General features: G+C 39.7%; 1 protein-coding gene across 1 annotated transcript; it reads left to right on the plus strand.

Moving 5' to 3' along the window:
- The first annotated feature begins 45118 nt into the window (after positions 1-45118).
- Positions 45119-194718, plus strand: ERCC6L2 (ERCC excision repair 6 like 2). Its single transcript, XM_052645131.1, has 19 exons — positions 45119-45200; positions 50528-50952; positions 63113-63232; positions 75196-75389; positions 86351-86512; positions 86882-87089; positions 95313-95453; positions 96018-96131; positions 96931-97050; positions 101452-101523; positions 103809-103954; positions 125130-125225; positions 136554-136653; positions 146771-146923; positions 157556-157636; positions 159025-160177; positions 165445-165599; positions 186052-186233; positions 193746-194718. The coding sequence occupies exons 1-19, from the start codon at positions 45119-45121 to the stop codon at positions 194716-194718; spliced, it is 4677 nt and encodes a 1558-aa protein (XP_052501091.1).
- Positions 194719-288358: the final 93640 nt, after the last annotated feature.

Consider the following 288358-nt stretch of genomic DNA (forward strand, 5'->3'; position numbering starts at 1 on the left):
TGGTGTGAGTACTGCCAAAAGGCCTGATTTCTCTCCATTCATTGCTTTGCTGCATCAGTTTCACTAGCTCTGTCTGTATTCATGTTTGCTCATGGAATTCGCAAGATTAATTTTGCCTAGAAAGAATAAGAACCATAACATAGGTATTGTATTCTTCAGTAGAACAGAAATAAGTTAATCAGTCTTGAGCTTTTCCTTTAAAAAAAAAAAAAAAAAAGTTGCTGAAACATGTTTAGAACCTCATAAGTTTGAGCACATTGCCTTAAAGTCACCTCTTAAAAAAGAAGTAATATCTACTCAAAAGCAGATACTGAGTATGTTGAGAGAATAAATTGTAAACTAGGCCATCAGACTGTTTAGGTCTGGGAAGAGACATGGGTCATTTAGTTTACTCAAAAAGCCATTTATCAAAGGTCTCCTTTGTATTAGGAACTGGATGTGCTAAGAGTCATCTAGTGGAATATGTAGAAGTTAACATCTTATCACTGTTGTTTTTTAACCTTGGTCAATGTTTTGCTTGTATCTATCTTTATTACCATGTCTTACATTCATTGATTTGTGTATTTCTCTTACCCCCTTCATTAGATTTTAAACACTTTCAAGACAGACACTTGGTCTCATTTGTATACCATTTATGTGCCTCATAGATACTTGAGAAAAACTGTTAAACTAAATTGAGACATGAACACCTTTTAAAACTGAATGGAGAGGTGAATGCCTTTTTTTTTTATTTTTTTCCAGTCCTGTGCTTAAGCTAGCAACAGAATTTAGGATTCCTGGCTCTATAGTCTCAGCTGCTTTGCCCTCTATTTATGACTTGTAACATAATTTGTGACATAAATGCCTTTTTTGTCTAATGAGTTTATTATTAATGGGACCCCTTGAATGCTTAATATGGCAGCATTTATAAATTCCTATTTGGATAATATTTTTAAGTGTTAGATTCTGTTCTGACTCAGCATATTGATTCTTTCACTGACTTCTATAAATGTGGCCCAAATTTGTGGGTGGCAAAAATGCAGCCTGTGGACCACATGTGTTCTCTAGGGTATATTCAAAACATGAAGAGTTCTTGAATTCCAGATGAAACCCAGGCTTCCAATACAAATTGCCTAAGAGAACCCATGTCTAAGATTCTGAGCCAGTGATGGGGCTGGTCCCAGAAAAATATATCACCCACCCTTACCCTCCTGACAGTCTTTAAAGCCTTCAACTCAGTTCTCAAGCTTCAGCCTGCTTTTAATTGAATGCTTGGAAATCCACAAGAAATCTTTGGCACACACTTTGCTGTGTGCCACTCCAACTAGATTCTGTCAGCTTTTGCCCTTGTGCCTTCTTCACTTTATTCTAGTCCTCTCCTCTTTTCCTCCATTTCCTTACCTCACACTTCTCCCCACCCCACTCCCCGAAAAGAAAAACTTGACATCCTGGCTAGGCCACATTGACTTAACTTTTGCTGAGGTCTTAGACCAAAGAAATCGAATTCTGTCATATGAATGAATCTCAAGTGTGAGAGTGAGATTGTACTATAAACAAGAACAAGATTAAAACCTGTCGACCCTGCGGATGACGACTGTGGGGCTTGGGCTGGCAGAGGCTCCTCCTGTACCTAAGCTGTGCTTTATCACTCTCTCCTAGATGACTGTTCCACTGATATTGGATATGACTCAAGAATCCTTCCTAACCCTGAGTTTCCAGTATCTACCAGCTTCCACTTTTTTTTATTGAAGTGTAGTTGTTTTATAATGTTGTGTTCATTTTTGCTGTACAACAGTGTGAATCAGCTATATGTATACATATATCTGATATGTATGTATCTCCACCCTCTGGAGTCTCCCTCCCACCGTCCCCATCTCACCCTGCTAGGGCATCACAGAGCACGAAGCTAAGCTCCCTGCGATCCAGCAGCTTCCCACTATCTATTTTACATATGGTGGTGTATATATGTCATTGCTACTTCCTCAACTCGTCCCACCTCTCCTCCCCTCCTCGTGTCCACAAGGCCGTTCTCTACCTCTGCGTCTCTAGTTCTGCCCTGTAAATAGGTTCATTAGTACCATTTTTCTAGATTCCATATATATACGTAAATATTCGTAATTTGTTTTTCTCTTTCTGACTTACTTCACTCTATATGACAGTTTCTAGGTTCATCCACATCACTAAAAATGGCCCGATTTCATTTCTTTTTATGGTTAGTGCTGCAGTGAACATTGGGGTACATATGTCTTTTTGTTTTTTGCCTTTTTTTCAGTTTTATTTATTTAGTTAGTTTTTTACTTTATAATATTGTCTTGGTTTTGCCATATGTCTTTTTGAATTGTGGTTTTCTCAGGGTATATGCCCAGTAGTGGGATTGCTGGGTCAAATGGTAGTTTTATTTTTAGTTTTTAAAGGAACCTTCCAATGTTCTCCACAGTGGTTGGATTTTTTTTAAAAAGTTGAGTAAGGATTATGCAACTTTTAAAAAATCCTCTTTTGAACTTCTCTTTTTGCATGGGAAAAACTAGTCTTTAAAGGAGAGATTTCTTTAAGTATGGTTTCTAGGCCAGCAGCATGAGCATCACTGGGGAACTTGTTAGAAATGTAAATTCTCTGGTTTCAATCCAGATCTATAGAGTCAGAGATTCTGGGGATAGGACCCAGGAATCTGTAGGGTATTTGTGTGGTATGACAAAATATACCTGAGATAAGTACACATTTTAAACCATTTGCATGGTGTTCAATTAAGTAGTGTTAAGTACATTCATATGGTTTTATAACCATCATGAATATCTATTTCCAGAACTTCTTCAATCATTAAAAAAAAACCCTCTAGACTCATTAAAGAGCAACTCGCCATTTCCTCCATCCTACTCCCCAGTCTTGCTGTACCACTTTCTCTCTCTATGAATTTGCCTGCCTTACAATAGTATTTGTCTTTTCTGTGTCTGGCTTATTTCACTTTGTTGTTCAGTTGCTAAGTCCTTACTGACTCTTTGTGACCACCATGGACTGCAGCTCACTAGGCTTCCCTGTCCTTCAGTAACTCCTGGAGTTTGCTCAAACTCAAGTACATTGAGTTAGTGACATCATCCAACCACCTCATCCTCTGTTGCCCCCTTCTCCTCCTGCTCTCCATCTTTCCCAGCATCAGTGTCTTTTCCAGTGAGTCAGCTCTTTGCATCAGGTGGCCAAAGTATTGGAGCTTCAGCTTCAGCATCAGTCCTTCCTGATGCTGAAGGGACGCTCAAGAGTCTTCTCCAGCACCACAATTCAAAACCATCAATTCTTCAGTAGTCAGTCTTCTTTATGGTCCAACTCTCACATCTGTGTACATGACTACTGGAAAAACAGTTGGCAAATGTCTCAGCTTTTTAATATGCTCTCTAGGCTTGTCATAGCTTTTCTTCCAAGGAGAAAGTGTTTTTTAATTTCATGGCTGCAGTAACTGTCTGCAGTGAGTTTGGAGGCCAAGAAAATAAGATTTGTCACTGTTTCCACTTTTCTCCATCTATTTGCCTTGAAGTGATGGGACCAGATGTCAGGATACTAGTTTTTTGAATATTGAGTTTTAAGCCAGCTTTTTCACTCCTCTTTCACCCTCATCAAAAGGTTCTTTAGTTTCTCCTCATTTTCTACCATTACAATGGTATCATCTGCATATCTGAGGTTGTTGATATTTCTTGCAGCAATCTTGATTCTAGCTGGTAATTCATCCAGCCCAGTATTTCTAATGATGTATTCTGCGTAGAAGTTAAATAAGCAGGATGACAACATATAGCCTTATTGTACTCCTTTCCCAATTTTGAACCAGTTCATTGTTCCATGTCTGGTTCTAACTGTTGCTTCTTGACCTGCATACAGGTTTCTCAGGAGGTAAGTAAGGTGGTTTGGTATTCCCATCTCTTTAAGAATTTTCCATAGTTTGTTATGATACACACAGTCAAAGGCTTTAGTGTAGTCAATGAATCACAAGTTGATGTTTTCCTGGGGTCCTCTTGCTTTTATATGATCCAACGAATGTTGGCAATTTGATCTCTGGTTCTTCTGCCCTTTCTAAATCCAGCTTGTGCATGTGGAAGTTCTTGGTTCACATATTGTTGAAGCCTAGCTTGGAGGATTTTGAGAATGACCTTGCTAGCATGTGAAATGAATGCAATTGTGTGGTAGTTTGAAACTTCTTTGGCATTGCCCTTCTTTGGGATTGGAATAAAACCTAACCTTTTCCAGTGCTGTGGCCACAGATAGTGAAGTGAAAGTTGCTCAGTTGTATCCAACTCTTTGCAACCCCATGAACTATGCATTCCGTGGAGATTCTCCAGGCAAGAATACTGGAGTGGGTTGCCATGCCCTCCTCCAGGGGATTTTCCCAATCCAGGGATCAAACCCAGGTCTCCCACATTGCATGCAGATTCTTTATCAGTTGAGCCACAAGGGAAGCCCATGGGCACGGATAAGTTTTCCAGATTTGCTGGCATATTGAGTGCATCAGTTTAACAGCATCATCTTTTAGGATTTGAAATAACTCAGCTGGAATTCCATCACCTCAACTAGCTTTGCTCGTAGTGATGCTTCCTTCCTAAGGCCCACTTGACTTTGCACTCCGGGATGTCTGGCTCTAGGTGAGTGATCACACTATCATGGTTATCCAGGTCATTAAGACCTTTTTGGTACAGTTCTTCTGTGTACTTCTGTGTATTCTTGCCACCTCTTCTTAATATCTTCTGTTTCTGTTAGGTGCTTAATGTTTCTGTCCTTTATCATGCCCATCTTCGCATGAAATGTTCCCTTGGTATCTCTAATTTTCTTGATTAGATCTCTAGTCTTTCCCATTCCATTGTTTTCCTCTGTTTCTTTGCATTGTTCACTTAGGAAGGCTTTCTTATCTCTCCTTGCTATTGTTTGAAACTCTGCAATCAGATGGATATACCTTTCCTTTTCTCCTTTGCCTTTTGCTTCTCATTTCTCAGCTATTTGTAAGCCCTCCTCAGACAACCATTTTGCCTTTTTGTGTTTCTTTTTTCTTAGGGATGGTTTTGATCTCTGCCTCCTGTACTATGTCATGAACCTTCGTCCATAGTTCTTCAGGCACTCGATCAGACCTAATCCCTTTAATTTACTTGTTACTACCACTCTATAATCATAAAGAATTTGATTTAGCTTATACCTGAATGGCCTAGTGGTTTGCCTTGGAAATGAACCAAGATCATTCAGTTTTTGAGATTGCACCCAAGTACTTCATTTTACACTCTTTTGTTGACTATGAAAGCTACCATTCCGTCTGAGTTCTTGCCCACAGTAGTAAATATAATGGTCATCTGAATTAAATTCACCCATTCCTGTTCATTTCAGTTCATTAATTTCTAAAATGTTGATGTTCACTCTTGCCATCTCCTGCTTGACCATGTCCAATTTACCTTGATTCATGGACCTAGCATTCCAGATTCCTATGCAATATTGTTCTTTACAGCATCAGACTTTACTTTCACCACCAGACACATACACAACTAGGGGATGTTTCTCCTTTGGCGTAGTCTCTTCATTCTTTCTGGAGCTATTTCTCTGCTGTTCCCCAGTAGCATATTGGACACCTACTGATCTGGGGGTGCTCATCTTCCAGTGTAATATCCTTTTACCTGTTTTACTGTTCATGGAATTCTCAAGGTAAGAATACCGGAGTGGTTTGCCATTCCCTTTTCCAGTGGACCATGTTTTGTTAAAATGCTCCATCATAATGTTTTAAAAGTTCATCTGTGTTGGTTGGACCATGTATCTAAACTTCATTCTTTTTACAGCTGAATAATATTCCATTATATGTATAGAACACCTTTTGTTTAGCTATTTATCTACTGATGGATATTTGGGTTGTTTTCATCTTTTGGCTATTGTGGATAATGCTGCTGTGAACATTAGTATATGGTATATGGGTCTCTGCTTTCAATTCTTGTGAGTGTATACTGAGAAGTGGAATTGCAGGATCATATGGTAATTCTATATCTCTTTGAAGAACTGCTAGATGGTTTTCTACTGGGGTTGCACCATTTTACATTTCTACCAGCAATGTACACAGGTCCTAATTTCTCCACATCCTTATTAATACTTGCTATTTAATTGTTTTTTTAAAAAATTAGTAGCCATCCTAGTACGTATGAATCAGTATTTCACTGTGATTTTGATAAGCATTCCCCTAGTGATCAGTAACGTAAGCTTCTTTTAATGTGTTTATTGGTCCTTTGTATATCTCCTTTGGAGAAATATCTATTCAAATCCTTTGCTCATTTTTTGAATTGGGGTGTTAATTTTTTGTTGTTGAGTTTTAAGAGTGCTCTATATATTCTTCCTTTAAAAATGTTTGCTCCTCCCCACTCTCCTCTCTATATATTCTTGATAGTAATCTTTTATCAGATATATGACTTGCAAGTATTTTCTACCATTCTGTAGGTTACCTTTTTACTCTCTTGAACCATCATTCAATGCACAAACATGTTAAATTTTCATGAAGCTCAATTATCTATTTTTTCTTTTGTTTCTTGTGCTTTTGGTGTCATGTCCAAGAAATCACTGCCAAATCCAATGTTGTGAAATTTTCCACTTACTTTTTTTAAGAACTTTTATAGTTCTGGTTCCAAATGGGGAAAGGAGTACGTCAAGGATGTATATTGTCACCTTGCTTATTTAACTTATATGCAGAGTATCATGAGCAATGTTGGACTGGATGAAGCACAGGCTGGAATTGTGATTGCTGGGAGAAATATCAATAACCTCAGATACGCAGATGACACCACCCTTATGGCAGAAAGCAAAGAAGAACTAAAGAGCCTCTTGATTAAAGTGAAAGAGGAGGGTGAAAAAGTTGGCTTAAAACTCAACATTCAGAAAACTAAGATCATGGCATCTGGTCCCATCACCTCATGGCAAATAGATGGGGAAACAATGGAAACAGTGACAGACTTTATTTTTTCGGGCTCCAAAATCACTGCAGATGGTAACTGCAGCCATGAAATTAAAAGACGCTTGCTCCTGGGAAGCAAAGCTATGACCAACCTAGAGAGCATATTCAAAAGCAGAGACATTACTTTGCCAACAAAGGTCCATCTGGTCAAACTATGGTTTTTCCAGTAGTCATGTACGGATATGAGAGTTGGACCATAAAGAAAACTGAGCGCTGAAGAATTGATGCTTTTGAACTGTGGTGTTGGAGAAGACTCTTGAGAGTCCCTTGGACTGCAAGGAGATCCAACCAGCCAATCCTAAAGGAAATCAGTCCTAAATATTCATTGGAAGGACTGATGTTGAAGCTGAAACTCCAATACTTTGGCCACCTGGCGCGAAGAACTGACTTATTGGTAAAGACCCAGATGTTGGGAAAGATTGAAGGCAGGAGGAGAAGGAGACAACAGAGAATGAGATGGTGTGATGGCATCACCGACTTGATGGACATGAATTTGAGCAAGCTCCGGGAGTTGATGGACAGGGAATCCTGGCGTGCTGCAGTCCACAGGGTCACAAAGAGTCAGACACAACTGAGTGACTAAACTGAGCTGAACTCTAAAGCAAAGTCATTCTAACTGTGCTTTATCCATTATCTTACACTTAACTAACCTAAGATTGGAACAGTCATAAACTAGTCTTCCCAATGCATAGAAAGCACTTTATCTTGAAACTTATTACCAATTTCACTGCAATAATCTAATAGGAATCCTAGACAATGAGAGAGCTAATGTTACCAACTTAAATCCGTACTTGTTACGACCAGTAAGTGACCCATTGAATTTCTCTCCCATTGAGAAATTACAATTAATCATAAGAAAAAAATCCATGACATTTGGTTAATTGGGCTCTAGAAATACGGTTTTCTAGTAAACACTCAAAAAAACCATACAGTCTTTGGAAGATTTTTACCAAACTTGATCTTAAACTTGTTTATGTTAAGAAATATGCACCTCAAGTTTAGTGTAGTGAGTTAACAAGACTAAAATTTTAAAAAGCTCTGGGGAATTTGTACTGAAGCCTGGTTTAAACCATGCTAACTTGGTAGTTAGCTTTCATGTATTAGTGAAAAAAGAATCTAACACATCATGAACAAATCTACTTAAATAGTTAAAAGACTGCTTGTATATAGTCAAGCTAAACCAGCCACATCTAAGCGTGGCAATGATAGGTATGTCCAAGGTTTGTAGCAATACCTAGAAGCTTATCTTTAATGCAGCCCTGGAAGAGGTGTTACATCAAATATTTCAAAATTCAGTGACATAGACTGATTTCTACTTATTATTTAGGTTTGTTTCACTGACAAATTGGACTTAATACCATAGTTACCTGTATCTTTCAAAGGCTGGTCATCATCCAACCCTGAAATAAATGTTAGCTGATTAAACTAGTAAAAAATTAAAACATTTAAACCACATGCTTTAGATCTAAAAAATAAGGTCAATATGTGTAAAGCAGAAATTTATTAGAGGATTTGTGAAATATGGCCCAAACAAACTAATTCATCAGTTTAGGAAAAGGTCTGCCTAAGAATTCAAGAATATTTTCAAAAAGAAAAACATCTGTTGCAATTTAAGTTTCTGTTTATAGGTGAATATTATGGATTATTTTCTGAAACAGGATGCAACAGTTTACATAAATGTTTGAAAGGTAATTTGAAATTACTCTTGTGTCTTTGAGGTGGATTTGTACTATTACCGTACTTACCATCCCTTCCTGGTGGTAGAAGGGAATTTGAACCTCATGGACCTGAAAGATGTTACAACAAATCATGATGCCAACTTTTCAGAAAGAAATCACTGTCTAGGCCTTCACCTTTTTGTTTTGGGTTTAATAAAAGATGTATTCAATGGGAAATTTAAAGGTATTTCCAAAGATATACATATATATCATCACATATACGTACAATGTATAACATTACACATTTACTCAGAACCTGACTTTCAAATTAGAAGAAACTCCACTGTATTGTGAGCTATGTAAGGCAAGAGCTATGTAATTTAAAGAAAGCAAGAGTAGCTATATTAATTTCAGGCAGAATAGATATTAGAGCAAAGAAAATAATCAGGAATTAAGACAAGCTTTCCATAATGGTGGTGGTTTAGTCATTAAGTCGTCTCTGACTCTTGTGACCCCATGGATTGTAGCCTGACAGGCTCCTCTGTCCCTGGGATTCTCCAGTCAAGAATACTGGAGTGAGTTGCCATTTCCTTCTCCAGAGGATCTTCCCAAACCAGGAATCAAACCCAGGTCTCCTGAGTTGCAGGCAGAGTCTTTACCAACTGAACTACAAAGGAAGCACTCCGTAATAATAAAGGGTCAACTCTTCAAGAAGATACAACAATCCTTAACATGTATGTACTTAACAATAGAGCTGCAAATACATGGGGGTAAAAGCTGGTAGAAATACAAGAAGAAATCAGTGAGTCCTTTCTTATATTTAGAGACTCAACACTCCTCTAACAAAAAGCAACAGACCTAGTAGGCAGGAAATTAATAAGGACATAGCTTAACTCAATACGACCATTCATCAGACATAACTAACATCTATAAACTACCACATCCAACAACAATAAATGTTCCAGCTCACAAGGCACATTCACCAAAACAGATATTATGGCACATAAACAGACACTTTAACAAGTTTAAAAGAAGAGAAATCATATAATGTCTGCTCTCAGACCACAATAGAATTAAATTTGAAATCAATAATAGAAAGGTAGATGGAAAATCCCCAAATAATTGGAAATTTAATAACACACTACTATGTAAAACACAGGTCAAAGAATTTCTCTCCAGAGAAATTTAAAAATAATTGTAACTAAATGAAAATACAACTTATCAAATTTTGTAGGATTTGCAAAAGCAGTGTTTAGAAGGAAGTTTATAGCATTGAATATATATGTTAAAAAAGATCTAAAGTCAATAATTTAAACTTCCATCATAAGAAACTAGAAAAGGAAGAGCAAATTCAATCCAAATTAGCAGAAGAAAATAAATAAAAATTAGAGCACAAATGAATAACATTTAAGTAGTAAATCAATAGAAAAAAATCAATGAAACCAGAATCTGCTATTTTGGAAAAGATTAGTGGAATTAATAAGCTTCTACTTGAGCTAACTAAGAAAAAAGATAGAAATATAAATTACTAATATCAGAAGGGAAAAAGAGGACATCACTACTGAGTCCATGGAAATTTAAAGAATAATAAATATTATGAACAACTCAGTGCCTACAAACTTGATAACCTAAATGATATGAACTATTTCCTTGGAAAATGCAATCTGTCAAGATGTACACAAGAGAAATAGACTATCTAAATATGTCTATATTTATTAATAAGTTTAGTTAATAATAACCTTTCAAGTTGGAAGCACAAGGCCCAGATGGACTCACTGGTAAATTCTACTAAAGATTTAAGGGGAAAAAAAAATACCAATTTTCTACAATCTTTTCCAGAATGTAGAAGCAGAGGAATTACTTCCAAACTTATTTTATGAGGTTAGTATTACGCTAACACCAAAAGCAGATAAAAAGGCATTACAAGAAAAGGAAACTACAGACCAACATCCCTCATAAACCCAGATGCAAGCATCTTTAACAAATTATTAGCAAATCAAATACAACAATATATGAAAAGAATTATACACCACAATTAAGTGGGATTTATCCCAGGTATTCAAGTTTCAACATTCAAAAAGCGATTAATGTAATCCATCACATCAACAGATTAAAGAAGAAAAATCACATAATCATACATTAAATACAGAAAAACATTTATCAAAATTCAATATCATTCATGATTTAAAAAGAAAAACTCAGAAAACTATAGGAATAGAGGGGAATTTCCTCAACTTGATAAAGATTATCTACAAAAAGTCTATAGGTAACATCATACTTAGCAGCAAAAAATAAAAACTCCTGCTGAGATTAGATCCTTTCACCACTCCTTTTCAACACTGTTCTGGAAGTATCAGTTAATACAATGAGAAAGAAAAGGAATATAAAGCATTCTGATTGGGAAGGAAGAAATCAAATTGTCTTTATTTACAGATGATAAGATCATTTATACAGAAGATATGAGGGAATGGATAAAAATACTCCAGGAACTAATAAGTAATTATAGCAAGGTTGCCTGATAGTTATAAGGATAATATAAAGTCAACCACTTTTCTATATACCAGCAATAAACAAATAGAACTTGAAATTAAAAACACAATATCATTTAAATTAGAACTCTTAAGAAATGTGTTCATGAGTCATGAGCTCAGTTATGTCAAACTCTTTGTGACACTATGGACTGTAGCCCTCCAGGCTCCTTTGTTCATGGGGATTTTCCAGGCAAGAATACTGGGGTGGGTTGCCATTTCCTCCTCCAGAGGATCTTCCTGACCCAGGGATCAAACCATATCTCTGGTGTCTCCTGCGTTGGCAGGCAGAGTCTTTACCACTGAGCAACCTGGGAAGCCCCTTAAGAAAAAATACTTAAGTATAAATCTAATGTACTGTGTGTGCTTAGTTTCTCAGTCATGTCTGACTCTTTGCAATCCCTTGGACTGTAGTCCACCAGGCTCTTCTGTCCATGGAGATTCTCCAGGCAAGAATACTGGAGTGGGTTACCATGTCCTCCTCCAGGGGATCTTCTCAACCCAGGGACTGAACCCAGGTCTCTCACATTGCAGGCAGATTCTTTACTGTCTGAGCCACCAGGGAAGCCCATACAGATGTCCAAATATATACGAGGAGAGCTACAAAACTCTGGTGAAAGAAATCAAAGAACTAAATAAGTGGAGAGATCCTCCATGTTTATGGATAGGAAGATTCAATATCATTAAGATGTCAGTTCTTTCCAACTCAATCTATAGATTCAGTACCAAAGTTTTAGAAAACTATTTTGTGGATATCTACAAAGATATTTAAAAGCTTTTATTAGAGGCAAAGCAGCCAGAATAGCCAACACAATATTGAAGATGAAGAAATTTACAGGACTGACCCTACCTGACTTTAAAATTTACTAAAAGCTATAGACTCATTGGAAAAGACTTGATGCTGGGAAAGATTGAAGGCAGAAGGAGAAGGGGGTGACAGGATGAGATGGTGGGATGCCATCACCAGCTCAATGGACACGAGTTTGAGCAAACTCTGGGAGATACTGAAAGAGAAGACTGGTGTGCTGCAGTCCATGGGGTCGCAAAGAATTGGACACGACTTAGTGATTGAACAACAACAATAGTAATCAAGTGTGGTCTTGGTGAAAAGACAAATATCACAGACAATAGATTAATAGAACAGAACAGAAACCCCAGAGATAGTCCCACACAAATATAATCAGCTGATCTTTGACAAAGGAGCAAAGTCGATGCAATGGAGAAAATATAGCCTTTTCAACCAATGGTACTAGAACATCTAGACGTCCACATGTAAATAAATGCATTAAGACACAGACTTTCCACCATTTACAAAAATTAGCTCAAGCTGAATCATAGCACTAAATTTAAAATACAATAATACAAAATTCCTAAAAGATAAAGCAGGAGAAAACCTAGGTGAACTTGGGTTCTGCAATGACCTCCCGTAAACAACACCAATGTCACAATCCATCAGAAAAAGAATTGAGAAGACGGATTTCATAAAAATTAGAAACTTCTGTTCTGTAAAAGTCACTCTTAAGAGGAGGAGATAAGCCATGGATTTTGAAAAAGTACTTGCAAAAGAAACATCTGATAAAGGACTGTTATATAAAATATACAAAGAACTCTCAAAAACCTGAACAATAAAAAAAACCAAGCAACTAGTTTAAAAAATGGGGCCAAGATCGAATAGCCAGTTTACCAAAGAAGATACGTGTGTGTGTTCAGTCTTTTAGTCATGTCTGACTCTTCTTGGCCCAATGGACTGTAACTCACTATGCTCCTCTGTCCATGGAATTTTTCAGGCAAGAATACTGGAGTGGGTTGCCTTTTCCTATTCCAGGTGATCTTTTCAACCCAGGGATTGAACCCACATCTCCTGCATTGGCAGGTAGATTCTCTACCACTAGCACCACCTGAGGAGCCAAAGATATACAGATGACAAATAAGCATATGAAAAGGTAGTCCACACCATAAGCCATTAGGAAAATGCAAAATAAGACAACAATGATATACCACTATACATCTATTAGAATGACCCATATTCGTGACACTGACAGAACCAAATGTTGGTAAGGAGGTAGGGCAATAGGAACTCTCATTCGGTGCTGGTAGGAATGGTAGTTATTTTGGAAGACAATTGGTAAACTCTGACAAAACTAAATATACTCTTATCATATAATCCAGCTATTGTACTTAGTATGTACCCAAAGAAGTTGAAAATCTATCTCCACACAAAAGCCTGCACAAGGATGTTTATAGCAACTTTGCCCATAATTGCCAAAAATTAGCAGTAACCAAGATGTCTTTCAGTAGGTCAATGGATAAATAAACTGCAGTACATCCAGACAATGGGATATTATTCAGTGCTAAAAAGAAAACAGCCAACAAGCCATGAAAAAACATGGAGGAAATAAATGCATATTACCATTTTATAGCTAATCGGAAAAGGTTATATAGTGTATAATTCCAATCATGTGACATTCTGGAAGAGGCAAAAGTAAGAAGATAATAAAATCATCAGTGGTTGCTAGGTATTAGGGAGGAAGGAAAGATGAATAAGCAGACATAAAGGATTTTCAGGACAGTGGAACTATTCTGTATGATATTGCAATGGTAGATGCATGCCATTATACACACCTTAAAACCCATAGGATGTACAACACCGAGAGTAAACCTTAGTGTAAACTATGGACTTTGGGTGATAATGATGTGTCAGTACAGGTCCATCAATTGTAACAAATGTACAACCGCAGGCGAAGATGTTGATAGTGGAAAGGCTGTGCGTATTGCAGGGTAGGGGGGATGTAGACAGGAGGTATTCAGGAATTCTCTATAACTTCTGCTCGATTTTACTGTAAATCTAAAGCTGCTATGAAAAATAAAGTGTAATAAAACAAAACAAATAACACACATATGCTCATCAAAAAACATATTTTATAACATTCAAAGCAGCAGAATAGAAACATAAATGGTGGCAACTGCACACAATGCAATACCATGTGACAATGAAAAAGAACAAACCTTAGCTGCATGCAACAGAATCGATGAGTCTCACCTAAAAGACATAAGAGAGGTGCCGGAAAGGGCGGAGCCACGGAGAAAGACTGGCCGAAGAGGCCTTCTGATCACCAGCTACAAGAGGCTCCAAAAAAGACCCTGTATGCGAGACCGCAAAAGAGACACAGATGTATAGAACAGTCTTTTGGACTCTGTGGGAGAGGGCGAGGGTGGGATGATTTGGGAGAATGGCATTGAAACATGTATAATATCACATATGAAATGAATCGCCAGTCCAGGTTCAATGCATGATACTGGACGCTTGGGGTTGGTGCACTGAGACAACCCAGAGGAATGGTACGGGGAGGGAGGAGGGAGTGGGGTTCAGGATGGAGAACACGTGTATACCTGTGGCGGATTCATGTTGATGTATGGCAAAACCAATACAATATTGTAAAATAATTAACCTCCAATTAAAATAAATAAATTTATATTTTAAAAAAAAAGACTCTGATAGGGCCATAACTCCTGCTGTGGAGCCAGTCTGTGTCCCTGAACACTTGGTGCCACCAGGGTCCCCGCAAGTCAAGCAGCTATGCCACCTTCACGCTCAGCTCTCATTGGGGCAGAGCTGCCACAGGTAAAAAAAAAAAAAATGTCTGTGCTTATGCACACAGGGTCACTTGGGCCCTGTCTGACTCTTTGCAACCCTGTAGACTGTCGCCTGCCCGGCTTCTCTGTCAAAGAGGGGGTTCTCCAGGCAAGAATACTGGAGCATAGTGGCCAATGCTGGTTGCCATACCCTTCTAGAGCACTGTATTTCCTACTACCCTAGCCGCCAACCCCCCTAAGTACCTGGTGCTGCCAGAACCCCAGTGACCCAAGCAGCTGCACCACTTCCACACCTAGCCCTCACAGGGGCAAACCCAAGGCCTCCAGCACAGCCTCAGGAGATAAACCCCAGTGGACAACCCACATGCAAAGGTGGAAATAAAACCACAATTGAAACCCAGGGGCAGTGTGGCTAAGGAAGAAAACCCCAAACCTTCTCATCACCTGTATAGCTGCAGATTAAATTCACACGATCAACTAAGTAGACTCTGTGTCTATGGAATATATAAAAGGCCATTGAGAGCTCCCTCAAAAGAAAACGCACTAGCTCCGATAGTTGTGCACATTGGAGGCAAGAACACACAGGAGTAGGACCAGATTAGAATCTGAGCAGCCCCCACAGCACGTCCAGAGATCAGTACAGCGTTGGAGGGCATCCTAGGGAGGTAAGGTGGACTGTGATTCCCAGTGTGGAAAAGGACTCTGACAGCAGTGACTCAAGAAAAACAATTATTATTCTTATTTTTTGACATGTTCTGTAGATTCATTTGGATTTTTTCTTTTTTCCCCTTCTCCCCACTTCTGTTGTAGTTGTTGATTTTATTGGCACTAAGAAATCCAATTAAGCTTTTGAGCTTTTTTTTTTTCCTTTATCCTCAGTCACATTTTTTATTGTTGTTATAAACCACTGCCTCTATGTTGGGCTTTTGCTGTTCTGTGGAGTTTTCCTCTTTTTTTTCTTTATTCTTTTTTTAATTAAAAAATTTTTAACCTATTATTATTTTTTGTACATTTATTCCTTTGTTTGCTTTTCCTACTGTTCTTTTCCCCTTGCAGTCAATCTTTAACATATATAAATCTTCTTTATCTACCTCCATTTAACTTTGCACATCTATTCTTTCTTTTCTTTCTCTCCTTTCCTCTCAACATATTTGTTAGTTTTATTTTCATTACTTTCTTCCCCAATTGGCACCTTGCTTTAGTATTGTTTTCCAGTTTGTGCTTTAATTAGTTTTGTTCTGGTAGATATAATTTTTGGTTTCCTTTGTTTTCTCGGCTAATCTATTGTACTTAATTTTTGTTAGATTGTTTTGATTTTGCTTATGGGTGTATATTTATATGTGTTTATTCAGTCACACTTTCTATTGTTGTTATAAACCACCACCTCCACATTGGGCTTTTGCAGTTCTGTGGAGTTTTCCTTTCCCCCCCCTTTTTCTTTCTTTTTTCACTTTTTTCTCTATTCCCTTTTTATGATTTTACTTTTTAATTTTTTATACCTATTATCCTTTTTCTACATTTATTGTTTTCTTTGCCTTTCCTACTGTTCTTTTCCCTTTGCAGTTAATCTTTAACAAATCTTCTTCATCTGTCTCTATTTAACTGTGCATGTCTATTCTTTCTTTCTTTTCTTTTTTCCTTTCCTCTCAACATATTTGTTAGTTTTGTTTTCATTGCTTTTTTCCCCACTTGGTACCTTGTTTTAGTTTTGATTTCCAGTTTGTGCTTAAGTACAGCTCAGTTCAGTTCAGTCCAGTCACTCACTCATGTCCGACTCTTTGCGACCCCATGAATTGCAGCATGCCAGGCCTCCCTGTCCATCACCAACTCCGGAGTTCACTCAAACTCATGTCCATCGAGTCAGTGATGCCATAAAGCCATCTCATCCTCTGTCGTCCCCTTCTCCTCCTGCCCCCAATTCCTCCCAGCATCAGAGTCTTTTCCAATGAGTCAACTCTTCCCATGAGGTGGCCAAAGTACTGGAGTTTCAGCTTTAGCATCATTCCTTCCAAAGAAATCCCAGGGCTGATCTCCTTTAGAATGGACTGGTTGGATCTCCTTGCAGTCCAAGGGACTCTCAAGAGTCTTCTCCAACACCACAGTTCAAAAGCTTCAATGCTTAAGCGCTCAGCTTTCTTCACAGTCCAACTCTCACATCCATACATGACCACTGGTAAAACCATAGCCTTGACTAGACAAACCTTTGTTGGCAAAGTAATATCTCTGCTTTTGAATATGCTATCTAGGTTGGTCATAACTTTCCTTCCAAAGAGTAAGCGTCTTTTAATTTCATGGCTGCAGTCACCATCTGCAGTGATTTTGGAGCCCCCCAAAATAAAGTCTGACACTGCTTCCACTGTTTCCCCATCTATTTCCCATGAAGTGATGGGACCAGATGCCATGATCTTAGTTTTCTGAATGTTGAAGTTTAAGCCAAGTTTTTCACTCTCTTCTTTCACTTTCATCAAGAGGCTTTTTATTTCCTCTTTACTTTCTGCCGTAAAGGTGGTGTCATCTGCATATCTGAGGTTATTGATATTTCTCCCAGCAATCTTGATTCCAGCTTGTGCTTCTTCCAGCCCAGCGTTTCTCATGTTGTACCCTGCATATAACTGAAATAAGCAGGGTGACAATATACAGCCTTGACATACTCCTTTTCATATTTGGAACCAGCCTGTTGTTCCATGCCCAGTTCTAACTGTTGCTTCCTGACCTGCATATAGGTTTCTCAAAAGGCAGGGCAGTGGTCTGGTATTCCCATCTCTTTCAGAATTTTCCACAGTTTATTGTGATCCACACAGTCAAAGGCTTTGGCATAGTCAATCAAGCAGAAATAGATGTTTTTCTGGAACTCTCTTGCTTTTTCCATGATCCAACAGATGTTGGCAATTTGATCTCTGGTTCCTCTGCCTTTTCTAAAACCAGCTTGAACATCTGGAAGTTCACAGTTAACGTATTGCTAAAACCTGGCTTGGAGAATTTTGAGCATTACTTTACTAGCGTGTGAGATGAGTGCCATTGTGTGGTAGTTTGAGCATTCTTTGGCATTGCCTTTCTTTGGGATTGCAATGAAAACTGACCTTTTCCAGTCCTGTGGCCACTGCTGAGTTTTCAAATTTGCTGGCATATTGAGTGCAGCACTTTCACAGCATCATCTTTCAGGATTTGAAACAGCTCAATTGGAATTCCATCACCTCCACTAGCTTTGTTCTTAATGATGCTTCCTAAGGCCCACTTGACTTCACATTCCAGGATTTCTGGCTCTAGGTGAGTGATCACACCATTGTGATTATCTTGGTCGTGAAGATCTTTTTTGCACAGTTCTTCTGTGTATTCTTGCCACCTCTTCTTAATATCTTCTGCTTTTGTTAGGTCCATACCATTTCTGTCCTTTATTGAGCCCATCTTTGCATGAAATGTTCCCTTGGTATCTCTAATTTTCTGGAAGAGATCTCTAGTCTTTCCCATTCTGTTATTTTCCTCTATTTCTTTGCATTGATCACTGAAGAAGGCTTTCTTATCTCTTCTTGCTATTCTTTGGAACTCTGCATGCAGAGGCTTATATCTTTCCTTTTCTCCTCTGATTTTTGCTTCTCTTCTTTTCACAGCTATTTGTCAGGCCTCCACAGACAGCCATTTTGCTCTCCTGCATTTCTTTTCCATGGGGATTGTCTTGATCCCTGTCTCCTGTACAGTGTCACGAACCTCTGTTTGTACTTCATCAGGCACTGTATCTATCAGATCTAGGCCCTTGAATCTATTTCTCACTTCCACTGTATAATCATAAGGGATTTGATTTAGGTCATACCTGAATGGTAGTGGTTTTCCCTACTTTCTTCAAAAACTTTGAACTTAAGTTAAAAAATCTTTGAACTTGAGTTAACTTTGTTTAAGTTAGTTTTGGTATTAACTGGTAAATATAATTTTTTATTTCTTTTGTTCATCAGATCAATCTATTGTACTTTATTTTTGTTGGACTGTTTCCACTTTGCTCTCAGGTGTATATGTGTATGTTCCATTTTGCCTGATTTTGTAACTGTCATTTGCCTAGGGTTCATCTTTGGTTTCTCATTTCTGGATATTTTTTTTACTCTCCCTTAAAGGCATAACAAACCACTTTTGGAATCTTTGCCCCTGACCAGAGATCAAACCCTGAGCCTTTAGAGTGGGAGCAGTGACTCCAAGACCCTAGACTACCAGAGAACTAACCCTGCTGCTGCTGCTAAGTTGCTTCAGTCATGTCCGACTCTGTGCGACCCCATAGACGGCAGCCCACCATAGGGAATATCAAATAGTGAGAACTCACACAAAGGATACCACTTGAATATAAGACCCAGCATCACCCAACCACCAGTAGCACCCTGTTCAGGATGCCTCATTTAAACAACAAATAAAACAAATATACAAACCAAATCATAAGCAGACAGGATTACCACCTCACTCAGCCTTGCCCATCAGAGGACAAACAAACACACAAACAAAAACTCAGCACAAATCTCACCCTATGTGAAGCTCATATAAACCACTAGACCAAACTTAGGAGGGCAGATACCAAAAGGAAGAAAGAATTCAACCTTCTTCAAGGAAAGAATTCAACTTTCCTTGAAGCCTGGGAAAAGAAGACCTCAAACAAAAAAAAAAAGAAAAAAAAAGGCAGAGAAATACTGCACAAATGAAGGAACAAACTATAAACACAGAAGTCCAAATAAATAAAGAGGAAATAGGATAATACCTGAAAAAGAATTCAGAATAATGATAGTAAAGATGATCAAAAATCTTGAAAACAAAATGGAGAAAATGTAAGAATCAATTAACAAAGAACTAGAAGAATTGAAGAATAAGCATACAGAGATAAACAACACAAGTACTGAAATTAAAAATACTCTAGAAGGAATCAATAGCAGAATATCTGAAGCAGAAGAACGAATCAGTGAGCTGGAAGATACAATGGTGGAAATAACTTCTGAAGAGCAGAATAAAGTAAAAAGAATGGAAAGAGCTGAGGACAGTCTCAGAGACCTCTGGGACCATATCAAATGAACCAACATTTGAATTATAGGGGTCCCAGAAGAAGAAGAGGAAAAGAAAGGGTATGAGAAAATTTTTGAAAAGATTATAGTTGAAAATTTTCCCAACATAGAAAAGGAAATAGCCAATCAAGTTCAAGAGGCACAAAGAGTCCCATACAGGATAAATAAAAGGAGAAACATGCCAACACACACACTAATCAAACTAACAAAGACTAAACACAAAGAAAGAACATTAAAAGCAGCAAGGGAGAAGCAATAAGTAACATACAAGGGAAACCCCATACACTTATCTTCTGCTGATCTTTCAGCAGAAACTCTGCAGGTCAGAAAGAAATGTCAGGATATATTTAAAGAACTGAAAGGGAAAAATCTACAACCAAGATTACTGTACCCAGAAAGGATCTCATTCAAAATTGATGGTGAAAAAAAGAGCTTTTCAAAGAAGCAAAAGTTAAGAGAATTCAGTATCACTAAACCAGCTTTACAACAAATGTAAAATGGACTTATATAGTCAAGAAATACAAGAGAAGAAAAAAGATCTACAAAATCAACCCCAAACAATTAGGAAATGGCAATAGGAACATCTATATCAATAATTACTTTAAATATAAATGGATTAAATGCTCCAACAAAAAGATACAGACTGGCTGAATGGATACAAAAACAAGACCCATATATATGCTGTTTACAAGAAACCCACTTCAGACCTCAAGACACATATAGACTGGAAGTCAGAGGATGGAAAGATATATTCCGTGAAAATGAGAAGCAAAAGAAAGCTGGGGTAGCAATCCTCATATCAGATGAAACAGACCTTAAAATAAAAAAGATTACAAGAGATAAGGAAGGACACTACATAATGATCAAAGGATCAATCCAAGAAGAAGACATAACAATTGTAAATATCTTTGCACCCAACATAGGAGCACCTCAATACATAAAACAAACCCTAACAGACATAAAAGGAGAAATTGACAGTAACACAATAATAGTAGGAGAATTTAACACCCCATGCACACCAATGGACAGATCATCAAAACAGAAAATTAATAAGGAAACACAAGTCTTAAATGACACATTAGATGAGATGGATCTCATTGATATTCAGGACATTTCATCCAAATGCAAAAGAATACACCTTCTCCTCAAGTGCACAAGGAACATTCTCCAGGATAGACCACATCTTAGGTCACAAATCAAACCTCAGTAAATTTTTAAAAATTGAAATTGTACCAAGCATCTTCTCCAACCACAATGCTATGAGACCAGATATCAATTACAAAGAAAAAAAAAACTGTAAGAAACAAAAACACATGGAGACTTAAACAACATGTTTCTAAATAACCAACAGGTTACTGAAGAAATCAAAAGAGAAATCGAAAGATTTCTAGAAACAAATGATAATGAAAACATGACAACTCAAAACCTATGGGATGCAGGAAAAGCAGTTCTAAGAGGGAAGTTTACAGCAATACAATCCTATATTAAGAAACAAGAAAAACATCAAATAGACAACCTAACTTTACACCTTAAGCAACTGGAAAAAGAAGAAAAAAACCCCCAAGATTAGTAGAAGGGAAGAAATTATAAAGATCCAATAAGAAATAAATGAAAGAAACAATAGTAAAGATTAATAAAACTAAAAGCTGGTTCTTTGAGAAGATAAATAAAATTAACAAACCCTTAGCCAGACTCATCAAGGGAAAAAGAGAAAAATCAAATCAGCAAAATTACAAATGAAAAAGGAGAGGTTACAACAGACAATGCAGAAATACAAAGGATCATTAGCGACTGCTGCTAAGTCGCTTCAGTCGTGTCTGACTCTGGGCAACCCCATAGACGGCAGCCCACCAGGCTCCCCCGTCCCTGGGATTCTCCAGGCAAGAACACTGGAGTGGGTTGCCATTTCCTTCTCCAATGCCTGAAAGTGAAAAGGGAAAGTGAAGTCGCTCAGTCATGTCCAACTCTTAGCAACCCCATGGACTGCAGCCTACCAGGCTCCTCCGTCCATGGGATTTTCCAGGCAAGAGTACTGGAGTGGGGTGCCATTGCCTTCTCCACATTAGCAACTACTACATGGCAATAAAATAGACAACCTGGAAGAAATGGATAGATCCTTAGAAAAGTTCAATTTTCCAAGACTGAACCAGGAAGAAATAGAAATAATGAACAATCCAACTACAAGCACAGAAATTGAAGCTGTGATCAAAAATCTCCCCCTGAAACAAAAGCCCAGGACCAGATGGCTTCACAGGAGAATTCTATCAAACATTTAGAGAAGAGCTAATGCCTAGCCTTCCCTGGTGGCTCAAACGGTAAAACGTCTGCCTGCAATGCAGGAGACCCGGGTTCAATCCCTGGGTTGGGAGGATCCCCTGAAGAAGGAAATGGCGACCCACTCCAGTGCTCTTGCCTGGAAAATTCCATGGACTGAGGAGCCTGGTAGGCTACAGCCCACGGGGTCGCAAAGAGTCAGATATGACTGAGTGACTTCACTTTCCTGACTTTCCTGAATGCCTAGCCTTATAAAACTCTTTCAAAAAACTGCAGAGGAAGGAACACTTCCAAATTCATTCTACAGGGCCACCATCACCCTGATACCAAAACCAGACAAAGACAACACAAAAAAAGAAAACTACAGGCCAATATCACTGATGAACATAGATGCAAAAAATCCTCAGCAAAATTTTAGCAAACAGAATTCAGCAACACATCATAAAGCTCATACACCATGATCAAGTTGGGTTTATTCCAGGGATGCAAGGATTCTTCAATATACACAAATCAATCAATGTGATACACCATATTAACAAATTGAAAGATAAAAACCATATGATCATCTCAACAGATGCAGAAAAAGCCTTAACAAAATTCAATACCTATTTATGATTAAAACTCTTCAAAAATGGGCATATAAGGAACCTACCTCAACATACTAAAGGCCATATATGGTAAGCCTATAGCAAACATTATTCTCAATGGTGAAAAAATGAAAGCATTCCCCCTAAGATCAGGAACAAGACAAGGGTGTCCACTTTCACCATTATTCAACATAGTTCTGGAAGTCCTAGCTACAGCAATCAGAGAAGAAAAAGAAATAAAAGGAATCCAGATTGGAAAAGAAGTAGTAAAGCTCTCACTGTTTGCAGGTAACATGATACTGTACATAGAAAACCCTAAAGATAGTATCAGACGATTACTAGAGCTAATCAATGAATTTAGCAAAGTTGCAGGATACAAAATCAATACACAGAAATCTCTTGCATTTCTATATACTAACAATGAAAAATCAGAAAGAGCAATTAAGGAATCAATCCCATTCACCATTGCAACAAAAAGAATTAATATATAGGAATAAACTTAGATGAAAGAACTATACACAGAAAATTATAAGACACTAATGAAAGAAATCAAAGATGACATAAACAGATGGAGAGATATTCAATGTTCCTGGGTAGGAAGAATCAATATTGTGAAAATGAGTATGCTACCAAATGCAATCTACAGATTTAATGCAATCCCTATCAAATTACCAATGGCACTTTTCACAGAACTGGAACAAAGAATTTCACAATTCATATGGAAACACAAAAGACCGTGAATAGCCAAAGCAGTCTTGAGAAAGAATGGAGCTGGAGGAATCAAGTTTCTTGACTTCAGGTTATACTACAAAGCTATAGTCATCAAGACAGTATGATATAAGCACAAAAACAGAAATATAGACCAATGGAACAAGATAGAAAGCCTGGAAACAAACCCATGCACCTATGGGTAACTTATTTTTGACAAAGGAGGCAAGAATATACAATGGGGCAAAGACAGCCCCTTCAACAAATGTTGCTGGGAAAACTGGACAGCTACATGTAAAAGAATGAAATTAGAACACTTCCTAACATCATACACAAAGATAAACTCAAAACGGATTAAAGACCTAAACGTAAGACCAGAAACTATAAAACTTTTAGAGGAAAATGTAAGCAGAACACTCGATGACATAAGGCAAAGCAAGAACCTCTATGACCTACCTCCTAGAGTAACGGAGAAAAAAACAAAAGTAAACAAGTGGGACCTGATTAAACTTAAAAGCTTTTGCACAGCAAAGGAAGTGATAAGCAAGGTGAAAAGACAACCCTCAGAGTGGGAGAAAATAATAGCAAATTAAACAACTGACAAAGGATTAATTTCCAAAATATAAAAGCAGCTCATACAACTCAATACCAGAAAAACAAACAACCCAATCAAAAAGTGGGGAAAAGACATAAACAGACATTTCTCCAAAGAAGACATATGGATGGCTTACAAACATATGAAAAGATGCTCAATATTGCTCATTATTAGAGAAATGCAAATCAAAACTACAGAGAGATATCACCTCACACCAGTCAGAATGGCTCTCATCAAAAAGTCTACAATCAATAAATGCTGGAAAGGATGTGGAGAAAAGGAAACACTCTTGCACGGCTGGTGGGAATGTAAATTGATACAGCCACTATGGAAGATGGTGTGGAGATACCTTCAAAAACTATGAATAAAGCCACCATATTACCCAGCATTCCCACTTTTAGGCATATACGCTGAGGAAACCAAAATTGAAAGAGACACATGTATCCCATTGTTCATTGCAGCACTATTTACAATACCTAGAACATGGAAGCAACCTAGATTTCCATCAACAGATGAATGGATAAAGAAGTTGTGATATATATACAAAATGGAATATTACTCAGCCATAAAAAGAACACGTGAGTCAGTTCTAATGAGGTGGATGAACCTAGAACCTATTATACAGAGTGAAGCGAGTCAGGAAGAGAAAGATAAATACCATATTCTAACACACATATATATGGAATCTAGAAAAATGGTACTGAATAATTTATTTACAGGGCAACAATGGAGAAACAGACATAGAGAACAGACTTATGGACATGGGGAGAGGGGAGGAGAGGGCGAGATGTATTGAAACAGTAACATCGAAACTTTTAGTACCATATGTAAAATAGATAGCCAATGGGAATTTGCTGTGTGGCTCAGGAAACTCAAACAGAGGCTCTGTATCAACATGGAGGGGTGGGATGGGGAGGGAGATGGGAGGGAGTTTCAAAAGGGAGGGGATATATGTATACCTATGGCTGATTCATGTTGAGGTTTGACAGAAAACAGCAAAATTCTGTAAAGCAATTATCCTTCAATAAAAAATAAATTAAAAAAAAGACACAAGAGAATGTATATTTTATTATTCCATTTACATCAAGTTTAAGAACATGATAGAAATCAATATCATAATTACCTTTGGTTGTGGGGAGGTTTGAAATAAGAGGAAGCATGAGAAAATTGTCTCTGGAGTGCTGAAAATATTCTATATTTTGATCTGGGCAGTATTTCCACAGATGTATTGATATATAAAATTTATTGGACTGTGCACTTAATATTTGAAGAAGGGAATGGCTACCCACTCAAGTGTTCTTTCCTGGAGAATCCCATGGACAGAGGAGCCTGGGTGGGCTATAGTCCACGGGGTCACAAAGAGTTGGACACGACTGAATGACTAACACACATATGTACATACTTAAGATTTGTGCACTTTGCTGTACAGCATGGATTCTTTCCCTCAGATTGTCCTTCAGTCTGGTTCTCATATTCTTTTGGCCTGGGCCCCAGGATGAAGAATATATGGAGCTTATCAGCTGATATCCTGTAGGACACTGAGAGACCAAGGTGCAAGCTGATTTACTAATAACAGAAGGTAGCACTGCCAGCAGTGATGGAGAGGGCCTTCTGTATAGACAGCAGTGTCCTCACCTTCAGGCTTTTACAGCTGTGACTCTTACAGGGACAGCAGGAGCAGCACCATTAGTTAAAGCTGCTGTGACATTGGCGCGATCACAGCTGTTTTTGATATACACAAGCACTGAAGATTTCACTACTGGGGTGGAGAAGAAAGATGAAGGCTACTTTGGGGTTGCCAAGGAAACCAGTTCATGGAGCCCACTGCTTCTGAAGACTGCTGTCCACAAGAAGGTCAATGTATATATGCCCTTTTCAACTAGACTTTTGAACCATTTGAGATTAAAAACTGGAACCAGACAGATAGAATGCAAATGTTGGCCTCATTATTGATAGATCAATGGGAGAAGAAGGTATAGAAACATGAGAAGAATTAGATTCCCAATACTTAACCTCAGAATTAGAGGCAGTGCTAGAAAACCACAGCCCCCTCCTCCACTGTAAAGACCAAGATTTATCAGTTACTTCATGATCAAGAGCAGCCTAAAACATGTGCCTTCTACAGGCAAGCATACACCAGTAATAAAGAAAGAGGAAAGAGCTAAGCTGTAAGTTCATTATCTGAAGCTCCCTATTCAGATAAGGTACTTCCTTTCAGAGGAGGACAGAGTGAGGCAGCACTGTGCCACACAAATGGTTGTGCTCTACCTAGAAACCTCAGGAGTGGGAGATGAGTGCCTTCCAGCTCGAGGAATATGAGCAGATAGAGGGCTACAATCACTATGGTCTGTTTTTAGTCAGATGATTGTATGGTCTTGGAATTATGTTGCAAAAAAAAAAAAAAAAGGCACACCCTGAATGTAGGACATGCTGCAATGACATGTGGTGGTCATCACATATGTCAGGGTCCTGAGAGGGTATGAGGAGAGAACAGGAAAAAAAATGACTTTTTTTTTTTTTGTCCATGAGAAGAAAATAAAACGGCAGCCTTGTATTTGGATCAGAATGCAATTTTCACAATCCTAGGTGAATCTTGCCCCAGGGTGACTGACTATAAAAAGAGTATTCCTTCCTCCTTTGAGGTAGGTCTGTGTAGAAAGAGAAGATACATACTCGGGGAATCAAACACCTGGACAGCTAGTTCAGTTCAGTCACTCAGTCGTGTCCTACTCTTTGCGACCCCTAGATCCTCCAATGAAAAGTCAAACCCAGCCTCTCTCTTGTCTAAAATGGGAGAAGAGTGCTATTCAGATCTTCTGGGGGTAGGGCTCCAGTTATGAAGCAGGAAAAAATTTCAATGTGCTCACAAAGGCACATGCTTTCATAGAGAAAATAAAAGCTTAGGTCACTTCAAGTTGGGATAGAGTGAACTAAATTGCTGTCAAGTTTTAAAGATAAAGGATTGCCATAATCATGTGAACAATGTATGAAAAGTACCAAGCTTTAATGTTAAAGTACCAAGCTTTAATGTTAATCACTCAGTCATGTCCAACTCTTTGTGACCGCATGGACTGTATAGCCCACCAGGCTCCTCTGTTCATGGAATTCTCCAGGCAAGAATACTGGAGTGGGCTGCCATTCCTGTCTCCAGGGGATCTTCCCAACCCAGGTATCAAACTCTGGTCTCCTGCATTGCAGGCAGATTCTTTACTGTCTGAGCCACTAGGGAAGCACACACCAAACTTCAGGTATTTTACAAATATTGTACTTGGGACATCTTATTTTCAGTTATTATTGGATGATATTTTCTTAATGTTTTACAAATTATTAACATTTTTGAGAATGATTCATATTTTTATCTACAACAGTTTATTTAAATGTGTGATTTTAACAGCTGTTGCATTAACAGCTTTATTCATTAATTCTTTATCCAATTAATTCTAGGAAAATATATCTTTAATTTTATAATGATCATCAACAACCACATCACAAAATTGAATTCACTTGAAAGATATGCCTTACTATTTTAAAATCAAAATTCATGTAGTCTGTTAGCAACCATGCCATGAAATAAAAATGGAGGGTCTCACATCCTCTGTGGGATAGATTATCAAGCCACTTAGTGCACCCTTGAGAGCACACAGATGTTCCAGTGACGGAATCATAAAGTGACCAGAAGGGATACCAATGAGGGAGGGACAAGGTCTACAGGAGCAACCACAAGGAAGAAGGAAAGATTGTTACAAACTGCCCCTATTTAACAATTTTGCAAAAGACTTGAATCTAAACTTCCAGCAAATTGAGATGATAATTTATAAAAGCATAATTATACACTTAATGTAATTCTTAAAGTTTTACTTTAATCTTTGGTGTAACTTCTTCTATTCCCTGGATTGTTGCAGTGATAAGGATTAGCAAAGAGACATTCTTCATAGAAACAAGAAGAGACGATTCCCTTTTATACTGGTGGCTTTTTCCTCCTGATTTATTCATTCACGGGCTCTTCAGCTGTCCTTAGTCTATGGGAAAGGATGTTTTCCTGTTTGTCACTGAACGCCTATTTTTCCCTTCCTTGCACTACTGATTAAGAGAAGGAAACTTTTACTTCTCAAAAGTCCATTTTAGATGTTCCTTGTATGACTCAACTGACATGTTCACTGGTGATAAGCAACCTCACTATGACTAACTAACTTCTACTTTTGATACCTTTCAGTAGAAGAAATGAGTAGGAGTTTCCTTTCAGGTGGCCTTAACCTCAACGACAAACAACTAATCAAATCTATAAAGGAAAACTTTCTCTTCGTGAGATCAGAAAGTTTTATTAATGCAAATTGCTTACTGCTGCCAAGTTCTACCTTTCAAAATGATAGAAGACAACTTTATGTTGCTCTAGGGATCTTTTAAAGAATTTTTTACCTGGCACCCAAGAGTAAAACTTTTTTCTTTTCAGAAAAATGTAAGAACACTCTTCCTAAGAAGCTGTCATCTGTATGTAGCTGACTGAAATGCGGGATTTTGCACACAAGGTGAAAATCTACATTCAGCCGAAGGTAATTAGAAATTAATTTTAAATATTAAAATATTTTAAATATTAAAATATTTAATATTAGGTTGCCATAAGCTCCAGATCCTATCTTCCTAACCATCCTGGAGAACCTTGTATATTATCCATGATGGATTTCGGAGCAGACTTAGATCATCATGGCATTTGAGAAGGGGTTAAAAGTTATGGGAGCTCTAGAATAAGATGAAGTTTCAGTTCTGGGTTTGAAAATATGATGGAGGGCCCATAATTTAGTGCTTATTGATGCTTCAAGGGCTTGTTGGAAATCATAGGATATCATAACAGATTTTCAACACATGTATTAAAGAAAAGAGGGAAAGAGAGGGGAAGAGAAAGGTATCCTGGATGGTAGAATAAAAGATAACTAGAAAAGAGAAGAAAAATTGAATATTAATTGCAGAATGATAGCAAGGATAATTAAAACTCTTTAACATTAATTATTTTAGCTTTTTCATGTTAATTTAGGTCATAGAATATGATATAACTGATGCATAAACCTTATGATTATCTTTACATTTTTGTCAAAAGACCCTGAATTAGTAAGAAATATAACCTTGATCACACTGCTTATTATTGTACAAACAAATGTCAATGCCAGATACTAAAGGAGTAATTTTTATTACCGTAGCACAACACTAACAGATATTTCTTCAGCTCAATATTTCATTTTTATGTTTAACAGATAAATCAATTTGCTACTAAGTTTGTTTCTCCAACTCAGACTGTAAAAACGCAGCATTTTCTGGGAAGCTTTGCAATTAATGCAGTATTACAGAGATGCCAAGACACAACTTCAGTGAGGTTCATACTTATACAGGTAAATTCATGTGCTATGTTAGTTAAATTGTAAACTATTTACTTAGTCATTTTGCTTACAAAAATTGTTAGATTTTATATTAAGTCAGAATTTCATCAATCTGTTAATTAAAACCTTGGCGAAGATGGATGTCTATGGTACTGGAAATAATTAAAAATATACTGACATCTATGAGTTTCAAGTTGTAGAATGCTTGTAGCCACTAGCATCTGTATTTATCCAGAGAACATGCACAATGTTTAGAAACACAGATAACTGGTATTGTGACTTCGACTGCCTATATCTTAAGGATGATTACCATTATTTTCTTGGCACTTATTTAGTAATGGGTTAATGGCATTCTTTGAAAACAGTACTGGTTCATTTTTGAGCTCAGCTCTGTATTTTAAATATAGAATTCCTTTAGATTCTTTTCTCAGAATTCTAACAGTTCTGTCTTTTATAAATGTTTAAGTAATTTTTGTTTTTCCAACTTTTTACTATGAAAGTTTTTCAAGCATATAGAAAATCAGGAAGAAAACACAACAAACACTCGTATCACACATACATGTACCATCTGGATTCAGCTATTGTTAACTATTTTGCTTTATAAGCTTGTGTGTGTGGGGGTTTGCTGAATCCATTTCAACATAAGTGGAGACTTCACGATCAAAACAATGTTAGTCACTCATTCATGTTCGACTCTTTGTGACCTCATGGACTATAGCCCACCAGGTTCCTCTGTCCATGGGATTCTCCAGGCAAGAATATTGAAGTGAGTAGCCATTCTCATCTCCAGGACATCTTCCAAACCCTGGGATCAAACCTGGGTCTCCTGCATCACAGGCAGATTCTTTACTAACTGAGCCACCAGGGAAGCCCTACAGAATTCATGATATTCTTCCCTAAGTATTTCAGTTGCATCCTCTAAAAAGAGGACATTTCACTATAGATCATATCATTAACGCATCCAAGAAAATGAATTCTATATTATTTAATACCCAGATCACATGCAAATTTATTCATTTGTTCCCCAAATACATTTTATGTAATATTTTGTACAACTGGGGTTTTGTGTGTCTCCTTAGTCTCTTTTAATTAGAACAGTGCTCTCCCCAGTACTCTCTATCCTTCATCACACACACACTTTTTCTTTTCTATGGCATTGAACTTTTAAACAAAGTTCTATCTAGTCAAAGCTATGGCTTTTCCAGCAGTCATGTATGGATGTGAGAGTTGGACTATAAAGAAAGCTGAGCTCTGAAGAATTGATGCTTTTGAACTGTAGTGTTGGAGAAGACTCTTGAGAGTCTCTTGGACTGCAAAGAGATCCAACTAGTCCATCCTAAAGGATATCAGTCCTGAATGTTCATTGGAAGGACTGATGCTGAAGCTGAAACTCCAATACTTTGGCCAGCTGATGCAAAGAACTGCCACATCTGAAGAGACCCTGATGCTGGGAAAGATTGAAGGTGGGAGGAGAAGGGGACGACAGAGGATGAGACAGTTGGATGGCGTCACCGCCATGAAGGACACAAGTTTGAGTAGGCTCCGGGAGTTGGTGATGGACAGGGAAGCCTGGTGTGCTGCAGTCTTTGCCCTATGGGGTCATGAAGAGTCAGATACAACTGAGCAACTGAACTGAACATCTTTTGTGTGGGTGTAATTCTTTTTACATATAATATCATCTGCAAACAGATAATTTTACTTTTCTTTCCAAGTTGAATGTCTTTTATTTCTTTTTCTTGCCTAATTAGTCTGACTAGAGCTTCTAATAGTATTTTGAGAAGTGGTAAAAGTCGGCATCCTTGCCTTGATCTTCAAGGAAAAGTGTTCAGTTTTGGAAAAAAGTGTTCAGTGTATGAAAAAAAAGTTTTCCATATGGGTTCATTATGTTGAAGTAATTTTCCTTCTATTTTAGTTTGTTGAGTGTTTTATCATGAAAGGATATCAAATAACTTTCTGCATTGAGTTGATCATATGGGTTTTTATCCTTCATTTTATTCATGTGGCATATTACATTAATCAAATTTTGTATGTTGAATCATCTTTGCATTCCAAGAATAAATTCTGTTTATCATGGTGTAAATTCTTTTAAATGCTGAAACATTCTGTTTGCTAGTATTTTGTTGATTTTTGCATCAGTGTTCATAGGGATTTGGCATACAATTTTTTCTCATAATGTCTTTACTTGGCTTTGGTATTAAGGTATGCTGGCCTCAAATAAATTCAAATAAACTAGGAAGTGATCTTGCCTCTTCAACTTTTAATAAAAGTATGAGAAGTACTGGTATTGGTTCCTCTTTAACTGTTTGACAAAATTCAAAAAGGAAACACGTGGGTCCAGGTTTTCTCTGTTGGCAGATTTTTGATTACTGATTCAATCTCATTACTGGTTATAAGTCTACTTAGATTTTCTATTCCTCTGGGATTTAGTTTTGGTTAGTTTTATGTTTCTAGGAAATTTGTCCATTTCATCTGTGTTACCCAATTTTTTGGCATACAATTGTTCATCATATTCTCATAATCTTCTGATTTCTGTAAAAAATATAGTAGTGTTCCTCCTTTTCTTATTTTAGTAATTTTGAGTCTTCTTTTTTCTTAGTCCATCTAGCTAGTGGTCTGTCAGTTTTGTTACTCTTTTCTAAAAATTCGTTTTTAAATTGATTTTCTCTATTGTTTTTCTATTTTGTATTTCATTTGTCTCTGCTCTTATTTTTATTATTTCCTTCTGCTAGCTTTTGGTTTAGGTTTTTCTTTCTCTAGTTCCTTATGAGTTTCCCTGGTGGCTCAGATGGTAAAGAATCCGCCTGCAATGCAGGAGACTTGGATTCGCTCCTCAGGTTGGGAAGATCCCCAGGAGAAGGGAATGGCAACCCAACCCAGTACTCTTGCCTAGAGAATCTCCAAGGACAGAGGACCCTCGCAGGTTACAGTCCATGGGGCCGCAAGGAGTCAGACATGACTGGGTGACTTTCACTTTCACTGTACTTTCTCTAATTCCTTAAATTGTAAAGTTGTTGATTTGGGAGCTTTTTTCTTTTTAAATTTCCTGCTTAGCACTGCTTCTGCTTTATCCCATAAGTTTTGGTACATCATGTTTTTGTTTTCATTAGTCTCTAAGTATTTTCTAATTTACCTTGTTTTTCTTCTTTGAGCTATAGTTGCTTAAGAGTGCATTGTTTAATTTCCACAATTGTGTGAATTTTCCAGTTTTACTTTTGTTTTTATTTTCTAAATTCATCCCATTGTAGTCAGAGAAGATACTTTTTACTTTGTTTTGTATATTTTTAAATCTGTAAGACTTGATTTCTGGTCTAAAGTGTGGTCTATCCTGGAAAATGTCTCATCTGCACTTGAGAAGAATATGTGTGCTGTTGTTATTGGGTAAACTGTTCTGTAAGTGTCAGACACAACTTAGCAACTGAACAGCAAGATTGTTCTGTATATCTATTAGATCTAGTTGGTTTATTGTATTAAACTCTCTATTTCTTTACTTCTCTTCGGTCTCATTCTATCTATTATTGGAGTATTAAAGGCTCCAACTATTATTATGGAATTGTTTTTCCCTTCAATTCTGTCAGCTTTTGCTTCGGATTTTGCTAGTGTGTCATTAGGTGCAAAAAGGGCTTCCCTGGTGGCTCAGCTGGTAAAGAATCTACCTGCAATGCAGGAGACCCTAGTTTGATTCCTGGGTTGGGAAGATCTCCTGGAGAAGGGGTAGGCTACCCATTCCAGTATTCTTGGGCTTCCCTGGTGGCTCAGATGGGAAGGAATCCTGCAATCTGGGAGACCCGAGTTCAATCCCTGAATTGGGACAATCCTCTCAGTTCAGTTCAGTTCAGTCGCTCAGTTGTGTCCGACTCTTTGTGACCCCATGAATCGCAACACGCCAGGCCTCCCTGTCCATCACCAACTCCTGGAGTTCACCCAAACTCATGTGCATCAAGTCGGTGATGCCATCCAGCCATCTCATCCTCTGTCGTCCCCTTCTCCTCCTGCCCCCAATCCCTCCCAGCATCAGGGTCTTTTCCAATGAGTTAACTCTTCGCATGAGGTGGCCAAAGTATTGGAGTTTCAGCCTCAGCATCAGTCCTTCCAATGAACACCCAGGACTGGTCTCCTTTAGGATGGACTGGTTGGATCTCGTTGCAGTCCAAGGGACTCTTAAGAGTCTTCTCCAACATTACAGTTCAAAAGCATCAATTCTTTGGTGCTCAGCTTTCTTCACTGGAAGTGCATAAATGTTTATAATAGTTATATATCTTCTTCCTGTGTGTGCATGCATGCATACTGAGTCACTTCAGTCATGACCAACTCTTTGCGACACTATGGATTATAGCCTGCCAGGCTCCTCTGTCCATGGGATTCTCCAGGTAAGACTACTGGAATGGGTTGCCATTCCCTTCTTCAGGGTATCTTCCTCTCATATAATGTCCTTCCTTGTCACTTATAACTTACTTGATTTAAACTGTACTTTGCCTGATACTAGGATGAAAGAAAGTGAAAGTGAAGTCGCTCAGTCGTCCGACTCTTTGCAACCCCATGGACTGTAGCCTATCAGGCTCCTCCATCCATGGGATTTTCCAGGCAAGAGTGCTGGAGTGGATTGCCATTTCCTTCTCCAGGGGATCTTCCCGACCCAGGAATCGAACCCAGGTCTCCCGCATTGCAGGCAGACGCTTTACTGTCTGAGCCACCAGGGAAGCAGCTTCCCCCAATCTCTTTTGTTTACTCTTTGCATGAAATGTCTTTTTCCATTCTTTCCCTGTTAACTGTTTGTGTCTTTGGATTTCATATGTGTCTCTTATAGACAGCATGTAGTTGGTTCATGTGGTTTTTTCCGCTCTATCAGTCTCTTTCTCTAATTTTGATTGGAGAATTTTAACCCATTTACATTTAAAGCAATTACTGACAAGAAAGGACTTCTTTTATTGTGCTATTTGTTTTCTATATGCTCTATAGCTATTTTGTCCTTCATTTCCTGCATTACTATCTTCTTTTGTGTTTTAATATTTTTTTCTAGTGAAATGTTTAAATTTCTTTCTCATTTTTTGGGTGTATATTTTGCTGCTATTTTCTTTGTGGTTACCATGGGAATTACATTTAACATGCTAATGCTATAAACATTGAATTTGAATTTAGATGAGCTTAATTTCATAATATACAAAAACTCTGCTCCTTTAAAGCTTTGTCCCCACCCTTTTCAGTTTCTGATGTCAGAAAATTACATGTGCATACACTGTATGCCCACCAACATGGAAAACTAATAATAATAATTAGTCTAGTAAGTTAGGCTGAAAACAACATTTGGACTTACAAAGCAAAGTTACAGTAAGGGGAAAAAGTAGGGATAATTACTTCTTTTATATGACTTGTGCTTCTGCCTTCCTCTCCTACTTACTAGGCTGCTCCTGACTTTTGCAGAATTGTTTGGGTAAAGGGAAAAATTAAGAAACAAGAACAGACATTTTAAGTAGTACTTCCATGAGACTGCATAGACCTTCTTTGGATGTCTCCCATATGGTGATTTTCCATGTTCTGCAGAGTCACTAATTTATCCCTATGTATCCAGTTGTTCCAGGATCCCTTTTGGGGTCACCTTGAAATCTCTACTGGCTTTCTGTCACCTAAGGCCCACGTCTTGAAGAAATGTGCATCCTTTTGTCACAATAACTCTGGGAGTAAGGTGCCCCAAATACCTTAACATTTCTTACTTGACTTCAGGGCAATTAGCCAGCCACAGTAGTTGCCCTTCAGATTCTTAAGGTTCAAGCCAAATAGTCCATCATGTTCCACAAATTCCAAGGGAAGCATATTAAACATTCCATGTGATTCCTCTGAATCTCCGTTTGCTTGTCTTGAGGTATGGAACTTATCTCTGCAATAGTTCTACCAAAAACATTTTCTTCTCTTTCTCTAACCTCCCATCCCTATGCTCTAATCCCTTCCATCCAATACTTTTATATACTCAATGGAGATGAGAAATTAGGATTATAAAATCTATGTTGATGGTTTCCTTTGGGTATCTTACATGGAAGACTATCTTACATTAAATGTGAAGTTTGTCATTTTAGGGCGTCAGTTGAAAAAATCTTATAATGTTTTCCCTTTAACGGTGGTTGTTTAGTCATTAAGTCATGTCTGACTCTTTGTAATCCCATGGACTATAGCCCACCAGGCTTCTCTGTCCATGGGATTTCTCAGGCAAGACTACCTTTTCCAGGAGATATATCCAACCCAGGGATTGAACCCAGGTCTCCTGCATTGGCAGGTGGATTCTTGACTGCTGAATCAACAGGGAAGCCCACAGTCTCTTTGGTACAAATATGCCTTTTATCATTTCTGTGGCTAATTTCTTTGTCCTTATGGCTTTTCACATTAAAGTTTGTATTATCTGATGTTAATATTCTGAGCTATTCTATTTTTCCTTTGTGTGTGTGTGTGCTTAGTTGTGTCCAAATCTTTGCAACCCCATGGACTGTAGCCCATCAGGGTGCTCTGTCCATGGAATTTTTCAAGCCAAGAATATTGGAGTGGGTTGCCACTTCCTACTCCAGGGGATCTACCCAACCCAGGGATTAACCTGCCTCTCTTGCATCTCCTACATTGGCAGGTGGATTCTTTACTGCTGAGCCACCAGGGAAGACATGTATTATCTGATATTAATATTCTGAGCTTCTCTGATAGTTTTTCCCCCTTTACTATTTTCCTATTCTATGACTCAGATGGTAAAGAGTCTGCCTGCAATACCGGAGACCCAGGTTTGATCTGAGTTTGACCCAGGTTTTTATATATTCAAATTACATTATTATCATTACTACGGTAAATGGTTGTTTGCTAATTTTGTTAGGCTAATCATTCTTCTTACATTTCAGATGTTTTCTGAGTTCAAAATCCTTAAAAAGTTTTTGTAGTGAGAGTCCAATGGTTCTATGCTTTTGTCTGAAAATATTCTTCTTTTGCTCTCATTATTGGGGCTTCCCTGGTGGCTCAGATGGTAAAGCATTTGTCTACAATGCCGGAGACCCGGGTTCAATCCCTGGGTTGGGAAGATCCCCTGGAGAAGGAAATGGCAATCCACTCCAGTACTATTGCCTGGAAAATCCCATGGACAGAGGAGCTTGGTAGGTTACAGTCCATGGGGTCACAAAGAGTCAGACACGACTGAGCGACTTCATTCACTTCATAGTGTAGCAAACTATAAAATTCTAGGTTGAAAGTTATTTTCTCTTTGTACTATTCCATTGTCTCCTGGCTTCTTAGTCTTCTCCTTACTACAGAGAAGTCTTTTGCTATCAGCTAAATTGTCTTTCTTTTCTCTCTAGGTAATCTGTCTTTTCTAATGGCTGCTTTCAAGATTCTTTGTTACTGTCTTCTGTAATTTTACTTCAGTGTGTCTAACTTATTGCATATATATTTTTATATTGCACTCAATTCGTTGTGCTTCCTGAATCTGAGGATTTTAGCTATCATTTCTTTGAAAATTTTTGTTCTTCAATCTCACCTTTCAATACTTCTGAAAATCCAATTCTAACCTCCATTTTTCTTAAGCTTTTTTTTATACTTTACATCTACTTGACATTTTGTCCTCCATTTGGGGTCATTTCTTTAGATCTTACTATTTTCTATTTTGGCTTTTTCTATTAGAGCTTCTTTTTTGGGATATGTCCACTCTGCTTTTTAAAATTTTTATTTCAAAATATTTTTGAAGTATATGTGATTTAAAATGTTTCAGGTGTACAGCAGGGTGATTCAGGTCAAATTCTTTCCTATTATAGACTATTCAGTTCAGTTCAGTTTAGTCACTCAGTCGTGTCCGACTCTTTGCGACCCCATGAATCGCAGCACGCCAGGCCTCCCTGTCCATCACCAACTCCCGGAGTTCACTCAGACTCGCGTCCATTGAGTCAGTGATGCCATCCAGCCATCTCATCCTCAGTCATCCCCTTCTCCTCCTGCCCTCAATCCCTCCCAGCATCACTGTCTTTTCCAATGAGTCAACTCTTCGCATGAGGTGGCCAAAGTACTGGAGTTTCAGTTTTAGCATCATTCCTTCCAAAGAAATCCCAGGGTTGATCTCCTTCAGAATGGACTGGTTGGATCTCCTTGCAGTCCAAGGGACTCTCATGAGTCTTCTCCAACACCACAGTTCAAAAGCATCACTTCTTCAGCGCTCAGCCTTCTTCACAGTCCAACTCTCACATCCATACATGACTACTGGAAAAACCATAGCCTTGACTAGATGGACCTTTGTTGGCAAAGTAATGTCTCTGCTTTTGAATATGCTATCTAGGTTGGTCATAACTTTTCTTCCAAGGAGTAAGCGTCTTTTAATTTCATGGCTGCAGTCACCATCTGCAGTGATTTTGGAGCCCCCCAAAATAAAGTCTGACACTGCTTCCACTGTTTCCCCATCTATTTCCCATGGAGTGATGGGACCAGATGCCATGATCTTTGTTTTCTGAATGTTGAGCTTTAAGCCAACTTTTTCACTCTCCTCTTTCACTTTCATCAAGAGGCTTTTTAGTTCCTCTTCACTTTCTGCCATAAGGGTGGTGTCATCTGCATATCTGAGGTTATTGATATTTCTCCCAGCAATCTTGATTCCAGCTTGTGTTTCTTCCAGTCCAGCGTTTCTCATGATGTACTCTGTATATAAGTTGAATAAGCAGGGTGACAATATACAGCCTTGATGTAACCAGTCTGTTGTTCCATGTCCAGTTCTAACTGTTGCTTCCTGGTCTGCATACAGATTTCTAAAGAGGCAGATTAGGTGGTCTGGTATTCCCATCTCTTTCAGAATTTTCCACAGTTTTTTGCAATCCACACGGTCAAAGGCTTTGGCATAGTCAATAAAGCAGAAATAGACTATTAAAAGATACTAAATATAGTTCCTAGTGCTATATGGTATATTATGGTGTGTTTAATCTGATATGTAACTTACTAATGAGTTTTTAATGTCAATAACTAAAATTTTCACTTCCAAAAGTTCTAGTCCTCTAAAAAAATCTACTTGCTGTTGTTTGACACTATCTTTTTTCTTTCTCATGTTTTCAGTTTCATTTTTTAAAATATCAGCAAATTTTTTAATCTATATACACGTATACTTTTTGGCAATACTTCTAATAACTGAAATTACTAAGGGTCTATCTTTGTTGTATGTTTTCCCTACTGAATTTTGCCCATGGAAGTTCATTTCTGTGTTTTTCAGTTTGGAGATTATGAAGAGTTTTATAGGACTTTATCTTTGAGAATTTTGAGATTTAAAATGTTTTCTTTGAGAGAGGATATGCTATTTTCCTTTTACCAATCTGGATGTAATGAACCTGGCACTACATTATGCTATTACTGCACCTTGGGGTTTCCTAGATCATGCAGATTATGTGAATTCAAATCACAATCCATTTGGGGGATGATTGTGGTTTCAAAATGTCAGGAGACACACACACACACACACACACACACACACACACACACTTGTTTGGAGTCTGTGCCAAAAAAAATGTGTTCTTCATCCTCCCTGTTTTTTGCTCTCCAGTTTTCTTCTACTCTACCATTTCTTTGAGGATGTTACCTTTCAAGTTTTCAGATTTCAAATGAGAGTTTCAGTTTCATTTGGGGGCCTTGTCTTCTGTTATCACAAGACCGTTAAAACTCAGACTTTTTGGTAACTGAGATGGGTGAATGCCTCCATGACAACAGTGGCATAAGTGCCAGCTTAACAAGCTAGTTTTCACCTCCCTCCTTACTTTTGGCCTATAAGTGTTTTACATATTTTTTGCAAGGTCAGCTATGCATTTTGAGTATTTTTATAAAGTTATTTCAACATGAAGTTCCTTGTGTTTTGTTGCAGATTTGTTAGGCTTACTATGTGACATGTAATATAAAATATTACATGAAATTACATCACAGGATTTAATTTTTCAAATATAAAAATACCTTCTGTGAAAATTTTTATATACTTATTATACTGTAATAAATATCAGGAAACATATTCTCATCCTGATTTTGTTATTTCTATTTGTGACCTGGAACAAATATTCTAACTACTTTTTCTTTAAATTAGAGTGCAGGATCATGCGATCCCTAAGATTTGTTCAAGTTCTAATATTTAATGAGTCTATGAAGTAAAAACAGCATTGGTAAGGTTCAAGAGGTTATACTCATCACCTTCCTAACACTAACCCTCCATTCACTATGTATCTTTCATTATACCTGACTTAAAAAGCAAACTGTCCTTCTGTTGACCCAAGTGTTTTGTCTTTTAATGATAGTATATTTTAAAAAAAGACCTATCACATAAAATTTAACTTCTTCACCCATTTTAAAGTGTACAATTTGTGTTAAGTACAGTCATACAGTTGCATAATACTGACTTGTAAACTTAAAGGTTTAGGTTACTTATTGGCAAGTTCAAATGCTGTAAAGCAAGGTCTGATGTTGTAAGAACAATATTGCATAGAAACCGGGAATATTAGGTCCATGAATCAAGGCAAGTTGGAAGTGATCAAACAGATGGCAAGAGTGAACGTCGACATTTTAGGAATCAGCGAACTAAAAAGGACTGCAATGGGTGAATTTAACTCAGATGACGATTATATCAACTACTGTGGGCAAAAATCACTTAGCAGAAATGGAGTAGGCATCATAATAAAAAAAAGAGTCTGAAATGCAGGACTTGGAAGCAGTCCCAAAAACGACAGAATGATCTCTGTTCGTCTCCAAGGCAAACCATTCAATGTCACAATAATCCAAGCCTATGCCCCAACCAGTAACGCTGAAGAAGCTGAAGTTGAATGGTTCTATGAAGACCTACAAGACCTTTAAGAACGAACACCCAAAAAAGATGTCCTTTTCATTACAGGGGACTGGAATGCAAAAGTAGGAAGTCAAGAAATACCTGGAGTAATAGGCAAATTTGGCCTTGGAGTACAGAATGAAGCAGGACAAAGGCTAATAGAATTCTGCCAAGAGAACGCACTGGTCATAGCAAACACCCTCTTCCAACAACACAAGAGAAGACTCTACACATGGATATCACCAGATGGTCAACGCCAAAATCAGACTGATTGTATTCTTTGCAGCCAAAGATGGAGAAGCTCTATACAGTCAGCAAAAACAAGACCGGGAGCTGACTGTGGCTCAGATCATGAACTCCTTATTGCCAAATTCAGACTGAAATTGAAGAAAGTAGGGAAAACCACTAAACCATTCAGGTATGACCTAAATCAAATCGTTAACAAATATACAGTGGAAGTGTGAAACAGATTTAAGCGCCTAGATCTGATAGACAGAGTGCCTGATGAACTATGGATGGAGGTTCATGACATTGTACAGGAGGCAGTAATCAAGACCATCCCCAATAAAAAGAAATGCAAAAAAGCAGAATGGCTGTCTCGGGAAGCCTTACAAATAGCTGTAAAAAGAAGAGAAGCCAAAAGCAAAGGGGAAAAAGAAAGACATAGCATCTGAATGCAGAGTTCCAAAGAAGAGCAAGGAGAGATAAGAAAGCCTTCCTCAGTGATTAGTGCAAAGAAATAGAGGAAAACAACAGAATGGGAAAGACTACAGATCTCTTCAAGAAAATTAGAGGTACTAAGGGAACTTTTCATGCAAAGATGGGCTCAATAAAGGAGAGAAATGGTATGGACCTAACAGAATCAGAAGATATTAAGAAGAGGTGGTAAGAATACACAGAAGAATTGTACAAAAGAGATCTTCATGACCAAGATAATCACAATGGTGTGATCACTCACCTAGAGCCAGACATCCTGGAATGTGAAGTCAAGTGGGCCTTAGCAAGCATCACTATGAGCAAAGTTAGTGGAAGTGATGGAATTCCAGTTGAGCTATTTCAAATCCTGAAAGATGATGCTGTGAAAGTGCTACACTCAACATGCCAGCAAATTTGGAAAACTCAGCAGTGGCCACAGGACTGGAAAAGGTCAGTTTTCATTCCAATCCCAAAGAAAGGCAATGCTAAAGAATGCTCAAACTATCGCACAATTGCACTCATCTCACACGCTAGTAATGCTCAAAATTCTCCAAGCCAGGCTTCAACAATATGTGAACTGTCTGAACTGAACCGAAAATCAAGTAACTAGAACTCTTGAGACTCAATTTCTTGCATTGTCTTATATTTTCATACTGCTATGGTGAATGCGTGTCCTCTCAAAATTCAAATATCGAAATTCTAATGCCCAATGTGAGGTTTGGGAGATGAGTAGGTCATGAAATGGAGTTCTCATTAATAGGATTCATTTCAGTTCAGTTCAGTTGCTCAGTTGTGTCCAACTGTTTGTGACCCCATGAATTGCAGCATGCCAGGCCTCCCTGTCTATCACCAACTCCCAGAGTTTACCCAAACTCACATCCATCGAGTCAGTGATGCCATCCAGCCATCTCATCCTCTGTTGTCCCCTTCTCCTCCTGCCCCCAATCCCTCCCAGCATCAGGGTCTTTTCCAATGACTCAAGTCTTTGCATCAGGTGGCCAATGTATTGGAGTTTCAGCTTTAGCATCAGTCCTTCCAATGAATACCCAGGACTGATCTGCTTTAGGATGGACTGGTTGGATCTCCTTGCAGTCCAAGGGACTCTCAAGAGTCTTCTCCAACACCACAGTTCAAAAGCATCAATTCTTCAGCACTCAGCTTTCTTCACAGTCCAACTCTTACATCCATTCATGACCTTTGGAAAAACCATAGCCTTGACTAGATGGACCTTTGCTGGCAAAGTAATGTCTCTGCTTTTGAATATGCTATCTAGGTTGGTCATAACTTTCCTTCCAAGGAGCAAGTGTCTTATAATTTCATGGCTGCAATCACCATCTGCAGTGATTTTAGAGCCCCCCAAAATAAAGTTTGTCACTGTCTCCACTGTTTCCCTATCTATTTCCCATGAAGTGATGGGACCAGATGCCATGATGTTAGTTTTCTGAATGTTGAGCTTTAAGCCAACTTTTTCACTCTCCTCTTTCACTTTCATCAAGAGGCTTTTTAGTTCCTCTTTACTTTCTGCCATAAGGGTGGTGTCATCTGCATTAATAGGATTGCTGCTGCTACTGCTAAGTCGCATCAGTCATGTCTGACTCTGTGCGACCCCATATATGGCAGCCCAACAGGCTCCTCTTTCCCTGGGATTCTCCAGGCAAGAATACTGGAGTGGGTTGCCATTTTTAGTGCTCTTGAGAAAGAGATACCACAGAGCTCTGTAGTCCATTCCACCACGTGAGGACACAGCAAGAAGGGGCCAGCTATGAATAAAAGGGGGCCTTCACCAGAATAGAACCATGCTGACATCTTGATCTTTGGCTTTCCAGCCTCCAGAACTGTGAGAAATAAATGTCTGCTGTTTATAAGCTATCCAGTCTTCAGAATTTTGTCATAGCAACCAAAATAGACTAAAACATATACCTATTTTTTCTTGCACCTTTTTGCTGCTTAACTCACAATTTGGAGGTCACAATTTTGACTGAGTGGAAACATAAAGAAAGACTACTTTTTTGTAAAACATTATAAGGTTTAATCATCTTTCTCAAGGGTCTCTTTGATAGTCAAGTAATATTCTTTTGAAATGTCTATGCTACCATCATCTGTGTTTTTTCTCTTTTTGTAGTTTTTACATGCTTAATTTTGCTAGATATGACTTTGCCAACAGTTTTTACATGTGATGTAGCTATCCAATATCATTTATATTGACTTCAGGAATTCCTCAATGTTTTGCAAGTCTTTTAATTTCACTTTGCAGTGTCCTATTATCGTGTTGGATGTTTACAATATTAGCACCTAGACAAAGACATCACTGTAATGGGCTGAGACAAACACTATTGTTAAATGGGGAAAGGAATGTTTGAGGATGTCTAATTTTGTGAGGCATCTCATTCACTAAAACATATTTTTATGTCCTGATTATTTCTACTCCACCATGTATCATAACAATGGTGGTGAGATTAAATAAGAAATATTCAGAAATTGAAGTTCCCTTTGCTTCCATTGGTGAGGGACAGGGAGGCCTGGCATAGTACAGTCCATGGGGTTGCACAGAGCCGGACATGACTGAGCAACTGAACAACAAAAACAACTGCTTTCATTAGTCACAAGAGTATTCCATCAACCAGATGATCCCTTTCATTTAAATCAATATTTATTTCTAAAATTTTTGTTAAATCAGTGGACCTCTGGAAAAATACGACATTACATAACTAGTCATTTCAGTGGAGGGAAAACTCAAATGTCTTCTCTAATAGGTGTAGGACAAAAAAATAAGGTAGATTGGAATTTCCAAATGCTATTGATTTTAGGGACAAAATTTACAGAATTTAAGTAAAATAGATATATTTCATCAAGTCCAAGTTTTTTTCTACATTTTAAAATTTCTAATATCAAGATGCATGTAATGATAGTAATAAGTTTTGTTCAGCTGTACCTAGAAAATATGCCTTACAATTCGTGCTGTTTAAGTTAGAATCTAGTCTAAAATTCTAAGTAATAATGCATTATCAACTATTGGCCAAAATATTAAACTGAAGTAATTGCTATGCAGAATGCAACTTTCAAGTGGACAAATTCCATTGATAACAACAGTATATTGCAATACTATTCCTTACTAAATTCTTACGAGTAGGTATTGTTTTAGGTGTTGTATTTATTTTATTTAATTATTACAATAATCCTTTTTAGGTGGATCACTATTATGAGTCTGCTATGGGTGAGGACTTTGAAGCAGTGAGGATAAATGTCTAATCTCTGAACCATGTTTGAGGGCCATGTAACACATAGTTAACGGATGAATTAGATGTTTCTCTTCAATACAAAATTTCTACCTGCTGGTAAACAGAAACAAGTGCTATTCTAGATGAAGCATTTTATGAAAACATGCTGATTTTTAGTATCTGTCAAAAATAGATATCTATTTGCAGAGGAAATAGCCATAGTTTTCCTCATTAAGAAGCTGGGGTAGGCAGAATAATGATCTCCAAAGATGTTCATATCTTAATCCTATGGCAAAGGAATCTTACTGATGTGCTTGAGGGTATAGATCTCGATAAGGGAAGAGTATCCTGGATTACTGGAGGACCCAGTTTTATCGTATGAGCCCTTAAAACCAAATAATCTTTCCCAGCTGCACTTGGAGACGTGACTATGTCCTCCTGGAGGACGACATCGCAACCCACTCCAATATACTTGGTTAGAGAATCCCATGGACAAAGGAGCGCTGGGACGATGGTCTCCTGCTAGGCCGTCACCTTTCTTACCGGTCCTTAAAAGACCCTCAGCAGGTCCACGCCCACGGCCACCTTCCAGACTCTCCCTGCAGCCACAACAGCCGCACAAAGCGGGTAAACGATACCAACCCCCGCGCTACTTGCAACTATCGCGGATCTTTGTGTTGCACGCTTTCGAGAAGAAAGACGGCCGGAAAATCGCTCCGCCCCTGTAAACCAAGATTTTTGTTATCGTGAGATCCCGAGGACTGTACCGGAGCCAGTTCTCGCGGGATTTTCCGAGTTCGGGTTAGAAGCTACGCCGGGCTGCAAAGGGAGGCCTAACAGTGAGAGGGAGGGCAAAGGGTCGAGTAGCCAGCCTGTTGTCTGCCCCCGCCGGCGGAGCGCCAGGCTAGTAGGTGAGCGCTGCCTTGCCAGCTTCCATAGCGTCCTCCGGCTCTGCCGCTGTCGCAGAGGCCACCGTCCCTTCTGCCTGGACCCCATCAGGCTCCACCTTTGCTCCCGCCGTGCCGTGACGTCGAGCTCCAGGGGAGGGCGATGTACCGAGGGTGGCGGAAGGTGGAGTTTGCCACCCTCCGCCTGCCCGCCTCCTCCTGGCGGTCCTCTGCCGCCCGTGGGGTGTTAAATGCAACCTGGCTGCCAAGCCCTTCCCCCTGGCCAGATGGATCAGTCTACCCCGAAGCCCCGCGCGGAAACCAACGGCAAAGGTATAAGCTCCGAGCTCGCCTCTCTGCCCAGACACCTGTCTTGACTGTGTAGGATTGGACCTGTTCATGCCAGTTCCCTTGGGGTCGGGGTTTTACTCTGTGGCCTCTGTGAGTGACAGATGGAGATAGTGTACCCCCTCTAGAGCTGGGACTAGTTCTTTGTGATTCAGTGATGAGAAACTCTGAAGTCAGACTGCCCTTGGATCTAGTGCGGGCTCTGACAGTTATTTGCTGAGCAACTTTGCGTAGTTTGCTCATCTGTAAAATTGAAATCATTGCTGAGTTCAATCAAGTTGAGTTCTTTTGACTATTAATTGAGATGGTGTCATGCAAAGCACTTAACGTGACCCAGTGTCTGGCTCATAGTAAACACTAAGTAAATGTTTGGTATTTTTATTCTCTGTTGTATGCCTCAGTCCTTAGTGAATGGTAGGTTCATTATTAAGTGGTGAATATAGAGGGAGATTAGTTCAGTTTATTACACAAAGAGCTTTATATGTGATTTATTGAGTCAGGGTCACCTTTAATGGGTCACTAAGAGTGGTTTAGGGAGAACATGGTTATTTGCCACAAGTCATATGGAATGTCCTCTTGCCCCCAAATTAATAGTTTTCATTATTAATAGTGATATAACAAAAACTTACAGATATTGAATGAATGCTTGTTCTGTGCCTAGAAATATGCTGATTGTTTACATGTTTTCTTTTGAGGAAGATACTGATCTGATTAAATAGATGAGGAATATAGAACCAATCTTCAGAGACTTTTGAGTAACAAGCCTCAGGTCTGAAGACTAGAAATTGATGACACTATCACTCAGGGACCACAAATACAAATATCTTTAGAAACCTGGCAGGTAAAATAAGTAGATGAAGTTGCTGAGTGGAGATTATAGTAACTGGGATGTTCATATCTCATTTAAAAGGGGGCAGGGCTACTCATACTTCAGCCTCCTGATGTGAAGAACTGAATCATCGGAAAAGACCCTGATGCTGGGAAAGGTGGAGGGCAGGAGGAAAATGGGATGACAGAGGATGAGATGGTTGGATGGCATCACTGACTTGATGGACATAAGCTTGAACAAGCTCCAGGAGTTGGTGATGGACAGAGAAGTCTGGCGTGCTACACAGTCCATGGGATCACAGAGAGTCGGGCACAACTGAGCAACTGAACTGAACTGAGGGCTGCTCAGTTCCAAGGAATTGTTCATTCATGAGTGTACTGGTACAGCATGGTAGCTACAAGTTCAGATAGCTTGATTCACATCCAGGCTCTGACTTTCCAGCTGTGGCTGTGGTTAACCTTTATCTGTTTCACCATTTATAAAAGGGAACTAATAATAGTATTTACATGAAGTAGTGAACGTAGGGAAGTAGGGTTGTTGTAAGGCTTAAATGAACTACTATGTATAAATTGCATGTGTGGCACACATAAACCTCAAAATGTTAGCTCTACATAAATATTTGTTAATCTGATAAGTATTTGAGTTTCAGACATTGTCCTCAGTGTCCAGAATATGGCAGTGTACACAAATTGTCTCTACTCTGGGGAACTGAAGTAGATAACCAATAACAGATAATTCAATTTTTTTCTGAAAATGGAATCAAGCAGGGTAAAGGGAGAGTGGCAGGGAGTGCTATGTTAAATTGAGTGATCAGAGAAGATATTTCTGCTGCTGCTGCTGCTAAGTCGCTTCAGTCATGTCTGACTCTGTGAGACCCCATAGACGGCAGCCCACCAAGTTCCCCTGTCCCTGGGATTCTTCAGGCAAGAACACTGGGTTGGGTTGCCATTTCCTTCTCCAGTGCGTGAAAGTGAAAAGTGAAAGTGAAGTCGCTCAGTGGTGTCTGACTCTTTGTGACCCCATGGACTACAGCCTATGAGGCTCCTCCATCCATGGGATTTTCCAGGCAAGAGTACTGGAGTGGGGTGGCATCGCCTTCTCCAAGATACCTCTGAGGAGATGCCATTTGAGCAGAACCCTGAATGAAGTGAGAGAATCAGTCACATTGGGATTTAGGGAGAGGGTTGGTGGAAGGAACAGAAATCTCAGGGACCGAAGATGGGAGTATGCTTGTCATGGTTGAAGAACAGCTAGAAGGCAAGTTTGGGATGAAATCAGGAGAAAGGGAGGAAATGAAGTTAAAGCAGACACAGGGACCAGATTGTAAGGAGCCTTACCCCCCATTCAGTCCAAAAAGAAATCGTCCTAATTTAAACTATGTGTTCTGGACTTTGAATGCTGAGAGATACTGCCCTAGATCAAACTTAACTGAATCTCCTTAGTTCTACAAGTTACCCAAACTCAGAAACCAAATTTTAATAGATTTCTATAGATTGTTGTGTGAAGCCCATGAGGTTTTTGCACCTGCTATATGTACCCCCCGACTGACATTCTCTGCCTAGATTTCCTTCCTTTTTAAACTGTTCTTTAGTCCCTCTTTCTTACAGCACTCTTAAAGCAACAATTTCACATGTGTGAACTTTTTAGTATTTGTCTCTCTCACTAGATAACAAGGTTCTATGAGGTTCGGAATGTGTTTTTGTTAATATATTCAGCACGTTTATTGAATGCCTACTGTGTGCTGGCCCTGGGGATAAAATTTTGAACAATACAGACATTTTTTTCGGAAAAGATACTATTCTCTAGTGAAAGATTTTTAAAAGGTAAACATGATAATTAAACATTGTGATATGTGCTATACAGGCAGTAAAATACTCAGGTACAGAATAGTGGGGTACTTTAAATAAGATGATCAGAAACAAAATCTATGAGGCGATGACATAACAATAAGTGAGAGAAGACCTGCCTAGTATGCTGAGTCAAGGGGAATATTGATAGATTTTAAGTTGGAGAGGTAAGTAGGGGGAAATGATACAGGGTCACGTAGACCATAGTAAGGAGCTTGGAGTTTATTCTTTCTGTAGTGGGTAATTATTAAAAGATTTTAAATTAAAGATTTACTAATAAATATTTTTAAGTAGTTGATATCGCAGCTATGTGGAAAATGGATTGTAGGGGGAGATAATGTCAGTGGAGAGAATGGGTAAAGAATGGAGTCTAGAGCAGTAATTTAGGAGAAAGCCAGACGTTGACACATTAAAGTCAGAACCAAATTCAGCCCGACAGTTTTTTTTTGTAGATAAAGTTTTATTGGAGCACAGCCATATCCATTTGATTATGTGTCTGTAGCTACTTTTGTGTTACAAAGGCAAGCAACAATAAAACCTGCAAAATCTAAAATAATAAACAGCTAAAATCTGACTCTACAGAAAAAGTTTGCCAGTAGTTATTTTGAAGAGTTGGTGGCATGGAGGAAAGTGATGGCTTTTTTTTTTTTTTTTGAAGTAGAACCACCAGGACATTCTGATGGATTGAATGTAGGGAGTAATATCAGAAGAGGAATAAGGACTGACTAAAGGTTTTCATGTGAAGAGTTGACTCATTGGAAAAGACTTTGGTGCTGGGAGGGATTGGGGGCAGGAGGAGAAGGGGACGACAGGATGAGATGGCTGGATGGCATCACTGACTCGATGGACGTGAGTCTGAGTGAACTCCGGGAGTTGGTGATGGACAGGGAGGCCTGGTGTGCTGTGATTCATGGGGTCGCAAAGAGTCGGACACGACTGAGCGACTGAACTGAACTGAAAGGTTTTCTACCTTGAAATGTTGGCTAGACAGTGATTCCTTTTAATGAAATTGGGAAAGACTAGTTTCAAGCAAGGTTTAATGACTATCATTTTTGACATTTTTCTTCTTCATTTTTATACTCATAGTGTGGTACAGTATCTGGTGAATAGCTGGTTTTAAATCATATACATTGATAATAAGTTAATGAATTAAAGCTCTAAAAAATTACAAGGCATATGCTGGATAGGCAGACAAATCGTATGAAACAAGTAATGTGTTAAGACTTACCTTAAGGCTTAACATAGGTTTTAAGGTTCAGATAGTACTGTTATGAAAATAGGGTCCATTGACTTATCTCTGTACAGTGAATTGGAGTGTTAGTTTCACATTAGAATGTTTTTAGAAGAGTGTAATAATTCTCAAAGAGTTTGAAAGCAAAATTAGAGTGGAAGAACAGATTTTCTTTGCTGTGCTTCTGATTGTTGTATAGAAACAACTTTATCAAAGTTAGAATACTGGTGTTACTTTTGAGGAACAACTGATGAGGAACAGCATAATGAGCTATTCTTACTGGAGAATATAGACATACTAGTTATAATCATGAATGTTATAAAAGCCTAATTCAGAATCATTAGAAAGACCCGGGGAAACTACCAATGATCATATGATCTCTGTGAGAAATGTGTGGAAAAAATAATTCCTAGTATTCTTACAATTGTAGCCATACAATTCCTCTGGAATTCTTGTTACATGAAATACCATTAGGAAAATTATTTTTACTTAATTCCCTCTATTTGGTACCTTTTAATTGTACCAATATTATACTCTGTAGAGGCTTCCCTCCCCACTCCATAGTACTGTATTTTCTGAATACAAAATAAAATAGCTGTACAGTTAAGCACAGAATGAATTCATACATAGAAGTCAGACTTTTCAAAGGATAGTGAAATGATAGCAGAAGGAGATCTTAGAATTCATCTCGTTTTTAAGAACCTCAGCTTTTAAAAACCTCGAATGGAAAAAGCTGTGATAAAGCTGGTGCATGTCACTCTGCTGTTGAACTGGGGATTCCCTTGATTAGCTGTATACAGCTTCAAGGAACGTTTTAGAATCAGCAGTATTGACAGTGAGACAAAATAGCTTTGTTCAGAAAAAGGACATGGAATAACTAAAAAAGCAGACAGAAGAATCACAAAAATATAGCTTTTCAGAGGACTTTAGCTTACCTATTACCAAGTCCTATTCACAGTTATTCTGCCATATGTATGAATGTTATACATAATGTTCATGAGTCATCAGGTGATTCTTAGTGGTTCTTAATCCTGGCTGTGCATCAGAATCACCTTTTGAATTTAACAATAATAACCAACCACAATAATAAAACCAAATGCCCATGAGTCATTTGCCCACAATAATAAAACCAAATGCCCATGACCCATATCAACCTAATCAGCATAAATAGATTAAGCATGTATGGGGAGATTATGACACATAGTCAGGGTGAGAAAAACTGGAAATAAATTATATCCCCTTTATTATGATAATATACTTTAGGAAGATACCTATGATTTGTCTTGTTTCAGATTTTGGGAAGGGTATTTATGTGAGGAATATTTTTTTCTCATAGAAGTGGATAAATGAGGTGTTACTTTAAAAGTTAGATTTGGAAAGTTTATTTTCTCCTTTATTATTATAGATATATGGCATCCAGGAGAACGATGTCTTGCCCCTTCTCCAGATAATGAAAAACTTTGTGAAGCAAGCATAAAATCTATCACAGTGGATGAAAATGGGAAGTCATTTGCAGTCATCTTATATTCAGATTTTCAAGAAAGGAGAGTACCTCTTAAAAGGCTTCAAGAAGTAAAATCTGTTAAAGATTGCTCCAGGAATTTTATATTTGATGATGAAGATTTGGAAAAACCTTATTTCCCAGACCGAAAATTTCCATCGTCAGCTGTTCCTTTTCAACTATCTGAAAATGGAGACTCCATTCCTTATACTATCAATAGGTATTTAAGAGACTACCAAAGGGAGGGAGCCCAGTTTCTCTATGGACACTTCATCCAAGGAAGGGGGTGTATTCTTGGTGATGACATGGGACTTGGAAAAACTGTACAGGTATTTATTTACTTTATAATTAAAATTTAATAAAGTCATGCATATATGTCATGTGTATTACATACATGAATGGATACCATCTGCAAATTTCTGTATCCCAGAACTTATTATAATTATTTTGTGTGTGTGTTTGTCTCACACAGTACTTAAGGATGGTGTTTAGTCAATTTTTTAACCTCAGTACTTACTTAGTACTATGAAATACGTTATTTAAAGTAATGTTTTAGTATAATTTGACTTGTTTTTACCTTTGATAATGTTAATACTAAGATAGTATTTATATTTAGATTAATTTAACTTTCTTAATGATACCTTATGGAAGGAAAGTATTCTGACATTTGTTAAGCTACACAGCATGGTTCAATTTTCTGCAGGCCTTTTGTACATATTGTTTGGAGTTTATCATAGCAGAGGTTTCTTAGTCTAGGATCTCTGGGCCACTAGGAATTCAGTTGGTGGACTTTAGAGAGGCCTCTTGTTTCTCTAAAATATGTACCAGAATTAGCACATGAATATACTTTTCTTCAGATAGGCTTATGTTAGGTATCTATTGCTGTATAATGAATTATTAAAGATATAGCAGCTTGAAACAATACACATCATGTTACAGTTCTGTGGATCAGGAATCTGGGTACCATTTAGCTGGGTCTTTTGGCTGAGTTTCTCTTAAGGCCATAGTTATTTCAAAGTTGGACTAGGGAGGATTCACTTCCTATCTCGCGTGGCTGTTGCAGGGCTCAGTTCCTTGTGTGTTGTTAGACTGAGGCCAGTGTTTCTGCATGAGCTATTAGCAAAGCCCTCCCTTGGTTGCTTGCCAACTGGGCCATAGTGGGCATGAAATATAGTCATGGATACCAAGAGGTGGGAATTTTGGGGAGCCTTGTCAGAAGCTGTATACCACAAAGGTGAGTAATTCAGAAGGATTAGAGTTCTGAATCTAGACTTTATACTAAACAGTCACTCTGAATTTTCAGGAGTGTTTGTCTAGTGTGTGATTAAGTCTTTTTGTGTTTCCTTCTTTACAACTGAATTTAAGCTATTTTTTCTTCATGACACTTCCATTGTTAGCGGAGTTCAGAGGTATGTGAAAAATTAAATTAACTTTTACTTTCAAATTAACAGTTGAGAATACCAAATAATGGCTATGTTTAAAGTTCTGGTGTAAAAAGTTAGGGTAAAATTAAGTCCCTCAGTAATCATAGTGTATTACTTTTAGCCATACTCTATTTTCCTTTAATCTCAGACAATGCACATAGTTTGAGACTTGCACATTGAAGGTGTTAAGTAGTTGCTTGTGGAATAAATGAATTTACTTTCTCAGGAGAATAGGTTCAAAGAATAAAGAAAAGAGCCTTTGGGAAACTACCAGCTGTGACCGATATGCTGATGACTACTAGAGGAAAATAAATAATAATTCCTCTGTGACTGTCTTTACATATACTTTTACTGTTTTTCCCATGCTAGAATGTTCTTTCCAACATGATTTTGACTAGTCAATGCCTGGCCATCTTCAATGTCAGAAACATGAGGTGCTACATCTGCTATGTGAAGATGGTATTATGCGTTTGAGCAGCAGAGGAAAGATAACATTTTTCAAACTGTAAAAATTGTCTTTGAATCTTTGATTTTATATTCGTTGATATTATAAAAAATGTCATTGCTATACATTTTCAAAATATAGGTATAGGAAACCTCAACCCTGAGACAAATGGTGGGATTGCTGATAATTACAGCTTTCTTTGGTTATTATCAATACCATTTTTTGCATAATATGACCTTTAGTTGATTCAAAAGCTATACAACAATTTAAAACTTCTTTAGATCATAAGTCATGTTGTTCCCTCAAGAACATAGTAATGAAGAAAATAATCATATTTTCTTTATTTTCATTCATGGAGAAAATGCCATAGTACCCAATGTGAAAGGTTAATTAACCTCCAGAGCCACAAAGCTTTTAAAGCAGAAACAAAAATGTCCCAGCATTTTGAAGGTAAATTGCTTTTCTTATTTTGGCATGTATTAATAGTCTAGATTTTAGGAACAGAACTTCGTAACGCTAAATGGGCTAGGTTCCCTTTCAAAATAACACACTGTTGTTTCTGTTGTTGTTTAAACCAAGCAAAAATTATCGTACTTTGTGAAGTATGATTCCAAAATACTCTCTTGCCTTTTTATCTCCCAGGAAGATGAAAAATAAGGAATGTAGGTTTTAAAAAATTATATAAGAAATAGGTAATTTTTGCTATGCTTTCTGTTGGTCTGAGAGAATGTTTGTTGCCTTATTGCCCCATGTCTGATTTATGCTGTGTATCATGAGTGTGTGTGAGAAAAAATAGACTATGATAACGTTTGCCTGACAGAGTTTCAGAGGAATGTCTGTAAAAACAAAGCTTTTCCAGAGTGATGCATCATTTCTGAAATGCAGTTTTTCCCCCTTTTCTATTCTGTAGGTGGCTGATTAAATAGTTTTTTGTTCTTTTCATCCTTAACCATAACTTTAGAACTACTGTATTCCACATTAAAGCAGATGGTCTTTTTTTTCAGATTAGTTCTGTAAATTAGCATTGTAAATATGTTGTTCACCTTCTGTGAATTAAGGTTTTGATAGACCTCTTCTGTGCTAGTATGAGTGATAGAGAGGGCTGCTGCTGCTGCTGTTGCTAAGTCGCTTCAGTCGTGTCCGACTTTGCAACCCCATAGATGGCAGCCCACCAGGCTCCCCCATCCCTGGGATTCTCCAGGCAAGAACACTGCAGTGGGTTGCCATTTCCTTCTCCAGTGCATGAAAGTGAAAAGTGAAAGTGCTACATCTACACAAAATGATGCATTACCTTTGCCCTCTTGGAGTTGTGACCAAATGACAAAGTTTCCCAGTTTCCTGTTCTCAGTCCCAAATGACTGGTTTCCCAGTTCCCCTTTCTTCTCTTGCACTTGTCAACAAAGATGAGGGTCGAAGTAATTAGTGTTGTTTACAGACCAACCTAGATAGCATATTCAAAAGCAGAGACATTACTTTGCCGACTAAGGTCCGTCTAGTCAAGGCTATGGTTTTTCCAGTAGTCATGTATGGATGTGAGAGGTGGACTGTGAAGAAAGCTGAGCGCCAAAGAATTGATGCTTTTGAACTGTGGTGTTGGAGAAGACTCTTGCGAGTCCCTTGGACTGCAAGGAGATCCAGCCAGTCCGTTCTAAAGGAGATCAGTCTTGGGTGTTCTTTGGAAGGAATGATGCTAAGGCTGAAACTCCAGTACTTTGGCCACCTCATGCAAAGAGTTGACTCATTGAGAAAGACTCTGATGCTGAAAGGGATTGGGGGCAGGAGGAGAAGGGACCGAGGATGAGATGGCTGGATGTCATCACCAACTTGATGGACATGAGTTTGGGTGAACTCCAGGAGTTGGTGATGGACAGGGAGCCCTGCGTGCTGTGATTCATGGGGTCGCAAAGAGTCGGACACGACTGAGCGACTGAACTGAACTGAACACTCCTGGTACATAAACTCCACCTGTGCTGTTCTTTCCATTCTCCCTATGTCTGTCTGCTTTTTGGATGTTGATACACTACTGCTACATTACCTTAAAATAATGAGGTAAAAAGTTGGTCAGTGATTTTACGTTAACTCCTCTTGTTAGTGTGTATTCTCAAATAAATTCAAATTTATTTTCATTACAAGTCACTTTTGGGGGATAGGTAACTAATCTGTTAGGAAGGAGTGTGGATTATTTAAAAGGGATGCAAAGATTTTTCTTTAAAATTTTTAATGTATTTAGTGAATTCAGTATGGGAATTCCCTGTGGTTAGATTTCCATGCTTTCCCTGCCAAGGGCTTGGGTTCAATCTCTGCTCAGGGAACTAAGATCCCACAAGTAGTATGGCATGGCCAATAAATAAATTAAAGGGATGTAGAGATTTTTCTTTAAAATCACTAGTGTATTTAGTGAATTAAGCTAATCCAAAATTAGAGCTTGCCTTGAGAACCCCATGAACAGTATGAAAAGGCAAAATGATAGGATACTGAAAGAGGAACTCCCCAGGTCAGTAGGTGCCCAATATGCTACTGGAGAAGAGTGGAGAAATAACTCCAGAAAGAATGAAGGGATGGAGCCAAAGCAAAAACAATACCCAGCTGTGGATGTGACTGGTGATAGAAGCAAGGTCCAATGCTGTCAAGAGCAATATTGCATAGGAACCTGGAATGTCAGGTCCATGAATCAAGGCAAATTGGAAGTGGTCAAACGAGATGGCAAGAGTAAACATCGACATTTTAGGAATCAGCGAACTAAAATGGACTGGAATGGGTGAATTTAACTCAGATGACCGTTACATCTACTACTGCGGGCAGGAATCCATTAGAAGAAATGGAGTAGCCATCATGGTTAACAAAAGAGTCCAAAATGCAGTACTTGGGTGTAATCCCCAAAACGACAGAATGATCTCTGTTTGTTTCCAAGGCAAACCATTCAATATCATGGTAATCCAAGCTTATGCCCCAACCAGTAATGCTGAAGAAGCTGAAGTTGAATGGTTCTATGAAGACCTACAAGACCTTTTAGATCGAACACCCAAAAAAGATGTCCTTTTCATTATAGGGGACTGGAATGCAAAAGTAGGAAGTCAAGAAACACCTGGAGTAACAGGCAAATTTGGCCTTGGAGTACAGAATGAAGCAGGACAAAGGCTAATAGAGTGTTGCCAAGAGAACGCACTGGTCATAACAAACACCCTCTTCCAACAACACAAGAGAAGACTCTACACATGGACATCACCAGATGGTCAACACCAAAATCAGATTGATTGTATTCTTTGCAGCCAAAGATGGAGAAGCTCTATACAGTCAGCAAAAACAAGACTGGGAGCTGACTGTGGCTCAGATCATGAACTCCTTTTGCCAAATTCAGACTTAAATTGAAGAAAGTGGGGAAAACTGCTAGACCATTCAGGTATGACCTAAATCAAATCCCTAACGATTATACAGAGGAAGTGAGAAATAGATTTAAGGGCCTAGATCTGATAGACAGAGTGCCTGATGAACTATGAACGGAGGTTCATGACATTGTACAGGAGACAGGGATCAAGACCATCCCCGTGGAAAAGAAATGCAAAAAACCAAAATGGCTGTCTGAGGAGGCCTTACAAATAGCTGTGAAAAGAAGAGAGGTGAGAAGCAAAGGAGAAAAGGAAAGATCTAAGCATCTGAATGCAGAGTTCCAAAGAAGAGCAAAGAGAGATAAGAAAGCCTTCCTCAGGGATCAATGCAAAGAAATAGAGGAAAACAACAGAATGGGAAAGACTAGAGATCTCTTCAAGAAAATTAGAGATACCAAGGGAACATTTCATGCAAAGATGGGCTCAATAAAGGACAGAAATGGTCTGGACCTAACAGAAGCAGAAGATATTAAGAAGAGGTGGCAAGAATACATGGAAGAACTGTATAAAAAAGAGCTTCACGACCCAGATAATCACGATGGTGTGATCATTCACCTAGAGCCAGACGTCCTGGAATGTGAAGTCAAGTGGGCGTTAGAAAGCATCACTGTGAACAAAGCTAGTGGAGGTGATGGAATTCCAGTGGAGCTATTTCAAATCCTGAAAGATGATGCTGTGAAAGTGCTGCACTCATTATGCTAGCAAATTTGGAAAGCTCAGCAGTGGCCACAGGACTGGAAAAGGTCAGTTTTCATTGCAATCCCAAAGAAAGGCAATGCCAAAGAATGCTCAAACTACCATACAATTGCACTCCTCTCACACACTTGTAAAGTAATGATCAAAATTCTCCAAGCCAGGCTTCAGCAGTACGTGAACTGTGAACTTCCAGATGTTCAAGCTGGTTTTAGAAAAGGCAAAGGAACCAGAGATGAAATTGCCAACATCCTTGGATCATGGAAAAAGCAAGAGAGTTCCAGAAAAACATCTATTTCTGCTTTATTGACTATGCCAAAGCCTTTGACTGTGTAGATCACAGTAAACTGTGGAAAACTCTTCAAGAGATGGGAATACCAGACCACCTGACCTGCCTCTAGAGAAACCTGTATGCAGGTCAGGAAGCAACAGTTAGAACTGGACATGGAACAACAGACTGGTTCCAAATAGGAAAAGAAATACATCAAGACTGTATATTGTCACCCTGCTTATTTAACTTCTATGCAGAGTACATCATGAGAAACGCTGGGCTGGAAGAAGCACAAGCTGGAATCAAGATTTCCAGGAGAAATATCAATAACATTGGATATGCAGATGACACCACCCTTATGGTAGAAAGTGAAGAACTAAAAAGCTTCTTGATGAAATTGAAAGAGGAGAGTGAAAAAGTTGGCTTAAAGCTCAACATTCAGAAAACGAAGATCATGGCATCTGGTCCCATCACTTCATGGGAAATAGAATGGGAAATAGTGGAAACAGTGGCTGACTTTATTTTTTGGGGCTCCAAAATCACTGCAGATGGTGACTGCAGCCATGAAATTAAAAGACGCTTACTTGTTAGAAGGAAAGTTATGACCAACCTAGATAGTATATTGAAAAGCAGAGATATTACTTTGTCAACAAAGGTCCGTCTAGTCAAGGCTATGGTTTTTCCAGCAGTCATGGATGGATGTGAGAATTGGGACTGTGAAGAAAGCTGAGCGCCAAAGAATTGATGCTTTTGAGCTGTGATGTTGAAGAAGACTCTTGAGAGTCCCTTGGACTGCAAGGAGATCCAACCAGTCCATCCTGAAGGAGATCATTTCTGGGTGTTCATTGGAAGGACTGATGCTTAAGCTGAAACTCCAATACTTTGGCCACCTCATACGAAGAGTTGACTCATTGGAAAAGACTCTGATGCTGGGAGGGATTGGGGGCAGGAGGAGAAGGGGACAACAGAGGATAAGATGGCTGGATGGCATCACGGATTCAATGGACATGAGTCTGAGTGAACTCCGGGAGTTGGTGATGCACAGCGAGTCCTGGTGTGCTGTGATTCATGGGGTCGCAAAGAGTTGGACACGACTGAGCGACTGAACTGAACTGATATAAAATCAAATTTGTTTTTGTATGTTCTGTATGTTGCTAAATTCTTCACTTATTATTTCTAGTAGTTACCTTGTAGATGTTTTAGGATTTTCTGTGTAAACAATTATGCCCTCCACATATAGAGTTTCAGTTCTTCTCCTTTCATGCCTTTTCTTCCTTTCTCTTTTGCCTTATTTCACTATCTAAGTATGATCTCAGTACAGTTTGGACAGCAGTGGTGGGAGTGACGGAGCTTCTGGGATGGCTCGGTGGTAAAGAATCTGCCTGCAGTGCAGGAGATGCTGGAGAGATGGGTTCAGCCCCTGGGTCAGGAAGATCTCCTGGAGGAGGGTATGGCAGCACACTCCAGTATTCTTACCTGAAGAATCCCATGGACAGAGGACCCTGGCGGGTTACAGTCCATAGGGTTGCAAGGAGTGTGACCCGACTGAAGTGACTGAGCATGCGCACACATACAGACACACACCACACAATACAGTGGGAGTAACATCTTTATCTCATTCCTACTTTTAGGGAAGAAGCATTTAATATTTTAACAGTATATTAGCTGTAGGATTTTCTTAGTATCTTTTATCAGATTTAGGATGTTTCCTTCTAGTCCTTATTTTCTGAGATTTTTAAAAACAATGTATAGTGAATATTATCAAATTTTTTTGATATCTGTTGAGATAACCATATTTTTCCCCATTTATTAAGTTAATAAATTATTATATGGACTAATATGATTTATGTTAGTTGGTTTTTAAATGTTAAACCGATTTCCTATTCCTGTGATAAACCCAGTTTGATCATGAGATTTTTTTTTATATTGCTGGATTTAGTTGCTTTATATTTGACTAATTTTTGCTTTTATGTTCATTATGGATATTGAACTATAATTTCCTTTTCTTGCAATGTGTTTGTCTGATTTTGGTATCTGGGTTGCACAAGATTCAAGATAAAGTAGGAAGTGTTTCCTCTCTCTTTTCTAAAACCATTGTTTATTTAAGTTATTTTATACTTAAATATTTTATGAAATTTACTAGTGAAATCTTAGACCTGGAGTTTTCTTTAAGATTTTTTTTTTGACACTGAATTCAATTACTTTAAAACATTTTATTTATTTATTTATGTCTGCTGTCAGTCTTCATTGCTTCCCCAGGCTTTCCCTAGTTGCAAAGAGTGGGGCTATTTTCTAGTTTCAGTTCATGGCCTTCTCGTTGCAGTGGCTTCTCTTGTTGTTGAGGACAGGCTCTAGGGTGTATAGGCTTCAGGATTTGCAGCAGGTGGGCTCAGAAGTGGTGGATCACAGGCTAAGTAGTTGTGATGCACAGAGTTAGTTGCCCCATAGCATGTGGGATCTTCCCAGACTAGGGATCGAACCAACATCCCCTGCATTGCAAGATGGGTTCTTAACCACTGAACCACCACCAGGAAAGCCCTGAGTTCAGTTACTTTAATAGATATGTGACCATTCAGATTTTCTGTTTCTTGCTGTGTCAGTTTTGGTAAATTGTATTTTTCAAAGAATTTATCCATTTTATCTATGTCATCAAATTGATTGGCATAAAATACTTCTCCATATTCCTTTTTTATTCTTTTAGTATTTGTGGGATATAAGTGATACCTCTCTGCATCTTAATGTGGATCTTTTATATTCTATTTTATTCTTACTTAGCATAACTTGAGGCATGTTGATTTTGTTGATCTTTTCAAAGAGTCAACTTTTAACTTTGTTAATTTTCTCTGTTGTTTGGTACTTCATTGATTTCTGAATTATTTTGCAGTCATTTCTGCAGTTGGATGTACTATTGCATATAAATACCAGTTAGCAGATCAAGATAAGTGATAATGTTCAGATTTTCTATTTTTTAATATTAATAGGTTGAATGCATGTATGCTCAGTCATTTCAGTTGTATCTGACTCTTCATGAATCTATGTACTGTAGCCTGCCAGGCTCCTCTGTCCATGGGATTATTCAGGCAAAAATACTGGAGTGGGTTGCCATGCCCTCCTCCAGGAGATCTTCCCAGCCCAGGGATGAAACCTGAACCCATGTTTCCTGTGGCTCCTGCATTGCAGATGGATTCTTTACCACCTAATGGGTGAGGGTGGGAAGTTAAAAATCTCCTGCTGTGATTGTGGGTTTGTCTCTTTCCCCATTTAATTCTGTCAATTTTGTCTTTATGTATTTTGAAGCTCTGTTATTAGGTCATAATCTTTATGATCACTTTGTCTTCCTGACCTGCTTATCATTATTAAATGTTTTTATATTTCTGGTAATACTTTTTGAATACTTTATCTGATATTTTGATAACTACTTCAGTATCCTTATGCTTAATATTTGAATGGCTTGTCTTTTCCTAAACCTTTATTTCAAGCTATCTGTGTCTTTATATTTAAAATATGTCTCATAGATAAATCTTTTATCTATTCTGGCAATCTCTGATATTTAATTGGACCGTTTAGTTCATTTACATTTGGTATAATTTCTGTTATGTTTCGATTTGGCATATGGTTTTGTTATTAGTTTTCTGTTTGAACAGACTGCTTTCTCTTTTAATTGTTCTCCTTTCCTGCCTTATTTTGGGTTGACAGGGTATTTTTTAAAATTCCATTTTAATTCTTCTATTGATTGTTAACTGTACTTCTTTGCATCATATTTTGATGTTTGTGCTAGTAATAAAGATACACAGTCCTGATGTTTCATAATGTGCTTAAAGCTAATAATGTATCACTTCATGTAAAATGTAAGTATCTTGTAATGAAATAAGTTGTCCTATTTTTATTTATTTTTATTTTATGGAAACTTAAGAGGAAAGCTAAGTGTAATATCTAAGATACTGCTTAATACCTGTATAATATCTAAATTTTGAAGGTTAAACCAGGATTACATATTCAGAATCAACCCAAGATGGTTTTGGTATATACTTATTTTTTACATTTCTGTGTTCCATTACTAATATTTAAGAGTTTTGCTCCTATGTGAGTGTGAGAAATTGGCCTGTAAATTTATGAAACAGTATTTTTGCTAGAATTTCTTATCAAGATTATGTTGTACTCAAAAAATGAGTTGAGAATATTTTTCCCTTTCTCTAAAATATGGACGAGTTTGTTTAAGATTGGCATTATATCTCTCTGAAGCATTGGTAGACTTTATCCCTGGTTATTTGATCCTTAGTTTTCTTTGTGGAAGGTTTGTAATTATGTATTTAGATTTCTTTAATGGTTATTTGAGTATAGAGAACTTGTTTCTTGTTTCATTGTTGCTAAGTTCTGGTTTTCCATTTCAACTAAAATTGCACAGGTATTAGCATAACATTGTTTATTGTGTACTATACATATTTTTTTGTGTGTTTGCCTGTTTTCTTAGTTTCTCTTTTTTCTTTTATCAATTTTCTAGGGAGTTATCACTTTAAAAAATGTTTTCATAGTATGATCATTTGGCTTTGTTAATCCCTTTTATTTTATGCTTTTTCATGTTTTATAATTCTATTTTTGTGTATTTAAGTTTTCTTAAAATTTTTAATAAATTTTTAATAAATTTTTCAGATCTATGGTTAGGTATTTTATTAACAGCTCCTCTTATGTCCTAATGTGTGTCTATATGCATTCAAGTCCATAAGGCATGGATTTAAGTGTATTTCATAAGCTGAATATGTGATTATTACACAGTTATTCATCTTAAATATTTTATAATCTCCGTTGTGAATTCTAGTTTAAAATACATTCCCTACTTTCCAAATATTTGGGGATTTTCTGTTTATATTTTTTAATTTCTTATGCTGTGACCGAAAAACATATTCTGTATGATTCTTGTCTATTGGATGGATTAAGATTTGTTCTATGACTTTCTATGTCAATTTTGGTGAATATTTTATGTGTACTTTAAGTATAAAGTACGTTTTGTTGTCGTTGACCATCGTCTGTCAGATGCATGTTAGGTCAAGTTTGTTTATCATTTTACTAATACAGTCTATATCTTTACTGATTATTTTCTCTTATTAAGTTATTTCAAAATACACCACTGTGCTTATGAATTTGTCTACTTATTTTGTTTCAGTAGATTTTTTTCTTTAATAATTTACACCTCTTATAACTTGCAAATGAAATAATTTTTATCAATATCATGTCCCTCTGTAATTTAGTAATGCTTTTTGCCTCAGTCTTATCTGATGTTAATATAACTATATTAACTTTCTTTGGTTTTGTTTGCATGGTCTGTCTTTTTTCATTTTTTCACTTAGAATTTTCTCTATGTCTTAGGTTTTCCGTGTGTAAAGCACACATGTTTTATGTTTCTGAAAATCTTTTGTCTTTTAATTAAACTATTTAGTCTACTTCCACTTTCTAATATATTTAGATTTATTTATTTTAAAATTTTTATTTGATATTGGAGTACAGTTGATTTACGACTTGTTAGTTTCAGGTGTACAGAAAAGTGGTTCAATTATACATATACATATACCCATCTAAATATATTTAGATTTAAACCTACTGTTTTACTTACTATATGCTTTTTATTTATTGCATGTCATCTATTCATTTTTGTCTTCTTTTCGTATAAATTGTTCATATTATTTTATTATTCTTCCCATAGTAGATTAGTAGTTACACACTGTTGTATTTTTCTCTAGTGATTACCTTAGATATTGTAATATGCATCCTTGAGTTACCTATATTTATTGGATACAGAAAAATAGACAAACTTATTAACCAAATATTATTCCCTTAAGTTTATTTTCTACAAGGAAAAAGGAATGTACATAGTTTATTGTAATAGCCAATAATGAAGAGACAGATTCTATGAATATAAATACATAAGAAAATAATATCTCAGCTAATGAGACTGAGAAAGAATTCGTAGAGTGCCCGACATTGTAAGTCAACTATACTTCAATAAAATATATCTATTTAAAAAATTATCAAGGGAGAGATGGTGATGTGAGGATTTTCGTTTTACTGCATTCAGTGGTAACTTTTATATTATTATTTGTTTATTAATGCAAATAAAGAAAACCTATACTAGTGGTTCATATTGTTTTTCTTCCTAGCAAATCTGTTTGTACACACTCATATTCTCACTAATTGAGTAGCTATTCATGTGAGTTGTAAAATTTTGTCCATCATAATACACAGTGATTAAAACTGTTGGATTTTTTTCCTCCCTAGGTTATTTCATTTTTAGCTGCAGTTTTGGGTAAAAAGGGAACTCGTGAAGATATTGAAAATAACATGCCAGAATTTTTACTGAGAAATATGAAAAAGGATCCCCCTTCTACAGCAAAAAAGGTAAAATATCTAGAAATATAAACTTCATGAAGCTGGTATTGCAAAGGTGTGTGGAAACTTTGAAACATTACACATTATAGTATAAATTTAAAACAAGAGTTTATAGACACTAAATGTTTGTTTTATAAACCTAATTACTGAAGGAGTACCAGTTTCATCCTTAAATTAGATTTGATTTACTCTGAAAATAGTAAAATATAATTTGTTTGAATTTTGGGGAGGCGTTGAATCTTTTTCTTGTCAAGATTTTCAGTTAATTTGATTAATTTGTTAAATTTCCATGAATGTGTATGTAAAGTTAATTGAAGTCCATTGTATTGGCTTTTATTTATTTGAGAATGAAAAACAGACAGTTGTAGATATTTCTTACAAAGGTATGTCCTGATGAAGTTGCTTAGCAAAATAGCCGCCTGCTGAAAATATGAAACAAATCTTCCCTGAACAAGGACCACTGAAGCTAGAGTCAGAAAAGCTCAGATCTAGGCTTGTCCTTCTGTGACCATGTGACTGCTAATGCTATTCATAACCCTTCTTAAGCTTTCTCCTTTGTAAACATACATTTATGAATGTCTTATACATAATTCTTATAAAAAAATAAGAGATTTCTTTAAAAAAATGAAATCCACAAAAAAAGGTGTATTGTAGGTATGTGGGCAGCTTCCTGGGTGGCTCAGTGGTAAAGAATCCACCTGCCAATGCAGGAGACGGGGGAGATGCGGGTTCAATCCTTGGGTCAGGAAGATCCCCTGCAGTAGGAAATGGCAACCTGCTCCAGTATTCTTGCCTGGAAAATTCTATGGACAGAGGAGCTCAATGGGCTATAGTCCACAGAGTCGCAAAGAGTTGAACATGACTGTGCAACTGAGTTTGCGAGCGTGCGTGCTTGCACACGCACACACATACACACAGACATGGAGGTATGTGTCTGACTTTTGTCCTCAGCATCCAGGAAACTGGATAAAAATAAAGTTGAAGTGACTTTATGAAATCCTTATCATATTATGGTAATAAACTACTTTCTACAAGTTTTAAAACCATATCTTTTATATAATTCTCATACATAGAATTTCTGAGAAGGTCAAGTTTACTCCTGCCTATAATTCGGGGCATTTCAGTGTAAACTTTTGAGAAACGTTGGCCTAAGGTATTATTAGTAATAATTATTGTTACTTTAAATTTCCTATTATTTTCAGTAGCATAAACACATTCTTAGTGTCAAATTTAATTTGACCCTAATGAAACATTATAATTCTTAATGTGTTTTAAGTTTTCAAGAGTTCAAGTACTGTTTTTCACTTTGTTTTCAGATTGATTTGAGTATGTTGAACCATCCTTGTATCCGTGGAATAAATCTCACTTGATGGTGTATGATCCTTTTAATGTATTGTTGAATTTAGCTTGCTAATATTTCATTGAGGATGTTCATTGGACATATTAGCCTGTTTTCCTTTTTTGTGGTATCCTTATCTGGTTTTGGTATCAGGATAATGCTGGCTTTGTGAATGAGTTTGGAAGCATCGTCTCCTTTTTGTTGTTGGAAGAATTTGCAAAGAACTGGTTTTATTTGGTAGAATTTACCAGTGAAGGTGTTTGGTCCTAGATTTTTGTTTGTTTGGAGGTATTGGTTACTGATTGAATCTTCATGCTAGTAATTCTTCTGTTCAGATTTTCTATTTCTTCATGATTCAGTCTGGGTAGGTTGTATGTTTATAAGAATTTATTTCTACCTACCATTTATTCTGGCTTATTTGATTTGTTGGTATATAATTATGCAGAGTAATTTTTATTATTCTTTCTATTTCTGGGTTATTATTTGTAATGTATCCTTCATTCTAATTATATTTATTTGACTCTTCTCTCTTTTTCTTAGTCTAGGTAAAGGTATCAGTTTTGTGTGTCTTTAAAAAACAGCCTTTAGTGTTTCTATTCATCTTTTCTATTGTCTACTCTCTATTTCATTTATACTTTCTGATTTTTTGTTATTTCTTCCCCTTTACTAACTTTGAGCTTGATTTGTTCTTTTTATAAATTCTTGACGTGTAAATTTTAGTTGTTTATATGGTATCTTTTTTTTTTTTTAATGTCGGCACTTATCACTGTGTACTTCCCTCTCATAACTCCTTTGGCTGTGTCCCATACGTTTTGGTATGTTCTAGTTCAGTGTTCATTTGTCTTAGGTATTTTTAAATTCATTTTTTATTTCTTCTTCAACCCACTGGTTGTTGAGGAGTATTTTATTTAATCTCCACTTATTTGTGAATTTTTTAGTTTTCCCCTTTGATTGTTTTTATACCATTGAGGTCAGATAAGAGGGTTGATATGATTTTAGTCCTCTTAAGTTTATTAAGATTTGTCTTGTGTTCTAGCGTTTTGTCTATCCTGGAGAATGTTCCATATGTGCTTGAGAATATGTATTCTGCTATTGTTAGATGCATCTTGTATGTGTCAGTGTTTCTTTACTGATTTCCTCTCTGAGTGATCCCCGTAGTTGAAGGTGAAGTGTTGAAGTCTCTTATTGCTGACTTTTTTTCTCTTCAGGTCTGTTAATAATTTGCTTTCTATATTTAGATATTCTGATATTGGGTATATAAATATAGTTATTACATCCTCTTAAATTGACTCTTTGTCAATTCAAGCACTCTTCTTACAGTGCTTGGGTTAAAGCCTATTTTGTATGACATAAAAGAGCTATGCTTGCTGTTTTTTGGTTTCCATTTGCATGGAATATCATTTTCCATTCACTCATCTTCAGTCTATATGTGTCTTTAAAGCTGAAGTGAATCTCTTGTAGGTAGTATATATTTGGGTCCTTTTTTTTTTTAATCTAATCAACTGCACTGTCTTTTAGTTGGATGATTTAATCTATTTACATTTAACATGCCATTTCTTTCCATGACCCAGTCCTTCCAACTGCCTGTTCTTTGTTGAGCTTATATTATTGTTTTATCTTGTTGGTTGTTGTTGTATTTAGGTTTCTTCTAGGAAAATTCACTTTGTGAGGTTTTTTGGGGGGTAGGGAGGAGTTTTTTCTTACATAGGTAAAAGATGAATTCCTCAGGTCCTCAAATATGTCTTCAAAAATGTTATGAAGGGTATTTGGTAGTGCCCTTCTAAGCATTTTACCACTATTAGATATATATTTTTATATTCTTTTGTTTTAATGGCATCAATAAATGAATTTAGTTGGTAATTAGAACTGGAATTCTATAAAGGTTTTGATGAGATTACCAGTGATATCCTACAGTATCCCTCAGAAGCCTGTGTGAACAAAAATTACAATTTTTTGTGATGAAATTTATGAAAGATAAATTTGTTTTGAGTGATTTAAAACTTTGTGCATTTTTAAAACATAGTCTATGAAATAGCTGTATTTATTATGCTCATGCCAAAATTGCAGTGGCATCCTAAAAAATTAAAGTTAGAACCACTTAAAAAATATCCTTTTAATGAATTTCAATGTTATCAGTTAAGGAGTGATGAGTCTGAGTTATGTATGTGTGTTACATGATACATCTTATATATTTTTTTAACATTTTCAGGGGTGAATAAATCATCTAAGAATGTGTGAAATGGAGGTTTTGTGCCAAGAATAAATTCCTAGAGGAAAAGATACAAACTTTGCATCAGATACTAATTCTTGGAATGATTATTTAGATTTAGGCTGTTAAGATTGAAATTCAGTCTTTACGAAGATGAATCAAATACTACTATCTTGTTTGGCAAAACTTTAAAAATATTATAATCTTGTGTGGTAAACCTTTAGTCATTTTGTATAAAATTCATAATCAGATTAAGGCAGAGAAGGATGATTTTTCTAGCAATCATAATACCAGAATCAGCTGCAACTTCATTGATGATTAGACAAAAAATTTTTCCAGTGTTTTACTTACTATACACTATTTCTTTAGTTTATTGTCTTGCAAATGATGCTACTTGTTTGATTTTCTGCTGTTGCAGTCTTCATATACTTTGGATCTTAACCCCTTGTTGTATACATGATCTGCAGATATTCTCTTCCATTCAGTAGGTTTCATTTTCATTTTGTTGATTTCCTTTGCTGGGCAGAAGCTTTTTAGTTTGATGTAGTCCTGCTTTTTAGTTTTTGCTTTCGGTGTTAATTTAAAAAAAATGATTGTCAAGATGTTAAAGAGCTTACAGCCTATGTTTTCCTCAGAAGTTCTTTGGTTTCAGGTCTTAGTTTTGAATCTTTAATCCATTTTGAGTTCAGTTTTGTGTGTGGTATAAGATAGTAGCCCAGTTTCATTCTTTTGCATGTGGTATCCAGTTTTTTTAGCACCATTTATTGATTTCTTAACAATATTTATTCATCCATGAGCATGGATTTTCTTTCCACTTATTTATGACATTAAAAATTTTTAATCAATATCTCATAGTTTTCAGTGTACAAGTCTTTTATTTCTTTGTTTAAATTTATTCCTAGTTGTTTTATTCTTTTTGATACAATTATAAATGGGATTGTTTGCTTAGTTTCTCTTTCTAATAGTTTATTGTTAGTATATAAAAATAAAACAGATTTTTGTATGGAATTGAATATCCTGTAACTTTGCTCAGTTTTTCTATCAGTTTTTTCAGTTTTCTGGTGGAGGGCTTAGGGTTTTCTATGTATTTCTATGTCATTGGGAAATAGTGACAATTTACTTCCTTCCTGGTTTGGATTTTTTCTTCCCTCTTGCTAGGACTTTCGGTACTATGGGAATAAAAGCTGTAGAAGTGGGCATCTCTGTTTTTTTCCTTGTCTTACATGCAAAGTTTTTAATTCTCACCAATGAGTATAATCTTACCTGTCTGCTGGTTATATATAGCCTTTATTATATTGATGCATGTTCCCTCTATACCAAATTTGTTGAGTTTTTATCATAAATGGATGTTGAATTTCCTCAAATGGTTTTTCTGCTCCATTGAGATGACTGTAGGATTTTTATTCTTCATTTTGTCACTCTGGTGTATCATGTGATTGATTTGCATATGTTGAATCATCCTTGCATCCATGGAATAAATCTCACTTTTCCAAAGTGTAAGGTCATTTTGATATACTGTTGGATTCAGTTTGGTAATATTTCACTGAGAATTTTTGTATTTATGTTCATCAGGGATCTAGCCTATAATTTTCCTTTCTTGTGGTATCCTGATCTGATCTTGGTATCAGACCTCATAAAGTAAGTTTGAATGCATGTCCTGCTCTTATATTTTTTTTGAAGAGTTTGACAAGGATTGGTGTTATTTCTTCATTGAATGTTTGGTAGATTTTACCAGTGAAGCTGTCTGTTTCTGAACTTTTATTTGGAGGTTTTTGGTTATTGATTCAATTTCCTTACTTGGAGCTATTGTGTTCACATATTCTATTTCTTAGAAATAGAAAAAAATAGAAAACTGAATCACTAAGATTGTGATTCAGTCTTAGTAGGTTGTATGTTTCTAAAAAGGATACATGATAAATTTCATCTAGATGTCCAGTTTGTCAGTATAAAATGATTCATAGTAGTCTCTTATGATCCTTTTTATATCTGTGGTATCTGCTTTATTAAGAAGAGGTGGCAAGAATACACAGAAGAACTATACAAAAAAGATCTTCACGACCAAGATAATCACAGTGGTGTGATCACTGACCTAAGAGCCAGATATCCTGGAATGTGAAGTCAAGTGGTCCTTAGAAAACATCACTGTGAACAAAGCTAGTGGAGGTGATGGAATTCCGGTAGACCTATTTCAAATCCTGAAAGATGATGCTGTGAAAGTGCTGCACTCAATATGTCAGCAAATTTGGAAAACTCAGCAGTGGCCACAGGACTGGAAAATGTCAGTTTTCATTCCAATCCCAAAGAAAGGCAATGCCAAAGAATGCTCAAACTACCATACAATTGCACTCATCTCACACGCTAGTAAAGTAATGCTCAAAATTCTCCAAGCCAGGCTTCAGCAATACGTTAACTGTGAACTTCCAGATGTTCAAGCTGGTTTTAGAAAAGGCAGAGGAACCAGAGATCAAATTGCCAACATCCGCTGGATCATGGAAAAAGCAAGAGAGTTCCAGAAAAACATCTATTTCTGCTTTATTGACTATGCCAAAGCCTTTGATTGTGTGGATCACAATAAACTGTGGGCAATTCTTCAAGAGATGGGAATACCAAACCACCTGACCTGCCTCTAGAGAAACCTGTATGCAGGTCAGGAAGCAACAATTAGAACTGGACATGGGACAACAGACTGGTTCCAAACAGGAAAAAGACTACGTCAAGGCTGTATATTGTCACCCTGCTTATTTAACTTCTATGCAGAGTACATCATGAGAAACGCTGGGCTGGAGGAAGCACAAACTGGAACCAAGATTTCCAGGAGAAATATCAATAACCTCATATATGCAGATGACACCACCCTTATGGCAGATAGTGAAGAGGAACTAAAGAGCCTCTTGATGAAAGTGAAAGAGGAGAGTGAAAAAGTTGTCTTAAAGCTTAACATTCAGAAAACAAAGATCATGGCATCTGGTCCCATCACTTCATGGCAAATAGAATGGGAAACAGTGGAAATAGTGTCAGACTTTATTTTTGGGGGCTCCAAAATCATTGCAAATGGTGACCTCAGCCATGAAATTAAAAGACACTTACTCTTTGGAAGAAAAGGTATGACTAACCTAGACAGCATATTAAAAAGCAGAGACATTACTTTGTCAACAAAGGTCTGTCTAGTCAAGGCTATGGTTTTTCCAGTGGTCACGTATGGATGGGAGAGTTAGACTATGAAGAAAGCTGAGCGCCGAAGAATTGATGCTTTTGAACTGCGGTGTTGGAGAAGACTCTTGAGAGTCTCTTCGACTGCAAGGTGATTCAACCAGTCCATCCTAAGGGAGATCAGTCCTGGGTGTTCATTGGAAGGACTCATGTTGAAGCTGAAACTCCAATTTTTGGTCACCTGACGTGAAGAGCTGACTCATTTGAAAAGACCCTGATGCTGGGAAAGACTGAAGGTGGGAGGAGAGGGGAACGACAGAGGATGAGATGGTTGGATGGTGTCACTGACTCAGTGGACATGAGTTTGGGTGAACTCTGGGAGCTGGTGATGGACAGGAAGGCTTGGTGTGCTGCGGTTCATGGGGTTGCAAAGAGTTGGACACGAATGAGCGACTGAACTGAAGTGATCTGCTTTAAATTCTCTTATTTCTGGTTTTATTTATTTGAGCCTTCTTTCTTTCTTTCTGTTATATCTAACTAAAGGTTTTCTAATTTTATTTGTATAGGTAAAGAATCAGCTTTTGGTTTTATTAACCTTGTCTGTTGCCTTGCTAGTCTCTATTTCATTTATTTCCTCTCTGATGTTTATTATTTCCCTCATTTTACTAACTTTGGGCTTCATTTTGTAGTGTGTGTTTTTTCTGGTTCCCTAAGATGTAGAGTTTGGTTGCATATTTGAAAATTTTCTTAATTCTTGAGGTAGTTCTTTATCACTGAACTTTCCTCATAGAGTTGCTCATAGAATTGAGCAGCCCTCGTAGAATTGATGTCTAGTTTCATACCATTGTCGTCAGGAAATGTGTTTGACATGAGTTCAACCTTCATAAATTAGGACTTTTTTGTGGCTTAACATATGATGTTTTCTAGAGAATGTCCCATGTGAGTTTAAGCATATATTATGCTGCTTTTGGAATGTTCAGTATGTAAGTTTTAAGTCAGTCTGGTCTGAGTCATTTAAGGTGCCACATGTATTTATAGATTTGACTTTGCTTAATTCTTGAATATTCTTGGGAGTTGATTTACTATTCATTTATTTGCTTTATTTATGTTTTCTTCAAATAGTTATAATTTTACTTGTCATTTCCATTCTCGTGTTTTGTTTATTATGTTTTCAGTCAGTTCAGTCGCTCAGTTGTTTCTGACTCTTTGCGACCCCATGGATTGCAGCACACCAGGCCTCCCTGTTCATCACCAGCTCCCGAAATTTACTCCAGCTCATGTCCATTGAGTCGGTGATGCTATCCAACCATCTCATCCTCTTGTTGTTCCCTCTCCTCCCACCTTCAGTCTTTCCCAGCATCAGGGTCCTTTCAGATGAGTCAGTTCTTCATATCAGCTGGCCAAAGTATTGGAGTTTCAGCTTCAGCATCAGTGTTTCCGATGAATATTCAGGAGTGATTTCCTTAAGGATTGACTGGTTGTATCTCTTTGCAGTCCAACTGACGCTCAAGAGTCTTCTCCAGCACCACAGTTCAAAAGCATCAATTCTTCAGTGCTCAGCTTTCTTTATAGTCCAACTCTCACATCCATATATAACCACTGGAAAAACCATAGCTTTGACAGGATGGACCATTGTTGGCAACGTAATGTCTCTGCTTTTTAATATGCTGTCTAGGTTGGTCATAACGTTTCTTCCAAGGAGCAAGCATCTTTTAATTTCATGGCTGCAGTCAGCATCTGTAGTGATTTTGGAGCCCAGAAAAATAAAGTCAGCCACTGTTTCCACTGTTTTCTCATATTTGCCGTGAAGTGATGGGACCATGGCATCACTAAGATCAGATGCCATGATCTTAGTTTTCTGAAAGTTGAGTTTTAAGCGAACTTTTTCACTCTCCTCTTTCACTTTCATCAAGAGGCTCTTTAGTTTTTCTTTGCTTTCTGCCATAAGGGTGGTGTCATCTGTATATCTGAGGTTATTGATATTTCTCCCAGCAATCTTGATTCCAGGTTGTGCTTCATCCAGTCCATTGTTTCTCATGATGTACTCTGCATATCAGCCTTGACATACTCCTTTCCCTATTTGGAACCAGTCTGTTGTTCCACGTCTAGTTCGACCTATTGCTTCCTGACCCGCATACAGGTTTCTCAAGAGGCACGTCAGGTCGTCTGATATTCCCGTCTGTTTAAGAATTTTCCACAGTTTGTTGTTGTTGCGTTTAACTGGAAGTAATTTTACTTGTCATTTCCATTCTCATGTTTTGATTATTCTGTTTAATGAAACAGGTGATAGTGATTGTTTTGCTAACCATTGATCTGCACAGAATGAAATTGATCTGATATCCATCTGTAACTTGCCACTTTGTTAGAATATTTGTCAAATTTTAGTATTACTATTATGCTGCTTTTCTAAAAAGGATTTGGAGAGGCTCCTAGAGTAGATTCTTAACTTAAATTTTCATATATTAAATCACCAGAATATACCAAGGGAAAGATTATGCATAGTTAGCATGTAAATTAATTAGATTTGACATTTTTGAAAGAAAAAGGTTATATGCTTTAGAACTTTGAGTTAAGTAGTAAAAATTCCAATTTTATGATCTGTAAATTCTCTCAATATAGGTACATTTTATTTTTCAGTTTGATGTATCACTTCCTCCAGTATGAAATTTTTACTTTGACTATCGTGCTTGGTCATTGTCCTCTGAATATACAGTCCTCTTCCTACCTTGCCATTGACACATGCCTTCATTCATTAATTTATTTATCAACTGAACACCTTTATTTTCTAAGTACAGCACAAAGTACTGTAGTTACAGTGGATTTAAGATGTGAACATGATATATTGTTATCGGTTAAGAGCTTTGGAATTATACAGGCATGGGTTCATCTTGCTTAATAACATTGTGGCATTGGGCATATTATTTAACATCTCTGCACCTTAGTTTTATCATCTTTAAAAAGGAAATATAAAATATTTCTACTTCATAGTCTCTTTTATGTAAAATTCTTGAGGTAAGGTCTGTCAACTACTTTGCACTGTCTTTAGCCCATAGTAAGTGCTCAGAATTGGTTCTGGTAATTGTTAATACTATAACTACTTCTACCACAAAAATCATCACACATGGAAAACATCTTTGTATATTTTGTCACAGTACATAACACATCATTTTTCTAAAGCAATAGTATACAAAGAATGAAAATTTAAAAGCATGTACCCTAATAATTGAACTAATTTTTTTGAAAGAGATAAAAGTAATTTAATACTCTGTAGTTGTACTGTTAAATGTGGCCTCTGTTGATTTCTTAATAACTTTGAGTGGGCAAATTTAAATTTTATTTATATTACATTTTAGACCTAGTTTTGTAAAATTGTTTATTGACTTCAGAAAAAATGGAGTTGCTTTGTAATTAGTGACTTAGCAGTTGGACAGTTCTTTCCATTTTATTGTTTTGGCATTCTTTGCTTAAATAAGGCTTATTGAGTTAAGAATTTTTCACAACATGGTAGTAAATACTTCGTTATTCTTCTTTTATACTTTCTCTGGACTTTGCAAATGGTGTAGCTCAGTTCTCTTTCCTCTTTTAGTATTAAAATTAGTTATTGATTTATTTGATTTACTTTTCATAGTTTTGAAGATCAGTAATGTCCATAAGGAATGTCTTAATTTTTAAACTTCTATTGGAATCTTAAAGCTGGTTCTAGAAATCTTTACATTCATTGACACCTTTGGTGAATGACCTCTCAAGTGGAAAACTACTCAAAGTGCTCAGATGGTGTTTGGATAACATTTCATTGTGTAATATTGAAAAGAGGGTAGGAACAGAAGCTTTTTACTTGTAGCCCCCATTTTTTATTGAAGGAGAAAAATGGAATTCATAGAGTGAATTCCAAGTAGAAGACAAAACTATTTGAGAATTAATCTTCTGTTCTTTTTCTTTTTTCTGTTTCTGAAAGAAAGTCACAGACTTGATATCTTACAGCTGATAAATGGCCCAGCTGAAATGCTTTGTAGAAGAGAATGTAGGATTTAGAGTAATATTATATTATTTTTTGTCAAACTGAAAATTTTCAGTATATTTAATTAGTTCATCTTTATCAGTAGGACCAAGTATAAAACTTTAGGAAAGAAACTTACTTAAACCCTATTAAAGATAATAGTTCAGGAACAGTGGTAACAGTAAGAGATAAAAACATTAGAAATTAAAATGGTTGATGCCAGCAGGATTTTGGATTGGTATAGGAAAGGTCAGTGAAACCCCAAAACATTTATTTGAAGACTAAACAGATATATGTTATTAATCTCAATGGGTTAGGATTTACATGAGTTAAGAGAGAATAGGAAGAGAGTACATAGAGACAGGAAGTACTGGTAACTCCTGAGGATCATTTTGCTATAAAGACAGTAAAGTAATGGGTGATAGTTTGAGAGAGATATAAGTTTTAATAGCTTGAGAGAGATGTAGGAAGAAGTCTTTTTTATTTGTTTTGTTTTATTGAGAACAATAAATTTGATTTGTTTTATTTATTGAGAAATATTAGAACATGTTGTGTTTATGTGTGTTCTGTTAAAAAGCAAAATTTAATCATGTTGGGAAGATTGGGGCCAGTTTCTTCAGCACTGACTTCAGGTTGACAGGAAGTAATGGGAGCCACTATGTAAGTTCAGAGTTTGTCTTTAAATAAGGACATGGGCAGTACACCCATGGTAATAGATGGGAGGGCAGACTATATGGAAGTAAATATAGGTAGGTTATTGATCTAGTGGTAAGAGAAGAGGAGGTTTTCTTCTAATTGCTTTAATTTTCCAGGTCATCAACTGATAGTATCTGAAAGAGGGGGGAAAGAAATGGACTAGGAAAGTGAAACGGAAAGAGAGCTCTGGAAGAGCATACATTTCAAGAAAAACAGCCTGGCCTGCTTTTCATATTTCTATTACCAGTGTGGCCCTTGAAGTTAATATTGGGATCATGAGTATACTCTTCTCTGTTTCAGAGAATTATTTTTTCCTTATTCCTCAGCTCCTTTTGAGGGGAAAATAAAAAATAGCTGTTACTTTGGACAGGGCTGGGTATCTATTTTTTTTCTTAAGAATAACAATAAAGTAATGTTTGATGGTCTTCTAAGTTAGATATATTCAGTTGCTCAATTGTATTTATACTTATTAACTACAGTGTTAAAAAACAAAGAATAGGATAGTTGATATTCTGTTTTAACTTTGGGGTTCTTTGTCATTAAAAAAATTATGTCATACATTTTTCTTCTTCTTCTTATAGATGTTCTTAATAGTTGCTCCTCTTTCTGTCCTCTACAACTGGAAGGATGAGCTGGACACCTGGGGATATTTCAGAGTCACTATTTTACATGGTAACAAAAAGGATAGTGAACTGATTCGTGTGAAACAGAGGAAATGTGAAATTGCTCTAACAACTTACGAAACACTGCGCTTATGTCTGGACGAACTTAACAGGTAATCAGAATACTGGGAGTGGTTGCATTAGTATTCTGCTTACATCAGCTGTATTTATGCCTTTGTATTGTGGGGCTTTCCAGGCAGCTCAGTGGTAAAGAATCTGCAGAGTTGAAAGAGACACAGGTTTGACCCTTGGGTTGGGAAGAAACCCTGGAGGAGGAAATGGCAACCTACCCAGTATTCTTGCCAGGATAATCCCAAGGACAGAGGAGCCTGGTGGGCTACAAAGAGTTGGACATGACTGAGCAACTGAACACTTTATATTGTAAATTTTTTTAAGCTGTAAATATTCTTTAGCATTATTTAATTTGATTTCAAAGTTATTGAAATAGACAGTTTATAGTAATTAACTCATTTTCTAAGAAGGAAAACCTGAGTCAGGGTTTCTACAGTTCCTTATTTTATTTCCTCTATTACCTCTCCAAGCGGTGCCTATTAATGAATAAGACTTGTCCTAAATCTCATGTACAATGTTTTGTGTATTTGATGCCTCTAGACTAAAATAGTGAGTTTCATGAATGATTTTACTTAAGGGAGTCTGTTGTTAATGTAGAGTGGCATAAAATACATATACATATTGAGAACCACTATAACAAGACTATGGGTACCCAGAAGAAATGAACTACATTTTAAGATTTTAGCAGGGAATCTAGATACAGTCAATTATGAAGTCATGTGTGTGCTATGATGTGGAATAGAGGATGTTATGGGAGCACGTGAGGAGCCTGACTGCTGCAGAGTGAGGAGAGCAGTCAGAGAGCTTCACAGAGAAGATGATCTATGAGCTTACTGAGGACTGAACGATGAGTACAAGAAGGAGAATCGAGCAAGAGGGAACAAACATTTGCAGAGGCCTCCTGACAACAAAGGTCACAGCACTTTTTAGTAAATGAAAGCAGTTCTGATGCTTTGTGCATGTAATGACTATACCTAGAACGTAAAAGGATAGTGGCCAGGAGACAACACCAGTGTGGTAAGCAAGGAACAGATCATAAGACTATTTAAAGCTTCTTAGAGGATTTTGATCTTTATTCTTAGAACAATAAGAGTCTCCCTGAAGTGTTTTCAGGGGATTACTATTATGATAAAAAATTATCAGATTTGCATTTTACAAGTCATCATGTTGCTGTTTGTGCAGAATAGAGCCAGATTGAATGGTGAAATTCCAATTAAGAGACTTGTTCCAGTCCCAACTCCAAGGACCTTGGAATGTAACTAAAGGTAATTAAGTTAAAATGATACATTAAGGTGGGGACTGAGGCCAGTCTGACTGATTATCCTTGGAAGAGAAGGATATGTCAGGAGCTTGTATACACAGGAAACGATTCAGGAAGATGTATGTAGCAAGAGGGCTGTAGTCTCTAAGCATAGGTGTGAAAAGAAAGTGAAAGTTGCTTGATCATGTCAGCCTCTTTGTGACCCCATGGACTATATAGTCCATGGAATTCTCCAGGCTAGAATATTGGAGTGGGTAGTTGTTGCCTTTTGCAGGGAATCTTCCCAACCCAGGGATTGAATCCATGTCTCCTGCATTGAAGGCAGATTCTTTACCAGCTGAGCCGCCAGGGAAGCCCAAGCATAGGAGAGAGACCTCAATGGAAACCAAACCTGCCAACACTTTGATTCTGGAATTCAAGCCCCCAGAAATGTTGTGTCTGGCATCTTTTGCTCATCATCATGTTTTTGAGAATCTGCTGTGTTATTGAACGTATCAATGATCATTCTGTTTAATGCTGAATTGTATTGCATTTTATAAATATATCACACTTTGTTACCTATTCATTTGAGGATAGATATTTGGGTTTTCTGGTTTTGGTTATTAAAAGTAAACATTTAAGTCATATTTATGTGTAAGACTTCTTTGACATGCATTGTAATTTCTCTTGGATAAATTCCTGAGAGTGGGATTTCTGGATTATATGGTGAGTATAAGTTTAAATTTGAAGAAACTGAGAAGCCATTTTTCCAGAGTGATTGTATCATTTTACTCCAACTAGCAAACTATTAGAGTTCATTTGCTTCATATACTCAACAATATTTGGTATAATCTTTTTGGTTTTAGTGTGTATAGTGGTATCCCATTACAATATAATTTGCCTTTATCTGATCTATATACACTTGAAAAACGTGTTTGTTCTATAATTGTTGGATATACTGTTCTGTAAGGCTCAGAGGTTAAAGCGTCTGCCTCCAATGCAGGAGACCTGGGTTTGATCCCTGGGTTGGGAAGATCCCCTGGAGAAGGAAATGGTAACCCACTCCAGTATTCTTGCCTGGAGAATCCCATGGACGGAGAAGCCTGGTAGGCTACAGTCCATGGGTCACAAAGAGTCGGACACGACTGAGTGACTTACTTTCACTTTCAAATATCAGTAAAGTCAATTTGGTTAGGTGGTGTTCAAGCATTCTCTGTCTTTACTGATTTTCTCCCCAGTTGGTTTACAGTTTCTAGGAGAGGAATATTGAAATCTTCAATTACAATTATAGATTTGTTTATTTCTCCTTTTATTTCAGTCAGTTTTCAATTCATATATTTTGAAGCTCTGTACTTAGGTATTGTGTGTTTGTGTTAGTCGCTCAGTCGTGCCCGACTCTTTGCGACCCCATGGACTGCAATCCACCAGGTTCCTCTGTCCATGAGATTTTCCAGGCAAGGATACTGGAGTGGGTTGCCATTTCCTTCTCCAGGGGGTCTTCCCAACCCAGGGATCGAACCTGGGTCTCCTGCACTGCAGGCACACACATATCGATGATTAGTATTTTTTCCTTATGAATTGACCCTTTTATCATTAAAAATGCTCCTTTTATGTCTAGAATCGTGAAATTTTCTCTGATGTTAATATAGACAATACAATCTTATCCTTACTGTATGTTTATCATTTTCCAGCTTTTAAGTTTTATCTGTTCGTTAAGGTGAGTCTCTTGTGGTTAGTATATTATCAGGTCTTGCATTTTTATCCATTTGGATGATCTGTGCCTTTTTATTTGGAGTGTTTAGTTCATTTATACTTAATGTGGTGGATTTAGAGCTACCATTTTTGTAAGCTCTAGGATTTTATTTTAGTCCATTTACAAACTCATAATTTTGCCTGTTAGTATACCCTATATGCTGTCAGAAGATAGGAACAATCTGAGGCATGAAGTTAAGTTAACTTGTACAAGCCTGCAACAAGTAAGTCGGGGTGAACAAGAGGTTTAAACCTTGACTTTGAATTTAGTATGTAAGAGATATTCTACATTTAGATGAATGTAATAAGTTTATTTATCTTAGCACCAGTCATATTTTAATTTTTGTTTGACTGTCTACCCCTTTAAACTGTGAGGTCTTCGATACAGGATAATTTCTGTGTTTTAGTGCTTATTACACTTCCAGGCATATAATTGCGTTAGATGGTTATTTTCTGTTTGTTATAAATATTAAATAAGAATTCCAAAGTAGAGTTACATAAATATAAATCAAGTTTCTGTGTAAAATAAGAAATATAAAGTGTCTCAGTTTTTGTGGTATTCAGCTTTCCTTTGTTTGAATAGTTTTATTTGACAAATATTCAAAATAATTTATATTCAATCTGAGTAAATACTAAGTAATTTTTGTGAGACTGTTCTAAATGATAGACCAGGATTTATCATAGACAATATACAGAGTAGATGAACACTATAGGAGTGGAGCTGTATCTCTTTTTGTTATTACTGTTAATGTTTTACTTTATTTTTATCAAAGTTGTATACACATATTATTTCAAGAGCCAAATATGAACATAGTTCATTCCTGTCTGCCACAACCATTGCCTTTTCTTCAGAGACAGTCACCTTCTTTTACTTATCTTTTTAGTGTTTACTTTTATATCTCAAAGATCACATTCATGCTGCAGCTTAAACTTATTTCAGTTTTCAGCATCACTTGTTGATTTACTATAATGAAAAATGATGATTTTGTTGTATTTTGCACTTCTGTTGCTTGCTTCACAGTGTCCTGGCTGGGATAGTTTGTGTAATAGGGAATAGTATATAGGAGATCCAACAACTTCTTAAACAGACTGTTGAACATTTTGTGGTTGTTCAGTCACTAAGTCATGTCCTACTCTTTGCAACCCCATGGACTAGAGTGTTCCAGGTTTCCCTATCCTTCAGTGTCTTCCAGAGTTTGCTCAAATTCAAGTCCTGGGAATCAGTGATGCTATCTAACCATCTCATCCTCTGCTGACCCTTTCTTTTTGCCATCAGTCTTTCCCAGCATCAGAGTCTTTTCCAGTGAGTCAGCTCTTCCCATCAGGTGGCCAAAATATTGGAGCTTCAGCATCATTCCTTCAAATGAATATTCAGGATTAATTTCCTTTAGTATCGACTGGTTTGATTTCCTTGCTGTCCAAGGGGCTCTCAAGAGTCCTCTCCAGCACCACGGTTTGAAAGCATCAATTCTTCAGTGCTTAGCCTTCTTTATGATCCAACTCTGACATAGGTGGATGACTAATGGAAAACCATAGCTTTGAATATGGACCTTTGCTGGCAAAGTGATATCTCTGGTTGTAAATACACTGTCTAGATTTGTCATAGCTTTCCTCCCAAGAAGCAGGTGTCTTTTAATTCATGGCTGTACTCACTGTCCATAGTGATTTTGGAGCCCAAGAAAATAAAATCTGTCACCTTTTCCTTATCTGTTTGTCATGAACTGATGGGGCCAGAAGCCATGATTTTAGTTTATTGAATGTTTAGTTTTAAGCCAGCTTTTTCACTTTCCTCTTTCACCCTCATCAAAAGGTTTTTTGCTTCCTCATCACTTTCTGCCATTAGAATGGTTTCATCTGCATATCTAAGGTTATTAATATTTCTCCTGGCAATCTTGATTCCATCTTGTGATTTATCCAGTGCAGCACTTTGCTTGATGTACTCTGCATAGAAGTCAAATGAACAGAGTGACACCATACAGCCCTGTCATACTCTTTTCCCAATTTTGAGCCATTCTGTTGTTCCATCTCCAGTTCTAATGATTGATTATTGACCTGCATAAAGGTTTCTCAGGACACAAGTAAGGTCTGGTTTTCCCATTTCTTTAAGAATTTTCCACAATTTATTGACATCCACACAGTCAAGGTCTTTAGCATAGTCAATGAAGCAGAAGTAGGTGTTTCTCTGGAATTCTCTTGCTTTCTCTATGATCCAACAAATGTTAGCAATTTGATCTCTGGTTCCTCTGCCTTTTCTAAACCCATCTTATTCATCTGAAAATTCTCGGTTCATGTACTGCTCACACCTCACCTGAAGGATTTTGAGCATTACCTTGATAGCATGTGAAGTGAGTGCAATTATATAATAGTTTGAACATTCTTTGACATTGCCCTTCTTTGGGATTGAAATGAAAACTGACCTTTTCCAGTCTGGTAGCCATTGCTGAGTTTTCTAAATTTGCTGGCATATTGAGTGCAGCATCATCTTTTAGGATTTGAAATACTTCAGCTGGAATTCTATCACTTCCTCTAGCTTTGTTTGTAGTAAGTGTCCTAAGGCCTAGTTGACTTCACACTCTAGGATGTCTGGCTCTAAGTGAATGAACACACCATTGTGGTTATCCCAGTCTTTAAGACCTTTACTGTATAGTTCTTCTTGCCACCTCTGCTTAATCTCTTTTACTTTTGTTAGTTCCTTACCGTTTCTTGCCTTTATCTTGCTCATCCTTGCATGAAGTGTTCCCTTAGTATGTCATTTACTTGGCAAGATGTCCAGTCTTTCACATGCTATTACTTTCCTCTCTTTCTCTGCATTGTTCACTTAAGAAGGCTTTGTTATCTCTCCTTGCTGTTCTCTGAAACTCTGCATTAAGTTGGGTATATCTTTCCCTTTCTCCCTTGCCTTCCCTTCTTTTTTTCAGCTATTTGTAAAGCTTGCTCAGACAACCACTTTGCCTTTTTTCATTATTTTTATTTCTTGTTGTGATTTTAGTCACTGCCTCCTGTACAATGTTACGAACCTCTGTCTATAGTTCTTCACGTACTCTATCAGATCTAATCCCTTGAATGTTTTCATCACCTCTACTGTATAATCATAGGGTTTTGATTTAGGTCATACCTGAATGCCTAGTGGTTTTCCCTACTTTCTTCAATTTAAGCCTGAATTTTGCAATATGGAGCTGATGATCTGAGCCATAGTCAGTTCCCGGTCTTGTTTTTGCTGACTGTATAGAGTTTGTCCATCTTTGGCTGCAAAGACTATAATCAGTCTGATTTCAGTATTGACCATCTGGTGATGTCCATGTATAGAGTTGTTTCTTGTGTTGTTAGAAGAGGGTGTTTGCTATGACCAGCGTGTTGTTTTGACAAAACTCTTATTAATCTTTGTCCTGCTTCATTTTGTACTCCAAGGCCAAACTTGCCTTTCGCTCCAGGTATCTCTTGACTTCCTGTTTTTGCATTCCAATCCCGTAAGATGAAAAAGACATCATTTTTTTGATGTTGGTTCTAAAAGGTCTTTTAGGTCTTCACAGAACCATTTGGCATTAGTGGTTAGGGCATAGACTTGGATTACTATGATGTTGAAATGGTTTGCTTTAGAAACAGCCAAGATCTATTGTTTTTGTGATTGCACTCAAGTGCTGCATTTCAGACTTTTGTTGACTATGAGGGTTACTCCATTTCTTCTAAGGGATTCTTAACCACAGTAGCAGATACAATGATAACCCGAATTGAAGTCAAAATTGCCGGGAGAAATATCAATAACCTCAGATGTGCAGATGACACTACCCTATGGCAGAAAGTGAAGAAGAACTAAAGAGCCTCTTGATGAAAGTGAAAGAGGAGAGTGAAAAGTTTGGCTTAAAATTCAACATTCAGAAAACTAAGATCGTGGCATCCGGTCCCATCATTTCATGGCAAATAGATGTGGAAACAGTGGCTGACTTTATTTTTCTGGGCTCCAGAATCACTGCAGATGGTGATTGCAGCCATGATATTAAAGACACTTACTCCTTGGAAGCAAAGTTATGACCAACATAGATAGCACATTAAAAAGCAGAGACGTTACTTTGTCAACAAAGGTCTGTCTAGTCAAGGCTATGGTTTTTCCTGTGGTCATTTATGGATGTGAGAGTTGGACTATACAGAAAGCTGAGCGCCGAAGAATTGATGCTTTTGAACTGTGGTGTTGGAGAAGACTCTTGAGAGTTCCTTGGACTGCAAGGAGATCCAACCAGTCCATCCTAAAGGAGATCAGTCCTGGGTGTTCATTGGAAGGACTGAAGCTGAAACTCCAATACTTTGGCCACCTGATGCGAAGAGCTGACTCATTTGAAAAGACCCTGATGTTGGGAAAGATTGAAGGTAGGAGGAGAAGGGGACGACAGAGGATGAAATGGTTGGATGGCATCACCGACTCAATGGACATGGGTTTGGGTGGACTCTGGGAGTTGGTGATGGACAGGGAGGCCTGGCATGCTGCGGTTCATGGGGTTGCAAAGAGTCAGATGCGACTGAGTGACTGAACTGAACTGAATTAAATTTGCCCATTCCTGTCCATTTTAGTTCACTGATTCCCAAGATGTTGATGTTCATTTTTGCCATCTCCTGCTTGAGCACATCCAATTTACCTGATTCATGGACCTAACATTCCAGGTTCCTATGCAATATTGTTCTTCACAACATCTGACTTTACTTTCAGCACCAGACACAACTGCAGCTGAGCATCATTTCTACTTTGGCCCAGCCTCTTCATTCTCTGGAGCTATTAGTAATTGCCTTCTTCCCTAGTAGCATATTGGACACCTTCTGACCTGGGGGGCTCATCTTCCAGCATCATATCTTTTTGCCTTTCGTACTGTTCATGGGTTTCTCACAATAAGAATACTGGAGGGGTTTGACATTCACTCCTCCAGTGAACCACATTTTGTCAGTGTTGAACACTTACCTAATCCAGTTTCCATTGGCATCTGGTCGTACCATTTAAAAACTCAATAACAGTAATCAGATTGTTTCTTGGCTTTCTCTGCTACTGGCATGGGATACTCCTTCCTCTGTTTCATAAGTTGTTTTGTTCATCTTCTTCCCTGCTTTTAAAATCTTGTGATTGTTTTTTCCTCTTTTCCTTCATTCTTAATCTCTTGTCCTTTATTCAGCTTTATATTAAGAAAATGATCAAACCTATAGAAAAATTGAAGTGATAGTACATGAATATCTATATACTCAATCCCTATATTCACTGGTTGTATGTGTGCCTTTTTTGGAGGGGAGGGAGATATAAGTTAACGTGTGTTGACTATTAAATCCATTTAGTCTCTTCTAATGTAGAGCATTGCCTTGACTTTAATTTTCTAATATAAGACATTTTGAGGAGACCAGGCCAGTTGTCTCTTAGGGTGTCTCACAGATTTGTCTGATTGCTTTTTCAAAGAGTTGTGTATTCCTCTACCATATGTATTTTGGTAAGCTGATTTTGATCTAAAGGCTTAATTAGATTCAGATCAGACATTTTTGACTAGAATACTTCATAAATGATACTATGGACTTCATATTATGTTACATCAGAAAATGTTAATGTCATGTTGTTTTAGTATTAAGGTTGCAAAGTTTGTCTTATAGGCTAAGGAGATGATCATCAGATCTCTTCATTTTAAAGATATGTTTCTCCTTTTACAGTTAGAAGTAAATTGTGGGGTTATACTTTTCTACTAGTTAAATATTCTGGTCCTTCAGTCCTTTTGCTTAGTGATATTAACATTCAGAAATTATTGTTGTCTGAATCAGTTATTTTACTGGGTTTTCAAAATAATGTTTTCCTAAATTTATCATTTCTTTTACACTTATTAACAGCATTCTCCTACATTTAGAAATTATCCGCAGTTTCAACTGACATAGCAAGGTGAATGCTTGATTCTTTTGCTGCCATTTCCAATTTTCAGACTGGCACATTGATATGGTGGTCATCCACAAAGTTTCTCTCCCATTCCCCAACCCGCTTTTTTTGATTATCAGTGTAGACTCATAGATTATTGAGGTGCAATTTATATGCCATAGAATGTACCCATTTTAAGTATAGAATGGTTTTTAGTAAATTTATAAAGCTGTGCAGTTATCACCACAGCCCAGTTGGAGAACATTTTCATCACCTCAAACAGCTTTTTGTTTTCAGTCAGTCTTTGATCCCATCTCCAGTTCTGCCGCTGCTGCTGCTAAGTCGCTTCAGTCGTGTCCGACTCTGTGCAACCCTGTAGATGGCAGCCCACCAGGCTCCCCCATCCCTGGGATTCTCCAAGCAAGAACACTGCAGCGGGTTGCCATTTCCTTCTCCAAAGCATGAAAGTGAAAAGTGAAAATGAAGTCGCTCAGTCGTATCTGACTCTTCACGACCCCACTAATCTGTTTTCTGTCTCTATAGAATTGCCTTTTCTGGAGATTTCATGTAAATTTCATACAATGTGTAGTCTTTTGTATCAGGCTTCTTTCACTTAGCATTTTTGAGGTTCCTCCTGTAACACGTTTCAGTAGTTTATTCCGTTTTATTGTTGAACAGTACTATTGTATATACCTCATTTTGTTTATCTAATGGGTGACATTTAGATTGTTTCCAGTTTGAGGCTATTATGAATAATGCTGCTGTGAACATTCATGTACAAATCTTTGAGTAAATGTACATTTTTTATTTCTCTGGGAAAGATATCTAGGAATGAAATTGCTGAGTGGTGTAAGGAGTTTTAACATTTTAAGAAACAGCCAAAGTGTTTTTAAAAAATGTCTATACTTTGCCAAAAGCAGTGTGTCCAGTTTTCCTTGAAAATACTTAATTTTGTCAGTCTTTCCTGATTGCCAGTCAAATAGGTTTGTGGTGGTATCTCTCTTTTTTTTTTTTTCTAATTATGAACTTTTTATGTGCTTATTGGCCTTTTTAGATCACTTTGGTGAAGTGTCTGTTAAAATATTTTAGCATCTTTTAATTGGATTGTTTTAACTTCTGTTGAGTTATAATAGCTCTTTATATAATTCTGTATGCAAATTCTTTTATCAGATTATGATTTGCAAATATTTTCTCTGTAGCATGGCTATATTATGTCTTTTCATTTTCTTAATGATGTCTGGAAGAGCAAAAGTTTTTTTTAACTTTGATGAAGTTCTACTTACCAGGTTTTTTTAATTGACCATGCTTTTGGTGTCATAGATCTAAGAAATTTTTCTCTAACCCAAAATCATAAGAATTCTTCCTGCATTTTATAACTTTTATAATTTAGCTCTTTTTTTAGGTCTACAACCTATTTTGAGTTAATTTTTATATATGGCATGAGATAAGAATCTAAAGTGAATTTTTTCATACAGCCCTTGGATTTTATATAGTCAGTGTTTTACACTACCCTATAGTCATTATTAATGATGCTTTAATTTTTAAATTAGTTTTCCTCCTGTGTTCTTTGGACATGCCCCCATTTGTCTTTGAAAGCATCTGTGCTTTCTCAGTCTCCAGTATTTCCCTTGCTGCATACCTGAAACCCAACTATTTCTTCGTGGGATCCTGCTTCCTTTTAGTGGATTGACGACTGTGGTTGTTCATTGCTTTGAGGGTAATAATCAATCCTAAACCTTTTTAGCAGGCAGAGCTATGTAGTGCAGCTTTGTAGAAATCATGAGTTTATATTGATATTTTTTATTCGTAATTAGCATTATAAGTTTTGCTTATTTTATATTTATTTTTCTTTTTTATTACTTTTAAAAGATTCCTTTTGTGCTTTTAGTCATGTTTAAATGAGTTATTTCTTTTCATTGTCCCTAAATAGAATCTCTACCCTTCTATCTCCCTACACCCTTTATTTTCATGGGTTGTCCAAACTTGTGATCATTTAAACAACTTAAGTGAAAATTCTGTGGAATCATCAGAGAGTAAAGAAGAAAAACTCCAAAACTTTGGTAGAGAAAACTGGCTAAAATTATATAGACTAAGAAAGGGACATTTTTTCAACCTTGTTTCCTTTTTGTCTCACTTTGTAGTTTGGAATGGTCAGCTATCATTGTAGATGAAGCTCATAGAATCAAGAATCCAAAGGCTAGAGTAACAGAAATTATGAAAGCTTTAAAATGTAATGTCCGAATTGGCCTCACTGGAACCATTCTTCAGAACAACATGAAAGAATTGTGGTGTGTTATGGACTGGTGAGTTTGGAAAATTATTTTCTCCTTTCTTAACCTTTTTTCCTAATTATGTGCTTCTGAAAAAAATTAGTTGTCTGTTTACAGAGGTGTTTTATCCCTAATATAGTATGCACAGTAAAGAGTCCCATGAAAACCCAGCTTTATATATTACTCTTGGTCCCTGAAGTAAATATCTGAAGTAATTTACCAGTCCCATCATCTTCTTATAGTTATTCACTGAAATTGTCATAAAGAACATTCTGCTTTCTTGCCTTTTGTTACTGTTATCCTTAATAAACACGTGACTTAGCGTATCTCTTGAGAGCAAAAAGAAGTCTGTTTCTTATTAGTTTAATAAGCCTTAACATTTTTCTTATTGCCTTTATAAAGGGCTGTGCCAGGACTATTAGGTAGCAGGATCCACTTCAAGAAGCAGTTTTCTGACCCAGTAGAACATGGTCAGAGACACACAGCAACAAAAAGGGAACTAGCTACTGGCCGAAAGGCCATGCAAAGGCTTGCAAGGAAGATGTCTGGATGGTTTCTCAGACGAACCAAGACTCTAATCAAGGATCAATTGCCTAAGAAGGAAGATCGGGTGAGAACCGCTTTTGTGTATATTAGGAATTCCTTGTCATGTTTTATTTATTCTGAAAATACTTATTTTGAAGAGGAAATCTATCTCCTGTGGTGTTTTATGAATACAGTTTTTTGCATTTTACTCAGTGTGAAAAAAATTGTTATGTGCAGAGTTTCATAAAATATTAATCGAGCCTGAGAAATCTTCCTCACTAACTTTACTAACATTTTATCTAACAGGTCTATTATTAGTATACATTAAACTCATTTCTCTTATTTTAGAACACGAAGACTTTTGATACAATTCTTCCTCAAAGAGGAAAGAACTTCTTGCCCTAATGTGTTTTCTGTTCATATTTTGCCCATCTTATAGTGTGTACTGTCTATAACCCAGTATGTGGTGTGCTGTGCTTAGTCACTGTCGTGTCCGACTCTTTGTCCCCCCAGGGACTGTAGCCCGCCAGGCTCCTCTGTCCATGGGGATTCTCCAGGCAAGAATACTGGAGTGCATTACCATGCCTTCCTCCAGAGGATCTTCCCAACCCAGGGATCAAAGCCAGGTCTCCTGCATTGTAAGAGGATTCTTACAATGAGCCACCAGGGAAGCCTAAGAATATTGGAGAGGGTAGCTTATCCCTTCTCCAGGGAATCTTCCTGACCCAGGAATCAAACCGGGTCAATGCAATCTCCTGCACTGTAGGCAGATTCTTTACCAGCTAAGCTACCTGGGAAGCCCAGTATGAAAAGTGAAGGTGAAAGTCGCTCAGTCATGTCCGACTCTTTGTGACCCCATGGACCATACAGTTCATGGAATTCTCCAGGCCAGAATACTGGAGTGGGTAGCCTTTCCTTCTCCAGGTGATCTTCCCAACCCAGGGATTGAACCCAGGTCTCCTGCATTGCAGGCGGGTTCTTTACCAGCTCAGTCACAAGTGAAGCCCATAACCCGGTATATTCTTTGGTATTTTAATTCTCACTACAGAACAAAGTAGTTAAAAGCTTCTTTTTCATAGGTACATTTCCTATAGAATGCAATGTATATTTGCACAACTAATTTTAAGAGTTTGCATGAAAATTACAATTAAATTCTGTTAATTGTGAGAAAATTTGAAGACTTGACTCTAACAGGATCTTTTTTATTTTTATTTTTTTCAAATGTTAAACCTTTTATTTTGTATGGGCATATAGCTGATATGAGCATCTTTTCATGTGTTTATTAGCCATGTATATGTCTTCTTTGGAGAAATATCTATTCAGGTCTTGTGCCAGGTTTTTGATTGGATTGTTTGTTTTTCTGGTATTGAGCTACATGAACTGATTGATATTTTGGAGATTAATTCTTTGTCAGTTGTTTCATTTACTATTATTTTCTCCCGTTTTAGGGTTGTCTTTTCACATTGCTTATAGTTTCCTTTGCTGTGCAAAAGCTTTTAAGTTTAATTAGGTCCCGTTTGTTTATTTTTATTTCCATTACTCTAGGATGTGATTCACAGAGGGTCTCACTATGATTTATGTCAAGGACTGTAGTGTTTGTGTTTTCCTCTAAGAGATTTACAGTTTCTGGCCTTACATTTAAGTCTTAAATCCATTTTGAGTTTATTTTTGTATATAATTTTAGGAGGTGTTCTAGTTTCATTCTTTTTCATGTAACTGTCCAGTTTTCCCAGCACCACTCATTGACAAGACTGTCTTTTCTCCACTGTATGTTCTTACCTCCTTTGTCAAAGATAAGGTACCCATAGGCGTGTGGCTTTATCTCTGGGCTTTCTATATAAAAAATATTGCTCTATATTTCTATTTTTGTGCCAGTACCATACTGTCTTGATGACTGTAGCTTTATAGTATAGTCTCAAGTCAGGAAGGTTGATTTTTCCAGCTCCATTGTTCTTTCTCAAGATAGCTTTGGCTGTTCAAGGTCCTTTGTGTTTCCATACACATTGTGAAAATTTTTGTTTTGACAGTATTTTTGTCCTTGGCATTTCTGCATTGTCTGTTGTAACCTCCTTTTTCATTTCTAGTTTTCTTGATTTGATTCTTCTCCTTTTTTTTTTTTTTGGTAGGACTTCCCTGTAGCTCAAATGGTAAAGAATCTGCCTGCAATGTAGGAGACCAGGGGTTGATCCCTGAGTCAGGAAGATCCTCTGGAGAAGGGAATGGCAATCCACTCCAGTATTCTTGCCTGGAGAATCCCAGAGAAGCCTGGTGGGCTACAGTCCGTGGGGTCGCAAAGAGTCGGACATGACTGAGCGACTAACATTTCACTTCACTTCCCTTTTTTCCTTGATGAGTCTAGCTAATGAATTATCAATTATATTTTCTCAAAGAACCAGCCATTTAGTTTTATTGATCTTTGATATTATCTCCTTCATTTCTATGTCATTTATTTCTACTTTGGTCTTTATGATTTCTTTCCTTCTACTAACTTCAGGGGCTTTTTTTTTTTTCTTTTCCCACTCGTCTTTTTCTAGTTGCTTTAGGTATAGAGTTAGGTTGTTTGTTTGATGTTTCTCCTGTTTCTTGAAGTAGGATTGTATTGCTATAAACTTGGCTCTTACGGGGCTGCTTTTCCTACATCCCATAGATTTTGAATTGTCCTGTTTTCATTGTTGTTTGCTTCTAGGTATTTTTTGATTTCCTCTTTAATGTCTTCAGTGACCTCTTAGTTACTCAGAAGCATGTTGTTTATCTTCCATGTGTTTGTAGTTTATTTTATAGCTTTTTTCCTGTAGTTGTTATCTAATCTTACAGTGTTGTAGTCAGAAAAGGTGCTTGAAATTACCTCCCGTTTTTTAAATTTACCAAGGCTTGATTTATGACATAAGGTGTGGTTTATTCTGGAGAATGTTCTATGTGCATTTGAGAAATAAGTGAAATCTACTATTTTTAAATGAAATCCCCTGTACATATCTATTAGGTCCAACTGTTTCAATGTATTGCTTAAAGCTTGTTTCTCCTTATTAATTTTTTGTTTGGATGATCTGTCCATTGGTGTCAATGGGGTGTTAAAGTACCCCACTATTATTGTGTTTCTGTCCATTTTCCCTTTAATAGTTGTTAGAATTTGCCTCATGTATTGAGGTGCTCCAATGTTGGGTATGTATATATTTATGATTCTTGTATCTTCTTACAGTTGATTCCTCAGTCACTATATAGTATCTTTCATTGTTTCTTATAATGGTCTTTAACGTCTGTTTTGTCTCATATAAGTATTGGTACTCCCATTTTCTTTTCATTTCCATTTGCATGGGATATCTTTTTCCAGCCGCTCATTTTCATTCTGTATGTGTCCATGTATCTGAGGTGGTTCTCTTTTAGACAGCATATATAGGGGTCTTGTTTATGTATCTGTTGAACCAATCTGTATCTTTTGGTTGGAGCATTTAATCCATTTACATTTAAGGTGATTATTGATATGTATGATCCTATTACCATTTACTTAATTGTTTTGGGTTTGTTTTTGTAGGCCTTTTCTTTCACTTATGCGTCTTGTCTAGAGAAGTACCTTTAGTATTTGTTATAAAGCTGGTTTGGTATTGCTGAATCCTCTTAACTTTGCTTGTCTGTGAAGCTTTTGATGTCTCCTCTGAATCTGAATGAAATCCTTGCTGGGTAGAGTACTCTTGGTTGTACCTTTTTCTTTTCATCACTTTAAGTATTCTGCCACTCCCTTCTAGCCTGCAGTTTCTGTTGAAAAATCAGCTGTTAGCCTTATAAGGATCCCCTTGTATGTTATTTGTTGGTTTTCCTTTGCTGCTTTTAATATTTGTTCTTTGTGTTTAATTTTTGTTAGTTTGATTAATATGTGTCTTGGTATCTTTCTCCTTGGGTTTATCCTATATGGGACTCTCTGGGCTTCCTGGACTTGGGTGGCTATTTCCTTTTCCATGTTTGGGAAATTTTTGACTATAAGCTCCTCAAATATTTTCTCATACCCTTACTTTTTCTCTTCTTCTGGAAGCCCTATAATTTGGACGTTGGTGCACTTAGTGTTGTCCCAGAGGTCTCTGAGGCTCTTCTCATTCCTTTTTAGTCTTTTTTTCTTTATTCTGCTCTGCTTCAGTTATTTCTACCATTCTGTCTGTCAGCTCACATATACACTCTTCTGCCTCAGTTATTCTGCTGTTGGTTCCCTCTAGTCTAATTGTAATATCAGTTATTGTTCACTGTTGACTGTCTATTCTTTATCCCTTCTAGGTTCTTGTTAAACATTTCTTGTATCTTCTCAGTCACCCCCTCCATTATATTCATCTGTGCCTCCATCTTATTTCCAAGATGTGGATCATCATTACAATCATTATTCTGCATTCATTTTCAGGTAGACTGAATATTTCCTCTTTGTTTGGTCTTGTGAGTTTTTACCATGTTCCTTCAACTGCTGCATGTTTATCTGTCTTTTCATTTCATTTAATTTACTGTGTTTGGGGTCTCCTTTCTGCAGACTGGAAGGTCATAGTTTCTCATAATTGTGGAGGCTGCCTCCATTGGTGAGGTTGGACCAGTGATTGTGAAGACTTCCTAGTTTGGGGGACTTGGCCCTCTGTTCTGGTTGATTGAGCTGGATCTTCTTTCTCTGAAGGCAGCGCCATATTCAGTAGTGTGCTGGGGTGTCTACTGGCTTGGTATGGCTTTGGGCAGCGTGTCTGCTAGTGGGCAGAATTGAGTTCCTGTTTTGCTGAAATTTTGGCCTGACATGTGCGGCTCTAAAGCTTGCCTGGCCTTTGTGGGGGGCTTGGTCTTAGCTTTGAGATAGAGGCCTTTGGGAGTGCTCTCGTTGATTAATGTTCCATGGGTTTGGGAGTTCTCTGGTGATCCAGAGTCCTGGACTCAGGTCTCCCACCTAGGGAGTTCAGGTCCAACTCCTTACTGTAGCACCAGGACTTCACAGGTTACACAGCACAGAAAACAAAACCCCAAGAATAATGGTGAAAACAACACTCGACAGGCCATAGCACCCAAAGAAACTCACATACTTACAAAAGAGAAAGAAGAGAGAAAAAAGAGAAGAGAAAAAACAGAAAGGATAAATCAGGAGTTAAAAAAGAAGAGAGTAGTCAAACCAGTAGGTAAACTTATAAATGAAAATGAATACTAAAAACTAGCAAAAACACAAAATCAAAAACATGGGAAAATACAATATAACTAAAGAGTACTGTAAAAGTAGGAAAATAAAATGAATTTATTTAAAAATAAGATGTTTCAAAAATAGGAAAAAGTATATTTTAAAAAAGAAAAAAGAGTAATGAAGAAAATACTTTGGCCACCTGATGTGAAGAACTGACTCCTTGGAAGTCAGGAGGAAGCATCCTCCTGATGCTGGGAAAGACTGAAGTCAGGAGGAGAAGGGGATGACAGAGGATGAGATGGTTGGGTGTCATCACCAACGGGATGGACATGAGTTTGAGCAAGCTCTGGGAGTTGGTGATGGACAGGGAAGCCTGATGTGCTGTAGTCCATGGTGTCGCAAAGAGACACAACTGAGCGACTGAACTGAACTGAATGAAGAAAAACAACATTAGAACAATATGGAAAAGAAAACAAAAATAGAATGATGTTAAGAAGAATGTCCTCATGATTTCTCCATTGACTTCTCCACACAGTGTGCTCTAGTCAATCTGCCTACTCAGAAAGTCCTCCAATATTTCTAGGAAAATCTCTGGATCTGTTATTGTCAGTGTGAGGTTGGCTCAGATTCAGATCTTCCCTTACTCCAGCTTATACTTGCTCCCCAAAGCCACAGTTGCCCCTAGAGTTCACAGTCTCAGGCTTATTGTGGGGATTTAATCCATTGCATCTGCAGCTACAGGAGTGATTTCCGCTTTTCTCCTTTGCTCACAGAGCTCCTGGTGTTCCACTTTGGTTCTGGCCCTGTCTCTGCTTGTAGGCTGCCTTCTGGTGTCTGTTCCCTGCCCAGACAGGAGGGGGCGAAAGTAGCAGCTTCTTGGGGCTCACTTGCTCAGTTGGGCTGGGGAGAGAGAGGGGTAGGGCAGACACAGTTGGGGTGTGTGGGGAGTGCCCGCTGTGACTGAGACTGCAGGAAATCCCTGAAGTCTGAGGTGGATTGTATGCTCCCCAGGGGGGTTGGCCCTGGGTTTTGGGTCCCTCAGTAGAGCCAAGCTGCTCAGGCTCCCAGGAAGGTATGGTCAGTGACCCGTGCTCACTCACAGCATGGTGGCAGCTGTGACCTCTGGAGTTGAAACTGTAGTGGCCTCCTGTCTTCTGCCTTTGGCATTCACACCTGCTTTTCTTCTTCTGGGGTCCCAGACTGCAGCTGGCTTATCCCACCTCTGGCACTGGTGAAGGTGGGGTCCTGCATTCTCCATGTGCAGAGTTAGAGCATTCCCATGGCAGTAGTCTCTTGCCTCTATGGTGGGCCCAGGCTTCTCTCTGTACTCCCGCAGCTGTGTGTTACTAGTTCCCTCAGAATATCTTCACGACAGCCAACGCCGGTCCTTTCCCTGGGGTCTCATCCCGAAGCCTGAGCACTGAGCCTGCGCTCGCTGCTTTGGGCACGTAAGCCACTTCTTGCCTGGGGAGTGCTGTCTGGTACAGTCTCTGTGGGGAACTCTCTCCATTTTGCCTTGCCAGCTCCTTCCCCCCTGAGGTTCCAAAGCTCCTCCCAGACTCTGCCTGCGAGAAGGTTTCTGAGTGTGTGGAGACATTTCCGCCTTCACAACTCCCTCCCCTATGGCACAGGTCCTGGTCCTGAAATCCTTTGTCTCCTTTTTTATCCTTATCTTCTGCCCTGTCTCATTCTGTGGAGACTGACTTGCCTTTTTGGAAATCCCCAGGGTCTTCTGCCAGCATCCAGAATGTATTCTGTAGGAGTTGTTCCACCCGCAGATGAATTTTTGATTTGTTTGTGGAGGGGAAGGTAATCTCCCTATCTTATTCTTCCATCATCTTAAAAGTCCCCGCCTCTGAGAATAAATGTTAAATGTTCTCACCATACACACAAAAAGTAGTTATGTGACATGATGAATGTGTTAACTAGCCATATCACTGTGCTTATAATTTTACAATAAAATCACATATCAAATCATAATGTTGTACACTGTAAACTTATATGTTAATTATATCTTAATAAACTTGGGGTAAAATAATAACTCAGAATTTCCCCCTGTATCTTAATCATTGACCCTATCTTCAATATTCTCTTTTTATTCTTATGTCTGCAATTTGTCTTCTTTTTGCAGTAATGTTCTGTTGTAATGATACACACATATAAATATTTTTAAATAAATGGCTTTCCCTCTTATTCACATTCCTCAAAGTCCTACTATGTATATATTTAGTTTTATGACCCTGGTTACATACAGCTGCATCTCGAAGAACTTTGCCAGTTTCCAGACTACCAGAAATATAAGCAAAATGTATCCCCTATTACTTACTGGCATTATTTTCTGTGTTTTCTTCTTTTCTTGAATTTGGGTACAAGGTGGCAATTTTACAAGTTTTGCCTTCATGTGTATTTGTTTAATTCTTATATTTACTAATTTGGGGAATTTATAGCAAAAATTTTACTTTATCCTATCTTCAGTAATAGGAAGTTTTAAATTTTTTTTCCAAATTTTCAAGTAATTCACAAAGTATTATCTGTGTCATTGTTCTAAAAATCTTTCCTTTTCTAGTTTTTTATTTGACCTAAACTTTAATCACTTATTTGCATGATGAGCTAATAATGTGGAACGCTGAAAAGACCCACAATAATATGTTGAGAAATTTATTAGGAAATCACATGCTTGGCTTTTTCACATTTTGAGTTTTTAAAATTAAAGAACAAACTGTGAGATTTATTTGGAAAGTATAATTTGTGTAGTTTAGGAAAGGTGATAGCATAGAATTAGGAGAGATTTTCTTGTATTTTTCTATTATACAGTGATGTGTGTGCATATGTGCTAAGTTGCTTCAGTAGTGTGTAACTCTTTGTGAACCTACGGACCATAGCCCCCCAGGCTCCTTGGTCTATGGGATCCGCCAGGCAAAAATACTGGAGTAGGTTGCCATGCCCTTCAGGGGATCTTCCCAACTCAGGGAGCGAATCCATGTCTCCTGCGTCGGCAGGCAGGCTCTTCACCACTAGCGCCACCTGGGAAGCCCATATAATGATTACATGGGCTAGTCATGTAAGAAAAATTACAGTTTATGAGCAGTTTTCACTCTTACAGTCTGTGAAACCTGATGTGCATTGTAATTATCATTGCTGTAAAAATACTAATAGCTACCTTCTATTTTATCTTGACAGATGGTATATTGTTCTCTGACAGATTTTCAAAAAGCTGTCTATCAAACAGTATTAGAAACTGAAGATGTGTCTTTGATACTTCAATCTTCTGAGCCTTGTACCTGCAGCAGTGGCCAGAAAAGGAGAAATTGTTGTTATAAGGTAAGTATTTCAGTATGGTATGTTTCCCTGGTAGCTCAGATGATAAAGAATCCCGAAGATCCCCTGGAGGAGGGCATGGCAATGCCTCTAGTATTCTTGCCTGGAGAATCCCCATGGACAGAGGAGCCTGATGGGCTACAATCCACGGGGTTGCAGAGTCCGACACAACTGAATGAGTAAGCACATTACATGATATCTTTACTGTCTTGTTTTTGATTACACAGTACTCAGTTCTAGTATCAGATAAGTAGCACATAATATAACTTTTCCTCATGGTTTTTTATCTGTAGAAGCTGTGTCACCGTGTATACTTCCTGGAATGAGGACTTTCTCTGCTCTTTTATTAAAAACACCATTGTGTCATGGTTTACCAAAAGTACAATTCCATATTAGTGATTCATGGATATTTTGTGTATCATTTGACCATTATTTTCTCATAATGTATTATGCTGATAGTAACCAGATAATAAATATTATTGTAAGTGATATATTTTTGGTGTAATTAGTTATATCACCATGTTAGTCCGTTGCTTATTTTTATTTTCTGTACTTTTATGGTTACAGACCAATTCACAGGGTGAAACAGTGAAAACCTTGTATTTCAGTTACCTTGCAGTCCTTCAGAAGGTAGCTAACCATGTGGCATTACTGCAGACTGCTAGCACCTCTAAACAACAGGTTTGGGTTGGCTTTTTAAATTTCTTTGTGATCCTATTTAGTGTATTTGGTATAAAATTTCTTAGCCAAATATCCTTAAGTTATCTTTGTATGAAATTTAAGAGGTAACTGACTTGCTTGTTTTTTAATTTAGATGTCAGAGAAGTTTATGTATTTAAATTTTTAATCAAAGTGAGAAAAGTTAACCTTAAATCTTTTTTATGCCTCTGATACGTTCATATTATTTTCATTTTCCTAATAACTTTTGATATATTACCAACTAAACATATTTGATGAGTCCATCCTAATTCCACTAATAATGTATCTAATTATGTTTAATCTGTTGTATTAAATGAGGCTTTATAATAATCTGTATATTAAATATTTAGTAAAAATCAGTAATTTCAAAATTTAGACACACATGGAATCATTGACTTTGGTCATGTCAGCTGTGTCTAAAGCACAATGTAAATAAAAAGATCTTTTTAAAAGCTTTTTGTATAATGTTTTCATATTTTGCTTTTGTGTGATAGGCTTGAGGCTGTTAAAATGTAATTTTAAAAGACTACTCTTTGAGAAGTATCCAAATCCTTATTTTGAAAATCTTAAAAAAGTAACAGTAAAATTAGTAACCATATCACTATCTCAGAACTCATCAAAACCTTACATGTTTAACGTATCACTTTAAGGTATTTTAAATTAAAGAAGGTAAAACTTTCAACCTAATACATTCCTTCTAAATATATTTTTTATAAATATTTTCAAATTATACAGGATTAAAAGTACTGAGATTTTTTTTCTTTTTCCTTTTCCCCTTAAGGAAACACTTATCAAAAGGATATGTGATCAGGTATTTTCCAGATTCCCAGATTTTGTGCAAAAAAGCAAAGATGCAGCCTTTGAAACACTTTCTGACCCAAAATACAGTGGAAAAATGAAGGTAAGTTGTTACTCTTTCAGTTTGCATACATGCAAGGATGATGTATTTAAAAGTTTAAATATTTATGCAAGGAGATCCAGCCAGTCCATCCTAAAGGAGATCAGTCCTGGGTGTTCATTGGAAGGACTGATGTTGAAGCTGAAACTCCAATACTTTGGCCACCTGATGGGAAGAGCTGACTCATTTGAAAAGACCCTGATGCTGGGAAAGATTGAGGGCAGGAGGAGAAGGGGACAACAGAGGATGAAATGGTTGGATGGCATCACCTACTCGATGGCCGTGGGTTTGGGTGGACTCTGGGAATTGGTGATGGACAGGGAGGCCTGGCGTGCTGTGGTTCATGGGATCACAAAGAGCTGGACACGACTGAGTGACTGAACTGAACTGAACTGAAATAAAATAGGTTGTCTTTATTATATAGTTCAGAAAAACCTTATGCTTAGTACAGAAAATTTCTTTTCTTTCCTTTGTGGTTTTCTTTTCCACAGTGTTTGGAGCTGTCATTGCCAGATATATAAGTGCCTGTTTTAAAAATAACAGTATTACTACTATTACACAGGCTTTGGATTATTTGCTTCCTCTCTAAACATACTGCATATGGGGGCAAATTATTGGCATTTTGGCATCAAAATCAAATCTGGAATTCAGGACTTACTGTAATAGAGAAACAGAGGGGATTAAATGAGAAGAGGTATATATCTGACTGATTGTTGTAGAAAATAAATATCAGAGTTTTTAGAAACTAGGTGTAATTAAACACATTTTATTACATATACTTAAAGAAAATTTGTATACTTACTAGAAGCAATTTGTTATTGTTCAGTCTCTAAGTTATGTCCTACTCTTTGCAACAGCATGGACCTGCAGCAATCCATGGTCCTCTGCCATCCACTATCTCCTGGAGTTGGCTCGAATTCATGTCCATTGAGTTGGTGATGCTCTCCAACTATCTCATTCTCTGTCACCTTCTCATTTTGCCTTCAGTCTTTGCCAGCATCAGGGTCTTTTCCAATGAATCAGCTCTTCGCACCAGATGGCCAAAGCTTCAGCTTCAGCATCATTCCTTCCAATGAATATTCATGATCGATTTCCTTTAGGATTGACTGATTGGATCTCCTTGCAGTCCAAGGGACTCTCAAAAGTCTTCTTTCTCTAGCACTACAATTCAAAAACATCAGTTCTTCAGCACTCAGCCTCTTTATGGTCCGGCTCTCACAACTGTACATGACTACTGGAAAAACCATAGCTTTGTAGGCACAGTGATGTCTCTGCTTTCTAGCATGTTATCTAGGTTTGTCATAGCTTTACTTTCAAGGAGCAAGTGCCTTCTCGTTTCATGGCTGCAGTCACTGAAGTGATTTTGCAGCCCAAGAAAAGAAAATCTGTCACTACTTCCACGTTTTACCTTTCATTTTGCCATGAAGTGATGGGACTGGATGCCATGATCTTGTGTATGTGTGTGTGAATTGTTCACTCCTACTCTTCACAACCCCATGGGGTGTAGTCTGCCAGTATCTTTTGTCCATGGGATTCTCCAGGCATAGGACTGTAGACTACCACGCTCCTCCGTCCATGGGATTTTCCAGGCAAGAATACTGGAGTGGGTTGCCATTGGGATCTTCCCGACCCAGGGATCGAACTCGGGTCTCCCACATTGCAGGCAGACGCTGTACCCTCTGAGCCAACCAGGGAAGCCTCAACTAAGCCATGATCTTAGTTTTTAAATGAGAAATACCAAGGGAACATTTCATGCAAAGATGGGCTCGATAAAGGACAGAAATGGTCTGGACCTAACAGAAGCAGAAAATATTAAGAAGAGGTGGCAAGAAAACACGGGAGAACTGTACAAAAAAGATCTTCACGACCCAGATAATCATGATGATGTGATCACTGATATAGAACCAGACATCTTGGAATGTGAAGTCAAGTGGGCCTTAGAAAGCATCACTACGAACAAAGCTAGTGGAGGTGATGGAATTCCAGTTGAGCTGTTTCAAATCCTGAAAGATGATGCTGTGAAAGTGCTGCACTCAATATGCCAGCAAATTTGGAAAACTCAGCAGTGGCCACAGGACTGGAAAAGGTCAGTTTTCATTCCAATTCCAAAGAAAGGCAATGCCAAAGAATGCTCAAACTACCACACAATTGCACTCATCTCACATGCTAGTAGAATAATGCTCCAAATTCTCCAAGCCAGACTTCAGCAATACGTGAACCGTGAACTCCCTGATGTTCAAGCTGGTTTTAGAAAAGGCAGAGGAACCAGAGATCAAATTGCCAACATCCACTGACTGGATCATGGAAAAAGCAAGAGTTCCAGAAAAACATCTATTTCTGCTTTACTGACTATGCCAAAGCCTTTGACTGTGCAGATCACAACAAACTGTGGAAAATTCTGAAAGAGATAGGAATACCAGACCACCTAACCTGCCTCTTGAGAAATCTGTATGCAGGTCAGGAAGCAACAGTTAGAACTGAACAAGGAACAACAGACTGGTTCCAGATAGGAAAAGGAGTACGTCAAGGCTGTATATTGTCACCCTGCTTATTTAACTTCTATGCAGAGTACATCATGAGAAACGCTGGACTGGAAGAAACACAAGCTGGAATCAAGATTGCCGGGAGAAATATCAATAACCTCAGATATGCAGATGACACCACCCTTATGGCAGAAAGTGAAGAGGAGCTAAAAAGCCTCTTGATGAAAGTGAAAGAGGAGAGTGAAAAAGTTGGCTTAAAGCTCAACATTCAGAAAACGAAGATCATGGCATCCGGTCCCATCACTTCATGGGAAATAGATGGGGAAACAGTAGAAACAGTGTCAGACTTTATTTTTTTGGGCTCCAAAATCACTGCAGATGGTGACTGCAGCCATGAAATTAAAAGACGCTTACTCCTTGGAAGAAAAGTTACGACCAACCTAGATAGTATATTCAAAAGCAGAGACATTACTTTGCCGACTAAGGTCCATCTAGACAAGGCTATGGTTTTTCCTGTGGTCATGTATGGATGTGAGAGTTGGACTGTGAAGAAGGCTGAGCACTGAAGGATTGATGCTTTTGAACTGTGGTGTTGGAGAAGACTCTTGAGAGTCCCTTGGACTGCAAGGAGATCCAACCAGTCCATTCTAAAGGAGATCAACCCTGGGATTTCTTTGGAAGGAATGATGCTAAAGCTGAAGCTCCAGTACTTTGGCCACCTCATGCGAAGAGTTGACTCACTGGAAAAGACTCTGATGTTGGGAGGGATTGGGGACGGGAGGGGAAGGGGACGACCAAGGATGAGATGGCTGGATGGCATCACAGACTCGATAGACGTGAGTCTGAGTGAACTCCGGGAATTGGTGATAGACAGGGAGGCCTGGCGTGCTGTGATTCATGGGGTCGCAAAGAGTCGGACACAACTGAGCGACTGAACTGAACTGAACTGAACTGAGTTTCAAGCCAGCTTTTTCACTCTCCTCTTCACCCTCATCAAGAGGCTCTTTGGTTCCTCTTCACTTTATACCATTAGAATGGTACAATATGTATATCTGACATACATATATATATATATATATATATATATACACACACACACATATATCTGACACTTTAACAGCATCATCTTTTAGGATTATAAATAACTCAGCTGTAGTTCTGTTACCTCCACTAGTTTTGTTTGTAGTAATTAGTAATGCTTCCTAAGGCTCACTTGACTAAACACTCCAGCACGTCTGGCTCTAGTTAAGTGCACCATTGCGGTTTTCTGGGTCATGAAGACCTTTTTTCATATAGTCCTTCTGTGTACACCTTTTCTTAATCTCTTCTGCTTCTGTTAGGTCCATACCATTTCTGTCCTTCATTGTGCCCATCCTTGCATGAAATATTCCATCAATATCTCTAGTTTTCTTCATATCTCTAGTTTTCTTGATATTAGATAGATATCTAGGCCCAAGTCCTAAAAGAAATACTGTTCTGTAATTTAGTTTCTGAACATACTGTAAGTATAAAAAAAGTGTTTTTGGAAATTAAATTAATCAATTTAAATGCATCTCATAATCTAAAATGCTTTCTTTTTATTAATCCAGATGAGATGAACTAAGTCCTTGAGCAATTTAATTTACCTCATTTTTAACAATATGATGATGAATTTTAGTTCAGTTCAGTTCAATTCAGTCGCTCAGTTGTGTCCGACTCTTTGCGACCCCATCAATCGCAGCACACCAGGCCTCCCTGTCCATCACCATCACATGTAATATCTAATACTTTCAACTTGGAAAAGATGAAGGGAATTATCAAAGATTACTGAGATTATATTGTATAAAATAATTTTTAAAAAAATTCTTAAGTGTTGTTTATGTATATAAAGTATACTTTTTATTGAAACTGGTTCACTGATGTTCTTGTGGTTCTCTTCCAGGTTCTTCAGCAGCTTTTAAATCACTGCAGGAAAAACAAAGATAAAGTTCTTCTTTTCTCCTTTTCCACCAAGGTGAGTTTTGTGTGAAGCATATTTTCGATTGATTCAGGTCTAGTTCCTGAGGCCTAAAAGTCTGTAAAGGGGTCTCTGTATCTTAAAGAGATTTAAAAAAAACATCTAGCCACATTTACTGCTTATGTATCTTCTGTGAGTTCAGTTCAGTTCAGTTTAGTCGCTCAGTCATGTCCAACTCTTTCTGACCCCATGGACTGCAACACGCCAGGCTTCCCTGTCCATCACCAACTCCTGGAGATTACTCAAGCTCCTGTCCATTGAGTTGGTGATGCCATCCAACCATCTCATCCTCTGTCATCCCCTTCTCCTCCCACCTTCAATCATTCCCAGCATCAGAGTCTTCAAATGAGTAGGTTCTTTGCATCAGGTGGCCAGAGTATTGGAGTTTCAGCTTCAGAATCAGTCCTTCCAGTGAATACTCAGGACTGATTTCCTTTAGGATGGACTGGTTGGATCTCCTTGCTGTCCAAGAAGCTCTCAAGAATCTTCTCCAACATCACAGTTCAAAAGCATCAATTCTTTGGCGTTAAGGTTTCTTTATAGTCCAACTCTAACATCCATACATGACTACTGGAAAAACCATAGCCTTGACTAGATAGACCTTTATTGGCAAAGTAATGTCTCTGCTTTTAAATATGCTGTCTAGGTTGGTTATAACTTATCTTGCAAGGAGCAGGCATCCTTTAATTTCATGACCGCCGTCGGTCACCATCTGCAGTGATTTTGGAGTCCAAAAAATAAGTCTGTCACTGTTTCCCCGTCTATTTGCCATGAAGTGATGAGACCAGAAGCGTTGATCTTTGTTTTCTGAATGTTGAGCTTTAAGCCAACTTTTTCACTCTCCTCTTTCACTTTCATCAAGAGGCTTTTTAGCTCCTCTTCACTTTCTGCCATAAGGGTGGTATCATCTGCATATCTGAGGTTATTGATATTTCTCCCGGCAATCTTGATTCCAGCTTGTGTTTCTTCCAGTCCAGCGTTTCTCATGATGTACTCTGCATAGAAGTTAAATAAGCAGGGTGACAATATACAGCCTTGACGTACTCCTTTTCCTATTTGGAACCAGTCTGTTGTTCCATGTCTATTTCTAACTGTTGCTTCTTGACCTGCATACAGATATCTCAGGAGGCAGGTTAGGTGGTCTGGTGTTTCCATCTCTTTAAGAATTTTCCACAGTTTGTTGTGATCCACACAGCAAAGGCTTTGGCATAGTCAGTAAAGCAGAAGTAGATGTTTTTCTGGAACTCTTCTTGCTTTTTCAATGAAACAGCAGATGTTGGCAATTTGATCTCTGGTTCCTCTGCCTTTTCTAAATCCATCTTGAACATCTGGAAGTTCACAGTTCATATATTGGTGAAGCCTGGCTTGGAGACTTTTGTGCATTACTTTGCCAACATGTGAAATGAGTAGTTGTGCGGTAGTTTGAGCGTTCTTTTGCATTGCCTTTCTTTGGAATTGGAATGAAAACTGACCTTTTCCAGTCCTGTGGCCACTGCTGAGTTTTCCAAATTTGTTGGCATATTTAGTGCAGCACTTTCACAGCATCATCTTAGAGGATTTGAAATAGCTCAACTGGAATTCCATCACCTCCACTAGCTTTGTTTGTAGTGATGCTTCTGAAGACCCACTTGACTTCACATTCCAGGTTGTCTGGCTCTAGGTGAGTGATCATACCATCGTGATTATCTGGGTCATGAAGATCTTTTGTTCTTCTGTATATTCTTACCACCTTTTCCAGATATCTTCTGCTTCTTAATAATTTCTGTGGGAAATGGTAATGAGGTACACAACTTTTAAAACAGATACTTAAATCTCCATTGCCTTCTCCGATATCAGAATTACTTACTATCAGATAGCAAACATAAAGATAGATTTCTAATTCTCTACTTAGATGTTTTTGTTAATAATTAAAATGTTCTTTAAGATATTTAAGAATGTGGACTATAGCAAAAATAATTAATATAATTAGATACATGAGTTGGCCAATACTTTTCTTTTTATTCCTTTTTTTTTTTAGTTTAGAAAGCTAAAGATTGATTTTTTCCGTTGAAATATTGATTTTTCTTTTTTTAACACAAAGGTTGCCAAATGTTAAAGTCAGTTTCAGTATAATAGTAGGAAGATGTATGAGTCAGAAAATAGAAAATATTTGTTGCTCTTGTAATTATAAGAAGGAAATTGTGAACAGTGATATTAATACTTAATAAAGCTCATCTGTATAATGGTATGAAACTTATTAAACCATGAGTTTATTTTTGCATGTCTCTGTATCTTTCCTCTAGTTGCTTGATGTGCTGCAGCAATACTGTATGGCATCTGGACTTGATTACCGACGACTTGATGGAAGTACAAAATCAGAGGAAAGAATCAAGATTGTGAAAGAATTCAACAGCACTCAAGATGTAAACATTTGCCTTGTCTCTACAATGTAAGAAAATAAAATTTTATAACTTGATTTCTATCTAATTGCTCTTAAGATTTAAGATAATCCTTAACCTATTACTGGATTTTCAGTGATTATGCTTCTATTGCTGTGTTTCATTTAGCTTTAAGGAGAAGCAACAAAAATGCTAATTTTGACTGGGATAAGATTGTTGAGTTTTATCTAAACTTTTCTGTCAGTTCCATTATTTTCATCCTCTTTATACGTCTGGCTTTATTTTGTAAAATATCCAAAAAGTGGATGCTTCTTCATCAAAATATTCTGTGGTTTTTTGACTCGTGTATTGTGGTTAGAACAGTCAGACTTAATTGAATAATCAAGTTATTAATTGAATAGTTGAGAGTCACATGGTGGCAGTGATTTTCAAACTGTGGTCAAGGAACCCTTGAGAACCCATAAGGAAGGCTTAATGGACCAGGAGTTTCCCTCCTCTGTCTCTACTTGGTCTCAAGGAAAGCAGCTGAACATTTATAGGTTTTATAAAGCTAAATCAGTTCTAACACCTGTTTATGAATCTCAGTGAACTTTTTAAGACATACACATACTTTAGAGAAAAATTTAAGTTGATATAAACACCTGAGAAGATTAATCTCTTTTGGCAGGGGTAAGAAATCTATAAGTTTTTAACATCTAATATAACAAGTATTTTATAGATATACTCCCACTGTCTTTCAAAAAGAATTTCAAAGGAGATTTATTTATTTATTTATTCAAGATTGTAGTATCGTTGACTTACAATGTCATGTACGTTTCAGGTGTAAAGCAGAAAGATTCAGTAACCTATATTATTTTTCAGGTTCTTTTCCCTTTTATGTTACTACAAAATACTGAGTATAGTTCTCTATGCTATACAGTAGGTTCTTGTTGGTTATCTGTCTTATATATAGTAGTGTATATATGTTAATCCCATCCTCCTAACATATCCCTCCCCTCCCTTGATCTGTGAGTCGTCTTCTGTTTTAAATATAAGTTCATTTGTACCTTTTTTTTTGATTCCACATATAAGTGATATCATATATTAATCTTTATCTGGCTTACTTTACTTAGTTAGATAACCTCAAAGTCCATTCATGTTGCTGTATTGTGCATATATATGTATTTATCCGTTCATCTGTGGATGGACATTTAAGTTACTTCCATGTCTTGGCTCTTATAGATAGTCCTGCAGTGAACACTGGGATGGATAATAGTTTTCTCTAGATACATGCCCAGGAGTGGAATTGTAGGATCATAATAGTTTTCTCTAGATATATGCCCAGGAGTGGAATTGTAGGATCATATGGTAGTTTTTCATAGTGGTTATACCAGTTTACATTCCCACCAACAGTGTAGGAGGGTTCCCTTTTCTCTCTCCAGCATTTATTATTTGTAGACTTTTTGATGAGGGCCATTCTGAATGGAGTAAAGCAATACCTCATTGTAGTTTTGATTTGCATTTATCTAATAATTAGTGATTTTATACATTTTTTTATGTGCCTGTTGGCCATCTGTATGTCTTCTTTGAAGAAATGTCTGTTTAGGTCTTCTGCCCATTTTTTTGATTGGATTGTTTGTTGTTCTTAATATTGAGCTTTATGAGCTGTTTGTATATTTTTGAAATTAATCTCAAGGGACTTTAAAAAAAACATGTAAAATACAAGAAAGGAAAAGTAAGTAAGTAAAAAAATTGCTTTGGAAATTCCCTGGAGGTCCTGTGATTAGGACTTAGTGCTTTCACTGCCCTGGGATATGTTCAGTCCCTGGTAAAGGAATTAAGATCGCACAAGTTATACAGCATGGCCAAAAAACAGAAAAATTACAGTGAGAAATCAAATATATATGGTGAGTGAGCTGCCTAACTGCTGAGGACTAAAATTATTCTTGAATTCTTGCAGCTAAGGCCTGAGAAGCTCTAGATTTCCATTTACCTGTGAATGAATTCAAGAAGAATTTCACACATGATTCCTTAAATACTCAGTATTAAATGACAGAACACTGTCTTCAGCTAAGTTTTATCAAACACACGTAAGCATTCTTAATTTTTAAATAATGTTTTAAAGGTATAAATACCTTCAACAATAGTTCAAATAGTTCACAATTTATCATGACAACCAATTATCTTTCATTCCTGTTCTGCTCACCTGTAGTCTAATTTGATAACCTCTGCCATAAAGTTCCTAATTATCACTTCAGCTATATTGCAAATTGCTATTTAATCTGTCTATTGAATTTTTTATTTTAAAATCTATTTTTTGTGTTTAGAAGTCCTGTCAGCTGATTTTTCAGCAAAACTTCATAGGACAGGACGGAGTAACACATTATATTTAAAGTACTGAAACAAAAAGAAAAAACCAAAATAACTTATTGCCAAGAATACTTTACCAGCAAGGCTATCATTCAGAATTGAAGGAGAGAATAAGTTTGCCACACAAGCAGAAGCTAAAAGTTCATCATCACAAAATGGATCCTATAACAAATGTGAAAGGATCTTCTTCAAGTGAAAGGAAAAGGCCATAACCAGAAATAACAAAATATATGAAAGAAAAAAATCTCACTAATAAAGACAAATATATAGTAAAGGCAGCAGTTCAAACCCTTAAAAAGGAGTAGAATGAAGATTAAAAGACAGAAATTGCAGAACTGTCTTCAGTATTTAAAATGAAAAAGAATCTGAAAACCAACATAACTGAATCACTTTGTTACACATCAGAAACTAACACAACATTCTAAATCAAATGTGTTTCGATTTTTTTTAAAAAGGAAAAGTTGTAAAAATAACTACAACTACATTAAAGAGTTAGATGATACAAAAGATAGAAAGATGTGAAATATGGTATTCAAAACATAAAACATGGGATGTGGAGTAAAAATGTAGCGCTTAAAAGCATTTGAACTTAAGCAGCTGTCATTTTAAAACAGATTTATATAATGTGTATATATATAAATATATAAAATTGTGTATATAAATATATATGTAAGAATACATATATGTATGTGTATATATATTGAACTGGATCATAAATAAGGCAGAATGCCAAAGAATTGATGCCTTTGAATTATGGTATAGGAGAAGACTCTTGAAAGTCTCGTTGACAGCAAAGAGATCAAACCAGTTGATCTTAAGGGAAATCAACCCTGAATACTCATTGGAAGGACTGATGCTGAAGCTGAAGCTCCAGTATTTTGGTCGTCTTGTGCAAACAGCTGACTCAGATTGGAAAAGTCCCTGATGCTGGGAAAGACTGAGGGCAAAAGGAGAAGAGGGCATCTGAGGATGAGATGGCTGGATAGCATCACCAATGCAATGGATACGAACTTAGGCAAATTTCGAGAGATGGTGTGGGACAGAGAGATGGTGTGCTGCAGTCCATGGAGTCTCAAAGATTCAGACAAGACTGGGTGACTGAATAACAACAACAACGTGTGTGTGTGTATCAGTTCAGTTCAGTTCAGTCGCTCAGTCGTGTCCGACTCTTTGCGACCCCATGAATCGCAGCACGCCAGGCCTCCCTGTCCATCACCGTCTCCTGGAGTTCACTCAGACTCACGTCCATCGCGTCCGTGATGCCATCCAGCCATCTCATCCTTGGTCATCCCCTTCTCCTCCTGCCACCAATCCCTCCCAGCATCAGAGTCCTCTCCAATGAGTCAACTCTTTGCATGAGGTGTCCAAAGTATTGGAGCTTCAGCTTCAGCATCATTCCTTCCAAAGAAATCCCAGGGTTGATCTCCTTCAGAATGGACTGGTTGGATCTCCTTGCAGTCCAAGGGACTCTCAAGAGTCTTCTCCAACACCACAGTTCAAAAGCATCAATTCTTCGGCGCTCAGCCTTCTTCACAGTCCAACTCTCACAACCATACATGACCACAGGAAAAACCATAGCTTTGACTAGATGGACCTTAGTCGGCAAAGTAATGTCTCTGCTTTTGAATATACTATCTAGGTTGGTCATAACTTTTCTTCCAAGGAGTAAGCGTCTTTTAATTTCATGGCTGCAGTCACCATCTGCAGTGATTTTGGAGCCCCCCAAAATAGAGTCTGACACTGTTTCTACTGTTTCTCCATCTATTTCCAATGAAGTGATGGGACCAGATGCCATGATCTTTGTTTTCTGAATGTTGAGCTTTAAGCCAACTTTTTCACTCTCCTCTTTCACTTTCATCAAGAGGCTTTTTAGCTCCTCTTCACTTTCTGCCGTAAGGGTGGTGTAATCTGCATATCTGAGGTTATTGATATTTCTCCCGGCAATCTTGATTCCAGCTTGTGTTTCTTCCAGTCCAGCGTTTCTCATGATGTACTCTGCATAGAAGTTAAATAAGCAGGGTGACAATATACAGCCGGAACATTTTATGCAAAGATGGGCTTTAAAGGACAGAAATGGTCTGGACCTAACAGAAGCAGAAAGTATTCAGAAGAGGTGGCAAGAATACACGGGAGAACTGTACAAAAAAGATCTTCACGACCCAGATAATCATGATGATGTGATCACTAATCTAGAGCCAGACATCCTGGAATGTGAAGTCAAGTGGGCCTTAGAAAGCATCACTACGAACAAAGCTAGCGGAGGTGATGGAATTCCAGTTGAGCTAGTTTCAAATCCTGAAAGATGATGCTGTGAAAGTGCTGCACTCAATATGCCAGCAAGTTTGGAAAACTCAGCAGTGGCCACAGGACTGGAAAAGGTCAGTTTTCATTCCAGTCCCAAAGAAAGGCAATGCCAGAGAATGCTCAAACTACCACACATTTGCACTCATCTCACATGCTAGTAAAGTAATGCTCCAATTTCTCCAAGCCAGACTTCAGCAATATGTGAACCGTGAACTCCCTGATGTTCAAGCTGGTTTTAGAAAAGGCAGAGGAACCAGAGATCAAATTGCCAACATCCGCTGTTTCATGGAAAAAGCAAGAGTTCCAGAAAAGCATCTATTTCTGCTTTATTGACTATGCCAAAGCCTCTGACTGTGTGGATCACAATAAACTGTGGAAAATTCTGAAAGAGATAGGAATACCAGACCACCTAACCTGCCTCTTGAGAAATCTGTATGCAGGTCATGAAGCAACAGTTAGAACTGGACATGCAACAACAGACTGGTTCCATATTTATGTATTTTATATTTACATATGTATATATACACACACATGTCAATATATATGAACTTCATGGTAATATTAAACCAAAAATTTGCGATACAGAAAAATTAAAGGGAAAGGAACCCAAACATAACACTAAAGAAAGTTATCATACCACAAGGGAAGAGACTAAAGGAAGAGCATAGAAGTATTACAAAAGCAAGCAGAAAGCAGTTGACAAAATGTTAACTGTCAGTAAGTATACACCTATAGTAGTATTAAACAATATTCAAACCGTCTGAGAGTTGCACTCATCTCCTATGCTATGCTAGTAAGGTCCTATTTTAACTCTTTCATGCTAGGCTTCAGCAGTACGTGAGCCACGAACTTTCAGATCTTCATGCCGGGTTTAGAAAAGGCAGAAGAGCCAGATATCAAGTTGCCAACGTTCGCTGGATCATAGAGAAGGCAAGGGAATTTCAGAAAAATATCTACCTATGTTTCATTGACTGCGCTAAAGCCTTTGACTATGTGGATCATAATAAACTGTGAAAAGTTCTTAAAGAGGTGGGAGTACCGGACCATCTTACCTCTCCTGAGAAACCTGTATGTGGGTCAGCAAGGAACACTTAGAACCCTGTATGGAACAACTGATTGGTTCAGGATTGAGAAAGGAATACCACAGGGCTGTCTGCTGTCACCCTGTTTATTTAAACTATAAACTGAGCACACCATGAGAAATGCCAGACTGGATGAGTTAAGCTAGAATCAAGATAGGCAGGAGAGACATCAACAACCTCAGATATGCAGATGATATCACACTAATGGCAGAAAGTGAAGAGGAACTAAAGAACCTCTTGAGGAGAGTGAAGGTGGAGAGTGAAAAAGCTGGCTTAAAACTAAATATTAAAAAAGCTAAGATCATGGCATCTGGCTCCATTACTTCATGGCAAATAGAAGGGGAAAAGGTGGAAGCAGTGACAGATTTCCTCTTCTTGGGCTCTAAAGTCACTGCAGATGGTGACGCAGCCATGAAATCAGAAAACGATTGCTTCTTTTCAGGAAAGCTATGACAAACCTAGACAGTGTGTTGAAAAGCAGAGATATTACTCAGCCGACAAATATCCCTATAGTCAAGTCTATGGTCTTCCCAGTCGTCTCACATACAGTTGTAAGAACTGGACCATAAAGAAGGCAGAATGCCAAAGAATTGATGTCTTTGAACTGTGGTGCTGGAGAAGATTCCTGAGAGTCCCTTGGACAACAAAGAGATCCAACCAGTCAATCTTAAAGGAAATCAACCCCGAAGACTCATTGGAAGGGCTGAAGCTGAAGTTGATGCTGCAGTATTTTGGTCACCTGATGCGAATAGCTCGCTCATTGGAAAAGTCTCTGGTGCTGGGAAAGATTGAGGGCAGAAGGAGAAGAGGGTGTCAGAGGATAAGATGGCTGGATGGCATCAACAGTGCAATGGACAGAAACTTGGGCAAACTTCAGGAGATAGTGAGGGACAGGGAAGCCTGGCATGCTGCAATCCATGGGTTCACAAAGAGCCAGACACAGCTGGGCAACTGAACAACAGCAGCATACACCTATCAAAATCAGAGATAAAAGAGAAGTTACAACCAATATCACAGAAATACAAACACTCATAAGAAACCGCTGTAGACAATTATGTACCAATGGATTGGACAACCTGGAAAAAAATGTATAAATTCCTAGAAACATACAGTCTTCAAAGACTGAATCAGGAAGAAATAAAATATCCGAACTGACTGATTGCTGTAATGAAATTGAATCAGTAGTCAAACAACTCTTAACAAACAAAAGTCCAGAATCAGATGGCTTCACAGAGGAATTCTACCAAGTATTTAAAGAACCAGTTGGGATTTTCCTGGATGTCCAGTGGTTAAGACTTCATGCTTCCACTGCAGGGGGCCCAGGTTTACTCTCTGGTTGGGGAACTAAGATCCCATAAGTCAAGTGGCTTGGCCAAATAAAGAACAGATAATACCTAGTCTTGTCCAACTACTCCAAAAATATTGAAGCAAAAGAAACACGTTCAAACTCATTTTACAAGGCCAGCATTAACCCTGATACCAAAACCAGACAAAGATATCACACAAAAAAGAAAATTACAAGGCAGTGATACCTGATGACATCTAAAAATCTTCAACAAATATTAGCAAATGGAATTCAATAACAGTTGAAAGGATTAAACACCATGATGAAGTAAGATTTATCCCAGGGCTGCAAGTAGGAGTCAATACCCACAAATCAATCATGTGATGGATCACATTAACACATTGAAGAAGAAAAATCGTATGATCATCTCAATAGATACAGAAAAGATTTTGATAAAATTCAATGTCTGTTTATCATAAAAACCTTCAATAAAGTGGTTATAGAGGGAACATAACATAATAAAGGCCATATATGAAAAACCAACAGCTAGTAATATACACAGTGGTAAAAAGCTTTAAACTTTTCCTCTAGGATCAGGAACAAAACAAGGACACCCACTCTTTTTATTTTTTTTTAAGGACACCCACTTTTACCAGTTTTATTCAACATGGTACAGTGATTCCTGGCCACAGTAATCAGGTAAGAAAGATAAATAAAAGGCATCCAAATAGGAAACAGAAGAAGCAAAACTGTCGCTATTTGCAGATATCATGATTCTATATATAGAAAACGCTGAAGACAATACCAGAAAACTATAAGAACTAATAAATGAATTCAGTAAAGTTGTAGGATGCTTCCCTGGTGGCTCAGAGGTAAAGAATTTGCCTGCCAAGCAGGAGATGCAGGTTCGATCCCTGGATTGAGAAAATCCCCTGAAGGAGGAAATGGCAACCCACTCCAGTATTGTTGCCTGGAAAATCCCATGGACAGAGGAGCCTGGTGAGCTTACAGTCCATGGAGTTGCAAAGAGTTGGACATGACTTAGAAACTAAACAACAAAGTTGCAGGAGACAGTATTATCATACAGAAATCTGTTGCATTTCTATACACAAATAATGTGCTATCAGAGAAATTACAGTTGTTCTTTTACAACTACATCAGAAATAATAAAATAGGAATAACTTAACCAAGGAGGTAAATGACATGTTCACTGAAAACTATGACATGTTCACTGAAAACTACAACACAAATATGAAAGAAATTGAACACAAATAAATGGAAAGGTACACCATGGTAATGGATTGAAAGAATTAACATTGTTAAAATGTCCATATAGGCCAAAGTAATCTTCATATTCAATACAATCACTGTCAAAATACCCATTGCATTTTTCACAGAACAGATAGTCCTAAAATTTGTGTGGAACCACAGAAGACCCCAGACAGCCAAAGAGAGCTTGAGAAGGTACAAGGCTAGAGTTGTCTTGCTTCATGATTTCAAAATAAAATTTGTGTGGTATACAAAGCCATAATAATCAAAACAATATGGTACTGGTATGAAACCAGACGCATAGATCAGTGGAATAGAATAGAGCACATTTATATGGTCAACTACATCATGAGAAACGCTGGACTGGAAGAAACACAAGCTGGAATTAAGATTGCCGGGAGAAATATCAATAACCTCAGATATGTATATGACACCACCCTTATGGCAGAAAGTGAAGAGGAACTAAAAAGCCTCTTGATGAAAGTAAAAGAGGAGAGTGAAAAAGTTGGCTTAAAGCTCAACATTCAGAAAATGAAGATCATGCCATCCGGTCCCATCACTTCATGGGAAATAGATGGGGAAACAGTGGAAACAGCGTCAGAGTTCATTTTCTTGGGCTCCAAAATCACTGCAGATGGTGACTGAAGCCATGAAATTAAAAGACGTTTACTCCTTGAAAGAATAGTTACGATCAACCTAGATAGTATATTCCAAAGCAGAGACATTACTTTGCCGACTAAGGTCCATCTAGTCAAGGCTGTGGTTTTTTCAGTAGTCATGTATGGTTGTGAGAGTTGGACTGTGAAGAAGGCTGAGCGCCGAAGAATTGATGCTTTTGAACTGTGGTGTTGGAGAAGACTCTTGAGAGTCCCTTGGACTGCAAGGAGATCCAACCAGTCCATTCTGAAGGAGATCAGCCCTGGGATTTCTTTCAAAGGAATGATGCTAAAGCTGAAACTCCAATACTTTGGACACCTCATGTGAAGAGTTGACTCACTGGAAAAGACTCTGATGCTGGGAGGGATTGGGGGCAGGTGGAGAAGGGGACGGCAGAGGATGAGATGGCTGGATGGCATCACTGACTCGATGGACGCGAGTCTGAGTGAACTCCTGGAGCTGGTGATGGACAGGGAAGCCTGGCGTGCTGCGATTCATGGGGTTGCAAAGAGTCGGACACAACTGAGCGACTGAACTGTACTGAACTGATCTATCTTAAAGCAGCCAAGAATATTCAGTGGGGGAAAAAGTCTTTTCAGTAAGTGATGTTGGGAAAATCGGACAGATAGATGTCAGAGAGTGAAAGTAGACTCTTTTCTAATGCCAGATACAAAAATAAATGCAAAGTGGATTAAACATTTAATGTTAGACCTAAAACCATAAAACTCCTAGAAGAAAATATAAGCAGTGAGCTCTTTGGCATTGATCTTTGTAACGTTTTTTGAATCTTTCTGAGCGAGGACAGTAAGAACAAAAATAAACATGTGACTACATCAAACTAAAGAGCTTTGGCACAGTGGAGGAAACTATCAACAAAAGAAAAAGGCAGCCTACTGAATGGGAGAAGATTGTAAATGATATGTTCAATAAGGGGTTAATATCCAATATATATAAGGAACTCATAAAACTCAGTATAAAAAAGCCAAATAATCCAAGAAATCAGCAGAGGTCCTAAATAGATATATTTCCAAAGAAGACATGCAGATGGCCAACAGGCCCATGATGAGGTGCTCAGCATCACTAATCATCAGGGAAATGCAGCTCAAACCAGAGAGATAGCACCTCACACCTGTCAGGGTAACTTTTACCAAAAAAAAACAAAACACAGATAACAGTTGTTGTTGAGGAGATGGGGAAAAGGCAACCATTCTGCACTGTTGGTGGGAATCTACGCTAATACAGTCACTGTGAAAACCAGTATGGAGGTTCCTCAAAAAATTAAAAGTACAATTGGCATACAACCTAGCAATTTCACTTTTGGTCATTTATCTAAAGAAAATGAAAAACACTAATTTGAATAGATATATATATGTTCAAAGCAGCAGTATATATAATAACTATGATACAGATGCAACCTAAGTGTCTATTGATAAATGAAATGGATAATGATTATACACACATACATAGATATATTTACATATATATATATATATATATATATATACACATACACAGTGGAATATTACTTAGCCATAAAAAGGATGAAATCTTGTCCTTTGTGACAACATGGGTGAATCTACAGTGTATAATCTAAGTGAAATAAATCAGATGGAGAAAGACAAGTACTATATGATTTCACTTACATACAGCATCTAAAAATAAAAGGGTAAACATAGCAAAATAGACTCAGATACAGAGAACAGGCTACTGGTTGCTCAAAGGGAAGGAGTAGGGAAGGGGTTAAAAGGTACAGGGGATTGAGAGGGTCAAAATAAAAAAGTCATGTGGATATAGCGTACAGCATAGGAATATACTCAAATTTTTAAAAGGTCTTCCTTATATTTTTCAAATCTGGCTGATCATTGATATATATTTTTTGTTTTTTATGGTTTCTAGCTTTTATTTCTTTAGTAGTTTTAGTCATTTTTTAAAATGTCTTTTTGAATGGCATTTTTACTCCATTTAACTCCTATTTTGGGGGGATGCTAATCCTTCTGTTTGTTCTTCCCTCTGGCTCTTGCTCATGGAAGATGGTTTCTTCACACATTTTGTAATTTTTTATTTTGAGCTTATCTTCCTCTGTTAATCCTTAGGAGACTGGTTGTAGGAGTTCTCCATTACTGTGGTTTTACTTTGACTTCTCTGTTAGGTATCCCAACCAGGGCACGAGAAGTTTTGGATTCCTGTTTTCCTGTGACTGAATTCAAAGAATGATTTGTTACCTAAGTCCTTACATTTGTTACATAAAGAACTTTACAAAATATAATAAATACATTCATCAGCTGTATTTTTCAAAAGAGATACACTCAGTTTTTGTTTTGTTTTTCTCGTTTTGCAGAAATTTATGTTTAATTTCTGGCTGTTGAAACAAAAGACTTTCACACTGGCTCAGTTCATTATTTTTGCCAGAATCCTAATTCTTCATTATCTTTTAGTTTATCAACAGGTTGGACTTTGTGTTATGTTAAAGGGAAATTTAGTTTTCTTTTACTTCCCCCTCCACATTTTCCCAGAGAAGGTGATGGCACCCCACTCCAGTACTCTTGCCTGGAAAATCCCATGGACGGAGGAGCCTGGTAGGCTGCAGTCCATGGGATCACGAAGAGTTGGACATGACTAAGCAACTTCACTTTCACTTTTCACTTTCCTGCATTGGAGAAGGAAATGGCAACCCACTCCAGTGTTCTTGCCTGGAGAATCCCAGGGACGGGGGAGCCTGGTGGGCTGCCGTCTATGGGGTCACACAGAGTCAGACACGACTGAAGCAACTTAGCAGCAGCCCCGTTTTCCATGTAGTCTTTATTCTTTTTATTTTTTGTCTATTAATTAATTTTTAGCCTTAAATAATATACTTTAATTTTTGACTTTTAGTCCAGCAACTTTCTACAGTATCTTCTAAGTACTTGTAATGTGTGCTGTTAACATTGGCACACATCCACCGTTTCTTCTACTTTTGTCATCTGTCTATATTATCTCTCAGCTATTTTAACGAATAACTTTGTATGCCAGAATATATAGAAAATAAATTTCATGTATTTCTTAATATCAAAAATGTCTTTTATGTGATCTCTCATGTAATTGCTTTGGCCAACTGTAGAGAATTTCTTTTCAGATCTTTGTAGGTATTCAGTTCAGTTCAGTTGCTCAGTCTTGTCCAACTCTTTGCGACCCCATGGCTACAATCACCATCTACAGTGATTTTAGAGCCCCCCAAAATAAAGTCTGACACTGCTTCCACTGTTTCCCGGTCTGTTTCCCATGAAGTGATGGGACCAGATGCCATGATCTTCGTTTTCTGAATGTTGAGCTTTAAGCCAACTTTTTCACTCTCTTCTTTCACTTTCATCAAGAGGCTCTTTAGTTCCTCTTCACTTTCTGCCATAAGGGTGGTGTCATCTGCATATCTGAAGTTACTGATATTTCTCCCGGTAATCTTGATTCCAGCATGTGCTTCTTCCAGCCCAGCGTTTCTCATGATGTACTCTGCATAGAAGTTAAATAAGCAGGGTGACAATATACAGCATTGATGTACTCCTTTTCCTATTTGGAACCAATCTGTCAAAATCGCAGGAGATGGTGATTGCAGCCATGAAATTAAAAGATGCTTACTCCTTGGAAGGAAAGTTATGACCAACCTAGATAGCATATTCAAAAGCAGAGACATTACTTTGCCAACAAAGGTTCATCTAGTCAAGGCTATGGTTTTTCCAGTAGTCATGGATGGATATGAGAGTTGGACTGTAAAGAAAGCTGAGCGCCGAAGAATTGATGCTTTTGAACTGTGGTGTTGGAGAAGACTCTTGAGAGTCCCTTGGACTGCAAGGAGATCAGTCCTGGGTGTTCTTTGGAAGGAATGATGCTAAAGCTGAAGCTCCAATACTTTGGCCACCTCATGCGAAGAGTTAACTCATTGGAAAAGACTCTGATGCTGGCAGGGATTGGGAGCAGGAGGAGAAGGGGACAACAGGATGAGATGGCTGGATGGCATCACTGACTCGATGGATGTGAGTTTGAGTGAACTCTGGGAGTTCATGATGGACAGGGAGGCCTGGCGTGCTGCAGTTCACGGGGTCGCAAAGAGTCGGACACGACTGAGTGACTGAACTGAACTGAACTGAACTGAACCACAGCACGCCAGGCCTCCCTGTCCATCACCAACTTCCGGAGTTCACTCAAACTCATGTCCATTGAATCGGTGATGCCATCCAACCATCTCATCCTCTGTTGTCCCCTCCTTCTCCTGCCTTCAATCTTTCCCAGCGTCAGGGTCTTTTTAAATGAGTCAGCTCTTCGCATCAGGTGGTCAAAATATTGGAGTTTCAGCTTCAACATCAGTCCTTCCAATGAATATTCAGGACTGATCTCCTTTAGAATGGACTGGTTGGATCTCCTTGCAGTCCAAGGGACTTTCAAGCATCTTCTCCAACACCACAGCTCAAAAGCATCAATTCTTCTATGCTCAGCTTTCTTCACAGTCCAACTCTCACATCCATACATGACTACTGGAAAAACCATAGCCTTGACTAGATGGACCTTTGTTGGCAAAGTAATGTCTCTTCTTTTGAATATGCTATCTATGTTGATCATAACTTTCCTTCCAAAGGGTAAGCATCTTATAATTTCATGGCTGCAGTCACCATCTACAGTGATTTTGGAGCCCCCCAAAATAAAGTCAGCTACTGTTTCCCCATCTACTTGCCATGAAGTGATGGGACCGGATGCCATGATCTTAGTTTTCTGAATGTTGAGCTCTAAGCCAACTTTTTCACTCTCCTCTTTCACTTTCGTCAAGAGGCTCTTTGGTTCTTCAACATTGTTTTCTGGTATTTAGTATTTCTGAAATTTTGTCTAATGCCAATCAACCTGTTTTAGTCTGAAATTTCACAGTGATATTTGACTCTTTTATAAATTAATTAAAAATTAATTGATTATTTTTGGTTGTGCTGAGTCTTTTGGTTGCTGCATGGACCTGCTCTAGTTGCAGCATGAGGAGCTACTCTTCATTGTGGTACATGGGCTTCTCATTACAGTGGCTTCTTTTGTTGCAGAGCACAAACTCTAGGCACATGGGCTTCCATAGTTACAGTGTGCAGACTCTAGGATGCACAGGTTTCAGAGTTGTCAAGTGTGGCTCCGCAGTTGTGATGCATGGGCGTAGTAGCTCTGCAGCATGTGAAAGCTTCCCGGACGAGAGATTGAACCCATGTACCCTGCATTGACAGGCAGATTCTTACCCACTGTACCACCATGGAAGTCTGATATTCGAGTCTTGATGTGAGTTTTTGTTCGTTTATTTTGCTGGGTGTGATCTGAAGGCTTGTATTTCTGAACTCTGGAAGGTTCTCTTTGATTATTTCTTTGACAGTGGCTTCTCTTCAGTTTTCTCTAGTGTCTCTCCTGGTCACTAGGTTATCTGATTTTAGTGTTCCTACAATGATTCCTTTTGCAGGGAGGACAGAGTTGCACTGCGTAGCTTGCAGAATCTTAGTTCCCCAAACAGGGATAAACACAGGCCCTTAGCAGTGAAAGCTCGGAGTCCTAACCACTGGACCACCAGGGAATTCCCCTAGAATGATTCTTTAAACCTGTGAACCTTGATCTCTTACTTTGTGTTTTTATCTTTCTTGGATCTATTGCTGAAAAAAATGGCATTTTCCAATTTTATTATTTTATTTTAAATAACTAATTTTTGTCTTTTAACTTATGTATTTATTTTTTTGCTTTAAACTCTCATTCTGTGAATCTTTATTCGGGAATGTGAATACCTTAAAGCTTAGCTTTCCATAATCATCTCATTCAGTTCATCAAAGGAGAGTTTTCTGGCATTTTTCCTTGGGTTGGAATTTTTATTGGAATCACTGAATTTATAAACGACTTTGTGTAGAAAAATGACATTTTAATGCTTTTGAACCTTCCTATCTCTGAGCATGGTATTGGTTAAATATATTTAGGCTTCTCGGTAAGTGAATAGTTTATTTGACCTTTTAAAACAGATATTTATTTGGCTATGCCAGGTCTTTGTTGTGGCATGCAGTATCTTCGATCTTCATATGGCATGCAGGATTTATATAATAGTTAATACATAACAATAAAATTTAATTCATTGATGGCATTTTTGTGTAACATTAAGATATGGTTAAATATAATTTTTATATATTTTTGATACAAAATAGAACATGAAAGACCTAAGGAATGAATGTTGATTGCATGTTGATTATGGGTTTGTCTTAATACCATTTCTCAGGTTGAAAAGAACTATATTCTTTTTGTATTTTATTGCTTCAGGAGTAAGCTTTTGCGCTTAGCCATATGAGAGGAGTGACAGGTTTGAAAATGTTTGCAGTTCTGAATTGTATTATCATCAAATAGAGAATCATCTCGTCTCTAGAGACAGAGTTTAGAGATTCTTTTTTTCTCTAAAAGAAATATTGCCTCTGAATTAACTTGGACAGTCTTCAAAGTATCTTTGAAGATTGTTACGTCAACTAGTGGTGACCTTCCTGTGGCTTATTTAGGACATCTGAGGTAAATTCATGTCACAACTTACTGAACAGTTGACTAGACTACTTTTGGTGTTAAATGTTAGAAAATATTTCTTACTCTCCAATTTTATTTTAATCATAACTAGTTGATTTTTCACATAATAGTCTAATTATGTAATCTTATGAACCTTGATTTTTCAAAAAGTTCCCCATCACAATAGTAGACAGTAAACTTCTAACTTTTCTTCTGCTTGTTTGGCATCTAAATCACCTACTCCCCTAATTTACTTATTTTTAGAATTTTTTCCAAACCTTACTGTTTATCCCACCTCATTCCTTTCTTTGAGTTTAAGTCTCTGTGATAACTTTTTGCTGTTGCCTCTAATAAGTTATTTTCCAAAGGAGCTAATTCAATTTCTATTGAATACTGAACCTTAAGTCAGAATACCTGGGTTTGAATCCAGACGCTAGCCACTTCAATGACTTTTAAGCAAGTAAATTAATATTTCTGATTCTCAATTTTCTCATCTGTAAAATGAGAATAATAGCTCATAGAACTGTGTTGAGGATGAAAGTATAGGATATATGAAAATTTCTAGCACCATTCCTGGTATATAGTAGATGCTGTATAAATATTCATTTCTTTCTATTTTGATAGAAACTGTGTAAGAGAAGACCATTAAGATTTTCTCTCCCCAGATGAATAGTATCTAGTATAAAGATTCTGAAAAGGGAAAAACAGCAAGAGAAAGCCTCAGTGTAAGGCTTTGAAGGTTGAGATTAGCAAAGTGTAGAATATAAAGAAAACTGATTTTATTCTTGAATTTTAAGTTTTACTTTTTAAAAATACAGAATTTTATGATCATTATAAATAATTGCTAAATGTAGGGTATTTAGACACCAAAATTCAAAATATGAGAGGATAACAGTTGTTATTAGGTAAAATCTAAAAAGCTGTAGGCAGCTGAAATCTTTAAATCAGTAGACAAACATTTTATTATTAAGTTTTGCTAGATATATTTAGAAAAAAAATCTTTATAAATAAATTCATTCCAGAATGAATTCTTTGTCTTCTGATATGTTTTGGCTGGTAGAAAAATGAATTTGTCAGATCCATTAAATAATTTCTTATTTTTAAAACTGTCAAAATACGCATATATCTTTTGTGGCATCTTTTCACTGTATATTTTAAAGAGAGGTCAAATTAAATGAAGACAAAACTTTGACTCTCCAAAGAATTGAGAAGTTTTAAATAGAGGAATGGCATACTTAGTTTTCTCTGCAAGTGTGCTCAGTAGCTTAGTCATGTCCGACTCTTTGTTACCCCCCTGGACTGTAGCCCACTAGGCTCCTCTATCCATGGGATTTTTCCAGGCAAGAATACTAGAGTGGGTTGTCATTTCTTCCTCCAGGGAATCTTCTTGACTCAGGGATCAAACCTGCATTTCCAGTGTCTCCTGCATTGTCAGGCAGATTCTTTACCACTGGGCCACCTGGAAAGCCCCTAGTTTTCTATATTCTGTGCTTAAAATTATTTTATGTAATATGGGAATGGATCTGAGGTCAAAGGTAAGGGAAGACTGGAGGCCAGTGAAGTAATACATACAGGTATGATGTCAAGGTTTGAAATAGGGGGAAGGGAAAATAGAAATGAAGAAGGGACTCATGAAAAAGAAAAAAAAAAAAACTTTTTTGAGATAAATCTGATAGAACTGGATATTGGTTGGCTCTTTGAGTAGTTTTATCTTGCTTCTAAGTCTGTTGGTGACAGTCTATTAACTGTCCTTAGTCTGACAGTGTCATGATTTCCCTTTCAGTCTTGAAGGGTGTTTTCACTGGATATAAAATTTTGTGGTGATAGTGCTTTTAGCACTTGAATAATGCACTGCTTCCTCCTGGCCACCTTGGTTTCTAATGAGAAATCTACTGTTATTTGAATTTATGTTCCCTTAAAAGTAGAATGTTGATACAGTTTCTCTCTGATTGCTTACAAGAGTTTGTCTTCTGTCTGTGGAAGTTTAATTACACTATATCTAAATACAGTTTTCTGTGGGTTTATCATTTTGGAGTTCATGCAATTTTTGCATTCTATAGGTTTATCTTCCCCAAATTTGGGAAGTTTTCAGCTGTATTTCTTCCAGTACCTTTTCATTCAGTGTTACTCTCTCTTTTCTCTTGGGACTACTATGATACAAGTATTAGCTCTTTTATTACTGTCCCTCAGGCCTCTAAGAAGTCTTTTTTCCTGGACGTTTCCTTTCTGTTGTGTAGACTGGGCAAATAATATTGACCTGCTCCTATGTTTATTGATTCTGTTGTCTGTCATCTCCACTGTAGTATCAAATCCAACCAGCAAGTTTTGTTATTCAGTTATTTTTCAGTTCTAAAGTGTTTTTTTTGGTATCCTCTCTTTCTTTGCTGAGACTTAATATTTTTAATTTGTTTCAAGCATATTTCAAGCATTTTTGAAGCATTTTTATTGTGGCTGCATTTAAATCCTTGTCAGATGATTCGAACATCTGATTCTTTGCAGTGTTGTCAAATATTAATTGCCTTTTCTCATAAAAATTGAGGGTTTCTTAGATCTTGGTGAGAGTAGTAATTTTTTATTGTATACTCGATGCTTTGAGTATTATGTTATGAGACTGTGTATCTTATTTAAAACTTCTGTTTTAGCCAGACACCATGCCAGCCACATTAGATTAGAAATCCATGTCTCTTGCTTGGCCTATGTTGTTATCCTGAGATTGAGGCACTTTATTGCTACTTCTGCATGGCTTTCCTCATACCACAGAGGGGACCTTGGTTATAGCTTGACAGAAGTCAAAAGTTCGAGCTCCTTTATCAGTCTTCCCTGATACCACCTGAATGAGAATGAGAGGCACCTCTTTACTGTCAGGCAAAGGTGGTAATTTAGTCTCCCCACTCAGCCTTGGATGACGAAGTTAGGGTTAGGGCCACAGATTTTTTTTTTTCTATGGTGTTTGCAATAATAGGCTGGTTATTGTCTTCAGTTTCCTGTCTTAAAACTCTATGCCTTCCCTGCTTCTTTGCCTAAAGGAAGAGGCTTTTCTTAGGTTTCTTTTCTTTTCTTTTTTTTTTTTTTTGGTCTGTTGACTGCTCTTGGCACTTCCAGTTCACTGGCTTCTCCCAAGGAACTTCCCAGGTGACTCAGACAGTAAAGAATCTGCCTGCAATGCAAGAGACCTGGGTTCGATCCCTGGGTCGAGAAGATTTCCCTGGAGAAGGGCATGGAAACCCACTCTGGTATTCCAATCTGGGATATATTAGGCAGAAATACAGCCAGAAAACTCACTGCCATGTTGTTCCTCTTGTGGTCTGTAACCATTCTGTATTCCCTCCAGCTTTCATAATCTTGTGTTTCATTTTATATATAATGTCCAAGGTTTTCAACTGCACTTAGAGAAATAAAGACAAGTACATTTTTTAAGTGTGTATATTTATTTAGCTAGAGTAAATTAGCAGTTTTTAAAAGTTATGTTAGGAAAATCATAGATAATAATATTTGAGTATCCAAAAAATGTAGAAACAAAAAATGTAAACTCCAAAAAATGTAGCACAGCCTACTTAAATGAGCTCTAATGCTCAAATTTCTTAGAAATATTCTGTTACTCCTGTTGTTCAGTCACTAAGTCATGTCCAGCTCTTTGCAACCCCATGGACTGCAACACGCCAGGCTCTCCTGTCCTTCACTGTCTCCCAGAGTTTGCCGAGATGCGTGTGCATTGAGTCAGTGATGGTCCCTAAACATCTCATCCTCTGCTTCCCCCTTCTTTTGCCTTCAGTCTTTCCCAGAATCAGGATCTTCTCCAGTGAGTTATCTCTGTGCATCAGTTGGCCAAAGTATTGGAGCATCTACTTCAGAATCAGTCCTTCCAGTGAATATTCAGGGTTGATTTCCTTTAGGATTGACTGGTCAGATCTCCTTGTAGTTCCAAGGACTCTCAAGAGTCTTCTCCAGTGCCACAATTCAAAAGCATCAATTATTTGGTGCTCAGCCTTCTTTATGCTCCAGCTCTCATATCCATACATGACTATCGGAAAAACTATAGCTTTGACTATAAGGACCTTTGCTGGCAAAGTGATTTCATTGCTTTTTAACATACTGTCTGGGTCTGTTATAGCTTCCTTCCAAGGAGCAAGCGTCTTCTAATTTCATGGTTGCAGTCACTGTCCGTGGTAATTTTGGAGCCCAAGAAAAGAAAATTTGTCACTGCTTCCACTTTTTACCCTTCTGTTTGCTGTGAATTCATGAGACTGTATGCTGTGATCTTAGTATTTGAATGATGAGTTTTAAGCCAGTTTTTTCACTCTCTTCTTTCACCCTCAAAAAGAGGCTGTCTTTAGTTCCTCTTCACTTTATGCCATTAGAGTGGTATCATCTGCATATGTGAGGTTGTTGATATTTCTCCTGGCAATCTTGATTCCAGCTTGAGCTTCATCCAGCCCAGCATTTCACATCAGGTAATCTGCATAGCAGGGTGACAATACAGAGCTTTGTCATACTCCTTTCCCAGTTTTGAACCAGTCCGTTGTTCCATGGCTGGTTCTAACAGTTGCTTCTTGACCTACATATAGGTTTCTCAGGAGACAGGTAAGGTGGTCTGGTATTCCCATCTCTAAGAATTTCCATTGTTTGCTGTGATCCACACAGTCAAAGGCTTTAGCATAGTCATTGAAGCACAAATTGATGTTTTTCTGGATTTTCCTTACTTTCTCTATGATCCAACAAATGTTAGCAATTTGATCTCTGGTTCCTCTGCCTTTTCTAAACCCAGCTTGTACATCTGGAAGTTCTCAGTTCATATACTGCTGAAGCCTAGCTTGTAGGATTTTGAGTATAAGCTTGCTAGCATGTGAACTGAGCACAGTTTTATGGCAGTTTGAACATTCTTTGGCATTGCCCTTCTTTGAGATTGAAATGAAACCTGACCTTTTCTAGTCCTGTGGGCACTGTTGAGTATTCCAAATTTGCTGACATCCTGAGTGTAGCATTTTAACACCATCATCTTTTAGGATTTGAAATCGCTCAGCTATAATTCCATTATGTCCACTAGCTTTGCTCTTAGTAATGCTTCATAAGGCCCACTTGACTTCATACTCCAGTATGTCTGGCTCTAGGTGAGTGACCATACCTTTGTGGTTTTCTGGGTCATTAAGATCTTTTTTGTGTAGTTCTCTATGTTCTTGCCACCTCTTCTTAATCTCTTCTGCTTCTGTCAGGTCCTTACTATTTCTGTCCTTTATCCTGTCCATTCTTGCATGAAATGTTCCCTTGTTATCTCGTTTTCTTGAAGAGATCTCCACTCTTTCTCATTTTGTTGTTTTCTTCTGTTTGTTTGCATTGTCCATTTGAGAAGGCCTTCTTATCTCTCTGTGCCCTTCTCTGGAACTCTGCATTCACTTGAGTATATCTTTCCCTTTTTCCTTTGCTTTTCCCTTCTCTTCTTTTCTTATCTATTTGTAAAGCCTCCTCAGACAACCATTTTGCCTTCTTGCATTACTTTTTCTTTGGGATGGTTTTGATCACTGCCTCCTGTACAGTGTTATGATCCTCTGTCCATAGTTCTTCAGGAATATTCTAGAGTGGTACCAAAAAAAAAAAAAATGTTCCATAGCAATTTTCCTTGTGGCATATTTGTGTTTTAATTACCTTACTTTTATAATGTTAATGTAATATTATATTTATTTTGTTATAGAAACCTGGCATCATTGAGTTACAGAGCAAAATTTGTTTTTACTGTTTTAATGTGCTTTTTTTCTAAATTTACTCCAGGGCTGGTGGACTAGGCCTTAATTTTGTTGGTGCCAATGTGGTTGTATTATTTGACCCTACATGGAATCCAGCCAATGATCTTCAAGCAATTGACAGGTACAATAGTGACAAACTTTGATGTGACCTGTAAAAGCTTTAATCTAAAAATGCTCCTGAATCTTTTAGGTTGCCTGTAATGTGACTGTGATTAGAAGATAAGGAAACCATTGTAAAATTTTTTTTTAACTTTTGTTTACGATAACTGAACTTTTAAATCCAAATGGCAGGCTGTTAGTCATTTATTTCCCCTCCATCTCAAGATCTCATTATTGGAACAAGATTAATTTAGAAGAGAGAATAAATCCCTACTCCTGCAGGAAAGTCGAAAAGGCCACTACTGGTAGACCAGAAGTTTTAAGAAACTCATGAAAGAATTTTTATGATGAAGGGACCAGCAGAGAAAAGCCACAATCCAAAGTCAATAGGAGAGCATAGAGAATTTTCAAGCATGGGATCAGCAACTTCAGGATATGAGAGTAGACCAGAGTACATCATTCCAGGAGATTAATGTGCTGACTCTAAAACAGATTCCTGTCCCATACTTTGTACATAAAGAGGGATTAACCTATAACATGTGCTTCTTGATCAAAACTGAAAGAATCATTTCATAAATTTTATAAATAAGTGGGAAATCAGACTGACAAAATATTCTTACAGTGGTTGTTTGCACCAGATCATAAAGCATGGAAACCCAGCTTTCTTAAACAGTCCATTTCATCATTGTCTGAAAGTTTTCTGAATACAGTTCTTTTACCTCCTTAGTTAAATTTATTTCTAGATATTTTACCCTTTTTGATACAATTGTAAATGGGGTTTTATTATTTCTCTAATAGAGCATTGTTAATATATAGAATGCAACAGACTTCTGTATATTACTTTTGTATTCTGCAGCTTTACCAGATTCACTGATGAGCTCTAATATTTTTTTTTTCTTGCATCTTTAGGATTTTCTGTATATAGTGTCATCATGTAGAAACACTGAGTTTTACTTCTTCCCCTCTAACTTGGGTATGAGTATGTTGTTAGCTGTGGGCTTATCATATATGGCCTTTTTTATATTGGGGCATGTTCCCTCTATTTTCAGTTTCTTGGGTTTTTTTAATCATAAATGGATATTAAATTTTGTTGAAAGCTTTTTCCACATTTAAGATAATATAACTTTTATTCTTCTATATGTTAACATGGTATATCACATCAATTGATTTGCAGATACTGAATCCCTTGCATCCCTGGGATAAAATCTCACTTGATCATGACGTATGATCCTTTTAATGTGTTTTTGAATTTCAGTTTGTTGAAGATTTTTGCTTCTGTGTTCATCAGTGATATTACCTGTGATTTTTATGATATCTGTCTGGTTTTGGTATCAGGGCAATGCTGACCTCATAGAATGAGTTCAAAATGAGATTAGTTTGAGAAAGATAGTGTTAACTCTTCTCTGAATGTTGAATTCATCTGTGAAGCTGTCTGGTCCTAGACTTTGTTGTTGGTAGTTTTTTGATTACCAATTCAATATTGTTACTATTAATTAGTCTTAAAAATTTCTATTTGTTCATGGTTCAATCTTGAGATTCATTTCTAGTAATTTGTTCATTTCTTAGTTATTCACTTTATTGGTGTATAATTGTTTTTAGTAATCTTTTACAATCCTTTGTATTTCTGTGATGTCAGTTGTGACTTCTCCATTTTCATTTCTGATTTTATTGATTTTAGTTTTCTGTCTTTTTTTCTTGAAGAATCTGGCTAAATTAATTCTTGTTACCTTTTGAAGAACCAGCTCGTAGTTTCATTGATCTGTTCAGATTTTTTAGTCTCTATGTCATTTATTTCTGCTCTGATGTTTATTTCTTTCCTTCACTAACTTTCAGTTTTGTTCTTTTTCTAGTTCCTTGAGGTGTAAGTTAAGTTTAGTTTGTTCATTTGGGTTTTTTCCCCATTTCTCTTGTTTCTTGACAGAGGCTTGTAATGGTATAAGCCATGAAACTGCTCTTACTGAGTCCCATACATTTTGGATCATTGTGTTTCCATTTTCATTGTCTGCAGGTATATTTTTATTTGTCCATTGAGTTCTTCAGTGATTCATTGTTTTTTAAGAATGTATTGTTTAAACTCACATATTTGTGTTTTTGCAGATTTGTTTCAACTGGTTAATTTCTCGTCTCTATAGTTATGATCAGAAAAAGAGGCTTGATATCATTCCAATCTTAAATTTACTTGTTTTGTTGCCTAACATATGGTCTGTCCTGGACAGTATTCCAGGTGAACTTGAAAAAAAGGTCATTCTTCTGCTTTTGGATGAAATATTCTATCTTTATCTATTTAGTCCATCTGGTATAATATGTTGTTTAAGACCAGTGTTTCCTAATTCATTTTCTCTCTGGATGTTCACTAACCCCAGTAATGTCAGTGGGGTCTTAAAGCTCCCTACTATTAATGGTGCTACTATCAGTCTCCTTTTATGTCTGTTAATATTTGCTTTATGTATGTAGGTGCTCCTTTGCCAGATGCATATGCATTTACAATTGTTATACCTCCTTTTTAAATTGATCCCTTGGCTTTGTCACTTCTGCATTCTTTGCTTTAAAGTCTGTTTTCTCTGGTGTGTGTTGCTACCCCAGTTTTCTTTTCCTTTGCATTTGGAAGGAGTATCTTTTCCCGTCTCCTCAGTTTCAGTCAGCGTGTCTGTAACTCAAGAGTGAGCCTCCTGTAGGTAGCATATAGATGGCTCTTGTTTTTGTATCCATTCAGCCACTCTGTGTCTTTTGATTGCAGCATTTAGTCCATGTACTTTTAACGTAGTTCCTGATAGATATGTTCTCCTTTACATTTTCTTGTTTTGTGGTTGTTTCCGTAGTTCTTTTTTATTTCTTTCTTCTTCTGTTATCTTCTTTGTGATTTGATAGGTATATTTAGTGTTATGTTGATATTCCTTTCTCTTTTTTTCTGTTTGTTTAGATTTTTGGTTTGGGCTACTGTAAGATATAATATAGCACTCTATTTACAGGGCTTCCCTGATGGCTCAGTAGTAAAGAATTTGCCTGCCAAGGCACGAGATATGGGTTCGATCCCTGGGTCAAGAAGATTCCCTGGAGGAGAAAATGGCATCCCACTCCAGTATTCTTGCCTGGGAAATCCCATGGAGAGAAGGGAGCCTCCAGGCTACAGTCAAAGAGTCAGACATGACTTAGTGACTAAGCAACAACAACTGTCTGTGTATATGATTATTTTAAGTTGCTGATCTTTTAAGTTCACACACACACTTATCAACCCTAAATTTTTACTCCCCCCCCCCCAGAATGTTTATTATTTTTTACATCTTATTTTATATCTTTTTGTTTTGTGTGTCCCTTAACTACTTTTATGGATATACATAATGTTACTACTTTTGTCTTTTGATCTTCCTACCAGCTTTATACATGGTGGATTTACTACTTTTACTGTATATTTGCCTTTACCAGTGAGATTTTTTCCCTTCCGTAATTTTCATGTATCTAGTTGTGGCCTTTTCTTTTTCACGTAGAAGAGTTTCTGTAACATTTCTTGGAATTCAGTTAGTGGCACAGAACTCTTGACTTTTACTTATGTGTGAAACTTTTGATCTCTCCAGATCTATATGAAGCTTTGCTAATTGGAATATTCTTGCTTGTAGGTTTTCCCCTTTCATCACTTCAAGTATATTGTGTCACTCCCTTCTGGCCTGCACAGTTTCTCCACAATGCTCATAGCATTAGGGATTTGCTTTGGATATAACTTGTTGCTTTTCCTTTTTCTCTTTCTCTTTAATTTTTCACGTTTTAATTACACGTTTCTTGGTGTCCTCCTGTTTGGGTTGGTCCTGTTTGGAACTTTTTGTGCTTTCTGGACCTGAATATCTTTCCTTTTCCAAGTTAGGGAAGTTTTCAGTATTATGTCTTCAAATATGGCCTCTGTGCCTTTGTCTGGGACCCCTATAGTGTGAATGCTAGTATGTTTCATACAGTTCCAGAGGTCTCAAACTGTCCTTCTTAACTTTTTATTCTTTTTCTTTTTTCTGTTCAGCTTCAGTGATTTCCACAGCTGTGTCTGCCAGCTCACTGATCTTTTCTTCTGTATCATATGATCAACTGTTAATTCATTTTAGTATATTTTAAAGTTGTATTTTTTATTTTTATTATTGCAATATAACTGACATATAACATTATAGTGTTTTGTAAACAAAATATTACTGATTTATAGTATTATATTAGTTTTGGGTATATAGGTAGTGATTCAGTATTTTTACAGATTATACTTCATTGAAAGTTATTGTAAGACAATGGCTATAACTCCCTGCACTATGCAATATCTTCTTGTTGCTAATCTATTTTATATACAGTAGTTTGTATTTCTTAATCCCATTACCCTATCTTGTCCCTATCCCCTTCCCTGACCCCACTGGTAAGCACTTGTTTGTTTTCTATTCTGTAATTGTGTTTCTGTTTTCCTATATATGTATTCATTTGTTTTATTTCTTAGGTTCCACATCTAAATGATATTATATAGTATTTATCTTTCTCTGATTTAATTCACTAAGCATAATGTTCTCTAGGTTCATCCATGATGCTGTAATTGGCAGAATTCCATTCTTTTTTATGGCTGAGAAATAATCCATAGGAAAGCTATGACAGACTTAAACAGTGTGTTGAAAAGCAGAGACATTACTCTGCCTGCCCTGTATAGTCAGGGCTGTGGTCTTCCCAGTGGTCATGTATGGTTGTGAGAGCTGGACCATAAAGAAGGCAGAGCACCAAAGAATTGATGCCTTCAAACTATGGTGGAGAAGACTCCTGAAAGTCCCTTGGAGAGGAGGGAGATCAAACCAGTCAATCGTAAGGGAAATCAGCTTTGAATATTCGTTGGAAGGACTGATACTGAAGCTGAAGCTTCAGTTTTTTGGTCATCTGATGCGAACAGCCAACTCATTCGAAAGGTCCCTGGTGCTGGGAAAGATTGAGGGCAGAAGAAGAGGGCATCAGAGGATGAGATGGCTGGATGGCATCACTGATGCAATGGACATGAACTTGGCAAACTTCAGGAGATAGTGAGGGACAGGGAGGCCTGTTTTGCTGCAGTCCACGGGGTCACAAAGAGTTGGATATGACTGGGTGACTGAACGACAACAATAATCTATTCTTATATGTATACCACATCTTTATCCATTTGTATGTTGATGGACACTAGATTGCTTCCATATCTTGGCTATTGTAGTTAGTACTTCTATGGACATTGGAATGCGTGAATCTATTCAAATTAGTGTTTTCATTTTTTTAGATATATACACAAAAGTGGGATTGCTGGATCATATCATAGTTCTATTTTTAGTTTTTGGAGGAATCTCCATACTGTTTGCCATAGTAGCTGCACCGATTTACATTCCTACCAGTAGTGTACGGTGATTCCTTTTTTACTCCATCCTTGCTAACAGTTGTTTGTGGTTTTGTGATGACAGTTATCCTAAGACGTGATAGCTGATAGCTCATTGTGGCTTTGATTTGCATCTCTCTAATAATTAGTGACATTGACCATCTTTTCAGGTTCCTGTTAAATTCTTAGGAAGATTTCTCTTCAGGTTGTCTGCCCCATTTTTGATTGGGTTGTTTAGTTTTTTTGACATTGTTTTCTTGATACTGAGTTCTATGAGCTATTTATATTTTTTGGATACTAACCCCATGTTGGAGAAGGCAGTGGCACCCCACTCCAGTACTCTTGCTTGGAAAATCCCATGGACGCAGGAGCCTGGTGGGCTGCAGTCCATGGGGTCGCTAAGAGTCAGACACGACTGAGCGACTTCACTTTCACTCTTCACTTTCATGCATTGGAGAAGGAAATGGCAACCCACTCTAGTATTCTTGCCTTGAGAATCCCAGGGACAGGGGAGCCTGGTGGGCTGCTATCTGTGGGGTCATACAGAGTCAGACACGACTGAAGTGACTTAGCAGCAGCAGCAACAGCAACCCCATGTTGGTCATATCATTTGTAAATATCTTCTTCCATTCCTTAGGTCATTGTCTCATTTTGTCAATGGTTTCCTTTGGTGTGCAAAACCTTGTAAGTTTAAGTTTCATTTGTTTATATTTGCTGTTATTTCCCTTGCCTTAGGAAATTGATCTAAAAACAGTTGATACAGTTTATGTCATAGATTGTTCTCTGTTCTCTTCTAGGAGTTTTATGATTTCAGTACTTAGATTTAGGTCTTTAATCCATTTTGATTATTTTTGTTGGTGATGAGGAAATATTCCATTCTCATTGTTTTACATGTGGCTGTCCAGTTTTCCAAGAACCACTTGTTGAAGAGACTATTTTGTCCATTATATATTCTTGCCATCTTTGTCATAGATTAGTTGTCTACAGGTGCATGAGTTTATTTCTGGACTCTTTATTCTGTCCTATTGATATGTAAAGTGTTTGGGAAAGAGTTTCAATTTCAGATGAAGGGGCTCTGGTAACTCAAAGCCATATTGTTGTTCAGTCCTTCAGTCCTGTCCAGCTCTTTGCAACCTCATGGACTGCAGCACGCTAGGCTTCCCTATCTTTCACTATATCCCAGGGTTTGCTCAAACTCGTGTCCGCTGAGTTGATGATACCATTCAACCATCTTATCCTCTGTCACTCCCTTTTCCTATTGCCCTCAATCTTTCCCAGCATCAGGGTCTTTTCCAGTGACTCAGCTCTTCACATCAGGTGACCAGTATATTGGCGCTTCAGCTTCAGCATCAGTCCTTCCAATGAATATTCAGAGTTGATTTCCTTTAGGATTGACTAGTTTGAACTCCTTGCAAGAGTCTTCTCCAGCACCACAGTTCAAAAGCATCAATTCTTTGGTTCAGCCATCTTTACGGTCCAACTCTCACATCAGTACATAACTACTGGAAATACTATAGCTTTGACCCTATGGACCTTTGTTGGCAAAGTGATGTCTCTGCTTTTTAATATGCTGTCTAGGTTTGTCATAGCTTTCTTCCAAAAAGCAAACATCTTTTAATTTTTATGGCTGCAGTCACTGTCTACGTGATTTTGGAGCCCTAGAATATAAAGTCTGTCACTGTTTCTATTTTTTCCACATCTGTTTGTCATGAAGTGATGGGACTGGATGCCATGGTCTTAGTTTTTTAATGTTGAGTTTTAAGCCAGCTTTTTCCCTTTCCTCTTTCACTTTCATCAAGAGGTTCTTTAGTTCCTCTTCACTTGTTACCATTGGGGTGGTATTATCTGCATATCTGAGATCATTGATATTTCCCACAGCAATCTTGATTCCAGCTTGAGCTTCCTCCAGCCCAGCATTTCACGTGATGTACTCTACATAGACATCAAATAAGCAAGGTGACAATATACAACCTTGACATACTCCTTTCCCAGTTTTGAACCTGTTCATTGTTCCATGTCCAGTTTTAACTGTTGCTTCTTGACCTGTATACAGGTTTCTCTGGAGGCAGGAAAGGTGGTCTGGTATTCTCATCTCTTGAAGAATTTCCCATAGCTTGTTGTGATCCACCCAGTCAAAACCTTTAATGTAGTCAAGGAAGCAGATTTTTTTTGGAATTCCCTTGCATTTTCTGTGATCTAACGGACGTTGGCAATTTGGTCTCTGGTTCTTCTGCCTTTTCTAAATCTAACTTGTACATCTGGAAGTTCTCAGTTCGTGTACTGTTAAAGGCTAGCCTGAAGGATTTTGAGCATTCCTTTACTAGCATGGTGGGCTTCCCTTGTGGCTCAGCTCGTAAAGAATACATCTGCAATGTGGGATACCTGGGTTCGATCCCTGGGTTGGGAAGATCCCCTGGAGAAGGGAAAACCTACCCACTCCAGTATTCTGGCCTAGAGAATAACAGGGACTGTATAGTCTGTGGGGTTGCAAAGAGTCGGACACAAGTAAGCAACCGTCACTTTACTAGCATGGTAGATGAGTACAATTGTGCTGTAGTTTGAGCATTCTTTGGCATTACCCTTCTTTGAGTTTGGAATGAAACCTGACCTTTTCCAGTCCTTTGGCCACTGCTGAGTTTTCTAAATTCGCTGGCATATTGAGTGTAGCACTTTAACAGCCTCATCTTTTAGGATCTGAAATAGCTCAGCTGGAATTCCATCACCCTCACTACCTTTGTTTGTAGTACTGCTTCCTAAGGTCCGCTTGATTTCACATTCCTGGATGTCTGCCTCTAGGTAAGTGGTCACACTATCATGGTTATCTGGATGATTATGATCTTTTTTGTATGATTCATCTGTGTATTCCTGCCTCCTCTTCTTAATGTCTTCTGTCCATTCCGTTTCTGTCCTTTATTATACCCATCTTTGCATGAAATGTTCCCTTGGTATCTCGAATTTTTCCTCTGTTTCTTTCCATTGTTCACTTAAGATGGCTGTCTTCTCTCTCCTTGCTCTCCTAAGGAACTCTGCATTCAGATGGGTTTATCTATCCTTTTATCCTTTGTGTTTCACTTCACTTCTTTTCTTAGCTATTTGTAAGGCCTCCTCAGACAACCATTTTGCCTTTTTACATTTCTTTTTCTTAGGGATGGTTTTGATTACTGCCTCCTGTACAGTATTAGGAATCTCCATCCATAGTTCTTCATACATTCTGTCTATCAGATCTAATCCCTTGAATCTGTTTGTCACTTCCAGTGTATAATCATAGGATATGATTTAGGTCCTACCTGAATGGCCTCGTGGTTTTCGCTAATTTCTTCAATTTAAGTCTGAATTTGGCAATAAGGAGTTTATGATCTGACCCACAGTCAGCTCCCAGTCTTGTTTTTCTGACTGTATAGAGCTTCTCCATCTTCGACTGCAAAGAATATAGTCAGTCTGATTTCAGTACTGAGCATCTGGTGATGGGAAGAGTCTTGTCTTGTGTTGTTGAAAGAGGGTGTTTGGTATGACCAGTATGTTCTCTTAGCAAAACTCTATTAGCCTTTGCCCTGCTTCATTCTGTACTCCAAGGCCAAACTTGTCTGTTACTCCAGATACCTCTTCACTCCCTATTTTTGCATTCCAGTCTGCTATGATGAAAAGGACATCTCTTTTTGGTGACAGTTTTAGAAGGTCTTTTAGATCTTAATAGAGCCATTCAACTTCAGCTTCTTCAGCATTGATGGTTGGTGCATAGACTTGGATTACTGTGATGTTGAATGATTTGCCTTGGAAACAAACTGAGATCTTTCCGTTGTTTTTGAGATTGTACCCAAGTACTGCGTTTCAGACTCTAGTGTACTGCATTTTGGACTCTTGTGTAATGCAAGGGCTACTCCATTTCTGATAAGGGATTCTTGCCCACAGTAGAGATATAATAGTCATCTGAATTAAATTCACCCATTCCCATTGATACATAGACAAATATCAAAATCAGTATTAACTTTAAGTTATAATTCTTCTTGTTTTCTATAAATTTTAAAAGACAAGTGCCTAAAATAATTATAACTGTTCTGCTAATGAATACATGGCATATAAAGATATAATTTGTAACATCAATAAAATAAAGGGTGATAGCAGAGCTGTAAAGGTGGTTTAGTGCAATTGAAATTAAGTTGGTATCAGCTTAAGATAGGATAAATTTGAACCCATGCAGTCTGACCTGCAGAGCCTAGACTTTCAACCAGCCTCTTCCCGATGACAGCTGCTCAGGAAAATGGTCAAACGAAAACCACAGAAAAATTTCCGTTTCCTTTTGACTTAACAACACTTGTAATTATGTTCTTTTTCATCTAGGCCATCAGGACCCATCTTATTTATCCCAGTGGTCCCTCAAAAGGCAGTTCACTCTGCTTTGGCATTCGGTGAAAGTTAGTTGATGATAAAACTACATGAACAGGATTCTTCTTCTTCTCCCTCTCCTTCTGTTGACTCTGACTGGAGGAACCAAGAAGAAAAGTGAAGATACTGACCTCCATACTGTATAACAGTTTCTTGACACTCATCTTTATGTGATTAAAGACCTTTTACACATTTGTACTTCATAGACTTAGAAATGATGACGCATGGGTCCAGTATAACATGTTACAAGGCTTTATCTGTAAGAGTAAATATTCTAACACAGTCTTATCATTCAGCAAACAGTTGACTTACACCAAAGGACATTTCCGTAGATCCATTTGTATTTATCCTTAGACCCAAATGCCTTGTGGAAGAGAAAGGGATTATGAGCCCCTCTCTATCCAGGCTGCAGGAGGCAAGTAACAATGCAGTAACTTATCTGGCTTTGCTGTGTCACAAGAGCACTCATTCTTTTCTGGGAATGCAAGATTTTCAGTACCCCAATATGTCCTCTAGTAAAAGCCCTTCTCTGGGAGGAGGAATGGGCAACGGAGGCAGAGGAATCACCAAGTATAACAACATAGTGTGGCTTTATAAGGTCAAAATTAAATCTACCCCAATTTATAACATTTTCAGCCATGAGGCAATATGGCCTTGCCCATGATCCCCCGTGACTGTAACAGGTATTTAGAAGCAGGTGATCTCATTCAGAACATCCAATAAAACCTCCACCTGGAAGAAGCTACAGGGATTGTACCTACAGTTAACCAGTGTGGTGAGTCAGGTTAGAGTTTTAATTAGCACTGCAGTCCGTATCAAAACACCTGGGGTACTAATCAACTGAGTGATCCAGTCAGACAGCCTGTGTGGAAATCTCAGTAGATGAAGGGTATAAATCTGCATTTCTGTAGGCTTGCCAGTTGATTAACTGCTTTCCCTCAGGGTGGTTGTTTTTTTTTTTTTAACAGTTTCATTGAAGTATAATTAACATGCAATAAACTGCACATATTTCAAGTGTACAGCTGAGAAGTCTTGATATAAAAATATAGCATGAACCCATAACCACAATCAAAATTGCAAACATATCCATCACCCTTCAAATTTTCTTTGTGCCGCTTTGTAATCCATCCCTCTTTCCTCTCCTGAGGCCCCTATTCCCAAGCAACCACTGATCTGCTTACTGTCACTATGGATTAGTTTGTGTTTTTGAGAGGTTTTATATAAATGGAGTCCTTCATAAGCTTAAGACTGCCATAAAAGAAAAATCTGAATTTAGGGAAAGTTTTGCACAGTAGAAAGTGATGTTTATAACAGAAATGAAGTTGACATGTATATGTTTTCTATTCCTTTTTATATGAATTTCTGTCTTTACATTATTATTAAATACTACAGCCTATCTAAACATGGACAGAGGAGCCTGGCGGGCTACAGTTCATGGGATTGCAAAGAGTCGGACACGACTGAGCGACTAAGCACAAAGCACAGCACGTACCTAAACATAAGATTTTTTTTCAGTTAAAATTTTAGTAATGTTTCATTTTTATATCCATAAAGCTGCCTCCTGAACTTGAAGTTGTTTCACTTGATCTTGGTCGACTTTTGTTTTTAATTTTTCTGCAGAGCATATAGGATCGGGCAGTGCAGAGATGTCAAAGTGCTTAGGCTGATATCCTTGGGAACTGTGGAGGAGATCATGTACTTACGACAAGTATATAAGCAGGTGAATGTATTTCCCTTTTTCTATTTAAAAGTTAATATTTTTCAGTTTTAAGAAATTAATAATAAATTTTTATACAAATATATTTTTATTTTATTCTAGCTATAATAATGAATTTAATAAGATGATGGAATATACTCTAGAATACACTTCTATAAAACTAATTCTTAGGTTCATTGAATTTTAGAGCTGAAATTTTCTTACAGCAATACTTCACTGTACACACAAAATCATCTTGGGATCTTTAAAATACAGATTCTCATTTAGTAGTACTGGCTAGAGCCCAAGATTCTGCATTTTTAACAAACTCCCGGAAGTGCTAGCACTGCTAGTCTACAGACCACAGTTTGAGTAGCAAGGTCACAGCTAAGTGTATGCCACAGATGTGGTACCGGTGCACCCACACAGCCTGCGCTCTCTGGACAGCAAGATAGCCTCCTCTCAGAGTAGACATTCACATATTACCATTTTCTGTATATGCCATGAAGAAGACTGGAGAGGAATACCATAGAGATATCTAATACAAATGTTTCAGGTTGTATATAATGAAACCAGGACCCAGGATGCCCCAATAAATGGAATCATAGGAATGGAACTCAAGTGCAGTTAACTACTGTGCTGGTGTTTTTAATATTCATCTAAAATTGCAGTAACTCTGTGATATCCTTAGGGTATCAATCACTGCTCCATTTATGCCTCTAAACAAAGTTTATTTAGTCTATAACTGCCCACTTGAGAAGATCTGGAATGAGGTTCAAGTTTAATTATAAATGTTAAATTTGAATTACTCCCTATATATTTAGTTGGAATCTGTTTAAGAGCAACATCTGCCACATGTGGTGGTAGTTAACCTAAGAATGATCCAACCTTAAATTTATGCTATTTTCTTAATTCTAAAAGTAGAATTGAACACAGAAATTTTTATTTTTCTTAAAGCATTTAGCTCTGTAAGAAACTTGTAATCTTTTTGTTCTTTGGTATAGCACAATGCCTGAAAATTATCTTTTCAGACATATTTAAGTAATCTTGGGAAAAAGTAGAATATTATTTTTTGCATCCTTGGAGCAGCTCTTTAAAATACTATCTTTGACTTGTCACAAGTAAGACTCTTCTCAATCCTATTATTTCCTTTTGCCTATTTGGCCTGTTACATAATAATATGTAATAAAAAAGTCTTCAGAACATGAAAGTAATTAAAGTTTTCAGAAGTTTGTATGATCTAATTGCTTATTAAAATAAACCTTAGGGAACATTCAGCCATACAGCTTGGTAGGCACAAATAAAGATAAGATGGCCATTATGTGAGAAATGGCATACATGTGACTTCAAAGATTGATTGGATTTTGAACCAAGGGTACAAATGACAAACACACTGTAGCCTCACAAGTGTTCTCAAATCTCTTGGGGTGGGAAGGGAATCTAAAATGATGTTTTTAAAAAAACCTATAAAAATGTTGGCAAACAAAAGAGTTCTCTCTGTGGGCTAGAAATGATAAGAAACCCTGAAAGACAAAGGGCAACTGAGATCAGATTGAAGGAAGAAATCAGTCATGAGAAGATTATTGGAAAAAGTAGGTGCAACTTATGAATATTCCAAGCTTAGAGTCATAGATACTAAAAAAAGAAAGGAGCTTTGGGTTAAATATAATGCCCCCTCTTTGGGGTATTATTAATAATCTAACATGATCTTTCCCCCATTGTACCAAACTGCAGCCAGTGGAAATGTTTGCTCTCAACTAGGAACAAAACATAGAAATACTGGAAGGAAAGAAGCAAAGCTCCAAATTTTTGCTGAAATAGAGAAGAAAGTCCAAACCAATAAATGCCTACAAACCCCTCCACCTGCTCTCTGCTTTAAATAATTGTTGCAGTTGGCCTAGATGAGCATGTAAGACATTTGAAGTCAGATGAAACACCCCCCCCCCCCACCAAATAGTATGGAACAGTTTTGGAAAATAAAAACACTATGAAAGTGTCCCTCAGAGATACCAGGTCCTTATCTCTGGAACCTGTAAATGTTACTTTATATGGAAAGAAGGATCTTTGCAGATGTGATTAAGGATTTTTTGAGATAGGAAAATTAGCCTTGATTGTTCAGGTGGGCCCTAAGTCGTGACTTATAAATAAGAAGCAAAGGGAAATCTGACACAGACAGAAGAGAAGGCAGTGTACCACAGAGGCAGAGATTAGAACTAGGTAGTCACAAACTAGGAGAAGGCGATGGCGCCCCACTCCACTACTCTTGCCTAGAAAATTCCATGGATGGAGGAGCATGGTGGGCTGCAGTCCATGGGGTCTCGAAGAGTCAGACACGATTGAGTGACTTCCCTTTCACTTTTCACTTTCATGCACTGGAGAAGGAAATGGCAACCCAGTCCAGTGTTCTTGCCTGGAGAATCCCAGGGTTGGGGGAGCCTGGTGGACCGCCGTCTATGGGGTCGCACAGAGTCGGACACAACTGAAGCGACTTAGCAGCAGTAGCAGCAGTCACAAACTAGGAGAAGGCAATGGCAACCCCACTCCAGTACTCTTGCCTGGAAAATCCCATGGACGGAGGAGCCTGGTAGGCTGCAGTCCATGGGGTCATGAAGAGTCGGACACTTACTGAGCGGCTTCACTTTCACTTTTCACTTTCATGCATTGGAGAAGGAAATGGCAACCCACTCCAGTGTTCTTGCCTGGAGAATCCCAGGGACGGCGGAGCCTGATGGGCTGCCATCTGTGGGGTCGCACAGAGTCGGACACAGCTGAAGTGACTTAGCAGCAGCAGCAGCAGTCACAAACTAAGGAATGTTGACAGCCACCAGAAGTGAAAAGAGGCAAGGAATGGATCCTACTCTAGAGCTTGTGAAGAGAACATGGCTCTGCAAAACTTGATTTTACTCCAGTGATACTGCTATCAGTCTTATAGCCTCCTGTAAGAGAATAAATTTCTATTGTTCTAAGCCATCAAGTTTATGATAATTTGTTACAAGAGATACAGGAACTAATATGTGCGTGTGTGCTCAGTTGTGTTTGACTCTCTTCAACCCCTTGGATTGTAGCCTGCCAGACTCCTCTCTCCATGGAATTTTTCAGGCAAGAATTCTGGAGTGGACTGTCATTTCTTCCTCCGGGGGATCTTCCCAACCCAGAGACTAAACCCATGTCTCTGGTATCTCCTGCATTGGCAGGCAGGTTCTTTATCACTGTTCTACCTGGGAATCCCCTAGGAACTATTATAGGCATTGAAAAAATAACATCAGAGAAAACAAAAGTAATAGAAAAGAGTAGATTTTTTTAAAAAACTATAAATATTCAAGAGGTAAGTGAGGTTGTAGGATCCTGGAAATAAGAAAAGACTACTAGAAAAAAATCCATTAGAGATCCAGAAAATGAAAAACTCCAGCAATAGGCCGAATATCAAAGAGCAAAGTTTCATCTAAAAGAACAAGCCACACAGTTCTTCTAGATTACAGAGCAAAAAGACAGGGAGAGAATACATGTAAGAACAGTTAGGAGGAATGAAGGTTAGATCTAGGAATTCCAGTGTCAGTCTTATAGTTGAAGAAGTTAACAGAAGAAAGAAGCCCCAAATAAAGGATGAAACTTTTAAGTAGTAGAAAATAAGAGTCCACAGATTATGTGAGCCTACTAAGTGCTAAAAGGATAAATGAGAATAGATCCACACTTAGATTGTCTTTTTATAGTTGTAAAATACCAAGGATAAAAGATAAATCCTTAAAATACCCAGAGATAAACTTTATGGAGAGGAAAAAAAAATTATGAAAGTACTAGAATTAGGTAGATATCTAATTGTTATTAGCAGTATTGGATATCTAGGAGCAGTAACTTAAAATGAGGGGAAATTATAGCTCTGTATTACCAGAGAAAATGAATGAATTTTTAATTCAACAGTTTTCCACAGTGGTAGAAACTTTTCTTTCAGTGGTGAATTATACCAAACATGTAATATTCTTCTTGAGAACAGAGAAGGGAACAATTCCAGCCTACTTAAGAAAGATAGAAGAATACTGAAGCCAAAATTGGCAAAGACATTAAAAGAACAGAAAATTATAGACAAATAAGTCTCATGAACATAAACGTAAAAATCTTTAACAAAGCCTCTGTTAGAAGTTGAATTGTGCCCCACCACCACCACCCCCCGACCCCCCGCCACAAAAAAACGAATAAAAACTATGGTGAAGTCCATAACCTCTGGTAGCTGTGAATGGGATCTTATTTGGAAGTAAGATCTTTGCTGATGCAGTCAAGTTAAATGATGTCATACTCTATTAGCTGCTGCTGCTGCTGCTGCTGCTAAGTCGCCTCAGTCCTGTCCGACTCTGTGCGACCCCATAGACAGCAGCCCACCAGGCTCCCCCATCCCTGGGATCCTCTGGGCAAGAACACTGGCATGGGTTGTCATTTCCTTCTCCGATATACTCTGTTAGGGTGGGCCCTAATTCTGGTATGACTGATATTCTTACAAAAGGGAAATTTGGATGCAAACACAGAAGGAGGATGCCATGTAATGATAGAGGCAAAGACTGGCGTGATGAAGCTGTGAACCACGGAATGCGTAGGATTGCCAGCAACTACCAGAAACTAGGAAAAAGGAAGGAAGGATTTTCCTTCCCTTAGAACTTTCAGAGAGAGTATGGCCCTGCCAATATCTTGATTTCAGGCTGAGCCTCCAGAACTGAAGAGAGAATAAATTTCTGTTGTTTTGTACCACGTGGTTTATGGTACTTTGTTACAGCAGCCTTAGGAAACTGATGCAGCCTCTAAGGCAAATGTTGTCTACATTTTTATATAAAACTTCTGTATGACAAAGGAAGTACAAGCCAAATTAAAGGACAGACAGGAGGAAATATTTGCCATAAATACAGTAAACAAAGGATTAGCATCTATAATATATAAAGAACTCCTACAAATCAATAAAAAGACTATGATTAGACATTTTAGTGAAGAAAAAATACTAATGTATACATAATGCATATGAAAAGATGCTTAACCGCACTTATAATCGAGAAATAAAAAAATAAGATTGCATTCTGCACGTTCTGCAAAAGACTTTTTGTTATGTGAGGTATCTTTTAGGGAGCTGGGGAGATTAATGTTGCTTGTTATTGGTGAAGATACTTTTAAAGAGATGCTCATTTAGTGTTTTTGGAATACAGTGAGCATTTATTTTAGAAGTTAATTTAACAGCATTTTTAAATGCACTTTCTCCATATTTACCTTGTAGAAATATTCTCACATATGCACAGTGAAGAATGACAAGGATTTCTGTTCAGAATTGTATTTGTTTGAAAAATGGAAAAAAAGAACAGCCTAAATGTACAACAGTAACAGAATAACATCGATTCTGATATACCACATTATGGAATACCTTGGAACAGCAAAAAATTTTTTAGAAGATTATAGAACAGATGTACCTATGTGACACAGTCTTTAAGACATTTAAAGTAACTTGCAGAACATGTATACCAATTGTGTTGGTTTATAAAACTATTTATGTATATAAAAATTTACATAAATATACAAAAAATTTTATGTATATAAAAATAGCTCTAACTGCATTGAAAAATCTCTAGGAAGGATAAACCTAAATATTACAGTATTGATTAGACTGATAAGGGATTATCTGTATTGTTCAGGGAGACTTGCCCTTTGATGTTTTTGTTTACATTTGTTTACAATAAAAGTCTTCAGGTATTTTATACTTAAAAAAAAGAAAACACTTACACAGTGATACAGTGACTGTGCTCCTTCTGGTTTGGAGCATTGCATATAATCTAGTTTGACATTCAGAAATTCATCTTTCATGTATATGTAATTTATTTAGAAGTAAATATGTATTTACAAAAGAGTTGCAAGAACAGCACAGAGAGCTCCCAATTAAGTTCACCCAACTTCTCCAGTTGTTAACATTTTACCACATTTGCTTTTTCTTTCTCTCACTCAGCCATGATCTTTATTCTTTTTCTGAACCATTTGCAAGTTGTAAACTTATCACCTCTACATTCTCAATATTTCTCTCTGTTTATATGTACATATAAAAATAGCTTTATGCATTATAAACACTCAGTTTTACATATTTTTCTGTAGCTCACTTCTCCTTCATCCCCTACTCTCTTCTCAAAAATGTAGGTATCCAAATCAAGAAACTAACACTTACAGCATTACCTTATAATTCATAGAACCCATGCAGATTTCATCAGCTTTCCTGGCAATGTCTCCTTTCTCCTTCTGGCTCGGAATCCAATCCAGGATCATAATTACATTTCTCTTTGTGTCTTCTAAGTTTTCTTCAACCTTAAGTTACGCAGGTTTTCCTGGTCTTTCATGACCTTGACAGTTTTAAAAAGTAAAGCCTTTCCTTGTGTATACTTTCTCTCAGCATGTCCATTTGCTGTCCCCTCATGTCCCAACTCAAGACAAGCAGATTTCACAAGAATGGCACAGAAAGAGTGCTGTGCTCTTTTGATCGCATTGAAAGAAGGCACCCAGTGCCTAGATGACCTGACCTGCCAGTGATATTAATCTTGATCACCTGTCAAGTTTGTGTCTACCAGCTTTCTCCGCTGCAGACTTACCACTTTTTTCATTTGTAAGTTGATATATATATTATGAGAAGATCATCAGAGACCATGCCAATATAGTCAGCCCTCTGTTTCCATGGTTCTTCTTTCACAGGTTCAAACAACTGTGGATTAAAGTGACACTTGAATTCGCCCTGTGCTAGCTATTTGCATAGCATTTATGTTGTTCAGTTTAGTTGCTCAGTTGTGTCCGACTCTTTGCGACGCCGTGGACTGCACCAGGCTTCCCTGTCCATTGTATTTACATGTATTTATACAGAGTTTGGGCTTCCCTAGTAGCTCAGCTGGTAAAGAATCTGCCTGCAATGCAGCAGACCCCGGTTTGATTTCTGGGTCAGGAGGATTCCCTGGAGCAGGAATGGGCTACCCACCCCAGTATTGGGCTTCCCTGGTGGCTCAGATGGTAAAGAATCCACCTGCAGTGTGGGAGACCTGGGTTCGATCCCTGGGTTGGGAAGATACCTGAAGGAGGGCATGACAACCCACTCCAGTATTCTTGCCTGGAGAATCCCCATGGACACAGGAGCCTGGCAAGCTACAGTCCGTGGGGTTGCAAAGACTCAGACACGACTGAGCGACTCAGCCCAGCACAGCATAGCACACAGAGTTTACATTGTATTGGGTGTTATAAGTAATCTAGAGATGATTTAAAGCATATAGGAAGGTAATGCTTAGCTTATATGCAGATACGATGCCATTTCATACAAGCAGCTTGAGCATGCATGGTTCTGATACACATGGGGGTCCTGGAACCATACCAAGGGCTGAGGGACAACTGTACCCTGTTCCTCATCAGCTTTAGTGTTCATTGGTGATTCCTGCCTGAATCAGCTACCACTGGGATGGTTTGTCAGATGGTGATTTTTCTACTTATTATTACTTCTTTTATATTTGTTGGCATTCTACCAAAAAGAGAGCCTTCCTTTCTCTTCCATTGATTTAATCTGTGTGGACTCATGGGCTAGTATTTTAGTAACAAATTTTAGGAACACACTGAATATCATGAATTGTTTTTATGTTCAGACTCATTTTTTTTACCACTGAGAACCCCTTCAAGGGGCCTTCTGTCTCATTTTGGTAAGCTGTCATCATGCTTATTGCACCTCCTTACTGTGGTGGGCTGAGTAATGGTCCTCCACATATACCTGCATCCTAATTCCCTGAACACACCTGGACTATGTGGGTGGGCCCAGTGTAATCACAAGGGTCCTTATAAAGGGAGGGGGTAGCAGTAGGGTCAGAAAAAGGAAGGAAGGCGGCAACATGATGACAGAAACAGAGGGTCAGAGAGAATGATGTGAAGATGCCTCATTACTGGCCTTGAAGATGGAGGATGGGGTCATGTACTCTTTAACATGGTGAATAGTCCATTTTTACTTCTTGCATATCTTGTATATTGTAAAGAAATCTAAGCATTTCATAGCCTTGCATGAGTTTTTTCTTAAGTTAGAAACTACATTTTCCAAATACTGATATTTTCCCCCTTACTCTCTTGATTTGTAACAATGGTTTTGTTATAGTTACCCTAGAGATGGATGCATCTGGCCTTCAGTTTTACTTGGGCCACTTTGGAAAACTTAAATTTTAAGTACAAAATAATGTGTCTTTTATAAATTTTGTGATAAAGCTTTGGTAGGAGACAGAGATTCAGATGAATGCCTACAAATTACAACAGTCTGACAACACAGACTTTAAGGAAGTGTTTAAGGAAGTGTCAGTAGCAAGGGTAAAATCATCAGTAACCGGTCCATCAAGTAAATCAGTTGCTGTTGTGATTATGTATTTCCAGGACTATAACCTGTATTTTGGAGACACATATAAAACAAATCAGTGTATTGATCCATAACTTACTCAAATTTAGGTCCCAAGGGTCTTGTTTTAAGAGGGACATCTGGCGATGAGAAATTGATACAAGTATAAATTTTGTGTTCAGCCAAACTCAGGTATAAATTCTACAAGTGATGCTTCCTAGTGGGGCAGCTGTGAGAAAGACACTTGATTTCTCCAAATTTAAGTTCGTTTATTTCTAGAAGGGAGAAGATAATGTAGGATTGTAGGAATTAAATGAGAATATAAAAATGCTGCACATACATCCAATAAATAGAAGCTGCTATTAGTAAGAATAATTTTAATTACCTAAAGCAGCTTTGGCTGTTGTCATTCAGGCTCTGGCTCCTTTACGACCCCCTGGGCTCTAGCCCACCGGGTTCCTCTGTGCATGGGATTTCTCAGGCAAGAATACTGGTGGTGGTTGTTCAGTTGCTAAGTTATGTCTGACTCTTTGTGACTCCGTAGACTGTAGCTGGCCATGTTCCTCTGTCCATGGAATTCTCCAGGCAAGAGGACTGGAGTTGGTTGCCATTTCCTCCTCCAGGGGATCTTCCCAACCCAGGGATCAAACCTGAGTCTCCTGCATTGCCTGCATTGGCAGGTGAATTCTTTACCACTGAACCCCTGGGGAAGCTCCAAGGATGCTAGAATGGGTAGTTATTCCCTTCTCCAGGGGATCTTCCCAAGCCAAGGGTCGAACCCAGGTGTCCTACATTGCAGGCAGATTCTTTACTGTCTGAGCCACCAGGGAATACCAAGAATACTGGAGCTGGGTTGCTATTTCCTTCTCCAGGGGAACTTCTAATTTAGGGATCAAACCCGCATCTCCTACCTTGGCAGGTGAATTCTTTACACTGAGCCACCAAGGAAGCCCCTAAAACAATGAATTATAGTGCCTCGCATGCGCGGTTCACGGGCTTGCAAAGAGTGGGACACGACAGAGCGACTGAACTGAACTGATAGTACAAATCAGTCTGGTGAAAATCACAAAGTATCCCTTCTTACTAATCCTTCCATCAGCAATAGATTGAGGTTATTTTTCACTCTTTGTTTCTTTTAAGAAATGTTAGAGTGTACATGGGATTAATCGAAGTGTATTTAGTTATATACAGTAAAATAATCAGTTAGGAGACACATTACATTGATACTAAAGTGGTGTATGTCCTTAAGGGTTCCATGTCAGTGTTCTTGCTGAATTCACCATTGTTTCAGGGATGCAGTGTCTTTAAACAATGGTTGGATTTTTGCTGTTAGTTGACAGTGTAACCATGGCCACAATTAGTTTGATACCAACGTGGTTATCGTATAACTACTTTAGATTATAATTTAACTTTGGTGATGTAGGGACTGTTTTCCAGTTTTAGTAGTTTCTATTGAAGTAAGAGTCTACAAAGGAGAAAAGTGTTTTCAAATGTGTGCCTTTTACATTTTACATCAAGTGGCTAGGCCATAGAGAAATAATCTTGAGTCAGTTGTTAGAAAACAGATAAAATAGGAAATGTAAGATTTTGTTCTTTAATAAGACTGGACAGATTATTTCACCATAATGGCAACATCTGCCAGGGAAATTAAAATAAAATTTCCTCCCTACGGAGATTCTGCCTGCTCGAGCTAAAGCTGTGTATATACAGGGAATGCCAGGAAATTCTGACATATTGTTGGAGCAAACACTTCAAAAATATCTTGTGTTTTTTCTGTTATAGCAACTTCACTGTGTGGTGGTTGGAAGTGAAAATGCCAAGCGATATTTTGAAGCAGTTCAAGGATCAAAAGAGCATCGAGGAGAACTTTTTGGGGTCTATAATCTCTTCAAACTGAGGTCCCAAGGGTCTTGTCTTACAAGGGACATCCTGGAGGTGTGAAACTTTTCTTTGATCTTTTCAATATTTTCAGTATGGTTTTCTACCTCAGGAAAATTGCTGGTGCCTTTTCAGAGAAATTTTTGGTTTTCTTCATAAAAAAGTCCTATATTTAGAATTTCTACTTTTAGAGAAATTGGAAATGAATTATTATACCTCTAATCTAAGATTTTCCCCATGCATAGTTAAATTCAGATACATATACAAGGTGGTATGACCTTCCAAGGCCATTTTCAGACTGGTAAAGAGAAATTTATCATTTGGAAAACAGCTGTTGAAGTCAGGAACTAAAAAAAGAGACTTTCCTAAGTAAACAAAAATATAAAATGTGTTTTGATTAAAAGTTACCAAATACTCCCTGAGATGCACTCTCATGTCTTGTGGAGACTTTCTTTTTCTCCCAGTAAAAATTACACACCAATATTTCAAACTCTCCCAGTTGTGTTCATCCTCAGGATACAGATATTTCTTATTCTTAACAGGATATTTATATCCTTTAAAAAAACTTTTAAATTCTTTAATATACTAGAATACTGAGAATATTAGCCTATGTTTTAGTTAATATTGATATGAGTATTGTGAAATCTTGGGCTATCATTTTTTTTCAATCCCTTCATCATAAAGCTGAGGAAACTGAGCCTTGAAAAACTTAAGGATATTTCCCTTAACTTCCAGGACTTTGTAGTAAAACCTTAATGTACTTCATTTATTTAATAGTACCATAAAAACAGTTCAAGGAGCTATTAGTCTCTGTCCTTAAAGAGTTTAGACCATGTTTATGGGATATGGAAGAGAACATTTATATAATGTACACGTAACATTGGTGAGCATATGTTAAGTCAGTTCGGTTGAGGTTCAAATGTGATCACCAATGGATGGAGAAGAGGAAGGTATGTATGATTTGTATGTCGTGAATATTACAGCTGTTATACAATGTCTGATGTGTACTGCTGAGTTTTATTTTATAGTAATTATTTGATTCTGAATTGAGTGACCCATTTAAGGTTCCCCCTTTTCTTGTTTCGTATATGCTGGTTCTTTCATGGACTTCTTGATTCCTCTTCTCTAATCAATAACTTTGTCTATCCTTCAGGTCCCCCTCAGATCGTACCTCCATCACAGAGTACTGCGCAACATATGTACATTTGTGTTTCTAATTTGAGATCAGTATCTGTAAAATATATTCATATTATATTACTTTTCCTGTTTTCTGTTGTTGTTCAGTCGCTAAGTCCTGCCTGGCTCTGCAACCCCATGGACTGCAGTATGCCATGCGTCCCTGTCCTTCACTCAGTTCAGTTCACTCACTCAGTCATGTCCGACTCTTTGTGACCCCATGGACTGCAGCATGCCAGGCCTCCCTGTCTATCACCAACTTGCAGAGTTTACTCAGACTCATGCCCATTGAGTCAGTGATGCCATCCAACCATCTCATCCTCTGTCACCCCTTCCTCCTCCTGGCTTCAATCTTTCCCAGCATCAGGATCTTTTCCAGTGAGTCAGTTCTTCGTATTAGGTGACCAAAGTATTAGAGTGTCAGCTTCAGCATCAGTCCTTCCATGAATATTCAGGACTGATTTCCTTTAGGTTAGACTGGTTGAATCTCTTTGCTGTCCAAGGGACTCTCAAGAGTCTTCTCCAACTCCACAATTCAAAAGCGTCAATTCTTCGGCCCTCAGCTTTCTTTATAGTCAACTCTCACATCCATACATGACTACTGGAAAAACTATAGCCTTGACTAGACGAACCTTTGTTGGCAAACTAATGTCTCTGCTTTTTAATATGATGTCTAGGTTGGTTATAACTTTTCTTCCAAGAAAAGGTCCTCTTCCAAGGAGCAAGCATCTTTTAATTTCATGGCTGCAGTCACCATCTACAGTGATTTTGGAGCCCCAGAAATAAAGTCTCTCACTGTTTCCACTGTTTCCCCATCTATTTGCCATGAAATGATGGGGCCAGATGCCATGATCTTGGTTTTCTGAATGTTGAGCTTTAAGCCAACTGTTTCACTCTCCTCTTTCACTTTCATCAAGAGGCTCTTTAGTTCTTCTTCACTTTCTGCCATAAGGGTGATGTTATCTGCATATCTAAGGTTATTGATACTGATTATTAGGATATTGATATTGCCAGGTTATTCTCCTGGCAATCTTGATTCCAGCTTGTGCTTCATCCAGCCCAGCATTTCTCATGATGTACTCTACCTATAAATTAAATAAGCAGGGTGACATACTCCTTTCCTATTTGGAACCAGTCCGTTGTTCCATGTCCAGTTCTAACTGTTGCTTCCTGACCGGCATACAGATTTCTCAAGAGGCAGGTAAGGTGGTCTGGTATTTCCATCTCTAGAAGAATTTTCCACAGTTTGTTGTGATCCACACAGGCAAAGGCTTTGGCATTGTCAATAAAACAGAAGTAGATGTTTTCCTGGAACTTTCTTGCTTTTCTGATGATCCATTGGATTTTCGCAATTTGATCTCTGGTTCCTCTGCCTCTCCTAAATCCAGCTTGAACATCTGGAAGTTCACGGTTCATATACTGTTGAAGCCTGGCTTGGAGAATTTTAAGCATTACTTTGCTAACATGTGAGATGAGTGCAGTTATGTGGTAGTTTGAGCATTCTTTGGTATTGCCTTTCTTTGGGATTGGAATGAAAACTGACTTCTTCCATCCTGTGGCCACTGCTGAGTTTTCTAAATTTGCTAGCATATTGAGTGCAGCACTTTCACAGCATCATTTTTTACTAGCTTTCATTTATCTTTTACTATCCTTCACTATCTCCTGGAATTTGCTCAAATCTTGTCCATTGAGTTGGTCGTGCCATGTCATCTTCTGCCGTCTCCTTCTCCTCTTGCCCTCAGTCTTCTCTCGCATCAGGGTCTTTTCCAGTGAGTTGGCTCTTCATGTCAGATGGACAGAGTATTGAAGATTCAGCTTCAGCGTCAGTCCTTCCAATGAATGTTCAGGGTTGATTTTCTTTAGGATTGACTGATTGGATCTCCTTGCTGTCCAAGGAACCCTCAAGAGTCTTTTCCAGCACCGCAGTTACAAAACATCAAGTCTTTGTGCTCAGCCTTCCTGTTTTCTGCTATATATCAAATAGTTTTGTTCTCTGTTTTTAATCAGCATAGCCGCTGTTCCTCTGTTAAAAAACTGTTATGTAAGATATTGCATTTGACAGGTTATTAGACAGAAAGTTCTCTTATTCTCAGGTTGTCCTCAATATATGTTATTTTTCCTCCAGGATTGTTTATTAATGACAGGACCCTCCATAATCTTATATTTTGTTTATGGGAGAATATGCTTAACTTCTCTCTAGGAATCTCATTGGCATTCAATTATTAAATTAAATTTTGAATTAAAATTGCTCATTTGTTATCAGTCAGAATTTAGTAGATTCATGTTGTGCTTTTGGCCAGATTACATTTTTAAATACTATTAGTCCAAGCCCTATATAAGGGAAGCATATATCATAAAGTAAAAGAAGTGTTTTACTTCCTGTGATACATTTTTAATTTTTCAAGGTTGTAGAAAAATCCCTGTTTAAATATTTTAAGATATAGAAATTTGAGTTTATAGAGTGCTTTTACTATGATGATTTCTGGGCATTTTAGTTCTATTTGACATTGACTTTCTTTTAATGGTTTCCCTTTAAAATATATATATTGATAACTAATTTCACAAATATTGAGTATGTGTGAAATGTCCAGTATTATACATCATAGAGCTGCTGCTGCTGCTGCTGCTAAGTCACTTCAGTTGTGTCCGACTATGTGCGAACCCATAGACAGCAGCCCACCAGGTTCCCCCATCGCTGGGATTCTCCAGGCAAGAACACTGGAGTGGGTTGCCATTTCCTTTTCCAATGCAGGAAAGTAAAAAGTGAAAGTGAAGTTGCTCAGTCGTGTCCGACTCTTCATGACCCCATGGACTTGCAGCCTACCAGGCTCCTCCGTCCATGGGATTTTCCAGGCAGGAATACTGGAGTGGGGTGCCATTGCCTTCTCTGATCATAGAGCTGCTGCTGCTGCTGCTGCTAAGTCACTTCAGTCGTGTCCAACTCTGTGCGAACCCATAGACAGCAGCCCACCAGGCTCCCCCGTCCCTGGGATTCTCCAGGCAAGAACACAGGAGTGGGTTGCCATTTCCTTCTCCAGTGCATGAAAGTGAAAAGTGAAAGTGAAGTCACTCAGTCGTATCTGACTTTAAGCGACCCCATGGACTGCAGCCCACCAGGTTCTTCCATCCATAGGATTTGCCAGGCAAGAGTACTGGAGTGGGGTACCGTTGCTTTCTCTGGATCATAGATCTAGGCGTACAGAAATTAATAAAATAGATTAAAAGTCCTATGTACAAAAATTTACATTCTATTTGGGAGAAACAAATAATAAAGAGAAAAAATAACTGAATTTAGTATATCATGATGACAGATTCTAAAGATAAATATAGAGCAAGTAGAAGATGAATAAATTCTAGAGATGTAATACACAGCATGGTGAGTATTGTCAATAATACTATGTTATATACCCCAAAACTGCCTAAGGACCAGATCTTAATTGTTCTCAGCACATGAAAAAAATGATATTATATGATACATTAGAGGTGTTAGCTAAAGCTGTGATGGTAATCATATTACAGCATATGTGCATGTGTACTCAAGTCACGTCTGACTCTTTGTGGCTCAGTGGACTGTAGCCCACTGGGCTCCTTTGTCCCTGGGTTGCCATTTCCTACTCCAGGGGATCTTCCTGACCCAAGGATCAAACCCATGTCTCTTGCATTTCCTGCGTTGCTAGGCGAATTCTTTACCACTAAGCCACTTGAGAAGCCCCCCATTACAATATATAAACATATGAAATTAATACCTTGTAGACCTTAAATGTACATGCTGTAATATGTAAAGTATATCTAAAAAAAAAAAAAAAAATAGAGCCAGGAAACAAAGTGGGGAGACTGCCAAGGAAAGAGCATTACAATTTTAGATGGAGTAGTCAAGGAAGCATTCACTGTGAGATTGCATTTGACTCTTTGAAGAGACAAGGAAGAAGTGTTTTAGACAGAAAAACAGTGCAAAGACCCTCAGAGAGGAGCATGCTCAGCATGATTTCAAAATGGCAAGGAAGCCAAAGTAGCCAGAGTGTAGTAAACAAGAGAGCCAAAGATGGGGCCAGTGAGATGACAGGAAGCTGGATCCTGTAGGAACTTTGGCTTTGACTTTGAGTGAGAACAAAAGCAATTGGAGTTCTGAATAGCAGAATGACATAGTGTAATCTATACTGTTTATTCTAAAGATTAAGAATTGGACTATAGAAGTATAAGAACAGAAGCAAGAAGCCAGGTAGGGAGATACTGCAACAATCTAGCCAAGAGTTGGTGGTTTGGGCCAGAGGATAGTGGTGTGTACCCTGAGGTACAGACAGGATCTGCTGATGCAGTAGATATAAGGTATGTAGAAAAAGCAATTAAGGATGACTCTATACAGTCAGCAAAAACAAGACCAGGAGCTGACTGTGGCTCAGATCATGAACTCCTTATTGCCAAATTCAGGCTTAAATTGAAGGTGGGGAAAACCTCTAGACCATTCAGGTATGACCTAAATCAAATCCCTTATGATTCTACAGTGGAAGTGAGAAATAGATTTAAGGGACTAGGTCTGATAGACAGAGTGCCTGATGAACTATGGAATGAGGTTCATGACATTGTACAGGAGACAGGGATCAAGACCATCCCCATGGAAAAGAAATGCAAAAAAGCAAAATAGCTGTCTGAGGTGGCCTTACAAATAGCTGTGAAAAGAAGAGAAGCAAAAAGCAAAGGAAAAAAGGAAAGATATAAGCATCTGAATGTAGAGTTCCAAAGAATAGCAAGGAGAGATAAGAAAGCCTTCCTCAGCGATCAATGCAAAGAAATAGAGGAAAACAACAGAATGGGAAAGACTAGAGATCTCCTCAAGAAAATTAGAGATACCAAGGGATCATTTCATGCAAAGATGGGCTCGATAAAGGACAGAAATGGTATAGACCTAACAGAAGCAGAAGATATTAAGAAGAGGTGGCAAGGATACACAGAAGAACTGTACAAAAAGAGCTTCACTGCCGGGGTCCAGCCGCCGCAGGATCTAGGGAAACCTGAAGGAAGAATGGCGTCTGCGGATGATTTAGAGAGAGATAAGGAAAGAATATTGTAGATAAGAAAATAGAGGAGAGAAAGAGGCTGATATTTTTTGGTTTACATAGAAAGCCAATAAAATTTTGAGACAAGAAGTTTGCCCTGTTTACGGAGGCCACAGGTGCCTTCCCGGTCTCCCGAGGGAGTGAAGACGCAGAGCATCTTCCCGTTCAGGTCTTAGAAACCCGGGCAGATAAGTGAACGCAGGGAGCCTCTATGCTCCAAGGGATCAGCCTGAAAAAGAAAGTAAGAGAGAAAAAAAGAAAAACACGGGGTGACCAAGCTTCTTTAAGCGAGGCCCAATAGCTTTATTATTAAAAGGTAGTTTTATACCTTATCTTATACATAGAGGGAAATGAAAGATGCAAAGCCATACAGAGTCTCCCCAAACATTACATCTGTTTTGTCTTTATCGAAACCAGGATTATTTTTGCAAACCTTTTGCAAAAACAATGTCATGTACATTATCTTTTGGCCTTGGAGGCCTGTGAACATTTTATGACCCTCTTTTGATAAAGACTTCTCAACCAGAAAACTTATTTTCTCTTGAAATGTTTTTTCTTATATTTCTAATCTATGTCAGCCTCAAAAAGTATTAAACAGAGTAAAATTCTCAGGAAGCAAAGGTGCAGTGAGTTACAAGAAAGAACCAATTAGCTCAAAAGTCTGATGTGGTTAATTTCAAGGCTACACTTGTTTTTTTTTACTTTCCAACTATGTTAACTAATGCACTCCCAGGTTCACAGTGGATAAGAGATATGGGAACTTAGCAACAAGCATTGGCCCAATAATGAAATCCTATATTAGCACTACTCTAATAACTTTTAACTCTTTGAAAGGCTGTATGTTTTAGGCTTTCCATGCCTCTCACAGTTGGGAGGATGTAAATAATCATATGCGTACTTGCAAGAGTCTGGATATATCTGCCAACCAAGCTAAAATGCTAACAGAGGGGGTTTGATTGGAAATATTCCTCTCATGTCCAGGAGACTTATTAGCTATAGCCCTAAGTTAATTTTCTCCAGAAAAAGGTGGTCAAGAAAAGCCCCCTGTTAATGTCAGAGGAGTTGGTGAAAGTCATGAAATAGTAAAACAGACAGATTTTGGTTTTGGGGTAGATGCTCAAGAAAGCCTAGGGAGCCCGTTGAGTTCTAAAGCCTTGCTTAACAGTTCTCTTCCACATGACTTTTGTCATGGGTGGGATCTCCCGTGGTGGCTCCCGGCACTTCACGACCCAGATAATCATGATGGTGTGATCACTCACCTAAAGCCAGACATCCTGGAATGTGAAGTCTAGTGGGCCTTAGAAAGCATCACTATGAACAAAGCTAGTGGAGGTGATGGAATTCCAGTTGAGCTATTTCAAATCCTGAAAGATGATGCTGTGAAAGTGCTGCATTCTATATGCCAGCAAATTTGGAAAACTCAGCAGTGGCCACAGGACTGGAAAAGGTCAGTTTTCATTCCAATTCCAAAGAAAGGCAATGCCAAAGAATGCTCAAACTACTGCACAATTGCACTCATCTCACACACTAGTAAAGTAATGCTCCAAATTCTCCAAGCCAGACTTCAGCAGTACGTGAACCGTGAACTTCCAGATGTTCAAGCTGGTTTTAGAAAAGGCAGAGGAATCAGAGATCAAATTGCCAACATCTGCTGTTTCATGGAAAAAGCAAGAGAGTTCCAGAAAAACATCTATTTCTGCTTTATTGACTATGCCAAAACCTTTTACTGTGTGGACCACAATAAACTGGAAAATTCTGAGAGAGATGGGAATACCAGACCACCTGACCTGCCTCTTGAGAAACCTATATGCAGGTCAGGAAGCAACAGTTAGAACTGAACAAGGAACAACAGACTGGTTCCAAATAGGAAAAGGAGTACATCAGGGCTGTATATTGTCACCCTGCTTATTTAACTTCTATGCAGAGTACATCATGAGAAACGCTGGGCTGGAAGAAGCACAAGCTGGAATCAAGATTGCCAGGAGAAATATCAATAACCTCAGATATGCAGATGACACCACCCTTATGGCAGAAAGTGAAGAGGAACTAAAAGAAAACCTCTTGATGAAAGTGAAAGAGGAGAGTGAAAAAGTTAGCTTAAAGCTCAACATTCAGAAAACGAAGATCATGGCATCTGGTCCCATCACTTCATGCCAGATAGATGGGGAAACAGTGAAAATAGTGGCTGACTTTATTTTTGGTGGCTCCAAAATCACTGCAGATGGTGACTGCAGCCATGAAATTAAAAGACGCTTACTCCTTGGAAGGAAAGTTATGACCAACCTAGATAGCATATTCAAAAGCAGAGACATTACCTTGCCAACAAAGTTTCATCTAGTCAAGGCTATGGTTTTTCCAGTGGTCATGTGATGGATGTGATAGTTAGACAGTGAAGAAAGCTGAGCCCCGAAGAATTGATGCTTTTGAACTGTGGTGTTGGAGAAGACTCTTGAAAGTCCCTTGGACTGCAAGGAGATCCAACCAGTCCATCCTAAAGGAGATCAGTCCTGGGTGTTCATTGGAAGGACTGATGCTGAAGCTGAAACTCCAATACTTTGGCCACCTCATGCGAAGAGTTGACTCTCTGGAAAAGGCCCTAATACTGGGAGGGATTGGGGGCAGGAGGAGAAAGGGATGACCGAGGATGAGATGGCTGGATGGCATCACTGACTTGATGGACATGAGTTAACTCCGGAAGTTGGTGATGGACAGGGAGGCCTGGTGTGCTGTGATTCATGGGGTCACAAGGAGTTGGACACGGCTGAGCGACTGAACTGAACTGACCCAGGGTATTTATGGGCTTCCCATGTGGCCCTGGTGCTGAAAATCTGCCTGTCATTTCAAGAGACACCAAGAGATGCTATTTCGATCCCTCGGTCAGGAAGATCCCTTGGAGGAGGGCATGTTAGTCCACTCCAGTATTCTTGCCTGCAGAAGCTCTTAGACAGAGAAGCCTGGTGGGCTACTGCCCATAGGGTCCCAAAGAGTCAGAGATGACTGAAGTGCCTTTACATGCATGTACACCAGGGTGTTTGGACTAAGCAGCAGAAGACTGGAGTTGCCATATACCTGTCACTGAGGGGTTCTGACAGCTTGAAGAATTCTGGTGCTGTCAGTTACACCTATCATATTTGACTTCTGTTGAAGAGAAAAAAAGGAGTACTAGGAAGGAGGCTCCTCACTCCCTTAACGTGACAGCCTCTGGGCTTTGGTAGAAAAGATCTTATTCAAGAACTCTGTCATTCTTTCAAATTCAGTAGGAGAGATTCTCACTTGTTGCCTTGGGTACCAGGTAACCGGAACCATATCTTTGGTAAATTATGAACACTGGTGTATTCATAAATTTGATATTTGTAACTCTGGTAATGATAATGTTATTTCCCCTTGTCTACCAAGAGATAGACTTGAAAAGAGAAATTGATGTATTTCCTTTTGAAGAAGAATTTAGTATTCTGGAATCTAGGCCATTAAATATCTCTGCTAAATGATATACCAAAAGCTGTAAAAGCATACTTTTCCTAAAAGATGTAGCTAGCCTCTTAGAATATTAAGATTTTTTTCAGTTTTATATAAGATGGATATTTTCATTTTCATATCTGCTTCACTGAAGAAATCAATAAGCATTTTAATGAATATGAAATATAAGCACACTAGCAACATAAGCTAAAATATCAAGTTCCCAATACCCAGTATTTTCTATGATAATGTATCTTTAGAGTTATTGCAATGTTATATAATATTTATATAAATAAATATTATATAAATATTATATTACGTACCAAGTTATGTAGTTATCATATAGACATGGTTATTATAGGCTATCACTACTGGGTAAATTATTAATATTTTTTTCACCTTCCCTCCCTACTAGGGCTTTTAGTGGAGTTTGCTGAAAAATGATATTAATTTTCTATCTGAAAAAGTAAGCTTATGATAAGAATGAGTTTTTTATGGGCCCAGCAGATTTCCACAGTGCCTCTATACTATCTTAAGAATTATAAGCATTTTAAAATATATATATATATATATATGAATTCCTGAATTAGCAAATTGAAAAATAGCATTAGAGAGTTAAAGCAAGCTGTACTCAGGTTACTTACTTATTTGTTTTTTTGCCACCCCATGTGGTTTGAGGGATCTTAGTTTCCCAGATAGGGATTGAACCCAGGCCCACAGCAGTGAAATTGCAGAGAGAGTCTTAACCACTGAGAAAGTGAAAGTTGCTCAGTCATGTCTTACTCTTTGCTAACCAATGGACTGTAGCCCGCCAGGCTCCTCTGTCGGTGGAATTCTTCAGGCAAGAATGCTGGAGTGGTTAGCCGTTCCCTTCTCCACTAAACTGCCAGGGAATTCCTTGTGTTCAGTTTTCCTAACTCTTAAGTTTTATCATGCCATTGCTGTAGTTTATCTGGTTGTTTCTACTTTATATATTTTAAACAGTGATTTGCATTTTTTGTAGAGAGAAGGCAAGGTGGAAGCTGGGATCATGACAGCTACAACGTGGTTGAACGAGGAAACTCCAGTACACAAACTAGAAACAGTAAGCAATTTTTTAATCTAGAGCTCCTGGGAAACATGTACATAATGATTTTAACTTTCTTTTCTTTTTCCTTCATTTTTCAATGTGTAAAGAAAATGGATTTTTTAAAAAGTCAGGGACACAAAGTTAGAGGACTGTCAGTAAAGTTAATAATTTAGGCTAATATTTCATATCATTAAAAAAATTCAGGAGCAATCTTCAGGTGTTTACATCCAAACTGGAATTTTAACTATACCAAACTACAAATTCAGAAATAAATGCACTGTGTAGGTAACCAGTCTCACATAAGCAACAAATTAAATGGAAAAATCACAATCAGTATATATTTAATATTATTAAATCCAGACATCAAACTCATTCTCTGACTCAAGCAGATATTTAAGTCCTTTGTCTTGTGACAGTTTTGGTAGTTTGTCATCTCACATTCTACAGAAATTTATGTTGTCATCATAAAGCCTTTTTAAAAGTAAAGAATATGTATAAAATTTTAACTGCTGTTGCTATTTTTGCCTTTTTTCTTTTAAGAATTTAACTCTAAATTTATAGTAGCCCAAAGATATAGTGGGCTACATGATAACTAGCTGTTATGATATAATATCCGTATGATACAGCAGTGTATTATGTAACTATGATAACTATATGCAGTGTTAGCTGTTAATTTGTAACACTCCTGTAAATTTATATCACCCATTATGTGGTGATTTTTTTTTTTAATTTATAGAAATACATGAATATCAAATGTTGGCAGAAATATTACCAGATTATCAGATAATACTTTCCCCAAATCTTTCACTAATAAAACCTCAGTTTACAGAAACTGAAGAATATATTTAGCTCTAATTGATGTGAAAAAAATAAATATTAGGCTGAAATTTGTAATAAATTTTACTTCAAAATAGCTTCAATATTTTATTTATTTATGGTGGTCAAGATCCTGTCCAATCTTATTTTTAATGAACTAGAAATATTTTCTAGTTGGGAATTCTTTAACTCCTGCACATTTGTTTTGTTTTTAAAGCATGGTTGAAAGTATCAGCTGGACTGTAGTAAGCAACAGGTTACGTGCTTTTCACTTTAAGGCCAGATTCAATCTCTGCATCTTAGAAGCTAACAGTTCTGCTCTGTGTTTTTCTTGTGAATAATTTGACCACTTTATATTCTAGTTTTAACTTTTAGTTATTCGGAAAGTTATTCAACTTGAAAAGAGTATACCAGACTGTAATATTAAATCCTTTATATTTGTTTACCACATGTTTTACTTTTAGAAAAAACCAAGTGATATACTTGTATATAAATTATCTGCCCAAATTTAATTCCCTTGCAGTGTAATAGATTTGATGTCATTATTCTGACATTTTCTAATGTTTCTGTCATTGCCTCTTCTACAGGCGAGGGAGCCTGGCGGTCCGGAACACAGAGGTCCAGAACAGCTAGCGGAAGCAGCGTGTGATCTCTGCAGTGATTTTAGTGAAGATGAATCAGTGAGCAACTCAGTAACAAAGACTGCTAAAAACAAAGCATCTGACTCAAGGAAAGCTTCAGTTTCTCCTGGGCAGCTTAGCCTACTCCAGTGTGGTTTCTCTAAATTATTTGAGACAAAATGTGAAACAGTTGAGGATGGTGATGAAAATATTGCCTCTGACAATGAAAGTTCTGATGAACAGCCCACATGCTTTTCCACAGAAGCCAAAAATGCTGGTTGTCAGAAGAGCCAAGACTCTCTTGGTACTTTGAAACATCAGAAATTAGCTAATGTCCTAAATCCAAATGGAAAATGTGTTTTAGATAAAAGTGAGAAAAGTTTAGAAGAGAATATTCCTTCTGAATCTGATGATGAGAAGAACTTTAAAAACACAGTTGACCACCATTGCATTTTACAGAATGTCACAGAGTCAGAAGATAGTGATATCATCTTTCCCACACAGTGTACAACTCAGAGATTGCTTAAGAAGAATATAAGGTTTAAGCCACCTGTGGATGGATCTGAAGATTCTGAATCAGAAAATGCTGTAAATATAAAAAATAATGGTGATGATACAAAGACCAATGTCAGAGGAAATGGGCTAATTTCAAAACAATTAAATCTTGAGATTGAGACCCTAAAATCTAATACAAAAAGAAAAGGTAGTAGTGATATTAGTGATGAATCTGATGACATTGAAGTTTTCTGCAAGTCAAGAGTAAGAAAGCAAAGAGCTACTAGTTCTCTGAGGTTTAAGAGAAAAAAGGAAAATAAAAGGGAACTTTACACTTTTCCAAAAACAATGAAGAAAGCAAACCAACGGTGTGCAACAGATGAAGATTGTAACTCTCAGACTATTGATGATTTTTCATCCTCAGATGATAATTTATCTGTTGGCCACATCAGTTTCTCTAAACAAAACCACAGACCAAAAACTATAAAAGATAAAATCAGTGTCTCTTCAAAATTAACTAACCGTAAAAGAAATAGCACTTTCATACCAAGAAAACCAATGAAATTTTCAAATGAGAGCATTGTCAATCAAAATCGGATATGTGAATCAATGGATAAATTTTTAGGTAACTGCAAATCCATTCTGAAAACTTCTCTTTACATATTTGTTGTATGCAATCAAATAGCTCTTAAAAGATGCTTGAATTAGTTTGAATTAACTCTGCAATCGAGATGCTATATTGAGATACAAATGAGGAAGTGGCTAGTGGCAGGATAAAGGGAAGACCTAGATCAGGATAGAGAAGTTTGTCATGTATATCAGAACCCCTTCTGTGTAGCTCATCTGAATCACTATAAACTAATTATTTTAACTTTTTTGCATTTTTATGGTTTTATCAAATGTGTATACATTTGATACAATGTATAACCCATAACATTATACTTTAGTCTCATTAAAAAAATTTTATATAGTTTATAAGATTCTTCCTCCATCCCTTTCATTTCTTTACAGTTTATATGATTTTTTTTCTTTTTTTCCCCCCCTTCTTTATATGATTTCTTTGTTGAAGAAAGCATGCCAGTTATTTTCTGCAGTTTGTCTTTTGCTGATTGTGTGCTATTGGTGCAGGTGAACATATTCCTCAAACCTCTGTATTTCCTGAAAAAGAGCAGTTGGCTTCTGATACTGTATCAAATTCAGGTTCAGTCCCTTTGGCAAGACAAAAGTTCAGTTCAGTTCAGTCGCTCAGTCACATCCAACTCTTTGCGACCCCATGAACCGCAGCACGCCAGGCCTCCACCAACTCCCGGAGTCCACCCAAACCCACGTCCATTGAGTCGGTGATGCCATCCAACCATCTCATCCTGTCGTCCCCTTCTCCTCCTGTCCTCAATCTTTCCCAGCATCAGAGTCTTTTCAGATGAGTCAGCTCTTTGCATCAGGTGGCCAAAGTATTGGAGTTTCAGCTTCAACATCAGTCCCTCCAATGAACACCCAGGACTGATCTCCTTTAGGATGGACTGGTTGGATCTCCTTGTAGTCCAAGGGACTCTCAAGGGTCTTCTCCAACACCACAGTTCAAAAGCATCAGTTCTTCTGTGCTCAGCTTTCTTTATAGTCCAACTCTCACATCCATGCATGACCACTGGAAAAATCATATTCTTGACTAGACAGACCTTTGTTGGCAAAGTAATGTCTGCTTTTGAATATGCTATCTAGGTCGGTCATAACTTTTCTTCCAAGGAATAAGCGTCTTTTAATTTCATGGCTGCAGTCACCATCTGCAGTGATTTTGGAGCCCCCAAAAATAAAGTCTGACACTGTTTCCACTGTTTCCCCATCTATTTCCCATGAAGTGATGGGACCGGATGCCATGATCTTAGTTTTCTGAATGTTAGTGTTTGACAAAATGTTTGCTGGTTTGTCTCTTTATGATCTTAGCAGCCATTTATTCACTCAGAGTAGCACAATGATGGTTTCTACTTCTCATTTCTTCTTCATTTGTTAGAATGCTTTTGTGAGGCAGTACTTCCCCTCATCTACTATTACTTACCCAGTGGTACAGTTCATATAGATAAGGTAGGAAAAATAATTTCTTTACCAACTTTTAGTCATCCTTCAATTTCTTTTCTTAAAATCATTGTGAATTGATTGATTCAAGCACATTTAATGAGTCTAAATTCATTTTAATTAGTACCATTATTGAGGCTCAGTATTCCCATCTTTGGACATGGGAGCCTTTAAACATGAGCATTTTGAGTCCTTAGATCTTTGACATGATGCTAGTCTTCTTTGAAAGTGATCTAGTATTACACAATACTCCAGGGTCATCTCATGCATTTTCTGCCTCAGTCCTAAAATCAGTCATTTCTCTAAGAAGTCTGGGTTTCTTCTAGTGACAAAGTGTGTTTCGAGACCACAATCTGGTGCTGGAAATGATCATTGCTACTACTTGCTTAGTTATTATTTCTGGATCTTTTCAGTGGATAAATTTTATTATAAATTGTGTGTGTGTTTGTATATATATGTATATGTGAGTTTACATATGTGTGAAGTATGTATTTTTATATACGAGATAAATACTTCATGAGTTCATTTTCATGCTTCCATATTTATTCTTCATTTGGGGGGTATAGAGAAGGGAAAGGCTACCCACTCCAATATTCTTGGGCTTCCCTGGTGGCTTAGATGGTAGAGAATCTCCCTGCAATGTGGAAGACCTGGGTTTGATCCCTGGGTTGGGAAGATCCCCTGGAGGAGGGCATGGCAACTCACTCCAATATTCTTGCCTGGAGAATCCCCATGGACAGAGAGGAGCCTGGTGGGCTACATGAGGTCACAAATAGCTGGACACAACTGGATGACTAAGTACACCTAGAGCTTTTACTTAATCTCTTCTGTATCATATTTACATACTTTTTCTTCTCTACTGATAATCCTGGTTCTTAAGCATACAGGGAATGATTTAATTATAATATCCCATAATTACTCATTTTGTATCCATATTACACGAAAGTCAAATAATAAAAATATCAGTACTATTGCAGTGTGATTCCTGGAACCATTACTGTTTGGGGCAGACTATCCGTATGCTCTCCCATTTCTCCCTGACTTTAAAATGGAAACGTTATGTGTTCATTGTCAGAATACACTGCATTATACTCTCTCCTCTTAGACTTCTATTCTTGGTTTGCAGGTAACTATAAATTTAATGCTTCTCATTAGTCTTCATGTCAGTGTCTCTCTAGTCATTTTGATTGTCTAAAGCTTATATTCTAATAGATGTCTTATTTCTAGTAGATCCCATAAAGTACTCATGAGAGTAATATTCTCTGAGATTCTTGTTAATAACAGTTTGTGCCCTCTGTAGTTAAAAGTCTGATTTTTATTGCTGATCCCTATGTTTTACCATTTTCTTGAAGTCTTTTACCTAACTTTGAAATCAGTTACAATTTTGTTTCGTAAGCTTGTCTTCCTGGCATTTAGGGATGTTATTCTGCTGCTTATTCTCTTTTCCATTATAACTTTTATGAGATTTGACCCTTTGCTCATTTTTATACAGATTCTTTCCCCTGAATTTTTTAAAATGAGGCAGAATTTAGGAAATCTTTTCTAATTTCACAGAGATTCATATTTGTAATTTTTGCATAGGGTTCAAAACAGTATTGGGATTTCTTGTTTCTAACCATTTCTCCTGCTTTGCTCTCGACTGTCTCTTTTCCTCATTCCTGTTCTTCCTATTCTGTTCACTTTTACTTAACCCCAGCAGTTTTCCTTCTTATTTAACCCTGGCCTGGGAGCCCTAGGGGGTCAGTTTGGGGAGTTCCTTAGGGCTAGCCTGCCCTAGCCCCTTAGGCAAGCGCTGTGTACTCTGTACTGAGCTGTAGAGAATGGAACATTTTCCCAAATATAGCTGCTGATCTCCAGGTAGTCTATTGTGCTAGAATCTCCCGTTCTCAAATCCATCAGATGCCACCCTGCCCCTTCCTTTTTCCTTCACACAAGCCCTGATGCCTACAGAGTGTGTAGCTACTAGTGAGCTGAACCTAGCTTCTTGTAGTTTAGAGCTAGTAGGAATATCTTGTCATCTAATTTTGTTGGAAGTGTTGTCCTTGGCTTTTGGTTTTGCAGTCTAGTTGGCTCTCATGTTTTAGAAAGCTGGAAAAACTGCTTCCCTTTACCATCATCTGCTGACAGATTAGTGATTTTTGAGTTAGCATTGCTTTCAGAAGTGTCTTGATTTATTCCCCCCCAAAAAAATCACCAGAAAGAATCTGATATTTTGATGTAGAAACCTTAATAATTGTGTTTGACAAAACAAGCTTTCTTTTGTGGTTTTTAGTAGTCTTCATTTAAAAGTTCATTATGATACATACATATTTTGCCCTGCTATGGAAAAGTAGAGCCTTCTTATATAATTTTTCATAAACTGAAATGGCGTAAAGCAAAGGAGCTTTACCTTAGGATAAATCTTGTTAATGGCTGCACAAGGTAAATCCAGGTAAAGCACAGATACTCACCAACACAATTCAAAGTTCTGATGGCTTAATGCTGAGATACTGAGTGTTGTTCCTGGTAAAGGAGCTTCGCAGTGCCATGCTTGCTGCCGAGGAGTATGCTGCCTCGTTAAGGTCTGGCTACAAACAAACACTGTTGTGCTTTTTGCCCTTTTTCATAAAAGTGAAAATCCTCTTTGGATTTCTTTCTGTTAGAGTGAAAACAGGTACTAATGTAAGTCTTTCAGAAAAACTAAGTGGTAAGAAGGAAATGTTCGAGAAACGGGATACCAACACTGGACTATCCTTTGGTTTGTGTGCAACAGTTAGATTTTAGGTTTGAAGAATTATTGCATGAACTTCTGTTTTAAAGAGCAGCCAAGCTGGGTCTTTTTTTCCTTTTTACTATATAAAAGATGTAATAGTTTGTGTGGAACCTATTTTGAATGTATGAAATATGTCATTAAAATTAAGAATACTATCTGAGTCAATTTTTTACCAGAAGAATTCTTTGGATGGTTTTAAACTGTTGCTATATACCCCCTAACTGATATTTCAAAATTTAAGGAGAAAATTATCTTGGTTGCTCTTTTAGTCATTTAACAACATCTTGTTTTCTCATGATTGGCAATTCTGACTGAGAGAGTTTCAGGGCTGAAAAAGCACAAGTGTTGAAGGACATAATTGAGGTTCACTGTCAGAGGTGTTTGAGGGAGCTTTTATAGACTTCAATTCTAGCCTTCTCTTTTAATGACCACAATTTAAAAGTAAATTATAGGTGCTTAGAAGCAAAGCGATAAAAAAAAGTAGCCATTTTTAAACTTTTAGATAAAAGCTGTAAGTTAATTTTTTTCATTTCCTAAAAACCTCCAAATCTTGACAATCTCTGGGCATATGTACAAAAAAGACAATTTACAAACAGTAAAACTGAACAAAGCTGACCAAACAAAACTCCCTGGTCATAAACCCCATGCTCCTACTTCATAACTGTAATCAAGTATGTGTTTAAAGGAACAAATGAGGTTAGCACTGCTTTTAAATTAGTAAACATTCTTTTTACATCAACAGAGATGACGAATTCATAGAAACAACCTTCTACAATGACTTTCCTCATTTCACGCTTAAATCTAAAAATTGTTACCTGATACCAGAAATTCTTATATGAGAGGGAAAAGTCATTTCTGAGTTAACCTAAGAGTTTAAAAATATATTTGAACTCTTTTCAATTTTTTAAAAAGAATATTGAGATATTGACATATAAACTCAGTGTTTTTCTTGAGGATTAAAAATAAGCATAAACCTATTTTAAGTGTGTTGCTGATAATTTTTAAAATATATCTTGAACTCTATTGTTTCATCATAAGACATCAGTTAATAAACATCGATTACTTCTTAGATGGTGTTCAGGAAGTGGCTTACATTCACTCAAACCAGAATGTGATTGGATCAAGCAAAGCTGAAAATCACATGAGTCGATGGGCAGCACGTGATGTATTTGAACTGAAGCAGTTTTCTCAGCTTCCTGCTAACATAGCTGTTTGCACTTCTAAGGTAAGAGGATAATATACCTCTAGTTTTTATATCATTTTCACAGAAGTTCGTCAATAGGATCTTCTCTAAGTACCCCCTCAAAAGTACCAACAGGATTATAAATGACTTACAAATAAGTGTAAAAAGCAAAATACTATTTGGGGCATTGTATTCACAAAATGTTTTATATTAAAAGACAAATCTGTATCTAAATGCCTAATAATGTTGAGTTGCTTAATAGTTTCTTTAGTGAATGTTTGCCAAAAATGAGGACTCTGAGGGAATCATTTTAATCAGAACCAAAACTACTCCTGCTCATATGGAAAAAGGAAAGAGTATCATTAGATTTCTTCTATAATTTTTCATCTAAAATGAAGGCACACACAAAAAACTACATATAGAATTTGTACTTTTAACAAGAGGATTTTTTAAATTAATTTTTTATTGAAGGATAATTGCTTTATAGAATTTTGCTGTTTTCTGTCAAACCTCAACATGAATCAGCCATCAGTTCAGTTCAGTTCAGTTCAGTCGCTCAGTCATGTCAGCTGTAGGCAGGATACGGTCCATGGAGTCGCAAAGAGTCGGACACAACTGAAATGACTGACCACACTGTCTTGTAATATCTTAGAGTTATTGTAATATTGGGCTTTGAAAGGCTGTGCTTTTAGCATTTTTTGATGTAATCCAAAATGCAAATCATATAAAAGCAGTTTCATGACCCAAGTATGCTACTTTTTTATATTCTCACTTTACCTAGGAGTATACCATATCTCAAGCAGTACTGTAAATAGCATTTCTACAGTTGTACTACTTTGTAGAAGCTATATGAAAAAGGCAGAAATGTGCTGGGTTTGCCAGAAATTTGCTATATTAAAATGAGGAGCATATCAGAATCTTTTAAACAGACAGCTAATTTTTTATTAGTTTTTTGTTTTCTTTTAAACCATGCCTTTTATTAAAACCATGCTCTTTTCCAAACAGACTTTAATGTGAAAGGTCAGAAAACTTGGCAAATTCTGTAGTACATGTTAATACAGTGATTTAACTGGATATTGGTCACTAGCTTATTTAAATATTTCTCAGGGAAGAAATTTATAGCCATATAATACCTCCCAAAATGGACCAAGAAGCAGTAAAAAGTCCCTTTGGAACTTTCATAAGGAAAGTTGTAAAATCAAACAGGATAGAAATATATTTTGTTGTTGTTTAGTTGTTAAGTCATGTCCGACCTTTTTGCGACCCCATGGACTGTAGCCTGCCAGGCTTCTCTCTCCATGGGATTTTCCAGTCAAATATATTGGAGTTGGTTGCTATTTTCTTCTCCAGGGGATCTTCCCAACCCAGGGACTGAACCCATGTCTCCTGCATTGCAGGTAGATTCTTTACCACTGAGCCACCAGGAAACCACTGATGGAAATATAGTTTGCTTTTATATTGGGAATGGTGGGAAGGGAGTTTCATCTTTACATTAGCAATACAAATAGTTTTCAACCTTTTTTAGCCTCAACATTCTTGAGATGGACAGTATAATCTCATCAGAAACCTTGTTTCTTCACAGTGATGTTCAGAGTGAGGGGCATTTCTTGCCAGGAGAAACAAATTGGAATAGCCTGCCCCTGGAGTTTCTGATTTGCCTTTTGAGGCCATATATCTCCCTCATTACCCATAGACCAATTTAGCAGAACTTTTTCAAGGAATATGAAGGAAATCTAGTGTTTAATGACTGATTCATGGTGGGTATAAAAAATATGCAGGGAAGTTTTAAAGCCATTAAGCTGGAAGGCCAATCCCACGCCACCAGTGCTAGCAGGGCAAGGACAGTCTATATAAGCATACTCATTTCATCAGCTGACTTCTTTAAATCAATATTTGATACAATAAAATTCTGACAGTAAGATTTAATCCCTCAGATTTGACCTATATCATTTAATACATCAGGTTAATAGTATCATTGTACTTTAGCATCTTGAAAGCTGTATTGTATTATTTATGTACAACAACCACTTGAGGACAGTATTATAAACTTACCATCAAAAAAGAAAGATCTTGGGTATATACTACTATATATAAAATAGATAACTAATTAGGACCTAGTGTATAGCACAGGGAACTTCTCTCAGTACTCCGTAATGACTTATATGGGATAAGAATCTAAAAAAGAAGGGATATGTGTATATGTATAATTGATGAATCAGCAGTGAATTTTGCTGTACATCTGAAACTAACACAGCATTATGAATCAACTATACTCCAGTAAAAAATTTAAATAAATGAATAGATAGATTCATAAAAAGAAAGGTCTTGGTATATGAAAATCCGTTTTCAAAATAGATAATGATCATACATACTTAGGATGTTCTAAGTTTTTCACCAGTGTTGAAAACTAAACCTATTGTTATTTTTTACATGAAACCCAGCCCCTGGACGTACCTCATGCTTTTCTCCTTTTAGTTTATTTAGAAGTAAATAAAAGAATTCATATAATGACACATCTACAATTTGTTGAGCTCTGTAATCTTCTCAAGGCAGAGGAATTTTGATGGTTATAACTGGTCTATGAGGTGGAATGTATTCAGATGTCTGTCTGAATTATAACTCTACCTGATACATACTTCCTTTGTGACCATGAAAAAGTTAGTTACCTTCTCTGCCTCAATTTTCTTGTGCTTAAAATACAAGTAATTATACTTCTTACTTCAAAAGGTTCTTGTGAAGCCTAAATGAGGTAATGCCTATAAAATGCCCTGAACGGTATCTGACACAAAGTAAGCAGTTAATGAATAGTAAATATTGTCATTGCAACCAGTGGATAAGACTGATGTCAGGTCTTTAACTTCCCTAGAAGGTGAAAGTCAACAAGGACAAATAATCTGTAAACAGTCTTGCGTGCCCTGCATGCCCAGTCGCTTTAGTCATATCTGACTCTTTGCAGCCTCATGGACTGCGGCCTGCCAGCCTCCTCTGTGCATGGGATTCTCCAGGCAAGAATAGTGGATTGGTTTGCATGCCCTCCCCTAGGGGATCTCCCTGACCCAGGGATCAAACCTGCATCTCCTGCATTGCAGGCAGATTCTTGACCACTGAGCCACTGGGGAAGCCCTGCAATCATATTTAACTATAAGTAAAAGAATGAGTGGTGCTAGTCCGTTTGGGGCTTTGAACTTCCTTTTAAATAGAAAACTAAGAATGCTTATGCTATTAATATAGTATTTTTCAGATGTTTATATGTGACTTAGTTTTTGTTTATGAAAACAAAGTCACTCAGTGCTTTATAATTTATATTTTATTTTAGGCTTTTCTGTATTAGAATGAAAATTATTAGTGACTTTTCTGTTAGAGCTGATAGATCTAGTTTCTGCTTAGGTTCATCAGTTTAAGTGATTGCTTCTAATTCATGATATCTCCATGGCTGCCAACATTCATTCAAATGAGTGACACTGCACTCTGCCATCAAACTAGTTGTTTTGCATCTCTATATGTAGTGCTCTGGGTTTTCTTCATTATAATTCTTCTGGAAACTAGAAACTAATAAAGTCAGTGAGATGGAATGATGGTAGTATCTCTTTACTAAAACTGTTTGTAAAGATGATTTGAAATATTGATGACATTTCACAGTCATTCACGGAATTTCTAAGGAAAAAACTGTTCACAGCCACTGATTTTATCATATCTGGTTGATGATACTTCAACACCTTTAATGAGTAAATCATTGAAACACACCACCATCTTTGGTTAGAGATGTGTATGTCACTCACTGAGAGGTTTTGCAGCTTGCTGTGTGGTGATAGGTGGCAATGATGGAGTTGCAGTCTAGAAAAAAAACTTTTAAACCATTATGGAAGGAAAAGAGAATAAACTAAAGGTAAATAAAAAAGATGAAGGCAAAAAGGCTCAGCCATCGTATTAGAAGTACTGACAACCCTCTTCTTTCTGAAAGCTCCAAATATCCCTAGACCTCCCAGCTCCAGTACAGTATCTTTCTTCTAGGGTTTCCAGCCAGAATCTTTTTGATTTACTGAGAATTCTTTTGAGTGCTTCATGTCTGTCATCAAAGATTTATTAGAGACCTTTGTGTCTGAAAAGAGTGTGTGTGTGTGTGTGTGTGTGTGTGTGTTATGTCTGTGTGTGGTCTCTCGGTGTATGTGTTTGTGTCTGCACCAGATGCAGATGTGCTGCCTCAGTTCCTGAGAAAACAAAACAAGTCCTGTTTATTTGTATGAAGGCAACACAAGATTGACAGTGGCCACAATATGCAAGTATTTTACTTTCCAAGGAATACTGTAATTGAGTCTAAGTGAGAACCTTTAACTAAATTGCAAAGGAATATACTAAATGAAAAACTTACAAAGGGGAAATAATGTACATTGCAATCATAAATAACATATTGTAGTCTTTCAGAGTTTCTCAGTCCTTTGATGAAATGGTTAGATACCAAAATGGCAAAGGCTATGATCAAATCAAATTTAACCATATATTAAGAAAAGTTCTAAAGTATACTGTCTTTCCCATATTTCCTTTGGTTTCTTACAGTGTATACTTTTATAAATTAATTTCTACTTACAGAACATATTTGATGTGTTGAATTAAAACCTTAAATTTCTAATTATGCCTGTTTAGTGTAGCAGTACAAAACTGTGTAAAATAAGAACTTGCTTTACGTTCAGTTGTGCTTGGATATTTCAGAACCATTTCTGAGACCAGCTTATTTTAAAAGATAAGATGTCTGATAACAAGAGGGAAAACCTGTGTGATTTAGGTTTAAGCTTAGACCAAACAGGAATGTTTAAGCACTGGAAGGAATGGATAGTACCTTTATTAAAGTTAACTTGTTCTTCTACTATATGGAAGTTTGTCATAAAACTTAGCTATACCTGTGTGATGTGGTACCTCATTTTTTCAGTCAACTGTTATGTTTTCAACTTAAGCTTACTTAAAGTTTTCTGAAAAGATTATACAATGACAGCATTCAATTAAGGATTAATCACTATGGCAACTGAGATGTGGTGACTGAAAGGGGGAGGATGTATTCTCCCCTCAGTTTCCTGCCAGCTGTCATAGTCAACCTCTGTTGCCTGAATCCAAGCCAAAATATAGACTGTGACCAACTCGAAGAAACTATATCTGTATTTTTATAAATTGGTACAAGTATCAGACTATAAAAGAAGACTTAATCCCCTGAATGGGATGACAGACACTTGGCACTCTTGCCAATGTTTGACAGAGAAATAACGGGTCGCTTTGTAGTAAAACCTGGATTAATAGTAAACCCTTCTTTATGTTACTGCAGTGTGGTGTAAATGAGAGAACTAAGCATGCTGTCAGCCTGGGGGCGGAGGTGGCATGGGGGAGAGAGTCTTTTATATAACCAGTGCAGGTTTAAGCACTGTTCAGAATACTGTAAATACAAAATGTTGTCTTAGTAAGAACTTCTCTTTCTCGTATTTGTATTAGATTGGCATTTTGTAGGTTACTTAAAGAAAGGATTTTTATGAGCTATGGTGGATTTGATTGCAGTATGTTTATACAGCTTTTGGAGTCAGCAAGGAGAGATGGGCTATTTACAGTAAGCAGACTTTGGGGAGATACAGCATTCCATTAGCCTATTTTTCAGGATAGTGAATGGCATAATGGTTTAAAGTAATTGTTCACAAACGACTGGTTTATGAACTAGTCCAGTAAGTAAAGTGTATGGTTTCACCATGCAGTGGAATTAACTCTTGCTGGGTGGGAATTTTCATGGTCTTATCATTTTTCTGTCTTGAGAGGTTAATTTTATAGTATTTGCATCAGAAAGTTTTTCTTCCAAGTGATTTTAGTAAAGATCAGATTTTTAAAGTTGTGTATATATGTATAAAATTATGGAACCAGTGTTGGCATGAAGAAGGCTTTGGTATTTCTATCCTTAGAACTAGGATTGATTCAGAGAGATAGACAGTGTCATTTGTGAAAATCACCTGTTACCTAGTCACAGAAATGAGAATCTGGTGTTACCTGTAAACACGTATTCCACTTCTAGCTGGTGGCGACAACGAGCTGGGTCATCCTTTCTCAAGGTGAGGTCACCAGGATTGCTGGAGTAATGTCACTGATGAGCTAATGAGGACAAAACCACATTCAGTTCTTGCCAGAAAGGCATCAGTTTCAGTTCAGTCGCTCGGTCGTGTTCTGACTCTTTGAGACCCCATGAACCGCAGCACACCAGGCCTCCCTGTTCATCACCAACTCCCGGAGTTCACCCAAACCCATGTCCATCGAGTCGGTGATGCCATCCAGCCATCTCATCCTCTGTCGTCCCCTTCTCCTCCTGCCCTCAATCTTTCCCAGCATCAGGGTCTTTTCAGATGAGTCAGCTCTTCACATCAGGTGGCCAAAGTAGTGGAGTTTCAGCTTCAACATCAGTCCCTCCAGTGAACACCCAGGACTGATCTCCTTCAGAATGGACTGGTTGGATCTCCTTGCAGTCCAAGGGACTCTCAAGAGTCTTCTCCAACACCACAGTTCAAAAGCACCAATTCTTCAGCACTCACCTTTCTTCACAGTCCAACTCTCACATCCATAATGACTACTGGAAAAATCATAGCCTTAACTAGACAGACCTTTGTTGGCAAAGTAATGTCTCTGCTTTTGAATATGCTATCTAGGTTGGTCATAACTTTTCTTCCAAGGAGTAAGCATCATTTAATTTCATGGCTGCAGTCACTATGTGAAGTGATTTTGGAGTCCAGAAAAATGAAGTCAGCCACTGTTTCTGCTGTTTCCCCATCTATTTGCCATGAAGTGATGGGACCAGAGGCCATGATCTTCATTTTCTGAATGTTGAGCTTTAAGCCAACTTTTTCACTCTCCTCCTTCGCTTTCATCAAGAGGCTCTTTAGTTCCTCTTCACTTTCTGCCATAAGGATGGTGTCATCTGCATATCTGAGGTTATTGATATTTCTCCCAGCAATCTTGATTCCAGCTTGTGCTTCCTCCAGCCCAGCATTTCTCATGATGTACCCTGCATATAAGTTAAATAAGCAGTTGACAATATACAGCCTTGACGTACTCCTTTTCCAGAAAGGCATACATGTTTATTATTGTATTTATGGTTATTGCTTATTGCTTACTAGTAGGGGTGATGAGTGAAGCTCTTTCTCTTATTCTATGCAATGACCTGTTATTAGTTTTGTTATTAGTGTGTGTGTTAGTTGCTCAGTTTTGTCCGACTCTTTGCAACTCCATGGACCCTATAGCCTGCCAGGCTCTGTTAGTAGGACCAATAATAAAATATGTTAGAATACCGTAAAAGATATCCAGTTCAGTCCTCAAATTTTATAAATAAAGGACCCACCTTGAACTGTGCCTGGTTTATCATAAAGAATACTATAGAAAAAAATTATATTTGACAGTAATTATAAGCTAATGTGACAGTGGCCTGGGCTGATTAAAATATTCTTTGCTCATTAGGAAATAGCTTGATTCTAATTCTTCTCCTAGCTGGTCATTGTTCCAATTGCTTAGAAGATTGATAAGGCGTCTTTGAACAGTTTCTCTGTTTAGAATGGTTGGAAGATTATAAATAGTTTAAAAATAGCATTTCTTCAAATAGTGCTTTCTAAAAGAATCCACCTGCCAATGTAGGAAATGCAAGAGACACTGATTCAATTCCTAGGTCAATAAGATGCCCTGGAGGAGAAAATGGCACCCCACTCCAGTATCCTTGCTGGGAGAATCCCATAGTCAGAGGAGCCTGGTGGGCTGTAATTCATGAGGTCACAGAGAGTCTGACACGACTTAGCATCTGAGCAGAAGTAACAATATAAAGGCTTAGAGATATAAGGCCTCATTGAACTCTGATTGACTTTACCTAGTGACTTAAGAGAGTGTTAAGCACTTAACAGCCCTTTTCAAATGTATATTTTATCCCTCCATGAAAACCATGGTATCACTTGGACATACCCACTTAATGGAAACACCTATCACCTTATCGGCTGAGAATCCTGCCTCTACACATATGAATTCTGAGTTGCATAGGATGAATAAAGTAGAATGATAAGGATAGGGAATCACAGTATTTCAGAACTTGAAGGATTCTTGGAGACTAATGCAAACAATACTATTTTACTGATTTTTTTTTTTTTAATGAGATGGTATATGACTTCCCTCAGGCTTAACAGTGGCAGTCAGCTTAAATCCCTGTAGTCTTTCAATCCTTCTGGTTTCTCCCCCAGTTCCTTTACTTTCTGTTTTGCTTTGGAGATTTTCCCTTTTTTTTTAATTCTATTGTGCTTTTCCAATATGACAAATCAGTCTAATTTTTCAAGATAACTCGTCTATTAAGAATTTCCCTCACTTTAGCAGTTAACAAAAAATTTGGGTGGATTGAATGTATCTTTCCCTTTAAAAATCTTCCTTTAGATAGTTAAAACTATCTGGACTCAAGAAATACCGTAAGACTTGGCAGTCTCTACTCAGCCTTAGTTGTCCTAACTCCCAAATCTCCAAACCTCTTTACCTCTCAGCATGTAACTCAGATGTGCCACTCTTTCACAAAGCCTGCCCCAATTCCAGCATAAGCTGTAGGTAAGCTGTCCTTGCTATGCTTTTTCTGCTTCATGTAATAGTACTTTGGCCTAGTTATTCTAACATATGACTTCCAAATTTTTATCAGTTAGGTAAGTACACCTCTTCTTTTCTAGTAAACTCTGGACTTTAAAAATAGCAGAATATATCTCTGATTCTCATTTGATAACTCTGGAGACCTAAAATAGTGTCGTATATATTTGATACTTTTTGAGTAATTTAGGTTTTCAGTTGTTGTCAGGGTATAATGAACCCCATCCCTATGTTCTGAAAATTAAATAGTTTAAACTATCTTTTCTATAAACAAATCTCAGGATTTTCCTAAAAATCCTCTGGCAATGACTTGGGATTGTTCAGAGCTACTGACTGTATTTATAATCAGCCAAGGGAAACAATCCCTCCGTATCTGAATTAGAAGTACTCTCAGGTTTGCCTGTCATTCATGGTCTTCAGTAAACTTAGTCTACACCTCCGACCAGATCATCTACGGGCTGCTCCTTCACTCCCAGTTCAAGTTTCACTCCCTCCATAAAACCTCAGTCTTTGGAGATCACTCTCTTCCAAGCTCCTTCCACACCCATTCTCTGTGCCTATCATCACTGTAGACGTGGTGGACACCATGTTAGTGTTTACTCTCTTCTCATGTACGTTACAAATTTCTTAAGGATCAGGACCACAGCGTACATGTCCGTTAGCATCACCACTTAGCAACAGGCAATACAGAGTGGAAGTTCAGAAAACGTTTGTTATTAGTAATTCCTGCAAGACATTACTACATAATGCAGATACCCACAACAGTTTTCACTGTGAGTATAGGCTCCACAAATTAAATGTTAAAAGGGGTATTCTAGCAGATGATGTAAAGATGTTAGTCACTTTGGAGCAGCATAAATGCTGGTATTCTTCATCTTCACTCATTATCTGTCATCTATTAACCATAGTTCTAGTGTAGGAAACCCGCCCAAGAAGGGAGAACATAGAGAATGGTGTCAGAAAGATATCCACACCCATGTGTGACTTTGTGAACTTTCCTCATCTAGCAGTAGCAAATCCAAGCAGGCACTTTGGAGTAGTTTCCTGTGTTCCAATCTCAATTTGGTGCTAGCCGGGTTTTCCAGTCTCATTCTGAGACACTCATTCAGAATTGCTGAGTGCCAGGCACTGTACTAGACCCTGAGAATAGCAAGCTGAACAGGTTCTTCCTAGCCATCCTTCAGTTTATGAATCAGTCTTCAAACACACCATGGATTTTTACCCTTCCATGTCTTTGCTCTTGTGTTTCTTTTGTTTAAAATTCCATTTTACCTGTGTCTGCCTGTTGAACTCCAACTCCTTGTATTATTAGTGACAGTTCTTCTCTATCTTCTCCAAAGCGATATAAATATTTTCCTCAAATTCATCTTTACTTGTGTGTGTATATGCATGTATGTATGCTATGGCACTTATTGTATTATGTGACACCTTATATATATCTGCAGAAGGGAAAGGCTACCCACTCCAGTATCCTGGCCTGGAGAATTTTATTAAGCTAGCTACTAAAGACATATGTAAAAATGTAAAATATAGTCAGTCTTCTGGTTTTTTGTTTGTTTGCCTTGGAAAATATTAACTTTTTGTTGGTAAAAAGAGTTATTTAAGTTAACATGTAATTATTTTTATTTTTAATAAATTAATTGTTTTAAACTTTCAGTAGATAAAACCCACATAAACAAAATCTCTTTGGGGTCCTCATTAATTTTTAAACTAAACAACGGTCCCAAGACCAAAAAGTTTCAGAATTGCCACCTTAGATCATGTGGACAGGGTCACTTGATTATTAAATTCAGTTCTAGTGGAACATGCTTTCAGTTGGCCTTTCTCTGTGTGAACACTCTACTTCCTCTGCTACATGGCCCCTGAAAGCATATCAGAGTAGAAGAGAGTGAAAATGATGCGGTTATATGAAACCTACTCCAATTCACCAAGTGAAGTCGCTCAGTCGTGTCCGACTCTAATTCACTAAAAAGGAGAATTATTCACAGTTTTCAGTACTTGATTATAAACAGTAATCTGCATCCAACTTCACAACTAGTAACAGTGTCCCCGTGTCATTTGTGGCACGGTGCCTGAAATGTTGTTTCCTAGACATTGGAGAGCCAGCCATAGCCTTGTAACTGAATCAGCCTACGTAGAAGCCTACACTTACTCTAGTTGGAGGCCTAGAGGAAGGAAGTGAGAGCCTAAGCTCCCTGTGGGAAGTGCCAGCCACTGGAAAGGCAAGCAGGGGCGAGTGCCTGCCAAGAAAAGACTTTAAAGTTTTTCCATCAGCACCACCCTTCCGTGGTCTTTTCACTAACAAGTATTATTTAGTGTAGAACCTTCAAGTAATCTTTACAGACATTTTTATATTAACATAAATATGTAAAGGTTTAAAATTTAGACAGGATTATAAGATGCTAAGGAACTTATTCATTACAACTTATTGGAGATCCTAAAAAGACTAGTAGAATTGTGAACTTTAAATATGGAAGAGACTGATGGGGGTCCCGGATCCAAATTTTTATCCCCTAGATCCTGATCTCCAAATCCCTTTTTACTCCTTAGGATAATAAGGCTCAAAAAGATTTAAAAAAAAAAAAAAAAGATTTTTCCCAAATTTACACAGTAAATGACCAAGGAGGGCCTAGACACCAGGGCTTGTAGTGCTGAGTCTTGCTCAGACAGCTACCCCAAAAGGCCCTAGACCTTGCTCTAGCCTTTGTGTGCAGGTATGGAGGGGAATCTACTGCCTGACCATCCTCTCATGAAGGCCTGAGATTATATTAGCAGAAACTGCCCGTTGCTGGCCCACAGGCTTTTTTGAAGGTGATTGCCACCAGCTCACCTGGCCCTTTCCTACAGGTCAACTTCTGTGGCAGTCCCTCCAGGTTCCCAGGTCCCAGGGAGACAGGGCTTCTGCATTTCTGCCTGTAGTGTGTGCCCACAGTAGTCAGCTGTACTCCCGAGGCCATCACTTTGTTCTTTCAGATAGATGAGTTTCTTGGACAGTGAGAAATGGATATTGTGCACAAAAAAAGGGAAGCTAGGCTCAGGACAGCCTGTCCTTTTGTGGCTCACTCTGAAAGCAAAGTACTACCAAAAAAGAAAGTACATACATATCTATATATATATATATAACTGAATTGTAACTGTTACTCCTTCCAGGAGGAAAACAAACCCATAATTACAAACTTTAATCTCCCTTTACCACCTAAAAAAAGGGGAGGGAGGGAAGGTTTGGATTTGAATCTAAGTTTGTTTTTTCAGATTTGAATGACATTTTTAAACATATGCAGAAAATTATACTTCATTGTATATTTGTGGTGGGTCCTCTAACCAGCTGGCTTTTCTCCAGAGTCTGAGTGAAGGCAACTCAGGGGTATCTCACAGTTGCCTTAGGTTTTTGTTGAGTATTGGAAAACCACATTTACAGTAATATTTTCCACCTCCAGGCAGAAATCTTGAATGATCACTTGAAGGATAAGGACTTTTTCACAATTGTGCAAAGATTCTTGAAGTTCTTTGTCATTTTGGACTCTCGGATGCCATTTGAATGAATTTATTTACATGTGCTATATGTTTTTATAGAACTCCTGATTCCCTGCTTTGCAAAGACAAGCAAGTTTATGACTTTTTTTTTAATGTGTTTACAGGGATTGGCCTTTACCCAAAGAGAGAGTTCTTTTTTAATCTTTTGTTTGAACAGATGTGTAAACAAAAGCATTGCTGCCTCTCAGACTTAACTATTTAAGGTTTAATGAAGAAAAAAAGTGAAAGAGCACTTTAAAAAAAAAAGTCTTTGTGGCAAAGTTAGTGTGAGCAGACCAATGCGAGGGACTTTGGCTATACGATGTGCCCAGCTCTGACAGTGAGCATAGGCTGCCTTGTGAAACTCTGTGCTGTTCTCAAGAACAGGTGAACCTTCCTGGAAGGGGCAGATCCTCTGGTGATTCTTAGGATCCACACTCAGGGTTCTCAGTGGGTCAGAGCCATTGGGACCTTCCATTGCCTTTGAAAATGTCCTCCCTGATTCCCGTTTTCTCAATGACTAATCAAGGCTAAGGACTTCCTGGGTGGCTCAGTGGTAAAGAATCCGGCTGCTCAGCGGGAGATGCAGATTGGATCCCTGCGTTGGGAAGATCCCCTGGAGAAGGAAATGGCAACCCACTCCAGTATTCTTGCTTGGGAAATCCCATGGACAGAGGAGCCTGGTGGGCTACAGTCCATGGGGTCATAAAAGAGTCAGACATGACTTAGCAACTAAACAACAACAGCAAAAAATCAAGGCTAATCATCTGATTATGGAAAAAAATGGTGAATGTGGCTGTTAAATATATATTGCTCTTTGTTCTGATGTATGCTCTATAATATGTTTTCTAAGGTGAGAAAAACCAGCTCAGCAGACAGATCCATTCCAAAATTGCTTAATAAAAATTTCACTACCTCCTGGTAGCCTACCACAGACAGGCTACGCATCCTATCAGGCTGTTTTTCATCATACATTATCCCCTTCAAAGCTTCCTCTACTTGTGAGGGGTACCAGTGATCAGAATAGGAATTGGCATTATCTGCACTAGCTATGAATGTGTCTCCAGTAATTAGCCTCAAAGAGATTAAGAAAGATGGCACAGATTACAATAGTATTTCTCCTGCCAAAATGGAAACTAGAGGCCGTTCATGGTTGTTTTTGAAACTCAGTCTCCTGGATTGTAATGCTTCCTGCCCCATTTGTTGCCCACGGGTGGGTGTGTACAGGAAAACTGATCCCTATCAACTTTTCCCTTTTCCTTGCTATTCCTACCTAGATGCACTCTATAGTTCTTTAGTAATTTGCCTCCAAAATTATTTTTTACTTCAAAGAAAGAGGGCTTTTTTTTCCTTAAACGTTCTCTGCACTGAAGCTTTCCTGATGAGTCAGTGGTAAAAACCCACCGGCCGGTGCAGGAGACATAGGTTTGATCCCTGATCCAGGAAGATCCCACAGGCCTCAGAGTAACTAAGCTTGTGTACACCACAACTAGAGACTGCTCTAGAGCCTAGGGTCCACAACTGTTGAGCCCACACGCTGCAACTGCTGAAGCCCACATGCCTAGAGCCTTTTCTCTGCAACAGGAGAAGCCACCGCAGTGAGAAGGTCTCACGTTGCAGCTAGAGAAAAGTTTAAGCAGCAACGAAGACCAAGCGCAGACAAAAATGAATTAATAGATAAAATTTTTTTAATTTATTTTTTAAATTTTTACAAAAATATATTTAAAAGACCACATTCTCTGCACTATTCCAGTGAAGTTTTCTATTTGTTGTTGTTACTGTTGTCTAGTCGCCAAGTCGTGTCCAACTCTTTTGCTACCCCATGGACTGTAGCCTGCCAGGCTCCTCTGTTCATGGGATTTCCCAGGCAAGAATACTGGAGTGGGTTGCCAATTCCTTCTCCAGGGGATCTCCCTAACCCAGGGATCCAACCTGTGTCTCCTGCATTGCAGGCAGATTCTTTACCACTGAGTCACCTGGGAAGCCACCTGGGAAGTTTTCTATTATGTAAAGATAAATTTAATATGTAGCAGAGTAAATAGAAAAATGCTAATGTAGTCATATGGCTGTGAGGTAGGGAGAATATTCCTTTTTCCTGTTTTCAGTACACTGGCAACAAAGATTATTTGCAAACTTTTTCATTTTTTATTTCTTCTTACTCTTTCAATTGAAAATCTATGTATACCTTATCTTCTTTTTTCAGTTATGCCTTTCAAAAAATAACTACTGGTTCAATTAAAATAATGCTGTTGGCTTAGGTCTCAGTTCAGTTCAGTTTACTCAGTCATGTCCGACTCTGCAACCCCATGAATTGCAGCACGCCAAGCCTCCATGTCTATCACCAACTCCTGGAGTTCACTCAAACTCATGTCCATCGAGTCGGTGATGCCATCCAGCCATCTCATCCTCTGTTGTCCCCTTCTCCTCCTGCCCCCAATCCCTCCCAGCATCAGAGTCTTTTCCCGTGAGTCAGCTCTTCGCAGGAGGTGGCCAAAGTACTGGAGTTTCAGCTTCAGCATCATTCCTTCCAAAGATCACCCAGGACTGATCTCCTTTAGAATGGACTGGTTGGATCTCCTTGCAGTCCAAGGGACTCTCAAGAGTCTTCTCCAACACCACAGTTCAAAAGCATCAATTCTTCGGCACTCAGCTTTCTTCACAGTCCAACTCTCACATCCATACATGACCACTGGAAAAACCATAGCCTTGACTAGACAGATTTTTGTTGGCAAAGTAATGTCTCTGTTTTTGAATATGCTATCTAGGTTGATCATAACTTTCCTTCCAAGGAGTAAGCGTCTTTTAATTTCATGGCTGCAGTCACCATCTGCTTAGGTCTAATGCCTTGTAATACAGACAGTACACTTTGGGATTAAAAGAAAAAAGTACTTACTATCAAAAGTCTTTTGAATGTCTCATACTATTAATCTAAAGATAAACTTTCCTCCTAGAATCAATATAAATCTGAAACTTTACAATAAGAAATAAATAAGTTGTCCAGGGTTGTATATAGTTGACTAGGTCTAGTGTAAATTCATTTTGGCTACTCTAAAAGAAGAAATGCTTCCCTGTAAAAGTACCCTCTTATTTGTTATAATCCTAATGTGTATCTTTTACAACTTAAAATTATAGCTTTTATTTTACAGAATGTATACTTTATACATGTTTCAGTAGTAATTTTAATGATGTATTTTCAAATGTATTTTATAGAGACATGAGTTTTGATTTTATATTTTTATCAAAATTAAGTCAAAGCAGATATTCATGATATATTGTACAGCATAGCATATTGTGTTTCATAATAATTTTAGAGTATAATCTATAAAAAATAATGAATTACTATGTTTTATACCTAAAACTAATATAATATTGTAAATGAACTATGCTTCAATTTTTTAAAAAGTAGATATTTATGAAGTCTTTGAAGTGAGCCATTTCCACAGTAAACACTTAATTGTGGATAGATAAGGAGATTATTTTGGCCAAAATATATTAAAATAATTACCGCTTGTAGAAATAATATATATTTAGTGTTTTTGGTTTAATTAAATAATTTTTATATTCTGAATTTTGTTTTTAATAACATATTTCTTTTTGTGACAATAACATTAAAAAATTTTTAATTATATAAATCAGATTAGGATTTAACACAATTAGCCATGGCCCACCTTTTACCTTTTTAGATGTGTTTAATTCTGAAGGGAGAGAATTTTTCCTCTACTTTTTCAACTTTCAGTTGGCTGCTCCACATAGGAAACAGCCAAAGGAGAAAGATATATTACTACTCATAAATTGGAATTATTTCAATATTCTCTAATAGATTTAGCTTTCTTAAGTAACCCATGGAGCTTCCCTGGTAGCGTGGCTGGTAAAGAATCCACCTGCAATGCGGGAGACCTGGGTTTGATCCCTGGTTGGGAAGATCCCCTGGAGGAGGGCATGGCAGCCCACTCCAATATTCTTGCCTGGAGAATCCCATGGACAGTGGAGCCTGGTGGACTACAGTCCACAGGATTGCAAGGATTTGGACATGACTAAAGTGAAAGCACAGCACAGCACAAGTAACCCCACATTTCCATTCAGTTAATCTCATCATCAAATGGATTTTTTAACTATATATTTACATTATTTAGAAATAATTACTATACTCTGTACACTTACTGAATTTTATTTTTAATAAATATTCCAGAAGTTAAATTTTATTATTTTTGTAAAAGTACCATAGTAGAAATACCTAACAATATCCAATAATTTATGGAAATAATCATGAACATAGCAGTTACTGTTATAAATTAAACTCAGTGTCAAGCTTTGTAAAATACTTATTAGCAGACATGTTTTTATTATACAAATACCATGCAAAGTTCTTGTCTTCATAATTTCCTCCTTGACATTATAACCATAAATCTTAAGAGGAAGGAAACCTACATCAGCATCATGGAGTATAGAGATAATTCCTCAAAGCAAATCTTGGACAATTTTGAAGAAACTCTTTAGGGAAACGTTACTATCAATTAGAGGCTTTTATGGAAACTGGGCTTTCTGCTTCCTTCATGTTAAATGATCTCAAAATTTCCTATTGAATACAGACATAGAGTTCCAGCTGTTGGCCGTTCTGTTCTCTGGTGGAAAGAAGAGTGGATTTATTTTGCTTTCCAGAGCTGGCAGTCTTACCTTCTACCATAATGTTGAGAAGCAATAATATTATCTTTTAAATTCTTAATCCAGCTCATTTTACTGAATTTTTCATTTCTTGAACCTGTCATTACTGTTGCCCCAGTGTCACATGACTTCCCAGCTTTGACATAAGTGGTAGTAAACAAATTTGCATCTAATTTCACATTATTTGGAATCTTATCATCTTGGTCGCAGGCCTTGTACTTTACTTTATAATAAATTATAACTGCCCCTGGAATTGCAACTGCGTTATGTCACTGCTTTCCTTATATTATCTATTGTAAAAGATACTATTTTACTACAAAATAGTGACACCAGCTTTTATAACCAGGGCATCAAAGTGTTTATTAAACAAATTAGTAAATGAAATTTTGTTTCACAGCCTTGTTTCAGTAAGTGTTAAACTACCCTACTAAAATGGAAATCTGAACCTAGATTTTTTTTAAAATAAAAGATGGAATATTGAGCCCATGTGAGAGAAAAATACTTTTCTCTTTTCATTATTATCTAAAATAATCAGATTTTAAAGTATAGAATATTTGTCATAAGTTTAAAATTTAAAATTCACATGTCTGATAGCTATGATTGGAAAAGTTGAATTTTCCTGAAGAATATATAAAACTAATTTAAGAAAAAATGTATCTGGAGTTTGAAATATGAGTTTTATAATACTTCCAGAGTCAGAAAGACTCAGAGTAATCATGTAAATAATTGAAGATTGCCATTGCTTGGCATGATTTCTCCATGACTTCAGAAATTACGGTATATGAGGAGAGCATGTTTCTGGTTGGCCCAGTTCCTTCTCTTTTGGCTTATTCCCTTTATCCCCACATAGACATTACCATCCCTCCTTATAATAATGGACAATTATTTCTTGAGAATCATCAAAGATAATGAGCTTTTTTATTAGGAACTTTTAAAATTCATCTTATTTTCTTGTGATGTGAAGTAAATGCATCAAATCTCTTTCAAATTTATCTTTAGTGATGAACATGTTTCTCTCTTTATTAATAATGTTTTAAGATATAGGAAATGATGTATTTGAGGAAAGTACTTTCAGCATTACTGACTGATGCAAAGCCCTAGTTCAAACTGACAACCTGGCATTTTGTGATGCCCATCTGAATCACAGTAGATTTTGAAGAAGTCTGTTTCTTTTCATTAGGAATGGTTTGCTTTTTAAAAAATAATACAATTATTTCTCTTGTTCAGTTTATTTCAGTGAAATGAATATAAATTAAAGAGATAAATGATTTAATTTTTAAAAGGAATAAACTAAATGTGCCATTTTAAAAAGGGAGGGGTAACTCAGCATTTTTAAGTCCCTTAAGAGTACAAGCCTCCTTCTGTATGTAAATATTTTGGTTCTCAACTACATTGCATAGTGGCAGGAACATAATAGGTGCTCTGTAAATATATGTGGAATGAAAGCCATTCCCCAGCCACATTCAATGATATGTACTACTTCAATCCCATTGAATACCTATAAAAGAAAGAGTAATTGTCTTACTGAGAATTACTAATCTGTGTTTTGCAGTATTTGTATGCCTGCAAATTTCTTAAATGGTAGTTAACTGGGTGTAGAATTCTAGGTTGGTAGGTTTTTTTCCTCCCTGCATGTTGAAGATAACCTCACTATCTTCTGCTGGCAGCGATGGTGATACTAGTAGTAGTAATGAGAAGTCTCCCTTTAGTTTGATTATTACTTCTTTGTGGGAGAGCTTATCTTTTGTCTCTGTTTATAAGATATTCTCTCTTCTGTGATATAATAAGGTATAGATTTATTTTCATTTTTCACACTAGAGATTCTCCTTTGCTTTGAAGATTCGTGCCTTCTTCAGTTCTCTGCCATTATATCTTTGGCGTTATCTCTTCTATTTTCTCTATTCTGTCCTTCTAATATTTTATAAATTTGGTTTATCTTCTGACAGGTCTTCTGTCTCTTAATTTTTCTTTCTTGTTTTTCTTTTTTAATCTCTGCACAGCATTCTGAGTAATTTATTCTACCAGTTTATAAACTGTCATTGTAAGGCTATTTAGCCTGCTTCTTAACACATATTTTAACTTTGGTTCTATGTCCTTTTTTCCAAACCTATATTTCCCTTCTAGAGTTTGTATCTTGTTCTTTCTCAGATCTGGTATTTTATAATACCTAGTACTTCCTTTATTTTTCTGGACATGCTAATGATTTAAAGTCTCTTTCACATTGCTTTGTAACCTATAATTCCTCAGATACAAATTCTCACATTTGTTGTATCTGCCCACTTTCATGGTAGTGGGTTTTGTATGTTCTTTATAATTTTACCTGAGCTCTTCCCCCTGCACTCCCCCTTAGAATCACAAGCATTCCCTAAACTTAAAAAGTGTTCCTATGTTATGTTTTACCCCTCATTGAGATCTATGGTTTTCACTGATTCTGGGCTAGTTTTTTATGTTGGTTTTTAGCTTAGATTTTCCTTACAATGCAAGTGTGTTCCACAAATCGCACAGGCTGGACATTCCATGTTTTCACCAGTGATTCTATCAAGACCAAAAAAGTAGCCTCTTTCTATCCTGTGCCCCAGTTTGGGCTTTCCTAGCTTTAATTTGAAAATTGGATATCCTTTTAATTCCTATTGAGTTTTTGGTTTGTTGATCGTTTTAACTCAGAGAGTTAAATCTGTTCCATTTTCCCTCTACATATGGAGTCCTGCAGTCCAGAACTTAGGACCCATCCTTGGGGTCTGCTGAGCTTCAGCTCCCACCTGCTGCTATGTTACTTTAATTTGGGCATCTAGAGATTTTCCTTTCTATTTTTGAGCTCAAATATAACTTTATTGTTGTCAAATTACATCCAATATTTCCCAGGTGGCTCAGTGGTAAAGAATCCACCTGCCAATACAGGAGAGGCCAGAGACCCAGGTTCAATCCCAGGTTCAGTTGTTAAACATCTTAACAATTACTTCTTGCAACTCAATAGACATTGAAGTAGGATTTATGAAACTAGTTTATTTCATTATCATTAAAGATTATTATTTTTAAAAGTTTGACTACTTATATAAGATTAAATAACTGAAAGTCTGCTTAGTAATATTGAGAAAAATTACTAAATTAAAAGTTTTTAAATATCTCATTTATACCATTATTTACATCACTAATTTGTATCCTTATTTAGGAAAGTAGATGCCAGCATGTGTATCAGTATACCCACAGTCTTGACAGTAGAAACATCATATTACCATTACCTTTAGTATATCTTTAAGAAAGATATATCTTTAGCATATATCTTAATGAAAATAGAAGCATCACATTACTGCTAAATGTAGTATCTTTTTAAAGATCTAACAAGATCTGGCAATGATTATCACTTGGAGAATATGATATGGTTTGTTGGTTTAGTTGTGAAGTTGTGTCTGACTCTTGCAACCCCATGGGCTGTAGCTTGCCAGGCTCCTCTATCCATGGGATTCTCCAGGCAATAATACTGGAGTGGGCTGCCATTTCCTTCTCCAGGGGATCTTCCCACCCCAAGAATCAAACCCAGGTCTCCTGCATTGCAGGCTGATGCTTTACCAACAGAGCTACGAGGGAAGCCCATGAATATGATATACAAGCTTGTAAAGAATACTGGGAAAAAGTAAGACAGACTTCTTATTTGAGTAAAAATGAATATTTTTTAAGTTTTTGCTCTCATCCCTTGTTTCAGACACATAAGGAAAAAATGAAGGGCGATGTATCAACACGTACAAAGGAATGCCAGCCACCAAGTGAAGGCAGCATTTCATTTCCTCTTTACATTTCACACCCTATAAGCCAGAAGAAGAAAAAAGTCTGCCAAATAGACCAGACCACCTTCATAGTTGGAGAAACACCGAAGGGGATCCGCAGGTATGTCATCTATAATAACACCTGGCTTTGTGAATAGTTCTCAAAAGAAATATATAACTACCTAGTTAAATACACAAATTATTTGAATTTTAACTACATTTAGCATCTGAATATTTCAGAAAAATCTAAATTTGTACACTTTAAAAAATAAATCCCCAAATTCCCTCATGAATCCAGTGGTTGGGACTCAGCACTTGCACTGTGGTGGCCTGGGTTCAGTCACTGGTTGGGGAACTAAGATTCCACAAGCTTTGCAGCATGGCCAAAAAAAAAGAAATCTGAAATGTTTTAGTGTTCTAAGAAGGTTAATCCCTGAATTGATAAAAGATGAAATACAGGTAAATGAAATAGGTAAATTTTATATAGGTAAATGAAATACTTGAGTGCATTCTATTCATTTAGTCATTGAATATTTATTGAGCACCTGATACGCACTCAGGCATTGGGCTAAGTGCTGGATATACAGTGTCAAAAAAGAGACAAAGAGCTTACAGTACAGTGAGATGAGGTTTGGCATCAAACCATAAAATTTTCAAAAGTAAAAAAAAAACTTACAAGTAATTATGAAATAGTGTGTTATAGGAAAGAAATGGACAGTTTATAGAGAAGAGTGGGATCAGGAAGGGCACCACTTCCTTTCTAGCGGGTAGTCAGGGAAGACCTCTACACAAGTGACATGTGAGTTAAGACTTAAAGGATAATCAGGCAAAGAACAGAGTAAGAACTTTCTGAAGAGGGAGGGGCTTTTGAGAGAAGGCTAGTGTACTTAGTGCATAATAAATCAAGGAGAGAATGGCATGAGATGAAGGGAGAGACATATATGAGGCTGGAGCATGCAAAGCCTTGTAGTTTGTAGAAAAGAATTTGGATTTTGTTCCAACCGCAGTAGAAATTGCCGAAGCATGACATGATTTGATGTATTAATGTTTCTAAAAGGTTTTTCCAGCTTCTGCCTGGAAGAGGGCAGAGCGGACTAGGGGAAACCATAAGGAACTAGGTGATGGTGTTTTGCTAGAGTAGAGTAGTTGCTGGGGAGACAGAGCCAATTGGATAAATTCAGTTCGGTGTTGAACTGGTTGTTGGAAAAGGGAGAGGACAGGTTTACTCCCAATTTTAAACAACAGATTGGACTCATTGAACAGGGAAAAGTAGGAGAGACAAAAGGTTGGAGTGAAAAAAAATCAAGAGTTCTCTTTCACTCATATTAAATTTGAGGATGTGGGGAAATGTCACATAGGCAGTGGATAGTGCTACCCTGAGATTTGGGGACTGGAGATCTGAATTTGGAAGTTATCAGCATAGAGATTAGAAATAGATTACAAATGGTCTTTACAGCCATAGACTGTGTGAGCAGCTTAGGAACAGAACACAGAGAAGAGAGGAGAAGCCCCAGGACTGAGCCTGGAGGGTGACTATATACTCCTGCTGGGTAGGAGGCCCTGTGCGAGACCCTGAAGTCCAAGAGAAGTGAGAGTTTCAGAAAGGAGGGAACACTGACTTTACTGACTACTGCTGAGGACCAGAAGCAGAAAGGGAAAGCCCCTGGAGCTGAAGGACTCTTCGGTTGCTTTCATGTGAGCACTCTAAGTAGGCAGGTGCCAAGGTGAGGTGGGCAGGCAGTGAAAAGGCAAGCCCCTGGGACTGCTCCTTAAATCTGGATGGGGAAACTGGCAGTAGCTGAAGGGCATTGTGGGATCAAGGGTAGTTTGTTTTTAGGTTGAGAAGATAATATTGGGTTGGCCAAAAAGTTCATTCATGTTTTTCCTTAAGATTGCCAACGTACGAGAACCTGTTTGTGTATCAAGGAAAAAGACTAATAGAGGAAAAAGAGATTATGCTAGGGAGGTGACAACAGAAAGAGTGAAGTCCTGAAGGCAGAAAAAGGTGGGATCAAGACCACAGGTGAAGGTCTAGCATTTGAGAGGTACTAAGAGAAAGGGACAACCTAAACAGCATAGTAAAAAGCAGAGACATTACAATAGAGATGATATTATGGCTATGTTGATATAGTCAAAGCTGTGTTTTTTCCAGTAGTCACGTATGGATGTGAGAGTTGGACCATAAAGAAGGGTGGGTGCTGAAGAATTGACGCTTTTAAACTGTGATGTTGGAGAAGACTCTTGAGAGTCTCTTGGACTGCAAGGAGATCCAACCAGTCAATCCTAAAAGAAATCAATCCTGAATATTCATTGGAAGGACTGATGCTGAAGCTGAAGCTTCAGTACATTGGAAAATAAGACCCGGATGCTGGGAATGATTGAAGGCAGGAGGAGAAGGGGACGACAGAGGATGAGATGATTGGATGGCATCACCAATTCAATGTACACGAGTTTGAGCAAGCTCCGGGTCACGGTGAAGGACAGGAAAAACTGGCATGCTGCAGTCCATGGGGTTGCAAAGAGTCGGATATGACTGAACAACTGAACGACAACAAGAGAAAGGCGTAAAGAAAGGCACAGATACAATGGGTATTTCCTTAATTAATTGAGAATTAAAGCATCGGTATTGAGGGAGAAAAATTGGGGGAAAGAGAAATTATGAAAGAAGTAATTTATAAAGTAGTAAAGCACGCTTGTGGGGCTAGAATTCCTGAGTGATGTTAAGTCCCTTTTTGAGAGTAATTACAGTGAAACCTTCTGTGCAGTTGTACAGACTTCATTCAAGTTTCAGTTGCTCAGTTGCAGACACAGAATAGGCAAACAGCTGAGTTTTACAAGGAGAAGGAAAGGAAAGAAAGGAAGATGAATGATGTTTGCAAAGAAGTGATTATAAAGTTGAACCTAAACTCAACAAAGGGATGTTGATGATAGTGAGAAAGCAGAAGAGTCAGCAAATTGGAGGACTTGATGAGATGAAAAGTACAATCCAACATAGTTGTCATGGGGATAATTGAGTAGTTGAACTGAAGCATGATATGACTGAATTCAGGAATTTGGAAGTTGTGCAGTTAATGGTAATGACATTAGTGGTATGATCTTGGCAATAGGGACCTGCGTGAAATTGAGTCTTTGGAGGTGAGGTAAAGAAACTAGTGGGCCAGGAGTTGGGTGGGACATCCACATGGATACTGATATTACCAAGAATGATGGCAGAAAATGGGAAAGGAAGCAACGTTAATCCAGGATCTTGAGTGTCAGTCTCCAGCAGGGAGCAACTAGGAAGTCAGTTAATAAGATGGGGTGGGAGTGAGAATGGAAAGCTGGATAGCATGCACCTTAAAGAGCAGGAGGAGTTTTTAAGAAAAAATAATCTGGAAACAGCAGTGGGAAGCTTGAACTCTGAGGCTTAAGGATGGGAGGTATAAGAATTTTGACCTGTGAAGGCTGCATAGGAGGAGGCAGTATCCGGAGGAGACAGAGGGACTCCTTGGGTAGAAGACACAGGAGAGATGGTAGATCATAGCCTGATTCCAGGGGCACCAAGGAATGGTCTGGAAGGATGAGGGATTGGATTAGATCAAGGCTGTAGAGGCCAGGAGGAGGATGAGAAGCCAGTGTTCAGGGTAACTGTGGTGTAGTGACTGAGGTAAGCAGGGAGAGGAGGCAAGCTCCAGTTGGTCCTGATGGCTTCTACAGACAATGGGAAAGTGCTGGTTGCTCTGTGTGTTCCAGATGCTTCCCTCAGGGTTTTGGCAACTCCCAGGCAACTGGCCCCTTAGCTCCTCAGGTCCTGGTGTGGCAGATTGGATCACACCCCTGAGCTGTCCACCATTGCCCAGAAAAGTGAACATCCCACACTACTACAGCATTGCAGCTCCTCACAGATATATTTACAGCAATGATTTGGAGTAAAGTTGGGGCAGTTTTGTATGGGCAATTATTTTGCTAGAAGGCCAACTGTATACATTTTTACCAATCTTTGAGAAGCAAAAGCATCTTATCCCCTTTGGCACTGTATATAAAAATAAAAGTATTGGGACTGCCCTGGTAGTCTAGTAGTTAAGACTCCACACTTGCACTGCAGAGGGCCTGGGTTCAAACCCTGGTGGGGGAACTAAGATCCTGTATGCCTCGCAACATGGCCAAAACATTAAAGAAAGGAAGGAAGAAAGAAAGAATTAACAATGATTATTTTTTTACCTGGTTTTTTTTTTTTCTCTATCTTAGCCTCAGGATAAATATCTCATGCTACATAAAAAGGTGAAGGGTGTCTAATATTGGAATGTCAACATCTGCGCTAGGGAACAGTGCCCGAACTGCTAGCACCTCTTTCCTGTTAACCATCCTACTCTGTGTGAATCAAGAATTTATACCATGATGCAGTCCCATGGGTCATCTGAAGGAAGTTTCAGTCCTACCTTCTCTTCAGAAAGTTCAGGCAGAAACAGCATGGTTTTTAGCTGTGTTTCCACCCCTTCTCCTTCAGTTCCTCAAGAACAAGGGAGAGGAATTGAATTTTTCCACAGCTACTCTTCATCTACTTGCTGAAAGACAAAGATACCCAAATTTGATTTCTTCCCCCACCCACACCCCTTTGCCTAAGTGGCTTATGAGTGTCTACAAAATTTTCCCCACAAAGTGGCTAGCTTACATCCCTTGGTTGTACCTTGCAGTCATTAAATATTTAAAGAAAACTCTTTTAAAGACCAAGAATTATGAAAGCAAGTTTAGAAAGCGAAAATAAAATGAATTGTAATCATAAGTCATCCTGTAAGGGGTACTCACACAGCCCGGGATCCTGGTATAACATTCAGACAGAATAAGATCAGAAGCACCTCTCCTCCCAGAGCTGACAGAAGCACAGGGTCATAGGTGAGGTCAACACAGCAAAGGGGAAAGTACTTTGGCAACTGCTGATACACCACCAAGTCTCGGATAAATAAAAGACATTAGCCTGTAACTTTGCTAATAACTTAATCTTCACAGCACAAATATTTATTAGAAAGGCCATGAAAATGGATTCAGAAGTGATTAATAAAATAATGATACGTCATTACTTCCTGTGAGGTTGAAACTGGAACCTCTTAAAAACATACTTGATGCTTTACAACAAGGACATTGGCCATACCCAGGACAGAAATTTGGAAACTTGTTTTTGTGTTATTTTAAATATTCTCTTGGCAATGAGAGTGACTGTTGATCAGGCATAGCTAGGACCTGGATTTGGAAGCAAGTAACAGGACCAGTGTGGTGAGGACTAGAAGCCAGGGTGCTCATCTGAAACTACAAAAAAAAGTCCTGAATATATGGTATGGATTGCCGCTAAAATCAAAGGAAACACAAACTTTATACAACCTGGTCTCAGTGGCAAAAATAAGAGTGGCTTTAAGTAAAGCTCCTGTTTATGTACATTTAAAAACTCACTTTTTTTTACCCTCAGGATTCTCTGTTGTGTACAGAATGAAATTCAAACTTCTGAAATTGGCATACAGACCCCTCATGATTTTCATCCTCTTCCTTGGAGTTCCTCCTGCCCCTCTGTCCACCACGTCTTCTTGGAACTGGGCTTGTGCATCTTCCCTCTCTCTCTAGGGGGCTTCTTGGCTCATCTTTACCTGACTGGCTTGAGGTGACAGCAGTGAAGCCTTCCCTGCTATTCAGCCCACTACCAGTCACTGGCTTAGACACCCCTTTTGTGGGTGCCAACAGGGTACCATATTTACCTCCATCATAGGATTTATCCCTCCCTCCTGGTCTCATCTTCACGTATCTGTCTCTGCCAACCAGACTCTAAACTCCGTGAAGACGGGGAACTGGGATTTGTTGAGTGTTGTATAGTTTCTCTTGCAGTGCCTTGCGGAAAAGAGAGCTCTATAAATATTTTTTCAGTCAATAAATCAAAGTTTTAAGGAAATATTATATAAAAATGGATGTAAGTCTTCAATTTGGGGACTTTTAATCATTTGCTCCAGCGTCATCTGTAGCTTTTGTTTATAAAAACATTTGTAAGCAGTGAGCTTTCCTGATTCATGGCCTAAACTCAGCATCAGCAAAGGAAAACCCTCTTAGTCTGCCTGGCCTGAATTCCACAGGCTGCAGCTTAAAAGACAGAAATATGTTTCTCATGGTACTAAAGCCTGGGAAGTCCCACAATCAGGGTGCCAGCTGATTGGATTCCTGGTAAGAGCTTTCTTCCTGGCTCACAGATGGCCACCTTTTCACTGTGTCCTCCTATGGCAGAGAGAGAGCTCACTGGTGACTTTTTCCCCCCTAAAATTTCATCTATTTATTAATTTTTGGCTGTACTGAGTCTTTGTTGCTGCATGCAGGCTTTCTCTAGTTGTGGTGCATAGGCTTCTCATGGCGGGGGCATCTCTTGTTGCGGAGCCCAGGCTCTAGAGCACAGCCTCAGTAGTTAATGGCACACACGTTTAGTTGCTCCACAGCATGTGGAATCTTCCCAGACCAGGGATTGAACCTGTGACTCCTGCATTGGCAGCAGATTCTTTACCAGTGGATCACCAGAAAAGTCTTCTGGTGGCTTTTTATGACCTCTTTTAAACTTAATTACCTCCTAAAGACCCCATCTCCAAATATAGGCACATTGGGGTTTAGGGCTTCAACATACGGATTTGGGGTGGGTGGCACAGTTCAGTCTATAGAACCCTTACTTGGGGAAAGGGACCAGAGTCTAGTGCCCAGGGTTCCTAAACGAGCTTTCCACCTCTCATCTTATTAGGGTTTCAGAAGGTGCAGTTCTTCAATGGCTTTTATTAATATCTGATGCTAACTCTGAAACTCATTTCTTCAGATACCATCTGACATCAGTTTAGTTACCTGTACTGAAAGTCAGATCCATCAGATCAAAACTGAGAAAGAATCTAGACTTATCAGTTTAGAACTTCCCTTTGTGTGTGAGTGTGTGTGTGTGTGTGTGTGTGTGTGTGTGCATATGTTAGTAGCTCAGTCATGTCCGACTCTTTGTGATCCCACGGACTGTGGCTCGCCAGGCTTCTCTGACTATGGGATTCTCCAGGCAAGAATACTGGAGTGGATTGCCATTCCCTTCTCCAGAGGAACTTCCCAACCCAGGGATCAAACCCTGGTCTCCTAGAACTTCCCTTTAGGCTCATCAAAAAGGCATGTGAAATTTCTATATTGTATTTGTGGAAGAAAGAGAAAAAAGGATATAGAAGAGAAAAATTCTTTAAAACTATTAATTTTTGAGCATTTTCTCTTTTCTATTTATTGATACCCTCTTTGACAATTTTATTTCATGTATCTTGTGTGCAATATAAATTTTCTAACAGATTATATAAATTATAATTCTGCTGTAAGTCATAAATTGTCTGAATGGAAGAGCAGCATGCTGGGATCATACAATTCCCAGGAAATACCTGATTTAAAGTCAGAATAACTTAAAAAGTTGGTAATTTCATGAACTAAAGTAGTGTAAGGGAAGAGTTCACATTCTCTTAAGTACAAAATGTATGTTCGTTGTGATATTAAGATAATATATGCTAATGAATACATTTACATAGCTTTGTTGCTACATAGCATAACACTGATGACAAGTTCTTTAAAAATAAAATATAGTAAAAATAACCATTGGATTTGTTCATTAAATTTTCAGAAAACAATTTGAAGAAATGGCTTCTTATTTTAAGTTGTCTTCTGTAAAGGAATTTGCTAAACGTGTAACTAATGCCACATCAGAAGAACGACAGAAAATGCTCAGAGACTTTTATACTTCCCAGTATCCAGAGGTAAGAGAATTTTTTGTGGATTCTCCCTCAGAATGCACTAAGTCTGCCTATGAGAAAGGAGAGAGAGTCAAGAATAAGTCTGAAAAAAGAGAATCTCTTATGAAAGAGCAGCTATCAGATTCTGAAACTTTGTCATTTAAAAATTCTACCAAAAAAATTTCTCCAATTTTCAGCCCCAACATATGTAAAAAAAAATCAATTAAGTTTCAAAATCATAGTTCCTATAAAGAAAAGGTGCTTTCCAATGATGTGGAAACTAAGAAATTACCTATAAGCTGTACCCAAGAGACTGACAGTGGGGAAAGCAGCCAAGCGTCCAAAGACACTGCAACATCCTGTTCCCTGAACAGTAAGTCTGGAGCAGATGAGTTGGAAAAGTTGGAAAATGCCAGGAAAGACCAACAGGATCTCACTGGTTTGGGTATTTCAAGAAATGGACCCATCTTCAAAGTGGAAAACAAAACAATAGAAAATCCAGTGTTAGAAGACACTTCCGTGGTAGGCTTACTTGGTGACACCTCTGTTCTTGATGACCTCTTTAAAAGTCATGAGAATAGTCCCACACAACTGCCAAAGAAGGTTCTTTCTGGGTCCATAGAAAAAGCAAAACAGAGACCAAAAGATTTCTGGGACATCTTGAATGACCAAAATGACGACAGTCTCAGTAAACTCACCGACTTGGCAGTAATAGAGACTCTCTGTGAAAAAGTGCCTTTTGCAGCATCTTCCAAAAGGAAGGAGGATCTCGAAGCTTCTCTTTGGAAATCAAACGAGAAATTTTTGTGGAAAAAATTTAACTTAAGTGATACAGATGAAAGCACAGCTAATACACAAGAGTGATACATAAACATATAGATGAATTACTACAACCAATGAATTTCTGCTATCAATGTTTAGAACTCTGTGTTCCACACTAATTATGTTACAAAGTTGTCAATATATATTTTTAATAAACCCTTGCTCTGGATTCTTTTTCAGTCTCAAATGTTACCATGTGTTGGTTTTCCTTGATAGCTGATTTGATGTTTAAAAAAAATAAATGGTCATATTATAGTATAAATCTGTTATTATGAAATGGAAAAGATCCTAGATTTGTTACTGGGAGACTTGGGGCATCTCTCATTGTATAATTATGTGACCTTAGATAATATCTTTAGGCTAGTGTGCAGCCATTTCCTCATATGAAAGATGAAGGGCTTGAAATTGATGAACATGAGTATCTTCCAGTTTAAAAACACTTTGTTTCATTCTCCTAGATTCCATTAAGTCATAGAACCAAATTATGCTTACCCCCTCAAATCAAGTGTACATTAATGAGTTTCTTTCTTACTAGCATTTGGAAGATTAGTAACTGTTTTCCTTTTCCCTCAGTATCATGTGCTACCATTATGAAATTATTTATGCCAAAGTAATAATGAGTACTAAATACATGATGTATATTAAAATAGTAAGCTCATAACTGCTCAAAAGCAAAGAGTTAATGTTGTATAATTTTACTATCAATATATGATGTATGATGCTAAAGTAATATAATTATTATCATTAGCCACAGAACATCAGTGCCTCAACTTTTTATAAAAGTATATAAAACTTCGTATAGTATTTTTGTATTTCTCTTAAGTATGAATAAATGAGTAAACATTTGATTTTATTTAAAACTTTTATATTTTGTTGAATTTAACATATGCTTTCTAACCAGTAAAATGTGCTTGTTGTTGAATTCACTTGTTTGGAAACATTCACTGTGTGGGAACTGTGCTGTGAGCACTAGATGTACAGGTGAGGCACTGCTACCAGTAAAACAAACAAAACCATGTCTATAAAGAGTCATGTCTATAAAGCCCCTGGCACATGGTAGCAGACCCGAGCCTTCTACTGACCCACGCACAGATGCTCTGTGGCAACTTTCTGTCAGTTGAACTTGCAGGGCTATGATGGGAGGAAGTGTCCAGAAAATAGCAGTGAACCAGGAAATGGTGGTGCTCAGAGAACACTGAATTGTTACTGTATTGGGGGGAGAGGCCCTTTGGAATACCCAGCCATTGTAGTGTCAAGCTGTTGCTCAGAAATGACAAAAAGAAAGAAAGAAAAATCTTTTCTCAGGGGACCGAATAGCCAGTGAATGGCCTGACTCTCTAGGGCAGTGTTGAGAGCTATGAAATATATTTTACTTCATGACCCAGTACATATGTGTTATATATATGTGACTGAAATAAAATGTTTATGAAATATTTACCCTTAAGGCATGCAACATACTTCGATATTTTCTCTTCTCTTGTAATTTTGGCTCTTGTATATGTATGTTTTTTTTTAATGTTTTCATAACCCACTAAATTGATTTCATGATCATTAATGATTGGTAACCACAGTTTAAAAATTCAGTTTTAGGTTATATAGACTTAGTTGGGTTTTTTTCTTTTTTCTTTTTTGCTACTTGCAGCAGAATTGTATCTAGACTTAATAGATGCTACATTTCACCACCAAGAGCTTGCTGCAAAATGACTGTGCTGTGCAGTCTGTGGTAGACTTAATATATAAATGTTGTTAGACTGATGTGGGATCAGCTCTACCAGGACCTCAGAAAGAAAGTAGCTACCTCTTCAACTCAGCTTACATATCAGACAGTAGAGTTCAGTCATTTTAATAAAAGTATATTTTTCATAAAATCAGGTACTTTTTAATTTTTTTACATAGACTTGACCTTAGAAACATAAAATGATGTTCATACAAATATTAGCTCTGTACTCTTCAAATATAGTGAAATGCTATTAAACGAGATTTTTATCAATCATGGTCAAAATGGGAGTAAAAATACAGACTTGGAGTTAAGAAATTAGTTTCCAGCAGTTGTCAGTGAAATGTTTTGTCATAATTATCACATAGGAATGGTATGCCAAGCAGAGGATGAGGATCAGTGTGGAAAGGAGCCAGTCAGAACATTCCAGAAGGGTAACTGTAAAGGTTGACTCTCCTTGCCATGGAGCAATGAGAAAATTTGGTTCAACCATTGATGAGTATGGGAACAGACACTATAACAACAGTACTTCCTTCCTACTCCACTGGTGATGTGCTACCAAGTTCTGCCAACTAAGTAGGTGACCACAGGCAAATCCCAGGGCTTCTTTCAGCCTCAGTTTCCTCTTTAAATTGGAGATTGACTGAATCAGTGGTGGGTCAAGCATTTTTTTTAAGCAATTGAAGTGCACTGTAAGTAGAGGCTCAATTATAACAATTAAAATGGAGGTCCATTGATTCAAGGAGCACTACTGTGCCTCTGTGGAGTATTAGTTTGAAAAGGAATAAGATCATTGCTAAAAAACCTTCCAACTTCAAGTTTCCATGATTCTCTTTGCCACAATCTGTATTTTTTTACTTCTCTTCAAAGCAATGACAGTTTCTGGCTGCTAGCACTCAACACACAGTTGTCATTATTGGAAACTGAGGCAAGATACTGTGAAATCTTTGCACTTGAATTCCTCAGAGGTCCCTTCATGCCCTGAAACCACTTAGTTGGGTAAGTTAACATCCTCTACAAGCAGTGCAGCTGCCCTCATGTGTTCAAGGTGATAGAACCTTAGTTCGCAGAGATGAGTTGGTGATAAACTTTTCATCAATCCATAGAATACGAGAAAGCCAAGGGAAGTATAGTTGTTTTTAACGTTAATTATGCAGTTTTAAAATTCTGAAGTTATTCTTCCTTTATGGTACAAAATAATCTTACAAAATGATATAGCATTCTCACCTATTTAATCGTCTTTACTTTATGTAAAAACTGCTAACCATATGTCAGTTCCCCCAAATTTTCACATTTACTGATCTATACCCCTTTTCCAAGGTAAGGAGCAGCGGCTGCGCTTTGCTGGAGCAGCCGTGAAGAGATACCCCACGCCCAAGGTAAGAGAAACCCAAGTAAGATGGTAGGTGTTGCAAGAGGGCATCAGAGGGCAGACACACTGAAACCATACTCAAAGAAAACTAGTCAATCTAATCACACTAGGACCACAGCCTTGTCTATCTCAGTGAAACTAAGCCATGCCTGTGGGGCCACCCAAGACAGGTGGGTCATGGTGGAGAGGTCTCACAGAATGTGGTCCACTGGAGAAGGGAATGGCAAACCACTTCAGTATTCTTGCCTTGAGAACCCCATGAACAGTATGAAAAGGCAGAATGATAGGATACTAAAAGAGGAACTCCCCAGGTCAGTAGGTGCCCAATATGCTACTGGAGAGCAGTGGAGAAATAACTCCAGAAAGAATGACGGGATGGAGCCAAAGCAAAAACAATACCCAGTTGTGGATGTGACTGGTGATAGAAACAGGGTCCGATGCTGTAAAGAGCAGTATTGCATAGGAACCTGGAATATCAGGTCATGAGTCAAGGCAAAATGGAAGTAGTCAAACAAGAGATGGCAAGAGTGAACATCAACATTCTAGGAATCAGTGAACTAAAATGGACTGGAATGGGTGAATTTAACTCAGATGACCATTATATCTATGACTGCGGGCAGGAATCCCTCAGAAGAAATGGAGTAGCCATCATGGTCAACAAAAGAGTCTGAAATGCAGTACTTGGATGCAATCTCAAAACTGACAGAATGATCTCTGTTCATTTCCAAGGCAAACCATTCAATATCATAGTAATCCAAGTTGATGCCCCAACAGTAATGGTGAAAAAGCTGAAGTTGAATGGTTCTATGAAGACCTACAAGACCTTTTAGAACTACCACCCAAAAAACATGTCCTTTTCATTATAGGGGACTGGAATGCAAAAGTAGGAAGTCAAGAAACACCTGGAGTAACAGGCACATTTGGCCTTGGAATGCGGAATGAAGCAGGGCAAAGACTAACAGAGTTTTGCCAAGAAAATGCACTGGTCATAGCAAACACCCACTTCCAACAACACAAGAGAAGACTCTACACATGGACATCACCAGGTGGTAAACACCAAAATCAGATTGATTATATTCTTTGCAGCCAAAGATGGAGAAGCTCTATACAGTCAACAAAAACAAGACCGGGAGCTGACTGTGGCTCAGATCATGAACTCCTTATTGCCAAATTCGGACTTAATTGAAGAAAGTAGGGAAAACCACTAGACCATTCAGGTATGACCTAAATCAAATCCCTTATGATTATACAGTGGAAGTGAGAAATAGATTTAAGGGTCTAGATCTGATAGATAGAGTGCCTGATGAACTATGGACTGAGGTTCATGACATTATACAGGAGATAGGGATCAAGACCATCCCCATGGAAAAGAAATGCAAAAAAGCAAAATGGCTGGCTGGGGAGGCCTTACAAATAGCTGTAAAAAGAAGAGAAGCAAAAAGCAAAGGAGAAAAGGAACAATACAAGCACCTGAATGCAGAGTTCCAAAGAACAGCAAGAAGAGATAAGAAAGCCTTCCTCAGCAATCAATGCAAAGAAATAGAGGCGAACAACAGAATGGGAAAGACTAGAGATCTCTTCAAGAAAATTAGAAATACCAAGGGAACATTTCATGCAAAGATGGGCTCGATAAAAGAGAGAAATTGTATGGACCTAACAGAAGCAGAAGATATTAAGAAGAGGTGGCAAGAATACACAGAAGACTTTACAAGAAAGATCTTCACGACCCAGATAATCACAATGGTGTGATCACTCACCTAGAGCCAGACATCCTGGAATGTGAAGTCAAGTGGGCCTTAGAAAACATCACTACGAACAAAGCTAGTGGAGGTGATGGAATTCCAGTTGAGCTATTTCAAATCCTGAAAGATGATGCTGTGAAAGTGCTGCACTCAATATGCCAGCAAATTTGGAATGCTCATAAGTGGCTACAGGACTGGAAAAGGTCAGTTTTCATTGCAGTCCCGAAGAAAGGCAATGCCAAAGAATGCTCAAACTACTGCACAATTGCACTCATCTCACATGCTAGTAAAGTAATGCTCAAAATTCTCCAAGCCAAGCTTCAGCAATACGTGAACCTTGAACTTCCAGATGTTCAAGCTGGTTTTAGAAAAGTCAGAGGAACCAGAGATCAAATTGCCAACATCCACTGGATCATGGAAAAAGCAAGAGTTCCAGAAAAACATCTATTTCTGTTTTATTGACTATGCCAAAGCCTTTGACTGTGTGGATCACAATAAACTGTGGAAAATTCTTAAAGAGATGGAAACACCAGACCACCTCCCCTGCCTCTTGAGAAACCTATATGCAGGTCAGGAAGCAACTGTTAGAACTGGACATGGAACAACAGACTGGTTCCAAATAGGAAAAGGAGTATGTCAAGGCTGTATATTGTCACCCTATTTAACTTCTATGCAGAGTACATCATGAGAAACGCTGGGCTGGAAGAAGCACAAGCTGCAGTCAAGATTGCTGGGAGAAATATCAATAACCTCAGATATGCAGATGACACCACCTTTAGGGCAGAAAGTGAAGAGAAACTAAAAAGCCTCTTGATGAAAGTGAAAAAGGAGAGTGAAAAAGTTGGCTTAAAGCTCAACATTCAGAAAACAAAAATCATGGCATCTGGTGCCATCACTTCATGGGAAATAGATGGGGAAACAGTGGAAGCAGTGTCAGACTTTATTTTGGGGGGCTCCAAAATCACTGCAGATGGTGACTGCAGCCATGAAATTAAATGACGCTTACTCCTTGGAAGAAAAGTTATGACCAACATCGATAGTATATTCAAAAGCAGAGACAGAAAGAGACACATGTACCCCAATGTTCATCGCAGCACTGTTTATAATAGCCAGGACATGGAAACAACCTAGATGTCCATCAGCAGATGAATGGGTAAGAAAGCTGTGGTACATGTACACAATGGAGTATTACTCAGCTGTTAAAAAGAATACATTTGAATCAGTTCTGATGAGATGGATGAAACTGGAGCCGATTATACAGAGTGAAGTAAGCCAGAAAGAAAAACACCAATACAGTATACTAACACATATATATGGAATTTAGTAAGATGGCAATGACGACCCTGTATGCAAGACAGCAAAAAAGACACGTGTATAACGGACTTTTGGACTCAGAGGGAGAGGGAGAAGGTGGGATGATTTGGGAGAATGGCATTGTAACATGTATACTATCATGTAAGAATCAAATCGCCAGTCTATGTCCGACGCAGGATACAGCATGCTTGGGGCTGGTGCACAGTGATGACCCAGAGAGATGTTATGGGGAGGGAGGTGGGAGGGGGGTTCATGTTTGGGAACGCATGTACACCCGTGGTGGATTCATGTCAATGTATGGCAAAACCAATACAGTATTGTAAAGTAAAATAAAGTAACAAAAAAACAAAAGCAGAGACATTACCTTGCCGACTAAGGTCCGTCTAGTCAAGGCTATGGTGTTTCCTGTGGTCATGTATGGATGTGAGAGTTGGACTGTGAAGAAAGTTGAGCTCCGAAAAATTGATGCGTTTGAACTGTGGTGTTGGAGAAGACCCTTGAGAGTCCCTTGGACTGCAAGGAGATCCAACCAGTCCACTCTGAAGGAGATCAGTCATGGGATTTCTTTGGAAGGAATGATGCAAAAGCTGAAACTCCAATACTTTGGCCACCTCATGCAAAGAGTTGACTCATTGGAAAAGACTCTGATGCTGGGAGGGATTGGGGGCAGTAGGAGAAGGGGACGACAGAGGATGAGATCACTGACTCGATGGACGTGAGTCTGAGTGAACTCTGGGAGTTGGTGATGGACAGGGAGGTCTGGCGTGCTGCGATTCATGGGGTCGCAGAGAGTCGGACACGACTGAGCGACTGAACTTAACTGAACTGATCTTCAAATCTGAAAGAATGGATTCAGTGCTTCCCTCGAATGTCGTTTTTCACATGTGAAGTAACTGAGCTCCACAGTCACTATGTCATAAATCCAGTTAGCAGTGGATTGGGCATCTTCAAAGATGTCAGTGATCCTGATACTATAAGATGCATCTGCCATCAAAGAGCCCAGAATGCAAAGCACTTTTTAGGCTCCTCACCTAATTCTGATTTTAATCCTCATTGATGTGACCTTTCCCAGTTCTATCCCCACCTTCTTTTGCAAAACATGCTTTACCCAGAACTTTCTGAAAGGCCTTAAAGGAAAGGCTCGTAAGCTCAGGAACCAGTCTTAGCCCTGGTGACACTGCGTTTGCCCTGGGTGACAGCCCCATACACTGCCTTTGCCTCACCCCTCTCCCAGTGCTTGTGGCAGGTAGAAAGGACACTGCACTTTTTCTCTGTTACAGATCAACCATAGGATCTTGCCTTACATGATCTTGAAGAGTGTTAAGTGATTGCAGCCATGAAATTAAAAGATACTTCTTGGAAAGAAAGTTATGACCAACATAGACAGCATATTAAAAAGCAGAGACATTACTTTGCCAACAAAGGTCCATCTAGTCAAGACTGGTTTTTCCAGTGGTCATGTATGGATGTGAGAGTTGGACTATAAAGAAAGTTGAGCACCGAAGAATTGATGCTTTTGAACTGTGATGTTGGAGACGACTCTTGAAAGTCCCTTGGACTGCAAGGAGATCCAACCAGTCTATCCTAAAGGAGATCAGTCCTGAGTGTTCATTGGAAGGGCTGATGCTGAAGCTGAAACTCCAATACTTTGGCCACCTGATGTGAAGAGCTGACTCATTTGAAAAGACTGATGCTGGAAGGGATTGGGGGCAGGAGGAGAAGGGGACGACAGAGGATGAGATGGCTGGATGCATCACTGACTCGATGGACGTGAGTCTGAGTGAACACTGGGAGTTGGTGATGGACAGGGCCTGGCGTGCTGTGGTTTGTGAGATAGCAGAGTCGGACACAACTGAGTGACTGAACTGAACTGAACTGATATCTTTTAAACTTTGGATTTTTCTTTAGTTTTTGTAAAGTGAGACATTCCTCTGGACTGAAAGATGGCCTTCAAAAGAGGCCTCATTAAGCTAATCTGTATATATATATTTTCCTCTTTCCTAAAACTATTATAAAAGTATTGATAAAAACAACAGAACAAAATCTTAATTTTTCAAAACATAAATGTCAACATGTAGTCATGGGAACTTCTGATCTTACATGATCAGAGTTCACCCACGTTGCTCACCTACCAGTGCCCTCACTGTGCTTCCCACACTCAACTGTGTCACACACTCAACTGTCTCACTGAAGGCACACTCACTGCCTTCCAGACCCAGCGCCAGTGCCCTAAATGGTCTCCCTTTAGCACTGCCTAGCGCCTTCCTTTTCACTTTTCACTTTCATGCGGTGGAGAAGGAGATGGCAACCCACTCCAGTGTTCTTGCCTGGAGAATCCCAGGAACGGGGGAGCCTGGTGGGCTGCCATCTATGGGGTCGCACAGAGTTGGACACGACTGAAGTGACTTAGCAGCAGCAGCAGCAAAGCCACAGGGATTTCCCAGGTCAGTTCCTATCTGCCCCCACCAAGCATCCTGTTCACCAGTATCAATGGAGCCCCCAGTGTGGTGCCCAGCAACCTAGTATCTTCCCCACCTCAATCAGTTTTCCCCAGCCTCCCCAAACACTTCATCCAACTGCATCTCAGACTTCTTAACTCCCCAAGTTCCCTGGTTAGTAGGTACTTCATCCTCCTGCTTCACCTATTGGGAAGTGCCACCAGTGAATGAGCTCTGAATGTCATACTTGGGAGACTGCAGAGGTCATATCACCAGGCAAGTCATACCCAGAGGCAGCAATTCACTGACCAGCCAGGAAAAAGGCAAAACTGACCAGTTAGTGGGGCTTTTGCAGAGGTGCCATTTACTGCCTGAAATGTCCCAGAGCTGCCACATTCCCCTGAAAGGCATAACAACTCCTGAGTCCTAAAAGACCCCACAGGACACAGCGGGTGTGTGGGAAACGTTTGGGGGAGGGCAGGCAGGTCTCGAGAAGCTTGAAGTGTCCCCTAGGGAGGTGTGTGAGTAAAGGAAGAAGACCCACCAAGGAACCCAAGCACAAATGAAGGGTGCTCTCTTGAGTGGTGGAAAAGGTAAGCTTCCCAGCTACAAAACAGGGAGGACCCCCACTGCCCCACCACCACCGCCTCCCTCGCTTCTCTCGGGCGCTGCACGCCTTTTCCGCCAGAGCGCCATGGGGGAATCGACCTCGCTCCTGGTTCCGCCTACTTCTCTCTCCCTCGTGGCAGGCATATATTAGACACTGTATGGAGAAATCGCTCTAAGTAAAGTAAAGCTCATTTGGATTTTCCTCAGCGAGTTTCCAGGCCACCCGCCGCTGCTGAGGGTCGTCACTAGAAGCCCTTGCTGCGGTGCCCCACAACCGGAGCAAGAGGATTCACCACCTCCAAGAAGGAGGAGTCATCCGCCAAATTAGGTTTACCTTCTCCCTTTGGGGAAAAAAAGAAAGCGAATTAAATTATGCTTTGGCTGTATTGATGGAAAACATGAAAAGCAAACTCCGGGGCCTCGTGCCTCGAGGGCACCTGATCTCCGGTTAGCTGCAAACCTCAAGAAAGTCCGCGAGCCCCTCTGTGAGCAGCAAGCATTGGGTTGCCGATCTCCACCGGGCCCTGGGGTCTCGTCCACCGTGAAAAGTGAAGCAAGGAAGGTGGAGACGGTGCCCTTTGGGGTGGTGGTGGGGGTATCCTGCTTCCCCTCGAGATTCCGGGCGCCGCGAGGCGTGAAAATCCCCAACCCTGGGTTGGGGAACCCGCAGGAGCTTGCGATCCAGCCGGGGACAGACGGAGGGGGAGGTCCCCTCGGTGCGCACAGCCCGCCATCGCCCCTCAAGCAGACACTGCTTGGCTCAGAACACACACCTGCAGGATCAGAACTCAGTAAGTAGTGAAAAGTTAGACACCCGCCCACCCGTGGGCCGCGCGGAGACTGGGGGAATCGAGCCGAGAGGGGGCCCCCTTCCCGCCGCTCGCGCGCGTCCCTCCCTGGCCGTGGAGGGTGCGAGGCCGCCGGGTGTGAACGGCGAAGGTTTCTGCGGTCTGGCCGGCGGCCGGCTGGAAAACCAGCCTCAATTTGATCCCCAGCGCCTCTAACGGAGGTCACGAGAAGCAAGAGGACGCGGGCGCCGGGTAGGTGGGCAGAATGCGAGCTCTGACTGAAGAAGGTACGGAGGGCGCTAGGAAGGAAGCCAGCCGGCCAGATGGAGCTCCTCCTGGCGGGTCCCGAGCTCGGTGCCTGCGAGCGCCCCTGGGCGGCTCGGCGGGGCACACCCGACGGCGGCGGAGCCGACGGTCCAGGGAGGAAATCGGGCTTAGCACCTCCTCACACAGCACCTAGATCCCGGCCAGCTGCGCGGGGAAATGGGCCCCCCACGTGCAAAACTGCTCCTCCACCTCCTACTCTAACTCCACCGCGGCACTCACAGCCGCCTCCGCCTGCAGCTTCTGTCTCCAGCCCCAGACCGCACGTGTCGCACCCCTGTACCCCCCCACCGCCCGCCCAAGATCTTCCCTGCTGCTGCTCTCCCTCCCTTCCATCTTCCTCCCGCCATCCAAGCCCGGCCTTTGGCCAAGGGCCCTTCCCAGCCTAGAGTCCTAGAGAAATTTTCTCCATAATAATGTCTCTCACTGCCAAGGGTCCGAGGTCCCGCCCCTCCACCTCCCATCTGGATGCCTGCAGACTTCTTTTTGGATTTCTAGTCTTGCTTCTCCTCCCTCCCTAATCCACTTTCCACACTGCTTCCAAGAGCGTGTTACCCCGGTGGTGGTGAACCTCGTATTTCCTCTGTTAAGCAAGCTAAGGGTGCTTGGGCTGAGGAATGAAGGTTCTGAGGGCTTCGGTTCTCATTCATTGAGCACTTACTATGTCATTCGTTAGGCATTTCAAGTGCATATTCTCATTTGACTGTCCAAGAACCCTTCTGGGTAGGAATTATTAAGTATTATTATCTATTATTATTATTATTATTATCATCTATTATTATGAAGGAAGAAACTGCAACACAGAGGATCGCACAGCTTGTGGGTAGCAGAGGCACTTGGAGCCAGGCGGTCCTGCACTGCCCCCACCCCCCACCACTGCAGAAAACCCTGACCCTCCTAACAGGGATGGAGTGACCCACAGCACCAGCTGTGTCCTAGAGGCTGGGTGGAAGCAGTACTAAGTGGATAGGGCAGGCAGATGTTAGTGGCTTAGGGGTCTGAGTTTCTGGAAGAAACTCAGTTTCTCAGAGGAGTCTCCACTTTTGACTCCTCTTCCTCACACTCACCTACCATCCTTAGGCTGCTCCTCTTACCTGGCAGCATGCTGGAGACAACACAGGTGTCGAATCCAATCCCCAAAGCAGACTTCTGCTATTCTCGTCACTTTCCACAAACACAGGCTTGAGAACCCTCCATCTCCAACACACACCCCTCCACCTCACAATCCGCTTCACACCCCATCTTCCACCCTCCACCCCGTCTCATCCCAGACCAGGCAAGCATCAGCCTCTGGCTAGTTCCTTTGCACAGTGAATGAGACCAGCTCTGGGAAGCTCCAAGTGGCTCTGCTGCTGCTGCTGCTGCTGCTAAGTCGCTTCAGTCATGTCCCACTCTGTGCGACCCCAGAGACGGCAGCCCACGAGGCTCCCCCGTCCCTGGGATTCTCCAGGCAAGAACACTGGAGTGGGTTGCCATTTACCTCTCCAATGCATGAAAGTGAAAAGTGAAAGTGAAGTCGCTCAGTCATGTCTGACTCCTAGCGAAAGTGGCTCAGTTGTGTAGAATTCTTTGCAACCCCATGGACTGTAGCCCCGCCAGGCTTCTCTGTCTGTAGAATTCTCCAGGCAAGAATACTGGAGTGGGTAGCCAGCCCTACCCTTCTCCAGGGGATTTTCACAACCTAGAGATCAAACCCAGGTCTCCCACTTTGCAGGTAGATTCTTGACCATCTGAGCCACCAGGGAAGCCCTTTGTCCTGGGAGAGGGTGGGATTCTATCATTAATTAGTGACTAGGAATACAAGTGTCAGCACCGCTTCCCTTTCCAAGAGCCACACTGGCACCACAAGTGTCCCTAGCCTCCACTTCTTATCTAGGAATTAAGGTGATTCCTCCCCACCGGACCTTCTATAACCTAGATAAGATGGACAGACATTCAGAGATAGTAAATATTAGCATTTGCTCATGTGAATCCCCAATTTTAATTTCTGTGAACTTGCCTGTTATGTAATAGTTTTGCTTTCTTTTTGGAAATATATGTATTCCAATTTCTGTAATACATGTCCTACTAGTGGCTTTATTGCTTTTTTATATAATTTAAAATTATTTTTTCTGTATAGATTCATAAAATGAAATTAAAAGGGTAAAAAAGAGCAATTTCCCTCATCACCCAGGGGCAAGCTCTGCCATCTTCACTCTTACCTGGTACTGTTACCACTATTGTGGGTCTCTTTTGGAAATAGTCCACACATTTATAAACATGCCTCATTTCTTTTTACCTGGATACCTCCGTGTTCCCACTGAAAGAGAAAGTGAAGTCGCTCAGTTGTACCCAACTCTTTGGAACCCCATGGACTGTAGCCTACCAGGCTCCTCCATCCATGGGATTTTCCACGCAAGAATACTGGAGCGGGTTACCATTTCTTTCTCCAGGAGATCTTCCCGATCCAGGGACTGAACCCAGGTCTTCCGCATTGTAGGCAGACACTTTACCGTCTGAGCCACAACATATAGTAATTGATGCTTTGAAAAAAAAATCAACAGAGTTTCAGAATGATGGGCTGAGATTCTCAACATGCCCATGGTTCAAACTGTTAATCAAATGGCAAATGGCAAGAATGAGGAGGCATCTGCCTCAGATAGAGACTGAAAGATTTCCTTAATAATCTCTGGTTACAGAACGAGAAATGCAGGAGAATGTGAAATGTGCAAGATTAGACTTAATCGTGATGGGAGGAGTTGCTGGGTGCTAGAATCTATCACTGCAGTAACCACATGTTCGAACAACCTGGCTGTTGATCAGATGAAGGAGTAACCAGGCAACATAATCAAGCAGGAGTGGCCTTCTCTTTCTCAAGATAGGTTTAAATTTTTTTCTGGAGAGGGGTGTTTTAATATCAGTTTTATCTGTCAGAGACTATCTGAGTCTCAGGTGTCCTGAACACTAATTGCTTCCCAGAAATGAACTGAGGCAACCACCTATAAAGTCAATACTAACTATTGCTGCAGAAACTAGTCTGATTCAGCTCCTCTAGTCCAGTGACTTCATGAAGAGAGGCCGCGCAGCATACCTCATGCCATCCCAAAGATTTGCATTCCCTGGTCAAAGTACCTGTCTCGTTACTTTTTCCTCCATCCTTTGGGGGAGGCAGTGGTGATCAGGAAGACGAGAAGGTGTAACCAGAGTGCATGAAGGGAAGTCAGGGATCAGATTGTTTAAAATCTGCCTGATCAGTCCCAATGTCATTAGGAAAGTACACATTTTGCTTTCCTACATGGTCAAGGTGGCCTGACATCACACAGCAGAGCTCCCTTAACTTAAAGGCTGTGCTCTTGGATATCCTGTACCTCTCTATCAATCTCTTCTTAGTATCCTTGGTGGGCCCCCACTTCTCAGCTTCCCTTTTGTTTCCTAGGATGCTGCCTTCAGAGTAGGATTAGTCTCACACCACACAATCCCCATTCATTTTTAGGCTTCTAATTAATCTATTTGGAGGTGATTGTAAGTCTTCAGCACAACTCCGACTTCTCTTCTGAGTTTCACACTCACATCCAATTGCTTTGGTGTAAGTGCACTGCCTTGGGTGATCTATGGGCACCTCACACACATATCCAGAATGAAATTCTTTAACGCTCTACTCGTTCTTCTCCCAAATCAATGATTTTACTGCCAATCCTTGACCTTATTACCTAAATCTCAGCACCATCTTTTTCATTGGATGAGTCCATTTCTCTCATTCAGTAATCAAGTCTTCCAAATTTTACCTCTTAAATATTTCTTGTATTCCTTTTTAAGGTTTGTTTTTAATTTAAATTTTGATAGATACTATACCTGTTGATAAAAGTGAAAGAGGAGAGTGAAAAAGTTGGCTTAAAGCTCAACATTCAGAAAACGAAGATCATGGCATCTGGTCCCATCACTTCATGGGAAATAGATGGGGAAACAGTGGAAACAGTGTCAGACTTTTTTTGGGGGGGCTCCAAAATCACTGCAGATGGTGATTGCAGCCATGAAATTAAAAGACACTTACTCCTTGGAAGGAAAGTTATGACCAACCTAGACAGCCTATTGAAAAGCAGAGATATTACCTTGCCAAGAAAGGTCCTTCTAGTCAAGGCTATGGTTTTTCCTGTGGTCATGTATGGATGTGAGAGTTGGACTGTAAAGAAAGCTGAGCACTGAAGAATTGATGCTTTTGAACTGTGGTGTTGGAGAAGACTCTTGAGAGTCCCTTGGACTGCAAGGAGATCCAACCAGTCCATCCTAAAGGAGATCAGTCCTGAGTGTTCATTGGAAGGACTGATGCTGAAGCTGAAACTCCAATACTTTGGCCACCTCATGGAAAGAGCTGACTCATTGGAAAAGACCCTGATGCTGGGAGGGATTGGGGGCAGGAGGAGAAGGGGACAACAGAGGGTGAGATGGCTGGATGGCATCACCATCACCGACCTGATGGACATGAGTTTGAGTGAACTCCAGGAGTTGGTGATGGACGGGAGGCCTGGCGTGCTATAATTCATGGGGTCGCAGAGTCGGACACGACTAAGTGACTTAACTGAACTGATCTTCCAATAATGGTTCTAATACCAAAAATATGAAAGAGCACACAATGAACAGTCTTAATTCTCATCACTTCCTTCTCCTGGTAATTCATTTCGGCTCTCTCAGGCACCATATGGATTCATTTATTTACATCCTTCTAGAAAAGTGTTTCTCAAACTTTTTTTTTATCACAACTCTCCTAAGGAGTCTTTGGAGACATTTTTTCTGCTCCCCTTTTAATTTGCATACCCAAGTATATTGTGTATCTCCTTTTGTATTGTTTATCTCCTTTTATGTATAGAAATATGTTCTATACATAAAACTTAAGATTCCTCCCACACAAAAACAATTTTTACCCCTTTGTGGGTGATATCACCCGAATGAGAATGCATATTTCAGAGGTATTTTATGCAAATGGAAATAAATACAACTGCATTTTATTTCCTTCTCCTTTTACACAGGTGGTACCATACTATATACATATGAACCTTTGCTTTTTTTATTCAAAATATCTCATGGTAATATTTTTTTATGATATTATATTAAATAGATCCTCATTGTGTTTAATGAGTACATAGTATTTAGTTTTATAAATTTTAATTAATGTGCTTAAGATAATTTAAAATAGCCATCACCAAAATAAATCTACAAAAAATAAATTCTGGAGAAGATGTGGAGAAAAGGGAACACCGGTGCATTATTGGTGGGAATGTGAATTGATGCAACCACTATGAAGAACAGTATGAAGATTCCTTAAAAAGCCAGGAATAAAACTACCATCAGTTCAGTTCAGTTCAGTTCAGTCGCTCAGTCGTGTCCAACTCTTTGTGACTCCATGAATCGCAGTATGCCAGGCCTCCCTGTCCATCACCATCTCCCAGAGTTCACTCAGACTCATGTCCATCGAGTCCGTGATGCCATCCAGCCATCTCATCCTGGGTCGTCCCTTTCTCCTCCTCCCCTAATCTCTCCCAGCATGAGAGCCTTTTCCAATGAGTCAGCTCTTCACATGAGGTGTCCAAAGGACTGGAGTTTCAGCTTTAGCATCATTCCTTCCAAAGAAATCCCAGGCCTGATCTCCTTCAGAATGGACTGGTTGGATCTCCTTGCAGTCCAAGGGACTCTCAAGAGTCTTCTCCAACACCACAGTTCAGAAGAATCAATTCTTCGGCGCTCAGCCTTCTTCACAGTCCAACTCTCACATCCATACATGACCACAGGAAAAACCATAGCCTTGACTAGACGGACCTTAGTCGGCAAAGTAATGTCTCTGCTTTTGAATATGCTATCTAGGTTGGTCATAACTTTTCTTCCAAGGAGTAAGCGTCTTTTAATTTCATGGCTGCAGTCACCATCTGCGGTGATTTGGGAACCCCAAAAAATAAAGTCTGACACTGTCTCTACTGTTTCCCCATCTATTTCCCATGAAGTGATGGGACCAGATGCCATGATCTTCATTTTCTGAATGTTGATCTTTAGGCCAACTTTTTCACTCTCCTCTTTCACTTTCATCAAGAGGCTTTTTAGCTCCTCTTCACTTTCTGCCATAACGGTGGTGTCATCTGCATATCTGAGGTTATTGATATTTCTCCCGGAAATCTTGATTCCAGCTTGTGTTTCTTCCAGTCCAGCGTTTCTCATGATGTACTCTGCATAGAAGTTAAATAAGCAGGGTGACAATATACAGCCTTGACATGCTCCTTTTCCTATTTGGAACCAGTCTGTTGTTACATGTCCAGCTCTAACTGTTGCTTCCTGACCAGCATACAGATTTCTCAAGAGGCAGGTTAGGTGGTCTGGTATTCCATCTCTTTCAGAATTTTCCACAGTTTATTGTGATCCACACAGTCAAAGGCTTTAGCATAGTCAATAAAGCAGAAATAGATGTTTTTCTGGAACTCTCTTGCTTTTTCCATGATCCAGCAGATGTTGGCAATTTGATCTCTGGTTTCTCTGCCTTTTCTAAAACCAGCTTGAACATCAGGGAGTTCATGGTTCACGTATTGCTGAAGCCTGGCTTGGAGAATTTTGAGCATTACTTTACTAGCATGTGAGATGAGTGCAATTGTGTGGTAGTTTGAGCATTCTTTTGCATTGCCTTTCTTTGGGATTGGAATGAAAACTGACCTTTTCCAGTCCTGTGGCCACTGCTGCGTTTTCCAAACTTGCTGGCATATTGAGTGCAGCACTTTCACAGCATCATCCTTCAGGATTTGAAACAGCTCCACTGGAATGCCATCACCTCCACTAGCTTTGTTTGTAGTGATGTTTTCTAAGGCCCACTTGACTTCACATTCCAAGATGTCTGGCTCTAGATTAGTGATCACATCATCATGATTATCTGGGTCATGAAGATCTTTTTTGTACAGTTCTTCCGTGTATTCTTGCCACCTCTTCTTAATATCTTCTGCTTCTGTTAGGTCTATACCATTTCTGTCCTTTATCGAGCCCATCTTTGCATGAAATGTTCCCTTGCTATCTCTAATTTTCTTGAAGGGATCTCTAGTCTTTCCCATTCTGTTGTTTTCCTGTACTTTTTTGCATTGATCTCTGAAGAAGGCTTTCTTATCTCTCCTTGCTATTCTTTGGAACTCTGCATTCAGATGCTTATATCTTTCCTTTCCTCCTTTGCTTTTTGCCTCTCTTCTTTTCACAGCTATTTGTAAGGCCTCCCCAGACAGCCATTTTGCTTTTTTGCATTTCTTTTCCATGGGGATGGTCTTGATCCCTGTCTCCTGTACAATGTCATGAACCTCCTTCCATAGTTCATCAGGCACTCTATCTATCAGATCTATGCCCTTAAATCTATTTCTCACTTCCACTGTATAATCATAAGGGATTTGATTTAGGTCATACCTGAATGGTCTAGCGGTTTTCCCTATTTTGACAGAATGTGGTCCACTGGAGAAGGGAATGGCAAGCCACTTCAGTATTCTTGCCTTGAGAACCCCATGAACAGTATGAAAAGCCAAAATGATAGGATACCAAAGGAGGAACTCCCCAGGTCATTAGGTGCCCAATATGCTACTGGAGATCAGTGGAGAAGTAACTCCAGAAAGAATGAAGGGATGGAGCCAAAGCAAAAACAATACCCAGTTGTGGATGTGACTGGTGATAGAAGGAAGATCCGATGCTGTAAAGAGCAATATTGCATAGGAACCTGGAATGTCAGGTCCATGAATCAAGGCAAATTGGAAGTGGTCAAACAAGAGATGGCAAGGGTGAACGTCGACATTCTAGGAATCAGTGAACTAAAATGGACTGGAATGGGTGAATTTAACTCAGATGACCATTACATCTACTACTGAAGGCAGGAATCCCTCAGAAGAAATGGAGTAGCCATCATGGTACTTGGATGCAATCTCAAAAACGACAGAATGATCTCTGTTCGTCTCCAAGGCAAACCATTCAATATGACAGTTATCCAAGTCTATGCCCCAACCAGTAACACTGAAGAAACTGAAGTTGAATGGTTTTATGAAGACCTACAAGATCTTTTAGAACTAATACCCGAAAAAGATGTCCTTTTCATTATAGGGGACCAGAATGCAAAAGTAGGAAGTCAAGAAACACCTGGAGTAACAGGCAAATTTGGCCTTGGAATGCAGAATGAAGCAGGGCAAAGACTAACAGAGTTTTGCCAAGAAAATGCACTGGTTATAGCAAACACCCTCTTCCAGCAACACAAGAGAAGACTCTACACATGGACATCAACAGATGGTCAACACTGAAATCAGATTGATTATATTCTTTGCAGGCAAAGATGGAGAAGCTCTCTACAGTCAACAAAAACAAGACCAGGAGCTGACTGTGGCTCAGATCATGAACTCCTTATTGCCAAATTCAGACTTAAATTGAAGAAAATAGGGAAAACCACTAGACCGTTCAGGTATGACCTAAATCAAATCCTAAAACTACCATGTAAGCCCACAATCCCACTACTGGGCATATACCCTGAGAAAACAATTCAAAAAGACACATGTACCCCAGTGTTCATTACAGCTATATTTACAATAGCCAGGACATGAAAGCAACTGAGATATCCATTGACAGATCAATAGATAAGGTAGTTGTGGTACATATACACTATGGACTATTACCCAGCCATAAAAAGGAACAAATTTGAGTCAGTGGAACTGAGGTGAGTGAACCTAGAACCTGTTATGCAGAGAAAGCCTATTTTCAGGGCAAGAACAGAGATCCAGATGTAGAAAATGGACTTGTGGACACAGGGAGGGAAGGAGAAGGTGGGGTGAATTGAGAGAGTAGCATTGAAATGTATACATTACCATGTACAAAATAAATAGCTAGTGGGAAGTTTCTTTTTAACACAGGGAGCTCAGCCCAGTGCTCTATGATGACCTACAGGGGTGAAATGGGGGAGTGAGAGGTTGGAGGGAGGTTTAACAGGAAGGGGATATATGTATACTTATGGCTGATTCACACTGCTGTACAGCAGAAACCAACACAACATTGTAAAACAAAGTTGTTCTTATTGAGTCGCTAAGTCATGACCAGCTCTTCACAATCCCATGGACTATAACCAGTCAGCACACCCCACCCCCGCATCTATAGGATTTTCTAGGCAAGAATATTGGAATGGGTTGCCACTTCCTTCTCCAGGGATATTCCCAACCCAGGGACCGAACTCATTTCTTCCTGGATTGGTGGATTGGAAGGTAGATTCTTTACCATTGAGCCACCTGGGAAACCTGTAAAGCAATTATCGTCTAATTAAAAATAAATTTAATTCAGTGTAACTCATGGCATCCAACAGAGAAGAAGGTGACACTGGATTATTGGTTCTTTCATATCCTAAAGAGCTTTTGAATAGCCTTTGTATCATCTGGTAAAGGTGGTAAAGAAACTGAGAAGTTAATGGCTTTTCAATAAATGGAACAGAGAAGGCAATGCTAAATCAACCAGCTTTTCTTTGGATGATCCTTTGTGCAAAGACATAAAAAAAAATATAGCTTTGAGAAAAATGTGCCTACAAAAGAGAAAATGATTCATGGACTACAGGATACTCACCAGAAGTTTCTATCCTCATCTTAGCCTCCTCAAATTTGTTTATACACTCTTGTTCTGTTTTATCATTTTCTACTCACTCTTAATTCACCCTTGTTTGGCTTCCAGCCTCATAATTCTATCTAAACATCCTTCACTAAATTCACCAATGACCACTGTGTCAATTCAGGTCCTTCTATTAATAGAAGCAGACTCTAAGAGTTAGAGGTGCAGGAGCTTCATTAGGGGTGACCCCTGTGAAAGATAAAGCAGTGAGGAGACTGTGATGTGGATCTGACTGCTGTGAAGAAAAGAGGGCAGGAAAGGGAGAGGGTAGGAAGGACACTGGGTTTTGGGCAGTCTGGAGCAGCCCCTGTGGAGCTGTAGCGTGAAGTTTAACTACATTGGCCAGGAGTGTGAGCCCTAGCATGACCAGTCTGCTCATTCACTGGCTGAGGGCTGCCCTGAAGAAACGTGGTCTTGCTCCAACACTGAGGCAGATCCTGAGCACACAGAGCTGGGGGCTATCAGAAACTCCACTCCTTGTGGACTTCCCTGGTTAAGTGATCCAGTGGTTAAGACACTGCACTTCCAATGCAGAGAGCGCAAGTTTGATCCCTAGTCAGGGAGCTAAGATACTACATGTGGTGCAGCTAAAAAAAGGAAAAAGAGAAGGAAACTCCTCCTTGGGCCAGGTCCTCTCTGGGAGGGAGATCTGGGTGGTGCACTGCCACACGGCCACGGCCACTGCTCCAACAAACCCAGCGTCCTCCTCCAGCCTTGGTCTCACCTGACTTCTCTGAACACTGAGACTGTTGACTGGTCCCTTCTCCTAATCTTGTCTTGGCTTCTGTATCTCGGTATTTTCCTGGTTTCCCTCAGATGTTGCTGGATGTTCTTTCTGACAGTTTTTTGCGGGTTCATCTTCATCCGCGTGGCCTTTATGCATGAGTATTGTCCAAGTCTTACTCTTGGGTCTTCTGCTCCACATTCTCCCAGGTGATCGTATCCACACCCATGGCTTAAATCACAAAGGCAATCTAGAACCAAGTCTTAAATTGGCATCTATCAGAGAGTCAATGGACAGCCTGATTCAGTGTTGCACATCTGAATCCTCCTCTGTCCCTCTGACCTTCAGCTTTCTAAGAGCACACTGGGCTAATAACTCCCACCCTCAGAGCTGACTGGGGTAATGTACTTGGAGATACTTTGCAGACTGCAAAACTCACATAATGTTGTTAGTGTAACACTTGCCAGACTGTTATTCCTGAAGTATAATACTGATCATCTATTTCCAAAGTTCCTTATTTTCTAGGGAAAAAAAAAAAAAAAAAACCAAAAAACAAATCCCTGTCATTGCATTAAAAATTCAGCCCAAGGTGTATTTTCCACTACCCCCTTTCATTCACACTCTGCTCTTTCCCAAAACTGTCTTCCTTGGAACACTAGGGCCCCTTACAATAGAAGTTGATGCTCCATGAAAAAAAGTCAAGTTTGGAAAACGTTGTCCTCCTGGAAAGTTAAAATATATTTTTTATATTAAAGGTCCTGAGAAGTATAACCTTTTTAAACCAGTTTCTCAACTACCTTAGCCACTAGTTTTGTTTTGTTTTGTTTTTCAATGTCACTTATAAAATTCCTGTGAGCCACTAGTGTTTACACAACAGATAAGCAACACTGCTCTATGCAGGTGGGGCAACTTAACTTACTGTTCCACCTTAAAAGGTCATCCACAAGTTGTGGGCACCAAGATCCCCTCCTAGGGGGAGCCTTGACTCACATCCTTTTCAAAGCCTGGCTGTTCCCTCTCTTCCTTTTATAGTATTCTGTGAGCACCTTAGAATGGTTCAAATAAATCTGCCTTCTGAACTAATTTGTCCACAGTAAGTTCTATTGGTAAGAGTTCTATTGACTGACACACCCAGATATCCTGGAATGTGAAGTCAAGTGGGCCTTAGAAAGCATCACTACAAACAAAGCTAGTGGAGGTGATGGAATTCCAGTTGAGCTATTTCAAATCCTGAAAGATGATGCTGTGAAAGTGCTGCACTCAATATGCCAGCAAATTTGGAAAACGCAGCAGTGGCCACAGGACTGGAAAAGGTCAGTTTTCATTCCAATCCCAAAGAAAGGCAATGCAAAAGAATGCTCAAACTACCACACAATTGCACTCATCTCACATGCTAGTAAAGTAATGCTCAAAATTCTCCAAGCCAGGCTTCAGCAATACGTGAACCGTGAACTTACTGATGTTCAAGCTGGTTTTAGAAAAGGCAGAGGAACCAAAGATCAAATTGCCAACATCTGCTGGATCATGGAAAAAGCAAGAGAGTTCCAGAAAAACATCTATTTCTGCTTTATTGACTATGCCAAAGCCTTTGACTGTGTGGATCACAATAAACTGTGGAAAATTCTGAAAGAGATGGGAATACCAGACCACCTAACCTGCCTCTTGAGAAATCTGTATGCTGGTCAGGAAGCAACAGTTAGAGCTGGACATGTAACAACAGACTGGTTCCAAATAGGAAAAGGAGTATGTCAAGGCTGTATATTGTCACCCTGCTTATTTAACTTCTATGCAGAGTACATCATGAGAAACGCTGGACTGGAAGAAACACAAGCTGGAATCAAGATTTCCGGGAGAAATATCAATAACCTCAGATATGCAGATGACACCACCGTTATGGCAGAAAGTGAAGAGGAGCTAAAAAGCCTCTTGATGAAAGTGAAAGAGGAGAGTGAAAAAGTTGGCTTAAAGGTCAACATTCAGAAAATGAAGATCATGGCATCCGGTCTCATCACTTCATGGGAAATAGATGGGGAAACAGTGGAAACAGTGTAAGACTTTATTTTTGGGGGCTCCCAAATCACCGCAGATGGTGACTGCAGCCATGAAATTAAAAGACGCTTACTCCTTGGAAGAAAAGTTATGACCCACCTGGATAGCGTATTCAAAAGCAGGGACATTACTTTGCCGACTAAGGTCCGTCTAGTTAAGGCTATGGTTTTTTCTGTGGTCATGTATGGATGTGAGAGTTGGACTGTGAAGAAGGCTGAGCGCCGAAGAATTGATGCTTTTGAACTGTGGTGTTGGAGAAGACTCTTGAGGGTCCCTTGGACTGCAAGGAGATCCAACCAGTCCATTCTGAAGGAGATCAGGCCTGGGATTTCTTTGGAAGGAATGATGCTGAAGCTGAAACTCCAGTACTTTGGCCACCTCATGCGAAGAGTTGACTCATTGGAAAAGACTCTCATGCTGGGAGGGATTGGGGGCAGTAGGAGAAAGGGACGATCGAGGATGAGATGGCTGGATGGCATCACGGACTCGATGGACATGAGTCTGAGTGAACTCCGGGAGATGGTGATGGACAGGGAGGCCTGGCGTGGTGCGATTCATGGGGTTGCAAAGAGTTGGACACGACTGAGCGACTGAACTGAACTGAACTGAATTGAACTGAACTGAACTGAACTGACACACCAGTGGGCAAAAAGTCAATGAAGGGGCCAGAGACCCAAACTGGAATTTTCCCAAATGCTCCTTACATTTGAATGAATAAGCAAATTATGGTGTATCCACACACAATGGGATACCTTTTATTGATGAGAATGGACTATTTCCTATAAGGGCAATAATATGTGTGAATTTCACAAATATAATTAGAAAAAGTGAAGCACCATATTAATCCACTTATATGAAGGTAAAAACAGGCAAAACTAACCTATGCTATTAAAGGTCAAGATGGTGGTCACCACAGGAAATGAACAGGATACAAGAGGGCTGGCTCCCTGGGTGTGTTCAGTTTGTGAATATTCATGAGTCAGACCTTATGTTAGATGCAATCAAGTCAATGGCAACCCACTCCGGTAGTCTTGCCTGGAAAATCTCATGGACAGAGGAGCCTGGTAGGCTGCAGTCCATGGGGTCGCTAAGAGTCAGACACGGCTGAGTGGCTTCACTTTCACTTTTCACTTTCATGCATTGGAGAAGGAAGTGGCAACCCACTCCAGTGTTCTTGCCTGGAGAATCCCAGGGACGGGGGAGCCTGGTGGGCTGCTGTCTATGGGGTCGCACAGAGTCAGACACGACTGAAGCGACTTAGCAGCAGCAGCAGTATGTATGTTACACTCCAATAAATTGTTTTAGAGGGCTGGTGTCAGAAAAGATCATTCCCCACTGACAATGCCATTAGCAAAACCACCCAGGGGAAATATGCTGATTACAGGACCAACAGAAATGGAATGATAGCTCCACCTGTCTTAGCTCACTCTAAGTGTGTTTGGTCATCACATTTGTCTAAACATCTGTACCCACAACTTTTACATTTCTATGCATGTCAAAGAGTCATTCTGCATTAATCATGTTTTTTGTTTCCTATATTTTATGATACTTTGCCATCTAGGGACTTTGGGGACCCAGTGAAAGACTGCCCCTCCCAGGGTTAGCTAATATCTCCAGGCTGCAAACTACTTGCTCATGTTTCTTTCATATGCAAACACATCCAGAGACTACACTCCAAACCACCTCCTCTATCTAGTTTTTCCACTCTTGGAGGCAATATCCTCTGCCTTAATAACCAACTACTAGACAATGAGGGACCACCCCTAGAGCCCAGAGCTGTGGAAATTATTCAAACCAGCCAATCTTGAACCTGTTCAGCTGTTCACTCAGATTCATCCATCCCTTCCCACAGAAGTCACAGTAAAGCCTTTTGGCTCGTGCTTTACTCTCTTTCTGCCTCCTGGTGGGCCCTTGTGCTTCCCCACAGGGCCTTGCATGGTATGTTGTGCCTTCAGTTTCCAGGGATCTGTGAGTATAGACTTCTTCAATGGCAATCATTTCTGCATAGTCTTACCAACCTGATAAAAACAAATCTTGTGTACTTTTGAAAGCCCCTTCATTCATTTCACAATTTTTTTAAGCACCTACTATTTCAGGAAGAGTTTTACATGCCAAGGATAGATCAGAGATCATACAAACAAGATCCGTTCTCTCACAGAGGTCATGTCTAATAGGACAGAGAAAATAAACAAGCAAAGAAATAAATATTTCCAGATAGAGTTAAGGTGGTATGAATGAAATAGGCCAGGATGAGACATTTTATGTTGTTTGGGATTTTTTGGTTTGTTTTTCAGTAAGACTGGTCAGAAAAGTTCTCCTTAAGGAGGTGACATTTGACCCAGGCAAATGGGTCAAACATTTGGCCTCAATAGTTGCTTGTACATCAAGGGTACCCTTGGAGGTTGGTGTTGGGTGCCTGAAGGCATCTAAAATAATAAGACTGACATATCTCCTGCCAATACTCATCCAGAGCAAACGTTCTCCCTTTCTCAACAAGCAAAGGAAGGCTTGACTCCAAGAGAAAATTATTTCCCCACATCAGCAAAGTCCACAGCCTGCTCCAATCAAGTTGCCTTCCAAATGCTGTAAAGTGGAGGTGCCCAAGCACCAGGACCCAGGGGATGGGTTGGTTACATGCCAGATCCCCCAAGGCAGCAACCAGCCTGCATATGTGTTTACATAACTGTTTGCAAATAAAAAGTAAGTGTGTGGAGCCCCGAGCCCTCTTCACTCCCCGTTACTGAGGACCCACTGCCTGGTTCAGCTCAGCAGCAACAGAAGGCTTCCCTGGTCACTGCAGACCTAACTGCCTCCCTGCCTGCTCCCTGCCCTAGACACACCCCAGGAAGGGCACGCTAGCCATCCTCCATCCACAATAAAAGCACACAACATTCCACCTTTTTTTTTTTTTAAGATTCAACTTACTTTGGACAATCAAAGTAGGTTTCAATCAAATAAGGGTAGAAAAACTATATCTCGGGCGCTCAACTCATGAATGGCATGGTACAGCAGATCATTGACAAGGCGCAGGTCTGTCTGGAGGCCTGCGGCTGAAGGATGTACATGCCTGAGGGCGGGGAGGGCTGGCAGCTCCCACATTCCCCTTCCTCAGAGCTCCTGGGCTGGGCCTGGGCCCTTCCGCGCTTGGGATCCTTCCTCACATGCCCTGGGCCCCAAGACCAGTGCTCCATACACCTGCCTCCATCAAAGAAGGACTAGGCACTGGGAACAGAGCATGACTCCCCCCGGAGCCTCCAGGGAAGAGCAGGCCCATTTCACCTGGGGCCACTGGAGCTGGGCCAAGCGAGGCCTGCTATGTGGAAGCTACACATAGCATCTTACTCAGGCTCTTTTTCCACAGCCTCTCTCCTCGGGGATCTGCGCCAGCAACAGCTCCTCACAGAACATTCCCTAAGAACTCGGTGGTGCTCTGGCTCTGTCGCTACAACTGGCTTGTTTATCTTTGCCTCAGATTCCAAGAGTTTGTCTCTCGTCATATATCTCCCTGGAGGGTTTGTTTGGGTATTTATACAAACACAGCCCTTCAGCTTTGATAGCTGTCCTGTGGGAGCCTTTTTATCTGTCAGTAATATCATGCTTCAGAGCCATGAAAACTCTAAAGGACCCTCTTATACCTTGCAGCAATTTAAAACCAGCAGAGATCTCATGGAAGCCCAGGGCTAGCAGAGCCCAAGAGAGCTTCTGTGTGGCCCAGAAATAATGCTGGCCATCTCTAAAATGTCATTGTCCTCCACAAACTCTACCAGGCACTTGATGGCCTGTGAAAATGTCCATTCCCTTGTATGTAGGTCAAGTCTCAAGGCTCCCAGCTGGCTTAAAATTCAACTTAGCATCTTTCTACTTATCAAGCATCCTGTATTTCTCTATTTAAGCAGAAAGCCTGCAGAGGCATGGGCCCTGCCTCCTGTTTAATCTAAGAACCAGGTTTCAAAGGTCACAAGTTGGCTATTTAGCAACCTGCATGCATAGGTGCCTTTGGATAAATCAAAGCTTCCATGGAAAGTGCCTAAATCCTATAAAAGTAATTTATTTGCTTACCCACCAAATTATAATATTCATTTTGTTTGTGTAAACCTGCCAGAAACCAGTCATTAATATGAACCACAAAAAACTGTTTCAAGCAGGATTTCATCCCAGACATAGTTTCCAGTTTGAATCTGACATATTATACCTGAGAGGATTGCAGGAAACCATAAATAATTCTTAATTTCTACATTGGGTCTACATATAATAATGATTTTTTTTTTTTTTTTTTTTAATTCCCTACCCACAAGAGGAGGCTGGGAACCAGGTAGCTAGGAAAGAAGTCTGGCCGGGACAGCACTGCCCCTTCTTGTAGTCATCTTGAAATGAAAGAGATGCCTGCAGTGGTCATTTGGGCAGATCTTACAAATGTATTTGGAGGTTTGGGCACATCATATGAATCCAGGTGCCCCAAGCAGGATGTGGGCCATTGCTGGCAGGAAGTAGGGTTCCACCCCGCTGACCCCTCAGGATGGGGCTGGGAGGTCAAGGCCACTGCAGGACCACAGGCAGGAAGCAGGCTTGGAAGGGCCTGCTGTCCACACAGCCCAACTGCTTGGTTAGGGCGCCAGCTCTGCCTGGCTGTTCCCCGCTCACTGAGAAGCACGTCAGAAACCTGGCCTGAAGTCTCTCTTTCGCGTCCCAAGTTGAAAGGAGAGACAGCAATCTTTGGGGGCCTGAGAGGCCCAGGGGACTCTGTACCACCTGCCTTCTCCACGTGGTGCAGAGTGGCAACAGGGCGAGTCCTGGCTTGGAGTCCCCTAGATGTTCACACCCTCAGGGCCTCTTTGTCTGACACCATCCCACCAGCTGTGAAGAAACTTTGATTTGCTAAAGTATCTGGAGAAGGAAACAGAGACACAAAAACACATAGCAAGTGGCGGAGGACCCTCCAGGCATCACCTGGGGAGTGCAAAGGAGCAGCTTCCCTCCTATGGCACATCAGAGTGCCTGACCTCTTACTTTCCAGCTTCTCATATTTGAGTCCATGCCAAGGAAGCTCATTTTCCCATGGTTAATCATACTCCTACTGGCTTCCTAGACTTTCAGAGAAGGCTTTTGGGAAAAGGTGGTCTTTTACAGATAAGCCAGTTAGGTGGGTGGGACACAAGGGCAAAGGCATTACGAGCAAAAGGGTAGCCAGTGCCCCACCAGGAGATCCAGAGCCCCCGGGGGTGCTCTGAGGTCCATCTGCAAGCAAGGAGCCATGAGGCTGGGCAGGGGCACAGACTGGAGCTCAGAGGAGTGTCAGCTGAGGAGTTGGAAGGTTTTCTCAAAGCAAGCAAAAAGCAACTAAGAACTTTCCCCACGACAGACCTGAAGTTAGACTTGCCCTTTAGAAAGATTACTGTGGCCTCAGGGTGAGAAATGGATTGGAGAGGGGTGAGACAGTGCAGGCAGGCAAACCAGTAGGATTGCTCAGGAGCCTGACCCCAGGCAGAGCTTATGAAAGCATATATGGTGTGCAGTGACAGACCCATTTTGTTTCCAATACTTCTTGGGCAGATACTTTTGTAAAACATGTTATCAGAAAAAAATGAAAATTTAAAAGAACATACAAAATATAAACCCTAACTTTTTATCAAAGTTGGTTTAAAATTGGGACCACATGTCATTATTGTTGTCACCAAGGCATGTCTGACTCTTTGCGACCACTTGGTCTGCAGCATGCCAGGTTTCACTGTCCCTCACCATCTCCCAGAGTTTGCCCAAATTCATGTCCATTGCATTCAGTGATGCCATCTAACCATTTCATCCTCTGTCATCCTCTTCTCCTTCTGCCTTCAGTCTTTCCTAACATCAGGATCTTTTCCAATGAGTCAATTCTTCGCATCAAGTGGCCAAAGTATTGGAACTCCAACTTCAGCACCAGTTCTTCTAATGAATATTCGGGGTTGATTTCCTTTAAGATTGACTAGTTCGATTTCTTTGCAGTCCAAGGGACTCTCAAGAGTCAAAATTGATGCTTTTCCAGTTCAAAAGCCTCAATTCTTTGGCGCTCAGTCTCTTTATGATCCCGCAATCATATGTGACTACTGGAAAGAAAAAAAGAAAAAACCTATCTAGGTTTGTCACAGCTTTCAATCCAAGAAGTAACCCTCTTCTAATTTCATGACTGCAGTCACAAGCCACAGTGATTTTAGAGGCCAAGAAGAGAAAATCTGTCACTGCTTCCACCTTTTCCCTTTCTTTTTGCCATGAAGTGATGTGGCCGGATGCCATGATCTCAGTTTTTTGAATGTGAGTTTTAAGCTGGCTTTTTCACTCTCGTCCTTCACTCTCATCAAGAGGTTCTTTAGTTCCTCTTTGCTTTCTGCCGTTACAGTGGTATCATCTGCATATCTGAAGTTGTTGATGTTTCTCCTGGCAATCTTGATTCCAGCTTGTAACTCATCCAGCCTAGCATTTCTCATGATGTGCTTTGCATATAAGTTCAATAGACAGGGTGACAATGAACAGCCTTGTCATACTCCTTTATCAATCCTAAACCAGTCGGTTGTTCCACACAGGGTTCTAACTGTTGCTTCTTGACTGACATACAGGTTTCTCAGGAGACAGGTAAGATGGTCTGGTATTCCCATCTCTTTAAGAGTTTTCCACAATTTGTTATGATCCACACAGTCAAAGGCTTTAGCATAGTCAATGAAACAGAGGTAGATGTTTTTCTGGAATTCCCTTACTTTCTCTGTGATTCAGTGAATGTTGGTAATTTGCGCTCTGGTTCCTCTGCCTTTTCTAAATGCAGCTTGGACATCAGGAAATTCTTGATTCACGTAATGCTGAAGCCTAGCTTGAAGGATTTTGAGCATAACCTTACTAGCATGGGAGATGAGTGCAATTACCCAATGGTTTGAACATTCTTTAGTACTACCCTTCTTGGAGTTTGGAATGAGGATTGACCTTTCCCAGTGCTGTGGCCACTGCTGAGTCTTCCAGATTTGCTGACATATTGAGTGCAGTACTTTGATAGCACCATCTTTTAGAATTTTAAATAGCTCTGCTGGAGTTCCATCACTCCACTAGCTTTATTGACAGCAGTGCTTCCTAAGGCCCAATTGACTTCACACTGCAGAACGTCTGGCTCTGGGTGACTGACCACACCATCGTAGTTACCTGGTTCATTAAACTCTTTTTTTACACTTCTTCTGTACATTCTCTTCTTGATCTTTTCTGCTTCTATTAGGTCTTTACCATTTCTGTCCTTTATTTTGCCCATCTTTGGATATTTGACATCCACAGTTATTGTGCCCATCCTTTGATATTTCCAATTTTCTTGAAGAAATCTACAGTCTTTCCCCTTCTATTGTTTTCCTCTATTTGCATTGTTCATTGAAGGCCTTCCTGTCTCCTCTTATTGTTCTCTGAAACTCTGTGTTTAATTGCGTGTACCTTTCCCTTTCGCCCTTGCCTTTTGCTTCTCTTCTTTCTTCAGCTGTTTGTAAAGCCTCCTCATACAACCCCTGTGCCTTCTTGCTTTTCTTTCCCTTTGGGATGGTTTTGTTCGCTGCCTCCTTACAATATTATGGACCTCTGTCCACAGTTCTTCAGGCACACTGTTCACTAGATGTAATCCCTTGAATCTATTCATCACCTCTATTGTATATTCATAAGGAGTTTGATTTAAGTCATACCTGGCTGGCCTCATGGTTTTCCCCGCCTTCTTTAGTTTAAGCCTGAGTTTTGCTATGAGAAGCTGATGGTCTGAACCGCAGTCAGCTTCAGATCTTCTTTTTGCTGACTGTATACAGCTTCTCCATCTTCTCCTACAAAGAATGTAATCAATCTGATTTCAGTATTGACCATTTGGTGATGTTCATGTGTCAAGTCATCTCTTGTGTTGTTGAAAAAGGGTGTTTGCTATGACAAGTGTGTTCTTTTGGCAGAATTCTGTTAGCTTTTTCCCTGCTTCATTTTGTACTCCAAAGCCAAACTTGCCTGTTACTCTAGGGATCTCTTGACTTCCTACTTTGGCATTCCAATCCTCTAAGATGAATAGGACATCTTTTTTTGGTGTTAGTTCTAGGAGGTCTTCTAGATCTAATTTTTTATCAAACTAGTTTTTAAACTTGGGATCAAATGTACATAATATAAAATTTACCATTCTAACCATTTTTTATCATGTACAGTTCAGAAGTGTTAAGTACAATCACACTGCTATGTAACCAATCTCCAGAACTATCTATTCTCTCTTGCCCAGTCCCTGGCAACCACCCTTCTACTTTCTGTCTCTGAACTCCACTTCTCTAGGAATCTAATTCAAGTGAGATGATACTGTATCTGTCCTTTTGTGTGTGGTCTGGCTTATTTCACCCAGCATAATGCCCTCAGGAAGGCAGAATTTCCTTCCTTTTTCAGACTGAATAATATTCCACATTTTGTTTACCCTTTCATCCTACGGTGGGCACTTGTGTTTCATCCATCTTTTAGCTAATGAATAATGATGCTATGAATGAATGTGGGCTAAGTTGCCTCAGTTGTGTCCGACTTTTTGTGACCTCCATGGACTATGTAGTCTGCCCGGCTCCTCTGTCCATGGTATTCTCCAAGAATACGGGAGTAGGTTGCCATGCCCTCCTCTAGGGTAATTTTCCTGACCCAGGGATCGAACCTGCATCTTTTTTGTCTCATGCATTGGCAGGCAGGTTCTTTACAACGACTGCCACCTGGGAAGCCCATGCTATTAATATGGGTGTGCAAATATCTGTTTAACTCCCTGCTTTCAGTTCTTTGGGGTTTACACCCAGAAGTAGAATTGCCAATTATATGGTAATTTTAAAAATTTTTTAGGAACTGCAATACTCTTCTGCAGTGCTGGCACCATTTACATTCCCACCAGTACAGTGTTCCAGTGTCTCCACATCCTCACCAGCATTTGGTATCTCTTGGTCTTCTGGTCACACATCCGTATGAGTGTGAGGAGAAGCCCCTTTTTTCTCTTTAGATTCAATCTGTATAAAATTACCCATCAGACCCTGTAACAGTTTAGAATGCTTCAGGGTTATAACAATTTAAAAGAGTTTAAACTGCTTCCTCTCAACTTCTGAATTTATCCCATTGCAAACCAATGACAGATATTTCCCAAACTGGCCCCAGTCTGTGGGCCAGAACTTGAGTAGCTCATGTCTGTCCCTGGGGATGAAAAGGAGCGATGGTCAGAGCCAACCTTTACTGAGCTCTTACTCTCTGGCACTACATGGATCATCACAAAGCCAGCACAAGTAAATATTGTTATTATGCCCAGTTTACTGATGAGGAAGCAGAGGCTCATGCCAGTAGGAAAGGAGCTGGCCAAGATAGCTGTGAAGGGAAGCTGGGCTGTCCTGGTGGCTCATATGATAAAGAATCCACCTGCAATATGGGAGAGCTGGGTTCATTCACTGGGTTGGGAAGATCCCCTGGAGGAGGGCACAGCAACCCATTCCAGTATCCTTGCCTGGAGAATCCCATGCACAGAGGAGCCTGGCGGGCTACAGTCCATGGTGTTGAAAGAGTCAGACATGACTGAGCGATTAAGCACATTTTTGTTATTATTGTTGTTTTCTTTCCAAAGATTACTTAATAGATTGGTCATATGTATGTAAGATGGAAGGCTTCTAGGTCCTGATTTGAGTGCCTAGGGATACCAAGTTTGGGAGGAAATGTGATCAGTCTAGACATGACTGTGTCAAGGTTAAGTTTCACATGTGACATGCAGGGGGAGCAGGGCCACGAGCAATAGCTGTGAGCTGCTTAACAAGGACAGGGCTGGAAGCGCAGCTGCAGAAAGCCAGGGCAAGTAATATGAGTTGGTGAGATTCCTCAGAAAGACCAATAACACATAGGAAGAAGTAGGGGAGCCAGAAGGGGCTGAGGAGACAAACAGGAATGAGGAGAGAGTGTCAAAGGGAAGGAGGTATTGACAGAGAGTCCAGGGCTACAGGGAGCCACACAAGACCAGATAATCTGTGGAGCCAGCTGTGTTGGTGGCCCCTAGAATATCAAGGAAGCCAGGGAGGGGAGGCTAGACTGCCAAGGATTGAGAGCTGGATGGTGGTGGTAGGGTAGAAAAAGAGCCCAAGAGTGCAGACCACTCATTCTAGAAGCTCAGCATTGAAGTGGAGAAGACACAAGACCATCCGTGAAAAATAGCTGTGGGTGTCTTGTGTGGCTGAGGATGGATTGTTATTTTGTTTTGCCTTAAAGTAAAAAGCTGGAACAAACATGAGTTTGCTCTTAGTTTGGGGGTCACAGGGGGACACGGGAACTCACCGGAAAGGTGAAAGATTAAGACGAACCTGGGCCGATTGCTAGAGGAACAGGGGATTGAATCAGAGAAAATCAAGCTTGAATAAAGGAGGGAAGGCCCCTTTGCCCTAAGAAAGGAGGGAAAGTAGTTTATGACACAAAGTCATTTGGAGAGAGGGGAGGAAGTGCTGCCATCAGTGAAGCTGGAGGCAGCTGCCTGCTGACCGTGTGTGGTGTGTGTGTCCAGAGGAGGCACAGAGGAGGGAGGTGAACTCTGCTTGTGCCACCAAGAAACAGCAGTGAGAGTCACCTAGGGCCACAGAGAAGATGCACCAGAAGCAGGAAGAAAACACGTCTGCATAAACCCTATCGCCCATTTGTGGGATTTTCTCCATCAGGGCTCAGTTATCCATGTGCAGAGGAGAAGGTGGATGACAAGACTGGTTCCAGTTAAGATCTCACAACTTGGCTCTGACTGTAGTCAAGTCAGCAGGAAAGTTCTGACAAAACATGGTCCACTGGAGAAGGGAATGACAAACCACTTCGGTATTCTTGCCTTGAGAACCCTGTGAACAGTATGAAAAGGCAGAAAGATAGGACACTGAAAGAGGAGCTCCCCAGGTCAGTAGGTGCTCAATATGCTACTGGAGATCAGTGGAGAAATAACTCCAGAAAGAATGAAGGGATGGAGCCAAAGCAAAAACAACACCCAGTTGTGGATGTGACTGGTGATAGAAGCAAGGTCCAATGCTGTAAAGAACAATACTGCATAGGAACCTGGAATGTCAGGTCCATGATTCAAGGTGAATTGGAAGTGGTCAAACAGGAGATGGCAAGAGTGAACGTTGACATTCTAGGAATCAGTGAACTAAAATGGACTGGAATGGGTGAATTTAACTCAGATGACCATTATATCTACTACTGTTGGCAGGAATCCCTTAGAAGAAATGGAGTAACCATCATAGTCAACAAAAGAGTCCGAAATGCAGTACTTGGATGCAATTTCAAAAAGGACAGAATGATCTCTGTTCATTTCCAAGGCAAACCATTCAATATCACAGTAATCCAAGTCAATGCTCCGACCAATAATGCTGAAGAAGCTGAAGTTGAACGGTTCTATAAAGACCTACAAGACCTTTCAGAACTAACACCCAAAAAAGATGTCCTTTTCATTATAGGAGACTGGAATGCAAAAGTAGAAAATCAAGAGATACCTGGAGCAACAGGCAAATTTGGCCTTGGAGTACAAAACAACGCAGGTCAAAGGCTAACGAAGTTTTGCCAAGAGAACGTACTGGTCATAGCAAACACCATCTTGCAACAACACAAGGAAAGTCTCTACACATGGACATCACCAGATGGTCAATACTGAAATCAGATTGATTATATTCTTTGCATCCAAAGATGGAGAAGCTCTATACAGTCAGCAAAAACAAGATGAGGAGCTGACTGTGACTCTGATCATGAACTCCTTATTGCCAAATTCACACTTAAATTGAAGAAAGTAGGGAAAACCACTAGACCATTTAGGTATGACCTAAATCAAATCCCTTATGATTATACAATGGAAGCGACAAATAGATTCAAGGGATTAGATCTGATAGACAGAGTGCCAGAAGAATTATGGATGGAGGTTCATGACATTGTACAGGAGGCAGGGATCAAGACCATCCCCAAGAAAAAGAAAGGCAAAATGGTTGTTCGAGGAGGCCTAAATAGCCGAATACACAGAAGAACTATACAGAAAAGATCTTTATGACCCAGATAATCATAATGGTGTGATCACTTACCGAGAGCCAGACATCCTGGAATGCAAAGTCAAGTGGGCCTTAGCAAGCATTACTATGAACAAAACTAATGGAGGTGATGGAATTCCAGCTGAGCTGTTTCAAATCCTAAAAGATGATGCTGTGAAAGTGCTGCACTCAATATGCCAGCAAATTTGGAAAACTCAGCAGTGGCCACAGGATTTTAAAAGGTCAGTTTTCATTCCAATCCCAAAGAAAGGCAGTGCCAAAAAGAATGTGCAAACTACCACATCACTGAACACTTCGCCCACACGCCAGCAAAGTAATGCTCAAAATTCTCCAAGCCAGGCTTCAATAGTACATGAACCATGGCCTTCCAGATTTTCAAGCTGGAATTAGAAAATGCAGAGGAACTAGAGATCAAATTGCCAACATCCATTGGATTATCAAAAAAGCAAGAGAGTTCCAGAAAAACATCTACTTCTGCTTTATTGATTTGACCAAAGCCTTTGACTGTGTGGGTCACAACACCCTGGAAGATTCTTAAAGAGATGGGAATACCAGACCACCTTACCTGCCTTCTGAGAAATCTGTATGCAGGTCAGGAAGCAACAGTTAGAACTGGACATGGAACAACAGACTGGTTCCAAATAAAGGGAAAGGAGTACATCAAGGCTATATATTGTCACCCTGCTTATTTAATTTTTATGCAGAGTACATCATGTGAAATGCTAGGCTATATAAAGCACAAACTGGAATCAAGATTGTCAGGAGAAATATCAAGAACATCTGATATGCAGATGACACCACCCTTATGGCAGAATGCAAAGAAGAACTAAAAAGCCTCTTGATGAAAGTGAAAGAGGAGAGTGAAAAATTTTGCTTAAAACTCAACATTCAGAAAACAAAGATTATGGCATCTGGCCCGTTACTTCAGGGCAAATAGATGGGGAAACAGTGGAAATAGGGACAGACTTTATTTTTTGTGGCTCCAAAATCACTGCAGATGGTGACTGCAGCCATGAAATTAAAAGATGCTTGCTCCTCGGAAGAAAAGCTATGACCAACCTAGACAGCATATTAAAAACCAGAGACATTATTTTGCCAACAAAGGTCCATCTAGTCAAAGCTATAGTTTTCCCAGTGGCCATGTATATATGTGAGAGTTGGACTATAAAGAAAGCTGAGTGCCAAAGAATTGATGCTTTTGAACTGTGGTGTTGGAGAAGACTCTTGAGAGTCCCTTGGACTGCAAGGAGATCCCACCAGTCAATCCTAAAGGAAATCAGTCCTAAATATTCATTGGAAGGACTGATGCTGAAGCTGAAACTCTAATACTTTGGCCCCTGATGTGAAGAACCAGCTCATATGAAAAGACCCTGATGCTGGGAAAGATTGAAGGCAGGAGGAGAAGGGGACAACAGAGGATGAGATGGTTGGTGGCATCACCGACACAATGGACATGAGTTTGAGTTGGCTCTGGGAGTTGATGATGGCCAGGGAAGCCTGGCATGCTGCAGTCCATGGTGTCGCAAAGAGTCAGACATGACTGAGCGACTGAACTGAACTGAAGATTTCACAAGTTGGCTCTGACTGTAGTCAAGTGGGCAGGAAATTGGAGTGATTGCTGTCATTAAAGTAAAAGAATGAAGGAAGTTGTGGTGGTTATATTAAATGTCCACATATTTCTGACACTCCTCTCTTCAAATGGTTGAGTCTGATTCCCCTAACTCAGTGTGTGGGCTGGACTGGCAACTTTCTTCTAAGCAATAGAAAATAGCAGAAGTGCCAGTGACAGTGTGTAATGTCTGAATCTAGGTCACAGGAGACTGGAGTCTTCTCGTTTGCTCTTTTTCCTTCTTAGATCACTTGTTTTGGGGGAAGCCAGCTGTCAGACCCTGAGGATACTCAAGCAACCTGATGAAGAGGCCCTATGGCAAGGAGCTGAGGCCTCCTGTCAATAGCTATCATGGAGCCCTTGGAGACAAACCCTCCAGCCCCAGTCCAGCCTTTAGGTAGCTGCATCCCTGGACAGCATCTTCACTGCAACCTCCCGAGGGGCCCTGAATCACAGCCACCCAGCTCAGCCCACAGAAACCAAATGAAGAAAAATAAATGTGTGCTGTTTTAAGCCATTAAGCTTTGGAGTAATTTCTTATGAACAAGTGATAACCAATATACTGCCCAAATGTGAGCGCAGAGAAGGCAGACAGTGGGACTGATCCAGGGTCAGGTTTGGCAGGTGGACCCTGGCAGAGGTCAGAGAAGCAGGGGGATAGGGTGACTGGTGACATGAGAAGAGAATGAAGTAGGGCCAGGAGGCACCTTGCAGGTGAGAAGGTGATGGAGAGGGCACAGGCCTGGAGGAACCAAAGAGCATATGCATGGGAGTGGGGTGAGTGGGTGAAGTGTAGGGGAGTCAGGTAGTGTTTCTTGTCTGAGGGGAACATGTTTGGGTGAACAGGGCTCAGGGTAGTCAGGGTGAAGGTTAAGGGAAGTTGAGGTGTTGAGGTCAGTGGCGTTAAGGTTCATGAAGAGTCAAGGCAACCAAGACAGAGGTGAGGCTTAGGTTGGAGAGAAGGACCTACCTTCAGATATCAAAGGTCTTAATATGTATCAGTAAAGTGAAGTCGCTCAGTCATGCCCGAATCTGTGACCCCATGGACTGCAGCCTACCGGGCTCCTCCGTCCATGGGATTTTCCAGGCAAGAATACTAGAGTGGGTTGCCGTTGTCAGCCGAAAGGTGACAGGATAAATGTGGTATCTATGGGTAGCCTGAGGCTTCAGGGAGGTTTTTCCAAAGAGTGGAGCCATAAGAGTCTGTGCATAGCCAAGGATGCCCCGGGCTCAAGAGGGCTGCAGGGATGGTAGTGTGGCCAGGAAGAACAGATGGGCATGGAGTCAAGCCCAGTGTCAATCCCACCCTCTGTGGGAAGCCAGGGACATCCTGGTTAAGACACGTCCTAACTAGAGGAGAAACAGACAGCAAAGGGAGAAAACTGTAGAATGTGAATTGAGTTTCTGAGAAACAAAGTCCTGCCAGCCCCTCCTGGCCAGTCTCCCTCCTATTCCTATGTCACATGTACTGTGGTGGGATGAGGGGCCTCTTCATCCATCCATCCATCCATCCATCCTCCACTCTCACTTTCTGAGGCAGGATCCTCTTACTCCTCATCTCCTGTTTCCTCCCCTGACACACAGTGTTTCTTTTCCCCTTGGGTGCCTCCCACCCCCACCCCGTGTGCCACCACCACTGCGGTTCTTCCTACTCCTGTCCATACCTCACTTTTCTGAGGGTTGCTGTGTTCCCCAGGCACAACTTCTGCTGAGAGTCTGTGCTACTACGTCACCAGGCAGGACCTAGGACTGCTCCTATCTCTGGGGCCTGCTTGTCTGCTAGATTATATATTCACTGACATGAGTCTTTCCCAGGAGGTCCTGCAGTTTCTCCTGTGAGTAAACCTCAGCAAGGCCCTGCCACCAGTGCCAAGTCTGAACCCCAGAAGGAGGCTGAGGTCATTGCCAAGCTTTGACCCCCACTAGAGCTCTGTAACGGAGAAGGCAATGGCACCCCACTCCAGTACTCTTGCCTGGAAAATCCCATGGACCAAGAAGCCTGGAAGGCTGCAGTCCATGGGGTTGCTGAGGGTCAGACACGACTGAGCGACTTCACTTTCACTTTTCACTTTCCTGCATTGGAGAAGGACATGGCAACCCACTCCAGTGTTCTTGCCTGGAGAATCCCAGGGACAGGCGAGCCTGGTGGGCTGCCATCTGTGTGGTTGCACAGAGTCGGACACGACTGAAGCGACGCAGCAGCAGCAGCAGCAGCAGCAGCAGCAGCAGCAGCAGCAGCAGAGCTCTGTACATTTGCCCTGAAATCCTATCACCTCGTCTCTGTATCGTTAAACTCACTAAGGTTCCCAAGTCCGGGTTTGTCCACCAGGCCAAATGCCTTTGAAAAGACCATGGTAAACTTTAGGTGGTCCCCTTGCCCCTTCCTGTCGTCTATACACGTGTCTGGTCCACAGCCACACTTTCCCTGTGGAGTAACACAAACAGCAGCATTTGCACAAGAGTGAATGTCGCAACACAACAAAGCCAGAAACCCCTTCTGCAAAAACTGCTAGGAGCAAAAAGGACAGGCTTGTCATGGCCTTGGACACCAGTTCTTATCCTTCTGCTTTTGCAGTTGTTTAATGTTGAAACAAGTCAACTTGAAACTGTATAATAAATGAATTCCAGCTTGAGTCTTGGCAGGATTTGTTTTGCTTGAGGGAAGTTGTTTATGCTAACGGGTCTCCCCCCACCCCCGCCCCGCCGCACCCCCACCCCCACCACATAGTTTGATTTATGTTATACAGAGTCTTGTCCATCAGCTGGATGCTGCTGTAAACAAGCTAATCTTTGTCTACCAGGAATAAGCGCAATGCCAATAACTTTAAATAAACATAAGCACCAGTTTTGTATTTACATTGTCTGAGGTAACCACTGGAAGAGTTTTTAATGGCGCCATTGGCTCCTCCCTGGTTAAGGTAGTGTCGGCTTTCAAGACTGACCTTGTTTGTGGAGGACTCACTGGGGGGAAAGATCTCATACTTGGCAGTTGAGTGCTACACCCAGGCCTACATTCTTTTGTGTGGTTTTGGCATTTTCAGTTCCATCAAGTTCATGTTGCCTCTTTTTGTACTGGATGAAGCAGGACAGGGGTAGGGATGAGTGTGAACCTCAGATGTGTAAAGTGAAATTCTGACCTGGAGCTCCCGAAACCATCAATGCAAGTCTCGAGTGAAAATGGGCTCCAAGAATTGTGTTATTCATAAGACCTGCTCTCTGGAAGACATCCAAGCATTCAGTTGCATTCCATGCAGAAAGTAATTGGAATTTTGGTCTGCGTGTCTGTTGCAATTCTAAACCAAGAAATCAACAGAAACATACAACTCTTCAAATAGTGATGAAGTGTCCCTGTGGAAAAGTGAAAAAAAGAGTAATTCACCCTGCTAATCTCTCTACCAAGAAAGCAGGAACTGTAGTGGTGAGTGTGAGTCATACTCTAGCCTGCTCTAGGAACAGACCAAAAATGTCTTTTGCAGTAGCACTATTCGGTTAATATTCCAGACTTCAAATACAGGACATAAATAAATTAGTTTCTAAGAGTTAAACAGGCTTCTTGTGAAGTATCATTCTGCTGATGGATGGTGTGGAAGAGGAGTGGGAAAGAGACCATGAATGACTGTGTGACAAAACATAATGGGAAGGAGATGTTTATGTTCCCTTGTTTGAGTTCAGGTTTGAAAATCTCTCAGGCAAGTTATCTAATTCATCTGTGACTCCATTTCCTCTTCTGTTTGATAAGAGTGATGGAGAAGAGCAAGGTAACTTTGGTGTAGCACATTGCAAGTCATTCTAGAACTTCTCTGACAGACTCCTTGCCTAGTACCATGTGGACTCAGAGCAGATGCTCAAGATGGATGTAACCAGTAGAAGAGTAGTATCAGTGGGGGCTCAATTGCAGAGAAGAGAAGCCATTATAGCTGGTGTAAGTGAGTTGAGCTTAATAGAATCAGTGGAAGGGCTGAAAGCTACCTCTATGGGGAGTTTTCAGGGTGATTCTCAAAGCCACTCTTCAGAATGGAGCTATCAAAGAGCTGCTGCCTCTTCTGTTATCAAGAAACAGCCACTACAGCTGCAGGCTCTAGAAGTCACACCTGCTGGCTATCACCCATCCCACCTAAATGGAAGGCTCCCACGCCTCCACCTCCTGATGTCCACAAGCCTGTGCAGAAACCAGACACCAGCCTTGCCTCATTCTTATCTTCCAAGCCTGTCATTGATGTATCTGAGTGGCTAACTTCATTAAATTCATATGCAAACACTCGGGTACAAGAGAGTTTGGTACAGTTGTTTAGTCTTCCACCCCACCAGATCAGGAGTGTGAGCAGAAGGAGGGACATGGGCTGAGCCCCAGCCACCATGCTACTGCAGTGGTCATGAGATAAATGCCTAAGGACTGGGAGACGGGAAATGGGACTCGTGTCTCCAACTCTTCCTGCCTTCATCATCCTTGGGTTCCTTGGCCATGGATGAATCCCAGCGTGGTTCTAAAAGCTGCCAATGCAGGGGACTCAGGTTTGATCCCTGGTTGGGGAAGAGCCCACAGGCCACAGAACAACTAAACCTGTGCACCACAACTACTGAGCCTGTGCTCATCAACAAGAGGAGCCGTGTCAAAAAGAAGCCCACACATTGTAACTAGAGAGTAGGCCCCACTCATTGCAACTAGACAGAGCTGGCCACCAGCAATGAAGACCCAGTGCAGCCAAAAACAATAAACAAATAAAGACTTTTTAAAAAGAAAACACTTAGAAATGTCTCAACATGAAATCTTTTTAAAAGCTTTTTAAAAAGAAAGACAGTTTCAAGGAATTTCTAGGAGAGAAGAAAAATGGAAAATATGCATGGAATCAAAGCAGACATCTAGAAATATTGGAGGGTAAATATAAATTTTGTAATAATTAGAAAACCCCACAAGCAAAGTCTTCTGTTGTTCAGCTAAAGTCATTTTTCTGCACTGGTAGGATTCTGTGAGGTAGCAATACAGTATGCAAGTCACTTTATTCTTGCTGGTTAAAAAGGAAACAACAGAGGGAACACAAAAAAACGTCAGCAGTGTTCTGGGTCATGGAAATAAGAGTGGCTATTATTTTCAGCCTTATACAATCTCTTTATATATCCATCAATATCTCTATATTAATTTTCCTATCTGTAAAAAAAAAACGCCATTTATATGATTTTTAGGGTAATCAACCAAAACCAAATGTTTTCTCTCCTTTTTTTTTTCTTTCTTTTTATTCTTTCAAATCATTTGCTGATATTCTAAAAGGTCTCACCAGTAGGTAAATCCTTACCTGTGGAACTAATAGGTTATTAAACATTTTCAAAATATTATAAGCACACAACAGTTGAACCAAATTCATCTGTTTGCCAATGGCTGGATTTTATCTCATCTCTTGTGTAAATCTGTCTATCAACATCTTGAAACTTGAAATGCTGATTTAGAAGTTATTTTAAAATTGTCTGGTTTAACTTGCTTTTCTAAAAACAAATGACAATGGCAAAAACCAAGAAACAGATTTTGTTAAAGATTACAATTACTGCATGTGAGTGCATGTTCAGTCACTTCAGTCACGTCTGACTCTTTGCGACCCTATGGACTATAGGGTCCAAAGTGGATTCTTTACTGCTGAGCCACTGGGGAAGCCCTACAGTTATTACTAACCCTCAGAAATATCGAGTCTTCTTTACAAGGTAAGGTAAAACCTGGTATTTGTTTTATTTGCTTAAATCAGCCTTCAATGCTGGAGACCTGGATTTGATCCCTGGGTTGGGAAGATCCCCTGAAGGAGGGCATGGCAGTCCACTCTAGCATTCTTGCCTGGAGAATCCTCATGGACAGGGGAGCCTGGCAGGCTACAATCCATGGGGTCGCAAAGAGTAGGACACGACTGAGCGACTAAGCATACACACATAGTATAAGTGTGTGGGCCACACAAAGTTCCTCTCATGCGGGATCTCATTTGGCCTCATAAGGCCCTTGAGGAAGGTATTGTGGCTCTTTATTTAACTGACAATGAAGAAACAGTCTCAGAGAGGTTGAGTGGCTTCTTCAGAGGGCTTCAACCCAGCCCTCTTATTACATCCATGGAACCACATTTGCCTTAGACAAACACATGTACACATCCCCCTTGCTGCACCTGTCAATTAACGATTGTGACACATTACATCAGCCTGCCTCCTGTAGCTGTCCCTGCCCTCCCCTCGCTCAGCCCAACGTGAGTACTAATCAGGGAGTCGATCTGAATGAGAGGGTAAGCTCCTGTCATCGACTCCCTTACCTCTCCTGATTCTCAGCTCAGGTTGCCAGTCTCTGGCTGCCGAGCTGGTGATGCTCTGGGAGATCATGTCCATGGGACTATTTGGCCCAAAGCATTATTTCCCACAGGGTCCCTGGTAACTCAGCTGGTAAAGAATTTGCATGCAGTGCAGGAGATCCCAGTTTGATTCCTGGGTTGGGAAGATCCCCTGGAGAAGGAGTAGGCTACCCACTCCAGTATTCTTGGGCTTCCCTGATGGTTCAAATGGTAAAAAAAAAAAAAAAAAAAAAAAAAAAAAAAAAATCTGCCGACAACGTGGGAGACCTGGGTTCAATCCCTGAGTTGGGACGATCCCTTGAAGGAAGGCATGGCAACACACTCCAGTGTTCTTGCCTGGAGAATCCCCATGGACAGAGGAACCTGGCAGGCTACAGTCCATAGGGTCACAGAGTCCGAAACGACTTAGCACACACAGCACATTGTTTCCCACAGGTTGTATCTTCATGGACTGGGAAGATATCAGTTTGCCAAATTTTAATTTTTTTCTCAAAAGGACATTTCATACTATTTAACACCCCTCTCCCAAACTGCAAAGGCATATGTTAAGAATTATAACTTGAAAAAAAATAGCTTCATAGGAAGATCACTACATAGTTATTTTTCTCACTTTGCTGTGGACCAGTGTGTTAGGTCTAATGGCACCTCCTAATCCCTGGACCCAGTGAATGTATTACTTTAAATAGCAGAAGGGGATTCAGGTAGCAGACAGGATTAAGGTTGTTCACAAACAGATCTTAAAATGAGGAGGTTGTCTTGGATTATCCACGTGGGCCCAATGCAGTGTAATCACAAGTCCAGGGTAATCTTAAATGGAAGGAGGCAGAAGAGGACATCAGAATGATGCCATAGGCAGAAGCCCTCCACCCACTACTGTGACTGTGACGATGGAGGAGGGGGCCATCAGCCAAGGCAAGAGGGTCGCCTCTTTAAGCTGGAAAGGCAAGAGAAGGGATTCTCCTCCAGAGCCTCCAGGAAAGAACGCATCCCAGCTGACATCTGGATTTTAACCCAGTGAGACCTGGAACCTTCCAGAACAGGAAGATATAGTCGTGTTGTTTTCAACCACTGAGTTTATGGTAATTTGTTACAGCAGTGTTACAAGACTCGCGCAACCACTGACACCACTGTGGCTTGTTTGAGGTCTGGGGCCCCCTAACTTTAGGAGCCCACCCTAAAAAGAGCCTGCCAGAACTTCCCATTCTACAGAGGGACATTATGTGTAACAGGTAAGATGATGTACAGGAGCACTCTCCCCAGAGCCCAGCTTGTGAAGCCATTCAGGAGCAGGTAAAACCCAGGCTGCTGGGGTCCAGCCCCAGTGGATCCAGGATAATTCGAAGGTGGGGACAGAATCGGCATCCTAGGAAAAAACTTATTTAATTACAGATATAGAGAGAGATTGGAAACGAATCGTGTAGTAGGAAATATTAGTGGAGAAAAAGAGGCTGAATAACTTGGTTTACATGGCGTGGCGAGCATCCACGCTCCAGATGGGAATTCAGCCAGAAAAACGGGGAGCAAGAAAGAAACGACATGGCGGAATCAGTCTTTCCAGAAACTGATCCCATTTCTTTATTTTTTAGGTTTGCTTATATACCTTTTGTTATACATAGGGATGAATACAGAGTCATGCGGGGGTCAGCAGTCCTGACCTTTATCAAGATCAGGTGCTTCATATAAATGTATAAAAAAAGGTCTTAGGGGTTTTACATCATCTTCTGGCCATGAGGCCTGCTGACATTTTATGATCCTTTCTTTCTGATAACCAAAACTTATTTTTTCCAAGGGTGTTTTTTCTTAAACCAGGCACCACCCTCTGAAGGTAGCAGATAAAGTTGCATTCCTATAGGGTGAGGGTGTAGTGGGTTACAACTAAGAAAGGAATTTATTTAACCTAAGGTTAACATGATTAATCTTAAAGGTTAATACTTATTTCTCCTGTATGCTAGTTATATTCATTATAAGGGCAGGGAATATGGAGATTTAGCAGCAAACATCAGCCCAACAAATGAAAACCCTTCACCAATGTTTCCCTTAAGATCTATTTAGTCTTAAGATAGTGATAAAGTTACATTTTTGCATAGCAAGGACACAGTGATTTATAACAAAGTACAGTGATCTATAACAAAAGAGAAAATTCATTAACTCAAAAAGTCTAGTATTGCTAACATCAAAAACTACCATATTTCCTTTTCTATATTCCAAATACATTGATTAATATATTCCCAGGTGCCTAAGGATATGGAAGCCTGGCAGCAATCATTGACTCAACAATGAGAAAAAGCCCTGTGCTAATTAAGATTTTCAAAATACTCCAAACTATCTGTGCTGTTTATGGTTGAGAGGTTGTCACACAAGCTAGTTTGCCAGCAGAGAGGTTTGACCTGAGACACCCTTGTCACACCCAGGGCAGGGAATTAGCAGCAATTATTGCCACAACAAATGAAAAACCCTTCACCAATATAATTCCTAACCAACTCACTATACTAATAATTTCTAACTTCCCCAAAGAATCTGCCTTTAGTAAGTCTAAAACATCTCGTGCCTCTCAACAGTTGGGAGGCTGTAAACAATCACATGTGGCCGGACGAACCTGTACAGGCAGGCTAGATAACCTTCAGAGGAGTTCGTAAGTTGAAACACTCTTGTCATGCCCAGGAATTTTTATTGATTTAGAGCTGTAAGTTAACTCCTTCTCCAAAAGAGGTAATGGGGGTCAGCCCCCCGTAAAGTCAGAGGTATAGGTGAGAGCATGAAACAGTAAAGTAGGTAGACTCTGGTTTTGGGAGTAGATGCTCGGGGAACAGGGGGTTTCCTGAGGCTCGATCCTGCCTTTGCATATGCCGAAGCCTCCTTCCTCATGACCTTTGCCACGGGCGGAGTTCCTCACGCTGGCTCCCGGCACCAGGCCCCACCTACGTACTGTTTCTGAGGTCAGCCTCAAGTGAGGGACGCAGTGCCCCAAGAGCAAGTCATGGAGTTCCCTGTGGAACCCAAATTTGGGATAAAGTCCCAGATCCTCAATGTGTCATTAGTAGGATAAGTAGAAGTGATTGCAGTAAAAAACAATCGCCCAATATCAGTGATTTTACACAAGAAAAGGGTTTTTTTTTAATTACATCTCAGCCCAGTGTGGGAAGTTGAGGGAACGACTTTACTGTACATGGCCATTCAGGAACACTTTTGGGGCTTGACCCTCTATATTCATCCATCCAATGAATGTGGGAAAGATAGCAAAGATCATACATCTTAAGGATATTTGGGAGGGAGTAATCAAACTTGTTATTTTGAGACAATTGTAAATTTACATAAAATTGTAAGAAGTGAAACAGAAAGAGTCCATGGGCGCTTCATCCAGTTTTCTCCAGTGGTAACATTACCAATCTCTAGTTTAGTATATCACCGTCAATGCTGACATCAGTACTGTCAAGCTAGAGAACAGTTCCATCACACAAGGATCCTTCATGCTACCCATTTACAACCACACCTGCTTCCCTCCTACCTCCATTCCCTCCTTGATCCCTGGCAAGCCAACCTGTTCTCCAGTTCTATAATTTTATTTCAATCATATTGTATATGTGAAATCACATAGTATATATATAACTTTTGAGACTGGATTTTTTCACTCACCATAATGCCTGAGAAATTCTTCCAAGTTGTTATATGTAAGCAGTAGTTCATTCTCTTTATTGCTGAACTAGTGTGTCATGGTATAGATATGCCACAATTTGGTAACTCTTCACCCCCTGGAAGAGATATGGGTTGTTTCCAGCTTTTGTCTACTATGAATAAAGTTGTTGTAAACATTTGCATAGAGGTTTGTATGTGAACATAAGTACAAAAGTCTTCATTTCTTTGCTATAAAATGCTCATGGGTCTAATCACTGGAGTAGACAATATTTGGAACTGCCAAACTGTTTTCCAGTATGGTTATTTCATTGTCATTTGAATTTGTATTTCCATAATGGTTAGTGATACTGAGCATTTTTTATGTGCTTATCTGTTTCTATATGTCCTTTTCAGTGAAATATCTCATGTTCTCTGCCTATTTTCTTTGTTTACATTTATTTTTCTGCCATTTTATAGATTGTTTGCTTTTAAACTACTGAGTTTTGAGAGGTTTGTCTATATTCTAGATATATGTGTATATGATTTACAGATATTTTCTCCCAGTCTGTAGCTTGTCTTCTCATTTTCTTAATAGAGTCTTTCTCTGAACAAAGGTGTTCATTTTGATGAAGCCTAATTTAGGAAGTTTAAAGAATTTTTTCCCTTTATGGACTGTGATTTTAGTCAAGCTTAAGAACTCTTTGTTTAGCCCTGGATTCCAAAGATTTTCTGTTTTGTTTTGGGTTTTTTTATTCTAAAGCTTTTATAGTTTTATGTTTAAGTCTGTGACGAGTTTTGTGTTAATTTTTGTAAGGTGTGGGAAGTTTTTATGGGCTGGACCTGGGCGTGGCACACATTTCATTGGCTAGGACCCAATCACATGGCTCCACCTGGCTGCAAGGGCGGCTGGGACAGTATTCCAGGAGCAAGAGCAACGGAAGAAAGGTATGAGGTACTGGCGAGCAGTTGGAAACTGGCGATTAACTGTTATACCTAGTTATAACGTCTGAAAAAGTTGCTTCTTGTTCTGATAACTTGTTCCAAAATATTTGTCAAATAACTGGAAACTGGCAATGTTTCTATACCTGGAGTGTAATAGGTACTTGATAAATATTTGACTTTAAAATAGGGGGAATCTTACTTTATCTTCACATCGTCCTGAAAGATTCAGGTCATGATCTCTATTTTACTGCTTGAGGAAGCTGTGTTTTTCTGCCCCTCCTAGGAGGCCTGTGGAGGAGGGTTGACCTAGCTGTGACCCACCCCTGGGCCACACATGAGACGCTGGGACATGTGAAGCAGGAGGATATGTGGATGCTACCTGCCCACCTTTCCATTTGCCTGGTGTCCCAGGGGCAGGAGCAGCAGGATTGAGGGAGGTAAATGTGCAGGAATAGAGATGCCAGGGGAGCAGAAGGTTGGCCATCTATCTAGCAAGGCAGCAAGTTCATGGATTCCCAAGGGTACAGAGCAGAAGGATTAAAGATCAGGTCTTGAGTTAGAATATGAGTTATTGTGGGAGGTGCCACCATCATCTGAAGTGGTAACTGGCTCCATCAACCCAGGATGGAGGGAGGAAACCTTCCTGGATGTGAAGTGACCACTCAGCCAGGAACCTTTGGCCCTTGTTCCATCTCTGCGGTTCATGCTCTGGGCTAAGGAAGCTGAGGTCAATGATTTCACCAGCATGGTCACAGACTAAGAGGAAGCTTCAGGAAAACCCCAAGAAAGCTCAAAAGAGAGAACTCATCCTCCTGACCATCTGCACTACTTGAGGTTAAGAATTTGTGTGCCCCATTGAGACATCCTGGAACTGTGTGGTTCACGTTCCAAACCAAACCAGAATCCCTTGGCTTCTAACTTTGTATTTATTCTTGGCAAAATCATCTTCTCATTTCAAAAAATGTGAGTGTAAAAAGAAAGAAGCCACACAAGTTTTCTTTCCAGGTCGCTCTCCTTCAAGCATCCTTAGAAGGTGCTGGCAATCCGCCTCCCCCAAACCTCTACAGGGTCAACCACTCCACTGTGCCAGGGATGAGGGGGGAAGGGGAGGAGAGGTTGTGAATAGGGAAGGAAAAACAAAAACCATGAAAAATTGTTGCAGTCTTTGCCAAGTTAGATGTGACAGTGATGTCTGCCTGGGCCTAAGCTTTGGGAGACACATCCCTTTGATAAGGACGAGGAGGGAAGAGGGGCTGTGGGGGCTGGGGCTGCCTCCCTCACCCTGCCCACCTGTGCCCCCAGCTCACATATTTATCCCAGTTCACTGAAGTGCCATAAATATTTCTTGAGTGTAACTGCTCAATCTCCCTGGATACACTGGAACCTACATTTAAATAAAAGCTCAAAAGGGAAAAAAAAGGCCTAAATCTTCTAAATTTCAAACAGGGCATCAGTCAGATTCAGTTCACACTGCATGAAATTTGCAGTCAATGACAGGAAAACAGCAAGGAGACAATATATAATTTTGCCCCAATGTCTCCTAGAAGAAACATATTTCCTAGAGTCCTGATAATCTCATCTGGGGGCACCCACATTTCAGGGAATAGGACCAGGGTGCATCCTCTGGACTTGCTGAACTCTGGGCAAGTCTCCAAAAATGGGCCTCACTCCAAGGGAAAACTTGGATGTTTCATGCATCCCCAGTCAAAAGTGATTTCAACAATTTTTGTTCAGCTCCATTTTTTTCTCTAACAGCTCTGGCTCTGGCTTTTGTGTGAGCTCTCTTTAGGATGGGGTGCACACACTGTAGTAATCCATTTTTTCATCAGCTTGTTGCTAACAAAGGGCCGCCTAAGCCCAGGACACCCCTGCACCCCTCATGTGGACACCAGTGATCTTTCTTGCTGTTAGTCAGGGCCGTCTGTCAGGGTGAGGAGAGGGAGTGAGTATGTGTGGTGTGTGTGTGTGTGTGTGTGTGTGTGTGTGTGTGTGTGTATGTGATGCAAAGGGGCAGGCAGGCAGCCCCAGTTCAGAGCTGGCTCTGTGTGTGGTCCAAGGCTACTCTTCATTTCGTGAAATCCGTGCTTCATTCTTGGCTCCGCTCAAACTTGCACGTCACTGAATGAGTCCCTTGTCCACTTTCCCAAACACTGCCGAGGTTTGAAATGGCTTTGTGGGTAGACTGTTACTATCAGCGAAAGAAAACAAGCTGACGACATATTTAGGCAAGTATTTTCGAATATTTAAACATAATAACCTTCAGCTCATCGTGCACAGTTTTGGCCAACAAGAAGGCAGGAGGGGGAAAGCTGCGAATGTTCCTTCCTCCCGGTGCCCGTGTTGTTCCTCGGAAGGGCCGGCCTGGGCAGCCCAGCTTCTTCCTCGCTGGGGGCTGGGCTGCTGGTGCCAGGAGCAGGAAATGAGGGCCTGTCTGGGCTCCAAAGCGGAGAGAGCCCAGGGGCAGTTTGGGTGGCAGCTTGTGTGGAATTCACTCTCAGCCCCTTCATGATCAGATGTGGTTAGAGCCCAAGGTAAGCTCCTATTTCCACCCTTGGGAAAATAAAAGGTTCTGGGCAGCCCCTCCTTGTGTAAAAAACAAGACAAAACAAAAAACTATCAGCTAGTAGCATAAATGAAATATTAGGCTGGGGTCCCAAGCAGGTACAGCAAATATTGTCCCCAGAGATGTGGCCAGGCCCCCTCTGGAGTGCTCTTGGCCCTAGAATCTCCTTCCCTGTGGCCAAGAGAGACCACAGTCCCACCAGCCTGCTACCCTCCTGCAGCAGGCTGGCCCCAGACACCCTCCCACCAGGGGCCGTTCCACCAGCTGGAAGTGGTTTTCTGATTTACGGGCAGAATGGAACCATAAAGCCAGTCTTTCTCATCAGCCAGAATAAAGTCAGCACCCTCCCACCTCAAGCCAAAAGAGGCTTCCAGAGGCCCCTGCAATTCCCTGCCCCCTACCCCTGGGAACTAGACGTGGGGTCCAGGCTCCCAGGCCAGACTCGGTCTGTGCCACCCCAGGGCTCTGAATGGGCTCCCTGTCTGCCAGAGCAAACAAGGTCCCTGTGATTGGGGCAGAGGTTACGAGGGACACAGAGGAGGACAGGGGACTTTTTCTCTCTGGATGTTCCATTAAGGAAAGCCTGCCAAGGGGTTTGCCAAGAGATTTGCCAAAGAGGCCAATCTGCTCCAGTGTTATGGATTCTCCAATAAATAGCCCCATTCAAGGAAGACAAGGCCCAAAGGGCTCTTTAATGCCATTGCTTCCCGCACCCTAGCCAGGGCCACCTCCCATCCACCCCAGGCTGCCACCCAGGTTTCCCCACGTCAGGCTCATACTTTGTCTGCCTGGCTTATACATGCTTCATGTTCTGGGAGACACAGTTGACTAACTTTAACTTCTGTCTTGCTGTTTTTAAAATGTGACTATTGTTAGATGACTTACAGGGCTGTTGTGGGTTTAGAAAAGGGCCCAGCTTAAATAGTGCCTGGCCTCAGCAATTGCCCAGGGAATGGCTACCTCATCCAGACTTTGGAGCAATTGAGGAGGTCCCATAGACTTGATGACAGGCCGGATTTTGATGGCAGCAAGGGGCCTAGGGCTGTGCTACTTGCTGTTGATTCACTCCTCAGAGCCCATTTCCCACAGGGACTGGTGGGGTGGGTGGTGGGGACAGGGCTTGGGTGTCTTGCTTCTGACTGCATAAACCTCCTCCTTCAGTCTCCAGCCCTGCAGATACTAGCGTGCTGTCTTCACCCTGCCCCAGGGACCTTTCAGGTCCCTCCCTTCTAAGCCCTCTGTGGCCTGAGCCCTGGTGCAGCCTCCAGCCTCCCAGCCTGGGACACACTTAGCATTGAAGCTCAGAGTGCAACCTGGAGAAGCCCTGGGCTCATTGCACTGGCTGGAGACACATGCAGGCTGGGAGGGCCCACTTTACCACCAGCCCCTCTCTTCAAACCCCTTTTACAATATTATATGCCAGGAGGGCATCCTGTGACTTCTCCCCCAAGGAGACCTTGAGAAGGTAGACATTTTGTTGTTGTTGTTAACTGAAATATAGTTTATTTTCAATGTTGTGTTAATTTTAGGTGTACAACGTGATTCAGTTGTATGTATATATATGTACAACTTTTTCGCATTCTTTTTAATTGTGATTTCTTATAGGATATAGAATATAATTGCCTGTGCTATACAGTAGGTCCTTGCTGTTTATCTATTTTCCATATAGTAGTTTGTATCTGCTAATCTCAAACTCCTACTTTATCCCTCACCCATCCCCTTTCTCCTTTGGTAACCATAAATTTGTCTTCTATGTCTGTGAGTCTTTCTCTTTCTTTTTTTACTTAGTATGGTAATCTCTAGTCCACCCATGTTGCTTTATGGCTGAGTAGTAATCTATTATATATATTATGTATATATATATTGTTTCTGTGTCTTGGCTGTTTTATTACAGTGCTGCAGTGAACACTGGGGTGCATGTATGTTTTGGAATTTGAGTTTTCTCCAGACATATGCCCAGGAGTGGGATTGCTGGATCGTATGGCAACTCTGTTTTTAGTTTTTAAAGGAATCTCCATATTGCTTTTCGTTGTGGCTGCACCAATTTACATTCCCACCAACAGTGTAGGAGGGCTCCCTTTTCTCCACACCCTCTCCTGCATTTCTTATTTGTAGACATTTTAATTATGGCCGTTCTGACCAGTGTGGAGTGGCACCTCATAGTTTGGATTTGCGTTTCTCTAATAATTAGCAATGTTGAGTACCAAGAAGGCAGACTTCTTGAGTCTGTGGTCCAAGGGGCATGATTTGAGACCATGTAATCATTTAGACAACTTTGCTTCCCATTTGGAAACCTATAGGATAAAGAGAAAAAGAAATATTCTGCAAAGAACAGGTGCTCAGTAAAAGCTTGTTGGTCTTGTTTAGTTTATCCTGAAAGGAGAGGGCAGGAAAAATGGGGAAAGAGTGGCAACAAGGAGAGCAAAGAGAGGGTGGGACGGAAAGAATTCAAACTCAGAATTATTAGAGAAGTGACCCTGACATTTGCCACTAGGACAAGAATAGTGTTGACGTAGGGCAGGAGACTTAGCACTGATGCTTCAGGCCCCACACCCACATAATACCTACCCCTGTAATGAGCAGGAGGGGCCACGGCCTATGCGAAGTGACTAGCTCTGAGTCAGAGCACAGTGAACTGTTGGTCCATGCCCCCTAAATTTCTTACTCTTGTGTAGAGGGAGGACCAGAGCCCATGGCATGGGCTCCCAGAGAATGTTCTCCCTGCTCACTCTGGAGATCTTGTGTAATGGTGCCCCAGTTTAGGACCCTGGAGCCTAATTTCTTTTTCCTACATCTCTTTAGCATGCAGTGCTTGGGTCCCTCCTGTGATGAGGCCTTGCTGCAGGAGGGAGCATCTCAGAGTCCATGGGCTCAGCCCCTGGATGGTAGACTCCTTAAGCAGGAGCAATGTGCCAATGACCACCAGGGCTCACATTCCTGTCAGAGACTTCTGCCATTGAAGATGCCACATGAAAAGCTGCAAACCACCAAAACAATGATCAACAAAAAACTGATTGAATAAATTAGAAGGGACCATATGATGGAATACAATCCAGCCATTATAAGGAATGGTCCTGAGCACAGCCCTGGCCACCAGACCAAGACTGTTTTTCCCACAGCCATTCTCTCCCAGCAGGAAGCTTGCACAGGCCTCTTATCCACATCCATCAGAGGGCAGAAAGGATGAAAGCCACAGGCACAGAAAACTAACCAAAATGATCACATGGATCATAGCTCTGTGCCACTCATTGAAACTATGAGCCTGCTGTGTAGGCAGCCCAAGAGGGACAGGTAATGGTGGAGAGTTCTGACGAAATGTGGCCCACTGGAGAAGGGAATGATATTGAACTTGTGCATTCTTCTGCCTTGAGAACCCCATGAACAGTATGAAAAGATGAAAAGATATGACACTGAAAGATGAACCCCACCCCCAGATTGGTAGGTGTCCAATATGCTGCTGGAGAACTGCAGAGAAATAGCTCCAAAAGGAATGGATGTGGTAAAAAAAGAAAAAAAAACAATATTTCATAGGAACCTGGAATGCTAGGTCCAAGAATCAAGGTAAATTGGAAATGGTCGAACAGGAGGTGGCAAGAGTGAACATCAACATTCTAGGCATCAGTGAACTAAAATGCAAGGGAGTGGGTGAATTAATTCAGATGACATTATATCTATTACTGTGGGCAAGAATCCCTCAGAAGAAATATAGTAACCCTCATAGTCAACAAAAGAGTCTGAAATGCAGTACTTGGGTGCAATCTCAAAAACAACAGAATGATCTCTGTTCATTTCCAAGGCAAACCAGTCAATATCACAATAATCCAAGACTATGCCACAACCATTAATGCCGAAGAAGCTGAAGTAGGTTCTGTGAAGACCTACAAGACCTCCTGGAACTAACACGAAAAAAAGATATCCTTTCCAACATAGGGGCCTGGAATGCAAAAGTAGGAAGTCAAGAAATACCTAGAGTAACAGCAAGTTTGGCTTGGAGTACTAAAGGAAGCAGGTCAAAGGCTAACCAAGTTTTGCCAAGAGAACACACTGGTCATAGCAAACACCCTTTTCCAACAATACAAGAGAAGACTCTATACACGGACATCACCAGATGGTCAATGTGAAAATCAGATTGATTATATTCTTTGCAGCCAAAGATGGAGAAGCTCTACACAGTCAGCAAAAACAACACCAGTAGCTGACTATCACTCAGATCATGAACTTTAACTGAAGAAAGTAGGGAAAACCACTAGACCATTCAGGTATGCCCTAAATCAAATCCCATATGATTATACAGTGGAAGTGACCGATTCAAGGGATTAGATTTGATAGACAGAGTGCCTGAAGAACTATGGATGGAGGTTCATAACATCGTACAGGAGGTGGTGAACAAAACCATCCCCAAGAAAAAGAAATGCAAAAAGGCAAAATGGTTGTCTGAGGAGGCCTTACAAATAGCTGATGAATGAAGAGAAGTGAAAGGCAAAGGAGAAAAGGAAAGATATACCTGTCTGAATGTAGAGTTCCAAAGAATAGCATGGAGAAATAAGAAAGCCTTCTTAAGTGAACAGTGCAAAGAAATAGAGGGAAACAATGGAATGGGAAAGACTAGAGATCTCTTCAAGAAAATAAGAGATACCAAGGGAACATTTCAAGCAAAGATGGGCACAATAAAGGACAAAAATGGTATGGACCCAACAGAAGCGGAAGATATTAAGGAGAGATGGCAAGAATACCCAGAAGAACTGTACAAAAGAGATCTTAGTGACCCATGATAACTATGATAGCGATCATTAACCTAGAACCAGATATCCCTGAGAGGGCCTTAGGAAGCATTACTATGAACAAAACTAAAGGAGGTGGTGGAATTCCAGCTGAGCTATTTAAAATCCTAAAAGATGACGCTGTTAAAGTGCTGCACTCAACATGCCTGCAAATTTGGAAAACTCAGCAGTGGCCACATGACTGGAAAAAGTCAAGTTTCATTCCAGTCCCAAAGAAAGGCAATGCCAAAGAATGTTCAAACTACCACACAACTGCACTCATTTTGCATGTTAGCAAGGTAATATTTAAACTACTGCAAGCTAGGCTTCAACAGTATGTGACCTGAGAACTTCCAGATGTTCAAGCTGGATTTAGAAAAGGCAGAGGAACCAGAGATCAAATTGCGAACATCCTCTGGACCTTGGAAAAAGCAACAGAATTCCAGAAAAACATCTACTTCTGCTTCATTGACTATGCTAAATCCTTTGACTATTTGGATCATAACATACTGTGAAAATTCTTAAAGAAATGGGAATATCAGATAACCTTACCTGCCTCCTGAGAAACCTGTATGCAGGTCAAGAAGCAACAGTCAGAACTGAACATGGAACAACAGACTGGTTCAAAATTGGGAAAAGAGTACCTCAAGGCTGAATATTGTCACTGTTCTTATTTAACTTATTTGCAGAGTACATTATGTGAAATGGCTGGATGAAGCTCAAGCTGGAATCAAGATTTCTGGGAGATCTATCAATAACCTCAGATATGAAAATGATACCAACCTAATGGCGGAACGTGAAGAGGAACTAAAGAGTCTCTTGATGAAGCTGAAAAGTAAAGTGAAAAGGCTGGCTTAAAACATAACATTTAAAAACTAAGATTGTGGCATCCAGTCCTATCACTTCATGGCTAATCAGGTCAGTTCATTTCAGTTTCTCAGCCATGTCCAGCTCTTTGTGACCCCATGGGCTGCAGCATGCCAGGCTTCCCTCATCACCAGCTCTTGGAGCTTGCTCAAACTCCTGTCCATCGACTTGGTGATGCCATCCAATCATCTCATCCTCTGTCATCATCTTCTCCTCCTGCCTTCAATCTTTCCCAGAATCAGGGTCTTTTCTAAGGAGTCAGTTCTCACATCAGGTGGCCAAAGTATTGGAGCTTCAGCATCAGTCCTTCCAATGAGTATTCAGGACTGATTTCCTTTAGGATCAACTGGTTGGATCTCCTTGCAGTCCGAGGGACTCTCAAGAGTCTTCTCCAATGCCACAGTTCAAAAGCATCAATTCTTTGGTGCTCAGCTTTCTTTATGGTCCAACTCTCATATCCATACATGACTACTAGAAAAACCATAGCTTTGACTAGATGGACCTTTATTAGCAAAGTAATGTCTCTGCTCTTTAGTATGCTATCTAGGTTGGCCATAGCTTTTCTTCCAAGGAGCAAATAGATAGGGAAATAGAGAAAAACTGGAAACAGTGGTAGACTATTTCCTTGGGCTCCAAAATCACTATGGACAGTGACTGCTACCATAAAATTAAAAGACACTTGCTCCTTGGAAGAAAACCTATGACAAGCTTAGAGAGCTTATTAAAAAGCAGAGATATCACTTTGCTGACATAGGTGCATCTAGTCAAGGCCGTGGTTTTTCCATGGTCATGTATGGATGTGAGAGCTGGACTAGTCAAGGCTCTGGTTTTTCCATGGTCATGTATGGATGTGAGAGCTGGACTATAAAGAAGACTGAGCACTGAAGAACTGATGCTTTCAGACTGTGGTGCTGGAGAAGCCTCTTGACAGTCCCTCAGACCCAAGGAGATCAAACCAGTTGATCCTAAAGGAAATCAACCCTGAATACTCATTCGAAGGACTGATGCTGAAGCTCCAATACTTTGGCCACCTGATGTGAAGAGCCAACTCATTGGGAAAGACCCTGATGCTGGGAATGATTGAGGGCAGGAGGAGAAGCGGGCAACAGAGCATGAGATGGTTGGATGGCATCACTGACTCACTGGAAATGAGTCTGAGCAAACTCCAGATAATAGTGAAGGACAGGGAAGCCTGGTTTGCTGCAGTCCATCGGGTTGCAAAGAGTCGGACGGGACAGAGCAACTGAACGACCAAACGACAGCAACTGCTTTAAGGAAGGAACTAGAGTGATCACATCTGAAAAGATCTCTAATGTGTAGAAGGTAAAATCCAGTAGAAAGCAAGGACCAGAGTTGTGAATGTAGAGAAGATCCTTTTCTGTAAATAAAAAGTACATAAGCTTTCTTGGTGTAGTAGCTGCATTTTTCTGTAAATGTCCAATCTCGAAAAGTTTCTTTTGAGGGGAGCACCTGGAATTTTATTGTACATTTCTCTGTACTGTTTTTGTCTGTTGTTTTTTTAAAACTCTGTGTACCTACTGCTTTTAGTTTAAATGATGAATTTATATGTGTTGGTTACCTGAGATTAAGGACACTTGGGGGGAGTTTTGTTTAGAATAAAGCAAGAGTTGATTGGTGGGAAGGAGGGAAGAGATCCTGATGGAGTTCAGCAAAGGCAGTTTCAGCTCAAGCTGTTTCTGATTGAGCTCAGTGCCCTCCCGATGAATGGGACGTAAACCACAGACCAATCAAACCAATAAGAATCCCAAGAAGAAAGCTCTTTCTTCTGTCTATGCACTCAGTCATCTGCCCACCTACTCACAGGACTGCCATGTCTACCCACTGCCCTCCTTAAAAAGGGGGAAAGGAAAGGAAGCTGTCCTTCTACTAATAAAATATCCCTGTGAACAAATCCACTCTGTTTCTGTCCTTGCTCTCCTCAGTGCTGCAGCCCAGAGTTCAGCAGAGGGAGATTTAAAAGATGCAAGGGAGCTGCTTACTCACATATTAAAAAACCACAGTTGGCAAGGAAAAGAATCATTTTGTCTGGCCCTGAAACAAAACGCATGCAGCAGAGCCCCTGAGAGCTGACAGCGTGCTTAAAGGTAAACAGCTATTGTGAAATGTATGAAATGCACCCCCTGGAAAGGCTCCACTGGAAAGTGTGGGCTGTTTTTCCGGATGAGCTCCAACCTCTTCGTTTCCCTGCCCTCTGAAAGAAATGACGAGTAAACCGTATTTCCTGAGTGCTTCCCAGGTCCGGCTCTGCCCCATCTCATGGGGTCATAAAGTAACCATAACTATCACACAGCTGACTGCACCCAGCGACAAGGCCAGCTCTGTTGTCTGATAGTGTCTACTCTGGGTCAGGACACCTGGATTTAATTCCTGGGGTAATGATCTCTAGCTGGAGTGATCCCCTAATTTGAAGAGTCATTTTTTCCTCTTTTGATCTGTTTTTTCTACCACAGCATGTGGGGCAGCTTATACTTGAAGCAAGTGTATTTTTCATATGGACATAGGTATACATGTATTTATTTGGGGCGAGGTGGCTTATGGGACAATGGGGAAAACCCATCTCTACCAAATCCAGGTAGGTAGGAACAGGAGGTAAAAGAGAGGGCTGACTGGGTGGAAAGATAAAATGTTAATGAAGAAAAAGGAGCATGGTGGGTACAAGGAGAAGGGAAGGAGCTCAGAGGCCTAGGCCTCATGCTGATAAGAAGATGGATCCAAAAGTTTAAAGTGTATCGGGAGAAGGTATGGAGAAAGAGGATCAATAAGAAAAGATCCTCAAAATCCAGAATCTCTCAGACCTGAGGAAGAGAGAAGGACCCAAGATCTGGGCAGAACAGTGAATTGGCACTGCAGGAGAACTTTGTTTTGGGAGATGCAGAGCTGGAGACCCTCCTCTCCAGCTTCCAAATGCCATGGGTCTCTGATGCTCTTTTGGCCCCTAGAGAGATGAATTACAATAAATGTCACCAAACAAACATCCAGATTTATGCTCTGATCCTGAGCTCCACAAGTCAGCCAAGTTGTGTCTCCAGCTGATTTTCGGAATTCAGAGATCACAGTGGGGTAGAGTCCATAGAGAGGATGACAGAGTGGATGGGCTGAGTCTTGGAAAAAGTTCAGGACAATGCTTTCATGCTCTAGGGCTCTGCAAGCTTGCAAAATCTTTCTGCTCTGTGAAAATCTGTTATTAAACAGCAAACTTACTGAAGAGAAAAATGAGGGAGGAAAATTGGGGTTCAGGATCAATGGAATCTTATTATCAGGGAAGGCAGCATATCCCCGAAGGGGTTATAGAGTCTAGTCTAAAAATATTAGCCAACATTATGTAACCAGCCTGACAACCCACTCCAGTATTCTTGCCTAGAGAACCCCATGAACAAAGAGGAGCCTGGCAGGCTACAGTCCATGGGGTTACAAAGTATTGGACACAACTGAGCAACTAACACTTGACTTGACTTGATGTAATCAGCCACCTCTATGACAGATGCTGTGTTAGGCATGTTTCAGTTCACCCATTTTATCCTTACTCCAGCCCTACAGAGCAGAAGTGTGTAATTATTATCTTAATTCCAGTTTTAGAGATGAGGAAACTAAGACATAAATTGGTTTAGTAACTTCTCTACAGTTACACAGATAGAAAGTTTACCATATCTTTTGTTGGCTAACAAATTACCACAAAGTTAGTGACTTAAAACAATCCTCATTTATTATCTCACAGCTTCTATGGGTCAGGAACCCAGGCATAGCTTAGCTGAATGATCCGGCTCAAGGTCTCTTATGAGGCTGCAATCAAGTTGTCACCAGGGCTGGGATTTCATCTGGAGACTCGACTGGGGAAGGATTTCCTTCCACACTCACAGAGTTGTTGGACGTGGCAGATTCTTGAGTACTATTGTAGTCAAATCTTCAGTTCCCTGTTGACTGTTGTCCAAAGACCACCTCCTTTCCTTGCCTCATGGGCCTCTTTTTGTGATGATTCACAGCACACTAGCTTGCGTAGTCAAAGCTGCTGGGAGAGGGCCTACTAGGAAAGAAGTTACCAACTAAAGCAACATAATCACAGAAATGATACTTTATCACCTTTATCATATTTTATTGGTTAGAAGCAGTCACATGTTACCACACTAAAAGGGAGGGATTGCACAGGGGCAGAATGCAGGAGCCAGGGTCAGTGGAGGCCACCTTCAAATGAGCACTATGCTGTATTTGAATTCAGGCAGCATGGCACCAAAGCTTGTATATGCCTGACCACTATCATCTTCTCCCGCTGATAGCTTTGCCATTTTTGTCTAGCACCTAGATCCTTGATGGTCCTCCCTATTTTGTGTCTATATCTTTAATTCACAGAGCCCTTGGAAAAAAATAGCAAAGCTTCCACTGGCTTCTAGCCACCAGTGCAATCTATTATCAAAGGATTCCTGAGCCCTCCAGACTTTATCAGGCAGGGCCCCAATAGGAAAGAGAAGGTACATTCAAATTACAATACTTAGAATAGGGTTTCTTTAGATTACAAAAGGACTACTTACAAGGTGTAGGCTAGGGCAGAGGAGCTGTTAGCATCATCAAACCCAATGAGATAAGGAAGAGGAAAAAGTTAAAGGATGAAGAAGGAAAGAGTTGTGAGGAGGATGCCTTCTCAAAAGGTGACTTTGTAGGGAGGAAGCCAAAGCAATGGATACCCTGGCCTCCATCTTCCCCCTCCTTCTGATCTCCTGTTAGGGCCTCCATTGGCCAACCCCACCCAGAAGCCTGAGGACCTCGAAGCTGTAGAATGCAGTCCATGCATGCCAGACTCCTAGTTCAGGGGCGTATCAGGAGGGTGACGGTGGATGGCAGGAGGCAGAAGGCAGCAAACAGGATGCCTTACACTTGGACCAGTCCTTTAGGAGGTTCCCCTGGAAGGTTGAAGTGTTTGCCTAAACTTAGCCTCTTGGAGGAACTTGAAACTAAAATTTTAACAGCAGAGAAAATTGAACACCAATCAGAAAGGAAAACAGAACCATTTTCAGAACCACTTTCAAGTTTCAGCATGAATGTATGATTTAATTTACTAAACATTTATTTTGTCCCAATCTTTTTGGAGCATATATGGCTAAAGTGAAACACACTATTGCTTTGTGTAATTCTAAATCTTCTATAGGTTCTTGCTATGAACCCAAAGTCCAGAACTTAATTTATAATAAAAATGTATTATCTCACTTGAAATTGAAGTCGTTCAGTCGTGTCTGACTCTTTGCAAGCCCGTGGACTGTAGCCTACCAGGCTCATCCATCCATGGGATTCCCCAGGCAAGAATACTGGAATGAGTTGCCATTTCCTTCTCCAGGAGATCTTCCCAACTCAGGGATTGAACCCGGGTGTCCTGCATTGCAGGCAGACGCTTTACCCTCTGAACCACAGATATTATCTATTCTAGGGAAGACATGAATTTCACTGAAGCTTAAGGGAACCATGAGAAATAAATAATTCTTAAGCAGGATTCAGTGTTTACTCACTATGGGATCACTATTTTCCTTGGTCTTCCTTTTTATGAACCCTTATTTCTTTAAGAAAAGTTGGGAGATAGAAGATGAATGTCTTACAGATATCCTTATTCTGGCTCAGAGTCAAAAATGTGTTGCTCTGATTATAATTATTCGTCTAATATACTACCCACTAGAAGGCTGTGAACCATCCATGGGATGGAATACTAAACAAGCACTAAAAATGATGTACATGATGCAAATAAACTTATTTATAAAACAGAACCAGACTTACAGACATACAAAATAGGCTTAGGCTTGCCAAAGGGGAAAGGGTAGGGGGTAGATAATTGGGAGTTTGAGATTAGCATATATAAACTACTATATATAAAATGGATAAAAAACAGAGTCTTATGGTATAGCAGAGGGGACAATATTCTTTATCCTGTAATAAGCTATAGTGGAAAAGAATATGTAAAAGTATAAATATATGTGTTTATATATATATATATAATATATATAATTGAATCACTTTGTTCTATACCAGAAACTAACACAACATTGTAAATCAATTAATCAATCAACCCATTAATTAATTTTTAACTTCAATTAAAAAATGATGTTGTGAAAGATGTCAGTTGACATACGAAAATATTCATCATGTAGAGATGAGAAGATAGATATTCCTTATATACAGTTGAGTGGGAAAAAAACCTACAGTGAAACTCAGTTTTTGAAGAAATTATATGTGTCTCTGTATGTGTGTGTGTGTATAAGTGAGTATGTATTTTTAAGTCATAGAGAGTAGATGTGAAAATATTCTCCAAAGCTATCAGGTGGAATGCCATGTCATTATCACTATTTTTTTTTTCTTGCACTGTTTAAATCAGCATATAATTAATGTGAAAGAAAATTGTTAAGGTATAAAAAATATCCTGCTTACAACACCTTGGGGACAGACCAAATTGCCAGGGTCCCCTCAGGGCACAGCTCTAGGGACTCTTGTCATATTGTGTCCTCCACACCCTGTGTTAAGGGGGAACCCTTAGGGTCTTCATTCCAGCTCTTGGCTACCTGGTATTAAAAACATGTACTGTTTTAGGCAAGGGAAAAAAGGTTGGCCTCAGTGTCCCAACAGGGAAAGCCAAAGTGAGCCACTCTAGACATGATGGTCCAGTCTAAGCTAAGCCTTGTCCCTATGCCTTTTCCGTTTCTCCTCCCCATGGCCTCTGGAATCAGGGACTAGTGGTTATAGTGCTGGTATGGACTCTGGAATTCTGATAGGACAACTTAAAGCTGACATGGTCCCTACCTTCTTTATGTTTGCAAAATGGTGACGCTGTTTTCTCATCTAGGAAAGAGGTCCTTCTAGATGTCCTTGGACTCCTTCCTGCACCCTCATCCTGTTCCAGCTGGACTCCAGATGAGGAATATTAAGCAACACTTCCTTTGTCTAAAATCATCGCCAGTGATGCTTTCATTAAAGATATTCCCAGATGATATAAGGTCTTCTTGGTTCCCAGCAAAGCACCTGAAGTGACCTCATTCTGGAGATGTATTACCTGAGCTTTCCTCACATCCCTCTTCCATGTGAAAACACTCTTTGGGGATGTCTCCTTTCCCCAGTATTTCTCTCCTGAAGGCAATGATCTTTGCCTCTTTTCAGTTGCTTTTCCAGGTCCAGATTCTATTATGTTCCCTAGCGAGTCTGTAAAATATCCCTTTTTGGAAATGTTTCAGGTTGACGAAGGTTTTCAGAGCCATGGTACTACTGATTACAAATGGATTCCTTCTCAACATCTGTCTTTTTACCTCACTTCAAAGGGATGGAAGTCTAGAGAACATATGAAGGCTAAAGGCCCAAGTATTGAGGAACTGAGCCCTTGTCTTTTTCTTCTATTCCTTCTGGAATTTTTTTCCTTGCTTCACTAGACTGTTTCACACCTTGGCTTCAACTTTTGTATTTTCAAATCAAAACCCAAAAAGTGAAGCAGAGTCAAAGGCCAGTGTCAGTGGGAGGCAGGGAGTGCAAGGGGAGTGCCCCCATCTCCTGTAGACTGAGTTTAATCACTGCCCTTCACTAGGCCTCTCACTGTTTCAAGTTATCATGAGCCACTGCCACCAGCCTAAGGGGAATGTTCCTGAGTGATAGAATGTCCAACAAAAGCAAGAAAGAAGGAGAAACACAAGACATGCAAAGGGATACAGTGCAAGTCTGAGGACCTCAGGCAGCAGCTCCTTTAAAAGGCACCATACTCTTAATATGTAGGACACATGGCCTAGGGTGATGCCTCAACTCACCTCAGTTCATTAGTTAAGGGATTAAGTCACATAAAAGTCTTCACTCCAAGCATCAAAATATTGTGGTCCTGACAGAAGTATAAATTTGCAGATCAAAGGAATAGAATTGAAAGTTCAGAAACAAATCAATATATCTATGTTCAATTGATTTTGGACCAGGATGCCAAGACAATTCAATGGGGAAAGAATTGTCTTTTCAACAAATAGTGCTGAGACAAAAGCTTGATAACTTGAAACAGAAGAGATTGGTGAAGGGCAGTGATAAAACTCATAGTCTACAGGAGATAGGGGAGTGGGGGTTCCTCTGCACTCCTTGTCTCCCACTGACACTGGTCTTTGGGTGTTGACTCTGTTTTACTTTTTTGGTTCTGATTTGAAAATACCAAAGTTGAGGCCAAGATGTGAAGCAGTCTAATGAAGCATGAAAAAGATATTCTAGAAGTAAGGAAATAATCACCATATGGAAATGAACCTACACTATAGAAAATTAACTCAAAATGGATCAATGATCTAAATGTAAGAGCTAAACCTGTAAAACTCTTAGAAGACGACAGAGGGCTAAATCTTTGTGATTCTGGATTGGCAATGGATTTTTAGATATAGCTTCAAGAGCTTAAGCAACAAAAGAAAAAAGTATATATGTGTATGTATATAATTATATATAAATTAGACATCAACAAAATTCTATACTTTTGTGCTGATCACCAAGAAATAAAAAGATAATCCATGGAATATAAGAAAATATTTCAAAATCACATATCTGATAAGGAACTTGGATCCAGAATATATGAGTAGTTCTTATAACTTAATAATAAAATAACTTAATTTTAAAATGAGCAAATAATCTGAATAGACATTTCTCCAAGGAAAATACACAAATGGCCAATAACACATGAAAAGATGCTCAACATCATTACTGATCAGGAAAATGCAAATCAAAACATGTTACCACTTTATACCCACTAGGATCACTATAATAAAAAAGTCAGATAATAACAGATGTTGGCAAGGATGTGGAATAATTGGAACCCTTGTCCACTGCTGGCAGGAACAGAAAATATTACAGCCACTTTGGAAAGCAGTCTGGCAATTTATCAAAGGTTTAAGCATACAGTTACCCTATGATCCAGCAATGCTACACTTAGGTAGCAAGAGAAATAAAAATAAGTTTCAAATAAAAACTTGGACATAAATATTCATAGCAGCAAAAATAATAGCCCATAGTTGGAAACAACCAAAATGTCCATCTAGGGATTAATGAGTAAAGAAAATGTGGTCTATCCATACAATTGAATGCTATTACTTCCTGGTGGCTCAGATGGTAAAGCATCTGCCTACAATGCGGGAGACCCGGGTTCGATCCCTGGGTTGGGAAGATCCCCTGGAGAAGGAAATGGCAACCCACTCCAGTATTCTTGCCTGGAAAATCCCATGGACAAAAAACCCTGTTAGGCTACAGTCCATGGGGTTGCAAAGAGTCGGACATGACTGAGCAACTTCACTTCACAACAATAAAAAGAAATTATAGAGGTTATGTGTGATTTGGGGGAAATGGAGGAAAGAGATGACCAAAAGAGGGAGTAACACACAAGCCTTCTTGGGCAGCATTTGGATGGGGGTTCTACACGAAGCGAAGTTCCTTACAACATGAGATGGTGCACAGGCTTAAGACAACCCCAAAGAGGAGGAAGGCAAGGAAATCCCAGAGAACGGGGGCCAGAATACGAGCGTATGTGTCTAGGTGACCTTGCTTAGAAGCACAGCAATGAGTCTTTTGAGTTGGAGAGCTCTGAAGAGCAATAGCACCATGGGATCTTAAAACCACAAGACTCTATGTTGTCAATGGCTGCAAAAGCTGAGTGTATTTTCCTCAGGATATGCAAAACAGGCAGATCCTATATGGCTAAAAGTCTGCTTGTTTGGGCTACTCTTAAAACAATTAGATGTGTAAAATTTTGAGTGTGGCACCTGTAGACTTTTGAGGTAAGAGGTCTCAGCCTGCTGGGAAGAAATAAACAAGCTAAGGTCATCATGGCTCATTTGTACAATAGGAATGAAGTACTGATAAACACTGCAACATGGATGACCCTTGAAAACATTATGCTAAGTGAAGGAAGCCAGTCACGAAAGACTACGTATTATGTAATTCCATATGAAATGCACCAACTAGCTAAATCAATAGAGTCAGAAAGCAGATTAGTGGTTGCTTCTGCTGAGTGAAGGTTGAGGAGATGGGGTGATAGATGAGATAGATGTAAGGGGTTTTTCCTGGGGGAAATGACAGGGTTCCAAAACTGACTGTGAGGATAGTTGCACAACAGTAAAAGTGCTAAAAGGCATTGAATTGTACACTTTAAATTCACGAATTATATATATATGGATTATATCTCATGATAAAGTGTTCCAAAAAGAAAAAAAAAAACTTAAAAAAGACTCCACCTGCAGGCTGCCTTCTTCACCTCTAATGTTTCATTATCAAAAGACTGGCCCTTCCAATCAGGATATTACCACTAAAACACAAAGTCACTACATCTGAACTTTCCAATGACATAAACTGGTACCCAGGTTGATAATTAAAGCACATACTCTATGTTCTTTTGTAACTCAAACTTACAGAAATCCTAGAGAAGATTTGCAGGAATAGTATAAAGAACTCCCATATAACCTTCACCAGATTCATTTTGCCAAATTTACTTTATCTCTCTATAGCTTTATTTGTATCTACTGTGAGCATTTTTTTTAGAACTAGTTGAGATATCCTTTTAAACTTAAGTGATGCTTCTGTACCCTCAAATACTATGTCATTCATTGCCTCAGAACTAGAACATTCTCTTATACAGCTTAGAAGTTAGTAGTTTTAGCATTACTGCATTACCATTATTTATTGTAGCATTAAACTTTTCCAATTTTTCTGATACTGTCCTTAGACATCCCTGCCACCCACTCGTGATTCCACCCAGGATTATACATGGAAATGTCTGTCATGTCTCTTTGGTCTCCTTTTGTCTCTTTGGTCTCCTTTAGTCTCAAACTGGTCCCCACTTGTTTTCTCTTTCATAACATCAAATTTTTTGAAGCGCACAGGCTAGTTGCCCTCAGTTTTGGTCAGTCTGATATGTCCTCACAAAACAATTTGATTTTGCATTTTTAAAAGATGTTGGGTAATATTAACACAACTATGGACACCTTATCTTCAACAAAGGAGGCAAGAATATACAATGGAGTAAAGACAATCTCTTTAACAAGTGGTGCTGGGAAAACTGGTCAACCACTTGTAAAAGAATGAAACTAGATCACTTTCTAACACCACACACAAAAATAAACTCAAAATGGATTAAAGATCTAAACGTAAGACCAGAAACTATAAAACTCCTAGAGGAGAACATAGGCAAAACACTCTCCAACATAAATCACAGCAGGATCCTCTATGATCCACCTCCCAGAATACTGGAAATAAAAGCTAAAATAAACAAATGGGATCTAATTAAAATTAAAATCTTCTGCACAACAAAGGAAACTATAAGTAAGGTGAAAAGACAGCCTTCTGAATGGGAGAAAACAATAGCAAATGAAGCAACTGACAAACAACTAATCTCAAAAATATACAAGCAACTTATGCAGCTCAACTCCAGAAAAATAAAAGACCCAATCAAAAAATGGGCCAAAGAACTAAATCAGCATTTCTCCAAAGAAGACATATGGATGGCTAACAAACACATGAAAAGATGCTCAACATCACTCATTATCAGAGAAATGCAAATCAAGACCACAATGAGGTACCATTTCACACCAGTCAGAATGGCTGCGATCCAGAAGTCTACAAGTAATAAACGCTGGAGAGGGTGTGGAGAAAAGGGAACCCTCTTACACTCTTGGTGGGAATGCAAACTAGTACAGCCACTATGGAAAACAGTGTGGAGATTCCTTAAAAAATTGCAAATAGAACTGCCTTATGACCCAGAAATCCCACTGCTGGGCATACACACTGAGGAAACCAGAATTGAAAGAGACACATGTACCCCAATGTTCATCGCAGCACTGTTTATAATAGCCAGGACATGGAAACAACCTAGATGTCCATCAGCAGATGAATGGATAAGAAAGCTGTGGTACGTAAACACAATGGAGTATTACTCAGCCATTAAAAAGAATACATTTTGAATCAGTTCTAATGAGATGGATGAAACCAGAGCCGATTATACAGAGTGAAATAAGCCAGAAAGAAAAACACCAATACAGTATACTGACACATATATACGGAATTTAGAAAGATGGTAATGATGACCCTGTATGCGAGACAGCAAAAGAGACACAGATGTATAGAATGGACTTTTGGACTATGAGGGAGAGGGAGAGGGTGGGATGATTTGGGAGAATGGCATTGAAACAAGTATACTATCATGTAAGAAACGAAGTGCCAGTCTTGTTCGATATAGGATACAGGATGCTTGGGGCTGGTGCATGGGGATGATCCAGAGAGATGATATGGGGTGGGAGGTGGGAGGGGGATTCAGGATTGGGAGCTTGTATACACCCGTGGTGGATTCATGTCAATGTATGGCAAAACCAATATAGTATTGTAAAGTAAAATAAAGTAAAAATAAATAAATAAATAAAAGATGTTGGGTAATATTAACAAATGGCCCTCCAAAGATAACAGGTCATCATCCCGGGAACCTGGAAGCATTATCTTCTATGGAAAAGGGACCCTTGCAGATGTAAGAAAGTTAAGGATGTTGAGATGAAGCACTTCTCCTGAATTATCTGGATGGTCCTTTAGTGCAGTTGTGTGAATTCTTATCAGAGGAATCAGAGGGAGTTTTCACACTGAGACAGAAGGAGGTGATGTGACCACAGAAGCAGAGACTGGAGTGATGGACGCCAAGCCAAGGAAGGTTGGCAAACAGCAGAAACTGAGAGAGGCAAAGAATGGATTTTCCTGTAGAGCCTCTAGAAGGAGCAACCGCTGACACTTTGGTTTTGCCCATTGACACTGACTTCAGACTTCTGGCTTCCAGAACTGTGAGAAAATAAATTTCTATTCTGTTAAGCTACCAAGCTCATTGTAAATTTTTTTTTATAGCATCCACAGGAAACAAATACAGCAGAAACAGCGCAAAAAAGTTTTGTCCTTCTTAGTGCATCATACAGGAGGTTTGACCCATTGCTCCTTTTGTTAATCAGTTAAGGTGATGTTCTCTGTGTTTCTTCACCATAGAATTTTTATTTACCCTTTTGAAATTAATGGATAACTTGTGGGGAGATTCTATGAGACCCAATATAAAGATCTCATTTGTCCTCATACATCCCCCACAGTTTTAGCATCTAAAGATAATTCTTGCCTGAAATTATTACTGTGATGGTTCCAAAGGTGATTTTCAAAATCTATCTAATTACAAATATATTCATTGGCATTAGACCATAAGAAACCACATTCCCTCTCCACATCTGTTTATTTAGTCACTTATTTCTATCAGTACAGACTCGTAGATTGCTTTTATTCAAAAGGTTATAACCTGTTACAATCATTGTTTAACATGCATGTTACCCTAGATTTAGCCACTGGGGCCCCTTCAAACAGGCTTTAGTGTCCTTTTTTCTCCTCTTTTTTCTTCTCTCTCTCTCTGCTCCCTACTCGGCATTCTCTCAGTGTGTTCCCATCATTACATTCTATCACCAAAATCTGTTTCAGATGCATCTCATGCTTTTTCTACGCCATCCTAGATAGAATCTGCCATTTCTTCAAGGAAACCTGGTTTCTCTCAGTGGGGAATGTTATTTAGAAACCAAGATCTGGGTATCAGGTGAAGACACATGTATTCTCAAAAGTATAGCCATTTGCCGAAGGAGAGACTGTCAGAGCTGAAAGAAGGGGCTGACTCTGTCAGCTTTTGCAAACTGTGTCTGAGCTCTGTGGTGCAGTCCTAGGAGCCTACAGGAGAGGACACTGGGTCAGAGCAGGAAAGACTCTGTTATGGGTTGAACTGTGTCCCACTCCCACCCCGACCACCTGCCAAATTCATGTAAGTCCCAACCCCCAGAGAATATGAACTTATTTGAAGATAGGGTCTTTACAGAGGTACCTGAGTTAAGGTGAGGTCTTAGGATGAACGTAATTTGGCCACCTCATGTGAAGAGTTGACTCATTGGAAAAGACTTTGATGCTGGGAGGGATTGGGGGCAGGAGAAGTAGGGGACAACAGAGGATGAGATGGCTGGATGGCATCACTGACTCGATGGATGTGAGTGTGAGTGAACTCCGGGAGTTGGTGATGGACAGGGAGGCCTGGTGTGCTGCAATTCATGGGGTCACAAAGAGTCAGACACGACTGAGTGACTGAACTGAACTGAACTGAATCCAACATAACTGGGATCCTTCCAAAAAGGGGGCATGTGGACATGGAAACATGCTTGGAGGAAAGACACTGAGGAGAGAAGATGGCTATCTCCAAGCTAAAGAGAGAGGCCTGCACACATCCCTCCCTCACACTCATGCGCCCGGAAGACCGATTTAAGATGTCTGCCCCTAGAATGGTGAGACAACACATTTCTGTTGGTGGTCCTTTGTCATGACAGCCGTCACAGGCCTCTCCCTCTCCCCTCCTCTTTCTTCAACTGAAATGTTTCCACTTGGTTTTGAGCAACATTTTATTTGGAAAATGACACCTGCTTGTTTAAAACAAAAAGTTGGAAATCCATTGCTCTCATCCACATCTCTCCCCTTTCACAGATGAGAAGGCTGATGCCCACAGAAATGAGTGCTTTGCAGTCTCCAAGCCTTTTCCTGTGACTCACATTTTGCTTTCTTGGAGGCTGGAGAACGTGAAGGAAGAAAAGGAAGAAGGCTGAAGCTGTGATGCTGCATTCCAACTACTGAAGAAGGACCAGAGCTGCTGTGACTCTGAGGGCATCATGCGGAGCTCTGTGTGGCGGGGCAGGGCCATCAACCCCCAGAGGCACATGCAGTTCTCACCCTCTTCTGGAGCACGGCCTGGCATCGACTGCACTGGCCATGTGTCCATTTGTTCCTTGGCTACCCCTGTGACCTTGGACATGTCCGGGGGGATTGATTGATGAATTCCTGGGGACTGATCCTGCAGATGTTCTGAAGCAGCCATTTGAAGATTATAAAGTACATTGGTTTCCTTCATTCTCTCCCATTCCCCTCCTCCCTCTAAATCTTCCTTGTACCACTCTCTGGTGTATCTGTAGTGCACAAAGGTAAAGATAATCCTGGTGCTTTGGGTTTTACAAAGCTCTGGAGCCAACCAATGTTGCCAAAGACTGGCTCACGTCCTCTCTAGTAACTTTTCACAAGTTCCTTATGTTTTTTCTGTCATTTCTGCCTCCCTTGGCATGATAAACTTGCAACAACTGAAGTTCAAGCTGTTGCAGGTTATTAGCAGGAACAAGTTAACTTAAACGATGCCCATTTGAGGAACCCACAGTGCCCCTGCTTTTTGTATGGACTTCATCCCAAGACACTGATTCAGCATGGGTACCAAGGGCTTCTTTAGTAAAGTTCTCAGCCCTAGATGCCACGTGTTACTTGGGACTAAGATCTTTTGCTCCAAGACTTCTTTATTTAAATAACACCTATTCAGATCTGAGCACCAAAGAATTGATGCTTTTGAACTGTGGTGTTGGAGAAGACTCTTGAGAGTCCCTTAGACTGCAAGGAGATCCAACCAGTCCATTCTGAAGGAGATCAGCCCTGGGATTTCTTTGGAAGGAATGATGCAAAAGCTGAAACTCCAGTACTTTGGCCACCTCATACGAAGAGTTGACTCATTGGAAAAGACTCTGATGCTGGGAAGGATTGGGGGCAGGAGGAGAAGAGGACGACAAAGGATGAGATGGCTGGATGGCATCACGGACTCGATGAACGTGAGTCTGAGTGAACTCCGGGAGATGATGATGGACAGGGAGGCCTGGCGTGCTGCAGTTCATGGGGTCGCAAAGAGTCGGACACGACTGAGCAACTGAACTGAGCTGTACTGATTCAGATTCATCATTGATTGGATTTTACCCTGTCCTTTCTTTGTATTCCTGACTGGGTGGCAATGCCTCTACCTCTAGAATGAAGTTCTTGATGGAATTATGTACGCTTTTCCTCTGTAAGTACTGTTACAACATATTGGAATAGCTGAGAGCCAATAGAGGTTTATACACAAGAATAGGCCTGAGCCAAACTTGGTCTGTGGGCTCTTCAGTGTCTTCTTGTTGATACACCAGGGACTAGAGGGGCACATTCCTGCCTGGACTCCCATTCCTTCCTCACACTGCACCTGGCATTCTGCCTGCAGTGTGCCAAATGCCTTCCTCACACTGGGAAACCTTCCACTGGGCAGTTTCTTTGCAATCCTGTTTCCTGGAGTGTTCTGAGTCCTTCAGACACCTATCTCTCATGAAGGCTTAAGTCCTTTTTAGTGGGATCTCAGTAAAACCAACAGAGCTAGCTGGATACTAGTTTATGAGATCTTGAGAATTTGGTTACAGTTAAGGTGGCTCCAATACTTTGGCTGCCTGATGCAAACAGCCGACTCATTGGAAAAGACCCTGACGCTGGGAAAGATTTAAGACAGAAGGAGAAGAGGGAAACAGAGGATGAGATAGTTGGATGGCATCATTGATGTGATGGACATGAACTTGGGCAAACTCTGGGAGTGATGGACAGGGAGGCCTGGCATGCTGCAGCCCATGGTGTTGCAAAGAGTCAGACACTGTCACTGAACAACAATGACAAAGTCGTTTTGTCTGCCCTGAACAAACAGAAGCCCACTGGGAACCAACACCCAGTTCCACACTCCACCAAGTCTGTTTCAAATCACCAAGGCACCCGAACCTCATGAAAAACAAGGAGCTTTGCTCCATTGTATGCCAAGACTCTGCAGCTCTACATACCCATGGTTTTCTCTCAGTAACTAGGAGAAACAGCGAAAGGTTAGAAAAGATCTTTGCTGAATAACTAATGCAGTGAGGAGAAAGTCATAAAACCATCCTGGCTGAATCATGAACTCTAAATTTGTAAGCTTAACATATCGCAAGTTTGATTTGCTCCGAATAGTTAGACCTGGACCAGTTGTGCCTGAAGCGAGAGTACTACAGGGCCTGGAAGGACTGAAAAGCCGTGTGATTCTGGGACTCATAGGCAAACGTGTTCACAGCTCACCCAGAACATTCCTTTCCTGCTTCACTGGACCGGCTCTCAGATGACACCCAGGGCTTTCTCCACCTGTGTTGTACAACTAACATATCCACACTCAGGAGCCATCAAGTATGGTTTCTCATTACACACATGTTAAAGTGTCTGACATTTAAATTCTCAGACTCCATACAGCCTGCTAAGTGGCAAGAACACTTTCTGACCCCTCTCTGTTCCAAAAAATATTGCAGACCAGGAAATACAAGGAAATTATCCCCTATCTGCCTTGGAAGTGATAACTTTTTTCTCCTGTCACATCTTCTTGTCTCTATTCAGAGGCTTCCTGCTAGCTGCCAGCTGTGTTTGTTTACATTAGGAATATTCAAGACAAAACTTGAAAAATTTAAACATGGAAACTGACTGTATCACTTCTCTATTGCTGGGAAGCAAACCACCCCAAAACTTAGTGGCTTAGAACAATGATGTAATGTTTCTTTAGATTCTGAAGGTAGGTTTCTCTCTCTGCTGACTCATTTAGACTCACTCACATGGCTGCATGTAACTGGAGGGTCGCCTAGGTCAGAAGGTTAAAAAGGGACTCACTTGTGAGTCTGGCAGATGCCACAGGCTCATAGCCAGGTGCTTCAGCTCTCCTCCACCTGGCTTTTCACTCCCCAGGAAGCTAGGCTGGCTTCCTTACTTGGTGGCCTCAGGGCAGTGCTCCATAATGGCAAGAGTAGAAGCTGAAAGGCCTTTTAAGGCCTAGCCTAGGAGGTCACATAACCCACCTCTGGTGTAGTCTGTTGGTCTAAGTAAGTCAAGTGTTGTACCCAAATGTAAGGGAAAGGGAAACAGACTTTGCCTGTTGATGGAAGGAGCAGCAGAGTCCCATTGCAAGAGACCATGGTAGCTGCAGCATCTTTGACAAACATCTGGAGTAGCAAAGCAGGTGTGAAGTGCTCCTGAACAGTCCCTGTCTTGTGGGAGAGGCCATGTGGGGAAGGCTTCCATCCCTCTCTAGACAAAGGCCTTCTTTGTTGATGAAAAGGCAAAAGTGCTCTGAAATCTTTGGTTTAGGGCTCAGAGTTGAGCTTCTGCCTCTCCCAGTTAGAAGTATCTAAGTTGTAATTGACAGAAACCTCATTCAAAGTAGCTTTGGTCAAAAGGAGAAATGTCACAGAGATGATGGATCTTACATAAGAAGATGATGGCTCTTGGGAACATTAAGAACCAGAGGCTTAGTGTTATAGGACTGTTGGCCTCTCCATCCCATTTCTCTGAGGGCCTGACTTCCTTCCTCCCTCTGGTTGCAGGGAGCTTTCTCCTTGCAGTGGTAGATGGGGTTGCCAATAGCTCATGGATTTTATAGTTATTTGAGAGAAATAGACCCTACTCCTTACTAATTTCAAGGTCCAAAACATTGGGGGAAAGAAGTCATAAATCGATGAATCAGGGGCACATTCATAGTGCAATGAACTAAGGCTGGGGACAAGATCATAGGAGAACATAAACCATGTTAATGGAATCAGCCAGGGCATCCAGAAGGAAGGAGTGGGGTGCTGGGCAAGCAAAACCACAACATTAACTCTATGACCCCTAAACACAGGGCAGGGTGGTGGGCAGGGGGACAAGATCCATAAGCAGACTGCCTGGGCTGGGCTCCTAATTCCACCACTCATTAGATGAGTTTCTAAAGTAAGATATTAAAACCTCTGTGCCTCCATTTCCTCAGCTGTGAAATGTGCATAGCTGTTCCTACACAGTTGTGAAAGCAAAAAGGGGGTAATAAATGCAACCCCCTTTAAATACTGCCTGATTCCATATTGTGTGCTTGGTGTTAATTATCATCAATAGGAAGAACAGATTTTATTGAATTGATTGTTTCAAACTGTGGTGTTGGAGAAGAGTCTTGAGAGTTCCTTGGACAGCAGGGAGATCAAACCAGTCAATCCTAAGGGAAATCAACCCTGAATATTCATTGGAAGGACTGATGCTGAAGCTCTAATACTTTGGCCAAAGAGCCAGCTCATTGGAAAAGACCCTGTTGCTGGGAAAGATTGAGGATAGGAGGATAAGGGGATGACAGAGGATGAGATGGTTGGATGGCATCACTGAATCAGTGGACATGAGTTTGAGCAAACTCCAGGAGTTGGTGATGGACAGGGAAGCCTGGCATGCTGCAGTTTATGGGGTCACAAAGAGTTGGACATGACTGAGCGACTGAACATCAAAAACAATATGATGTGAGATGGCAAAGAGAAAGTCAGACAGATAGTTTTTTGTTTTCTGAGAACTGAAATGATTAATTTGGGGCAAACTGTGTATTAAGGGTCTTTTGTCTACTTCAGAAATGTTTCCTGGAAGTTTACAGGGGAGACATTTACCCTTTCACTTGTTCAACAAATATTTGGAGTGCCTGTCCCCTGTGCCAGCCGCTCAGGGCATGAGGCCGACCCCATTGGGGAGAGCGGAAAAATGCCTGCCCTCACAGACCTGGCATCCAGCAGTGTAGCATACACCTCATTTAACACAGAAATGTGGTTTTCTAGAAAAGCAAAGTTCTATCAGGCCAAAGACGGTTGTGTCAAACTATAGACATTTCCAAAATTCCCACAAAGGAGGGCCTACACAAGATTCTGGGCTGCACACCACAGCAAACACTCTATTCTGGTCCCTTCAAGAACAGTGATTGCCCCTAATTTCCCCCAATCCTCCCAACCTCCATTCCCAGACAACTCCCCCAAATACCCCAAATTCACCCAGTCAATTGTGCTATGGGTCACAGGGAGGGAGAGCAAGTCCCTGAGTAATCCCTGAGCCAAATATCACAAAGTTCAAGCTGCCCTGGGGTATGTGTTTCACAGGGAATTGGATCCCTTGACTTTTCACTAATTCACACATAGTTTGCGTCCATTTCTCCCTGCAGTACCAAAATAAATTGTTCTTGAACTATCCTGGAGGGGGTGGGTGGAAAATCTGTATCTCTGAAAAGGATAGCTCTTTACCTGGCTACCATGTTTCATCATCTTCACTGGGTCAGAGAGGGCTTGGAAGGGGCTGGGGGCAGGTCCAAACATACCAGGACCCACACAGAGCCACTTCAGTCCCTTGAGAGAGACAGCTGAATGAGGTCGGGTGTTCATCCCTTCAGAAAAATATTTGAACACAGCTGTTACCCTCCTTCCTGCCACCCATGTGGTTGTGTTTTTAAATATGGCTTGAACTTGAAGCAGTTTCCATTTATAAAAATTCTTTAGCAAAATGCTCTTTCCAATAACAATATTCCCATGTGTGCCTTTTGCCTCTGATATTTTCCTTATAAACGATTCTGCTAAAACAGAGAGCTCTTGTCCTTTGGTTTCTTCTGTCCACAAACAATATTGCCCCCACCATGTGGTTCTGAGACCTCCTGTTTTGGCACAAGAACCCACAAAGTCAGGCTGCCCTATTTTCAATTCCAGGAGCTTACCTTACACTATTAAGACAGTCCACATGTGTGGCGTGTGGCAGGCTGGTGTGTGGCAGCCTCCACCCAGGCGGGGCCACTGGCTCCCTGAAGGAATGCCTAGGCCTGAGGGCTTCTAGCGTCAGTGCACATTCCCTGTGCCATTTCTTTCCAGGACTTTCCACTCCAAGAAAAGAGACAGGTTGAAGGCAAGTCATCTTGATAGTGTCTGTCCCCAGATACCAACTATCTCTTGGCCAATGACCTCAGTACAGTGGCTTTCAACCTTGACTGGCATTCACACACCAGTCGGGGAAGACTGCAGGGAGCACCCTGACAGGAGGAAGTTTGGAAGCTCCTCGGGTGATTCCAGTGTCCGGGGTTCAGAACTGCTGCCCTAGGCATCACCTCACAGCACCTCACCTGCCACAGTGCAGGGTATCAGACTGAGGCACAAAGGGGAATGGGTGTTTGCCAACCAGTTTTCATAAAACTGCTTGCGCCTGTGGAGGTTTGGCTGCCAGGGCAGGCTTCTCACTGGGCAGATGTTTTCTGTCTGCTGCATGGGGATTTGAGTCAACTTAACTCCAAATGGTCTTATCATTAGAACTGTACAATATTGCTCACTTCCAGAGCGTAACTCCCTCCCAGGCTTAGAGATGAGGAGATCATGGGACACTATTCTTTTGGTAACTACAAACTTCTGCACGTTCACTGAGTTGTGAAATCTAGAGCCATAAACCAGTTAATGTTTTCCTTTCTTTGTTAATGCTGCATTTCTTTCTCATATGAAGAAAAGAGGGACACAAACAGAAATATATATATATATATACACACAAGCACACACATACATATGTATACATGGCTATATGTGTATACATATTTTTATGTTGTATAATATATACTGTACATACATATATGGGTATATATACATCTATACATATACACAAACATACTATACACATATATGTGTATGTATACACACACATGCCTAGAAAAGATTCCAGAATTATAGTGGGTGGGTTATAATTTTGGAATGAGAGACTGGGCAGTCAACATTCCCTCCCAAAAGCAAAGAGAATCCTCAGTGGCAATGCTGGGATTTTTAAGCCAAGGGAAACTATAGTAAGATAGGTTGAGCCCAAAGAAAATCGCCTGTAGTTGAACAATGATCAAAAAGCCTTTTTTACAAAAAATCTAAAATGTTCTATAGGGGCTTCCCAGGTGGCTCAGTGGAGAGAACCCACCTGCCAATAGAGGAGATGCGTGTTCGACCCCTGGGTTGGGAAAATCCCCTGGAGAAGGAAATAGCTACCTACTCCAATATTCTTGTCTGGGGAATCTCTTGGACAGAGGAGCCTGGCAGGCTACAGTCCTTGGGGTCGCAAAAGAGTTGGACATGATTAGCTACTAAACAAAAAATGTTTTGTAACAGTGGAGCTTGTTGAAGTAGACAGAAGCTGTCATTTCAGAGATGGAAATTAATTCTGAAAATGTGAGCCCAAGAATAGGGTGCACAGCCTGGTACCCCTCAGCCTTCCTAGCACTGACAGCACCCAGTGGCAGGAAGTTCTCTTCTGCTGGGCAGTGGACCCCAAGTTCCCTGCAGATCTGGTCCTCCTCTTCATCTCGTTCTCATCATCCAGCAAGTGTCCACATCAAACCAGATGTACACTCAATATTAGCTGGAAGAATAAATAAATGAACCAAATGCTTTCAAATGTTCATAGCTAAAATTATGAATGAGGTTTTAGGTTTAGAAGAAGGTTTCAAAACATTAAGTGTTACTTGCCCCCTCACTTTTCCACACTTCCCCTAACCAATTAAACTATTTTCCTCTCTCATTCTTTCCTCCTAAAGAGCTATTATGACAAACACCTTGATTTATAAGGGCAAAAAATAATTTGAAAAAAGAGTAACCGTGAACTACCTTATATTGGATTCCACTATTAAGGAGTGTGAAGGTATTTTTTTCTAGAGGTCTGAGTCTCTCCATAAAACAGTTGCCCAACTGACTATTTCCTACCTATAACGTGGGCATTGCAAGGAAACAGGAAAGCTATATGCCCATGCATTTATAGAGGAAAGATATTTTAAATGATTTTCGACCAATAATATTGTAAAAGTGCCCAGGAGACTTGTGATGTGGAGCCAGAAGGAGTCTATAAGGTGAGGTTATGTCTGCCCTAGTCCCCTTTGAAGCACTTAGAACTGTTGCAAATATAGAATAAACCCAATAATCTGGAAAGGTGGAAAAGGCAAGGGTCTTTGCCCTCCGTGACTTGGGTTTGCTTTGTCTTTTGAAGGGAAAGCAGAGTATGTATCTAAGAAAGAAACATTTTAGCATTTTAAGGCAGGCAAGATTTTAAGTGCTAGAGAGGTTTTAAGTTGTTTGGAATCCTAACATTTCCTAGTGACATAGAAATACCAAAGATGTTGCATACTAGATTAATCATTCTTTTTTACATTCTAATGAAACACTTTATCTCTGGAGAAGCCTCGAGTGACCTGTTTGCTAGTCAGGGATGAGTAGGCCTGATGGAAGCAAAGCAGTCTCCTCGTTCTGAGCTAGGACTGAAAAACCAACAAACAGAATTGAAGAGACTTTATTTCTTGTACAGAAATGTTCGGGTTTTTTAATGCACTGCCTACATTTATAGACCTACTTAGGCCACCCGCAACTTGCAAATAAGACATGTTCGTTAAGTTTATAAACAGGTTGTTTGGAACTTGGAAAGCGTGCTAGGTCTTGTATCCTCTGGCCATAACCTACTTTAAGCCGAGCTGACTCTCCCCTTTGTATTTTATGCTCCAGTATCATTGAATTTGCCCTTCTTCTCACAGGCTTTCTCTTTCAAGCCTCTATGCCTTTGCCCATGCTGTTACCTCTGCCTGGAATTCCCTTCCTCCACTTCTCCAATAAGCGAAAACTTAGTCTCTTTCAAAGCCTGGTGTCACCTTTACTATGAAGCCGTCCTTGATACCACAAATAGATTTCATTTTTCCTGCTCAGACACTGCCTCACACTTTAGCTTTGAGAGTGTGTAAGTGCACTGAAGTATTATTGCTTATCTTTCTACATGTCTGTCTCTATCACTAGGCTGTGAAACACTTTAGGACAGGAATTATATTTCATTCATCTCTGTCTGTCTCGTGCTTAGTTGGGTACCTCTTTGGTTGCTAAAATAGAAGTAATTAGTAGGAAAGTTCTAGCAAAATGTGGAACAAATGAAGAAAGAAGATATGGGACCCTGGATACAATGCCTCCAACTCACAAGAGTGGAATGGCAAGTCCAAGGATGACAGCAGAGCAGCAGATCTTGAGATAAAACAGTAGAGGATGAGACCAAGGGACAGAAAGGCTAGGGAGAAAGGACTTTGTGATGCAGAAAAAAAAAGAGAGCATACCTGAAATGATGGAGACTCAAGGACAGGGAGGCCTGGCGCGCTGTGATTCACGGGGTGGCAGAGTCGGACACGACTCAGCGACTGAACTGAACTGAACAAGGGTAGGGTCGGGGTGGAGAAAAAAGATGAACTTAAAATAATGGCAGATAGTACCAAAAATAAAGGCTGGTTAAAACTCTAGGAAAGAACAAAACCTGGATAAGAGATGTTCTTTATATGAATAGAAATGGTTCATTTCTTGTAGCTGCAGTAAATCATAAAAATAGAAATTTTGATTATTATCAATAACTAGAAATAGTGATATATCCATATCAGGACAGAGGTGGAGAGGAGATGTAGCTAAGTTAGGGCCAATGAAATCTGAGCCTAAGTTGTTGGTAGGACTTATGGAAAAGCTCCTTAAAAGGTCAGAGAACATGTGGGGGCATTCCTGTCTTTCTTTCCCTTGTCTCCTTTCCAGCCAGATATAGACCGTCTGGGGTTTCTACAGTGGCTCTGTAATCATTTGGAATCCAAGTTCTTTCTGTCTTTCTGCTCCCTGTGCCTGGTTTCTCCTATGTGAGAGATAAACAAATCTTTATCTTGCTTAAACAGATTTTGCTGGATCTCTGTACTGGCAGCAGAACACAATCCCTATCTGATACAAAAAAAAAAAAAAAAAAACACCCAGTGTTTTGTTTAGAGATATACAACTAACCAATCAAAGAAGCCCTTCCCTCTCGAGCTGTGTTAAACAACTTGGGACATGCAGGGGTTGAGGGGAGTGTGTGGGAGGCGTGTGCATACTATTGCCTGCTTATGCACCCCCACATTGAGAGGTGATGAGTGAGCACACGGGGAGTCAAGTCAAGCACACAGGCCGAGTCAAGGGCTATGTCCTCACAGCAGCAGCTTTGCCTAATTCCTAATAAGATGCATATGTCTGGTTAGTGATTTAAAATGCAGGTTGAATTATGGAATCACTCTTTGGATGAACCTGGGCTGGAGGCTGCTGATTAAACTCCAGAGCTGATGTCCTTCCTACCCCCTCATCCCCACTCCTCTTCCAGTTACGTGTCTTAGCTGCCACAAACTTCTGCATCCCTGCTCTTCAACTCATGCACTAAACTAGTCCTCAGCTTAAATATATGTATATTTATTTATTTATTTGGCTGCATTGGGTCTTAATTACCATGCAGATTTTTTGCTGCAGCACACATACTCTTTAGTTGTGGTGAGCAGGCTTAGTTGCTCCAGCGCACGTGGGATCTTAGTCCCCTGCATTACAAGGCAGATTCTTAACCGCAGGACCACTAGGAAAGTCCCAAGTTTGTTTTTTTTCAACTTGAGAGGGGGTGCCTTTTTTGAAATCATGGAAAACTACTGTATGGACCAGTGGCCTCTATCTCTCATTGCCCTTAAAATCACCTGCCATGGCCAAAGGTGGCCTCCACGGTCTGTCCCCATCATTTCACTGATCTCAAGGTGACTACTCCATGAACTCCATGAACACTCCTGGTGTTCATGTCACCCAGCCACAGCACACTTCTCTCTTCCACACCTTCCTGAAGCCCATTTCCACCTCAAAACACTTGCACTTGTCCTCCTCTCCCTGGGATACTGCCCCTCACTGATCAGTCACTGGATGTGGGCTGCCTGTCAAAGGGGATGTGATCTTGAGGGCGGCAGTTCTCTACCTCTGAGCAGCAGCCCCCAGGGGACCTGACAGCTGAGGGCCATCTGCCAGCAACACTTCCAGCAGCTTCGTTCAGTAAGGGGATCCGGTGGCACCTCACAGTAGCCACCACATCTATCTTGTTCATCACTGCATTCCAAGGGCCCATAACAGCACATGGCCCATGCGAAGTACTCAGTACGTTTTTGACAGATAGATGAATGTTTCATACAGGTGCTAGTGGCTTCAGAGTCAACTCATCTCCTTTAAGTCGCTATTACATACTACCACTTCAAACCACTTTGCTTAATCTTGAATTTCAGTCCCCACAGGACACGCTTTTTTCATTAATTTTGGAGCAGATCAGGGACGAATCTTCACTATCCCAAGTGTCTTACTGCCACACCTGAGAGCCTGACAGAGACACATGTTATCAAATACTCCATGGCCCCATTCCCCCAGAGGTACACGCTTTACTCTCACAGCAGCTCCACGTAGCATGCAGGCTCTCCCTGGGCTCTGCTGTGGCATTGGCTTTGGACCTGCTCTTGCATAATGCAAAGCAAAGGTTCTTCTATTCAAGGAATTCCCTTTGGCAAGTCTTGCTCAACCATGTCAGCCTCTCACTCTAACACCTCTGCCTCCCCAAGAATATTCTATTCTAACAAGGTCTTTCATTCAGCATAGAAGATGACTCATCATAGAACACAATGCAGGCCTTCTTCATGTACTATAGCTTCTTTATTCACAGATATGAAAATAAACTCAGGTGAAGAATAACTTTAAATGTTAAGCTTGGGAATTTGAAGGGCATTTTACTAGGAAATTAAAAAGAGATGGTCAGCAACTTTGAAGTTATATATGATCATGTGACTTGTTCTAGCTATGAGTGGAAGAAATGTGTGTCATTTCTGGGCAGAAGCTGTGAGAACCCAGTGTAAAATATTCTACGAGTACCCTCTGTCCTGTCTTGATGGTGGTAACAAACGTCAAGATGGAGCTCCCATCAGCCTAGGTCCCCAAGTGACTATGATACCAACATGCAACAGAGAAGCAGTTCAGCAAGAAGCAGACCTTTGTTGTTTCAACCACAGGGATGTGAAAACTGTGCTGCTGAAGCAAAACCTCAGCCATCCTGAGCAGTCAGCACTCTCTCTTCCTCGGGCTTCTTTTTCACTCCAGTCACCTTTGTAAACTCGGATTGGCTGGGCTTTCAGTGTGTCTCCCACGTTTTATTGCTTATTGCACTCATCCTGATCTCTCTCCCCAGCCATCCCAGTGACGATCTCTTTTTCTTTAGGAGCTCCCACATTTCTGCAGTTTGTCTGCCTCCTCCAAGTATTCAAACACTGGTCCTAGCTTCCCATGCCTGCCTCTTGGTGCTGACCTCTCACAGCAATCCTGCTTCTGGAAACAGCCCAGAAAGAGGAGAGGGCTCATTGGAGCAACTTCCCACCAGTTTCCCCCATCCGATCTCTCACACTCCATCTCCCTTCCTCTCATTAATCTCAGAGGTAATATATTTTCCAGGACAGAGACAGATCCATCTGTCTCGCTTTACAATTCACATTTGTGACTAGATCATTCCTTTCCCCAAGTTCCTGCCCCACTCCTAACTTCAGGGCATGGTTCTAACTTCCTTTAAAATATGACTCCAAACTCACTTTGTTCAGGAATCATTTCAGGACTGATTGCACATGAATTGGGTCATTCCTTTGCTTGTTGCCCCCCATCCCCGGAACTTAGCTAATCCTCAGGACTGTGTTAACGTTCTCTTGTTGGTGAGTTCTTTTGTAAATGTGTTCTTTGGATTTCTATGCTGCCTTTTCAGACTAGATTTTACATGTAGGATTAGCAAAAAGAGTTCAGAGTTGAAATACACGGAGATAAATTAATCTTTCACTGAGAAATATTAAAACAGCTTGCTTTAGAAACAATAAAGAAGTCATTTAATTGGAATCTTCTCAGAGGCCAAATCTTCTGTTTCATCAGGAAGTGTGCCAAATTTACAAATCTATACATCTTAGGCATTCAACAAACATGTTTAACTGGCTTAGGAGACGAATTTTCTGAAGCAACATTTTCAGTTGTTTTTAGTGAGTTACTTTCACAGAAAAATTTTGACACAAGCATTTCATTTCACAACATGGTTGATGCCTGATGCTGTTACTCATCTGTTTGCTTGTTAATGCAATCATTAAAAAGCACTCAATAAACATTTCCTGGGTACATGGCCCTCTGTGGGTAAGGCAAGGTACACAAAAGAAACTAGAAGCCGTGGTGCCTGTTCTTGTGGAGCTTGAAATGTATTCATTCAAACAAGAGGAGGAGGGAAAAGAGAAGCAGCTCCAAGGTGCCGGTTGCCTTGCCTCTGGCTGGCTGGCAGACCAGCCAATTTGGACACTGAATTTTACCCAGCGCAACATGTGGCTCCCCACTCTTGATGCCTTTAGATACAGAATAGGGATCAAAGTTCAAAGCCAAGGCAGGAGCCATGTTGGGTTTCCCAGGTGGTGCTGGTGGTAAAGAATCTGCCTGCCAATGCAGGAGATGAAGGAGATGTGGGTTCGATCCCTCGGTGGGGAAGATCCCCTGGAGTAGGAAATGGCAACCCGTTCCAGTATTCTTGCCTGGAAAATTCCATGGGCAGAGGAGCCTGGCAGCCTACAGTCCCTGGGACCACAGAGAGTCGGACATGACTAAGTGACTAAGCACAACACACACACAGGGGCCATGTCATTAAACCAAGTAAAGAGCATTCATTGGAAGGACTGATGCTGAAGCTGAAGCTCCAATACTTTGGCCCCCTGATGTGAAGAGCTGATTCATAGGAAAAGACCTTTATGCTCAGGAAGATTGAAGGCAGGAAGAGAAGGGGACGACAGAGGATGAGATGGTTGGATGGCATCACCAACTCAATGGATATGAGTTTGAGCAAGCTCTGGGGGTTGGTGAAGGAGAGGGAAGGCTGGCGTGCTGCAGTCCATGGATTGCAAAGAGTCAGACACGACTGAGCAACTGAACAATGGACAATAACAACAAAAATTTAAGCTATGGTTGCTCTCCTTTGCTTTCTTCACTGCATTTGCTAGTACCATTTAATAGCTTCCACTTTTTTGAATATCATAGACACAGTTTGGGATGACTGCCTGGACAACAATGATTTCCTCAGTCCCTCTTTTGAAAGGTGAGCATGTGATCCAGAGTAGGGCACTCAAGGTAAGTCAGGTCCCTGAGCACAGTATGGAACATAGGTGAGGACACAATTTGAATGGAACTCATCAGAGACCTTCTTGGAATTTGTTGAACTGGGACCAGGAGAGGGAAACCCTGTTTTTCTCTCTACTTGTGTGATTGTCAACATATGTATCAGGAGCTACTGGTGGTCACAGTGACAGGTTTGTGAGACAGCTAGAGTAGGACAGGAGCAATCCAACAAACTGAGGGAACCAGGGGGTCCTCACTGCACTCACACTCCCCTCACCCCCACCCGTGCCCCATCCTCCTCCTGGCTTGGTTACACAAACCAGCAAAGCAACCTCCCCTTCTTCTTTTTTTTTTTTTCTTCATAAATAAGTTCAAACTGGGCTTCTATCACTTTCAATCTAACTGTCTTTTGTTTTGTTTTGTTTTGGCCTCACAATTCAGCTTTTAGGATCTTATTTTCCCAACCAGGGATTTGAAACTAGGCTCCCAGCAGTGAAAGCACAAGAGTCCTAAGCCTTGTACCACCAGGAAATTCCCTCAACCTAACAGTTTTAATTAACTGTACAGACTAAGATGTGCTCAACACATTACACAGTCTCACTTAATTCTCACAAAAAACCTAAGAGATAGTAATTGTTAATTCCATTTTATAGATAAAGAGACAAAAATTCCAGGAGATTATACCTCACCATAAAAGCGCCGTCCCTGCTTTTTAAAAAAAAAGTTTTAATTGATATGATTTTGTTAAATTTGATTTGATGTTTTAAAATCTAGTTGACTTACAATGTGTTAATTACTGGTGTACAGCAAAGTGATTCAATTGTATGTATCTATCTTCCTTTCCAGTTATGGTTTATTATGAGATATTGAATATACGGTATGTGCTATGGAGTAAGACTTTCTTTAGGTCCTTTAGTAGGATCTGTTTTATACGTAGTACTATTATATATTGGCTGATCTCAATTTATTGCTTTTAATTTATTCCTCCCTGAAATCCTGTTGCCCTTTGGTAACCATAAGTTTGTTTTCTGGATCTGTGAGTCTGTTTCTGTTTTCGTAAGTTCTTTTGTGTCATATTTTAGAATCCACAGATAAGTGATATAAAATGATACTTGTCTCTCTCTTTCTGACTTACTTCACTTAGTAGGATAGTTTCTAGGTCCATCCATGTTGCTGCAAATGACGTTATTTCATTATTCTTTATGACTAAGTAACACTCCATGGTATATATACCTGTGTTGAGAGAGAGCAAGTTAGCCAAGATGGTTTGTTCGGCCTCCCTCACCCCACGTTTCATAAATAATGACCGTGTGACAGCTGAGATCATTTGTAGTACTGTGCCTGCACATCATGAGGTACTCACGTGGTCACAAGCTACTTTGTGCTGTAGGGATAGATGAGCTCCGCCTAGAAAGCACAGCATTACTGCTGCATGGCTGTGTCTACTGCATCAGCCAGGAGAGGAGGTGATATAGCGTGTCTGCTGCCACGACTGCTGTGCCAGCCAGGAGAGAGGCTGTGTTATGGCTGTTGAGCCAGCCAGAAGAGAATAAACGTGTCTGCAGTTCCTACTGCTCCTCGAGTCTCCTTCCAGCCTCTTAGCTCATGCCTTGCCTACCCTGGGTTCAACAGTATGCACAATGAGATACAGCAAGACAACTGGTGTCAAACAGGATCAGCAATATGATACCACATCTTTTTATTCATTCATCTGTCAATAAACATTTAGGTTGCTTCCATATCTTGGCTATTGTAAATGGTGCTGCTATGAATGTTGAGGAGCATGTATCTTTTCGAATTAGAATTTCCTCTGGATACATGCCCAAGAGTAGAATTGCCATATCATATGGTAACTCTGTTTTGAGCTTTTGAGGAATCTCCATACTGGTTTCCATACTGGTTGCATACATTCCCACCAACAGTGTAGGAACACCTTCCCCGCTTTTTACTGAACAGCCTCTATTTTGTTGAAGTTTTCAAGTTAAATTCCTTCATTTAAAGGTGCCTAAACAGCCTCTTATGCCTTCTATCATTTTTTTTTAATTTTTCCTGTTTATTCATGGGATACTTCCTTTAACTTCTGTCTCATTCAAAACAACACATACTGAGCAATTACAATGAGCCAGCTGCTGTGCTAGATTCTGTGGGCACCATAGTGAGTCGATGGACACACTTGGCATCTGCTCAAAGCTGAACATCCAAAAGAGAAGAGAGACAGCGGTGCAGTCATAGTCTAGGTTGCTGTAAAGGGTGATGGAAGCCCACGTGAGGGGCATTTGTTCTAGAAGGTCAGGAAGGGATTTCCAGAGAAGGAAAGCTCCAAAGCAACACCTGAGAGATTTCTCTTTCTTTTTGTTCCTTACTGTTTATCTCTAATTACTATTTCTCATCACCTTTATTTCACTCAGCATTTGGTATTTTTACTTATACTTGTTCTTCCATTTGTATCTTTTAGACCTGAGTCCAGCAAACATTTATGGAGCATCTGCTGTGGGTTAAAGGCTGCCCTAGGGACAAACTGATGGACTAATGGGGAGATAATGGCACAGAACATGTCAGTGACTCCCGACCTTCTGATGAAAACTCTTCAGGATGCTGGCAAAGCACAGACAAAGGATTCTTCCTCTCTGTGAGGCTCTGCTCTGCACAGCCCTTTCTCGGTGGCTCCTTCATCTCCTTTCCCTCTTCCCCGGTCCACCCTCTGCCGCATTTCCCATTTCATTCCCACCCTTGTTAACGCTCTTCGTTTTCACATTTATAGAGCTCACCACTTAGCTCATTTCCTAATTCTTCCATTTTTTTCAAGTGAGGAATATAAAAGTGAAGCAGTCAATTTTATTCTGTTTTTTCATCAGGCATCAAAAACATACTTAGGCCAAAAGGCATAAAATATGCCACTCTGAGATTTGATTTTGTTGAACTGCAAGAAAGCGTTCCTTCGTCTAACTCCTCTGTCAGTTTCATGCCTTAGTTTGCCTCCTCTGTGTTTCCCCCATTCATTTAATTCATGCTGTTGCTTTTATTTTTTGAAGTTCTGTTTTCTCTTAATCTCTTCTGAAAGTGGATAAATGAATGAATGATTACTGAAAAGGATATTTGGGGTATGCAAGGAGGGATAAAGAGGATATGAAATCGACTTCGCCCTGCTTAGTCTATGTTTCATTTATTGTTCTCTGTCCTTGGTTTCTATTAGTTTGGCTCCTCCCTGGTCTCTATTGTTTAATTAAGGTTCCTTGCCTCTTCCCACAGGCTCCTGCTTGCACTGGGTTGCTCAAGTTTGTTTCTGAGACAAGAGTTGCTGACTCCAAATCTGCAACATAACTGATGAGGGAGGAAGAACAGCTCGTTTTAATGCAGTTCATGTCATCTATGTAAATTCTTCCTGGTAAAATATAGAATTCTTCCTGGTATTTAAAAGAGTTGATAGCTGAGATAAGATTCTTAAAATATCAATATTAACAAAACCCAAGCCTCAACACAACATAATCCAATGGAAATTATATGCAAAGCAACAGCCCCACCAGGGTTCACAAGCCACAGCTGAAATGTTGCTATTGTGCAATGAAAATCTGCAGCCTCCTCACTATGGAGTCAGGACATGAACTTTAACAAAGTCACATTCTGCTTTTCTTCAACCCCAAGGACAGCCTAATCACACCACAATACATAAGAACTCTCTTTTCTTTCCTTTCTTTTCTTTTACTTTCTTCTCTCTTATGAAAATAAAACTTTAACTTTAAACTCAAAATTGACAGCAAAAAAATAATTTTTTTTTTTAAATTTCATTTCCTTTAAGAGAAAATCATTGTCTTTACTGTGCCACTGATGGCTGAATGTAAAGTGGTGTTAAATCTCACTTACAGCTTCTAAGCCAGGGCATTTGCTTTGTATCCTATTGGAATTAAATTATACCAGCAGCCAGAAATCTAAGCAGGGAGTGTTGAGGAAGAGGAGGTAGAGGAAGGAGGCGGGAAGGAGAAGGAAGGAAGCAGAGCAAGGAGAGAAAGAGAGAGGGAGAAGAGGAATTTCTTAAGAAAAGGAACTTCTTAAGCCATCAGGACTGCAAAGTGAGATTCAGTTGGTTTGGAAACTATTCAGAAATGTTTTAGCTCCAGGTCAGATGGAGCAGCTGCTATTTTGGGCAAAGGAAATCGTGGTCACTTAATTGACATGATAGAATCACGTGATAAATCACTTAGTTATTGTTTTACAATCTGATAGCTCAGCTGGTAAAGAATCCACCTGCAATGCGGGAGACTTGGTTTCAATCCCTGGGTTGGGAAAATCCCCTGGAGAAGGGAAAGGCTACCCACTCCAGTATTCTGGCCTGGAGAATTCCATGGACTGTATAGTCCATGGGGTTGCAAAGAGTTGGACACAGCTGAGTGGCTTTTGCTTTCACTTTTCACTTTCACTTATAATCTGAGTTGGAAGGGGTGGGGAAAGTCTTTGAGCCCCACTGGCCATCTCATCTTGAAATCTTTCTCCCATTCTCATCAAGAACTAGAATTTTAATCATTTTGTTCACTTCTTTTTTCAGTTTTTGGAACTCAATTCTTAATCTCTTCTAGGATTTATTCTTTCCTAGATATTCACGACAACTTTGCTCTCCTATTTCTAGGATATTTGGTGATACCTATTTTTCCCGACTCCTGCTTTTCCTGGAGTTTTTCAAGTGATCTGCTCATCTCTCCAGGTTGTCACCCTCTTCCTTTAGGTGACTTGCTCTGAGCCCAGTCACTCACATTTTCCAGAATCCTGGACAGAACAGTCATTCTTGCTTGTAGTCATGGAAATGACTACCCTCTAGAGATGAGCACCCTGGTTCTCACCTTGTATTCAGAAGATAATGCCAAGGTAAATCATTCCTAAATGATAACTAGTCATGAGGATTACCCTGGCCATGATGCTGGAGAGATGCCTGGAAGACTTACCTCAAGCTCACTTGGCTAAACAATCATTTACCTTTTTGCACATCTCATTCCATTGGGAAGCCAAGAATTTCACTGGCCAACATTTTCAAGATATTAATCAGTGTCATCTAAGTATTTAAGGAAAATGCCCAGGGTAATGCACTGACCGTGTAGGACATAAGGAAATCAAGAGCAGAAGTGAATCCGCCCACCCTTCTGTGGTTATATAGGTCAAGGCATAAGCCTCGAGAGGGTCTCCCTTGACAACAGCATGGCAAGGTGGTTAGTCAGCCTCTGAGCTTAGACTGCTTTGGTTTAGATCCAAGTTCTGCAGCTGACTATCAAGATGACCCAGACAAGTTACTCATCACATGTAAAATGCTTCAAAGTGTGTCTGATACATTGTAGGTGACTAATTCATGCTTGCTATTTTTATCATCACCACTTTCATCAACTTTGGATCAGTTTATGAGCTTTGTTAATGAATAATTAAATAAACTGCACATTCATTTGTACCAAATAGCAGTTATCAAAAGAACTAATTCACCTTTGCAGAGTACCACCTATGTGCCCACGAGCTGAGCACTGTGATAAGGGCCCAGCAGGCACCAGTATTTAATGTTTTCAGTGATGTTAAGAAGTAGGGGATAGAATTAGCATCTTTCTACATGGAGGGAATGGAGAGTCAGGGATAGTAATCAGCTACCCAAGGCCATTTGCTAGTGTCAAAAAAGGCTGTTTATTTATATCCAGCTCTCCAGTGCCATACCCCATGCTCACACCACTGTGAGTTCCTGTCTTCCTATACATCAGCTCACAGGCAAAGCTGAGCTCGATTCATTGGGTATATTGAAATTTAGCAAGGACCAAATTGTGTGTGGATCTGTGTCGGTTGTGTGTGTTTGCTTAAATCAGATTTATCAATTAAGAAAAACATCTTAAGCATTTCTTTTTCAGACAATGGATCAAGCCTATAAGACAGAGATGCCCAGAGAGCCCTTTACAAAACTCTGCATTAGCAAAATCACACCCAGAGGGAAAGGGGGCTCCCACCCTGAGTCTCCAGCCCCTTGTTCATCCTTGCTGGCTCCTGCACTTGGGTCTCATACTCAAGATTAATTTGTTTTGATTGTTAGCATAGCTACTGCATCTGTTCTCAAATAACAAATTCTACCTCAATTCTTCACTTTTCTCCTGGGTTGTTCAGAACACCATTGGTATCAAATCCCGGGGGGGCTGAGAGTTTGTGTGAGGAGAAACAATGCTTTTTTTCAAAGTAAGGTTAACACATGGAAAGACCATTTCATGAGTGATGAGTGGACTTGTTTCCTGCTGCTGCTGTTATAAGTTACCACAGACTTAGAGGCTTAAAACAACACAAATTTATTATCTTATAGTTTTGGACACCAGCAGTTCAAAATGGGTCTCCTGGGCTGAAATCAAGGTGTCGGCAGGGCTGTGTTCCTTCCAGAGGCTCCAGGGGAGGATTCATTTCCTTGTTTTTCCATCTTCTAGAAGTTGTCATGTTCCTTGGCTCTTGGCCTTTTCCTGCCAGAGATTGCATCTCTCCAACCTCTGCTTCCATTGTCAGATCTCCTTCTGTGACCTCTCCTCCCCATCTCACTTGTGAGGCCATTGGCCTACCAGGATAAACTCCCCATCTCAAGATCCTTAACTTTGTCACACCTGCAGAAGCCTCTTCTGTCATGTGAGCTAACATATTCACAGTTTCTGGGGAACTTCTCTGGGGTCATTATTCTGCCCATTGCAGTGGGTATTCCATCTGTTCAGGATCTGGGGACTCTCACTATTACCCCTGTGAAGGTGCCTGTACTGTGGGACCTTCCCTCATGCTGGGAAGGACCTTATAGGACTCTTCCCTCCCCATAAGGGCCAATGTAAGCATTGGGTCCATATGCCTTTCCTGAAAGGCCTTCAGTTCAGTTCAGTCGCTCAGTCGTGTCCAACTCTTTGTGACCCCATGAATCACAGTACGCCAGGCCTCCCTGTCCATCACCATCTCCCGGAGTTCACTCAGATTCACGTCCATCAAGTCCATGATGCCATCCAGCCATCTCATCCTCTGTCGTCCCCTTCTCCTACTGCCCCCAATCCTTCCCAGCATCAGAGTCTTTTCCAATGAGTCAACTCTTCGCATGAGGTGGCCAAAGTACTGGAGTTTCAGCTTTAGCATCATTCCTTCCAAAGAAATCTCAGGGCTGATCTCCTTCAGAATGGACTGTTTGGATCTCCTTGCAGTCCAAGGGACCCTCAAGAGTCTTCTCCAACACCACAGTTCAAACGCATCAATTCATCGGCGCTCAGCCTTCTTCACAGTCCAACTCTCACATCCATACATGACCACAGGAAAAACCATAGCCTTGACTAGATGGACCTTAGTCGGCAGAGTAATGTCTCTGCTTTTGAATATGCTATCTAGGTTGGTCATAGCTTTTCTTCCAAGGAGTAAGCGTCTTTTAATTTCATGGCTGCAGTCACCATCTGCAGTGATTTTGGAGCCCCCCAAAACAAAGTCTGACACTGTTTCTGCTGTTTCCCCATCTATTTCCCATGAAGTAATGGGACCAGATGCCATGATCTTTGTTTTCTGAATGTTGAGCTTTAAGTCAACTTTTTCACTCTCCTCTTTCACTTTCATCAAGAGGCTTTTTAGCTCCTCTTCACTTTCTGCCATAAGGGTGGTGTCATCTGCATATCTGAGGTTATTGATATTTCTCCTGGCAATCTTGATTCCAGCTTGTGTTTCTACCAGCCCAGCGTTTCTCATGATGTACTCTGCCTGTAAGTTAAATAAGCAGGGTGACAATATACAGCCTTGACGTACTCCTTTTCCTATTTGGAACCAGTCTGTTGTTCCATGTCCACTTCTAACTGTTGCTTCCTGACCTGCATACAGGTTTCTCAAGAGGCAGGTCAGGTGGTCTGGTATTCCCATCTCTTGAAGAATTTTCCACAGTGTATTGTGATCCACATAGTCAAAGGCTTTGGCATAGTCAATAAAGCAGAAATAGATGTTTTTCTGGAACTCTCTTGCTTTGATCTCTTGCTTTGATCTCTCTTTGATCTCTTGCTCTCACTTGATCCAGTGGATGTTGGCAATTTGATCTCTGGTTCCTCTGCCTTTTCTAAAACCAGCTTGGACATCAGGGAGTTCACGGTTCACGTATTGTTGAAGTCTGGCTTGGAGAATTTTGAGCAATACTTTACTAGCATGTGAGATGAGTGCAATTGTGCAGTAGTTTGAGCATTCTCTGGCATTGCCTTTCTTTGGAATTGGAATGAAAACTGACCTTTTCCAGTTCTGTGGCCACTGCTGCGTTTTCCAAACTTGCTGGCATATAGAGTGCAACACTTTCACAGCATCATCCTTCAGGATTTGAAACAGCTTAACTGGAATTTCATCACCTCCACTAGCTTTGTTCGTAGTGATGCTTTCTAAGGCCCACTTGACTTCACATTCCAGGATGTCTGGCTCTAGATTAGTGATCACATCGTCATGATTATCTGGGTCATGAAGATCTCTTTTGTACAGTTCTTCTGTGTATTCTTACCACCTCTTCTTAATATCTTCTGCTTCCATTAGGTCTATACCATTTCTGTCCTTTATCGAGCCCATCTTTGCATGAAATGTTCCCTTGGTATCTCTATTTTCTTGAAGAGATCTCTAGTCTTTCCCATTCTGTTGTTTTCCTTTATTTCTTTGCATTGATCGGTGAAGAAGGCTAAAGCCCTTGCTGAATGCCTTAAAGTTGGGAGTGAGGGATCCACATGGAGCCTCCATCAAAGCAGTTGTATCAAGGAGAAACAACATATTTCTGCCTGTTTGCTCCCTCTACTGCCTCTGCTTCTGTGGGCTCAGAAGAAGGGAGAGCTGAAGGCAGGGTCTCACCACCATTTTTACAATGCGATTCAATGGTCTATCTCCCAGGTGTCTCAGAAGGCCCAAAGCCCTGACTCTGAGGACAGAATACAACAACTCGTGCACCTATCTACCAGGGGGCTATGTTAGTCAGGAAGATTGAGCCTATGACCTGACCCCCTTGATGACCACATTGAGGCCTCCTCTGGTGACTGGTCTGGGGAAATGCAGAGCACCAGCCTTTCTGGAAAACATCAGAATGGCTTTTTCCAGCCAGTCCATTATTTACCTGCCCTGTACTAGTAAACAGGGCTTCCCTGCTATTTCAGATGGCAAAGAATCTTCCTGCAATACAGGAGACCGGGGTTTGATCCCTGGGTTGGGAAGATCCCCTGGAGAAGGGAATGGCAACCCATTCCAGTATTCTTGCCTGGAGAATCCCATGGTCAGAGGAGCCGGAGGGCTACAGTCCTTCGGGTCACTAAGAGTCAGACATGACTGAGAGACTAACACTTTCACTTGACTTTGCTTTTGTACTCATAAACTATCCTGATGCTGTTTCAACAATTTTCCTTTTTGAATGAGTGAGACCCCTGGACATGATGTGTTGTGGTTGTTATATCACTGGCCTATGGATGATCCTAACTGGGAATGAAATTGTCATCTACTTACCCACCTGTCATAGGACTTAGAACTTAAGAAATGGACATACAGACTAAATCCCACTATCACAAATAGAGTTACAGCAAGTCTCAGTGGACCCAAAATATTTCGAAAAACTTGTGTCCCCTTGGAACTTTCTGCATGTGTTTTATCTGTAAGCTTAGCATATCCATGGTCTGAGACGAGCTTCAAGCTCTGCAT

The sequence above is a fragment of the Budorcas taxicolor genome, chromosome 8 (assembly GCF_023091745.1).
Source record: "Budorcas taxicolor isolate Tak-1 chromosome 8, Takin1.1, whole genome shotgun sequence".
NCBI classification, from domain to species: Eukaryota; Metazoa; Chordata; class Mammalia; order Artiodactyla; family Bovidae; genus Budorcas; species Budorcas taxicolor.

What these genes read in the sequence shown, in the direction of transcription:
- ERCC6L2 (XM_052645131.1), top strand. Translation starts at nt 45,119, where the DNA reads ATGCAACCTGGCTGCCAAGCCCTTCCCCCTGGCCAGATGGATCAGTCT. An exon ending in GACTTGGAAAAACTGTACAG is followed by an intron (nt 50,953 to 63,112) that starts GTATTTATTTAC and finishes TTTCCTCCCTAG; the next exon opens with GTTATTTCATTTTTAGCTGC. An exon ending in ATCAATGGATAAATTTTTAG is followed by an intron (nt 160,178 to 165,444) that starts GTAACTGCAAAT and finishes ATTACTTCTTAG; the next exon opens with ATGGTGTTCAGGAAGTGGCT.